The sequence below is a fragment of the Anolis sagrei genome, chromosome 6 (genome assembly GCF_037176765.1).
Source record: "Anolis sagrei isolate rAnoSag1 chromosome 6, rAnoSag1.mat, whole genome shotgun sequence".
NCBI classification, from domain to species: Eukaryota; Metazoa; Chordata; class Lepidosauria; order Squamata; family Dactyloidae; genus Anolis; species Anolis sagrei.
In genome coordinates this window covers 101,874,744-102,149,154 of record NC_090026.1, presented here as the reverse complement: position 1 = coordinate 102,149,154, position 274,411 = coordinate 101,874,744, and the positions used below count along the sequence as shown (strand labels likewise).

General features: G+C 39.5%; 1 protein-coding gene across 1 annotated transcript; it reads right to left on the bottom strand.

Moving 5' to 3' along the window:
• Positions 1 to 31,732: 31,732 nt before the first annotated feature.
• CALCR (calcitonin receptor) lies at positions 31,733 to 196,818 on the bottom strand. Its single transcript, XM_060782252.2, has 13 exons — positions 196,401 to 196,818; positions 103,383 to 103,470; positions 94,642 to 94,795; positions 90,084 to 90,194; positions 81,647 to 81,759; positions 78,249 to 78,340; positions 76,162 to 76,288; positions 61,058 to 61,211; positions 57,500 to 57,560; positions 57,345 to 57,411; positions 51,944 to 52,162; positions 43,885 to 43,926; positions 31,733 to 34,215 (listed from the first exon to the last, which is right to left on the bottom strand). The coding sequence occupies exons 2-13, from the start codon at positions 103,428 to 103,430 to the stop codon at positions 33,994 to 33,996; spliced, it is 1,410 nt and encodes a 469-aa protein (XP_060638235.2). The 5' UTR covers positions 103,431 to 103,470; positions 196,401 to 196,818; the 3' UTR covers positions 31,733 to 33,993.
• Between the last annotated feature and the right edge of the window lie 77,593 nt (positions 196,819 to 274,411).

Sequence of the window (274,411 nt, the reverse complement as noted above, 5' to 3'; positions counted from 1 at the left end):
GTGTGCCTTCAAGTTGTTTCAGACTTAGGGTGACCCCAATTCTAAAGTTTAGAGCAGAAGTGGGGGTGGGTAAATGATCTTGGAGGGCCACATCTGAACTTAGTTTGGGGACCCCTAACTTAGAGCCATAGCATCCTTGCTTGAACCAGTTCACTCGGAACACAGTCTTCCAATTTTCCTTCTGCCATTTTGCAGAGAATTATAATTCTCCCCCCCCCCCCCAAAGTCATGTGATTATATGATTTATTCAAACCAGCAGCAATATTTGATTATAATAGCAGTGAAGGCAATATGTTCACTTAAGGACGAAGCCCGACGTATTGTTGCAAACACCAATACCCTTTGAGGTATGGGATCTTTTAAAAATATACTGTATATAAAATAGCATTAAATACACCAACTGGGCATCTGCTTTTCTGCCTCAGTCATCAAATATGTTGATAGACTCCAGGGCTATTGGAATTAATGTTATAAAGAAGCCTGGAGAATGGCGTTGAATGACAAACTAACATCAAATTTAAAAGTAATGAAGGGACTATGGGAAAAAAAAGACTTTGAAAGTACCTGGAGAAGATTTTTAGATAAAAGTGCTGGAAAATGAAAATGGGAATTTACCTCCCCCTGAAGAACTGAACTTTTGGTGGGGATTTAGAAGAAGAGATGGCTCTGGAGATGGGGAGCACAGGGGTGAGAAAAAATAAAAAGGGGAGAAAAATGTATAGTTGTAAGAATGGTAAACTTATGTTTCATATATGTTTATACAATTGTTAACCTTTTAAAAAAATAATAAGTGAGTTTTGAGGAAAGCTTTCATTGCATTTAATCATACTTTCTAAACAAAAAGAAAAAAAGAATTGTAATTTGTATCTGCATATTACCTGGACCTAAAAAATAATAATCCTAGCATGCCTTTGTGCTAGTTGAGAAGTACCATGCAATCCTATTCATGTTGAACCAAAAGAAAAGATGCCTTATTTCCTACTTTACAGTGATTAAGGTGGAGCCCTGGTGGCGCAGTGGGTTAAACCCTTGTGCTGGCAAGATTGAAGACTGACAGGTCGCAGGTTCGAATACTGGGGAGAGCGCGAATGAACTCCCTCTGTCAGCTCCAGCTCCAGCTTCCTCATACTGAGCCATTCTGAAATAATCCTTTTCCAAGCTGTAGCTGAATAAATTCATCTTCCATCCCGTTCATTTCAAGAAGGAAGTGCTGTGTCTTTCAATGATATTTATTTCAAAATAATATGTGTCTACCCTCAGGGTTTTTTTTTTAAGACAGCCTTTATTAAACTTCTATGGCTGGGTGTATTTATGAGACTACCTTAGGTTTTAATATTTCTCTAGTTAAAAACAGCAAAGCTACCATATTTCCAGAGATGGATTTTAATATAATCACCTGCTATATGAGAGGTTCATGATATTACAGTACACTATTCACACATGCACACACACACACACATACACATATTCAAAGATGAATTCAGCAGTGTGATAATACTTGATTTTTTTTAGTCTCACGTTGTGTCTTTCTGTAGGAGAAATAAAACTCATGCAGAACGTGGACTTCTCTGTGGGCCTTAGAAATTATAAAAAAAATTAAAAAAAGAAAAAGAAAAAAAAGAAAAGAATAGTTTTGTGTCAAACCCCACCCCTCCTGTTTTTATCAAGCCTGCCCCACACAACAATAAAAATAGGTTTTTAAAAATTGTGTCAGAAGTGAATTGAGAATATACTGCAAGTCGCTTCTGGTGTGAGTGAATTGGCTGTCTGCAAGGACGTTGCCCAAGGAACACCAGGATGTGTTACCATCCTGTGGGCGGCTTCTCTCATGTCCCTGCATGGGAAGCTGGGGCTGACAGATAGCAGCTCACCCCATCTCCTGGATTTGAACCACCAACAGCAGTTCAGCCGGCACAAGGGTTTAACCTAATGCACTATGATGGCTCCTAATAAAAATTGTGACCAGAACTAACAAGAATATCGGTCTCCGAAAATTGGAAATATGTGTCCTTCAGGGTCAGGAGGCCTTTGAAACACTTATCTGCCTCTCCACGTGTTCTCATCCCAAGTTTGCAGAGACCAGGATAGCATAGGAGCTAAGATATGGAAAGAGGTCCTCGCTGCCTGTTGTGCCGAGATTGTAGAATTTCTTGGCACAACAGGCTCCTGTTCTTCCTCCCTTCTCCATTTCTTGCCCAACTGGATGAAGCTTTTGTCTTTTAGTTATACTTGTCTATATAAGGTAAAGCTAAAGGTTTTCCTCTGACATTAAGTCCAGTTGTGTCCGACTCTGGGGGTTGGTGCTCATCTCCATTTCTAAGTCAAAGAGCCAGCGTCCGTAGACACCTCCAAGGTCATGTAGCCAGCATGACTTCATCGAGCACTGTTACCTTCCTGCCAGAGCAGTACCTATTGATCTAATAACATTTGCATGTTTTCGAACTGCTAGGTTGGCAGAAACTGGAGCTAACAGTGGGAGCTCAGGCCGTTTCCCAGATTCCAACCTGCAACCTTTTGGTCAACAAGTTCAGCAGCTCAGTGCTTTAACCAACTTTGCCAGTGGGTGCCCCTTACTTGTCTATATGGACAGGTAATTTATAAGCAATAGACAAAGGATGGGTCATCATGCCACCCACCCAGCCTTTCTTATCACTGGCTTTCTCAACTTTGGCTGTTGAGAGCTGTGGTCAAGCAACTTTGAGAGGACAATACTGATCCTGTGATAGACCAACCATGGGAAATTCTGGTCTGAGGGCCAGAGTGTTGATGTTAACTGTCAACATCATGAATGAGACCTCCAAATGACACTGTGATTGCAACCCAACCTTTTAATACCTTCCAACATGCCGTACTTCTTTCCTGAGTGTTGCATAAAATGGGGTATGTGCTAATTAAACAAAAATTAAGAAGACAAGAACTGCAAGATGAGTTGAATCCTCAGAAACAGCAGAATAGGAAAATGCCCATCAAGTTGGCCTCTGAGTAAACATCTGTTAGATCAGGGTCTAGAGGCAAAGGCGGGCAACTTGTGGCCCCCCAGATGTTGAATGTCAACTTCTACTAGTCCTACATAGCATAACCCATGGTGTAGGAACCCAACATTTGAAGATCTGATTCTATGCTTTTATTCTATTCTGCTATTTCTTTCAGGGTTTTCACTGCTGGCTCGCTCAAAACAGAGCTGTGTCCCATTGCACTTGCTTTCTTTTTTATGTGTAGAAATACATCATCTTTTAAAATTGGTTTCACTGCGTTGTTGCTCCATCATCTTGAACTGTCGACCTCAGCTTGTGTGTTTAAATAAGCAGAATGTTAACAACTTCTGCCAAATGTCTTGGGTGATTTTTTCCCTTCAAACTACAAGAAACCATCAATAGAAAGATTCTTTTTTTATAATGATTTTTGGGCCCTTTGCCTCTGGATAGGCAGCAAAATTTCAAGCTGTTTACCTGGCCTTTTCTCCAGGAACTGATTTATGTTTGTCTGAGCACTACAACATTTATTAGCTTTGTGGCAGTCAGTGTATTTTGCAATAAAAGTGTGTGGACAGGAATTATATATAGCTTCTTTTTTTGCACTTACACATGAAACATATGCTGATCAGATCATTCTATGCCTTCAAGTAATTTCTAACTTGAGGTAATCTTAAGACAAACCTATTGTGGGATCTTTTTGGCAAAATGGAGTTTTGCCTTTGCCTTTCTCAGAAAGTAAGAAAATATGGCTTACTCAAGGTCACCGAGTAGAGTTCCATGGTCAGATAAGGGTCTGAACCCTGGTCCAGAGTCATAGTCCAATACTCAAATGTCAAGCTGATTTAGTTTGCTTGCAATTTTGGGATGGTAATCTTCATGTAATGCATTTATGAAATCACAGATTATTTTATTTTATTTTTTAAGTCTGTAAATATCTAACTAGCTTCTCATAACGGTCAGATAGACCAGTGGTTCTCAACCTGTGGGTCCCCAGATGTTTTGGTCTCCAATTCCCAGAAATCCTAACAGCTGGTAAACTGGCTGGGATTTCTGGGAGTTGTAGGCCAAAACACCTGGGGGCCCAAAGGTTGAGAACCACTGAGATAGACTATCTTGAGATGTAATAATAATACAGCTAAATCTGGATCAACTTGCGGATTTCCTTAAATAAACTCAGCTATAGTTTTCCATTGTCCCTGTAACTTATGGGTTTCCTCTTAGCTCAATGATGCCATGACAAGTGACGTTACCAATTAAGATGTTTACCTCCTATATAATTTTTGTAGTGTGTTTGGGATTTTCTGAGATGAGTGTCTTCGGTAGTTTAATTTAAGCAAGATGGAATTGTGGCAGCTACTCGTGGCGTTTAGACAAATAGGTTCAAAAATAAATCTAAGGACATTTTAACGACTTGATTTTTTTTTTTAAAAAAAAGCAAGAATGAGCCTAGTGGCACTTGAAAGACATTTTATTTCTCATCAGCTATCATAGGCTACAGTACATTTCAGGATGTTCACTCTTTGAATGAAGTGCAGTCTGCAAAAACTGATGACAAATAAAACATTGTTAAGGCACCCCAAATTATTTTTCCATTTGCACAGGTTAACATGGCTACCTATTTGTATTGGTAAATATACCACAGGAGTGGTAGCTCTGTCTATCTTATTTTATTGAGGGTGCGTCTCTATTATAAGATCTGTCCAAAATCTGTAAAGGAGATCAGCTTCAAGAAGAGAGAACAGGGCTCAGTGCACAACATCTTGACAGCAGATTGACAGAGACATACAAGTCAGCTACCCAATCATAGATTTCCATACTAGGATGAGATCCACTATATTTCTAATTAATGCTTATTTAAATTTACATCTCTATATAAAACTAGAATTTAACATCCTCTTTTTTTGTCAGCATACATCAGTGGTTCCCAACCTTTTTTTGACCAGGGACCACTTGACCAAGGACAACTTTGAACAGGGACAACTTTGATCAGGGACCACTCTCCAACATAGTACTAAAAGCGTTATGAATCAATTTTTGGTCAACTTTAGATTCAGTTTGGGTTTTTGGGGTGCTGATCCAGAAAATTTCATTGGATAGACCACATTTATTTATTTGCTTGCTTGTTTGTTTGTTTGCTGTATTTGTATACCGCCTTTCTCAGCCAATTGGCGACTCAAGGCGGTTTCCAACAAATCAGTATACATAAAACATAATATAGATAAAAAAAACATTAAACAGTATAAGACATCACAAAAGCAATGAAAACAACATAATCAGAGTCTCATTATTCTCAAGCATTGTCCAATTCCACTGTCAGGTCATTCGCTTTAGTTTCTGGTACAGAACATATGCCATGGTCAGCGACAGGGAAGAAGAGGCAGGCAGTGTGAAAGGAGTGGAAATAAAATAAAGAGGAAGGAGGCTCACAGACCAGATTTTTGTCCTTGCGGCTCACTGGTCCTCCACGGCCCACAGGTTAAGAACTACTGGCATACATCAAGCCTATCACCTTGACTCATGTCATGACCAGGGATCCATAGAGCTATCTTCAGCATATTCACAGTCTTGGCTGCAGTTAGTGGCATTTTCTTATTTTTCTCCCACTTTAAATCAATTGTTACAAGATAACATGCTTCAAAGTTACATTTCTTCTTCACAGCCGACTGGCATTCTAGTTTTGTCATTTGTGTGTTATGTAATAATCTGATTTGATTCAATGAGCTACGCAGTTGCTCCATTTTAAGTCAATGGCTGAAATGGATTCAGATGCCTGCTCCTCACTGCGTCTGGACTGACATCTATATTAGTGGCATCTTAAAGATGCAGATTGTTTGCGTTGTGAGGAGTTTCTTGTGAGTCATGGTTTGAACTGTTTTGAACTGGATTCTTTATAAAGCCGGATGATACATCAAGATGAAATTAGCTGATCTTGCTTAAAATTGGGAAGAAAGTGGAACTCAGAAGTAACAAGTACGTTTTTGAAGATCATTGCTTGTTATAATTACAGTAAAATATTTTTTACATAGTTACTGCATTTCTGCCTGTTATTTTCTATGAATGGTTTAGTTGTCCATATTCTTACACTTGTAGAAACTATCGTATATAGCTGGAGTGATAGGGAGATGGTAGATGCCATATGAGTGGGGTGGTAAATCAACTTCAGATTTTGTTTCAAACTTTAAAAGAACTGATTCAGCACCTTGAATAGCTTCATGAAAGTCAAATTAAACTAAACGTTAACTAACAAGGAAACTAACAAACAAGGAAACCACTATGATGGGGCTCAGGATCATATAAACGATCTTGAGTGCCTCTTAGAAGAATATAAAAGAACTTAGCAAATATGAAAATGGCATAACATGGATTGCATGTCATATAACAACAGACTGTCCCATTTCTCCCTTAACAGATTAATAAAACAATGTTTTTGGAAAAATAAATTATATTATTGCTTTCATTCCGTAATAATTCTGTCCTGCCAATTTGAATCTGGAGGGAAGGTTATTTGCGTGTGTGCGTGTATGGGTCTTGTCTCCAGCTTCCACTTCTTTCAAGAAATGTCAGTGATCTGAATTATTATGTCCATTAGGAAGGAAAGCTTTTCATACCACATAAACCTATAAAAACGACAAATTGACTTGAAGATGTAGGGAAAATGAGATTTAAAGTTCTGCCATGTCATTACAATGTTCCAAGCGGCGTGTAATCTGAAATCTGACAAATCCCATTTTTGTTGTTGTGGCCCAAAATATTCATTAGCTCTGTGTGTGTGTGGGGGGGGGGGGGGGGGGAGAGGGAGATTGAATTCTATTACAATTTGCTTTTTTCTGGATTATAGTGATATTGATCGCTGTTCTTTTCTTTTTTTCTTGTAATACATCTACTCTAATGGGAATCTTGGTTTTAAATCACTCTGATTCGAGAATCAAATGTACATGTGAATACATCCATCAAAATCACAGAATCATGGAACTGAAAGAGACCACAAAGGCCACCCAGTCCAAACCGCTGCCATGCAAGAACAAACAATCAAAGCAGTCATGGCAGATAGCCATCCAGCCTCTACTTAAAAACCTTCTAAGGAGACTCCATCATGCTGCAAGCCAGCATATCCCATTGCCAAACTACTCCTACCATCAGGAAGTTCTTCCTAAAGTTTAGTTGAAATCTTTTTTTCCTGCAATTTGAATCCATTGCTCCATGCCCTAATCTCTAGAGTAGCTCTAGCTTCCCATATGGGGACATGGGAGAAGCCTCCTACAGGATAGTAAAACATCAAATATCCAGGTGTCCCCTGGGCAATGTCCTTGTAGATAGCCAATTCTCTCACACCAGAAGTGACTTGCAATTTCTCAAGTCACTCCTGACACAAAAAAATGTTATTTTATTAAGGTATGTGAATGCCTCCTTCCTATCTTGAAAGATCAGTAATATTCTTATTTTTCTTATTTCAGTGCCTACCCCCAGAATTAGATTTCTTTTCCTTCCTCTCACCTTTCTTTTTTCTCATAACATTTCATCTTATTATCATTTTCCTACTCTCATCCACCTGCTCTCCTTTGATTTATTTCATTTACTTTTTTGTATCATGGATGAATAGTAGAGATTACTTTGGTTTAAACACAATGCTCTTTGCACGTAGAGATGTTCCAGCTGTAAGACAGAGGACAGAATACCTTTCTATTTCACAGCTCACATATCCTCAAAGCCTTTTGAATCTACAACCTTGCTGAAAATGATTTTATGTAATTCCTGCAATTCCTCCTCCCTCCCCCTTTATCTCCTTGAAAAGTTCATGGAAGACATGTTCTGTGGCTGAAGGAACATGTTCTCTTTCTCAGCAGCATTGCACGCAAAGTGTCGCTTCAAAAAGAAACCTTTGCTAAGGCTGTACTTTAAGGAATTCCAGACAAAACTTTCTAATGTATGTAGTAGGGTTTGCTTTAATATTGCCATTTCATCTGGATTCTCTTTCAGTAAGGAGCAGAGCTTGGAAAGTTTATTTTTAACTACAGTTCCCAGAATACCCATTGGCACCTCCTGGTTGAAGGTTTTTGGAAGCTATAGTCAAAAATGCTGATTTTAAAATTCTGGTAAGAAGACATTGACAGGTAGAATCCTTCAAACATGTGCCAGATTCCTCCTTCCTTCCTTCCTTCCTTCCTTCCTTCCTTCCTTCCTTCCTTCCTTCCTTCCTTCCTTCCTTCCTTCCTTCCTTCCTCATCTTCTTCCTTCTCCTCTTTTTTTGATATTACATAATACTAGAATGCTCTTTTCCATTTTGCAAATCTGGCATACAGTTTTTCGGACTGTATGTCCATGTTCTAGAAGCATTCTTTCCTGAAATTTTGCCTGCATATATGGCAGGCATCCTCAGAGGTTGTGAGATCTGTTGAAAACTAGAAAAAATGGGTTTATATATCTGTGGAAAGTCAAGGGTGGGAGAAAGAACTCTTGTCTGAGAGGTGATTAGCTGTCCATGATTGTTTCTTGTCTGAAGTTCCCCTGTGTTTGAGAGTTGTTCTTTATTTACAGTTATAATTTTAGAGGTTTTTTTAGCCAGATTTTATTCATTTTCATGGTTTTTCCCTTTCTGTTGAAATTGTCCACATGCTTGTGGATTTCAGTGGCTTCTCTATGTAGTCTGACGTGGTTGTTAGAGTGGTCCAGCATTTCTGTGTTCTCAAATAATATGCTATGTCCAGGTTGGTTCATCAGGTGCTCTGCTATGGCTGACTTCTCCAGCTGAAGTAGTCTGCAGTGCAGCTTAAATTCCCCTAAATATTCAGGGAATACGGATGTGTCACGATAGCAGAGGTTCAGCCTGCCAAGGTTTCTGGGAATGGCCTCAAGACCCTAAGCCATTGCCCAGTACTGTCCACTGTAACTCTGAGGATTTATGTTTATGTTTATAGATATGAACTATCAAATGCGATTGCAAAATATAACCTTTCAATGTGGCAGTGTCTCAACCAATGAGTTTCAGAGAATCGACAAATGGCACACTCCTAAATGATGCCTCCCAGTAGTGGCACACTTGGAGAGAGTTTGTTGCAGGAGTTGGGGGGTGTCTGTTCTTGATGCAATGCAGACATCACTTCCCAACCTTGATTTGCAGTGTCCCAGAAACCCTTTGGTTGTGGCTTAATGGTAGGGAATCATGGGAGTTGCAGTTTTATAAGGCCTTTAGCCTTCTTTGCTAAAGAGTGCTAGTGTCTCATGAAACTGCATATCCCAGTATTTCTATGGCATTGGGCCATGGCAGTAAAAGTGGTACCATGCTGCATTAACTCTAAAATGTAAAGCCAGACTCAATCTGATATAAATAACAGGATTGAAGGGGGAGGAAGAACATTCAGCTCTCATATCCATAGATTCTGTGTTCATAGTTTCAACCTTTCACAAGGACAATCCCCAAGTTACAAATACCCAACTTACAAACTACTCCCAGTTATGAATGGGGGTCATGAGAGAAATCTACATCTAGGAAGGGAAATTCATTCCCATTGAAGCTTTATCATTAAACCTTGTTTCCACAATAAGCAATTTTTGAAAATCCAATTATCACCAAGACAGAAAATGAGGTGAAATCTTCTGAACAGGGCACAGACAGTGAAACAAACACCACAGAGGCATTAGCTCTTCCTTATGCTATCCAAAGCTAAGAATATAAATTTTTGGCTGGAGTTACACTTTTAAAATGCACCTGTTCCAACTTACACACTTGGGCATTGCCTGCATATGTGTGTGTGCGCGCGCATAATATTGTGTGTATATAAATTCTCCTAAAGACAACACTTAATTTTGCCATTTTACGTAAGAGACAGCAGTTTATTATACCACTGTATATAATGGGACTTCAGCTTATGTGGAAGTTGGTTTCCATGGAGGATTCTGGAACTTAGCAGATACCAAGGGCCCACTCTAAATTGCCTTGAGTTCATTAGAGGGGAGGTGGGGGAAATATAAAACTATAAATAATCCACTAGAATGTACCCTTTTGTATTTTTCAACATGAGGGGAAACAGGTCCTCATTATATGTTGCTGGGGGAGGTTGAGCAAATATTTTAACAAGATTAATTATTAGTACTTTCTCAGCATGGAAAGCAAATCCTTAAAGGATTATTGTGAAACTCTGCAGGAAACACAAATTAGGACTCTGAAAGGAAACAACATGCTGCTGCATATGTAAAGATTTCTCAAGCCGCACTGTGGGCAATCTAGATGCTAAAACACACTTGTCGCACTGCAGATAAGATTTGTTGCTAATTGCCATCAAATCAGTTTCATCTTATGGTGGTCTTATGAACGAGAGACCTCCAAACTGCTTTATTATTAACCACCTTGCCCAGATATTGCAAACTAGGGCAGTGAAGTCTTTGACTGATTCTACCTGCTTGTAGGCTATGAAGGCGCAGTGGGTTAAACTGTTGAGCTGAGAACTTGCTGATCGGAAAGTCAGTGGTTTGATTGAATTCACGAACAGGGTGAGCTCCAGTGGTTTGTTCCGGCTTCTGCCAATCTAGCAGTTCGAAAACATGCAAATGTGAGTAGACCACTCTGGCAGGACGGTACCAACACTCTATGCAGTCATGCTGGCCACATGACCTTGGAGGTGTCTACGGACAATGCCAGCTCTTTGGCTTAGAAATGGAGATGAGCACCCCCCCCCCCCCCCACAGTCAGACATAACTAGACTTAATGTCAAGGGGAAACCTTTACCTTTACCTGCTTGTAATGCAGTCTTCCTCTTTTCCTTCTGCCTTCTAACTTAACAAGCATTGTTGCCTTTCCTAATGAGTCATGTTGAGAGAGCCCAAGGAGATGCTGGTAAAAATCTTGAAATAATAAAGGGGCCCTTGGGAGAACTAGGACAGAGGGGAGCTGAAATGTATTGTTTCTTATCTTTTCTGCCGCCTGCATAGTAACCGTAGTCATGCATTTTCCATAAAAGGCAATGGTCTGCACCTTCTTATCATGGCATACCCTGGAAGAAGTTAGGAGAAACAAAACTTATATGTTGGTATAACATGACAAAAACAAAACTTTTGGAAAGGTATAAAAACTGGGACCCATTTCTGCCCAGGCACACAGAGATATTTCTAAAATATCCCACCCCCCATGTCCTAGCTAGAATAAAGTTTGTCTTTTCTTAACCCAAAAAAGAAGATCTCTCAGGTCAACATTTGGGATAAGCAATGCCTTCTCGTGATATGTCCAATGTTCGATAGCCTCAGTTGGATCATCTTGGCTTCTAGGGAGAGTTCAGGCATAATCTGCACCAAGACTCATTTATTTGTCTTTCTAGCAATCTATGCTATCTGAAGAACTCTCTTGTAGTAGCACATTTCATAGATGTAAGTTCCTTCTTATCAGCTTTCTCCACTGTCCAGCTTTACAACCATACATTGAAACTGGAAACATTATGGCATGGACAATCCTTACCTTGGTATTCATCTTGACACTTCAGGATCATGTCTAGTTCCTCCATAGCTAACTTTTCAAATCTAAACATTCTTCTGATTTCTTGAGTATAGTCTCCATTTTGATAGATAACTGCAATTTAATAAATCATAGTCTCTATCTTTCCCTTGGTAACAAAGGGTGCACTTATACTACAGAATTAATAAAGTTTGATACTACTTGGCTCAATGTCACAGAATCCTGGCAGGTTTAGTTTTACAAGGGCTGGAGCCTTTTCCGCCAAAGAGTTCTGGTGCTTTACCACACTACAATTCTCAGAATTCCATAGCATTGAGCCATGACAGTTAAAGTGGTGTCAAACTGCATTAATTCTACAGTGCAGATACATTCTATTATATTTTTTTGATTTTAAGTAATTGTTTTTAATTGATATGTTTTAATCATGTGATTTTAATGTATATGTTGTTTTATTTTTATATGTACTCAAAGCATCGGGTTGTGCCTCTGTTGTAAGCTGCCCTGAGTCCCCTTCAGGATGTGAAGGGTGGGATATAAATGTCATAAACAAACAAACAAACAAACAAACACACAAACAAATAAACAATTTTGCCAGTGCTGTCATGTTTGGCTCCACATTTTATCTACTTCCCAAACACTTGTTAGGCTACCTATCAAATTCTTTGAATAAAGTGCAACCCAACAGAAAAGACTGACTAATGACTGAGAAACATATAGTTCATATAGTTACATACATGTTTTGTTGTTGTTTAGTCATTCAGTCACTTCTGACTCTTCGTGACCTCACAGACCAGCCCACGCCAGAGCTCCCTGTCAGCCATCACCACCCCCAGTTCCTTCAGAGTCAAGCCAGTCACTTCAAGGATATCATCCATCCATCTTGTCCTTGGTCGACCCCTCTTCTTTTTTCCTTCCATTTTCCCAAGCATCATTGTCTTCTCTAAGCTTTCCTGTCTTCTCATGATGTGGCCAATGTACTTCATCTTTGCCTCTAATATCCTTCCCTCCAGAGAGCAGTTGGGCTTTATTTCCTGGAGGATGGACTGGTTGGATCTTCTTGCGGTCCAAGTCACTCTCAGTATTTTACTCCAGCAACACAGTTCAAAAGCATCTATCTCCCCTCGCTCAGCCTTCCTTGTGGTCCAGCTCTCACATCCGTAGGTTACTACCATTGCTTTAACTATATGGATCTTTGTTGCCAGTGTGATGTCTCTACTGTTCACTGTTTTATCAAGATTGGTCACTGCTCTCCTTCCAAGAAGTAAACGTCTTCTGATTTCTTGGCTGCAGTCTGCATCTGCAGTAATCTTTGCACCTAGAAATACAAAGTCTGTCATTGCCTCCATGTTTTCTCCCTCTATTTGCCAGTTATCAATCAGTCTAGTTGCCAGAATTTTGGTTTTTTTAAATGTTTAAATGCAACCCAGCTTTTGCACTTTCTTCTTTCACCTTGATTAGAAGGCTCCTTAGCTCCTCCTCGCTTTTAGCCATCAAAGTGGTATCATCTGCATATCTAAGGTTGTTAATGTTTCTTCCAGCAATTTTAACCCCAGACTTGCATTTGTCAAGCATGGATGTTATTGAACTGTAACTTTCATCCCCACTCACAACTGATGAGAGATCATGAAAATATCAACATTTGGGTTTTTTAGTCCTGGATTTATCTGTAGTGCCAGGGAACTGGCTGAGATTATACAAACAACGTCTCATTTGATATTCTAGGCCCAATGAGTTCTAATATAACCTCTTAAAATAAGCTCAAATATATTTACAAGTTGTCCATTAGTTCCTGCTGTGAATCACTCCCACCCTATATACCCCAGTAATGCCTTTATCTGTCCCATCTGTTCCAAAAAACCCCAAGAGTACAGTTAAGTAAACCTGTAAAAAGAAAGTCATGCTCTTCAAGTTTAGGTGCCATGGTCGTGATTAAGACTAAACTCGCTTACTCTGTGACTGGAGATCAAATTATTATGAAACCGAACAGCCATCAGCATCTGTGCTCTTGGAAAATAAATGTGGAAAAGGTAAATCTTTTCAAAGTCAAGATATGAAGAAAGCTGCCCTGATTCAGATATTTTGTACGGTTGCAGGTGTTCCGATCCATGCAGTTAAGATTCTTCACCCATAATGACTCCCATATTCATTGCTTGAGGAGGCAGATTGGGACATGCATCTGCTGCCTCATTGTGTGCACAGATTCGCTCCTTTCATTAAAACCAATCTGATACTCTATTTACACAAGAACATCAAATGTACATTGGAGCGTGTGCACATTTTTATGGAAGTAAATTCAACTGACTTAATTAGATTTGCAGGATCCAAACAGTCTGCTTCATGCGGGTGGAAAATACTGACGCTTGTGCTAAACTTATTCTCAGGTCAACATGTGGGCAGCAGTCACTGTTTAGATGGTGGATTTCAGCTTTCAAAAAATTGACAGTCTTTCAAGGGCAGCCTTAGTAAACCCAATGGGATGCTCTGGAAAAATAAAAAAAGGAAAGATCACTCACATAACAAATCAGTATGTCCTCACTTAAGTTGTTTTGCTTGTTTGCAGTTCACCTTGCCAATAGCTAGGCGGGCTTTTCGGAGCCATCTTGCATTCCCACCCAGATTTTTTCCTTTGTCTACTTATGGAAGGATTGGTTCATTTGCACAGAGAAAAAGACACATTGAAAATACAGAGAAATATATATTGCTAAAAATACCTTTTGGTTCAACCATAAAGACTACGTTGACTGCAAAAGGGATAATATCATGAAATATAGGAGAGACAATTTTCAGTGGGCTCCTAATTCGATTTTGCTTGCGGTCTTTACATTACAAAGAGTAACACTGCATGCTTCTTGCACCTTACTGTCTTCATTTACTTTGTTTGCATTAGAGATGTCTGTGCAATGTGTCTTGTATTATATGTCTGCCTCTGTTGTTTTCATGAGGCGTGTCTCATTTAAACTGGATGTTTTTGGACTGACCGTTAAGTAGCAAGATTATAATATTTTACATCCCAGAAGTTTTGCTAAATGTCAGTAACAGTTGGTGAATAGGTGGGGCAAAATGACAGAGCTTGAAAACATTGTTCTTGATTATAGTTCTTACATCTTCTTCATGACATCACATGTGGCCAAGCACTAGCAGAGTGTAGCCAAGATGGCACAAATTATTAATGAGCAAAAACGCATAGGCAAGTGCAGCAGTTGGCTTTAGCCTGAGCATATTAAGTAGATGAAAGACTGTCCATTAATCCCAATTGCCACTGCCCTAGCCGTGGAGGGAGAGAAGAAAGGGCCATATTTGCTGGACTTACTCCACATTGCAAACCTTGTTTTCTTGTGTGTCCTGTCCTATTTCGATTGTAGGCTCAAGGACAGGGAACTGTTAAATTGATAATTTCTAAACCATGAATTCTGCCAGGAAAACCCGCTGTGTATAACGAATACTCTCTTCCAACAACCTAAAAGACGGCTTTATACATGGACCTCACCAGATGGTCAACACCGAAATCAGATTGACTACATCCTTTGCAGCCAAAGGTGGCGGACATCCATCCAGTCGGTGAAAACAAGACCTGGGGCTGACTGTAGCTCAGATCACGAACTTCTTATTGCCCAATTTAGAATAAAACTAAAGAGATCAGGGAAAATACACAGACCAGTTAGATATGATCTCACTAACATTCCTAGCGAATATACAGTGGAAGTGAAGAACAGATTTGAAGGACTAGATTTAGTAAACAGAGTCCCAGAAGAACTATGGACAGAAGTCCGCGACATTGTTCAGGAGGCGGCAACAAAGTACGTTCCAAAGAAAAAGAAAACCAAGAAGGCAAAATGGTTGTCTGATGAGACACTGGAAGTAGCCCAAGAAAGGAGGAAAGCAAAAGGAAACAGTGAAAAGGGGAGATATGCCCAGTTAAATGCGCAATTCCAGAGGTTAGCCAGAAGAGATAAGGAACTATTTTTAAATAAGCAATGCATGGAAGTGGAAGAAGACAACAGAATAGGAAGGACAAGAGACCTCTTCCAGAAAATTAGAAACATTGGAGGTAAATTTCAGGCAAAAATTGGTATGATAAGAAACAAAGATGGCAGGGACCTAACAGAAGCTGAAGAGATCAAGAGAAGGTGGCGAGACTATACAGAAGATCTGTATAGGAAGGATAACAATATCGAGGATAGCTTTGACGGTATGGTGAATGAATTAGAACCAGACATCCTGAGGAGTGAGGTTGAATGGGCCTTAAGAAGCATTGCTAACAACAAGGCAGCAGGAGACGACGGGATCCCAGCTGAACTGTTTAAAATCTTAAAAGATGATGCTGTCAAGGTGATGCATGCCATTTGCCAGCAAATATGGAAAACACAAGAATGGCCATCAGACTGGAAAAAATCAACTTACATCCCCATACCAAAAAAGGGAAATGCGAAAGACTGCTCAAACTTCCGTACAGTGGCTCTTATTTCTCATGCCAGTAAGGTAATGCTCAAGATCCTGCAAGGAAAACTCCAGCAATACATGGAGCGAGAGTTGCCAGATGTTCAAGCTGGGTTTAGAAAAGGCAGAGGAACGAGAGACCAGATTGCCAATATCCGCTGGATAATGGAGAAAGGCAGGGAGTTTCAGAAAAACATCTACTTCTGCTTCATTGACTATTCTAAAGCCTTTGACTGTGTGGATCATAATAAATTGTGGCAAGTTCTTAGTGGGATGGGCATACCAAGCCACCTTGTCTCTCTCCTGAGGAATCTGTACAAGGACCAAGTAGCAACAGTCAGAACTGACCACGGAACAACAGACTGGTTCAAGATTGGGAAAGGCGTACGGCAAGGCTGCATACTCTCACCCAACCTTTTTAACTTGTATGCAGAACACATCATGCGATGTGCGGGGCTGGATGAATGCAAAGCTGGGGTGAAAATTGCTGGAAGAAACATTAACAACCTCAGATATGCAGATGACACCACTCTGATGGCCGAAAGCGAGGAGGAGCTGAGGAGCCTTCTAATCAAGGTGAAAGAAGAAAGCGCAAAAGCCGGGTTGCAGCTAAACGTCAAAAAAACCAAGATTATGGCAACAAGAGTGATTGACAACTGGAAAACAGAGGGAGAAACCGTGGAGGCCGTGACAGACTTTGTATTTCTAGGTGCAAAGATTACTGCAGATGCAGACTGTAGCCAGGAAATCAGAAGACGCTTACTTCTTGGGAGGAGAGCAATGTCCAGTCTCGATAAAATAGTGAAGAGTAGAGACATCAGACTGACAACAAAGATCCGCCTGGTCAAAGCCATGGTATTCCCTGTAGTCACCTACGGATGTGAGAGCTGGACCTTAGGGAAGGCTGAGCGAAGGAAGATCGATGCTTTTGAGCTGTGGTGTTGGAGGAAAGTGCTGAGAGTGCCTTGGACTGCGAGAAGATCCAACCAGTCCATCCTCCAGGAAATAAAGCCCGACTGCTCACTGGAGGGAAAGATACTAGAGACAAAGTTGAAGTACTTTGGCCACATCATGAGGAGACAGCAAAGCCTAGAGAAGACAATTATGCTGGGGAAAGTGGAAGGCAAAAGGAAGAGGGGCCGACCAAGGGCAAGATGGATGGATGGCATCCTTGAAGTGACTGGACTGACCTTGAGGGAGCTGGGGGTGGTAACGGCCGACAGGGAGCTCTGGCGTAGGCTGGTCCATGAGGTCACGAAGAGTCGGAGACGACTGAACGAATGAACAACAACAACAAACCATGCTGAGAGTCTTTGTGGCTGATGAGTAGGGTATACCGGAGCCCCCGGTGGCACAATGGGTTAAACCCTTGTGCCAGCAGGACTGACAGACAGGACGGAGGTTTGAATCTGGGGAGAGAGCGGATGAACTCCCTCTGTCAGCTCCAGCTCCTCATGCAGGGACATGAGAGAAGCCTCCCACAAGGATAGTAAAACATCAAAACATCTGGGTGTCACCTGAGCAACATCCTTGCAGACGGCCAATTCTCTCACAGCAGAAGCAATTTGCAGTTTCTCAAGTTGCTTCTGATACGAAAAAAACAGAGTATAAATGCTCTAAATGAATAAATCCTGGAAAGGACAAAATTTGGGCTCTTTTCTCTGAAGTAAGTTGAGGGAGGAAGAAACTGGGTTTTTTTAAAGCAGCAGGAAAAGTAATTGAGACTTTCCCAACTGAATTGAGACAGTCGATGTATGTCATATCTTTGTCATGTAAATATGCTATTCACTTAGGCACATTTTTATTTGTCCAGAGAGACCATAGCCCATAGCAGTAGCCTGCAAGGAACTAACTGAGGTTAATTCCTTGCAGGCCCAAAATTCTCAGGGTGGTCTGCGAGAAGGCCTTACGGGTACATTATTTAAACTGTTATGTTTATTCATATCATGATCTGATCACCATGCTCAATGTATCCCATATGCATGGAGGTATTGGCATAATGATACAAAAGGTTTGCTAGGGTAGATCCTGACCCCCCCTCCCCCCCGAATCAAACTCAGTCCCCCTCGAATCAAAATCCTGGCCTGGTTCCTTCATGCAGTTCCTTGATGCAGGTGTTTGCAAGTATATTGCTCTTCTGCATGTAACAGTACACTAAAAGCCCAAAAGCAAGTGAGAAGATCTTCAAAAAGTTTCTTTTCTTTACATTTTTCTTGGAAACAGTGAGGTAGGAGAAGTAGTGGTTGGTTGTTTCTGAGACTAATCTGTCAAGTGACTAGTCCATCTAGCAGAGTAACAGTATTCTCTCATGCCCTCAGTATGGGGATAAAGTTCTCTCTTGTCTTTTGGGACCCTTGTCTATTCTAGCCATCCTGAGTCCCCCTGCGGGGGTAGAGAAGGACGGGATAGAAATGCAATAAATAAATAAATAAATAAATAAATATTCTCAAACCCTGTCAAGAACATGGAACAACTGTCACAAGAGCAATGTATTGTGACATGTTTCAGAGAAAACTGAAACCTGCAATCTGCTCTAAAAGGGAATTGTGGTGTTGTCAAAGGGAATTGTGCTGTTGCATGACAATGTCCACTCCCACACTGCAGCCCACACATTGGAAACCCTATGGAGCCCCCGGTGGCGCAGTGGGTTAAAGCCCTGTGCTGGCAGGACTGAAGACCAACAGGTCGCAGGTTCGAATCAGGGGAGAGGCGGATGAGCTCCCTCTATCAGCTTCAGCTCCTCATGCAGGGACATGAGAGAAGCCTCCCACAAGGATGATAAAAACATCAAATCATCCAGGCGTCCCCTGGGCAACATCCTTGCAGACGGCCAATTCTCTCACACCAGGAGTCACTCCTGACATGACAAAAAATAAAATAAAAATGGAAACCCTCAGACAATTGAAGTGGAAAGCTATCAGGACCGTAGCCAGAAAAAATTGGGAGGAGTTGAAACTTTCCCCCCTGAGATGGCTTTTCAGGTCAGTGTCTCCTGATCTGGCAAGAGATTTTAACTAGGCCCCGAAATTGCCATCATTATGCAAAGGTTCTTCTGCTCCCTCTTTAAGCCAGTTCTTTTCAGCCACAAAGAGCAATTGTTTCTGTGACTGGCAGAAGTTTCTTTGTTTTCTTCTGCTTTCTTCTTATTTTCTTTATCATCAAGATGTTTTCCACTGTGAATTAGCAAGAAGTTTTTAGCCAAGCACAAGTTGTTCTGGTGGTACTCTATTTTTTGATGTCTATTGAAGACTTCTATTGCATTTTCCCACCACACAAATAGTTTAGCAACCCATGTACCAAGCTTCTGATGACCAACTTTACCCCTAACTTCTCCTCCAAACACCACACTGTGCTTACAAAGTGCACCTTGTACATGAAATGGGTAGGCTAGCCAGGGAAATCTGCTGAACCATTTGGATTGAAATCTTAGATGCTTTGCTCCTGTTCCACTGTTTCTTCTGCAGGCCTTGGATTAGATCAATGGTTCTCAACCTGTGGGTCCACAGGTGTTTTGGCCTACAACTCCCAGAAACCCCAGCCAGTTTACCAGCTGCTGGGATTTCTGGGTATTGAAAGCCAAAACATCTGGGGACCCACAGGTTGAGAACCACTAGATTATATGAATCAGTGGTAGACACCCTCTTTTCCACGGTTTCCTCAGTTTCCACCTACAATCCAGGTCAAATTCCCCCCCCCCCCCCCCCACCCACCGTCCTGCACTATAGGCTTTGCCTGCTGGCTACACATTTTGGAAGCTTCCGCTATGTCAGCTATTGCTGCTATTGCAATGTAAAATGGTAGAAAGGTAAATAATGATAGTGTGAATATCCAAAACTGGGTTGAGATAGTACTTGGGAGTTCTGGAGGAACTCTAATTTTTGCTTCTCATATACTTGGTATGGGGATTTGCTTAACCAGCTAAAATTCATGAGAACACCTGTTTATTTATTTTTTTACCGAAAAAATTTCAGGGGTGGTTTGAATACATCACAAAGGAAGGCGACTATGCAAAAAAGGGGATATAATTTGTTTTTTAAATCCTTAATAGTTTTTTTAAGTGTGGAAACTTTTTGAAGAATCCTCATACATATACATATACAATTGCCTACTCTTTCAAAGACTAGTTTCAGTTTAATTTTCGAAATGATACAGTTTTGTCTTATTTTCTAATCTGGAACTATATTTTTCCTTTCTTTTTCTAAAGAACCTCATAGTCACTAGACTTCCTGTATGTTGTCTGGTGATGAGAACTAACAATTTAAGACAAGATTGAGGAACAGAGGAAAGGAATGACTTACTGTTACACAATTTATTTACCAAGAATACAGCCAACCATATGAAAAATATGGGGGGAAATTAGACTGAACAGTTACATGTCCATTTAGATCTTGGCAATTATTTGTAATGGGGACATGAAGAGCAGACAGACTCAAAGAACAGTCAAACTGAAAGCTCTGCCCATATCATTAATCTAGTGTCCCTTAGATGGGAATCTTCCATTGGCTCACTGCTACTAGCAACTGGGGTTGTTTCAAATTGTTCAGCAATTCTAGTAACCCACTGACACCCTTGGCGAGACTTAGACTGAGGACATTTACAATGTCATTGCCAGGTCTCTGCATGCACACATAATTGCATGGAACAAAATGGAGATGGATTGTGCAGCCTTGTGTACCCGCTGGATGTTAATTCTTAGACAGTGACTCATAGACCTTACATGCCTAGGTTTCTTGGGTTTTTAAAGAGTGATATGAAAAGAGGCAAGACATTGAAGTCTCCATCCAGTTGCTAGACCCAACCACAGTAGACCTGCCCAATCAATTTCTGAAGGGTCTATTAACATTTAGGTCAGCGTTTCTCAACCTGGGGGTCTGGACCCCGGGGGGGGGGGGTCATGAGGGGGTGTCAGAAGGGTCGCCAAAAACAATCAGAAAACACAGTATTTTCTGTTGGTCATGGGGGTTCTGTGTGGGATGTTTGGCCCAATTCAATCGTTGGTGGGGTTCAGAATGCTCTTTGATTGTAGGTGAACTATAAATCCCAGCAACTACAACTCCCAAATGTCAAGGTCTATTTTCCCAAACTCCACCTGTGTTCACATTTGAGCATATTGAGTATTCATGCCAAGTTTGGTCCAGATCCATCATTATTTGAGTCCACAGGGCTGTCTTGATGTAGATGCACTACTCAAGGTCAGTGTCCAACAAATCCTTCCAGTATTTTTTGTTGGTCATGGGAGGTCTGTGTGCCAAGTTTGGTTCAATTCCATCACTGGTGGAGTTCAGAATGCTCTTTGATTGCAGGTGAACTATAAATCACAGCAACTACAACTCCCAAATGACAAAATCAATACCCCTCCCAACCCCACCAGTATTCAAATTTGGGCGTATCAGGTATTTGTGCCAAATTGGGTCCAGTGAATGAAAATACATCCTGCATATCAGATATCTACATGACGATTCATAACAGGAGCAAATTTACAGTTATGAAGAAGCAACAAAAATAATTTATGGTTGGGGGTCACCACAACATGAAGAACTGTGTTAAGGGGTCATGGCCTTAGGAAGGTTGAGAACCACTGATTTAGCTAAATCTCATACATTCAGTGTGTCTACTTTAAGTGGGACCAGCAATTGAATGCAGCCCTAAGAGTTTTGCTACTATGTGTTACTTTATTCACACAAAAACTTCTGTATAGAAATTCTCTATGCAGCCTATTGTAGTCTTTTTCAGTCCTCGGGGCAATGGAGAATAATCTCTGGGCGAGAGTCTTGAAACCTGTATGCATGTGGTGTGCTTTACATTGGTTAGGGTTAATGGTTTATGTCTGAATGACACATGATGTGCAGCTGTGGCTGACACTTAAGATATCATACTTAATGACATCATTAGCTCTGCCCTTTATAAATTATTCTTGTAACATCACCAGGACCTTCTTCTGATATTAAAAGAGATCATCTCTAGACCACAGGAGAGTGGAATACTGATCTGGCCACTCTACCCCAGAGTCCCCTCAGGTCTATTTATGCAATCAGTCCAGAGGCAGGCCCAGTCCCTTCTTGACCTTTACCTGCTTTCACCCTACGTTCAGTTTGCTCTTGGAAATATTTTTCTTTTTGCAAATGATAATATAGTTAATTTAAATGCATTACTTCTAAGAAATATCTTCTCGCTGCTCAAGATGACTAGACCAAATGAACCAAAGGAGAGTATTAAGTAAATGAATATATGGAGAGGATAGCTTCAAGAGATATATATGGTAGATGTCTGATTCTACAAGAATCTGCTCAAATTTCTAATGACACTCTGATATCTGGGGTTGTAAGCGTAGAAAAGGCCATGTTAGTCTACATGCCTAAATCAATATAGGTCTTTGACTGTCAGTTGGTTTGGGACTGTCAAAAATGTGAAACTATATTCAGATGGTTTTTAGCACCTTTTCTGTGGGTGTGTTTGAAGTGTCAACACAGCTTTTCAAAATAGTGCTAACGGATTTTTTTTAAAAAAAAAAATGCCGTGAGGCATACAAGAAAAGATTTTCTGCTTTGAGAATTTTGGATTTTAGATCATACTTCATTGACATGAACAGGGCAGGAAAAGCAAAAAGGAGATTTAGGGAGGATAAGCCATATGTTATAAAGACCTTTTAAAACTTTTATCCATATTTCAGAAATGAAAATGGGCAAAGAGATGAAATGAAAATGGGCAAAGAAAATGGGCACGTGGGCAAAGAAGCCTAATTTTGTCAAGCATTCTTGGAGAATGAATCAATCAGTCAAATTTATTAGGAAAGTACTGTTTAAGACCCCTTGGCCTCAAAGTATAAACATGTGAAGCCATTGAGGACATGCAAAGGGACTTCTTAGCTATGCCCTGGCTTGCTTCCTACCAAAGGGATTATGACAAAAACCAATATTGACAAGCTGCTATTGGTGGATTGGAACCAGATTTAATTTTGATTGACTGAAGTTTCACTAATTTCACTGCATTTTCTCTGTATATGATTCAATCTGGATCCAATGAAAAGGAACAGATGGTGAATTAACGGTGGCACCCATTCTGCATGTTGGAGAATATGTCTTAGGCAGAAGGACAGTAGGCTGATTCCTTATGCAGGATTTGAGATAATTCAGGGCCAGGGTTGCCAGATCTGCATAGAGATCTAACAAAGACATTCCTTTGAGAGGATTCATGTTGCCAAAGTACGTCATCCATACGCATCACATGGCAGCAAAATAAGAATGGTTTTTGCCAGTTCTGAGCGCTGTGGACAAAGTTCACCCATCTTCAATGTGAATTGACTCCTTATTTCAGAACAGTTTCTTATTGACATCTGCCACTGAGTATCACGATGATTTGAGGACTCTGTAATGGTTTCAAAGTCTCCTTACAGATTCTGGAAAAGATGGTATGAAATATGACCTACTTTGATATTTTCTATCATTAAAACATTTTTGTCCTGCATTTCAGCTATAAGTTCTCCAAGGTGGCTTGGGGAAAAAAACTTCTTTAACAGCATTAATAAATTTAACAGGAGCAGTTGTGGAAGAGTAGTTCAGAATCCCTATGTTAGTGTTTCACAAACTCTAGTTTTCCAGGAGTTTTCGATTTCATCTCCCAGAATCCCTAATCGCTGGCCAAGGCATCTGAGGCTTCTGAGAGTTCTTCCAAAACACTCAGAGGGACAGAATTTGGGAATCAGTGCTCTATGAACAGTGGAATTGATGGAGCATATCAGATCTTGGAAGTAGGGTACACATGCTCCACAACACATCTGTCTTCAGTACAGAAGATGACAATCATTTATTTAACAAAGCCCACTGTACACCTGCAAGGGTCTTAGATGGACAAACTTTGACCCTCCAGGTGTTTTGGACTTCACCTCCCACAATTCCTAACAATCTACTGGCTGTTATGAATTGTGGGAGTTGAAGTCCAAAACACCTGGAGGGCTGAAATTTGCCCATGCCTGTCTTACATCCTTGCTGTGTTGGTCCTCTCTTCCATTGGCTGCAATGACTAGAGTTCTGGACTCAACATTGAGCCACTGATGCTCCCTATGGCCATTTCATGACTGGAGGATCATGTGTGTGTGGAGAAAAACAGAGAAGCACCTGACTATCTCCCCATAGCTGGACACAGAATGGTTGCATGATGTCCACATGGAGAACTATTACACTATGCTGTGCCACACAGAATCTCAGCCAGGTTTTGGCTGTGGGGTCAACATGGATGAGCAAAGCTTTCAACTCAACAAGAACTCTACTCATGTGATGCATGTGGATCACTCTGACTGAATATATAGCAATTATATACTCATAATTATATACTCCTGACCTTTAGGAAGCAAGTGAAATCTTGGCTGTGGAATGAGGCATTTGCAGAGTGATGGCCGGGACCGGTAAATGACTAAAGTTATGGACCACAATGTGCGGACTGAGTTGGACATTGTTTTTATCTTGGTGAACTAGTTTTATGTGTATTTTATCTGATATGTATTTTTAACCTATTGTTTATGTATGATGTTTTAAATGGTTATTATTGTTAGCATTGAATTCTTGCTGTTCACCATTCTGAGTCCCTCCACTGAGGTTAGAGAAGAATGGGATTCAAAAGTTTTAAATAAATAAATAAATAAATAATACAGATCCAACAACTTATTACAAATGCCCACCAGGAAGAATGAAAAGAATGAATATCAAGGTGACAAAAGCCAACAAATTGCAAGAAGTTGTATTGTGAGAACTCTAACTTCTTTAGATGAATTTGGAAGAACCCCACAGTTGGGGTGAATGAAGAATGGCTGAAATTCCCTCTACATACTTCTAGCACATACCATATGAATGAAGGTGGAAAGATTAAGCTAAATAAAATATGAAATCCATGTCTAGTAAAGCAGAAAGCTTACAGCAAACCATTTGAGCAGAACTAAACACTGGAAAGACGCCATTTTCAGGAAATCATGTCTGAAAATCAGTGGGGTCAGACAACTGAAAGGAAACAGTAAAGACTTATTCTGCGTTCAAGCATTAAGGCAGCATCGTTTTTATATATGTTTATGATCTATGAAACAGAAATATGTATAGAGAAGAAAGAATGTCTGAAAAACTTAGAAAAACAATCTAATTAGTATCCTGGTTGTGCAAGCTGGAAAAGATTTTCTCAAAACATGCTGAAATCACTTCAGAATCTATTTCACAAAGCAGTTAATTAAGTTAAAAATTCCCAGTGCCTACAAAATGGTATGTAAAAATAAAATTAATAATGACTTTCCCCTTAGTGTGTTTACAGCCTTAAGAAATGTACTTGTTAAAGAATGGCGATTTGCTCAGCTATGCAGTTCTGCCATATTGATGCTTGCTTCATGTTTCTTGGTTATTACTGTAAATAGATTCCTGTTCCCACTGACAATAGCCTGTCTATGTAGGTTCTACTTCTCATCTCAGTAGATCGCTTTTGACAACAGGATAGATACGATTTAACCAAGAGGATTGAGGTTTCCATTACAAAATTTCTTTAAATTTCTACGTGCTCTGTACATGGAGTTCTTATACATCCAAGTACATTTCCTTTGCATTCAGCTTTTGTAAGACAAATCCAAGATTTGGGTTGCTCATTATAGAGGTGTGGTAGGAATGAGGACAGCATTAAAAATGAGCCATTGACAATACATCAAAAACAAGGTAAGGGAACAGGTCCAAAGAGTTTGAGGATGCACCAGTGAATTTTCTGGGCACAATTGTTCAGAACCTGAATCCAGACTGAATACAACTAATACATTGGACATTTGCTGACGATATACTTTCCAACTGTCCCAAATAGAGAGGGACAGCCCCGATTACTCCTCTGTCACCTCACTTTTTCAGCTGCTTTTAAAATACCCTAGACTCCCTTTCTTCCTGCCACTTTTTCCCTTTGTCCTTGGCTTATTTCCACTGGTGCAAGCTAGGTTCACGATGCAAAAATAATTTGCACTTAATTAATTCGATCTGGGGAAGAGGATATTTTGCCTTCCCTGTAGACACTGGCAAAAGCAAACTGCTGCAGCTGTTCTTAGTTTGTGTATTCTTCTCCAATAATAAAGTTTGCTATCTTGTCCACATTCTAGTTTTGTTTGTCTGTATTGTACTCATTTTTACTGGTAAGATGTTGGAAGGTATACAATTGCGTATCCTAATGGTAACGTTACTTTGAAAACATATCCTTTTTTATATATCCCCTTTAAGCTGTGGAGCCCTGGGTGGCCCAGTGAGTTAACCCGCTGAGCTGCTAAACTTGTGGATTAAAAGGTTGCAGGTTCGAATCTGGGGAGCAGTGTGTGAGTTCCTGCTGTTAGCCCCAGCTTCTGCCAACCTAGCAGTTCAAAAACATGCAAATGTGAGTAGATCAATAGGTACTACCCCAGTGGGAAGGTGGGAAGGTAATGGCACTCCAGGCAGTCGTGACCTAGGAGGCATCTACAGACAACGCTGGCTCTTCGGCTTAGAACTGCAGATGAGCAATAACCCCCAGAGTCGGGCATGACTGGACTTAATGTCAGGGGAAAACCTTTAGCTTTTTGTAAGCTGTGGTGCTAATTTTATTTTATTTTTTAATCTAACTACCTGTTGTTTGAAGCTATGTTCTTTTCCTCAAACTCAGTAGTATCTTCAGCTCAGTCAGTGTTCAAGGCAGTTCTGGATTATAAGTTTTGAAAGCTGAAATGCCATTTGTCGGAGAAGCCATCGATCATGATCAATTGCGATCATAGCTGGCAAAGCTGTTAAACCTTCGTACCTTTGTCTGAAACAATCACCATCACAAGTTAAGCAATCTACACAGAGACGTCCAGGGAAATGCACTGGCAATCTAATTGAATGCGAGCTCTGCATTCATAATGAAAATGACTACATTTTTCCCTGCCCAATTTCTCTTAAGTTTGTGCGGCTGGCAAGATCGTCATAAGACATTGTGGTCCCTAAGACAAAAGGGTAAGTTGGGTCTTCTTTCCACATCATAACTAGACTGCCAGCTGAATTTTAATTCAACACTGCTGAATCTGTAGTCAGCAAATAGATTTAGGGATGTGGGGCAAACTGGGACATTTCATAAGCAGCCTTGGAGGGAGAGAAGGGGCAGGCACAATGTTATCATGCCTGGACCTAAAAGGCCTTCCCTATAACTGCCATTGCCCAGGCACCAGAGAGAAGGAGGAGGAAGAAGAACATGGCACAGCTACTTCATGCCTGGGGTTAGAAGCAGATGAAAGACCCTCCCTCCACCCCAACTGCCAATGCCCTTTTCCTTTTGTATAATGTCTTAATTAGATCACAAGCCTCAGGACATAGAACTGCTATGTGTTCTTTTCCTTGTGAAGTGCCATGTAAAATGATATAAATAGAAGATAGTAATGACAACAATGAAATAAATCAATGATGGCCATGGTGATGATGATGATGATTATGATTATGATGATGATAATAATAATATTTTAAGGGGCTAATAAATCTGCATGTGTATGTTGTAAATTCACCTGTTTCAACCTGTTTCAACTATGTCTTAATGTATTGTCGAAGGCTTTCATGGCTGGAATCACTGGGTTGTTGTAGGTTTTTTGGGCTGTATGGCCATGTTCTAGAAGCATTCTCTCCTGATGTTTCACCTGCATCAATGGCAGGCATCCTCAGAGGTTGTGAGGTCTGTTGGAAACTAGGAAAACTGGATTTATATATCTGTGGAAAGTCCAGGGTGGGAGAAAGAACTCTTGTCTGTTGGAGCTAGATGTGAAAGTTTCAAATGACCTATTACTTGAGAACACAAAAATGCTGGACCACTCTAACAACTACCATGTCAAGCTACACAGAGAAGCCACTGAAATCCACAAACGTGTGGACAATTTCAACAGAAAGGAAGTAACCATGAAAACAAACAAAATCTGGCTAATAGTATTTAAAAACTCTAAAATTATAACAGTAAATAAAGAACAAAACTCAAACACAGGGAAACTCCAGACAAGAAACAATCAGGAACAGCTAATCACCTCTCAACAAAGAAATTGTTGCCAATATGTAAGCCGCCCTGAGTCCCCCCTTGGAGGTTAAGAAGGGCGGGATAAAAATGTTGGAAATAATAATAATAATAATAATAATAATAATAATAAAAAAATGATTCCCCCAGGCAGGGACAAGCCATACCTAAAAACTGTCAGGCCATCAAATGCTAATCAAGGTGGACAATTGAAACATTCACACCTAGCTCCAACAGACAAGAGTTCTTTCTCCCAACCTGGATTTTCCACAGATATACAAACCCCATTTTCCTAGTTTCCAGCAGACCTCCCAACCTCTGAGTATGCCTGCCATAGATGCAGGTGAAACGTTAAGAGAGAATGCTTCTAGAACATGGCCATACAGCCTGAAAAATCTACAACAACCCAGTCTATGTCTTGTTAATAACATTCTTTTAATCTCTTTAAATTAGTCTTACTGTTTAAAATTTAAACTGGAAACTATACATAGTTTCCAGGTTCAATCTAAGATCACACAATGGGAGGAGCAAAGATTCTTTCTTGTGTTGATGAGATACGATAATTTGAGCACAGTCACAGAGTTGTGATAACTGTTGTGGGATTTATGCATTAGCTGGTGATTTCCCCAAAGCACTGAAACTGAGATATGTAATTAGTTTTAGTTTTCCTACTTCCCATAGAGCACTGGGAACTAGAAAGTGCTTTCCTGTGTATCTAATGTTGCTTTTCTCATACTTTAGGCGTTATATCAGGACTTGTCTTCTCAAAGTGGGTGGGCTCATGTGTTAATAAAAAGGGGAGATTCAATGTACTGAATTTCACACAAATTGATGGGTTTTAAAATGAAGACAGAGTTGTTAATGTTTCTTGTCCATGTGTCAATGTGTATATGAAGTTTTGTGCCATAAAACCGCAGCTTCCTAAGGGTGGGCACAATCTTAATTAAAACTGCATTGATGACTTTTCATGTCTAGCTTCCCCCAACTGTGCTGCATTCCTTTTAATTACAAGTGCAAGACTTTCAAATGGATTAAACCTTAATGGAATGGCATGGGTAAGGCACTAATGTGGAAATAAAGAGAAGGGACTGATTTGGAAGGATTTCAGTGGAATGGGTTTAATTACAACATGTCAGCATACAATGGAGAGACTGAAAGTCAGGTTGTTTAATATTTTCAATGATACATGGAATACGTTTTCGGTCTCTGTATAGCCTGGGAAGAGAAGATACCTATTTAAGTTTTATTTAGTCTTTATTATCAGGAAACTCTGGTTCAAGAGATTTTGTATCCATTTGTGCTTAACTAGCCAAAGCCCCACATGGTCCATCCACACCTCATGGTGACTGGGTGGCTGAACTTATTTAAGGGTGTAATATCATATAGTATCCACCTGCCTGAGAAAATGCCCCATTGAAGCTAAAGTGGATTACTACTCAGAAGATATGTACGAGACTGTATGCTATATTAGGAATTAAACCAATGTATAATTCTGCACTATGATGCCCAGCTCAATAACACTAAAAGAACTAGTCTAATGCTGAGGTTAAGACCTCAATCAAATATTTCCATAATCATACCCAGTTTGATTTGGATGTGCCATCTGTGAATACTTCAAGGGAAGGCTTCTTTGATGTAGGTCTATTATTTTTTCATTTGAGTTTGATCACATATGATGCTTCAACAATTAGACAAATCATGAAAGATGTATCTGCATTTGATCCTAATGTAAGGACTGCGAAACTGTATCCAGAACTAGAAGATCTTTATGACAAAGACTGGTCTTGTCAGAGTTTGTGCCATGGAAGTCTTCAGAGATAACTTTGACAATATTTGCCCGTGACTTAGGTTACATCGTCATATGTTCTGAAATTTGCCAAACATTAATCCTGGAGCTGCCCAGAAGTCTAATTCTAGTTTTTACTTCTACATTTGAAATGTTTATTTAGAAACGTAGGGTTCTTTCACAATGCAAAACCATAGCATTATGATTTAACTTGAACACCTGCGACTACGGTTTTGTAATTTGGGAGGCACTAGAGGTCTCTGGCTAAGTATTCTGAACTACAAGTTTCATGTTCTGGAAGGACAGAGCCATGGCAGTTCAAGTGGAATCACAGTACTATCATTGTGTAGTGTGAATAATATAGCATCAGGTTAAATTTGCTTGGTTCCATACAATTTCACCTGCATGAATATGGAAGCATATGAATACTGTACATGACATGATTTTATTCTGAGCAACCTTTGCTTGACAAACACTGACTTTCCCTGGAAGAGAAATAGGAACATAGGATAAAACAAAACCTCACTCTCTACTATCTGGTTCTTGGATTCTATTAGAAGTATGTAGTGGCATATTTGTGTGTGTACGATGATAAAACATGAGTTCCAGCATGGTATAGTGTTTGAGTGTTGGACCAGGACCATGAGATTGACTTCCTACTTGGCCATGGAAACCAACTAGGGAACTTGGGCAAGTCACAGTCTGTCAGCCTTAAGATGGATCTGCATTATATGATCAGTGTAGACCAAGTATGGACAAACTTCAGCCTTCCAGGTTTTTGGACTTCAACTCCCAGATATTCCAGTCAGCTTACCAGTTGGTAGGAATTATAGGAGTTGAAGTCCAAAACACCCAGAGGGCTGAAGTTTGCCCATTTCTAGTGTAGACCCATAAAATGTAGTTTAAATTGCATTATATAGGTCTACACTGATCAGGCATGTAGCCGGGGGGGGGGGGGATTTGAGGGGCTTCAGCCCCCTCCCCCCCGAAATGCTCATGATGGTCCACGAGAAGGGCTTACTGGTGCATTATTTAAACTGTTATGTTTATTCATATCATGATCTGATCACCATGCTCAATATATCCCATATGCATGGGGGTATTGGGGTAACGATACAAAAGGTTTGCTAGGGCAGACCCTCTTTCACTCAGACTCAGCCCCCCCCCCCGAATCAAACTCAGCCCCCCCCCCCCGAATCAAAATCCTGGCTACGGGCCTGACAGTGATCATATAATGCATTGAAACTGCATTATTTGGCGGTGTAGATTAAGCCTTAAAAGAGCGGAAGAAGAAGGCCTTAGAGCTGTGGTTCTCCGCTCTTTGGTTCTCCGCTCTTTGGTCCTCCAAGTGTTTTGGACTTCAGCTCCCACAATTCCTAACAGCTGGTAAGCTGGCTGGGATTTCTGAGAGCTTAATCCAAAATAACTGGAGGACCAAATGTTGGAAATCACTGCTTTATAGGAAGACACATCTCCTCTGAACAATTTCTGCCAAGAAAACCCTGTGATAGGTTGATACTAGGGCACCATAAAACAGAAATTATTTGAAGGCGCATGGCAACAAGAAATAGTAAAACATAGCAAATACTTTGTAATTTTTATCTACATAAAATAGGACCATTGACAAAATACAGGCAGATCTCAGTTAACTTTCACAGCCTACTGGTCTCTTCCTTGTTCTTCATCTAGTTTGTAGTTTTTTTAGCTGCTTCAAAATTGGAATGATGAAGAAAAAGTGTTGTGGAAACACATTTTGATGCCGAGTGGCAGCAGGAAAAATAAACAGCAGCTGCCTCCAGCACCTCTTACTGAGTATATGTGAACAGCAAAACTGATAAAAGGGGGAAAATAGAGAAGCTTGTCCCTGCAGCTTCCTGCAGCATTTTAGAAAATCATAGAGCTATACAGGATGCAGCAGCATAGCTTCCTTTTTTCAAAACTTAATAAAATCCATTGTATGAATCAGATTTTTTAAAATAATGTAGGCGCATACCTAAAGTTTTGTTTTACGTAGTTTTGAAGATCAAATTAAGTAGGTGACATTCCCCCATTCTCCATACACTGAGTAAATCGATTTCTGCCGTTTGTCATTACTCTTGCCAGCATAATAATAATAATAATAATAATAATAATAATAATAATCTTTATTTATACCCCACCACCATCTCCCCGATGGGGACTCGGGGTGGCTTACAGCGCCCAAACAACAAATTACAACAGAGTAAAACCAAAAACACAAACCAAAAATGCAAACAATAAACAACATGATAATTACATAAAACATGTGAATACATAACAATATAACATCACAATATGCACAAACACAATGACAATGGGTGGTATACCTGTAATGATTAAAAGAAAAACTAATTAAAAAACTAATTAAAAACTCGGGTGAGATAAAAGAGAAGCAGGTTATTTATAGCGGGGGTTGTGGAATCAAGCTTTCCCACAAGGGGACACACACGTATACTCCAATGACAGAATGTTGAGGCTAAGCAATAATGTGAGATTGTGTACCTGCTCACCAAAGGTGCAGTAGAAGAGCCAGGTTTTAAGGTTCTTTTTAAAAGTTTCTAGGGTAGGGGCTTTCCTAATTTCTCCAGGCAATGAGTTCCAGAGTCAGGGAGCCACAGAGGAAAAAGCTCTCTCCCTTGTACTTACCAGGTGAGCTTGTGAAACTGGCAGGGGCGAGAGAGGGGCCTCCCCAGAAGATCGGAGAGCCCGAGATGGTTCATGGAGGGAGATACGGTCACAAAGGTAAGCGGGTCCCAAACCGTTTAGGGCTTTATAGGTGATAACCCGCACCTTGAATTGAGACCGGAATATAAACGGCAGTCAGTGGAGCTCCTTAAACAGGGCGGTTGACCGCTCCCTGTAAGTCGCCCCAGTTATTAAAATAGCAGGCATTATGTTGGCAATTTCTTCCTGGATGTTGGTCTTCAAATCTTGTAGGGTCCTTGGATGGTTCACATAAACACGGGATTTCAAAAAACTCCATACAAGATTTGAAGACCAACATCCAGGAAGAAATTGCCAACATAATGCCTGCTATGCTGGCAACAGTCATGACAAAGGCCAGAAATCGGTTTACTCAGTGTATGGAGAATGAGGGATGTCACCTACCTAATCTGATCTTCAAAACTACGTAAAACAAAACTTTAGGTATGCTCCTACATTATATAAAAAAATTCTGATTCATAAAATGGGTTTTATTAAGTTTTGAAAAAAGGAAGTTATGCTGCTGCACCCTGTACATCTGGCTACTGAAAGGGAAATCATAAGGAAAGTGGAAAAAAGGGAAAGAAAAAGAAGTCATTCCTGGAACAGAATCTTGCTCTTTTTGTCATTTCCAAATTTTCTGTGAAGGAAGTCATGCCCACATACACATCTACTTCATAAACTGAGATATACCTGTATATGCTGAATATTTAGAAGCAGAGTTACATACAATTATAAAGAAAAAATTCCAAATACATTTCACAGTTTATTTGCAGAGAAAAAAATGTTCCATATGTCTGATAGTTGGGCTGAAAAATATGGCTGAAAATTTCCCTTTACATGATTAATATAAAGCATCCAGAAAATGGAATATCACACAGTCTCCTGGTTCTCTCATGAGACTTTCTGACAGAACACTGTGTTTCTTATGCTTAATCAATTCTTTTTGACAGTTTGTGACACAATAAATAGTTTACCTTCATTTTTGTCCTGTGTTGGATGTTAAAATAATACTGAATGCCATCCTCTTGAGATATTGAGCGTTTAAATACAATGGAATGATTTGTTTTAATTGTTTGCTCTAAGTACAAAAAAATGTTAGGAAAGCATCTCAGCTGATGGATATTCAAAGAATAAAAGCTTTCCAAGCCACTTACAAATAACTCATATTTCTAGTTCAGATGTCTAGAGTAAAATGAAAGTATTGAATGAAAAAGCTGTGGATTGTCTCCTGTCTGCATTTAGCTCAGTTTCAGGAACAAAGATCCACTTGTAGAAACAATGGCATCTCCCAGTGGGAGATTCAAGGGAAGTTGTTTCTTATTACGGCATCCTCCTTTCATGTGACCAAGGTAGGGGACAGATGAAATCTCATGCTTCTCACTGGTCCCGCTCCAACTGTGGTCCTTTTCTAGCTCTTAATGCAGCCTTTGACAGTTGGAGCCACTGACCACTTTTCTATCTCTGTCAGACTCTCTTTGAGTTCTCTCTACCAGATAGCCGAGTTTCTGTAATTTGCACAAGATGCGTCCTGTCACCCGACCGAGCCCCATCTTGCACCGGCCTTGGTGGCTTCACCTTCTCTTCTTCTTCACAAACAGAATGCTGTGCCTGCTGTGTAAAAGCTAGGCAGACGTCTCTCCTGATTTTAAGGCAACCAGTTCAGAGTCATCTATATATTTTCCATTAAACTGTTCGCTGTTGGAATCATGATGATATAGGTAAATTGGGACCTCTGTGATAGAGGTTGCTGTGTAGGAGGTAGATCGCGTAGAGCAATGTTCTCGCCGCCTTTGACCCCACTGGGTTTTGTACTGCATCCACTGCCTCTTCAAAGCTCCTTGGACCTGCAGGCATAAATATGAAGAGTTTAGACTAAGAAGGTTTGTCATTGTGTTGTCGAAGGCTTTCATGGCTGGAATCACTGGGTTGCAATGAGTCCTCACAACCTCTGAGGATGCCTGCCACAGATGTGGGCAAAATGTCAGGAGAGAATGCTTCTGAAACGTGACCATACTGCCTGGAAAACTCACAGCAACCCAGTTTCTCATTGTTAATTCTAAAACAACAGTTAATGAATTTTCTCAGTCTTCAAAAACTCACTTAGAATGATAGATGTGTTTGGCTGAGGTTTGGAACTACAAAAAGGTAATGTTGGAGTAATAGGCTTAATATGGTGGGTAGGAGCCCAAGACAGCATGTTGTAAATGTTGCAGTGTTGGACTGGACTCTAGAAGACCAAGGTTTGCATCCTGTTCAGCTATGAAAACCCACTGGCTGATCTTGGGAAGTCGCACACACAGTGGCAACCACCCACATCACAATCCCTGCATTGAGCCTTCTCTTCTAGGTCACTCAGAATGGGGGTGCATGAGTAAGCATGTGGAAGATCACTTTCCCCATCTTTTTGTCCAGGCTGCTTCCTGTCTCATTCTTTCCTGCTTCAGTTGCCCTCTTTAATTGGTAAGGCCAAACACTTGCAATCCTATTCTGTCTCTTTCAGCTCTCATCTCCTCTGGCTCCTGAGTGTCAGGATGTCCAAGGTGGACTTGAGAACTAGTGCATACCACAGTAGCTCTACAGCATCACTGGCAGCTCAGGAGTCAGAGGAGAGGAGCATACTGCAAACACCATTGCAAGTGTCACAGAAAAAACTGGAGAAGGGTCAAGAACATGGGGCCTCACCAGCAAAGAAGGAGCAGTGGCTTTGGACACAGTACTACAAGGGGTAAGACATATGGTGGCCTGGACAAAGAGAGAAAGAGGGAGCTACCACTTGCTTACTTGTGAGTAAACAATCTCTCTCTGCTCTGAGAAGCCTAGAAATGAAGGCACAGTACATGTATTATGGTATGGGAGGAGGCCCATGGTGAGCTGACACCAGCCCTAGTTATTTCACTACCTTTCCCCATTCTACTCAGAAAATGGCGTAGTCCATATTTGATATGCGTTACTACTGTAGCCAAACTTTGATTTTAAAAAGCACCACCCCCTTCTTTGAGTAGAGTGGTGAAAGGTAGGAACTTAGTCCATCTTGGGAGAACCTAAAAGGAACACCAATCACTCTACTCCCTCTGTTGTGGCTGTGAAGTACCAAGAGCTTCTGCCATTTCCTCACCCAAGTTAATACTGTATCATCTGTGGAAAAGTCAACCCAAAGCTTTTGGGTTGAGTTTTTGTCTAATTTTTTCAACTTATATATAAGTATATATGATACTGCAGGCCACTCTGGGGACTGAACTTTTTTAAAAGTGAAATGAAACACATCTTCCCTGAAAATCAAAATGAAAGGAAACACATCAACTTTATAGCTGGCGGTGGGGATAACACTGAAATCTATCTCACCTTTTATTCTCCAATACTTCCATACAACACTGTTATGTAGCCATCATTTTTTGTGTTTAGATATTTTACTATTGCATTGTACAATGGTTGAAAATAGATTCTGATTCCAGCCACATGCAAGTAGAGTAGAAAATGAAAAATGAGTGATATGAATAGCTGAGGTACATGAAATGGATCCTAAATTTTGTTTTCATATTTTATTTAATTTTAAAACCTATTAGGAAACTTGGCCAAGTCTTCATTTGAAAGCACGAAGCTATTACTGCTCATAATGAAAGCATGACTGTGGACATGTATTTCCAGACTGTGAGTTGTGATCCAAAGCAAAAATACGAAAACAGAGTATGGGTTCATTGACTTTTCATTACTTTCTTCATTTTTGAAAATTTGGTTGTGCTCCCACACCTATTACCTTGGGTAAGCTCCATTGAACTCAATATACATTTATAAATTAAACACCTTTTGTTTCTTGCTTCATTCAGGTACACATCTTTGGTATTGAGGGTATGGCTCTGTTTTCCCTTAAATAGTCCTTTAGTTTCGTTGATGAGATTTTTCAGACTAGAACTGTGTGCAAAACAACAACATGTGGTCCTGTGGTCAAAAGACCAGTGCATAGTGAAGGGTACATTTCTTAATGTCAAAAGTGCTATCTAGTACTTTTGACAGTAAGTAGACTGGTTCCAAAACCACTCTGCTCTTTGTTGTTTAATTAAATCCCCTTCCAGACTAGGTTTCTATGTATCAGGGTGAACCATTTACATGTGGACTCGTGGCTGTGTTGACATGTGCATTCTTTAGTCTGCTATCTGTTACTTGACTCAATTTAACTTGATAGAGAGGTTTAAAACAACAAAAATTCCATTCCACAACAATATAATACTATGTTAAATTAATCTGTTGCTTAAGATCCCCAATATCATAGATAGTCCTTCCCTTTTTCTCAAATCCAAAAACTCTGCATCCATCAGCTCTAAATCCTCTCTGTGTTAGCTCAACACCTTGTCAGCTTCAGCTTCAAACCCTGCCTGAATTCAAGCTCTGCCTTTGGGTATATTCTGGTCCCTTTCCAGCCACCCTTCACAGCTCCCTGAGCCATGACGGGCTGCCTAAAATTCAAGGCTGCCTAGTGTCTCCTTCACAGAATTGAAAAGACTACCATATTTACAGCAAAACAGTGGTTGAGATCTTGCACCAGGAGATTGTATTGAGTGAATTTATACAATATATTTCCTCGTACAAGCCCCCAAGCCCACCTCCCCCAGATGACCTTTGCCATGTTGGTGGACAGCAGAGGAAGCTACAGAGATGCCTCCAGCTATTTTCTTTTAACTGCACACATTGTGATAGGCATTCCCAGGGACTTCCAAAGAGTCCTCAGGTAATCCCTGTGGACATCTTTATTGCTCTGCACCCCCCACAAATAGTTGTGTGCCTTCAAGTGACTTCTGACTTACGGCAACCCTAAGGGGAAGTGGCATTGAATCTGCTGGAGTTGTAAGCCACCTTGAGTCCCCCTGCAGGGGTGAAAAAGGCAGGGTATAAATGAAGCAAATAATAATAATAATAATAATAATAATAATAACTACTTTATTTTTATATCCCGCCTCCATCTCCTCAAGGGGACTCAGAGCGGCTTACATGGGGCCAAGCCTGATTAACACAGTGAAAATGTAACACACTAGCTAAATCTCCCTGGGGAGGGAGTTCCAGAGCCGGGGGGCCACAACTGAAAAAGCCCCCTGATAAGGCCCTCTCTCTCATCCCAACCAATCTTACCTGAGACAGAGGTGGAAGCAAAAGAAGAGCCTCCCCAGAGGATCTTAGAGATTGTGCAGGATTTTTAAAAAAAGATTTTTATTAGATTATTCATATATATGTGTGTGTGTGTGTGTGTGAGTATGAAGAGATTGCGCAGGTTTGTAGGGGAAGATGCGGTCACAAAGATAGGCAGATCCTGAACTGTTTAGAGCTTTATAGGTGATGACCTGCACCTTGAATTGGGACCGGAAACTTATTGGCAGCCAGTGGAGCTGTTGAAACAGGGGAATAAATAAATAAAGATACCAAAGGGTTTTCTTGTGTTCATCTTCCTCTGAGGCTTGCCTTCACTTTACTCTGAAATGGAGAGAGAGTGTGATTTGCTCAAAGACCCCTCAGGGGTTTTCTATGGCCATGGGGGTGTTTAGATCTTAGTCTCTGGAATCATAGTCCATACCACATTGATTCTCTAAAGGAAAGTAGTTGGATGGATCTCTGTTCCTCTCCTTACCCTCCATTAGAGATGTTATAAGGTATGGCCTGTACAACTGAGGCTTAACACAGAGTTGTAGGTTTTTTGGGCTGTATGGCTAGGTTCTAGAAGCATTTCTAGAATGCTTCTTGAATGCTTCTCAAATGCTTCTAGAACATGGCCATACAGCCTGAGAAACCTACAACAACTCAATGATTCCAGTCATGAAATCCTTCGACAATACGCTTAACACGGATTTTTTATTTTGAAAAAGTCTGTACATATAAATTGTGAGTTAGTAGAAGGAAGAACAGGTGGATGTCTTTGTGAATTGAAATTGACATAACACTGTTTAGAAGTTAACACAAAGCTCCCTCCCTCAGTCTGCTTTTGTCTGAATGGACAAAATGGTTGAGTTCTGGCACTGAAAACAATAGCTACACTCTGCTATGTTCCCGAAGGCACTTTTCTGTGGTTTTAGGGATATATCCAGTCTCTGAGTCACTGTTTCACCTTTAGCTCCTTGGTGAATCTCAAGGTTCTAGTAAAAAAGAAAATAGCTCATCTATGCCTAAAGCCATTCTCCCCTTTTGACATTCCTTAGAGCTCTTGGAGTAACATTTCCCTTTAGTAGAAGCACCTCTGCTTCTTCATTTCTGATTTCGTTACAAGTAGGGGAGCCAAGATAAGAGTGCATATCAACCTGGATTAAAAGCATCCCTTTCTATCCAAAATCTCAACAATCTTCTTTTCACAGGCTTTACAATACAGAATACACAATCAAAATAATGATGCAAAGGATGCATATATAGGGTATATAAATATGATTTTTGCATTAGAAATGGCCTTGAAAGAATTTACATTAAATCTGCTGTACCCATTCCTTTCATAAGGACCACACAAAAAGAGAAAACACCAGCAATTATAAATTTCCCTCTATGGGACATGTATATATTTGTTTTATAGTAATTATATATTTGAGAATCAATGTGAAGAATGTTGGAGGAGGAGACCAGGGTTCAGATGCACATTTAACAATGGAAACTCACTTGGTAACATTTGGGAAATCACACTGTCTCAGCCATGGAGGAAGGCAATGAATACATCTTAACAAGAAAACTCTAGAACGGGGATGCATAAGCTGACATGAGAGAGTGGCCCAGGAACAACAAATTATCTATGTGGATAATGTCACTATAGAGTTTCACAATTAGATGGAATTGGTGTAAGTGTTGTGTTTGGAGGAAGTGACACATTTCTCATGGGAGAGACACAATAACAGTCCTGTCTTATTCCCTGGTGTCTTCTCTAACCATTCGACGAGGACCAAATGAAAAGTTTTTCCTGTTGATTAAGATGACTTCTTCAGAGCCCCCAGTGGCACAGTGGGTTAAACCACTGAGATGCTGAACTTGCTGACCAAAAGGACAGTGGTTCAAATCTGGGGAGCAGGGTGAGCTCCCGCTGTTAGCCCCAGCTTCTGCTAACATAGCAGTTTGAAAACATGCAAATGTGAGTAGGTCACTAGATACTGCTTTGGCAGGAAGGTAATGGCGCTCTATACAGCACGTAGTCATGCTGGCCCCATGACCTTGGAGGTGTCTATGGAAAATGCCAGCCCTTCGGCTTAGAAATCGAGGTGAATATCACCCCCCAGAGTCGGACATGACTAGACTTAATGTCAAGGGAAACCTTTACCACCACCACCACCTCCTCCTCCTCCCCACTTTTCATATTTATTTATATACTGCTTTTTCTCTCTTAAAGAACTGTGAACAGTGGCAAAAACAATAAAATGCACAAATCAAAATCTATAGGCTACAAATATTAAAACAGAATGAAACCTAAAACTATCTAAAATGAATAATCGAAATCATTAAAACCAATTTAAAATACATAAAACACCGCACCACAACCCCTGACTTGAAATGCTTGGGTTACTTTCTCTAAATTCGTGGTGTTCTGGACACAGCTTTTGTGGGTTCTGAAAATCAGAGAATAAATAAAACCGTGCCACTGTCTCCAAATGCAGATATGGAACATTATGCCGTTTCTGAACATTTGTTTTGGATTAATTTCACCGGATTCTGCCTTCATGAAAAATTGTCCAGTAATAAGCAATAAATCACTAAGGAAACCAAGCTTCCATTGCATTACAGTTAATCCCTTTTTGTGTGCCATGTTATAGTTTTTCCCTCAAGAGAAATAGCACTGTGATCTCTCTGCATCTGGCAACAGCTAGTTGGACAATTTTACTGGAGGAAACTAACAACTGAAGATTAGGCTCCAACTTTAGCTTAAGGGTTGCATTGGATTTAAAGAGTAGCTGGAGCCTTTGGAGAAATGTTGAGAGAATGCTGATAGGCTTTTCAAGATGAAGGTTTTCAAGAGCAATTCATATACTTTAAATGGTTATGCTGATGCTTTTATGTTAAGCCACTTTGAATCCCCTTTGGGGGAGATAAAGTGGGGTATAAATAAATATACTCGTATATACTTAAATATAAGCTGATCTGAATATAAGCCGCGGCATCTAATTTTACCACAAAAACCAGGGAAAACGTATTGACTTGAGTATAAGCCAAAGGTGGGAAAAGCAGCAGCTACTAGTAAATTTCAAAATAAAAATAGATACCAATAAAATTACATTAATTGAGGCATCAGTAGGTTAAATGTTTTTGAATATTTACATAAAACTGTAATTTAAGATAAGACTGGCCAGCTCTGATTAAACCATTATTCTAACTTTCTTCAATGTAAATGTTCTTACGTATCCTTCCAATAATAATAGAGTGAAATAATAAATGTAATAATAACAATAATAAATAGGGAAAAATAATACATGTAATAATAATAATAATAATAGAGTAAAATAATGTAAATGTAATAATGATAACAACAATAAATAGAGTGAAATAATATATAATAATAATAATAATAATAATAATAATAGCAGAGTAAAATAATAACTAACTTTGACACAAGTATAAGCCAAGGGGGCTTTTTCAGTCTAAATAAAGGTCTGAAAAACTCAGCTTATACTTGAGTATATATGGTAATAATATTACTAATAATAGAAGAAGCTAGATCCCCCTCCCACAATTCTCCAAAACTTATCTCACACTGGAGATGAATTTGTGCCTCTGTATAAAAGGAACAGGATCTTATGTTGCATTACAACTCTGCTGTCCCTCACCACAGGGAGACATCAATGTTTGCAGCTTATATCTTGCCTTTTTCCATTATCTTTTGAAAGTCCTTCCTGATATTTCTCCCTCTCAGATTTATGCATTTTACTTGACTTAAAGTATTTCCAAGCTGCCTTTCAGGGCAATGATTCTCCCAAAGCAACTCCTCTCGTAGAGTTAAGATGCAACTGTACATCATAACAACAGTTTTCACAAGAACAGTTATCTTAAATAAAGTATCAATGAAAGCTTACGCTGTAGTATATTTAGATTGCTTCAAGATGCTTTGTTGTTTTACAACAATATTTTACAAGAATAATTCAAAATAATTCAGAATTATAAAAATATACCAAAGGTTTGATAGCAGCAGTATTGACCTGCATACAGTAATTTAAAACCAATAAAGTCAGGGCCATCAGAAGACTATTCAAACCTATAAAACCAAGAGGATCACATAACATTTAGGGAAACAGTACATTAAAAATAGGCATTCACTATCTAGCTGAGGGCAGAAAGGAGAGGATCCTATAGTTACGGGGCCACTGCTGGTAAGGCTCCATCTCTTATGCCCATGAGTCTAATCTATCTCAATAGTGGGGGCATGATAAGAAAACTCTTTTTTTTTCTGTGTCAGGAGTGACTTGAGAAACTGCAGGTCGTTTCTGGTGCAAGAGAATTGGCCATTTGCAAGGGCGTTGTCCACGGGACGCCCAGATATTTTACCATCCTATGAGAGGCTTCTCTCTTGTCTCCGCATGGGGAGCTGGAGCTGACAGATGGGAGTTCACCCCGCTCCTTGGATTTGAACCACCAACCTTTCAGTCAGCAGTCCTGCCGGCACAAGGGTTTAACCCATTACACTGCTGGGGGCTCCTATAAGAACTCTGAAAGCAAGTGGAAGGTTAGTATGGGGGAGTTAGAAAACAGGCAGAACTAATATAAGTCTTTGATGAGCTTCAGAAATGGTATAACCCCCATATCCATGGGGGACATGCTCCAAGACACCCATGGAGATCAAACAGATCCCACATCATCATCATCATCATCATCATCATCATCATCATCACTAGATAATAATAATATATAATATTATATAATAATATAACTTATTATTATTATTATATTTAAGCTGAAAGCATGCCATAGAATCATACTGGAATAGCTAGAAAAACCCGCAAACACATCAGGGAATATATTTTTGGAGCTTGAGTATGGATCTGGGTATAAGGTGAATGCCCTGTATTTTGCAAAGCTATTCTAGCAGCAGATATGAGTTATAATGCTATTGGGGCGGGGGGAGGTACAATAATAATAGTGTTGAAGTAAGGTTTATCTCCCATTCCAATCACTTTCTGGGAAAGGGACCATTTTGTCCTTCGCTTCAGTAAACAAAATACCTTATGTTGGCCTTGTGGGAGTAATTATCCTCATGCGTTTCTTATAGGTTTCTTACCTATTTAACCACTATGTGATATAGGATACTGGAATATATGAAACTTTGGTTCAAACTTCTGGCTTTCATTCTGTTGTTATGTAACTAACATGTGTGTACATGAAAGCAGCTGGCACTTTCCACACCGCCTTTAAAAATGTTCCAAAACTCATTTTACTTGTGGATAATTCAAAAACAGAAACACGCTGATAAAATTATGAGATGTCTAGATATTCGGATAGAAGTGGGGTCAAGTTTTTCTCAGGCATAGATTCCGGCAAAGTTAGCAACCCACTTCTACCATTGTAGCCAACACTGTCAAGACTTCCAAACACCACACAGTCAGTTCCTAGTAAAACCAGAATATGAATTTTGTGGTTTCTGGAACCTAGCCTTGACCTCAAGACATTAAATATCAACATCTCAATTCATGGCATTTCCAGGAACAAAGAGCTGAGATTGTTATGAAACTATAGTGCAATGCTTAATTCAATATAAAGATATATAAAACTATTACTAAGTTGGCCTCACTTCAATATTTCCAGAATAAAGAAAAGAGTTTGTACATTTAAAAATCATTGTAAAGGTGAGGTGGGCAAAATGTGGCGTCCCGTGGGCAAAACACAGCCACCAAAGCCTTCTATATACCACTTCTGGAATTGTTTGGGGACCTCTGAACTAAGATCACTTACAGTTCTATTTTGTCTGATGTTGATGTTGCTCATGGCATAGGAAGAAGGAAGGATAGGGATTACTCTGTTTTCTCCCCAGTGTGCCTGTAGTGTGCTTTGAAGAAATAAATATGGTGATATATTTTTGGGGGGTGGGGAGCAGTTTTCTCAATGGAAGTTCCTGAAGCTGAATGAGCTCTGAACATGTCAATATGTTTTTTTTTTCATTTGGGGATTTTTTTTTTGTCAGGAGTAACTTGAGAAACTGCAAATCACTTCTAGTGTGAGAGAATTGGTCATCTGCAAGTATGTTGACCAGGGGACGCCTGGATGTTTTGATATTTTACCATCCTTGTGAGAGGCATCTCTCATGTCCCTGCATGGTGAGCTAGAGCTGACAGAAGGAGCTTGTCCACGCTCTCCCTGGATTCGAACCTCCGACCTGTTTGTCTTCAATCCTGCCGGCAAAAGGGTTTAATGCACTGTGCCACCAGGGGCTCCCTTATTTTGGCGATGCAGTGTATTGACTCAGTCTACAGTTGACTCAACCCATTTTTCAAGCCAAGCTGATGTGATTTGGGAGGAACATTAGTACTTGCTTTATTAAGAACAAACAAAGCATTATTGTTGATCATTGGAAAGCTTACCTCTCCATTGAAGAAGCAGAAAATTGTTGCCACAAGTAACCCCTGTGAAACAAAAGAAAATGTGTCCATGATTACCTTTGCCTATAATATGAAGAATTTAATTAATCTAACATTTGTTTCTCTATAGTTAGACAATGATAGAACATGAGGCCAAAACAATTCTTGCTGCTGCTTCCTAGCAACTCTTAGTCAGAAACATGCCCATTTAGTCCTTGAAAATAGCATTTAGTCATCAAAAGCCTCATCTCCATTCATTTGCTTAGCTCCCCTTTAAAGCTGTTCAAGCAGCCATCACTACATCTTGTTGCATGAATATCACAGTTAACTTGCATATCCTTCAACTGTCTCAATTTTCCAAGGACATTCATGATTAATCCTCTGCTGTCCCACTTTTTCAGCTGCTTTTAAAATGTAGCAGTTGTGACACCTTAAAAGATGGAAGTTTCTATTGTGGAAGAGTCATACATCAGTACTAATGACAAGAGAGATGTGTAATCTTGTCAGGGATGCCTTTCAACAAAGAGAGACTATAATTGTAGTTCAGTCCTCCCTCCCTTGACCTGATTGTGATTGTCTACTCCTTCTGACTGCTATGTTAAAGGAATGAGCTTGATGTCAATTGCCATCAAGTTGTTTTAAAATGTGCAATGATCATATGAATGAGACCTCTAAGTCACCCTGTTAATAACAATTTTATCAGGACTTGTAAAATAATGATAATAATAATAATTGGAACACAATACACCAGACATCATGATTGAGGAAAAGAAAAAAGTTTGGATTATTGATGTCGCCATACCAGGTGACAGCCGAGTTGACGAAAAACAAGAGGAAAAACTCAGCTGTTATTAAGACCTCAAAATTGAACTGCAAAGGCTCTGGCACAAACCAGTACAGGTGATCCCATTGGTCATCGGCACACCAAGTGCTGTGCCAAAAGACCTCAGCCGGCATTTGAAAACAATAAACATTGACAAAATCATGATCTGTCAGCTGCAAAAGACCACCTTACTTGGATCTGCGTGCATCATTTGAAAATACATCACACCGTCCTAGACGTTTGGGAAGTGTTCGAGTTGTGATTTTGTGATATGAAATCCAGCATATATATCTCGTTTATTGTGATATACTGTGTCAAAACCAACAGCACTAGAATGGTCAAGTTTCGACATGGGTGGGTGGCCTGGTGTCCAACAGATCAGAGGATAGGACAATGAATAAAGTGCATAGGGCATGTTTCCATGTTAAGGATAAGAGCAATAAATAAGGTCAACTCAATTTAGGATAAAATGGTAGTAAAGTGCATGGTTAAATTTTTGGGGTCCTACCTAAGGACAATTGTCAGAGGAAAAGTTTAATCAAATGCACAACGGAACATCTATGTCTTCAAATCAAAGCTGTGGCTTCGTTCATAATAACTGGAACACAATTAGCATTGTTTATCCATCTGTAATTTTCCCCTGCTATCTTCTACCTTTTCCAGTTAATTATTTTCCAGTGAACCATGTCTTCTCATGATATGCCTAAAGTATGATAGTCTCAGTCCAGCCATTTTGGCTTCTAGCTTGATTTGCTGTTGGGCATGATTTGTGTTTGGCTCATTTATTTGTCTTTTTGAATGTCCATTTAATCTATAGAAGTCTTCTCCAACACCACATATCAAACAGGGCGATTTTCTCCCCATTGACTTTTTTCTCTGTCCAGCTCTCACCACCATAGATAAAAATAAGAAATGGGACTGATAATTCTGACAGTGATATTCAGTGATATATCTTCACATTTGAAGATCTTGCCAAGTTCCTTCATAGCTGCTATTCCAAGTCCCAGTCTTCTAATTTCTTGACTGCAGCCTCTATTATCATTGAGCCAAGGTCTAGAAAATCTTTAACTATTTCAGTGTCTTCATTTCAACTTTAAAGCTATGCAGAATATCTATGGTCATCATTTTTCTTTTCTTTATATTCAACTGCAACCCTGCCCTTGTGCTTTTTTTAATAGTTGTTTCCAAGTCCTTCCTATTTTCAGCTAGTAGTAGAGTATCACTTGCATATCTTAATTTTTCCTCCCTCCAATTTTCACATCTTCATCCTTTGTCTACTCCAGATTCATCTATTGGTCAGTTTGGAAATTAAACAGATAGGAGTGATCAAAGACCACCTTGCCAAATGGAAAACACTCAGTTTCTCTATATTTTGTACTGATATTGGTCTCTTGTCCTAAGTGCAAATTATGCACCAAGATGATCAAATGTTGTGGCACATTAATTTTTTAAGGAGCAACCTATAGTTTTTCATGATCTATCCCAGGGGTGGCTCATGCCCACTTTGGAGTATTTTATCCCCAAATGCCCTCTTGGCATTAAGTAGGTCATTGATACCATACTGAGGTCAGGGGTGGGGGTGCACTGAACAATTTCAAATTGAAGGATTTAGGGGGAGGGGAGTGCCTTTCTATTCCCTAAAATGACCTGGGGAGGGCTAAAACATGGAGTAAATACCCCTAAAAGTAGGGGAAGGCTTTGGGGTTAGCGACAAAATATTTTGGTTTTTTTGGTTGGAGGTTTCTGCAGACCCTTAGGTCTTCAAGGGGCTAATGTGGCCACCAGCCTCCCTAGTTGTCCATCTCAATCTAAACAACTGTGGCTATAGAACTCTCCCCCAGGCTTTAATCCATAAAGCTCTGGTTGGTCCCCCCCCCCCCACTTCATTCAACATATGTAAAAGAACACAGAAATACACTATCTAACAATTCATTAAAATGTGTACACTTTGATGTTTACTATGCAGCCTATCCATGTATAATTGAATGTAAGACCTACTATATTCAGCCGAACTTTTCTCCAGCTAAGACCGTAACCACCAAAACTGTAGTATCAAAGGAAGAGTTTTCTCATTTGTTTCCCTTCCTTGTTAATAAAGGCACTTTAGGTCACACAATGACTTTCCATTACTGCTCCCATTTTCCTAAATTCTTTTCTCATTTGCAATTTTATAGCCACATTGTCTTTTTTTCTTTCCAGAGGTACAATTGAGCTTGTTTCTTGAAGGCAATGAGTTTGCTCAGATGCCCTTGAAATTAGATTTTAGTTAACCATTTTGTAGAGGACGTTGGTTGAGGTGAGAACAAAAAGAGCTTGGCATTAAAAGAAAAAGTCCCAAATCAAGAGAGTGATGTTATTTCTGCAAAAGAGAAAGTAGCAGCTATAAATGGAGTAATAAAAAAAGGAATGACTGTAGGGCTTACCCTTGTAAGAGGGTGAAAAGAGGTCTCAGTTTATGGTCAGCTTTAAAAGAAAGTGAAATGAGATGGAACTGGGATATGGAAACAATCACAACAGCGACTTGACCCTGACACTACTGTTCTTCTTTAGTGGATAATTACACAGTTAAACCGAGATTTTGTGACTATCATTATTTATGGTGATATTGAGGATGGAAAGAATTGCCAGATGGCCCCAATGAGAAATAATCACACAGTAACTATGGTTAATTGAGCACATTTTAAAGGACAAGAAACAGTTTTCACAGAGCCTCTGTCATAAAATGATTTTTGAAATATTTTTTTATTGATCACACATGCCTAATAGCTATGATTCCAACCTACAAAATACTGGGTTTGCAATTCAGGGAGGAATTTTTAGGCTTCTCCCCAAAGAGCCCTAGTGTTTCACCAAACTATAAACCCCAGGATTGCACAGGTGATGCCATGCCAGTTAAAGTGGAGTGATAGTGCTATAACTGTAAAAAGGACATTCAGAGAGAGAACAAAAACTTCTCAATTCCAGGTTGTCTTTCTGTCTTGTCTGGAGATGTAAAAATTCTGGAAAATCTTAAACTAAAGCAGAAAAATGTTTCCTCTCCCATTTTTTCAGAATTGGTACTTTCTTTTCTCCTCAAATGGCATAAAATCACCATGTTGGTGAATTAAAAGAACAGTTTAATCATACAATAATTAAAAATTGAATTTCTTTATTTTTTAAAACAAATGGACCTACAAAGTCTTGAACTAAAGGAGTTCTTTTGTGTACTAAGAGCAGGTAAAGTGTAAAACAACTGGGGAAAAAACAAATTTGAGTCAAATGGATATTTTCTTTCATATTATAGTTTTTCTAATGTTAAATATTCACTCTCTTTGAAAGAACTGAGAAAACAAAGACCAGGACGACCAGTTTCACATAAAAAATCTTTCTGATTCATAGTTTTTAGAAATAATTTTATGGGAGTCAGTATATGGGCACTACAGCTTAAGCATCCTACTAATCATTCTAAAAATACTTCTTAATCCATGTTATTTACCCCCTTTAATTATTCCAGCTTTTCCGAAAAGAAAATAATTATTTAGCACATTTATACCCCGTCCTTCTTGACCTCCGAATAGGGACTCAGGACAGCTTCCAAACCAGCAACAATTTGATGCCATCACAATATCAAACGCATAATAAAATACAGCCATATACATTTAAATAATTATAAATATACATTAAAACAATTCACCAGGTTAAAATTATCATCCAAATTAGTCCAAAAAGCAGTCCAATAAAATCTTGTCTTTGCCAGTAAAACAGTCTGTTCTGCGAATGCTTGATCCCATAACCAGGATTTAAATTTCTTCCGAAGGTCAGAAGGGAAAGGGCAGATCTAACTTCATTAGGGAATTTGGGGGAGAACATTAGAACCATGGAAATTATAGAAAGGTTAATTGAATCCTAGTTTTGGAAGAGACTCCATGGACCACTGGGTCCAAATCCTGCTCAATGTAGGTATTCAACCTCAAGCATTCCTACGAAGTAGTGGTCCAACGTCTCTAGGTAAGTGGTTCTATTGCTGAATTGCTCTTACTGTCAACATCTTAGATTCATTTCATCTTGTTGTATCCTCTTGAGTAACTCTTCTTTGTGATTGCCATTTAGATATTTAAAGTGAAATTATAGTTCTGCAATTCTATAGTGTGAATGAGTCTCAGGAGCTGTGGGTCATAGTGACATGAAAACAATGGCAAACCATTGCTCAATAAATCTTGCCAAGAAAATCTATGTTAAAGTCGCCATAAGTCAGAATTGCCTTGGAGGCATATAACAACAAGGAAAGAAACAAAATCAATTTGTAACACAGCACAACAACAAAAAAATCTTAGTGCCTTGGTTTTTAGACCTGTTATTGGAGTTATTTGAGGCACTGATTCAGAAAATTGCATTGGATAGACTGCCTCAGCTCTAGTTTCTTAGGTATGGTTGTCATGATTTCCCACGAGTAAGCAGATGAAGTCTGATATATGACATATATTATGTATTTCAAAACTAGAGCTAATAGGGGGAAACTGGTTCCATTTTTAGAATCAGCAGATCAAATATACCCAGAAACCGGACTAACATATGAGGCATCAAAATGTGTGTTGGCCAGTGTAATGTATCATCCCATATACTAATGATTTGTTAATGCTGAATCTAAAATAAAATAAGAAGCAGGCGGGTTGCAATAGTAGTAGTTTACTGTCCACAACAATCAGCCTTCCAAGTTGCCCAGTCTTCTGTATGCCCAAGAGGGAGTTTCTCATCCAGTATCAGCCACTGGTTGAGGTTATGGGTTTTTACCTACCACTTTTGGATTCTCACTTGCTGAGTTAGTATTGGAGCAGTAGGGAAAAAAACTCTATTAGAGAAGTAGAGAAAAAAGAGCCCTGCTTCGTTTTTACTGATCATTTTAAGCGACTCATTTACGACAATTTTAGACTATTTGTTGTAACAAAACCACCTCACAATAGTGAAGCATTTATGGGGTGAAGAAATAGTGAGACAGGGTTGTCATCACTGCTTTGGCTGAGTGTTCTACAAGAAACCCAGCAGGGAACACTTTATTGTGTTATGTTCCAGCTGTGAATGTCGCTTTCGGAAGAAAATGCCTATATTTATTTATCTCAAGTGGGAACAGGCAGCACTTTATACCTTCCTTACGGACTGTGGAGTGCATAAGGACAGCAAGTACCTTTAGACATATACACACAGCATTTCTGTGCAATGTATGCCAAATGGAATACCAAAAATTATGGAAACCATAAAGGGTTTTTTTTTTGTTGCAAAACCAACACTCATCAATGAGAAAAGACTATAAGCAGTACAACGAGAAAAGGAATTAAATGAACCATAGTTAAATGGACAGTAAATATAATTGCCTTTAAAATAATTTTAAGTTATAATAGTGGTCAATATTTTACCCAATACAATGTTAATTACAGCCAGTTTATGTACATTTAAGGTTCATTTTTACAAAAGTAAAGTGATCCTGGACTCATAGGTGAGCCTGGAACCCCAGGTCTCAGCTGTGGTCAGGGTAGCTTTTGCACAATTAAAACTTGTGCGCCAGCTATGCCAATATCTTGGGAAGTCTGACTTGACCACGGTGGTCCACACTCTGGTTACATCCCAAATAGATTACTGTAATGCACTCTACGTGGGGTTACCTTTGAAGACTGCTCGGAAGCTTCAGTTAGTCCAACAGACAGCAGGCAGGTTGCTTTCCAGAGTGGGGTACAGGGAGCATACAACCCCCCTGTTCCACCAGCTCCATTGGCTGCCTGTCTGCTTCCAAGCACAATTCAAGGTACTGGCTTTAGCCTATAAAGCCCTAAATGGTTCAGGTCCAGTTTACCTGTCTGAACGTATCTCCCTCTATGAACCACCAAGGACGTTAAGATCATCGGGGGAGGCCCTGCTCTCGGTCCTACCTTTTTCACGGGCGCAACTAGTGGGGACAAGATACAGGGCCTTCTCCGTAGTAGCCCCTCGGCTGTGGAATGCCCCAATGAAATTAGATCTGTCCCCCCCTTCCCTCTTGGCCTTTAATAAAAAACCTGGCTGTGGGATCAAGCATTTGAGTAGCAGATGTCGCAACTAGGAAGATATTGTTTTTAAATGATTGGCAATGGACTGACCTGGACCATGATTTGGAACTGGCGGATTGTTTTTAAGTTGCATGTTCATAATTGTTTAATTGCTTATTTAATTGTAATATTTTAATTGTATATTGTTGGCATCTAATAGTTGCCTGTTGTAAGCCATCCTGAATCCCCCTCCGGAGGTGAGAAGGACGGGGTATAAATGCTCAAAATACATAAATAAATGATTTAACATTAATTATTCAAGCATGAGAAAGTTTTATAAATATGTGGAGGAACATTAATGAATTTAACAATATTTAACAAAACAGTAATTTTACGTAATTTCAGGCAATATTTTTTCTACTTTACACACACACACAATGTCCATAAATATTTTACTAGAAAAATCTTTAAACACCCAAACTATTCTCCAGATTGGAAGAATTGGCCATAGTCCTGTAACAGTTGCCCATTGCTAAGGTAAACCATCTAGGATGTATGGGTTGATATCTCTTGGCCTGTTTGACATTCACATAAATGGTTAGGGGATAGAATAGACAGATCAACATGCTGCTAATGCGCTAGTTCTAAACTTAGTAGCCCTACTGAAATCAAGACAAAGAAAGGAAAAGGTAAGACCCACACAAGTTGAATCAGAAATTTGAAATTAAACTAGATGCTAAGGAGCATGTGTATTCCTTGAAATAAATAGTCATATGCCAGTGAACATCATTTTAAATTAGTTTTCTCTCTGTTTCACTAGTTTTACTTTTTTGTATTTTTCACTACATTGGAATTCAACTAGTAATATGCTGCCACATAAGATGCTGATTGTGCATGATTCTATTCCTTTTGGGAAGTAGAAGTCTCACTCTCAGTGTGGTTTACTCTTATGTCAACTGCCCCCAATGCGTTTTGCTCCTATTCAAGTGTGCTTACTGCTTAGCATTTCAGCTTAAGAACAGGAAATGAGACTTGGATATTTTAAGCATAGATCATCTATCTTGAAAATACCAACCAGCAAATCAATTAAGCTGGTGCAAAGCTGACTTACTCCCATTGATTTAAGTGGTACTAATCCATTAGTTGAAGTCAGCTGTGTTTCCTGGGAAAAGAGTCGCCTGCCAAAGGAAACATACCCGCAAATACATCACCAAAAATCATAATCAGTGTTATAGACCCATACCTGGTAATGCATTAATATATGCATGATGTAATCATAGACTTCGCCAGCAAGTTTGTTTTCTGGTCTCCAGGGAATAATGACAAACTGAATTCCTAATAAGGGCACAAGGATTAAAGTGGCTCTGACAGCTTTCATGTACATGTTGGACTCAGCTCGATGGGTGTCTCTCAGTTTTGTTACCAAGACTCGTACAATGTTGAGCAAGAAGAAAAAATTGACCTGGAGGGAAAAAAACCCCATTATTATTGTAACTGATGCACCATTCATTCATTCATTATCACATATAGTAGATTCAATAAATTCATTCATATATATATATACACACACACACACACACACACACACACACACACACACACACAATATATATATAGTTTTTCTTTTCTTTATGTAATGAGCATCATGAAGTCAAAACTTCATTACATTAAAGTGGCATAGCGGTTATAACATTTTTTTTAAAAATCCAAACATGGAGCTGACTGAAAAACCCGAGGGAGGTGTAGAGAAGATTGATGAGATAGATACGTGAAAAAAGCAACAATAGGTCTGATGTTTGGAAAGGACCATACCATTGTAATGGTCTGATGCCTTGTGCATTGGAACCCCAAACCCATGGAAACTGTGATGTTGGGATATGAGAGATGTGATGAGAAGATAGGATATCAACAAATTTAGCTTTTCTCTCCCCGGTCCCACATTTGATGGAGAAAGTTTGAGAAAAAATCTCTGAAAAAATAATCTAAGGCCGGCTTTAGCCCCAGTACACCTCTTCTTTGTTATGTACTAAACTCAATATCAATATACATTAACTCTGCAAAATACACTAATACATAAGCCAGATAGTAGAGGTGTGCACAGTATTTGTTTCTCCCATTTCATTCATTCTTCATTCCTTTTGTCTCAGGCCGGAGCACGAAACAGGAACACTCACCCCGAATGAAAATTTGCTTGAAACAAAAGTAAGCGGGAGCAGGTACGTTTTGTTGCGTGATTTCTGTGAGCAGAGTTTAATCTTTTTTTTTATTAATCCCCCAGCAAACAAAAAGTAAACCCTCATTTACTCTCCTCTTCCAGGAGGCAATACAAAAATTGCCTCTTTTGTATTGTATCTTAAAAGAGAAGACCCGGGGGAATGGGCCGTTTTTGAGGCGAAGAATCAGGACTTAAAAGCCAAGTGCCACATATGTAACACTTCCCATTGAGGGATCTCGACACGATGGTGTCGGAGTGTATATCATCACTCTTCCTCCACAGCTCTTGGAGCTGCCACCTTGTGTCATTCATTGTTGCTGCTGTAGTGCTGCCTCTGTCTCTTATGCAAACAAGGTGCCCCCTCCAGCCCCCTCCTCTTCCTCCTTTGTGCCTCTTACACTAGAGTAAGCCAGGTAGCAGCAGCAACAACAACCCAAGGTTCTGGTGGCAGCTCCAAGAGCCAAGCAATAGGAGGAGGGGGTAAAGAGGTGCAAAGGAGGAAGAGGAGGGGGGCTGGAGGAGGTACCTTTCTTGTATGAGAGACAGAGGAGAAGAGCACACAATGCAGCAGCGAGCAAGGACCCCAGGCGGCTGCTCCAGGACAAACCATGTCATTGTCAAAACTGATGGGAAGGGGAGGGGAATTTCCCCCACCTCTTCCCATTGCCGCCAGTTAAAGAAGAAGTGAGTGGGGCTGGGCACTGGGCGTATGTGGGATATGTGGAGCATCATTCACCAGGAAGGAATGGTGCCCTTCCCACCTCCCTCCTGCTGCTGCTCCTGGAGAGGTTATAGGGTGGGGCCAGCAAGGGGGGGGGAGAGGAATGTTTCTGAGATTTTATTATTATAAAGAAAAAAATCCTAAAAATCAGAGGATGACCCAAACGTGGTCTAAGAGTGGTAGATGTCCCCTCCATGTGTGGCAATTTTCACCCCTCTAGTCCTAAAACTGAGGGGAATGGGAGCCTGGGAAGGCCGCCCATGTTGGTCAATGGTCTGGAAATTTTTGTTATTTCTGGCCAAGAATGTAAAAGCTCATTCACAAATGTGTCTGTTTTCGGGAGAGGCACTTGGGAACAAAAATGGGGCATTACGAATTAAACAAACAGAAACCGAAAGCAATTCTATACAAATGAACAAGATTACCAGATAGTAAAGAGCAGAGTTTGAAACCAAACAATCATCATACATTTTTCCACACAATGATTAAGATCATTTTTGAAAATATGGCTTTTTTTTTTAGTGGGACTATAACATGTATCTTGGGGGAAAGGTTCTTAAAAATAGGAAAAAAAGATTATGCATCATCCTCCATTTCTGGTCTTTATTATAAGGGAATTAGACTGTTGCAATAAATCTTGAAATGGTTGCAGTTCTGGAGAGGACAAAGAGCGTGCAAGGTATTCCCATCCAGAAGATGCAATTGAGTATGACATTAAAGACAGGAACTTGCTTTCATAAAGCATAGCACTGAAAATGATCATGTGTTGTTCTCATGCCAGATTAAAGGATTGATGCTGAAGGTCTCATGCAATGAGCAACTTTTTCCCAAACGAATTATTATCTTTAAAAGACATTAACTTCTGTTGAGCAATGGGAAATTTAATTTGTGAAGACAGGTTGAGCTACTTTTTGCTCATCAACAGAGCATTTGCTATTACAAAAAGACGATAGCTATGTCTGTGGACAAAGGTCACAATCTTTGTGGGTTGTTGGCTTATATATTTCTCATTTAAATGGCTGTGCGTATAAAACACCCAAAATCTACAGAAGGGAGCTGAAAGACAATTGTGTAGGTGTCAAGTGTGCTAGTCCCAAATTGATCATGACCAGATCTATTCCTGGTCATTATGACTCCTCAAGGGCTGCATCCACATATCAAAGTTATAGCAGTATGATACTCCATTGACTGCCAATGCTATGGAATTTTATGATTTGTAATTGTTTAAGATATTTATCTATCTTTGAGAGCTCTAATGGAACAACAAACTACAAATTCCTGGATTCTACAGGATGGAGCTATGGAAGTTAAAATGCTATAATTTTGCACTGTGGGTGTTCTCTTGAGATTGGTGTCTTCTACAAAGGAGAGCAGGCATCTCTATGGACAGCCATTCTAAAGTCATGGCATAATAGGTATTTATACTCCCATTAGCAACTATATAGATCTCATGTGTGTTAAACCCTTGTGCCTGCAGAACTGCTGACCAAAAGGTCAGCAGTTTTAATCCGGGGAGCGGGGTGAGCTCCCATCTGTCAGCTCCAGCTTCTCATGCGGGGACATGAGAGAAGCCTCCCACAAGATGGTAAAACATTCGGGCGTCCCCTGGGTAATATCCTTGCAGACAGCCAGTTCTCTCACACCAGAAGCAACTTGCAGTTTCTGAAGTTGCTTCTGACACACACACACACACACACATCTCCTCTGCTGACTTTCTGCAATGTTAATGCTGAGCCATCTTTGCCAACAATGGAGCATTCATCCAGATATTAGCATGATAAATGTACATCTCTTTTATCCAGCAGATAAAAATCCAGGAGCCTATTCATATTACAGAACCATGCAATTTAATTGCCATGGGTCCATCCTATGGAATCTGAGGATTGACAGTGATGAGATTTAGAATACTCAGCCAGGGAGCTCTTGTGCCTCACTAAACCACAAACCCAAGAATTCCACAGGATGAGTTATGACAGTTAACATGGTGCTACAATTGTGTGGTGTAGTGTTTTGAGCACTGGACTGCAGTTCTGGAGACTAAGGTTCAACCAGTGGAGTGACTTTAGTACGGATGTAATATGCTCACTCCTGGATGTTCCTGTAACCAATCTGGCTGCTGAGTTTTGAACTAATTGGAGCTTCTTAACTTGGTACAGAGGTAGCCCAATGTAAGTGCACCGCAGAAGTTCAACCTTGAGATTACCAGCGTGTGCACTACTGTTTTTAGGTTCTCATATTCTAGGAAGCTAGCGTATTGGCCAAAGTTGGTAGTAAGCACTCTTGACCATCGCATCAACTTGGGCTGACTTTTGGAGCAACAGACCCAGGAGCATTACCAAGCTACGAACACAGTCTTTCAGGGGGAGTGTAACCCCATTGAATGCAAACTGTATATGCAAAGCAAACTGTATATGCACATCTCCACTTCAGATTATGACCCTTAATGGTGAGCACCTCTCTTGTCTGGATTCAGTTTCAATTTGTTTCTCCTCATCCAGCCCATTACCTCCTTCAGGCATTCATTCAAAGGAAACACAGTATCCTTAGACAAAGCTGTTTTGGAAGGTATGGACACATGATATTTGGGTGTCATCCGCGTACTGAGAGCACCCTGCCCCAAGCCTTTGGATGGTCTCTCCCATAAAACTTGAATGCAGTGTGTTTGTTCAACAATTCTGGACTTCCAGAAACACTGTACAAGCCCATGATAAAGCAGAACACCAAACTGTAATTTTATTCAGAAATAAAGATAAATGCTTCATTCATTCCAATAAACCAACCACCAAGGTTGAGTTGAAATAACTTTTTACCCATCTAGGAAATGACAACATTGCATCTGACAGTTCCATTTCAGGCAGATATGGATGAGTGTTCACAAAATTCAGGGTATTTGTCTATAGAGAATTCCTTGACTGTACCACTTCAGACTGCAGATGGAAGAATCAATTTGGGGGTGGTCCCTCATGTTAAAAGAAGAAGAAAACACCCTTTATAAGGAAAAATTAACCCTATGATACGAACTCCCATTGTCAGTCACCTACCCATCCCTTTTTCCTACAGTAGATCTTCACTGTAGGAAAGACAGAGCAATCCTATGGTAGATGTATCATATCTCATGTTTTAATTTCCTCTTCCACTGATGCTAAGGTTGGCATAATTTTTAAGTTCTTTTGGAAGCAAATCAGAGGACCAAGGACATTTAAGATCCCAACTATTCACATCTTCAAATCACACAATAGCTCGTAATAGCCCTCAACCAACACGGTGACCAAGCTACACTTATGGAAAGAAGACCTGTAGAGATGGAAGTACAGGAAGGAATAGGATGGTACCTTAAGTAGGATTTGTGGATAGAGAATCTATATTAATATGATTGCTTCTCTTTCTCTCTTCCTATTATTTGTCTGTTTAACCATCTCTCTATCCAGTTATACATTTATCTTATTTTCTAATTCTGGTGGCCTACGGTCAATGCAGGGTTGGCATGACTGCTACCTGTTTGAACCATCAGTCACTGGTGATTCTTTATGTATATGTATCTTTCTATTTATCTTGTCTCTCTGTTTGTCAGTTTGTCTGTCTGCCCTTATTTGTTGCCTGGGATGTCATGCATAAAAACTAGAAAAAATCTAGGCAATAAGACTGAATAAATAAATGGAGGAAGAAACAGTAAAGCGCACTTAATCAAATAGCAAGTAATATTCTCACCAGTAAAGCTGCCATCACAGGCCCATGGACAACATATAGCAAGTGTGTATCGACACTAATCCAGCAGCTGAAAGGAGGAAAGAATGTATTAAAAGAATGACATTTTCAAAAACGTCAAGTAAAACTATATATAAGTAATCAGGAATGATACTCACTTGTCATTAAAGTATTTGGTTCTTGCCACAGCATGAATTGATGCTGGCAATAAAGGAAACCCTAGAATAGGTAATTATAGACATATCAGATTACATCTTATTTTGAATGTATTTTATGCTCCCTAGACTGAAGCCAATCTTTTGTAAAGCACAAATAAGTGCCAATGATAAAGAATTACCAGCCTTAAGCCATGTAAAGTGAGGACGCCATAAAATGCAGAACATTTCCAAAAGGTAGTGACCTCAGAAGAATTAATGCAGTTTGATATTACTTGATCTGCCATGGCTCAATGCTATGGAATCATAAAAGGTGTAGTCTTTAAAAAGATCTTTAGCCTTTCTCTGCCAAATAGTGCTCATATCTCATCAAACGATAAAGTCTAGGATTCCACAGCATTGACCTATGGCAGCTCAAGTAGTGTCAAACTGCCTTAATCTCTGTACTTTAGATGGGGTACTGATACAGAAAATTGCCATCCAGTAGTCACCATCTGCTCACCCACAGAAAACCATATTTAATAATCTAGAGCTGATGTGGTAGTAGTAATCTTCCATGAGTAGTCAGCCTATCCCCTCCCGACATCCTCGTTGCCTTTCACGAGGCCAGTCACTCTCGTTGCTGCATGGCTTTAAGGCAACGGTGTAGTAATGGTGAGACCACAGACCATATTTTCATCCTTGTGGACCACTGGTGGTCCATGGACCACAGGTTGGGAACCGTTATTTTAGAGGAACAGGAAGAACTGATCTGCCAGCTCAGTCAACAGCTTGGGGGGAAAAGCTTTTTTGGATTGCAAGTCCCAGAATCACCCAGATGTTATGTTTTATGTAATGTTTTCAAGTTAAGTTCCAAAATTCTGGTATCCTCAAGGTATTAGGTATCCTCAAAATATTCTGGACATTTCTTATTGCTAACCACACAGGCTGAACTCTAGATCAAAATTCTAGAAGAATTCTCTAGCCCTGAATTTTTCTTCAATGAAATGTGATTCTCAGACAGTTCTTTCCCATAATCTACTATGGAATCTTTTTTTTTTTTTACACAGAGATGCCAGAGTATTAAAACTTGGGCTCTTCTGTGTACAATCTTTACCATTGAGCTATCGTCCATCTCCACAGCTTTGCTTCATTTCTTATTTCCTTCACAAAGAAATGTTTTTCCTATTTGTCTATAAACTCTCTCAATGACAAGGTCATCTAGCGTCTGTCTGCTTATACTTATTGGATCTCCACCAACCACATAGTGAAGAATATGCCTTTTCAATATTAGATGTATTAGTGCTGTCTGAAGCAGGTCATGGAACTGAAGATTGATGTGTGCCATTATTTTTAAAACAAAATGCTGGCAGACATCCCAGCTGAATGTAATTTTGTGCAGTAAAATCATTCCTTTCATTTAGGTAAGCTGCCTGAAGTGCCAAAATAAATAAAAATGAATGTCAGAGAAGAATTCTGTTCAAGTGACAGCTTACTGATCATATTCCAGAATAATTTCAATAACATTTGGTGTACAGGTGCAGCGAATACTTTTCTTGTGATTTATGTGCATTTCTTTTTAACTTGGTATTCACATTTTGAGTGTAATTGTCTTGCAAATTTGAGCTACTGTATTCTGTTATCATGTTCATAGCTATAGACTACTAAATACTTATGACTTGTTGTGTACTTTAGAACATTTAATCAAGATGGTTATAGCCATCAGTTGTTTCTAATACAAAAAAAATCCAGTTGATTATACTAACCTGTGCATATGCTTAACCATTGGCACACTAGAGTGATTGAGATTAAGAATATTTACATTTATATGGTTTGTTCTAACTATTGTTTGATCCTGGTTTGTTTTAATAATAGTCAAAACAAATCAGAGTAATGGAGATTATTTCTAATATGGATCAGTACTTCTTGTTCACTTAGGGGAAAAAGAAGAGAGGCAAGTGTGAGACTCAAAGGCAGTTCATGGTGAATTTCTGCTATGCCAGTGCTTTATTATTTATTATTTGTTTATTTGTAGTATTTATATATTGTTCTTCTCAACCCCGAAGTGGACTCAGGGTGGTTCACGGTGATTCCCAACCCGTGGGCCTCCAGGTGTTTTGGACTTCAGCGAACCCACAGTGGAATATTATTGCCCAAATAGCTCTACTGTACTTTAATCTGTAGGTAAGGAGATCTGTGTTCTCTCACAAGGGCTTGAAATAACTGTATCTGAAAATTAAATTTATCAGAAGAACATTGATTTGAGAATGGATGATAGAATTGGTTAGATCCAGATGTACATCACAATCCAACTGGGCACACTTTCCAGAAGACAACTGCCCTATCAATATTTTAAACCAAAAATTTGCTTTTTATTAGAAAAACCTGAGCAGAGTTATTTCATTCTGTAATGAACTTTGGCAGCATAATGCCAAATGTATTGGCATTATGCTATAGTAATGTCTGACATATTATTAGTGTTTATGATATTGGAACACCATGTGAAAATCTTATAGAATGCTTCTTGCAGGCACTTCAAATATCAGCTACTGATAAGACAGATAACCCCTGCTTCTTATGAAGAGTAGTTTTATGACTATTGAATGCAAAATGTATATACAAGGCAAACTGTATATGCAAACACGACAATATCAAACCTTCACCATTGAAAGGAATGCTTTGTTTGCAAGAGAAGTATGGCAGAAGGATACAATTTCGCATTTTAATAGATCCGCTTGATAAAATGCAGATAGTTCTTTGGTTCGTTTCCTGATTAGCTTTCTCAGATACTGATTCATGTTAAATTCATGAGGTTGGCACTCATCACAATTATGTGTTAGACTCAAGATTAAGTCAGTTATAATCTCAAGGGATTAAAGTGAAGTATCCTGGTGTTAACATTTAAAAAGTGAGTGGAAAGGCTTCATTTGGCCATAGTGCAAATTGGCTCAATTAATGAGATATACAATCCATCAATGCTTTCTCTATTGGTGTGTGTGTTTATAGCCTGACTGGCAGCTTAGCTGGGAAGACAATAATATGCCCCTAAGCAGCCGGGGGAGCATTACTATGCTATGGCTGTTAAGGTACAACAAAATGCCAGTATTTTTCATGGTTCGGAACAGATGTGAGATCTTTTCAGAAGCATCTACATTTCTCGCAAACCAACTTCTAAAAAGAAACATACTGGCCAAAATTCTAAGGGTTCTTGCAGAATCATTTACATCAAGCATTAAAAATATCTCATCCGTTCAAAATGGCTCCACCGTGGTTTTCTCAGGAATGACCAAGAAAAAATGATGGAACCCAACTCTAAGAAATCCTTACGATTGTGTGCAGTGACTGGGAAGTCTTGTAATGAGAGAAGGAAAAAGCTCTCCATTCCTGTTTTAAAATACAGCTGATATTTTTTAAAGTGCAAAATAGAAATACCAAGCTTTAAGATCCCACATGGAACTGGCCTAATAATTGATTTGTTTTGTCAAATGGAACGCTTTCAAGATCCTAGCAACTGGGGATGATAACCATTTCAAAGCATTAACCAGAGGCTTTGGGGGAAATGAATGGGGAAAACACACATACCCCAACCCAAGAGGTAATACCAGTGCAAACGTTGCTCTTCAGCAAAAACTGCCACCACTATGAGAGTATGAAGATAAATGCCTTCACAAAGCATCCAGAAGTAGTTACAGCCCATCATGTATTGGTGGAAAAACTGAAGCACTTTGCAGCTCACCTGTCAGACAAATGGAAAACATTAAACTATAGATGGACTTTGGACAGATAATAGTGTTCCTACTGTAGATAAACAACCAACCAAATATATCATTGCTCAGTTCCAAAGGATTCCCCCCTTTCGTTGGAATCTTTCAGATCCTGTCACCGACAGTGAAGGACTAATAAATCAGACATACAGAATAACTTTTCCTTTTAAACCACTAGACATCAAGTGCAGAGAGCCAAAATTCCACAAGCTAAGATCAGCAACACACACTTCAGAATATTTTTCCAGTTTGGTGGGCTGCAGAAATAAGAAATCAGTAGACCTGAACTTCAACTATATCTTGGAAGGATACTAGCTGAAGCCTCCGTAAGGTCACACTAACCTTTTCTTGGTCCTTTTCAATATAATAATAAGCATTAAAGTGGTGTTCTATTTTGATACCCAGAATACATTTCTAGAGTTATGTAAGGTTATTTCACCAAAAATTACTGGTGACCGAGTGTTGTATGGCATGGCAACTGCAGGATTCTTTTAAAAATATGAAGTAAGGAGACTTAAGGAGAGTAATCACAATTTCCATATTAAGAAATCTATCTAACTTGTGTTTTTTTAATCATATACACAACATGTGGGAGCATAGAACAGCATTTTAATCCAGTTTCTCATGCCAGACTATTTGTTCACCTCATTTCCACATTTATATTGCTATGGTTCACTTTAACTAGCATGAAAACATCCTATAGAATGCTGGGATTTGTAGTTTGGAAAGACATTGGAGCTCATATTTAGGATAAGAATTCAAAATGTCCTTAGGAACACAGAATGAACTGGCTCTTTGAAATAAAATGTTAAACAATATAGATCTCTGGCTTAGCATAGTACAGGTTGAGTATCCCTTATCTGAGGGCCTTTCCACATAGCCCCATATCCCAGAATATCGAGGCAGAAAATCCCACGTTATCTGAGTGTGGACTCAGATAACCTAGTTCAAAGGCAGATATTGTGGGATTTTCTGTCTTGATATTCTGGGATATAGGGTGTGTGGAAGGGCCCTGAGAAGTTTGAAACCAAAAGTGTCTGGATTTAGCATTCCCCCCCCCCCATTTTTGAAATATTTGTATTTACATTTTTTTCTTATGCCAGGTTAATCTTCACACCTGACCACAACACATCCCAAAGTATAGTCCCACAAAGTCTCATGAACAGGAGATCCAGCAAGTCTCTGCTTCTTCCCAGTGGTTCTCAGCCTGTGGATCCCCAGATGTTTTGGCCTTCAATTCCCAGAAATCTTAACAGCTGGTAAACTGGATGGGGTTTCTGGGAGTTGTAGACCAAAACACCTGGGGACTCACAGGTTGAGAATCACTGCTCTACACAATAAATAAGTGCTGGATGAGGCGAAGGAGGCCTGCTCAGCTTCTAACCATGGTGCAAGGAGTGTGACATTTCTGTCAACTTCCTGTGAGGAAGCTGTGACACCAGAAGCAGGACCTCAGTTGCAACCTGGTTCATGGGCAGAAGGGAGATGAAAACATCCTTCTTGCCCCCCAATTGGAAGCAGAATAGAAATACTTTGGCCCATTTAAAGGTTACTCTTAAGGTGGGCTGGATAGTGGTCAGTCTTGGAGATGTTACTTAGTTACACAAACTTAACTTAAGTAGCTCATTTAGGATTCTGGTGATGGTCTATAGAGGAAACATCTAATTAGGGACCCAAATATTAATTTAATGTATTGGTGTATGCATATCAGTATGTGGGGCTAGACAATAAGGAAGAGTTTGTATATTTCCTTCACCACTGAATATCCACAACCAGCCTGTATACATTTTGGGATACCCTATGTCTGAAGTGATGACTTTGGAGCAATTCTGAACCTCAGATGCTTTCTTTTACAAATTAAAATGGAAAACAACATGTAAGAAGAAGACAAAAATCCAGATGTCCCTTACAGGGTTGCAAACATCTTCATTAAGGCACCTAAATCTTCTTCAAGCATTGGGTCAATATGTTCTACAGCGTGTTCCTTGTGTGCTGAATAAACCTCTCAGCTGGTACCCAAGTTCAACACTTTTCTATTCTTATTGATCCCATGGCCTGTTGAGCATTGCTGTGATTGACAGATCTGGCACATTGTACATTTCCAACCAAAGCATGCCTGTATCTTTTCTTAAAAACCCCACCTGTCAATAAACAGATACCGTGAACGCAATATTGACTTTCATTTGAAAACTGCTTGTGCATGATTGACAGCAGATTGCTCCAGAAAAACGCCAGAAGAAAGGCATTCAAATCTTAAAGGAATACATCTGTCATCTGTGAGTGGCATATTACATGAGTCGCTCAAACTGCATTTATTCATTCCATGAACCTATTGACTAGGGACGGATATGTTTATCAGTCAAATGTATATGGCTTTTTTTTCTTGTGGTGCATACTGTGTAACAATAGATAGGACATGCCTATATTCTGTCCTTTGCTACTAATACTGTCATAGTGTAGACCAGATGGCTCAAAGCTAGGATATGGCAGGATACCAACTAGAAACATGCAGCAGGTCTTAGCTTCAGCCTGGAAAATGGCTCATCAAAGGTCTGAGCAAGTTCTTGGACTGAATTTCTCAGAACCCCACAGCCAGCAATTGATGTTTCTGGCATACAGGATACCACAGTTGGTTTCAGAATTGGCCATCTGATATAAACATTGGTGATATAATATATATTGTGCATTCTTATGGTTTATGGTGCAGCTGTGTCTAGTGCATTAGAAAAATATTTTATTTTTTTTCTAAAAGTACACTGGTACTTTTAATTGGATACTTGTGATTTACAACTTGACTGATTAGTTTAATTGAGTCCTGTGTCGGCAATAGCATGATAGCTGGGACCCTACGCTATGCTGGTTGCGCAACACAGATCTGAATTAGGGGAACACGTGCATGAGTGAGCACACCGAGTGAGAGACGCAGCTGCGGCAGAGTCGTTGCAATGGAAGGAAGGATAAAAAGGAGGGGGAAATCTTTTGGCAGAGATAGCTCATTTCTACCTTGTTTGAGGTCTTTGTAAGCCGCTGTTTATCATTTAACATTAAATAATTGTTACATTACTACACTCTTCTCCTATTGCACGTGAAATTACTTCACTGCTGTCCTCTCCCAGCTGTGTCTCTTACTTGCTTGCTCACTCGTGCACGTGTTCCCTTCATGAATTCAGATCCGCGTTGCGCAACTAGCATAGGGTCCCAGCTGTCATACTATTGCCCCTGTGTTTTCCTACTATTGGTTAGAAGGCTGGTACTCCAAGTTTGGTAAGATAATTGTTCCCCATTAATTATTTAGTGTCAAATGACTTGTTATTTTAATCACATCATGAAGTATGGTGATATCGATTGGGTTCTTGGTATCCACTTGGGTTTGGTTCAGGGACACCCAGTTGTTACCAACATTCATGAATGCTCAGGTCTAATTATATGCAATGGTATAGTAAAATGGTGTTCCTTATATAAAATGGCAAAATCCATGTTTGCTTTTTTTAAAAAAAAAATAATCTGAAGCTTGGATGGTGGAATCCATGAATGCAAAATCCATGGGCGTGGAAGACCAACTATGTTCTATAGAGTTTTAGTCTGAACTTTAAACTTTAGTCTGGACTAGAATTTGACTTCTGAGTTTGGTATGGATTTTGAAGGTGCTACTCCAAGGAAATATTTTTGAGAGCAAAAAGTTCAATATATCCTACAAAAGAGCTCATTTGTTTGGGGCTAAAATGACACTTTCCATAAGAGTGCAGGGTGTTGACTTTTGCCTCCTGTCAATTTTTATAGTGTGATGATCTTATAGATTAGAAGCATCTGGAACACCTGGTTTTTATTACATTTCCCATATTACATTCCTTGCATGTTATCTATATTCCTAGTCATATATAGCAATCACTTGTTTTCTGATTTAAATTCTGCAGCCATCTCCTGAGTTGATTCCTATGCATTTACTTCAATTTATGGCTTTTTAAGAAACTAAAGTCTCTTGATGCGTAATAAATAGGTCGAGGAAAGCTATTAGACAACACATGAAGGATGAGCCTTGTAAGTGCCTGAAATCACATCTCGTAAATCTGAAAATGTGTTAGAAAATTCATGAATAGTTCAAATTTAGTAATTTATCAAGATGAAACATATTTGCTCCCTTGCAAATATGTGTAGTTTTTCATGTAATCGAAAACATTTCAAAGCTCTGCATTATATAGAAGTCTCAGTGGTGGCTGGTGGTTCCCATGTTAGTGATGAATCCACTCTTAGGGCCCTTCCACACAACCCTATATCCCGGAATATCAAGAGTGTGAACTCAGATAACCCAGTTCAAAGCAGATATTGTGGGATTTTCTGCCTTGATACTCTGGGTTATAGAGCTGTGTGGAAGGGCCCTCAGTTTTAGTCTGCTACCCAAAGTGCTGAACTCTATCCCCTAAATTGATTTAGATTGGTTTTAGGATGACATCCTACATATGTTTTATACTCCAACTCTCACTAGCCCCAGTTAACATAATGGTATGTGGTGAGGAGCATTTTATTCTCAAATAACTGGAAAATAACAGGTAGAGGGAATACTGGAAATGAAAGGGGGGAAATCCTCAGATGTTCACTTAATTTTCTTTTGTCTCTCCACAGATGTTGTCACAACACAGTTTTTCCTCCCAGAAGTAACTGCTTGATATTCATGGGATCACAGATTAGCTTTGACTCACTGAAAACTTGATTCATGTGGGAGGCTTTGATCTGAAATCATAGATGAAGTGGCTGTCTTATTATTATTTTTTAAGGGCACATCTTACACCACATTCAGCACTTTGTTTACTCCTGGGTCAAATGTTTCATTTTTTTCTACTTATCAAAGAACCGAGTAACAGCTGACTGATGTTCTCCTAAATGTCAAAAAAGACAAATATGCCCATTTTCTTTGTCCATGTAGCTTTAGCAAATACAGCACATAGGCATGATCAGAGAAAGGTCATTGAGAAATGTCTTAATTTCCACATTATGGAAGTTAAGTTTGCAAAAGTTTTCAGCTACACCTCTTAGGATAGTTTGCCAGGTTGTGATTTGTTTTTTTGATCCAAAGATGCAGATTTCTCATGAAGGCATGATATCATAATCTTGATTTTTAAAAATTGGGTCAGAAATTACTTGAGGAATTGCAAGTTGCTTCTAGTGCGAGATAACTGACAGTTTGCATAGACATTACCCAGGGAACGCTCAGATGTGTTACCATTCTGTGGGAGGCTTCTCTCATGTCTCTACATGGGAAGTTGGAGCTCATAGATGGGAAGTTGGAGCTGATAGATCTACCCCATCTCATGGATTTGAACTGCTGATCTTCAGGTCAGCAGTTCAGCCAGCATAAGGGTTTAACCCACTGCACTGATCTAAAGCAGGTTTATAATTGGTTACTTCTATTCACTATAGAAAGAGTATGGCAACTGGGCATTTTTGCTACCAATATCTAAATTAGATCATCAAAAAGAAGTGGATGAAATCATTTTTATTGTTTTGTGTGCTTTCCGGCATTTCTGATTTGTTTGGGGTCCGGTTGGTCTTTGCCTTTTTCTGAGGATGAGAGTCTACATTGTCAACGGTAACCCAGTGGGCTTTCATGGCTGAGCAGGGGAATTTGAACCATAGGCTCCAGATGTTCAAGCCACTAACCACGCTGTCTCTCTATGAGTCATCAAAAGGGCATTAAGTACTCTGTACAAGGTAATCCTTGGCATTTTGGAGTACAGAGAATATAATGAGTAATGATGTGAATTCTAGTTCTGTTGATCCTTGTGCAGTAAATAAGAAAATGCATTTCCCCCTTTACTGAATCGTAATCATATTATTTTGTTGATACAAATGTCATATATTTTTGAGACTATCTTCTGTTCATATTTGTATATGTACAATTTTATAACTATGAACATTTCAGGAATGAATGGGTGTTTTGCCTCTTTTTGTTTAAGCAGACTGTTCTTTTTATTTGCTGCTTGTTCCATGTATGTATAGCTGAATAAAGGGAACGTATAGTTTTGTGCAGATTTTTTTTTGCACAAATTGCTGAAAATATGTGTTTATCTCTCAAGTTTGTTGGCTTGCTCTTGTGTTGGAGGTGAGATTTTTCATGAAAGATAGAGACTCCTCATCAGGCTGTTTTGCCTTGATGACAGTTTGCTTTCGAGAGAAAAGGGGGATACATTGCAAGATGCTGAAATGACAATATTTTCTTAGCCAAAAGTCTGATGTGTTTTGATTTATGTATACTCTTAATATCTCAGGTCCAATAATATATGATGAGAATAGATGCTCTTATTCTTACACAAGGGACATATTACGTAATCACTAAAGGATAACACATAAATATATGATATAATATATTTATGTTACATCCCGAATAGATTATTGCAACACACTCTACGTGGGGTTGCCTTTGAAGACTGTTCGGAAACTTCAATTAGTCCAACGGGTGGCGGCCAGATTACTCACTGGAGCGTCATACAGGGAACATACCACCCCTCTGCTATGTCAGCTCGACTGGCTGCCGATCCAGTTCTGAGCACAATTCAAAGTGCTGGTTTTGACCTGCAAAACCCTATATGGCTCCGAACGTATCTCCTTCTATGTCCTGCCTCAGAGTTTAAGATCTTCTGGGGAGGCCCTGCTCTCGGCCCCACCTCTATCACAAGTGAGGTTGGTGGGGACGAGGAGCAGGGCCTTCTCAGTGGTGGCCCCTCGCCTGTGGAATTCGCTTCCCGGGGAAATTAGGTCATCGACATCCCTCCTCTCTTTTAGAAGGAAACTAAAAACATGGATATGGGACCAAACCTTTGGGTAACCTGGCAGACCGACAAAGGACAATGACTTCTAGAACTGGATAGGATTATGACAATGCGAAATGAACTTACGGATTTTGAGTTTGGCGAACGTTGATCACTAGATTGGTTTTTATTAGTTGTACTGTATAACTGGATTGTTTTAATTGTTTAATAATTGTTGCTGCTATGTATTTTATCTTACTATGTGTATTGCTGGCATCAAATTGTGCCTTTTGTAAGACGGCCTGAGTCCCCCTTCGGGGGTTGAGAAGGGCAGGGTAGAAATACTCGAAATAAATAAATAATAATATTGAATAATATCAGTGTTATCTCTGCATATTGCCTCTAGCCTTTACATGCCAACTTAAATCAAAGCATGCTTTAAAAAAACCCCAATAAATGCTTTTGGAGTTTCTTGCTCAGCTTTGATTTAATACCCCCCCCTCCACGTTTTTGCATATCTTTTTCTTAAGAGTTTCCCTTTCCAGACTTTTTAGCTAATTTATTTGTCATACCAGAAGTGAACCGAGGATACTGCTGCAACGTATTTAGAAAGCACAAAGTTTTAAAACTTGGCATTATATTAAATGTCCTATGACCAGAAGCTGGCCACTTGAAGTACCTCTAGTATTGCTATAAGAATGTCTTCCTTTGTGCATGTGGCAGGGCTCAGACTGCATTGTAATAGGTGGTCTGTGGTTTGCTCTTTTCCACACTCGTATGTCGTGGACTCCACATTTCTTAAGGTTAGTTCTGCATCTCGTGGTGCCAGAGCACAGTCTATTCTGCATCTTCCAAGTTGCCCAGTTTTCTGTGTGCCCAGGGGGGAGTCTCTCATTCAGTATCAGTGACTGATTGAGGTTTCAGGCTTTAGCCTGCCACTTTTGGACTCTCACTTGCTGAGGTGTTCCTGGGAGTGTCTCTGTAGATCTTGGAAAACTATTTTTTGATTTAAGGCGTTGGCGTGCTGATTGATATCTGAACAGGTGATGGGCCAGAGATGTCACTGCCTTGGTCCTTTCATTATTGGCTGCTACTTCCCAGCAGATGTCAGGTGGTGCAATACCGGCTAAACAGTATAATTTCTCCAGCAGTGTTGGATGTAGACATCCTGTGATGATGTGGCATGTCTCATTAAGAGCCACATCCACTGTTTTAGCGTGGTGAGATGTGTTCTACATTGAGCATGTGTACTCATGGATTTTAGCTAATAAAAGAACATATTTCCAGTAGCTTGAAAGAAATCCCCCTTTTCTCCTGCAGAATTAATTGCAGGTGTAATTTAACACTTTTTGACTGAATTGCCGCCTCCTCCTCCTCTTTATTTATACCCTACTTTTCTCCCCATGGGGACTCAAAGTGGCTAACATCTATCCACACTAGGCAGTTTAAAAAGAGCAATACAAAAGTTATAAAAACCCAATTAAATGGTAACAATGTGGTTAAAAACAGAATTAAAATACAGTAAATACACTAAAGTGGCCTTTAAAACTCATATGCTTTCAAGATTTTTTCCGCATCCCTAATTAAAAATGATATTTATAGTTTTTGGTAAGTATTCAAAAGAGGACAAGGCGCTAGAAGGCCGATTGCACAGTTTTAATGGCAGATGGAAATTAAGATGGATCCAAATGGAAAGACTAATAGAAATAAATTGCGAAAAAGTGTTGCCTCGATAAAGGGACAAGAACAAATGTAATGCAATCCAGGTCAGTCTGCTCTTTGTCTTATTAAATGTTCTGATCTTCAAAACACTGGCCACAAATTCTATTCAGTGATTTATAGATTCCTTGAATCCATTAAGGCATCTTAGTTTCCTTCCATCAGAACAGTTCTCTAAATTGGATGACTCACTTTGTGACAAAACAAAGACACTATTGTCATGTTGGACTGTTGGAATATAGATTTGAGTTAGGGTTTTTAGAGGTGCTGGGGAAAATGGGCATTTAAAAAAGCTATCCAAAGGCCCAAGGATTCTAATTCCCACATTCTACAGAGAACCCCCAAAGCCGGATAAAACATCTCATGATTGTAAATATGTTGTTCTGTTTTAAGAAGAGTAAACTACTTGTTCTTTACTTATCATCTGCATGACATATTTTCTTTCTCTGGCAAGACAGTGTGTGGACTGATAAAACATGAACTATGCATGATTTACATTCACACCCACAAGGAGGACTGTAGGGAGAGGCCTGTGCTGCTGTCAGGCCTCTTTGGTAAATTCTGGACCCACAATGTGGGGCTGGAGGGGGGTTGGATGGCATCCCGGATCAACCTTTGTTTGACCTGGGATGCCATCTAGCCACCCTTCCTCAGGGCCCATTCAGAGGGGCTCTATATCCCAAGATCTGGTCTTATGTTTTCTGTTTATTCCAGATTAATTGGCAATGTGGACTCATATAATCCAGTTTAAAGCATAAACCCTGGGATCAGATCCTGGGATATAGGGCCTGTCTTGAAGGGCCCTCAGGAAGCCTGGGGTTTGGGTGAGGGGTGGGCACCGAAACCCGAGAAGAAGCGGGTTGCTTTAATTCGCTTTCTCTCGGGTTTTAGTGTAGTGTTGAAGGGCCCTTAGTTGAATTTTGTTAATATTAAGTAGTAAGTGGTTCTAGGCAGTCCATGGTCTGTACAGTCAAGGAGATAACCGTGAATTTCTGAAAAAATGGACAGCATAGACTCTTCCAGCTTTGCTTATCTTGGGGTTCGAAAGCAGTTTTGATCCACTTTGCAAAATATCACTCAGATATTTTGCAGCCCGAAAGTTAGTTAGTAGCCAGCTGCATTAAATCACTACTGACTGAGAGGCCATGAGTTCAAAACCAGCCCAGGTCAGAGTAAGCTCCCAGTCATTAATAGTCTAACTTGCTGTCTACCTATGCAGCCTGAAAGACAGTTGCATCTGTCAAGTAGGAAATTTAAGTACCACTTTAGGCGGGGAGGCTAATTTAACTAATTTATAGCACCATAAAAAACCGTCCAGCAGCGTGCTTAAGAATTAAGAAGTACTCCATCAAAGACTTGGTGTCACAAGTGGACGGTGAAGTGGCAGCTCCCCCTGTGGTCGGAATCGAGCATACCCTCATGAAGCCGGAAAGCTGGAATGTTAAATTGCCTCTGTGGCCGTCTATATATGTTGCATGTCTAAATGACGTTGAATGTTTTCCGTGTATACGTGCATTGTAATCCACCCTGAGTCCCCTGCGGGGTGAGAAGGGCAGAATATAAATACTGTAAATAAATAAGTAAATAAATAAATCTCCATTCCCGATCAGTGATAGATGTCTAAATATTGCTTGGCAGGCAACAAGACTTACAGTTCCATGTATTGAAAATTTCTGCAAATAAATTGCAGATAAAAGCAATGCTAGAAATGGTGACCTGAATGATTCAGGGTTTTGATTTAACCCTGGCTTCCCTTTAGGAGTGCAGCGAACTACTTTCAAGATGTTCAGCATTAGCTATGTCTAACCGAAAATGAAAGAAAAAAGGAGAAAGGGAAGGAAGGGAAAGATATAGATCCTTTAGATCACTGGAGCAAAAGTAAGGTCAGACAGGACTCTCAATTTTTCCCCAAGCAGTACTTAGGATTCAGCCACAGTTGTGACAAAAATGAAAGTGTTGAAAGAGATATTTGTGAGGCATGTCATGAAAAATAAATCAATATGACAAAATCTTATTGCTGAGCCATTGAAAATGCGAATATTTGCCTTTTTTTTTTTTTAAAGAAGCCACACAGTTCTGAGCCGGCAGCACTCTTTTCCATTATATTTCTTGCATTCATTTTTGTGGCTCCCTCAAAGTACCCCCCCTTTTTCCTCCTTTGTTCCATAAATCACTTAAGATTTTTTATGTCATCTAACAAGACCAACAGCATCATTCTTTTTTCTTCTCACAAACATTCTCATATCTGCATTTATGCTGATTTACAATGACCTACTCATTTCAATTTTGACCCTATTTGTCATTTTTACTGCTGTTTGCATGTCATTTCTACCATAAATTTCACTATTGTGTTCTTTTTTTTTTGGGAGGGGGGGGGGAAGCATGTCTGTTTCAAATGATGGAAAAAATGTTTCAGATGAAGGAAAAGACAAAGACTGATGCAAAGTGGTACTTGAAATCAGCATTTCCAGGGAAATCTTGACAGATTTTGAACTTGAGGTACTCATAAACTCATACTTTAGGAACAGAACATGAAAAAAAAACCCTTTTTGAAAACCATAACTTCCAGAATTATCAAGTCAGCATGACCAGTGGCAGTTAAAGAGCTGCCTTGTTATACCAGGTAATCTGATATGATTTAGCCCCCGGTGGCGCAATGGATTAAACCCTTGTGCCGGCAGGACTGAAGACAGGTTTGAATCTGGGGAAAGTGCAAGTGAGCTCCCTCTAGCAGCTCCTATACAGGGACACGAGAGAAGCCTCCAACAAGAATGGTAAAACATCAAAATATCTGGACATTCCTTGGGCAATGTCCTTGCAGATGGCCAATTCTCTCACACCAGAAGCAATTTACAGTTTCTCAAGTTGGTCCTGACACGAAAAAAGCTCAGTTTTTTAAACCACAGTGGCTCTCCAGAATCTCAAAAAATGGCCACTCACATCATCTACTACTAAACTCTTCAAAATGGAAATTGTTGGTTTGATTAATGGGACTTACTGCATGCTAAATCTAATGCTCTACTTTTCATTGCTGTTGCACAATCCAACATCAGATTCAAGTAGCAAGCTGTGCCATATAAGAGTTATTTATCTGTCACAGATGGCAGTATCATTCTAGGCCATTTATGCCTTCCTGGACAGGGACATCATGAGAGCTGGCAACCCTCTCTACGTACTTTCAAGGTCCACTTGTCTTGTACAGAATGAGACTAGAAATGTCACAGCACTATAAATGATCAATGAATGTGCATCCAGATCTTGAACACAAAACCATCAGTAACACATACAACAAATGCACTAACTGTGCAATCCTATATAAAGGACTGGGTTGTGGTGCAGCTGGTCAAGATTCAGCTACATTAAAATCACTACTGATCGAAAAGTCATGAGTTCAAAGCCAGCCAAGGTCAGAGTAAGCTCCCGACCATTTGTCTAGGTTGCTGTCGACTTTTGCAGCCCGAAAGACAGTTGCACCTGTCAAGCAGGAAGGCTAATTTAACTAATTTACGGTGCCATAAAAATCTCCAGCAATGTGCAAAAGAGTGAGGAAGCACTCCATCAGTGTCACAAGTAGACAGTGAATTGACAGCTTCCCCAATGGCCGGAATTCAAAGCATACCCTCATGAAGCTGGAAAGTTAAATAGCCTCTGTGTTTCTGTTGATATATGTTGAGTGTCTATGGCATTGAATGTTTGCCATGTACATGTGCACTGTGATCCACCCTGAGTCCCCTGCAGGGTGAAAAAATGGAATATAAATATTGTAAATAATAATAATAATAATAATAATAATAATAATAATAATAATAATAATAATTGCCTTGAACAGGCAGGATTACTTTTAATATATGTGTGTTATGGCGACAATTTTTATGATTATATTTTGTTTTGTTAATCTTATAGTTATGTTTTTTTTAACACTGTATGTTTTGTGATGTTATCTGGGAATCGCTCTGAGTCTCCTCGGGGAGATGGAGTGGTATATAAATAAAGTTTTATTTTTTTATTATAATAAACATGATTATTCATTCATTGTTACAGGTATGCCTCTATTGTTACACAGTGTGGTATATACTTTCAGAAAAAAACAGCGAGGGTTTTTTAATTTATCAAACAATGTACAGAGGCAAGCCATTTATCTATAGAAAGAAAATAACTAAACATGGCAACATATGTGAAGACACTCTCATAAGTTCTAAAAAAGATTCATTATCAGCAACCAATAATGTGTCATAGAAATCTACATCATTATCATTTTACAATTGCTGTGTTTGCAAATAATGCTAAGCCAGGAGTCTGTTCACTCTGCTTCACTCTTTTAGAATCATAGAATTCAGATCTGACTTGTGGAATGGTTTGTAGCATAGCACAAGCTTGTTCCATCCTTCTAATGACTTCCCCTCACATATTTATACATGGCCACTATGTCTCCTCTCAGCCTTCTCTTCAGGCTAAACATGCCCAGCTATTCACTTGCATATCTTGCATATGATATGGAAACAAATGAGCAAAGCTTTGTATTATACTTGCTTTATGTTACATTGGAAATCATGACTATAATTTTATTATCTCTCAACAAGCCAGGATTTCTGGGTTGTTGTAGGTTTTTTCGGGCTATATGGCCATGTTCTAAAGGCATTTTCTCCTGACGTTTCGCCTGCATCTATGGCAAGCATTCTCATGAGGTAGTGAGGATTTATAAGCCAGGTTTTATAAATGATCAATAAACTTAAAAGTTATCTTCCAACCATGGCCTGTTGTTTATTTGTTCAGTTGCTTCCGACTCTTTGTGACCTCATGGACCAGCCTACGCCAGAGATCCCTGTCAGCTGTCAGCTGTCGCCACCCCCAGCTCCTTTAGAGTCAAGCCAGTCACTTCAAGAATACCATCCATCTATCTTGCCCTTGGTCGGCCCCTCTTCCCTTTTCCTTCCATTTTCCCCAGCATCATTGTCTTCTCTAAGCTTTCATGTCTTCTCATGATGTGGCCAAAACTTCATCTTTGCCTCTAATCCTTCCCTCCAGTGAGCAGTCGGGCTTTATTTCCCGAAGTATGGGCTGGTTGGATCTTCTCGCAGTCCAAGGCACTCTTAGAATTTTCCTCCAACACCACAGTTCAAAAGTATCTATCTTCCTTCGCTTAGACTTCCTTATGGTCCAGCTCTCACAACCATAGGTTAATATGGGGAATACCATTGCTTTATCTATGCGGATCTTGGTTGCCAGTGTGATGTCTCTACTCTTCACTGTTTTATTGAGATTTGTCATTGCTCTCCTCCCAAGAAGCAAACATTTTCTGATTTCCTGGCTGCAGTCTGCGTATGCAGTAATCTTTGCACCTAGAAATACAAAATTTGTCACGGCCTCCACATTTTCTCCCTCTATTTGCCAGTTATCATCCAGTCTTGTTGCCATAATCTTGGGTTTTTTTGATGTTTAACTGCAACCCAGTTTTTGCACTTTCTTCTGCCAACTTGGTTAGCAGGCTCCTCCTCACTCTCGGCCATCAAAGTGGTATCATCTGCATATCTAAGGTTGTTAATGTTCCTCCCAGCAATTTTAACTCCAGCCTTGGATTCGTCAAGCCCCGCACATCACATGATGTGTTCTGCATACAAGTTGAATAGGTTGGGTGAGAGTATACAACCCTGATGTACACCTTTCCCAATCTTGAACCACTCTGTTTTTCCACGGTCATTTCTTACTGTTGCTACTTAGTCGTTATACAGATTCCTCGGGAGACTGATTTGGTGTGCCCATACTACCAAGAACTTGCTACAACTTATTATGATCCACACAGTAAAAGGCTTTACAATAGTCAATAAAACAGAAATAGATGTTTCTCTGAAACTCCCTACCTTTCTCCATTATCCAGCAGATATTGGCAATTTAGTCTCTCGTTCCTCTGCCTTTTCTAAAGCCAGCTTGTACATCTGGCAACTCTCTCTCCATGCATTACTGGAGTCTTTCTTGCAAGATCTTGAGCATTACCTTACTGGCATGTGAAATAAGTGCCACTGTACAAAAGTTTGAGCAGTCTTTAGCATTTTCCTTTTTTGGTATGGCCTGTTTGGGCACAAATCAATTTATCCCATGGTCCAGTGCAATGGGAAACTAACTTCATCTAGGTTTGCTTCAATCATTGCAAAATGCTGATTGAAATAGAAATGTTTTGCTTGTGTGCACCAGACTGTTCATTTGCACAATCTATTAAAATAGGATTCCTTCCTGGTTTAGCATTAGGCCCTAATATAACCAATAAAACCATGGTCCTGAAAGACATTATGCAAACAGAGAGAGTCAGACTTGACTTTGTGTTAATGTTTTCAAGGGTAAACTCGTGTTCGTTGGAGAATTCAACAATAACAAAAAGCATAATCTTATTTTCAGGAAGGCTTTTCAGCAATATGACATTTCTTTCCTTAGCAGTGTTCATTTAACAAAGAAAAGGAATACTTACTGGATCATTTTTTACCAAGTCTCGGTCAGACACTACTGCAATGAGATGGGCGAGTGTAAACACTGAGTTAAGGACGTAGGAAAAAAACAAATTCTTGTGCAGCGTGATCCTTTGACAGCTGAGGCTCCTGAAAAATATGCGCCACAAATTGTAAATGAGAGTTTTGACTCTGATGTCACTTTATAAAAAGCACAGGCTGGCAGCTTTTTCTGAAGAATGCAGTCTGGTAAGAGGCAGCTGGAAAGCACATGGCGGGTGCTGAAGCCATGGGAGCAAATCCCTACTTCCCTGATTTCTTACACCTGTTTGAAGTTACACACATTCCGGAAAATTTTTAAAGGATTTTGTCTGAGCACTATATATTCAATATGCAAGGTATAGATAGAAAGACAGGCTGATAGAACGAAAGTGTTGATTTTTGCATAATTGTATATTATTGTAATGAGTGCCACATGTAACATTATAAAAAGGAATGCTGTTTGGAACGTGTAAGTGGAAATTACATAACCCAGTAGAAATGGGTAGTCGGCTAAGTGAAAAGGACTGACTTGGAATTTCCCTAGATGTCAGGAAGGTTTGGATTCATCGTCTCCATGGTTTGGATTCTTTCTTGGATTCCACAAGTATAAGAAACATTAAAATGTGCCCAATATAATCAAGAAAGTGGCCTGTTTTTCAAGGTTTCCACAGTCCAAAGCCAAATCTGTACTCTAACTAATCACAAAATGGTTGTGCCATTATCTCACTAGATTTATCAATAGAGAAAATATAGCAGTATTATATGTCTGAGCCTTCAGTAGCTGAAATAATTAACCTACAACTATAGGGATGCAGATGCTGGACTGAATTCAGATTAAGTAACATTTAATAACATCAGTGGGACTTAAGCTCATGTTTTAATTGTGAGTCATTCTGGGATCCCCAATATGCACTGGACTGACTTTTGGAGGGGGCCAAAGTGTTGTGTTGTCCGCTTTGAATCCCCTCGGGGTGAAAAAAGCAGTATATAAATGCTGTAAATAATAAATAAATAATTGTCGAAGGCTTTCATGGATGAAATCACTGGGTTGCTGTGTGTTTTCCAGGCTGTATGACCATGTTCCAGAAGCATTATCTCCTGATGTTTCACCCACATCTATGGCAGGTATTCTCAGAGGTTGTGAGGTCTGTTGGAAACTAGGCAAGTGCGGTTTATATATCTATGGAATGTCCAGGGTGAAGAAAGATCTCTTGTCTGCTTGAGGCAAGTGTGAATGTTGCAATTGGTCACATTGATTAGCATTTAATTGCCTTGTAGCTTCAAAGCCTGGCTGGTTGCTGCCTGAGGAAATCCTTTATTGGGATGTGTTAGCTGGCCCTGATTGTTTCTTGTCTGGATTTCCCCTGTTGTTTTTTTTTTTAGTATTGCACTTTATTTACTGTCCTGATTTTGAAGTTGCAAGGCCACTGAATGCTAATCAAGGTGGCCAATTGCAACATTCACACTTGTCTCAAGTAGACAAGAGTTTTTTCTCCTACCCTGGACATTCCACAGATATATAAACCCAATTTTCCTAGTTTCCAGCAGACCTCACAACCTCTGAGGATGCCTGCCATAGATGTGGGCGAAACGTCAGGAAAGAATGCTTCTGGAACATGTCCATACAGCCTGGACAACTCATAGCAACTATTATTTTGTTGTTTAACCACCCAAATGTAAAGAGTTTTTGGGGTGTTAGTTACAGTGTTCTTTTAAAATCTTAAATAATTTAGTACTACTCACAAGCATGGCAATGAACTATTTACCCTAATTCCAAATAACTCAGCTGCACCAAATAACAATTCTTAGAGCACCATATAGTTGTGTTCTTTCCATGGTGAAAAGTGATCCTTATGGTATTATTGCCCTTTACATCCTTTTCTTCAACCATTCACCAATGGTGATTCAAACTATATGAAAAACTGGCATTTGGTTAGGTTGTCATTCATTATTACCTAAGAATTATTAATTTTTTTAACACACAAGAGGTGAATTGATGGCTCTACCTGTGACTATCTCAATCAAATCACCAAAGTAAAGAAAGCAGAAGTCTGAACAAATCACTTACTTGAAATAGAAGAAGATCCCCAAGGATATCAACAAGGAGGTTATCGATAAAGCATGTCCTACAATGGTCATGTAATAAAGTATGAATACCATCTGAAATTTTAAAAAAGACAACGAAATGAAGAAAGAACTAATTGAAACATATTTTTTTATTTAATACATGTCTTTAGAAATAGGTCTTCATGATGCTGAAACTTTAAATGGATGAGTCTGAAAGTCAAAAATACTTGGTTCATGACTACATTGTATATGCATATCCTTATTTGAAATTGTATTTTTCTCTGTATGGATTATGTTTCCCTTACCTAAATGCTTGGAAGCAGAAGAGTTTTGGGCTTTTTGGAATACCTGTATTTTTATACTTGCATAATGAGATATCATGGAGATCTATTTATTTATTTATTTAAAACATTTATATTCCGCCCTTCTCACCCCGAAGGGGACTCAGGGCAGAGCACAGCATATACACGGCAAACATTTAATGCCGGGGCACAAATTCATATACACATACATAAACATTAAAAACATTTAACTCAATATTAAAATACAAGATCCAAGTCTAAACATGGATTCCACCTATGTTTCATAGTCATCTTATACACATAGTCTACACATAGTCATATTACAAAATTTGTGCATAAAATGAAATTTATGTACATTGAACCATCAGAAAGCAAAGGAGTCATTACCCGGTGGTGCAATGAGTTAAACCCTTGTGTCAGCAGGACTGCTGACCAACAAGTTAGTGATTTGAATCCAGGGAGCACGGTGAGCTCCCGTCTCAGCTCTAGCTTCCCATGAGGGGAAATGAGAGCAGCCTCCCACAGGATGGTAAAACATTAAAATATCTTGGCGTCCCCTGGGCAACGTCGTTGCAGATGGCCAATTCTCTGACACCAGAAGCAATTTGCAGTTTTTCAAGTCGCTCCTGACACGAAAAAAATTATCCATGTGGAAAGTTTGGAATTGGGAATATTTTGAATTTTGATAAGGGAAGCACAACTTGTATCTTGCCATGAAATGAATGCTACATTATATTTTCATACTGGTGTAACTGCAGGGCAGGCCCGTAGCCAGGATTTCATTTCGGGGGGGGGGGGGGGCTGAATTTTTTCAGGGGGGGTTGAGGGGGCTGAGTTTCGGAGGGGGGGCCTGAGTTTCGGGGGGGGGGCTGAGTCTGAGTGAAAGAGGGTCTAGCCTAGCAAACCTTTTGTATCATTACCCCAATACCCCCATGCATATGGGATATATTGAGTATGGTGATCAGATCATGATATGAATAAACATAACAGTTTAAATAATGCACCATGAGAATTTTGGGGGGGGGGTGAAGCCCCTCAAGCCCCCCCCCCCCCCCGGCTACATGCCTGCTGCAGGGGAGTATGTAGGGATGTGTCAGAAACGGCAGTGCCGCTTCAGAAGACTGCTTTAATTTCTGCAGGCTTGTATATATGAAAGCAAGCTTTACATATTTTATGTTATTAAAATATTATTAAAATGCCTTCTGTGCGGTGTCACCCCATCTGTGGAAAGCCTACTCCATAAAGCTCCAATTAGTGTCAGCATTTTTTTCTCTTTCTGTGGCACTGAGTCAAAATGTGGCTTTTTATTACAACAGTTGGCTCCTAATTGGTTTTTCAAATGGTCATCTACATGGTAGAAACTAATTTAGTCTTTTTGGTCTGTTTTAATTTACTAAATATGCTCTTAGCCTTTTAAAGCAATTTTATGTCATTTTTAATGTAGACTTGTTGGAAATTGTTTTACATGCATGTCAATCTGAACTTTCATGATCAAGGGTGGGATATAAATATTTAAATAAATACATATTCCCACCATCAGTGTTCCAGTGCTGCTGGCTAGGAGCTAAATTTGGACACAGTGTTTGGCAGCATCTTCTATTCCAGTGTGATGGGTCACACTTGGATTTAAACACACAGTTAATGCTGCCAGTAGATCTTGGTTAGACTGGAATAAAACAGGCCTATTCATGCATTCTTCTATTCGTGCTTTCCACATTCCTATTTCTTCAACTTTCTCGCACTCATTCTTTATATAAATATGTGGCGACATTTTCAGTCATTTTTGCTGAGCAAAATAACTGAGAAGCACAAATCCCTCTAAACAAAATAATTGAAATCCCAAAAGAAATGCAAGGAAGAAAACAGGAAATCATTTCCAAGAGAATCATACACACACACACACACACACACACACACACTTTGATGAATGGCAATTGCTTTCAGATGCCTGGAATCTTTCCAAAGCAACAGTCATGTTCTGCTGCAGTTTTTCTTTCATTTTCTTGTATGTTTAACATAAATAGTAATCAGATCTCCCCCCCCCCCCCCCCATGAGTGACATACTTGGCCTCCTTAATCTACCATCTGGGAAAATGAAAATCTCTGCAGAAGTTCTCTTAATACTTTTGTGAATATCTTTATTTCTTCAGAGGGTCATGGAACTTCTTGAAATATAAAATAAACATTTTGAATTGTACTAATTAGATTTTTTCACATTATGACATAATAAGTATGCCATAGCTCATGTCTAGTTGCCATACAAGTAAAAGAGAAGTCACTCAACTCACAATCATTGGCAAGTTCAAAACAAAAACATGGCTGTAGAAAACACTGAAAAGAAAAGGATAAACATACAAATACAAGGTCGGGGTACCTTAATCAATGAAAGAAAGTTAAGAACAAAATAAGAAGTGCAAACTCTGCTTAATTATGGTTGAATCAAACTCTATATTTAATATATCCCTGTTAATTCATATTTATCCCAGTGAATTCACACTATAATGCTATAGAACAGTGATTTCCAAACTTTTTTTTGATAAGGGTCTACTTGACCAGGGACCACTCTCCAACATTATTTTATTTATTTATTTATTTATTTATTAATCTTTTTATATACCGCCACTCCCCAGTTTACAATATACACATGTGATATATTACATATAAGATCAAGAACAACTTCGATCAGCAAAATTCAAATGCCACCCTAAATAAATAAGTTTTACAAGCTCTACGAAAAGCAAGTAAATTACGGAGAGCTTGTGTTCTCACTGGAAAAGCATTCCACAGATAAGGAGCCACGAATAAGTTCTGGCTCTCCAGCACCAAGGGAAATAAATGGCTTTTTACTAAACATAGATTACCAGTATAGATGTTCCTTTCATTTCAAACAATTGCCCTTTAGGATATAGAACATGTGAGGTAGATTGTGGTTCTTCTGGGGAAGATCAATAGGGAGCACAACTGATGACTCTCCAGCAGCAAGGGAAATAAATGGCTTTTTTTACTAAACTCATTGGGCCTAATTGATTTCATCACAACCTATACACTCACATGAATGTAAACTGTATTGTTTTAATGGGCTTAAAAGATTGCTTACCTTACGTTTTTCATTTGTGAAAGAGTTGCAGCGTGTATAGTTAGACCACGTTCGATTGCTTTCAGGGTGGCGGAACCACGTTCCTGTCTTATCACAGTATTTCGTTGCTGTTTCTAGTGAATCAAAAATGCAAGAGACACAATTCATTTAGTATGCTAAATCTCTATGCTAAACCTCATTAGTTTTTATACATCTAATTAAGTCAGGTGACATTTAAATCTCGTTTCTCATTTCAGTGAGATGGATTATGTCACGCTAAACTTCATTTTGCTACAGGAACATAACAAGTTTTACACATCCCAGTATCTTCCTGTAAGAGGTTATATTTGTGTCAGATGTCTCTTTTATTACATATCCCCTGAATCTTTTGGATACTATGGAATTCATCAAGACAAGATGCTGTAATAGGTTTATTTATTTTGTGTCAAAAGATGTTTTTAAACAGTGGATTTTAATGTCAAGATAAATTACCTTAATGCTTTTGTATGTGTATAATCTATTTATGTCCCAGCATTGAATGCTTGTCGCTTTGTATGTTGTGCTCTCCCCTGAGTCCCCTTTGGGGTGAGAAGGATGGAATATAAATGTTTTAAATAAATAAATAATAAATATAAAACTGATAAAAATAGGGGGAACACAAGTGGTTAAATATTTTTTGACCAAAAAACGGGCAGCAGTGACCGCATTGTCTGCGGCTTTAAACAATTCTTCCTCTGTGCATGAGGCAGGGCATTGTGGACAAGCATACGTATGCAGAGTTGTTCATTCTGCTCCACAGTCACATAAGGTGGAGGATTCTTCTAGATAGTGCCATTCAAAAACATTTTAAAAATTGTTATAATGGTAGTGGTCAATTTTGCTATAACTGATTACAACAGTATTTTATTTTTATATTTTGTACTAAGATGGACTGAATACCTGCCCCTCCTTATTTACAAAAAAATAGTGTGTATGTATTTAGAGATTTTTCAGGGGGAGGGGGAGTGTATAAGTTCCATAACATTTAAGCCAAGAGTGGGTTCTTCCTTCCTTCCTTCAACAGCAAAAATGTAGGAAACTTCTAGATGTCAAAGGTTGCATTCACATACACCTGGTACACTATCCCTGCTTAGCACACTACAACTGGGGTGCCATTTGGACATTTTTAAAATACTTGCAGCATTTTAGGCCATTAAAAAGAACGCCCTCTGCAACTAAAGCAGTTGTGAGGATGTGTTGAAATTTCTTATGCTAGAGGTCACAAGGACAAGTTTTGTGGAGCAACATCTCAGATTCACTAGCAGAGTGTTTTTGTTTACTACATCATGACATGTTGTGTCTGAAATTATGACAAGGGGAAAAAAAGAAAAAAAGAAGGAAGAGGGAGGAGAAGAAGAACACAAAGGAGAAGGATGATTCACTTTTAATGTAAAACTACTTCAATTCTTAACCTTTGCTTCCATCCTACGATTAATAAAATCCTTGCTGTGAGGGTTTTTTGCAACATCTCCTGAAATATTGTAGCCCATTATGATGTTTTGATTATGCTCAAATGATTTTTAGAGTGAAGACCTAATACTGAATGCCAAAATGGCATACACAGTTCCACCATGTCTCTTGGAAATTTTAGTGTATTTTAAAAAACAAAACCATGGTCAAATAGCTATCAGAGTGATGAGCTGATGCTGGGGGCAGAACTGTGTACACATAAATATTCACTCAAAGCGCATCCATCTGCTGTCATACAGACTCAATCACAAATCGCAGTTTTTCTAGTTCACACACTTGTAGCAGTCTGTCTCTTTGCTGAGCATGATTTATTGGAGACACATTACATGCAGCTTTTGGTTGAAGTGATTTATTTGATAAACACAACATTACGTTACAGCAAACTTTTAAAAAGAGCCATAGGACTTTGAATAATAATTTTGTTATGGAATAAGTAAGTCATACTAAAGTTATCACTCTTTTCGGTCATAGAAGTCTTGCTATAACAGAGAAACATCTAGTATTCTGGTAACAAAACCAAATCAGTGGTAAGTAAAATATGAGGGTTATCTGGAAAGTAAGGTAATAAGGCACGTAGCTCTCACAGGGAAGTTTCTCGGGGGAAGGTGGTATCACTGCTGTGTAGTGGGAACCCAGCGGAAATGAATGAGCAGCGCCAGTCGTCAGTAGCTCTTTGACTGGTGTGGTGAAGGTTAGAGATGAGCGTCCTCATTCCGTTTCCCTCCAAGTGCAAAGTTTGCTCTGTGATACACTACCTAAATGCTAAGGGCATGAACGTCACTGCGATTCATCGCAAAATCATTTCAGTTTATGGAGAGGATGTAATGTCAAGACAGCATGTGACAAAATGGGTACGGAATATATTATGAGACCATGAAGAAACTTAGTAGAGCCATCCAGCTATGAAAGGGCAGTTCAAGAGCCAAGTCTAACACAATCCAAACTCAGGTGCCAGTAGTCCAATTACAACAAGATGTCATGGCACATAGGAAAAACTGACACACATCCACATACAAAGATTTCTAACAGTTTCGCCATCCCAGAACTGAGGTGTAAATTGGAAAACTATCTGGAGGCCACCTAGAGCTAAGCTGTAGCTCAGCAGCTGTTCTCTATGGCAAGTTGCTCTGACAACTTTGTGTTGAACCCTTGCCTTCATTCTGCATAATTCTTGCCCACTAGGAAATGGTCTAGATTCACCTTCGATGCTAAAAACTCTCAACTTCTATTCCACCGTCCTCATTAAAGCCTCAAAATTCACAACACACATAAAGTGGGAACATAAAGGCACAGCTCAAGCCAACACCAGAACCATATGATATTTCTCTTTTACTTTTTATTGAGGTGACACCCCACAATTACAGCAATTTTCATTAGCTACTGATAAGCTTTCAAACACCGTTCAAAGTGATGGAGGTTGCCTACAAAACCCTACACAATTTAGCAGCAAGTTATCTAAATCCCTCTGTTCTCTGATATGAGCCTTCCTGAGCTATAATATTTAAAAAACCACAAAAGTACACGTAAAATGTTATTTAAAAACAATATTAAAATTCAGTTCTTGTGGGTTTTTTCGGGCTATATGGCCATGTTCTAGAGGCATTTCTCCTGACGTTTCACCTGCATCTATGGCAAGCATCCTCAGAGGTGAGGTCTGCTGGAACTGGGAAAAAAGGGGTTTATATATCTGTGGAATGACCAGGGTGAGACAAAGGGCTTTTGTAAGTTGGGCTAGGTGTGAATCTTTCAACTGACCACCTTGATTAGCATACAAAAAATATTAAAATTAATTTTAAAAGAGTTAAGCAAAGCACTTTCATACATTAAATTCCATGTGGAAGAACTGAAGATGGGCAAAGGTTCTCCTGGCCACAGTAGCAACCTGGCATTTCAGGAGCAACCTCAAGATACAACTGAGAGCAACTCATTCAGAACAGACTATGATCCTATCTTCAGGTTGGTTTTTCTGTTGACTAACAGACATCCATCTTGTCTGGATTAAGTCTCTATGTTCATTCTTATCCAATCCTTCATTGCACTCAATCGATGATTTAGGACTTTTGCAGCCTCCTTGGCGTCAGGTACAGAGGAGAGATAAAGTTTGGTGTCATCAACATACTGATGACATCAAACCGCCAAACTTTAGAATACCTCTGTGGTGAAGTGTGAGTTTTAATCTAGTTATGTTTAATAATAGGTGTTTAAAAGGGTAAGTATTTAAACTAGTATAACTGGGGGGGATGGTATGGAAAATAGCTGGGTTGCCATGGGAAAAGGGGCGGAGTCAACTGCCACTTGGCAGGGCAGCCATTTTAAAACAGTCAGTCTGTAGTCAGCGAACTATAGGGAAGGCTGGTTCTGTTGTGTGTTGAGAACCAGTAAGGGAGTCTGTAGTCAGTGAACTACAGGGAAGGCTGTTTCTGTTGTGTGTTGAGAACCAGTAAGGGAGTCTGTAGTCAGCAAACTACGGGGAAGGCTGGTTCTGTTGTGTGTTGAGAACCAGTAAGGGAGTCTGTAGTCAACGAACTACAGGGAAAGGCGATTCTACTGTGTTGAAAATCAGGAAGGTTTTGGCTTTTAGCCTGTGTAGTTTAGATAGGTTGAGCTGACTTATTTATATTATTAGTCAGTGTATGAGCAAAAGGGGGAGAAAACCCTAATAAGAATCTTTACTGCAACAGAAATAACACAAGGAAGCTTGCGAACATGAGTGTTTTCGAATTTGGCGTATCTGTATTTGCATATACATAAATCACACTGAGATCTTATGGAGATGGGATTGAAGTCTAAACATGAAATTCGTGCTTCATATGCTTCATGTGCACCTTATACACATAACTTGAAGGCAATTATTCTATAATATTTTAAATATTTTTGTGCATGAGACAAAGTCTGTGTACACTGAATCATCAGAAAATAAAGATGGTACTATCTCAGCCATTCATATGGCCAACTTTGATTTTGGAGTATTTTCTCACATATCTTCCACCTGACCGAAAGAAACAAGAGGACATGCTGACAACAGAAGGAATGTGCTCATTTTCTATGACCAAGAACATACTTTATATAGAAGCCTTTGGAATAAACACATTCTATGCAGTCCAACTAAAATGTATTCTGGAAAAACTACATTTTAGTACACCAGCTTTTGGGGTCCAGTGTTCAAGTGTGAATACGTGACTAGGCAATATACACAAAAAGAACACACTCAGGTCATCCTAGATGCTTTCATTACTATTGCAGCTGTTGCCAGATATTATCCAAAGCTGGAAAGCACGCGTAGTCTTAAAAGAGAGATTAAAAATGATGATACAATAGAACACGATGTACCAAACTTTTGCCTAATGTTCTCCTATTGATATCCAAGAGATTGTTACGTTAACAACAGCCATTTCTCTCCTCCAGCAAGTGGGGAGGGATGAGGTGGGTTCAGCAGGTTAGAAAATTACTACGGTTCTAGGGGAGTTGCAGAGGGGGGAGGCAAATTTTTTGTTCTCTTAATTATGGAATCATATCTGTGTGGCTCTTTTTCCCCAGACCCTGTTCAGCAAGTCTGACTCATTGGCAATGAACAAGAATAATCAATCAAAGGACATTTTCCTTGACAACTCTCTACATGGAAGGGCCATAATAAGGGGCTATAAGCTTTTGGAACTTTTAACTACCTCAGTATTTAATATTTGTTCCAATCCACTTTGCAGAATGAGCTGAGGAAGGGTTTAAAAACCGTCTGTTTCAATTGAGCTATCTTTTTTTTATGTGAAAGATGTTGTTATATGTACCCTAGGATGGCTGTAAACTAGGAGTAGCTAACTTAAGGTCTAAGGTAATATGTACCTTGCTCAGCCTTTCTTTTCATTCATGCAGTATGCCTTTGTTTCTCATTTCTCCCTTCCTTCCTGTAATGGGGAAAATAATTTTCCTACTCCATGTAAAATGTTACCCTCTTCTTGTAGACATTCCAGTGAAAAACTGGATGAATCACAGCAATCTGTTGAACTGTATGAATGACTTTACACCTTCAGTTCATCTTGTAATATTATATGAGCCAAGTTCTGACAGTAATGGCACACAGAGTATAGATGATGATTAGAAATGAGCCAAAGACTAACATATTTATTTCACTCTCTTCTTTACGGGTTGAAACACTGGCTTTCACATCAATGTTTGGGTGGAGGAAAGCCAGTGAGATGTATTGGTTTGACCTTTGGATGTCAACTCTGGAGAACACGGTTTGAATCCCTTCTCTAACATAGATATCCACTATGTGTCCTTTGAAAAGTCACCTTCTCTCAACCTGAAAGGAAGGCAAAGGCAACCCGCCTTTAAACCAAGAAAAATGCCATAATAGATTTATCATTATCATCATCATCATCATCATTTAATAACTTATTAATTGCCCTCCATCCGAGAATGCTCCAGGCGATTTACAGCTAAATTATTTTACCTTAAGTTTGCCATGTCAAGAACAACTTGAAGCCACAACAAGGGCTACATAGAATTCAGTTATTACATTGTTCAATATCCCATTAATGCCTCTATCAATTACCTTCATTACTTTTTTGGTGACTCTTTGCTGGTTGGAAAAGTTATCTTTTTTAGATGGGGCTTCCCATATTTTCCAGCCAGCATGGTTTGAACTTTTCCATGGCGATTTTTGGTGGAATAAGATCTTGGGCAGTTTTTTCTTTTTCTTTTGCCCAGTTATCTGAGCACACATAGGAAAATGATGATAATGATAGTGATAATTTCTTATCTACTTCTCTCCATGGATCAAAGTGAGGAGCAGCAACATATTAAAATACAACATGAGCCATCATTTAAAAACACTTAACACATAACTAGTTAAAGGTAAGGTAAAGGTTTTCCCCTGACATTAAGTCCAGTGGTGTCCAACTCTGGGGGTTGGTGTTCATCTCCATTTCTAAGCCGAAGAGCCAGAGTTGTACGTAGAAACCTCCTAGGTCATTTATTTATTTAATTGCATTGAGTGCCATTACCTCCCACTGGAGCGGTACCTAATGATCTACTAACATTTGCATGTTTTTGAACTGCTAGGTTAGCAGAAGAAACTAGTTGAAACAACAGAACATATAGGACCAATGCATTTCAAACAATCTGTACACAATTTGAAATTCAGAATTTTAAAAAATCATCTGGATAGACCTATCAGAAGAGACAGGTTTTTACTGCTGTTGAAAACGCCGACAGCACATTCAGCTATTGAATCTCTTCTAGCAGATTTTTTTTCTCAATTTAGAGGTAGCTGAAGAAAAAATCCTTTGAGTGACAATTGCCAGCCTAGTCCTGCCTGACTGGAGTAAATGTTCTCCAAAGGACTGGAGTAAATGTTCTCCAAAGGAGTGTACACAGCAGATTATATGGAGGAGGCGATCCCATATGTAACCTTGACCCATGTAGAGTTTGAAAGACAATGTTACCTTCAAAGCCCTATATGGTTCATCTATATGGTTCATCTGCTTTGTACACTTAGTGAACTTTCTCTCTTCCTCCATTTTTCCAGTCCAATTTGTGGAAAAACAATGCCTGTGTAAATATCTAAGTTCTGTTTTCAACACATAACCTAACCACCTTTGCAATGTAGACCCATTTGTTATTTTGTGTGCCTTCACATTATTTCCATCTTATGGTGATCCTAAGGCAAACCTGTCATGGGATTTTCTTGGCAAGATATCTTCAGAGAGAGACAGAGACAGAGAGGCAAATTATTGTTCAAACATTAGGAAAATCAAATTGGTGATTAGAGCTGTTAGACAGTGGAATATGCTACTTTAGAGTGAGGTGGGGTCTCCTTTGGAGTTTAAAAGTAGAGGCCAGATGGCCATCTGTCAAGATTGCTTTGATTGTGTATTCCTGGGTGGCAGGGGATAGGAATGGATGACCCTAGTGGTTCTGTCCAACTCTCTAGGGTTCTGTCCAATTCTAGGGTTTGCCATTGCTTGGCTGAGTATGATTTGCCCAAGGCAACCCTTCCTTGGATGAGAAGGATACAAAAACTCTTGATTTCCTTTATTCTTGGTTATTTTACTTCTGCCATAACCCACCCTTCTAGCACTATCACAAAAAGTAATTTTTGACTTAAAAGCTCAGATTCCATTCATCTGTTGGGTTCTATAATCCAAAGGATAACTTGTCCATCCTCTGGTCAGATATATTTTAGTACAGGAGTAAACATTGTTCGTTTGTGCTCAAATGCTGGTGTATCACTCTTATCTGTTTACAGAGGCTCTGCTGACAAAACAACCCAGATGCGATGTAGAAATAATTGTGGCATTGGGACAACAAAACTATGGCAGATTAAGCTGATCACTCTTTCTGTTTACATTTTTAAAAAACATTCATGGATAACTGCACTTGTCAGTTTTACAGAGCTTTTGTAATCATTTGGAAAAATGCAGCTTCTCAGTCTTTAGAACAACCTGCATTTCTATGAATAATACATGCAGCAATAATGGGCAGTAGGCCCTCAGAGGTTTAATAAAGTGTTTTTTGAGGCTTTGAAAAATTCTTCCAAGAAATTTATATAGTTGTCTTGGACCATAAATTAGAGGAGAGACACCCTGGGAATAACAAAATCCATTTTACAGAAATAAACTGGCGTTAGCAGATGCTATTTAGTTCACTACTGCTAAAAATGGAATGATTAGAAAAACAGGTGACATTGACAATAAACAATACCACTTTCATTACATGGGCTTCAGAAGGCACGTGTATAAACTGGATAATAATAATAATAATAATAATAATAATAATAATAATAATAATATGCTATAAAGAGAAAGATTCTGTTCAGGTGTCAGGCTAGTAGTAGAAAGGCAACATAGAAATGTTACAAATGAATATTATTTAGCATGCTAAAATATTATTTTACATGCCATCATTTTCATAACCTACATGCATTTGGTGAAGATAAAAAGAAACACTCTACCGGTTGGATCAAAATCTGGAAAATAATCAGGGCAATTTTGGTCAGCGAATTCTCCAGCAGGTGTATCATCCCAACATAGCCATCCATCCCATGTCCGGTTACAGAATAACCCTGGAAATTCAGAGAGAATAGAGCTTTATTGTCCAGAAAGGAAACCAATTGACCTTCTTTTCTTGAACAGACAAATTCCCTCCCATGTTCTGTTTGGCAAAGTATCTACATGATTGTGTTGTCAAAGGCTTTCATGGCTGGAATCACTGGGTTGTTGTAGGTTTTTAGGGCTGTGTTGCCTTATTCTAGAAGTATTCTCTCCTGACATTTTGCCTGCATCTATTGCAGGCATCCTCAGAGGTTGTGAGGTCTGTTAGAAACTAGGAAAATTGGGTTTATATATCTGTGGAAAGTCCAGAGAAGTCAGCCATAGCAGAGCACCTGATGAACCAACTCGGACACAGCATATTATTTGAGAACACAGAAATGCTGGACCACTCTAACAACTACCATGTCAGGCTACACAGAGAAGCCACTGAAATCCACAAACATGTGGACAATTTCAACAAAAAATGAACAAAATCTGGCTATCAGTATTTTAAAAAACTCCAAAATTATAACAGTTAATAAGAAAATAACATTCAAACACAAGGGAACTCCAGACAAGAAACAATCAAGGACAGCTAATCACCTCTCAACAAAGGATTCTCCCAAGCAGAAACAAGGGACACCAAAAAAAACTGTCAAGCCATCAAATGTTAATCAAGGTGGCCAATTGAAACATTCACACCTATCCCCAACAGACAAGAGCTCTTTCTCCCACCCTGGACTTTCCACAGATATATAAACCCAATTTTCCTAGTTTCCAACAGACCTCACAACCTCTGAGAATGCCTGCCATAGATGCAGGCGAAACGTCAGGAGAGCATGTTTCTAGAACATGGCCATACAGCCCCAAAAACCTACAACAACCCAGCGATTCCGGCCATGAAAGCCTTTGACAATTATTTATATTATGCACATTACTTAGGATTTCATTTATTTTGCAGCTGTCACTTAAATCTCCCTTTTTCCAAGTGCATTTTTCTCATGATGTATATTGTCTAGATATTTTCCTCTGGGCTACTAAATCTTTTGTTCAGTTTATTAATAAATCACCAGCATGGGATCCTACTCCACCATATTTGTTTCTGACAAATCCTCCATTGTCTCCCATCTTTGGGTTATATTTTAGATGAGAGTGAAGTATTACCACAGGGAATCAATGGACAAGATGGATAGGGGAGCCCAAGTCCTACTAAAAATATTTATGAAAGATGGTAGTGTTTACTCTAGTCTTTGTTCCTAATTTTGTACACATTTTTCATGCTGTGATAAGAAAACATGTTTTCTTAGAAATTATAAAAATCTTTTTATTTAGTGGAAATAATCCATTTCCCCTCCGCACTCTCATTTTATATCAAAAAGATTGATTTTTACTCTACACATGACCTTTATGTTATAAAAAATTAGACTAATTTAATGTTTATATTAAGTTGTTTGGGATGCGTATTTATAATCCTGGGTGATTTCTTGCTTCAGTAAAATAATTGCTCTCCCAATTTGTTTTTTGTACTCTGAAATCTTTTTAGTTTAATTCTCCGACTGTAGTATTTTCAATTCAACAAGAGTATGCTAGATTAAATGAACACATTCTGTTACACAAAATCCTTCCTTTGTCACAATTCCTGCTGAGGGAAACAGCATGTGCTCCTAGCAATAAAGGAAGTTTTCTAGATGAGAGGTGGAAAGCCTTCCTATTGTGACTGGCATACTATTTCAGGCTTTGGACAGAAAAAATAGAAATATCCCACTAGTAGGAACAGGGGGAAAAGCTTTATAGCTAGATTCAAAGGCTTGTTCTTAGATAAGTTCAACATTTAGTTGCAAGAAAGAAGAGGTATATTTTAAAAACATTTATTCATGTTGCTGTTTTGTACTGCGTGATGACAAGAGGTGTAGGAATCCTGATGCGTGGTCTCAAATATGAAGAGGCATGTAGTACTGCAGCTCAGAACACATCACATGGAGCTCTGTCCCACACATTTAATTGGACTTCGTTCTCATAGAGTGGCTTTGTAGTAAGGAATGTAGTGGGAGAGGGGAAGTAAGACAGAAGATTCAAAGGTAGGTTTCTGCTGACATGTAAGATTAAAAAAGACCATTACTCAAATAAGCATTCTCCACTACGCATGGAGATTGTGGGGATGGAATTTATATCCATGCTCTTATCCTCAACACCCTTTCATCCCACCACAAATTGAGGCAAAAATCTGAACAGCACTGACTAAAATGATCAAGGGTCTGGAGAACAAGCCCTATGAGGAGTGACTTAAAGAGTTGGGTGTGTTTAGCCTGCAGAAGAGAAAGCTGAGAGGAGACATGACAGCCATGAATAAATATGTGAGGGTAAGTCCCTCCTCCCATAGGAGGAGGGAGCAGGCTTGTTTTCTGCTGCCCTGGAGACTACGATGCAGAACAATGGCTTCAAATTGCAGGAAAGGAGATTCCACCTGAACATTAGGAAGAACTTCCTAATTTCCAGAGCTGTTCAGCAGTGGAACTCTCTGCCCTGGAATGTGGTGGAGGCTCCTTCTTTGAAGGCTTTTAAACAGAGGCTGGAGGGCCATCTGTCGGGGGTGCTTTGAATGTGATTATCCTGCTTTTTGGCAGGGGGTTGGACTGGATGGCCCACAACGTCTCTTCCAACTCTAGGATTCTATGATTCTACGAAGTAATACCCATCCAGGAAAGTTCCGCGCACAATGTAGATTTAGCAGGATTCCCTTTTGGCCTGTTGACCTATTTGTTCAGGGCCAAGCCAAAGTGTTTCAATCTGAGGTAGTGTTCAAATGGGACCACCTTCACATTAGACCTTAAAGACACGGTCTGCAAGAATAGAATGACAAATTAAGGAGCAATTATGGAGATTTTGATCACTAATATCCCAACTATATTGATTAGGAGCAGGAAACAAGCAGACCTACAAAAGGGGAAGCTTTAGTTGATGGCACAATAGCCCCTTCCCTCATATTTTCATCTGACAAGGCTGAGGCCACAACTGCACTGTTCTGTACAATTTGTGCTATGCTACAAACCATCACACAAGTCAGGTCAGAAAAAAATAAAGAACAACAATGCTACCTACATGTATTGATTTTACAAACTCATTGCTTGATCCTAAAAATATATATGTGAGTGACCTATATCTGGAATTTTCAGAAAATAAGTCCAGCCTAAAAGAAAGAACTTCTAAATAAAGTTACAAATTGTTTAAAAAGAAATGTTGGTCTATTGCACTGCGTCTTAAACTGTGGGTCCTGACCCCAAATGGCCCTTCCTGAGCTCAATGAAAATTTTCTTTAACATTTGACAACTGTACAAGATATCTGAATGCCACCCATTTACACAAATGTGTTAGTAACAATGTGCAGAAAATGCATCAGCTGTATACCACAAAAAGGAAAATCAACCTGTTTAGGAAGGTTTGCAAATACTTATTGATTTTTTAGTTATTTTTTTATTTTTAAAAAAATCTATTTTATATACCTATACACCTGAGATCACATAAAAAGTTCTCAAACAGAAAGAGGTCATAACAGTGGACAAAATAGGAACTTCCAGTGCCGCAATAGGTTAAACTGTTGTGCCAGCAGGACTGCTGACCGATAGGTCAACGGTTCGAATCTGGGGAGAGCGGGTTGAGCTCCCTCTGTCAGCTCCAGATCCCTATGTGGGGACATGAGAGAAGCCTCCCACAAGGATGGTAAAACATCAAATATCTGGTCGTCCCCTGGGAGACATCATTGCAGACAGCCAATTCTCTCACACCAGAAGCGACTTGCAGTTTCTCAAGTCACTCCTGACATGAAAAAAAGTGGACAAAGTTTAAGAAGCACATGTCTATTGAACATATCAAAACCAGCTTTAAAGTTCAGAGATTGCACTGTAGGTTAACTATTACAAACTTTTTCCTTTTCATTGTTTAGAACAGGGGTCCTCAAACTTTTTAAACAGAGGGCTAGGTGACAGTCCCTCAAACTGTTGGAGGGCCAGATTGTAATTTGAAAAAAAACAAAACATGAATGAATTCCTATGCACGCTGCACATATTTTATTTGTAGTGCAAAAAACACTTTAAAACTATACAATAATTAAAATGAAGAACAATTTTAACAAATATAAACATATTAGCATTTCAATGGGAAGTGTGGGCCTGCTTTTGACTGATAAAATAGGATTGTTGTTGTTGTTGTGTGCTTTCAAGTAGCTTCAGACTTAGGTTGACCCTGAGTGAGGGCCGGGTAAATGACCTTGGAGGGCTGTATCTGGCCCTCGGGCCTTAGTTTGAGGACCCCTGGTTTAGAAAGTCAGTTGTAATTTCCAGACTTGCATTTATCACAAAACAAATAATATCCCATTTGTGCATATAGATCTGATTATTCTGAGTGTGATTTCTCCTTTGGTTTTATATAGCATTTCATAAATGCATTTGCGTATTTTGTTTTCTTATTTGCTTGTCCTTGTACCTTTTTTCTTGTAAGGAGGTGTTCTGTTCATCCTCTCATAGCACTTGAACTGCGAATCTACTATCTTCTGATGCACTGCTGAGTGTTCGGCTGCTACAGGCGCTAAGGTGGGGTCAGTATAACTTACAGTAGAAGAGAGAGTTGGAGCCATTCTCTATACAAAGAGGAAAATCTGTTAATGCATGTGAGTACAGCCAGGATATAATCAGAAACAGGAGGTGGTCATCATTCGTATTGCAAAGACCATTTTATATGTACATATACTTAAGGTTGCCATGGAGATTTGATGTTTTCCTCGCAAAAAATATAGTATTTTCCTATCCATGACACACTTCTTTAGAGGAGGCAAAATACAGGGCTGAATGAGCCATTGCAAAGGAAGGCATGCTTTTGATTATCTACAGAAGCTTCTGTTGTGTCTCCAACATCTATTCATTTCACTGGGATTATGTGTTATTACATAATTATACATATTTTAACAAGTGGAAGTTAGGAACATGGTATATTTTACAAACAACACAAACCGATATTGGGGGACATTCATAAATAATATTGTACAACAATAATATACCACCCAGCTGTCCTGGTTTAGCAGGGACAGCAGCCTTAAGTGCTTTCCACTTTCGGAACTGCTTTCCAAATGTCTCTTCTGATTCTGTCCTCGGTTTATTTCAATTACTGAGAACAGAATTAAAAGTTCAAAAGTAGTTTGCACTCAATTAATTCAGCAGGAAGGAGAGGAGAGGACAGGAGAGGAGGGGATGGAAATGTTGTCCTTCCCAAAGTCAAGACATACATTCCAGAGTTTTTCTACTTAAAATAATAGTTTTGAGCATTCTTCCTCATTAATAATATTTGATTTGTGTTGCCTGACCACTGCCAAGGGCAAAATTCCACCTTCCCTTTATTCTTTTGCTTACTTTGCATGGAAACAGAGCAGTTTTAGCTCAATGTATTGTCGAAGGCTTTCATGGCCGGAATCACAGGGTTGTTGTAGGTATTTTTCGGGCTATATGGCCATGTTCTAGAGCAGTGGTTCTCAACCTGGGGTCCACAGATGTTTTTGGCCTCCAACTCCCAGAAATCCTAACAGCTGGTAAACTGGCTAGGATTTCTGGGAGTTGTAGGCCAAAAACATCTGGGGACCCCAGGTTGAGAACCACTGTTCTAGAGGCATTCTCTCCTGATGTTTCGGCTGCATTTGTGGCAAGCATCACAACCTCTAAGGTTACTTGCCATAGAGGCAGGCGAAACGTCAGGAGATAATGCCTCTAGAACATGGCCATATAGCCCCCAAAAATCTACAACAACCCAGTTTTAGCTCCGTTTGCTGTAACTGAAGTAAACTGAGGACAAAAGTGAAAAATAGAGGAGAGAAAAGCTGGGAAATTTTCAAAGCACACCCAATACTTAATAATACTGCCAATCTGTTTCATATTGTTACTTACCCTCAAGGATAAAATCCTAAGTCAGTGTTTCTCAACCTTTTCAATGCCATAACCCCTTAAAACAGTTCCTCATATTGTGGTGACCCCCAAGCATAGAATTAATTTTGTTGCTATTTCATAACTGTAATTTTGCTACTGTTGTGAATCGTAATGTAAATATCTGATATGCAGGATGTATTTTCATTCACTGGAGCAAATTTGGCACAAATACTCAATACACCCAAATTTGAATACTGGTGTGATTGGTGGTGGTGGTGGCCTTTGGCGACCCCTCTGAAACCCCCTCATGACCGCCTCCAGTGGTCCTGGCCTCTAGATTGAGAAACACTGTCCTAAGAGGTTGCGTTCTATACTCCCAACAGCTTTAACTGAGGCCCCATCTACAGTACCAGATAAAATCCAGATTATCTGCTTTGAACTGAATTGTATGGCAGTGTAGACTAATATAATCCAGTTCAAAGCAGATAATCTGGATTTTATTTGGCAGTGTAGATGGGGCCTGAGTTTCTTCTGCCTTTGAAATATAATGGACTGAGCTGAAATCTATCTGCTTGCAGATTTCCAAATACTCCTATCTCCTGATATAATTCCAGGTGTTAATAAAGAAGTCCTTCTCCCAAATTAGCATAAAGAACTTTATAAACCATCAGAGAAGCTGGCTTTTGGTCTTTTAGCTCATTACAGTCAGTCTGATGGAAACCACAAAGGTTTGCAGTCATGTTGTATTGCTACTTCAGTTTCTCTTATGTAGTTGTTATACTGGACAGTACTATATTTACTAGGACCAGATTGAGCCAAGGAAAATCAGTTTATTGCTTGTGATCAAAGGCTGTTGAATCAGATACAACAGAAATGCAAATATAAAACATACATAGTATAAAATATTTAGAAAAGATATTAAATATATATATGAAAAATGGAAATGGAAATGGAAAAGAAAAGCACAGGATTATATATTTTGTCAAATGGTTGATTTGCATGAAACCCAAAGGAGTGGATCGATGACAAATCAGATAAGATATATAAGCTGCTCTGAGTCCCTTTCGGGAGATGGTGGGTGTTGGAATATAAATAAAGATGATGATGATGATGATGATGATGATGATGGTTATTATTATTATTATTATTATTATTATTATTATTATTAGTTAAAGGTTAGGTAAAGGTTTTCCCCTGACATTAAGTTCAGTCATGTTGGTGCTCATCTCAATTTTTAACCTGAAGAGCCGATGTTGTCCGTAGACACCTCCAAGGTCATGTGGCAGGCATGACTGCATGGAGCACTGTTACCTTCCCCCTGGAGCAGTACCTATTGATCTACTCACATTTGCATGTTTTCAAGTTGGCAGCTGGGGCTAACAATGGCAGCTCAAGCTGCTCCCTGGATTTCAACTTCTGATCTTTCAGTATGCAAGTTCAGCAGCTCAGCGGTGTAACCCACTGCGCCACCGGAGACTCAATCATCATCACCATCATCACCATCATCATCATCATCATCATCATCATCATCATCGTCATTATAATATAGAGCCATAGCCCTATAAAAAACAACCATCCACAAATCCACAATACTTTTGAACTGCTCGAAGGTTTATCACTAATGAAAAGCAACAGAGCAAGATAAAATTGAATGTAGCCTGACTAATTAATTTTCATAAGGTCAGCTGGGTTGTTGAATTTCTTCCTCTCATTTTTTGTCAGCATATTTGTGTATGAACGCTACCAGAAAGGGGATCTGAGAAGTCATTGGAAATGTCAAGAGTCATCACATGGCCAGTTCAGATGACATTTGCAGTTCACAGCCATAGGTCTATCTTCTGATAGACTGTGGTTGCTATTTCAGGTAGCAGATTTCAGACATCATGAAAAGCAGAAACAGATAGTTATTAATTTATTGCTATTACGTTGTTAGTGCTAGGAGCCTGCAGGATTCTCTGACCCATCCTCTCACCTCCTTGCATCATGACTGTCATTAGATACTGTACACTTCAGTTCAGGTGAGGGACACCATACTTGCTGCCTTAGGCTCAGCCTGGCTACATTATAATTTTGCATTTTACACAACTGCATTTTAAACTAGCTGCACTGCACACTCTACAGTTGGATTACATTAATATTAACAAACCCTAAATAATTCAGAAAAGACTGCTCCATCACAAAAACTCATGGTTGTAATTGCTTCATTATTTCTATGGACATTCAGAGGTCAGCTCTGTCGCTGTATGCCACATATTTACAGTGCTTCTCAGCCTATAGTCTTTGAAATGCTTGGGACTTCAACTTTCAGAATTGCTGACCACTAGCCATGCTGTCTGCTGGGAACTAGAGTCCAAAATGTCCGGAAGAGCTGAGATTGAGAACCATCATTACTGGGCATGGATAGCAGGTTTGGGAAACAATATTCTGTGCTGGGGTTTTCCAAAGCATCACTAGTTGCCAAAAATGCCACAAACTAAAATTTTAAAACTGAAAGTGCCCAGTAGTTCTTGCCTGGTTTTGAAAAAAGTATTTTTAATCTATATTAAACAGTTTGGTAGTGGGGTGTCAGGAGGTGCAATCTACAGCACCCATGATTCCACAGCATTGAGGGATGACAGTTAAAGTGATGTCAATCTGCGTGAATTCTACAGTGTAGATGCACCCAAAGTGCCATATTACTCCCCCCACTCTTGCCTATCATGTTGGTGCAGGCATTTTCTATATACAGTTCAAGCCACGAGTCAGGGTGAGCTCTCAACTTTCAGTCCTAGCTCTCTACCTACCTAGCAGTTCAAAAGCATGTAATACGAGTAGATAAATAGGTACTGCCTCAGGAAGGTAAAAGGGTGCTCCATACAGACATGCCAGCAAAAGATCAGAAAAGCCTTCAGCTAGGAGGCTCCTTTGGCATGGAAAAACGGAACAACAGCACCTCCCCACGGCTGGAAGTTGAGTATCACCTCCAGATGCCGGAAATGGATAAAAGGGGAAGACCTTTACCTATCTGTGTATCGTATGTTGTTGTTTGTGTTAAAAGGTATTGAATGTTTGCCTTATATCTACTGTAATCCGCTCTGTGTCCCTCCGGGGAGATAAAGCAGAATATAAATAAAGTGTATTATTTTTATTATTAAATCAATCAAATCAAATAATTTATTTTGGTCACAGACCAACACAGGAAATAAAAGTCACTGTTTCATATGAACTTGGTACGTTTAGTACATTGAAAATGTAAATATAATTACTCAAGCACAATAGGGAGTGAGGGAGCGGAAGAGGAAACAGGGTAAAAACATACAATGCATAGGTCTATCGGCAAATTATAGACTCAAGGAAGATGATTATTGGATACAAAGTTAACTTTTGGGACCAGTCATCCCTTGATGGATTTTGTATGCTGCTGCACAAAACTTTGCAACATTGTAGGTTGTAGCTGAATTAGTATCTACAAGTAGCAGGGAGGTATAAAATTGTCCTGTATATCAGAGGTAAGATAAGCCTGGCATGGATATCCTTGTAGAACGGGCATTGAAGGAGCACATGTTCTATTGTTTCTATATGACCCGAGTCACAGGGGCAGAGTTTCTCTGGGAAAGGGATCCTCCGGTAGTGGCCTTCAAGTATAGCTGATGGGAGAGCGTGGCATCGAGCCAGGGTGAAAGCCCTTCAATGAATAGGTACTTCTAAACTGGTTAAATATGCCATAGGGGAGGCAAGATATCTGCTGTCTTTGTTGATAAGGAAGGTAGGAATGGAGGTCAGATCTAGTTGGTGCTCTGTGTCTGTGATACGCTGTTCAATAAGAGCTTTGGGTTAATTGTAATCCATAGCGAGTAGTAGACCTGGAGAAAATTCCAATGAGGAGATTTTGGATGCTACTGCCTGCTTCCATGTGAACTGGAAGTCATCCTCCATGGTTATTATTATTACTTCTGAGCAAATCTTAATTCAGTAGGTATAAAGATTTGCTAATGACTTGCTTGTGTTAGTTCCCTTCTATTTGCAAGAAAGCACACACTGTTATTAAGCTTCTATCAAAATGTTCTGTGCTGCCTCAGTAACAGTGATTCAAGACCTAATGGCAAAGTCAAAACAAAGTTTGAAATATGAAGTATATTTTGGGCACTTATTTATACTGTTTCACTTTACTTTGACAACATGAGGGGGTTAATCTAATACCAGTATTAAAATAATTCCCTATTGCTAGATTAGTTTTAGACAGAGTGGTGACCCCAATTCTTACATATGGTTTCTTGGAAATAAAGTTACCTGTTTGTTTTATATCTCATTTACCTTACTGCCACCGTGATATACAAGAATTTAATGATTTCAACATAAGGTTGTTGCTCTGCAAACAGAAGTAAACATGAATTCTTTCAGAGTTAAATGCTGGTATGGCCATTGACAATGCTGGAAGTTCATCTACATCATCTACATCAGGAAGCCTAACCTCTACATTCAGTTTGACCTAGCATGATGATATCTCCAAAATGACTTTTTTCCCAGAGGTTAAAAAATAAATTAGAATCACATTAATGATTGTATTTCCAGTTTTACATCATATCTCCCCAGGGTTCATATAATTTATTTAAAACCGAGGAAGCATCTACACTGCAGAATGAATGCAGTTTGACATCATGTTAACTTGCACACTATGGAATCATAGGGGTTCTGCTGGGACAGGAAGGGGTGCAGAACGATCAGCCTAAAGGGTGTGATAGGATTATGGAGGGCAGTGTTTCTTTATTGGGGAAGGAGTGAAATTGGAGAGAACCTTGCTAAGTCTTTGCTATGATTTTTAGTGTTAGCTGCTTTGAGTCTCCTTTGGGATAGTAAAAACAGGATAACCACCACCACCACAAGTCTCATCTTTCTTCCCTGGGAATCACTTTTCCAAGTAAAACCATCCCCAACTCCTTTGGAATAGTGAGGGCAGAAGGAGAGGAGGAAGATTATGCTCTCTTACTCAAGCATACACAGAGGTATTTCATACTCCCAAGCCACAGTTATATTAAGAGTAATTGACAAGTTTTTCCCATTAATGAAAAAGTGCATTCTACTACTGATTTAAATGCAATGAAGGAATGCTAGAAACAGCATCATGTGATAAGTACCAGCTACAAATACTATTATCTTGCTGTAATTGCAAGTTACCAGCCTTGTGTGATTTGGCTCAAGGAGTATGTCCCAACATCATAATGATTCAAACTGGGGTCCCTTCCAGACAGGCCTTATATCCCAGAATCGGATCCCAGGTTTTCTGTTTATCCCAGATTATGTGGCAGTGTGGACTCATATAATCCAGTTTAAAGCAGAAAACCTGGGATCAGATCCTGGGATATAGGACTCCTCTGGAAGGGCCCTGAGCTGTTGGGCTAGAACAAGAGTCATGGGATCTGATATGTATATGAAATCTCTAGTTTGTTGCACATTCACTTTTATAGGAATTAAGGGAAATTTCCTTCTTTGGAATTTTGAATCAAATAAATTTGTGCATCAATTTACGGCCCCTTTCACACAACTGAATTTATCTGCTTTGAAATGGAATATATGGCAGTGTGAAACTCAGGTAACCCAGTTCAAAGCAGATATTGTGGGATTTTCTGCCTTGATATTCTGGGTTATATGCCTGTGTAGAAGGGCTCTAAATAGCCTGATGATTCATGTTAGCGATGAAATATCTTGTTACCATTTTATTGTAGTAAATTTGTTCTTCCTACTGAATATACACTTGTCATTTATCAAGGAGTTGTCAGCATCAGATAGTAGAAAAGTGGAGAAGTAGGAGGGCCCTTCCACACAGCCATATATCCCAGAATATCAAGGCAGAAAATCCCACAATATCTGCTTTGAACTGGGTTATCTGAGTCCACACTCTGCTAATGTGGGATTTTCCGTCTTGATATTCTGGGATATAGGGCTGTGTGAAAGGGCCGGAGTTGGTTTGGCATACTCTTTCCACAACCTTGGCCACAACAGAATAACTCCCTCTTAAAAGTTTCTACTTTAAGTATGTTATTCCCACTCAGATTTGTAAATAGTTTTTTCTTTGACTAAGCCATGCCCATTCCTTAGCAGTTTGTTGTTGAGTGTGGACTCAGTTTCTTGCACTTATAGGTGGGGATAATATTTGAAACCTATGAGTCCAACATTAGATAGACACCATGCAAAATTGTTGTCACAGTTCTTTCAATGCTGACTATTGCACATATATCATCAAATATAACCTTTCCTTTCACACTATATAATTGTATTTTGAAAGAGTGACATTCCAATACGATGTTTCAAATGGAAGGATTCATGGTGTCACTATGTACATTATACCTTATATTTAAGGTACAACTTAAATAAATCAACAAATAGATCTTAAAGAGTAACGAATGGATTACAGCTTCACATTCAGGATGAAAAGGTCAATAATAATCCTTCTGAAGACAACTGCTTAATTGATGTCCCATGTGGCAGTTTAGCAGCCGTACATATGATGTCACTCCTAAAAGAACAAGTAAATGACGTCATACATACGACCACCAAGCCATCACGCATTAACAACTGTTATAAAAGGCAATTTAAAAACATATGCTACGTCATAAAACATTGAATATTGGCAACCTGTTAATGGATTCTGAAGCAGGTTTTGTCTTAATGATGATTAAGACTCAATATTGGACACTCTCAAATAATGCAAGCAACTAATGAAAAGAGTCTCTATAGATAAGGATCCAGACAATGGCAATCGAGTACATAAAGGTTGCTGAAAATACTCCATATACTGAGCAAACATCCGAACGGTGTCTCCATTAATGCAAGCAGAATATTGAACATCACTTTTAAAATGACCTTTAAAGCAAATGCCATATATACACATGTTTTCACTCTGATTCTCAAACAATATAATAAAGTAGACAAGCTCTAAGGTCAAGCTGAAAGTAGATCTCTTATATGCAAAGTTTAGCTTGGTACATTGTGCACATCTCTAGTCCATCCTGTAATGTTATGCAGCATTTGGGGAATGAATTCTACCCATCAAATAATTCATTCTCCTGCCACCAATGACATAGTGTAAGATTGGGGAATGTTATTCTTTGGTGCCTGGGATTCATACTGTATATACACTCAAACACTATACCTGGGAATTATTGAAATCTTTGTAAGTACCAGTAAGTTATAAAATGTTTCCCATCCCATAAGAAGGTTCTGGTCTAAAACCTCCCCTTCTCACTGGCCATTTTTTGTAGTTGGGCCAAAAAGCCATCTGCTGCTTTTCTTGATGCACATAGAAGCATTTTGTTCTTACTTTGTTTTTTTACTTACAATTAGTAGAATCATCAGTAAACAGCAACCTTTGCTTTTTCTGTCCATTGCAGACCCTTTCTGGAACAATATGTCTTTTCTGGCCTTACTGGGAATTGAAAAGAAAACACACACCATTAGCTATCTTAGCTATCTATTGCCAATCAAGACTTCAAGTATATTTCTGAAAAGTTTGTTTCTAATTGCAGAGATACTCATAAAATTATCCAAATATGGCACTTGCAGTAATCCACTGGTTTGCTCTATCTACAGATCATTCACTAAGCGTGTGAATAATTGCTTGAGTACAGAACTGAACTATTAATACTTAAATTTTTAAACTTTCCATGTTTCATTAGAAGGAAAAGCAAGGACCTTCTTTCCAAACTGGAAGAAATTTCTATTATCTCTGATGAAGATCAATATACTGCACCTTGGAGACTCAACAATGCATTTTTAGAGGGCTTTGTCAACAGTCCTTCGAATAACCAATGGCAACTAGTGATTTCCAAGTCAGTGGGTTGACAGATCTGCTCCATTTAGGTCTAATCAACTTGGTTAGTTCCTCGCATCAAGCTTAAATTAAGGTGGATACTTACATATCCAATCCAAGCAAGTGGAGGGAAAACACTGAAATGCGTTTTTAAAACACTGAAGTGATAACCTCTAATGAGAAGTCCAAGTGATTTAAAATGAGAAAGCAGATATGTGAGCAGAAATGTGCTTTTATCAAAATCGTACAACAGAATTCCAACAAATGTATTTAGATTATATTGAGAGAGCTTGTGTCTCAGTTTCTAAATTGGGTGGGTAGTACAATAAGTAATGCAAACCGAGAATTGCTAGTGCAAACCAATATTTTCACACTCATCTTCTTCTGGTGTTTCTCCTCATTGGATATTTTTTCTCTCCATGACACTAAAAGCTTTATTTGCCCAACTGTGAACCTGTGAACTCGAGACTCTATACGCAACCTGCCTCATTCATTCATTTACAACAACAGCTTCTTCAGGAGAGAGGTAGCCAGAGGCCTGTGACTTTGGAGGACAGGTACACATCTTTGCGTGCTTTTTTATTCCCATTTTTAACCTTCAAGTTGTTTCTGACTTTTGGGGACCCTAAAGGCAAATCTATCACAAGGTAAAATTTGTTCAGGTGCTTTTGCTGCCGAGAATGTAATTTTCTCAATGTCACCCAGTGGGTTTTCATGGATGGGCAGGAAATTGAAGCATGGTCTATAGATCATAGTTCACTGCTCAGACCACTATACCATACTGGCTCTCATTTCATGCTTGCTGTATGCAAGTGGAGTGGCAGCCCTTTCTCAACACAAGAGGGAAAAATTGTCCAGAAACTGAGGGCCCTTCCAGAAAGGCTCCAAAATGCGAGCCCTGTCAGACTTTTACCCAAGGTGTCCAAATGTTGCCCCAGATAAAAGCAAATTAATTTGGGACAAAGCAGGAAAACCCTGCTTTATCCCAAATTTATTTATTTATTTCCCACATTTCTACCCCGCCCTTCTCAACCCCCGAGGGGGGACGGACTCAGAGCAGCTTACACTGGCAACAATTCAATGCCACAATGTACAAAACAATTATAACAGATATCCCATTATATTAGATATGCCATTAGATCTGGGCTTTCCTGAAAGGCCTGGTTCTAATGGGGTATGGATCCTGTGGGGACTGACTTCTGGGACTGCTTCCGTAGTCCCAGGAGTCTGTCCCCACAGCCCAATTAGCTTCTTTGGGCTCCATAAGCCTGGAGAAGTGAAGAGGTCACCCACACCCTTCCCACCCCATTCCTATAAAGCCTTGAAATAAAATTAAAAATTACCAGGTTGCCATGAGGCTGCTCTGACAGCCCTCCTGATGTGTAAAAATGACGTGCCAGGAGAAGGAGGAGACTGCTTCTACCCCCTCCCCCCCCTCACATCCTGGCACATTATTTTTATGTGCCAGGAGGGCTGCCGGAGCAGCCTCATGGCGACCAAGTAAGTTTTTCTTAATTTTTAAGGCTTTGGGGGGGGGGGGTGGCTCAATGCAAATCCTTAAAGTTTGTGGGATGGCAAGAGGCCACCCACCCGGGAAAGCCTGAGTTTTGGGGGGAGGTGTGGGGACTTAAAGCTGCTCTAGAGCGGGCTTCTTTAACCTGCTCCAAAGTGGGTTTAAGCCCTGTGTGGAAGTGCCCTAGCATTTTCCCCATTAAATATAAAATGCTTATCAGAAATACAAAGGCCACTGGAAACTAAAGCTATGACAATTATTGTTGATTCCAAGAAAAATACAGTAGGTATCGGAGATCTAGCCTACTCCAGATGCACTCTAAAAAGGCAATAGCTAGGGAGAGGTCTAAAAAGATTCTAATTTTTAAAATATTGAGTTCCTCTGCCCATTCTAAAGAGATAGGTACAATCAGGACAGTTGCTGAAATCTCTTGACAAGGTGACTGGACTAAGTCTCTTTCCTTTTTCAAGTCACTGGATGAGTTGGCATTCCCTTCTGACTGCATCCTCCTTAGTGGTCCATGTGCCCTATTCCAGATCCAGTTTTAAGAAGAAAAACATAGCGTAGTCTTTCTTTTCCTAAACCTAATCTTTCATCGATCAACCACATTGCCTTGAGTAACTGAACATTTCAGGGATGCAGACAACGAAACTTTGCTTCAAAAAATCCCCCAAAGGTTATCATATTTAATGGATAGAGATATGAAGAAAGATCAGAATATACGCCTTTCACAATTAAAAATCAAGACTTGGGGTGATGAAAACATAAAGATAAATGTTTAAGTGATCCGCCTACTACTTATGTATTATTCATCGTAAGTATGCATATATCACTTTTCTTCCTACCAGGATCCCCTAAATAATGTAAAATTAAATCTGGAAAAATACAATGACAGAAAAAACTAAATCATTTTTGGGTTGTTGTAGGTTTTTCTGGGCTATACGGCCATGTTCTGGAGGCAATTTTTCTCCTGACGTTTCGCCTGCATCTATGGCAAGCATCCTCAGAGGTAGTGAGGTCTGTTGGAAGTAGGAAAAATGGGTTTATATATCTGTGGAATGACCAGGGTGAGACAAAGGACTCTTGTCTGCTGGGGCTAGCTGTGAATGTTTCAGCTGATCACCTTGATTAGCATTCAATGGCTTGGAAGTGCCTGTGGGGAATCTTTTGTTGAGAGTGATTTTATGTGCCTGTTTGTTTCCCCTCTGTTGTTTTGCTCTTGTAATTTTTGAGTTTTTTTAATACTGGTAGCCAGATTTTGTTCATTTTCATGGTTTCTTCCTTTCTGTTGAAATTGTCCACATGCTTGTGGATTTCAATGGCTTTTCTGTGTAGTCTGACATGGTGGTTGTGAGAGTGGTCCAGCACTTCTGTGTTCTCAAATAATATGCTGTGTCCAGGCTGGTTCATCAGGTGCTCTGCTATGGCTGATTTCTCTGGTTGGAGTAGTTTGCAGTGCCTTTCATGTTCCTTGATGCGTGTCTGGGCGCTGCGTTTGGTGGTCCCTATGTAGACTTGTCCACAACTGCATGGTACATGGTAGACTCCTGCAGAGGTGAGAGGATCATTTTTTTTAAAAAAAAAATTGTCCTCAAACCACTGAAAGGAGCAAAGGCCTGGTAAGATGTCAGCATTTCTAATACCGATTGATACCTCAATAGGAATGGGAGTGTCACTGCTTTCTTTATAGGAAATTCCATAGGTGTTGCAACTTGCAACAGAACAAGTTCTGTCTTCTACATTCAATAGCTTTTTCTGGTGTACAGTCCCTGTGACAAAGATCTCAAAGCATCAATAGACTCAGCCAGGGAAAGGTGCTATTTCACATATTCTAACCTTAAGCCAATTAGGACTTTACATAGATTTTTTAAAAAGAGCATCTCAGTCTGGGCTCTGAAACAAATTAGAAGCCAGTAGAATTGATTCAAGACTGGTGACACTTGTAGTCTGCTGCTGCATTTCACACTAACATAAAATCTGAACATTGTTGAAGAGAAAAATCCATGTAAAGCATATGAAAAGGAATGATTCAATGTGGTCAGAGTCATCTTCACTAGAAGTGGAAACAGTCAGTGCACCAGACAAAAGTGAGAAAAATACAGGCTCTTTAGTAACACCTTTAAGTCCAAAAATACCGTCAAGGTGCACATCTGACCCCTTAGAGCAGGAGTTCTCAAAGTGTGCTCTACAGAGCCCTTAGGACTCCACAAGTGATAGAGAGGGGCTCTACCATACCATGCTGCTTCCCATCTCCTCTTTCCTCCTCCTCCTTCTGAGAAATGCAGGGAAATTAAAGTTTTGAGCTGCTGAAACAGCATATGACACAGAAGTCCTCTTGTGTCATATGATGGGATCCGCTTAATCTATGAACTGTGTGGAAGTATGTGGAAATGAGGGGCGGTGTTGCATGTGATGAAGTCCTTAATTGATTAGACATCCAGTCCTGCACTATGCCCAGATGGTTAAGAACTTCAAATTTTTCTTGCTAACTCTAGGGAAGAAAAGCAGAGCTTCCATGAAGTTATCTGAATTTGGAGGATGGTCCCATCGCCATGTTGATACCGAGCCCCCACGCTACAGATGACTTCCTACAGCACATTGGTGTTAATAAAATTCTATCTTATATTATGCTGAGTTCTTCACCTTGGTTCTGGTTATTCGCACAAATGCTGCATTGTTCTGAGCTCTTCGGAAAACAAAGTAATATGTGCCTTATAACCAAGTTAAACTAGTTTAGGAGTCATAAGGTGAACTACTCAAGTCATCTCTCCATTTTACACTATTAGCAGGATTGCTAGCAATAGTAAATGGAAATTTGCTCAGAGCATTCAGTAATTTGGAGTGGGGGCATGGGGATCTATTAGGTATCCATGGCTAAGCCATTTTAATATGGATCCTGACCCTTGCAAACAATTCTAACAAACCTATCAATCCATCTATCTCTTTATTTATAGCAGTGATTCTCAACCTGTGGTCCCCCAGATGTTTTGGCCTTCAACTCCCAGAAATCTTAGCAGCTGGTAAATTGGCTGGGATTTGTGAGAGTAGTAAGCCAAAACACGTGTGGACCCACCTGTTGAGAACCATTGATTTATAGCTTTTCTTTTTCCAAGGGTGGGACTCTAGGCAGTCTACAAAAGAAAGCACATATCTTTAAAACATACAGCTGCTGAGATTCAGATAATATTGAATTAAATAATAGCATGAAAACTGTTTAAAACACAGCTTTAAAGTAAAGACTGAAAATAATATAACAACACAAACCCCTTCTCTTGTAAATCAGTTTACAAGGCTTGCTGGAATACAAAGGTCGTCACCTATTGCCGAAAAGACAGGCAAAGAGTTGTCCTCACTTTCTTGCATATGATCCATCTGTGAAAGATTCCACAGATCACTATCCACAGAAATCACCTTATGACAGATCACCTTTTTGTAAATGCCCTTGCTCTATTTTTTTAGTTGTTGGAAAGATCCATTCGGTCAGATACTGAAAGAAGTTCATGATTGCCATGAAATCCTGAGCTGGTCCTAATGTCACTAACTGAAGATACCCAAAGCATAACAATATAAAACAGATCGATCTGCAAGTGGGGAATAACATTCTTCCATTCTCCTGGCATTTAAAAATTATATTTACTGATCCTGTTGTCTGTTCAAAGCCTATTGTTCAAAGGCTTTTGGCTTTCATTATGGATGCTTCCACCCCTGAGGACCTCTATACTGCTAAAACATATTTCACAGAGCATCAGAGGTCAAGATCAGTAATTCTTTTGTTGCCCTCTCCAAATTGGCTAAGAGGCCTTTTACAGTGCTGGAGAGTTAGTTCTAAGAGTTCAACCATTTAATCATCATGAGATTCGGTCAAGTTGTCTTCTTTTCAAAGGTTATGCTGCTTGGTATTGGATATTGCTTGGTATTCCAGACTGTGGCCAGGAAATCAGAAGACGCCTACTTCTTGGGAGGAGAGCAATGTCCAATCTCGATAAAATAGTAAAGAGTAGAGACATCAGACTGGCAACAAAGATCCGCCTAGTCAAAGCCATGGTATTCCCTGTAGTCACCTACGGATGTGAGAGCTGGACCTTAGGGAAGGCTGAGCGAAGGAAGATCGATGCTTTTGAGCTGTGGTGTTGGAGGAAAGTTCTGAGAGTGCCTTGGACTGCGAGAAGATCCAACCAGTCCATCCTCCAGGAAATAAAGCCCGACTGCTCACTGGAGGGAAAAATACTAGAGACAAAGTTGAAGTACTTTGGTCACATCATGAGGAGACAGGAAAGCCTAGAGAAGACAATTATGCTGGGGAAAGTGGAAGGCAAAAGGAAGAGGGGCCGACCAAGGGCAAGATGGATGGATGGCATCCTTGAAGTGACTGGACTGACCTTGAGGGAGCTGGGGGTGGTAACGGCCGACAGGGAGCTCTGGCGTGGGCTGGTCCATGAGGTCACGAAGAGTCGGAGACGACTGAACGAATGAACAACAACAACATTGGATAAAAGGTTCACTAACACAGGACTGTTTTTTCATATTATTCCTGAGATAACCAATGAAGGTTAAAAAAAGTGCATACTCCTATATTTATCTCTCTTTTCATCTTTTCCTTTAACCTATTATTTCTCTTTTCCACTGTTTTGATCAGCTGCCAAATGGGTCTAGTGTTGCTTGTGGTCCACAACTACTTTCTAGCTGAAGACTTAACTGTTGAAAGCAATCAAATAACATCTGGAGATTTATCATTATGATTGTCCTGGATTTTATTCATATATTGAAATAGATCAAAGTACAATGGATGCTGCTATAGCATCCATGGCTTCTAACAGGCCAGTGGTTCTCAACCTGTGGGTCCCAGATGTTTTATCCTTCAACTCCCAGAAATCCTAACTGCTGGTAAATTGGCGGAGGGGGGCTCTCTGGTGTGAGCCTCCCTCCAGGCTTGCACACTCTTCCTCGCTCGTACACGCATACCACCCTGCCATGCACACCTGCTCTCCCCTCCCTACTCAGTGTCTCAGAAACAGCTCTCTCCTTGGCTGAGAGGCCAGCCAATCAAAGTGGAGATGGGAGGATTCACTGTCTGTTTAAAAAAGGAAGAGAAAGACAGGTGGAGAGATCTTCAGCCTTTTCTGCCAAAGTGGTTCCTAAGACCATTAGAAATATATGTTTTCTGATGGTCTTTGGTGACCCCTCTGAAACCCCCTCATGACCCCCCCGGATTCCCGACACTGCTCTAGGTCCTCTAAGAATTTCACTGGAGGATTCAGAGATTCCTAGAGAAGTTTTATTTCTTACTTTAAAAAATGGCTTTCTATTCATGGTTTCTCACTTTCATAGGGGTCCAGATTTCAGTTAATGTAGAGAGCTAACTCTAATCAATTTCCCATAGGAAATAACTACAATTAATGTAGAGAGCTGATTGTAAATCATTTTCCTCTGGAAATAACTAAGCTATCCAAAAAGGTACTATATTTCTATGAGTGCTGTCTGTGCAACAATTGCTAGGACAACAAATCTGTTCCGTACTACACATTTGTATGTCTTTTAAGCAGTGTGTTCTGCATACTTAATTTCTATTGCAGTTCACATTTGATTATTAAGTCTTTAAATGATGCTATTAAATTAAATAACGATCATATTTCACAACACTTTTTACAACTGGTTCTGGGGCTATGAACGGCAAAGCCAAAATTATGTGCTTCTAGGTCTGAAATGATTTGTGAGACAGGTTTATACCTGCAGGATGCTTAATGTGGCCTCAAAAAGTACTTAACTTTGAATTAATATATCCCTAGTTACCAATTGCTCAAATTCTAATGCATTTTTGTGACAAGATAACAAACAAAAAGGACTATTGCTTAGTCACATGTACTTCCACACTATTCAGAGAGTTTCTATGTGACCCCACTCTCTCAGAAAGGAGATCAGACCACAAACTGGCATCGTCCAGGTGTGTATTCACATTACACTGTTATAGAACTATGATTCCACTTTAACTGACATGATTCTATGTTGTGGGAAGTTCAGTTTGGAATTTGGGGAGGGGGGTATTTAGAATTCTCAACCAGAAAGCTTTAGGGCTCTGATTCCGAAACTTTTGTCCTCCAGCTGTTTTGGTCTTCAATACCCAGAAGCCCCAGTTCATGGTCAATGATTAAAGATTCTTGGATCTGAAATCCAAAAACACCTGGAAGACCAGAGTTTGGGAAACATTGCAACAGTGTCTCACCAAACTACAATCCATTATTCCATAGATGCAGCTTATTTTGTGTCTTTTTTGTTGAAATTTCACAATTGCAATAATAATAAGTGATACAATCTATGGGTTCCATCTGAGGAAGACTACAGGAGCTTCTGCTACCAATCTCATTCTCTAAGGTGCTTGCTAGTCACTTTGCATACTGATATGTTTCAAAAATATGTCCAAATAGATGAAATTTGATAGCATTTGTAATTAAGGAACCTCTGGTAGAATAGTCCAGACAGGGTCTCAAAAATCATGTCTCAAAGGAGAATTAAAAATAAAAGCCACTTTCTCAAATTTAGTAATATCAGCCTCTCAGCATCTCATTACAGTTTTAAAATACCTAGATTAATCCCACATACTTCCTAATACCGTAGAGTCTTGCTTATCCAACATAAACAGGCTGACAGAACGTTGGATAAGTGAAAATTTTGGATAATGAGGAGGGATAAAGGAAATGCCTATTAAACATGAGATTATGTTATGATTTTACAAATTAAGCACCAAAACATGATGTTTTACAACAAATTTATAGAAAAATCAGTTCAATATATAGTAAATTACTGCAGTACTGCTAAATTAGTATTTACGAATTTAGCACCAAAACATTGCAATGTATTGAAACAGTTCTGGATCCAGACGGGAGGTAGTCTGCGTTGGATAATACAGAATGTTGGATGAACTAAGGTTGAATAAGAGAGACTTGACTGAACTGTACATTATTTACAACAAGTACGCCAAACTGTCTTTTGGCCTGCAATGTTTAATGTTCTTTTTTAATTAGTAGATTAATTTTCACCCTGAAGTGTCATATATTTTTCTGTCTGTGCAATCCAAAAATTAATGGAGTGGGTTCTGTCTGGAGTTGTAAAAGTTTAATGGAGTGTTTAACAAAGTGATGATTTTGTCCTAATTGAAACTGGGAATTGCTGCTGTCATGTTACATCAAAGCTCTCTGGAAAAAAAATCATCTCTTAATTCCTAGTGGATGGGCCAGTAGGAGAGAAAACATCAAGATCTGAGATGTATTGTTCCAATTAGATTTTTTTGCTTTTATCTCTAGTGTCTCTAATAAGAAGCAGAGAAGAAACTCAAACTTTTTGCCAGCCGTTGAAAGATTTCCTTAAATCAACTCAATTTCCCAGAGGCAGAATTAGAGAGCTAATTTTAAAGGTATGTAGAGAAATGATAACATTAAATACACTGCTTTTTATATCTTATTTTTCATCTCTGTCTGAGTTCTCAGTTTTTTTCAAATGCATGTCGAGATCATGTCACAAAAAGGACATGCACTTATGTAAAGATGTAGGTATTTGTATGTTTGCACAGATGAGCATGAACATTCAAACAATGTAATACAGATTTAATTATAATTATAATTAAGATTATAATGTAACTGGTTCAAGGAAAGGCAGTGTGCTGGTATATGCTGTCTACTATCTCCCTCTGCAAGCAGGAAGAGCTCCACAAATCTCAGACATGACATTCATGGTCCAAACCTGGTATTGTCACAGGCCCGACAAAACAGAAAAATAATCCATGGCTTGTTCCTGGTTTATTTCTCAGGTTTAGTTGTCATAGTAAGCAAATGAGCAGTGCTCACCAGAAAACTCTAATCCTCAACAAACCAGAATACAAAAGACCTTTTGCCATTGCATTTGTACATGCCCCTAGTTTTTCTCTCTGATTTTGAAATATTGTACTATATTCCAAAAGTGAATGCAATATGAGGTAGGTGGTAAAAGCTTATTTCCCATATTTCCCAAAGCTCACATAAATCACACAAGTGCAGAAAAAAGATGGTTACTATTCAGTGGATAATTCTGTTTCCATCTTTATACATTGACATTCTGTAAAATACATGGTGCTGATCTCTGAGTCCATGAATCATGAAAAGCACAGGGAACTTTAAGAGTGAGTTATATGTGCATTTTACAAGATTTACAGCTGGCTTAAATAGTCTCTGTTGTACATGCAAGAGCACCAGCAGAGCTTTGTGTTGAGTGCATCTGACACCCAAAACTTCCAGCATTTATTATTTGTACACATATGAAATTATTGGTGAGTGTGCACGCACATGTGTCTACAACGTTTTATTTTCTTGCTCCTCCTTCTTTTGTACTCTCACATATAGGCAGAATTATTTTATTTTTAAAAAGTATTACACAAGAAGTCAATTCAGTAATTTAACAAACAGATCTCCAAACTGTTAGATCTGCTTCTGAGAAAGCACCGTTATGACTAGGGAACCACAAAATGTTAGTTACATTATATAATTATCTTAAAAGTCTCATGAAGAGATTTAAAATTCACAACTATGAATGAAATTAATTACAGACATAGCATCTGACTGTGAAGCCAGCATGAAACACGCTGGATCTGTCACTATAATTTATTGGGGGGAAATCCCTTTTCAACTGGCAATGATGAAATGGAACATACTTTGCTTCAACAGCAATAGAGAACTCTCTCTCAAACTTTCTGCTAAATTTTATCCATAAACTACAAAAGAAGAAGAAGAAAAGAGAAAATTATTTTTATTTAAACCTGTATCTTAAAAACTCTGAAAGAATAAAAAGAATGGCTCAATTTGTTTCTTCTCTTTTGCCCATATTAAACATGTATTTGAGTTACTAAATGGATATGTATCCATCTATGAATTCAGTTCAGGACACTGTCATTGCCTTCACATACTGTCCAACATCCACAATTTGGCATGGACAATCCCAGTTAAGCCACTGTCCCAGGTATTTAACATTAAAACATTCCACTTTTGCCCTCCTCCAAATTCCCTCTTAATTTCAGTTGCTGAGTTCAAGTTGAGAAAATACTCCACATTAAACTCTGCAAACACAGAAGACTGAGTGGGACCTTGTACTTCCCAATAGGCTCGGGAAAAAGCAAACAGCTGCACCATCTCTTAGCTTGTGTGCTCTTCCTCATTTATACCCTTTCCCATCTTGATCACCTGCTTTTGAGTTTCCTAGTTCTGCTAAAAGGTTTTTCCCAGAGAAGGGTCCCATCCCTCCACGGGCAGGTAAAGAATTGGAAAATAGAAACAAAGAGGAAGGCCGCCACCTTGCTCTCTCTCTGTCATGGACAGCAGTCAGTGCAGCCTGGCTTGATTGCTGCTGGGGTCAGAGGAGGACTCTTCTCAGTATTGCAGCCATTTTTGAAGGGGTTAACCTGACCTCTTCCTCAAGGAAAGTATCACAGACTTTTGGGATGATCTGGAAATGAGAGGAAGATCTTGGCCACCTTCTGAGATTGCTCTGCCACATGTGTCCCAGGTATCTTCTCTGAAATATTGGAAGGGATCTGGTTGTCATGGAGTCAGAATGGCACCAAAGAGAAGGAAATAAAGGCTTGATTATTTTCCTCTTCCTCTGGCGTGCTCTAAGTTAATGTGTCACTAACAACAACAAAGCTGGTAAATGCTCAACATAACCTTATTTATATGCTAAAATATGGGGAGTCTGTCAATTACCAGAGGAATTGGACCTGGATACAGCACAGGAAGAAAGGAGAGAAGGAGATCCTATAAATCGAAGCAGATAGCCTTGACAAAAGGATCCCAGCCCGGGCCAAGTGTCTGAAATAAAATTCTGGATCCCAGTATGACCAAGCTTGGATTTGAACCCAGATATCACTAAAATGGCCTTAATTTAGCAGCCTATATTCTGAACCATGTTTTTCAAATCAGACTGAGAAGAGCTTCACCTGAAGCATCAAATACCATAAATGGTTACCATTAATGGCACCTTAATCTTTAAAAAAGGATTATAGGAAAGTCATTTACGACTCTTTCCAAAAAGCTGCATTGAAAAGGCAATAATAATCTGCCTCTACATCCAGGATCTACTTATAATACCATGATTCTCTGATCCATCTGGTTATTGAAGCAAAGCTGATTATGTATTTGGTTTTGAGATCACTAAAGGAGTATCAGATATATCCAGATAGTTTCCAAGAAGGACTCCTGCCTAAAATCTGGAGATCTATTGCAAAGGAGAGTTGGCAAGATGGACATCCTGATGCTCTGGTGCATGTACTCTTTTTTGTCCAGTCTCCACCAGAAAAAGCTTCCTACCTGGATTGTTGAAATTTAGTAATGTTAATTTAAATTTTATTTATTTATTTATTTTGTATCAAAAGCATTGCATAAATTAGTATAAAAAAGGGGAAACGGAAAGAGCCTCCTCGAAGACTGAGCAAATACAGTCGGGCGTCCCCCAGGCAACATTTCTTGTAAACGGCTAATCTTTCCAAACCCAAAAGCATTGTTTTTAAACATCTGAAACATTTTAAATTGGAGGTGTGTCTTTAAATTATATATGTAATTGCCTTCCACTGAACTAGATTGCAGGGATGTGTACCAGATGTGAAAAATAGTAATAGCAAGTACTATAAAAACTATCCAAATACCTATCATACAAACAATAAAACAAAGAGGCCGTAAACTATAAAACTAATACATGATGCATTAAGAAAAAAAATCTGAAATGCCCGAGCAGATAAAATTATCTTGAATTGGTGCCCAAAAACAAAGGCAGAACCTTAAAGAAGGTATTCCAAAATTTGGCTGCCATCATAAATATTCTGTCTGTTTGTAAATAACAAAAGGAACCTTGTCCAATCCATACTCTACAACATTTTACAGATGAGCATTGGGACATATGTAGCAACATCAGGGTGGTCAAGTTGGCAAAAGCTATTGAGAAAGAACCCTCCTCTCATATCGGGACTGCTGAGTTTGTTGAGTGCAAACTATTTTTGGACTTCAAAAATATTTTGCAGTAACTAAAGTAGTCTGAGAGTAACAGGAGAATGTGACCTTGTGTCTATATGGGCAAAATAAAACGTTCTCACCTTGAACCTATTATATTATGAGCAGAACAGAAATGCTTATTCCAGCTTTTAATCACAAAAAAACCCCAAAGTATACTCTGAGGCATCCAGGAAACTCTGGAGTGACCCCAGTATTTTTAAGGTGTGGACGACTGGACTGGGCTGGATCTGGGGCGATCTAGTGCCCATGTGTCAGAAAGGACCCACCACAGTTGCATAGCCATAACCCCCCAACTGAGCTTTACTGAGTAGCCCTGCTGGAACCTCACCAGAAGTCATCCACAAGGCTCTTCTGGGGGAGCTCTTTCTGGCCAGTGAAATAATGATAATGGTGGTGGCTTCAAGAGGACAGGCACTGATGCTCCGTTAGCCTGGCAGGCTGTATGGATTGCAAAATGGCTTTTGAATGCTTCCTCATCAGTACATATGGACCATTTGTAGTGTATCTGCGGTAGCTCCAGAACAGTCTACATTGGATCATTTCACCTGGTGTAGATATAATCTGGGACATTTTAAATACAGCTGAAAAAGTGGGACAACAGAGAATTAATGGAGATTGTGTTGTGGCTCACTTTGAGCCTGAGCTTTCTGAGCCTGAGTTTCCTCAGGACGAGGAGGATGATGGGTTACAGATTTCTGAACATGTCCCTGTTCTTGTTATTGAGGCAGACAGTGTTTATTCTGAAGGAGAGACAGCATTTCTGTTCCCCAGAGAAAGGAACGTTGTTTTAGATAAAGATAGTGAAACTTCACAGCTGCAGGTAGAAGAGCTGGCCCCGTCTGGGAGTTGAATACCTCTCGGTTCCCAGAGAGACCAGTCCCAGGATAATGAGGTATCTGGCCTTGAAGATGGTGGAGATTTGATTAGGGAGGACCTAATCAAATTTGAAGAAAACAGCACTCTCTAACTTGACGCCTTCCAAAAGTCCTGGGCAAATGCCCCCTTAATCTCCAAGTCACATGACCACTGACCAATAGTCATGTAACTGGGGGTGATGGGAGATGTCGCCCAACTGTTCTGGAAGGTGCCGAGTTCAGGATAGATTGCATTACTGCTTTATTAAGGGTTCGCTGAAGTGTGCGCCTTGCCAACAAATGGGAAGTTGAGGTCAACGTAATGCTTTCATGCTGGGGAAACATATTTAATGATCCAATTGAAGTCTGTCCTTTGTCAGTGCAACGTTGCTTACACCCTGTTAACTTCTCTGAAATTACCTCAGCTTTTGGGGAACACTTCTAGCTCTTTGGGACTTTGGTTTTGATCTTGATTTTTGGGGACTTTGCCATGGATTCTTGTTTAACCAATGCTAAAGGATTATATTTCATGTTATTTGCCTTTGGATCTTGGAAACTTTTCCTTTGCATTTAAGACTCTGTTTTGGCTATTGAACTTTTACAACTTTACTTCTATGTTTTTTATTTTGCTTTTTCTTCAATAAACTACAAAACCTACAGTCTTGGTGCGTGCTGGTGTCTTGAGCAAGGTGAATCTCTCCTGAGTTGCGACAGATTGTCCCTGAGAAATCTGACCAGTGAAAGGGTGAGCAAACTCCACTTCAAAAGGACCGGGCTGGGGCACAGCTAGTTAGTAGCCAGCTGCATTAAATCACTACTGACCGAGAGGTCATGAGTTCGAAGCCAGCCTGTGTTGAAGTGAGCTCCCGACCCTTAATAGTCCAGAGTGCTGTTGACTTATGCAGCCCAGAAGACAGATGCATCTGTCAAGTAGGAAATTTCGGTACCACTTTATGAGGGGAGGCTAATTTAACTAATTTATGACATCATAAAAACCTTACAGCAGCGTGCATAAGAATGAAGTACTCCATCAAGGATTCAATGTCACAAGTGGACGGTGAAGCGGCAGCTCCCCCTTTCCCATGGCCGGAATTGAGCATACCCTCATGAAGCCAGAAAGCTGGAATCTTAAATTGTCTCTGTGCCTGACTAAATATGTTGTATGTCTAAATGGCATTGAATGTTAGCCATGTATATGTGCATTGTAATCCGCCCTGAGTTCACTGCGGGGTGAGAAGGGCAGAATATAAATACTGTAAAATAATAAATAAGTAAATTCTAATGTATTAAACAGGCTCATGTGGTACTCTATGAAACATACAAACTTGACTCTACTTTCAGTGAATGGAAAGACACATTTCAAAATTTGGCTACATTGCACATTGTCCTCAGCCTGATGAATGAGTGAGCATTCTTTTTCAGCAGGATTTCTGCCCCAGCGCTCTGAATATATGCAATCTCTTCTTTCTTTCACATCCAGGCTCAATCAGGTGCCTAACTGGCAGACTGCTATCTCGCAATGCTGCAGAAGCTGGAAAATACTGAGAAACCTTCTCATCAAAACACAGCTTGACGCTTTATAAACTCCAGAGGGCTTGAAATCAGCCCAGAGTGCATGGCTCATGATTATGTCACTTCAAATATAGAAACGGATTATGCCTAAGTGACTGCTCATGTTATCACTTCCTTGAAATTTGATCCCAGGAGTCGAAACCCTGGCACTCTTTCCTGGCTGCTTCCCAGGGTTTGGTATTAGAGATAACAAGATTCTTGTCCCTGAGAAGTTGAGATGCAACAGCCTTATGAACTACAGATTGTGATGGCACGAGAATAATATAGCAGACGTGGTTTCTGACTGCATCGCACAATGTGAGATAAGCACCTGCTTTCTAAATCATTTGCAAATTTAACACAGCTTTCATTTCAGCATCTGGAGGGAGAGAAAAAAAAAACCTGTAACCTTTTACACTATATTTCAAGACATGATAGCAGGAGTACTTGATGTGAAAGGAAATTTTAAGCAAAAGAATAAAGTAGATTACATTGTTGTAGGATGTAATTGAGAAGTGTATTCAGCATGCCAAAGTTGATGATATTAATATGTATTCAAAGGCCTTTACTTCGGAGCTTTTGAGGTGGAAAACTACAATATTTCTCTGCCTTTACTGCAAAAGTTCTAGACATAAAGCAAAGTTCTTACGTTATCTCGCCCCAAAGGGTAAGAGTCAGGGTGCTTCCAGATAGCACCAAATTGCAGGTTTTAGTCAGGGGTAAAAAAACTCTGGGACCTGAGAAGAGGTCCACATACAGACCTGTTGGTCCCAGGATTTCTGTCTCTGTCATCCACACTTACTGCTTTGTCCTGGGATTTTGCAGCCCCCAAGATGGTTGCTGCAGGATGTCCACTGGAAATTTTGGTGTTTTTTTTTTTAAAAAAGGAAACTTAAGTTGTGAATATGTGAATAATTGTATAAGTTCTGTTCCTGGGTTATAGAAGCTGCATAGCCATCTAAGACTGGGATGGGGCACAGCTGGCTGGGAGCCAGCTGAATTAAATCACTCCTGACCGAGAGGCCATGAGTTCGAAGCCAGCCCAGGTCGGAGTGAGCTTCCGGCCATTAGTCTAGCTTGCTGTTGACATATGCAACCCGAAATACAGCTGAATCTGTCAAGTAGGAAATTTAGGTACCGCTTTATGCGGGGAAGCTAATTTAACTAATTTACAATGCCATTAAAAAAAAACCTTCCAGCAGTGTGCAGAAGAATGAAGAAGTACTCCATCAAAGGACTCGGTGTCATAAATTGACGGTGAAGCGGCAGCTCCCCCTGTGGGGGGAGCCAGAATCGAGCATACCCTCATGAAGCCGGAAAAAGCTGGAATGTTAAATTGCCTCTGTGTCTGTCTATATATGTTGCATGTTTAATTGGCATGGAATGTTTGCCATGTATATGTGCATTGTAATCCGCCCTGAATCCCCTACAGGGTGAGAAGGGAGGAATATAAATAAATAAATAAATAAATAAATAAAGAACTCTGTGCAGACGAGTTTGGCCATTTACTTGTGGCATGAAACGACAAGGTGCTGTTCCTGGGATATACATGTCTGTTCCTCATTGCTATTATCCAAAAGACGTGGGGAAAGTTAACTAAAAATGTTGCCCTGGCAGGAGAAACTTTGTCCTAATGATGCCCCAACTGCAATGAGAAAACTTTTGCCATTTACTATATTATCCCCACGTTGTTTGTTTGTTTGTTTGTTTGTTTATTTATTTCTTTACATTATTTATATCCCACCCATATCAGCCTGAAGGCAACTCAGGGTGGTCTACATATCGGCACAATTCGATGCCATCAATACATACATTCAAAAGCAAAAACAATTAAAGTGCATTTAAACATAAAGACAGTGCATAATGACAGTTAAAAAGAGCTATATCCTCTCGTTCCAATCCTCACCCGTTTCATCGTCTTGGCCGTTCCTGGGTCATTCTCCATCTCAAGTTTGACTATTTATTCCGGGGTTCCGAATGATTGCTCGAAGAGCCAAGTTTTTACTCTCTTCCGAAAGGTCAGGAGGGAGGGGTCTGATCTAATATCCCTAGGTAGGGAGTTCCACAGCTGAGGGGCCACCACAGAGAAGGCCCTGTCTCTCGTCCCCGCCAAGCGCACTTGCGAAGCAGGCGGGATCAAGAGCAGGGCCTCCTCAGAGTTAACATTAGCCAATTATTACTTAAAATAAGCCAACATCAAGCTATTGTTTCTGAAACTGGCTTATTTAAATTTACTATAGGCTTAAAAAAATCCTAATCAAAACCACAGATCTGATGACCTGCCAATCTATGATTAACTAAGGCACCTTCCAAACTACCTTATCTGTACAAAATTAAACTGTCCTTTTTTGGCATTTTTAAACAAATTTTGCAACATTCTTTTTTTATTTTTATATATATATTTAAGGATCTGGTCCTAGATTATCTGATTATCCCAGACTATCTGGCAGTGGAGACTCATATAAACCAGTTCAAAGTTGATTATCAGATCCTGCAGTATGGGGCAGCATAGAAGGGGACTAAAAGGGGAAACAAAAGCTTCTGAATTCTTCCCAGCAAGGTGGGAGATAAGCGGATACGGGGAAAAGATACGGCTCTCTATAAACACACTATCTTGGTTTGGCACGATTCTACAACACAACTGAGTGAAAGACAGCAACTTTCCTCTGTCACTATAGCTATTAATAGGCTGGAAATGTGTAGTCTGTTACTGAGATGAGTTTTCCATATCTAAGCTACATAAATCAGAAAGATGGTCAAAGTCATTATGAGCTGGACTTAGATTTGACAGGCTGATCTCCTGTTCCAGTCTTCAAATATGAGCAGTCAGGAGTAAGCAGACACTGTCAATTCTACTCTATTGTTATTCCACAGTTTTTAATATCTTGGGTTTCACTCCAATTATTTGCTAGCAAGAGAAGAGTACTTTGGACTTCTGAACACTAATTTTGTCCAAGAAAACAAGGTTACTTTTTTTAGATTTTCAAATATTCAGATGACTAACATTTTTCCAGAAAATGCCTTCGATAGGGCCGCCTTAGGGTTGCCATAAGTATGAAATGACTGGAAGGCATGCAACAACAGCAAAGACTAGTTATTGCCTCATTCTAGCATGATGTTGTGGAGTTAGAGTTTGTGGTTTACACTTAGGTGCACAGATGCACATTATGGGCTCTGTTTTGGAGTATTCTGCGACATTACTTATCCCAGTTCAAGTCTCTTCATGTGCATGGCTGAGCACATTCAAGGTGTGTGTAATCTAAACATCGCACTGTCAAGCTGTTTTTTAAACTTCATTAAGTGGTTAGCGTAGATGTGCCTCCTGCAAGTGTTACAGCTGTCTGATTTATTTTCTGTTAAGCAGCTCCTGCTCAATGGTTTCACCTCAGACTGAAAAGTGCAGCCCTGAAATGATCTCAGGAATAAACTTTTCTGTTAGCAGTTTGTCTAAATTGCACCTACAGCTACTGTGTTTCCCTGGAAATAAGACACTGTTTTATATATATTTTCCTCATGAAGACACACTATGGCTTATTTTCAGGGGATATCTTATTTTTATTAAGTATGGTACAGCAATCTGCATTTATTGGATGATCTCTCTGGGCTGAGATTTTCACCTATCCCTGATGTTTGTGAGGGGTGAAAGAGACCTACAGACTGTTGCTGTTCAGTGCTGGGGAGCAGCAGCTTTATTGGTGTTTTTTTGAATGAGAGAGACCCACAGAGAGTTGCTGGTGAGTGCTGTGGAGCAGCAGCTTTACTGGTGTTTATGTGGGATGAGAGAGACGCACAGAGAGTTGGCTGGTCGGTGCTCGGGGTCAGCAGCTTTACTGGTGTTTGTGTGGGGTGAGAGAGACTCCAGACTGCTGGGGAGCAGCAGCTTTACTGGTGTTTGTGCAGGATGGGAGAGACCCACAGAGTGTTGCTGGTCAGTGCTGGGTAACAGCAGCTTTACTGGTGTTTGTGTGGGATGAGAGAGACCCACAGAGAAGTTGCTGGTTGGTGCTGGGAGAGAGAAATCCACAGTGCTGAGTAAAATGGCAGCCACAGCTTTTCTTCTCCCCCCTGAGGACACACAATATCTAAAGTAGTGCGTCCAGCTCCTCACTTCACTGAGGAGACTTTTACTTTCTCTTTCTATGTCTCCCTCTATGCCTCAGCTTGCAGCATGCACAGAACAACCAGGACCCAACAGGGAGAGCTGACCTTGTATGCTGCATAGCCATGCCTATCACTATGTCTTATTTTCGGGGTATGGCTTATATTGCACAAATGCATAGAAATCCTACTACAGCTTATTTTATGTGTATGTCATATTTTAGGGGAAACAGGGTATTAGAATGGGAGTCGAACTTAGACACTTCAATTTCCTTTGTTTGATTCTTCACTGTTTAACATCAGCTATTACTTTTCCATTGAACTCATGGCAGTGTGTGTCTGTGTGACCTACACACCTCAACCAAAGGAATTTATTATCAAGCTACAGGAATCAGGAGTGAGAAAGTCTAGGTGAAATGTAATGTTTACGGGTCCATGGTCCCATTTACACTGCCATATATAATGCACATTGAACTGCATTGTAGTCAGTGTAGACTCCTATAATGTAGATTTAATGGAATTATATGAGTCTACACTGCCATATAATCCAGTTCAATCTGCATTATAATGGCAGTGTAGATGGGGCCTGATTCTGCCATTTAATGGAAACCAATGCCATTTAATGGAATTCACTAATGAACACGTCTTCAACTTTTTTAACTGTGGCTCCTTTCTGTGCAAGAATTTTTTGCGTGACCCTAGATATATAGATATATAAAGTAGGTAGAAAAAGCAAACATGTACTGATAATAAATCAGCATTTGCAAGGCTTGCTAAACAAGCATTTTTCCTTTTCATGAAGTACAGGTGAAACATTTTCTGCAGAGTCCACAGTAAACACTGCACATTGTTGCTAACTGATGCATGTAAATGTCTAAAACAGCCACTACGTATGGTGTGGTAATTTTTTTCACAACCCCAACATTGAGCTAAGGCAGTGGTTCCCAACCTTTTTTTGACCAGGGACCCCTTTGACCAGGGACCACTTTCCAACATTAGTACCAAAAAGGTTATGAATCGGTTTTTGGTCAAGTTTAGATTCGGTTTGGTTATTTGGGTTGCTGATTCAGAAAACTGCATTGGCTAGACCACATCAGCTCTAGTTTCTGATACAGAACATATGCCATCCAGTAGTTTCCATCTGGTCGCCTACAGAAAACCATATTTAGTAATTGAGTGCTGATGTGGTCATAGTAATCTTTCGTGGGTAGTCAGCTTCTCCCCGCCCGACATCCCTGTTGCCTCAGCACTATAAGAGGGTTTTGCAAGACCAGTTGCTCTTGTTACCACGGTGTAGTAATGGTGAAGCTGCAGACCATATTTTAGTTCTTGGGGACCACTGATGGTCCACGGACCACAAGTTAGGAACCACTGAGTAAAGGACCTACAGTTTAAGAAATAATGAGTTAAAGGACTGTGATGCTTTCTTGGCTGTATGCTATCTGCTGCACTGATTTACCACCAATGAAGCTTATCTCATAGCATAGCATTGTTTCTCAGAGCCAAATGAGTTCTTGAGGAACACCTATAAATACAGCCAGTTGCATCTCAGAAAAGACAGCGACACCAAAAGACTGCCAGCCACTATCTTATTATTTTCATAGGTGGCGTGTGAAACACTTTTCCTACACTGTAATTCAGATTGCTTCTCTAATAGTCAGATTTTTTTTTACAATGATTGATATCTCCATGAAGTGGAAAAGGATTTGTGATACAAAATTGAGCACAGCAAGATTCCAGTTTAAATGCTAGACCTTGCTTGAGAAAAGCTGCCAGAATTTATGGCCGGGCTCCAGTTTTAATATGAAATTCAGTGCCAATGAGACTGTGCCCCTGTTCATTTATATGCTAATATTTATGGCATAATCATTTCTTTAGGGCTACTGTAACCATCCTTTATAAACTGTGCCCTGTTTAAAATCCAGACAAACACCACAATGACAGAACAAAGAAGGAAACACAAATGGCAGAAATTGCCGCCAAACGGATTAGCCTGACAGTATATGATTAAAATCAAATGCAAATTATCATCAAAAACTGGGCATGAATGCTTTCACAGCAGAACCCATTAGCACCGTTAAAGGAAAATCGGTTCCGACCTATTTTTGGGAGTTGGCTGAAGATAAAGAGAAGCTATAGACTTAATAGCCTTTCTTTGACTCAATGAGTTTGGCTGGGATGAAGGCAGAATGCTTTTAAGCTGTCATTGATTTCAAGTTAGGGTTAAGTGCTCTCCATCACTTTAGGATTACACTGAGGAATCAGCACCGCTAAACTGAAGGGGGGCTTACTTTTCAATAAACATGCACAAATTTGCGCCAGGATTCTAGGGACAACTGAAAGTAACAGGGATTTATTACTTCATTAAAACATCCCTTACAAATGTCTCTTAGCTGCAAAAGTAATTACAGTTTGAAATACATTTTCCTCTACATATTTAAGGATAAACATGGTGGGTGGCGATTTACGCATCAAAAAAAAAAAAAAAGAAAGAAAGAAACACTCAGATTATTTTACAATTTGTATGTCCTGATTTATATGCACAGATTATGGTTATTATAATTACCATAATTTAAAGGGAAATATTATAGTATGCCTCTATACTGTAGAATTAATGCATTTTGACACCACCTTAACTGCAGTGCCTTAAAGCTGTGGAATCCTGGGAGTTACAGTTTTACATCAGTGCTGATGCCTCACTACAACTCCCAAAGGATTGCTTCAGAACCCCCCGCTAGGCAATATTGAACACATCAAAGTCTGGCAGGATAACCGCTAACACAGTTCAGTTCATCTTGGGCCATATGGCCTCCACCACTGTGGTGATCCCTTTAGCAAAGCTCAGGATGTGACCACTTCAGTGGTTCTTGGGAGCATTCAGTGGTTGTTTAAACAAGCTTTTGATAAAGCCTAGTCCCTAGTTGAACTGCACAATTGTTATGCAGCCTCGCACTTTATCCCATGCCCTCTTCCCACAGTTACAGAATTGCACTTCTCCCATTCCCAGCTCAATTGCTCCCCATTGGTAATGAGCACTGTTTCTAATTGAGTGTTAGTTGTTGTGTCGTGCTTATTGTTTTATTTAATTGTATTTTCAATTGCTTCATTTTATGTTCTGTTTTTAGGCACCTTGTGCCATGTGTAAGCTATAGGCATGGGTAATCTATTGTTCTGAATGGTTCGAAAGTACTTACAAAATGTTGACCATTTCCACTACCTTGGCAGCCACCTCTCTACCAACATCAACATCGACACCGAAATACAACACCGCCTGAGCTCTGCAAGTGCAGCATTTTTCCGAATGAAGCAGAGGGTGTTTCAGGACCGGGACATCCATAGGGATACCAAGGTGCTTGTTTATAAAGCTATGGTCCTCTCAACCCTGCTATATACCTGCGGAACATGGACTGTCTACAGACGTCACGTGCAACTCCTGGAACGATTCCATCAGCGCTGCCTCCAGAAAATCCTGCATATCTTGGGAAGACAGGTGGACAAACATCAGTGTGCTGTAAGAAGCAAAGTCCACCAGCATTGAAGCAATGGTCCTCTGCCATCAACTCCACTGGACCGGCCACGTTGTCCAGATGCCTGACCACCGTCTCCCAAAGCAGTAGCTCTACTCCGAACTCAAGAACAGAAAACAGAATGTTGGTGGACAGGAAAAGAGGTTTAAAGAAGGGCTCAAAGCCAACCTTAAAAACTCTGGCATAGACACTGAGAACTGGGAAGCCCTGGCCCTTGAGCACTCCAGCTGGAGGCCAGCTGTGACCAGCAGTGCTGCAGAATTTGAAGAGGCACGAATGGAGGGTGAAAGAGAGAAATGTGCCAAGAGGAAGGCACGTTAAGCCAACCCCGACCGGGACTGCCTTCCACCTGGAAACCAATGCCCTCACTGCGGAAGAAGACGCAGATCAAGAATAGGGCTCCACAGCCGCTTAAGGATCCACAAGAATTCTGATGCTGGAAGACTATCCTACTCGGCCAATGAGGGATTGCCTAAGTAAGTAAGTAAGTACATATATTGATATTATAATGTAATACAATATACTACTATTAATAATAATATGATATTATAATTATATATTTTATATTAAATGTAATATTACTAATATTACAGTATAATGTTATAGAACAATGTAATATATAATATTAATATTGTGCTGTGATAATAATATAATATATTGTATTTACTTTTTACTTGTAAGCCACTCTGAATCCCCTTCGGGGTGAGAAGGACGGCATATAAATGTCATAAATAAATAAATAAATAATTTTCAAGACTCCCTCATTAAACTCTTTCTAAAAAGGTTACAAGAACTTTTACCCACCAGTCCGTTCACCATCTCTAGGGTGGAGTTTAGAGCTTGTGCTTTCCCAGTTGTCAAAACTCCTGTTTGAACCTTTGGCATCAACAGATCTCACCTACCTATCATGGAACCTTTGGCATCAACAGATCTTGCCTACCTATCACGGAAAACCAGTACATTGGCAAGGCAGGCTACTGAGCTCGGTGCTCTCAGGGTGGATCTGCGTTATCTTGTTTTCACAACAACAAAGTGGTCCTCTGTACTGACATTAAATTTTTGGCGAAAGTCATGTCCCAGTTTCACATGTGCCAGGATATAGTTTTGCTGGCCTTTTCCCAGAACCCCGCTTCCCTTCTGGAACACTTCCTCCATATGCTTGATGTCAGACACACTCTTGCATTTTACGTCAACTGTACCCATCCTCACAGGAAGTCCCCTAGACTCTTTCTGAAGTATCACTGGGATGCCCTTGGCAGCCCAGTTTCCTCCCAGTGGTTTTCTTCCTGGATCACATCCACCATTCAACTCATTTACCAGTTTTCTGGCAGATACCCTCTGCCCCAGCAAAAGGATCTTTCAGCTAGAGCTATCACTGCCTCTCAGGCTTTCTATGAGGAGTACCTCTTGGGGATGTTTGCTGGGCAGTGACGTGTTTAACTCCACTCACCTTTGTGTCTCACTACAATCAGGACAAATTCTCCAGAAGAGATGCTGGCTTTGGTAGAGTAATACTTTTTTCTTCCACGGCATTACTGCACCCTTCCAAGGTGCAGTCACCCTTATGTGCAATTTCACAGAGACCATGAAGAAGAATGGGTTGCTTACCTGTAACCATGCTTCTTCAAGTGGTCATCAGTGAAATTCGCACATTCCTGCCTAACCTCCCTACTATCGTCATGCCTTGATTTCTTTAAGCTGCTGCTAGAGTGGCTGAAGAACTGAGGTGTTATCTCCTATAGCTGGACATATCCTCAGGAGTAGTGGGCAGGGCTAACACCAGAAGGTTTTTAAGAGCTCTAGAGAACTCTGACCTGTCTTGCACCTGCGAACAAGATCCATATGTGCGAATTTCAGAGATGACCACTCAAAGAAACATGGTTACAGGTAAGCATCCCCATCCTTCCTGGTTGCTAATGTCTGAACTTTTCTGATATCCCATTAGGCTTAGGGAGGTGCAGCTCCTACAAGTACTGTAGGGGTCAAGGATGAACAGTGATTCTGGTGGAATTGTAAATCAGTGATTGCCATCCCAAGTCCCTCTGGGGAGATGGGGTGAGGTATAGATAAAGTTTATTATTTTTTATTATTATCACAGAAGGCCTGGGGAGATACAGCTGTTGCAGTGATTCTAACTGCAATTTGTAACCTCACTCTGCCATCCTAGAGAGCCTATGAAGGAGTGGAGTGAGCAGGGATCATTCTCAGAAATGCCAGAACTCATTTGGGGTTTTCACATTTCAGAAACCAGTATTCTTCCTTCCTCGCAGGCAACCCACAACCTGTAAAAACAGACTCTTCGGCTTTCTTGTTACTGGTCATTTTGGCAGCTGGCTCCCAGCTGAATATGGGAAGTGTTGATCTTTGAAGATCCAATCACAAGCAATATCTGTTAAACCACTTGCGAATTGCCATTATGCTATGGGCATTTTCATGATTCTTCCTGTCAGCATAGATTAGCTGAATGTTTTTTTGAGCTTTTAATTCAAATAGACAGATGACAGCTGCTGATTCTGAGATAGAGGCTTCAGTTAAACATTGCCAGTTTTCAGCACACGAAGTACAGGCTAAACTAGAAAAAAACATGCTGATGTACTTTTCAGTTTATAAAATAAACAAGCAGGAGGGGACTGTGTTTTCTTTTAGTAGTGTGTTTTGGTAAGTGCGCTACATGCAGTCATGCCAACCACATGACCTTGGAGGTGTCTACGGACAATGCCGGCTCTTCGACTTAGAAATGGAGATGAGAACTAACCTCCAGAGTCAGACACGACTAGACTTAACGTCAGGGGAAAACCTTTACCTTTACCTTTGATTATTTTATTAAAATTCATGTCCAATTTTGTTTCATATTTCTTCAGTTTTATCACCTTGAGTCCCATTTTTGAGAACAAATGTTCCAGCCCAGTTTACCTGTCCGAATGTATCTCCCCCTACAAACCATCTAGGACCTTAAGGTCATCCAAGGAGGCCCTCCTCCTGGTCCCACCGCCATCACAGTCACATTTGGTGGGAACGAGAGACAGGGCCTTCTTCTTCGTGGTGTCCCCTCAGCTGTGGAACTCCCTCCCCAATGAGGTTAGATCTGCCCCCTCCCTCCTGAACTTCCGGAAGAAGTTTAAATCCTGGTTATGGGATCAGGAGTTCACAGAATAGTTTGTTTACTGGGAAAAACAAGATTTGTGGACTGGACTTGGACTGCTTTGGTTGACGATTTTAATTCTGGTGATTTTAATCTGGCGAACAGGTTCTTAATGTAAATTCAGAATTATTTTAATTTTGTGAATGTATTTATTAAATGTTTTATATTATGTTTGACATCAAATTGTTGCCCCTTTGTAAGCCGTTCTGAGTCCCTCCACAGAGGTCAAGAAGGACGGCATATAAATGTTTTAAATAAAATATATATAAATCCAATTAACCTACCAACCTGAAACTTTTTTAAAAAATTCAATTTTTTCCATCCAAGATTTGTGTTGATTTTGTCACTTGGGACTTGTAGTTGGTGGGATTTATAGTTCACCTACAAGCAAAGAGCATTGTGAACTCTACCAACAATGAAATTGAACCAAACTTGACACACAGAACTCCCATGACCCACATAAAATACTGGAAGGGTCTGGTGGGCATTGACCTTGAGTTTGGGAGTTCACCTACATCCAGAGAGCAGTGTGGACTCAAACGATGATGGAATTGGACCAAACTTGAGACGAATACTCAATATGCCCAAATGTGAACATTGGTGGAGTTTGGGGAAAATAGAGCTTGACATTTGGGAGTTGTAGTTGCTTGGTTTTATAGTACACCCACAATCAAAGAGCATTCTGAACCCCACCAACAATAGAATTGGGCCAAACCTCCTACACAGAACCTCCATTACCAACAGAAAATATTGTATTTTCTGATGGTCTTTGGCAACCCCACTGACACTCCCTCGTGACCCCCGCAGGGGTCCTGACCACCAGGTTGAGAAGCACTGGTTTAGATGACATCAAGAGAAACCCAGTTAAGTTCTAAGCTTCCAAGTAATCATTTGTTGGACAGACCATGGGAGGAGTTAAGATGCTGATCTTCAATACAACTAAATTCCTTTTTGTTTAGCATTACACCTTTTGTTGTGAGTATCCAACACTGTTCTTGCCGAGAACAGGACACCGAGGAGAGTTTTGCTCGGGGGAAAGAACACTGATCTTCCTGGTATGTATTAGTTGTTGGTGATGGCACACCTGGAATGGACTAAGCCCTCATATAGTGCCAAAAAGAAGCTATTGCACCTCAAGACTATCACATCAAAACAAAGAGTTTTCTCCTCCATTTTAAATATTACAGATATGGTATCCAGTCAAGTTCTGATGCTACTTTCCCAGCAAAAAATCAATTTCAGAAAAGCAATAAATATTTTTTCTCACAGAGACTGTACTTTTTGATTACTGTGCTCCTGCAGTATATAGCTTTTACAATGTGGATTTTTATTTATTTTGATATACAAAGCATGAACCAAATGTGATTTTTAAATAAAGCAATAAAAAGAAAACTTCTTGTTACAAGTATCCTGCTGTTGGCAATATTGTTTCAATAGAAAAGTAGGTTGCTACTGTAATGTTTGTCTAAGGTTTTGTCTACATGGGCTCAAGAAAGTGGACTCAACTTGCAACTGCTGTGCCAGACTGCTGGTTTTGCAACAGAAGCATGGCTTCCAGTCAATAATCTGGAACAAAAAGAAATAGAAATTACCCTGAAACTTCTAGGAAGCCCCTGAGTGAGTCTGCTGTTCAATGAAGTATGGACAACTTGACTGGATCTGGAAACAGTGACCATCCTTTAAAAAGATCCATCACTGCTTCACCAACCAAAGGCATCTCCAAGCAGCTTGACAGTGCAACAGGTCAGCAACCCATGTGATCTCCAGAAGTGATGTCACCAGTAAGACTGCAGTGAAGCTGCTTGGAATTGCTTCTGGCTGGCAAAACAATGGTGGCGTTGGCAGTACGTAGGAAGACAGAGCACCAGTGCCAATGCACTATTGGTGCAGCTGGCCATCTGGCCTCCTAAAACTAGGTGTCCAGCTGCACCAACACTATTGGAGATGTAGACTCCACATACTGCATCTGGGGCAGCTCTGGCGCAGTTAACTCTGGAGTAGGCTTGTTCAATCCGAGTAAACCGTGATTCGTTTTGGTGTCCCGGATTTCAGTGGGTCCCAATGCATTATTTGGGAGGACATAAACCCATTTTTGATCTGGGAAGACAAAAGATTAATTTTTTATTCAGCCCATTGGTGGTAATTGGGGTGGTGGTGGGGGCTTCCCAGAGGCTCTCCTTCCCATCATTTTAGGCATCGTTTGCCTTATATCCTTCATTACGACCTGGATTAAAAGCCTCAAAGTTAAGATACCACTCTTTTGTGATCCTTTCCCTTCTGTCTGTAGAGGAGATTGGGTTTAATGCTTCATTGAAGCTGTTTCTACTCTAGAGGAGACAGAAATTGCAAGCACGTGCACTCTCTCCCTGCAGCAGACAGTTTTCCAAGGCATTTTAAGGAGGCTCTCACTTCCCTGGGAAGGAAGAGGGATCGACCTGGAAGTATCCTGCTCTGGGCTTCCTTTAAAAAGCCCTCTCTTCTCTCTTGATTTGGAAGTATTGGAGTGGTGCCTTTCCCCCCACTTGTGTTTTTCCTTCTAGTGGCGGCCTCCCTCCTCGCACTCCACATGTAACTGAAAGCAGCCGGTTTTCAACAACCACTGTTCTGTTGCGGCCAGTAAAAAAATGGTGGCGGAGCCCATGCCGTTATGGGCTTCTGAACCAACCAAACCAATAGAACAAGCTGAAATCCATGCCCAAGCCCAGTAGATGCAGGGACTAGCACTGATTTACAGCTAGTAGTAAGGGCTTTCTCACATTTCCCTCATATTAACCCACTTATGATGGTTGCCTCTACATGTCAGATATGTTCACGTGTATTTAAATTATGTCAATTCAGTGCAAGATTGGGTTGTTCTGACTTGTTGACTGACATTAAGCTGGTGTTCCCTGGCTTTGATGTAACATACAAATCTGGCTTAATACAAGCCAAGATTTCTATTGTGAAGAAGCTAAGCAACCGAAAGAGACAATGTAGGCACACACAACTATGCACTCATAAACCAAAATTTATGATCTCTTAACAGAACAGGTACAATAGGAGGTGCATTCCTCCAAGTTCGGGGGATGAGGGAGGGGGAGCAAATTCAACCCTGTCTCCTTCTAGTGTTGCCCATGCCTGGTTTATAGTTTTGACATGATAGCTTGCCATGAATTTGAAACAGATGTGAAGGCTTTTAGACTCTTCCTTGTACCCAAATGGAGCCTCTATCTTCCAGCAACTGTAATTTAAGGCAGAGAATGGCAGAAAGGTGAATACTGTATTAAGCATATTAAAAACAATAAGAAATTATACATTTCTGTTGGAGGAGGGGTTACACACAAATATATACAACAATGGTATACCTTATCTTCAGAGTGAGTCTATGATCTAATTGTGTCCTCCTGCCCACCAGCCCACCACATACTTTTGGTTTTTTTTCACAGTCATAAATTTAGGAAAGGGAACAAAATCCAATCCAAATTAAAATGAATGGTTCTATATATATAAATTGTAAATGGCGAAAGTAACACAACAGGGGTATGTAATAAGCAGATAAACAAAAGGAAATATTTATCTGATAATGACCGGGTATATTAGTACAATATATATTAAGTCCTGTCATGGGTCACATACACAGCAGTGTATATAACCTCTGTTGCAGCAAGCCTTTTTTGGAGTCAACGTGTTCATAGACTGAATATTCTCTTCGAAATTTACCCAAGTTGCTGATTCTACTTTGAGGCATTCTAAGTCGTTCAGTTGCTAAGACCCAAATGAATCATGTACTTTGTCCTCTCCATTATTGAAGAGAGCAAAATTGTGATCAATACCTTTGGTTAAAAACTGCGAAACATCACACCCACTTATGTGTGAAAAGCAAGCTCTCTAACAAAAGAACATTGCACAGAGCATCAAACGCACTCAGTTCACTGAACCGTTGAATAAGATCACAGGATGTCACATCACCACATAAAATGCAAGGACAGGTTGTGTGTAAAATCAGAATAGGTGGTTTTTCAAATATATCTGTTCTTTAGTTTACTACAAGTCCAACCAGAGTTTGCCCTTTTTAAAGGTCAAAGCTCTGTCTATCCAGATATTGCTCCATTACTATGTAGTGTTTAATATTACTTTTGTAACAAAGCACAGGCAGGTACAGCTTACTTAATACAACTTTTCCAACCAAATAATATGGGGCCCTCAGTGGTGAAATGGATTATACCTTTGTGCCAGCAGGACTAAAGACCGATAGGTCGGAGGTTCAAATTCAGGGAGTGCGCAGATGAGCTCTCTCTGTCAGCTCCAGCTCCCCATGCGGGAACATGAGAGAAGCCTCCCACAAGGATGGTAAAACATCAAAACATCCAAGCATTTCCCATGCAACGTCTTTGCAGATAGACAATTCTTTCACACCAAAACCAACTTGCAGTTTCTCAAGTCACTCCTGACACAAAAGCAAAACAAAACAAAAACAAATAATACTATGGACTCACCCACATTCCCTATAATCCCATTTCCGAATCCAGATTATCTGCTTTGAACTGGATTATATGGTAGTGTAAACTCATATTATTCAGTTCAAAGCAGATAATCTGAATTCAGAAACTGGATTATAATGATGTTGTAGAATCCAGCCTGTCTCCCATTTTAAAGTAGTGAGGCAGGCTTATCTGCTATCTCCTTTTCTCAATGCAGTTAGCTGCAGTTTAACTTGCCTGTTATAGGCAAGCATACACAGCTATAATAAGATTGCCAAGAGCAGAATCCCAAAATTTTCCAGCTGATGATTTAGTGCATTATTTATCGCAAATGTGCTGCTGAAACATGATAATGAAAATTAAATTTATAGTCATTAAATCAACTGAGAAGTGGTATGGGATGATGAAGTACATCAAGATTATCAACATTTACAGAAAATATCCCTTGATGATTGAAAGACACTGAAGCAGCAATCATCTTCTTTAAAGTAACTCACCATATTGTCTCCCATGAAGTGCTTCAAATGAACAGTTTTCATGAACAAAACAAATAGCTGTTGTTTCAATTTCTCAGATTCCGATGTTATTACACAATTGTTGATACTAGCCACAATAAATTTTAAATTAGTCACAGCTTGATGAAGCATTTTCTTGTTAGGCAATTGAATATGCAGAATAAGATTAACTGGGGATTTAGAAACACAAATTTTCCCACTTATTTCAAGAAACAACTATTATAACAGAAGGGACATTTCATTAGTTTGCTGCAGAAGATGTTTGGAAATACCCTAGTCTGCTAAAAATACAAATGAAAAGGTCCTAGAGCAAATCAAGCCTGAAATCTCATTAGAAAAGAAGATGAATAAATAGAGGCTGTCATACATCAGTTATATCATGATGTGACTCACTGGAAAAGACAATGGTTGGTAAAAGTGGAAGGCAGTAAGAAAAGAGCAAGACCACATTACAGATGGATTGATTCAATCAGTATCACCAGAGCCCTGAGCTAGTATGATTTGAAAAGATCACAGGGATCTCTCATTCCTAAAATCACCCTGAAAAGTCATTTTGACAATAAATAACAAAATTTAATTATCAAATCCTCTCATAAAAATGTCTTTCGCTATAATATTTTGGAATACTTTCCCTAAAACAACCTGCTTTGCTCACAATGGTAATTTCATATCTAGAGAGATCCCTTCCATTGTCTATATCATTTGCAATTTCCCATTCCCAATTGCCCATTGGGATGTGTGTGTTTGTGCATGTGCCTTCAAGAAGTCTGTTGACTTCTGAATTCTGTAGAGTTTTCTTAGGCAAGAATACTTAGGGCCCTTCCACACAGCCCTATATCCCAGAATATCAAGGCAGAAAATCCCACATTATCTGAGTGTGGACACAGATAACCCAGTTCAAAGCAGATATTGTGGGATTTCCTGCCTTGATATTCAGAGATCTAGGGCTGGGCAGGGACTGGGTAAATGACCTTGGAGGGTCACATGCGGGCCTTAGTTTGGGGACCCCTGATCTAATCCATGGCATTGCCTCTCCCCCCACCAAAATGTTTTCAGAATGAAAATCTCTCTCGGAAAAAAATGATAAAGCCCAGAAAAATTTGTGGTATGAGCAGGCATAGAAATATAAATCAGACATTGAAAAATCACTAGAACTTTCCTCCAAACTTCAGCCAAACCAGATATGTATGAGTGATTTTTCATTTCAGAAAGAGAACAATATTTTGGCATATAGATTGATTTTATGAAATTAGATCAAAGATAATGCTCAGCTTGATAGCTGGAGCACAATTGCAGACATCTGCTTGATGGATGATGGCCCATTTCAAATGTAGTGCTTCAAGCAAAATGTGAATTAAAATGTCTTTGTAATAACAGAGCAAATATAGCCGATATGAAACAAACATATTGAGACAGAAAGAGGAGACATCTTATGCTTTGCAAGCCATAACAAATAAAAATGGGAAGATTGAAATCAGTTTTAAATGACCATAAAACAAATGCAAGAGTGTTCACATTATATGTAAGCAGTTTTCTTGGCAGGGATGAGAGACAGGGCCTTCTTAGTGGTGGCCCCTCAGCTGTGGAATTCCCTTCCCAGGGATATTAGATTGGCCCCCTCCCTCCTGACCTTTTGGAAAAGAGTAAAAATCTGGCCCTTTGAGCAAGCTTTGGGTAACATGGCGTAATTGGATAAATACAGTACGATGAAATAACGAACACGAAATGGCTTAGACAATGCAAATGGATAAGGAGTCAAACTGGTAGACATTAATTATTATAGTTTTAATTGTTTTTATATGGATTTTTATTATGTGATATTAAATATTTTTAATTGATATGTATGTATGTTTATGGCATCTAATTGTTGCCAATCTATATGCCGCCCTGAGTCACGTTTGGCCTGAAAAGAACGGGATAAACATGCTGTAAATAAATACATAAATAAACATGAACACATTCCATTGTTTTGGGATTACTTATGAATTAATTGAAATATTCACATTTCATATTATACAGTATAATATGGAATCTAAGTCTTTCTAATAAATATATTAAAACTGCTTTCAACATTAAAAATGAATTCGATTTTAAATTATTCAAATAAACAATAATAAAAGAACAGCTGTTTAAAAATATCCAAAAATGAATAGAGAATATAAAACCAATATAAAAATGCAATGAGCTCTTTGACAATTCTCAATGGTCTCACTGGCTGGGGCACTCTAAAATGAAAGTTAAAAAATAGCTTTCCAAGCTCTGAGCATACTATATCTCTCTCCAAATCCACAAGTGTTAGAGAACAACATGTGAGGCGAGTGGGAGCCAATCAAATCTCCCAAGTTAAGGAACTGACCAACATAAGAGCAACTAGAGAGAAAGTCCCTATTTGCATCTCAATCAGGTAGGCTGCAGTCCCAATGAGGACACAAACAGATACATTCCCAGCAAATATTAGAAGGGGAGGTTGATATGAAAGATGTAGCCTTTTCAGCACTCTGGACCCACTCAAGTCATTCTAGACCAAGAAACACTAATCACCAACAAATTGAATTGTACCCATGAAATAATAACCAAAGTGACTGCTAGAGAACCTAGAGAATTTTAGAGAGAACACTTCTCTAAGACTCTCTCTTAGAGAGAACTGGAGAACTGAAAACGAATCAAACTTTGGCGATATCAAGTTTAAAAGAAAACTATTGAAAGAACATTTAAATTTCCCAAGACATTATTCTAGTGACATAAAAGTAGCCACTGTGAAGCAAAGTAACTTCAAAGGAAGACTCAAGCAAATGTCTGCAGAGTTATAGTTAAATGGGAAATCTCAGTCCATCATTCCAGGTCTGAACTGAAATAATGGTTTCTCATAGAACTAATGATGTCCTCTGGCTTTATTAGCACTCATATTTGCATTTATGTTATAAGCTAGCGTTTTATGAATGCCCATGTTCAAAATGAAATTGCTAATTTCAATACTTCCTGAAATGAATTCCCTATCAAACTCTCAATGTTTTCATTTTAATGTTGTGAATAGTTTATATACATGTCTGATAGAGTTGGATATAATCCATATATGCATAGCTCACCTTATAACAAATTTGTTTGTCCTTAAATGGCCACAGGACTTTCTTGACATTCAGGTTTGTCCAGGACCATAGTCAAAAGTTCCAATTGTTGCACTTTGAAATTAGTTTAACTTCCCTAATTCCATCCTATGGCATCCTGGGGTTTGTAATTTTAGAAATTATTACTGAAGAGGCTTAGGGCCCTCCTACAAAACCCAGACTTTTGTAGATATAGCCAAGGTAGCTAAAGTGGTATCAAAGTGATGTAACTGTGCAATATGGGAGGGACTCTATTTTCTCTCCTACTGTCCAGTCTCGATAAAATAGTGAAGAGTAGAGACATCAGACTGGCAACAAAGATCCGCCTAGTCAAAGCCATGGTATTCCCTGTAGTCACCTACGGATGTGAGAGCTGGACCTTAGGGAAGGCTGAGAGAAGGAAAATCGATGCTTTTGAGCTGTGGTGCTGGAGGAAAGTGCTGAGAGTGCCTTGGACTGCGAGAAGATCCAACCAGTCCATCCTCCAGGAAATAAAGCCCGACTGCTCACTGGAGGGAAAGATACTAGAGACAAAGTTGAAGTACTTTGGCCACATCATGAGGAGACAGGAAAGCCTAGAGAAGACAATTATGCTGGGGAAAGTGGAAGGCAAAAGGAAGAGGGGCCGACCAAGGGCAAGATGGATGGATGGCATCCTTGAAGTGACTGGACTGACCTTGAAGGAGCTGGGGGTGGTAACGGCCGACAGGGAGCTCTGGCGTAGGCTGGTCCATGAGGTCACGAAGAGTCGGAGACGACTGAACGAATGAACAACAACAACATTTGTGCACTATATGACTGTTAATGTGCAATTATGTTTTAAAAGGAAATATTTTTACCCACTTAGTAAATATTCCCATCTTGGAACTACTCACATGTCCAGTTGGTATATTTACACACAAGATGAGTATCACTTGGATGAACTCATCTTACAAATTACTATTTTGCTGGTTGCGGCTAATTCTTATATCATCCTATGACCAGTGATACCGAGGTGTCCTTGAGATAACTCTTCCTAATGAGGTAATAAAGACTTCCATCATAAGATGCTCCATTTAGTATTTGCTCCAAGGGTACACTGCAACCTAATGACAAAATCTTACAATATTGCCAGTGATGTTGTTGTGCATAGACCTGTCAGATGCATAAACAAAATATATGGAAGAATATAAACCGGCAATGTCCTGGCTGCATTTCAGGACCTGCTGTTTCAGCAGATGTTTAACAAGCCTATTTTTCTAGCCAATGGCTGAGTATGGAAAAGGTCAACCCAAGCTTCCTTTTCTTAAATTTTGGTTTTTTAGAGCAGCTGATTCAATTACAAGACTGGCTTGATTCATGGCCTAAAGATTCTAGCCAATAAAAAATGTCCTTAACACTACAGGAGGTTGGAATTGGATAGTAACAAAATGTTCACACCCAAAACACTATTTCATCATGTGTACACATATATGCAAGTTAAAGCCACTGTACAAGCAGATGAAAAAAATTATTTATTTATTTCGTGTCAGGGCAGCCAGTCAATTATATTACATCTCTAACAGAACAAAGCAAACAAACAGACATAATACAAAATTTGTGAGTTTGGTAGTTGATTAAATGTCCTTTGACCAGTAGCTGGCCACTTGGAATGCTTCTGGTGTTGCTGCAAGAAGGTCCTCCATTGTGCATGTGGCAGGGCTCAGGTTGCATTGCAGCAGGTGGTCAGTGGTTTGCTCCTCTCCACATTCGCATGTCAAGGATTCCACTTTGTAGCCCCATTTCTGAAGGTTAGCTCTGCATCTCGTGGTGCCAGAGCGCAGTCTGTTGCAAGCATGCAAGCAAGCAAGCGACCAGATGAAAAAATAATGCCATATTTTGAATTCTTTGGGAAGTTACCAGAGACCAGTGCTCTGTTATGTGCATTAATTTGGTATTAATATTGTAGAGCTGGCCACTGCAATAGTAGCACTTACAGTAAATGCCTAGCATTTTATTTGTAAACTTTTAAAATACTCTGTTTTCAATTTCTTGAGACTTTGCAACAGCAATAGCAGCATGTACCCACATTCCATTTTCACTGCATTTCTGTGGCATAGCTGTTCCTATCTGGAAATTTATTCTAGGCTTCTTACTCCTAGGCTGCTGTGTTATATTCTCTGAGAAATGGAGTTTCTAAGTGAGGTCCAGCAATCCCCTGCATTGACTGAGCCATGTGGTCCTGTCATCTTCATCAGTATGAGGTCCTGTTATTGAACTCAAACTGTTTGAAGCTTGGTAATTTAAAGCAACTTGAATTCTAGCTTCTAGTTGTACTGTTTTAGAACACTTTTTATTATTTTTAATTATAAGTTGTAAATAGCTTGTAATATTGATAGTTTGATTAATTTTTTATGCTAAGCTTTTGCATATTTTAGCTATAATGTTTTCGTTTTAACTTGGAAGCCATCTGGTTTTTGAAGAGAAATATAAATAGAAAAAGGAGAAGAGGAAGAGAAGAGGTAGAATAGTAGCAGGCAGAGGAGAAGAAGGAAAAAGAAGAAGAGGAGAGAGGATGAAGAAAGAGAGAAGAAAAGAGAAGGAGAAGGAGAAGGAAGGAAGAGAAGGATTAGCAAAAGGAGGAAATGTACCTCTTTTATAGATAGCAATGTAACTTATTTATTTATTTACAGTATTTATATTCTGCCCTTCTCACCCTGAAGGGGACTCTGGGCAGATCACAATGCACATATACACGGCAAACATTCAATGCCGTTTTTGACATACATATGTCTTGTATGTCAATAATGGCATTGAATGTTTGCCGTGTATATGTGCATTGTGATCTGCCCAGAGTCCAAGAGATAGAGGCCATTCAGCAGTTCTTCCACTTCGAATCCTGGAGGTTGCTCGATTCGGGTACAGGGGGAGCTGTCGTTTCGTCCACTATGACGGCGAGTCTTTTTTTGATCGTAGTATTTGTTTAACATTGGCTAGACCAGTAGTTCCCAACCTGTGGTCCATGGACCACCAGTGGTCAGCAAGAACTAAAATATGGTCTGTGGCCTCAACATTATTACAATGTTGCAATGAGAGTGACTGGTCTTGTGAAACTCTCTTTTAGTGCCAAGGCTTATTAAATGGTTTCCTTTGGTTGAGTAGATGGTAGCTACTGGGTGCCACATGTTCTGTATCAGAAACTAGAGCTGATGTGGTCTATCCAGTGTCATTTTCTGAATCAGTACCCCAAACAACCAAACTAAATCTAGAGTTGACAAAAACTGATTTGTAACTCTTTTGGTACTAATGTCAGAGAGTGGTCCTTGGTCAAAGTGGTTCCTGGTCCCAATGGTCCCTGGTTAAAAAAAAAAGGTTGGGAATCACTGGGCTAGACAATAAGACCCTGTTCTAATATCATCTGTGCTAATAAGGCTAATAATGCCTTTGGATCATAAATACTATTCTATCCAACAGACAAGTCACTGGAAAACAAGAAAACTTTTCCAAAAGATAATGAACTCTGGTTGTGATATTATCCCTAAATGAAATAAAGCACATCTGTCTATCTGTCTACTTTTAAAGCTATAAAATAAGCCCATAGTATTATGCAAGAGGGAGTTATAGCCACACCTTTTGGGTTTGGGACAAAGTTTGCTCATTCATGTTATGGAGAGGATGCACAAGGACAGAGGAATGGAGACAAAGTGAATATGAGAATTTTGTTTTTCTAGAATACTGATGTGGTATTATATGATTTATTAATATCCATGCTTAATTGTAAAGATGATTCATATTGCCATTTGAGGTCTGATTGGACTCATTTGCTGAAATGTCAGAATGTTATTTTGCCTGCTCCATGTCAAAGACTTTCCTGTGGTAGAGAAAAACACCTCAAGAGTGCTTCAAAATCATTATTAATAGAATGTGACATTCAATATGGACAACAATGTCAACAAATTCAATAGAAAATTCGATGGTGAATCAGAATTCTCATGATCTTTTTCTTGCTGCTTGAGTGCATTATTATTTGTCCCCATGAGACTTCTTGAATCCAGAATCCTAAACCTGGTGCTTTTAGCTGCCATGGAATCCTATAAATAGAAAGAAAGAAATCTCTGCAAGAACTAAGGAGCACCCCCAAAATGTCTACAGGATGGCATTAAGAGTTTCCTTCTACTCTGGTTCTTGATCATGCTCTAATCCTACATCTAGAAGCATCTTTTCCCCCAACAAAATACGGTATGGACCATCTTATCCACAGATTTGATATGGGTTTCACTTATCTTTGCTCCAGAAAAATATTCCTCTTCCCCAGAAGTGTTTGTGGGCCTCTTTAGGTTCTCCAGTGCAATTTTATGGTATGCCTCCAGCTCAAGTATGGTCAAAATATAGGGTTTCAGGTATCTTGGAACATTTCCACTATAGATACAGGGGTGTATTAAACAACTTTTTGATGCCTACCTTGTAGTAACAGACTCTGGATGTGACTTTTTGAAAGGAACTAATATACTACTCATTTCTCTGATCATTCAGTAACATTATATCTTGCTGTTACTGTATGAAAGTAATCTTTTGGATTGCTAGTATTACTAAACACTGCTGTTGCTGTTGTGGCACTGACAAATAGAGGGCTCTTGGGATCTTCTCATCTTTGATCATCATAGTTCTGAGTCAATTACCGCACAGCTGCGATGTGTACTGGAGGCTCATGCTTATGCCAACAAGAAGGTATCAGAAATGGAAACTTGAATGTAGAGCAGACAACAGCAAGAATGGTGTAGTGGCTTGAATGTTGAACTAGGAGACTGGGAGACCAGGGTGTGAATCTCCACTCAGCCATGGAAGCCCTTTAGAAAGTCACAGCTCTTATTCTCAGAAGAAGGCAAAGGGAAACCCCTCCTGAACTACTGTGCCAAGATAGTCCATGGTAGAGTCACCTTAGGGTTGTGGTAGATCAGAAATGACCTGAAACCACATAACAACCTGTAGAGCAGATTATCCACATGTATCTTGATTTTGGTAGTTCAACCATTTTTAGATACATAATATTTGTTTGTTTGTTTGTTTATTTACAGTATTTATATTCCACCTTTCTCATCCCACAGGGGACTTGGGGCAGATTACAATGCACATATACATGGCAAACATTCAATGCCATTTTAAACATACAACATATATAAACAGACACAGAGGCATTTAACATCCAGCTTTCCAGCTTCATGAGGATATGCTCAATTCCAGCTCAATTCTGGCCACAGGGGGAGCTGCTGCTTCACCATCAACTTGTGACACTAAGTCCTTTGATGGAATACTTTCACATTCTTACGCACACTGCTGGAAGGTTTTATGGTGTCATAAAACTAGCCTCCCTGCATAAAGCGACACCTAAATTTCCTACTTGACAGATGCAACTGTCTTTTGGGCTGCATAGGTAGACAGCAAGCTAGACTATTAATGGTTGGGAGCTTAGCCTGACCCGGGCTGGCTTTGAACTCATGACCTCTTAGTCAGTAGTGATTTAATGCAGCTGGCTACTAACCAGTTGCAACACTGCCCGGTCCTTATACATAGTATGCATAAAAGATGTCATCTGAATCTTGTTTTTTTGTACCATTGGGAGCTGATTCTATAAATGAGAAAGAAGAGAGGGAAACTATGCACCCCTGTTAGCAATTTCCCACAGGGAACAATGGTTGTGCCTTCAGATTTCTTTGTGGTGTAATAACTTCCCATAAAAAATGTTCTGTATTAACTCATTTTCTAAGGTGAGACACAGAGAATAATATATTACAGATGTCCTGGTAAAGGTACAACTTTGGACTTGAAAGGTCAGCTTGATTGTCAAGGACAGTGGTGAGTGCTATGATGTCTTCATCTGCAATTCTCTGTGGTGTTGCTGTATTCTTTTCTTTCTCACTTTTCCGACAGTCAGAACAATTAAAGGGTCCAGTCCATAGTTGAGAAACTTTACTTTTTGGACCATGATTCAAAGAAACAACCAGCCATATGAGAACTGTAGTGCAAAAGAGCAGCCCCAGACTGAACCCCTGCCTTCACGGATCGCCATAAGTCAACAAGTGACTTAAAGGCACACATTGTAAGCTCACAAATGTTTAAGATGCCTTTCACTATTACTCTTAGTTGCAGATGAGACTTGCCATCAATTTCATACAATAGAAAGTTAGATTTTCCTTCTCTCTATATAATAAATTATTGCTCTATTTACATCCAATTTATTCTGTTCTTTGAAAAAGAAATGTACATTCAATCCTAACTGTCGGAACAATCACTTGAGAAAACTATCTTACCAATTCAATTGCATGCCTGAAATTTCATACTGAATTGCCTCAAAGATTGGAGATTAGAAATTTAATCCTTTAGAATTGCTGTAAGGAAGTAGAATTCTTCTAGCAGGTCATAGAAATCTGAATCAGAATTGTCCTAACATCCTAATATTCTCAGTTGTCTATTTTCTGAAAAAAGGCTGGAGTATTAATTTAAGGAGATGGTTAATGTGCTGTTCTTCTGCATATACATCGAACGTTATGTGTGAATACATTATATGTGCCTCTGTAAGGTGAATAGCACACTCCTGAATTAATAATAAAGGGAAGTCTCCACAAGAAGCTTTCCCATTTCCATTACAAAAGTGGCTATATTCCCATATCATGGTGCATTTGATTCAGAATATTATATATGCACATTAATATTTTTAATACGTGAGTAAGGTTGAAATAAAATACTTTATTTAGAAAGTAGAACCAGATTTTTTTCTCATTTGCATTATTGCAGTTTTGTACATATTCATGGTGCTGAGGAAATTTGCATCAACAAAAACAGAAAGCCGAATGCAAAATAATGTTTTCACAAAAGTATGACTGGGTTTTGTTTTGTTTGCAGAAGAAGCTATTGTACAGACTCATTTATAAGTTGGCCTCAAGTATAAGAAAATAGAGGGGATTGGTGCTTCTTTTGGTTCTCTTAGGATGAACTAAACTCTCACCTTTCACCACTCTATTCAGAGGGGATGATTATTACTTTTTTCAAAAGAGTTAAAGTACAGTAATTGTCAAATGGATATACTGACTCAGGTTTTTGAGCTAATTTTTTACTAAAATTTCTAGACTTGTACTTGAGTATATACAACATGCTGCTGCATTTAACAGTAAGATTTCTATTTTGTGATCAATTGGAAACAAATGCTCAAATGAAAAATGGAACAGTAAAACCCTATGCTATAGCATTGATCCTTTTTGCATTTCTATTTTCATGCTATCTTCTGATATGGGATGCTCGTCTTCAAAAGTGCATATCTAAGATAACACTAATGAATAAAACTATTGGGAAATTGCAGGGTTTTCTGGTCAAAAATAATAACCAAAAGATAACTGGTTTCAAATCCTCACGTAGGGCTTGTCCAGACAGACCCTTTATTGCGGAAACTTCCACAATAAAAAGGAGGTCATCCAGAGGACATTCTGAGCAGTCCCGCGTTAATTTGGTACAAACCAGGAAAACCCTGGTTTATGCCGAATTAATTTGTTAGTGGATTTATTCCGCACCGTCTTGGAAGGCGCAGGATAAACCCAGTACTTCCAAGTCTGGACTGCAGAATACTGCAGTCCAGATACTATTCCCACAATTTACTGGGCTAAATAAGCCAGGTAAGCTGTGGGAATACCCTCCCCCTCCCCCAAGCCCCCCCGACCTTTAGAAAAGTAGTAAAACTTACCTATGATGTAGAAAATAGCTCCGCCCACTGCTCTCCTGGCATGACATTTCTACGTGCCAGAAGAGCATGCCTAGTGGATGATAGGTAAGTTTAACTACTTTTCTAAAATGTCTAGGGGCTTAGGGAGAGGGTCTCCGGATGTTCTCTCAGGCTAGTCCCAAGAGAACATCTAGACACCCACACCAGAAAGTGCACGCTTTCTGGCATGAATAAGGACAGCCCCCCACAAACATCCGCATTTTTTAAAACCTGGATGTTTGTGGGATAAAGGGTGATCTGGGACTGCCCTTAGCCATTGAAATCCATTGGTAGATTTTAGTTGCACTCCCCCAGGGCCTTTCCACACAGCCATATAACCCGGAATATCAAGGAAGAAAATCCCACAATATGTCCTTTAAACTGGGTTATCTGAGTCCCCACTGCCATATATTCTAGTTCAAAGCAGGTAATATGGGATTTTATTCAGCTATGTGGAAGGACCTTCAGTCTCAGAGGAAGGCAAAGACACCTCCCCACCTGAACAAATTTATCAAGAAAATACTGTGATAGATTTGCGTTAGGATAGGCATAAGTGAGAAATGACTGTAGGCACACAACCACAACAAGGACAATTAGGAAGTGTGGGAGTTTGGCATGTTTGTGGACGAACTTTCATGGGCCTAGAATGGCCAAGAGCACCAAAATCATGATAAAATTATTCCCTCGCGCCTAGAGTAGTTGAGGAGGGGACACATCTGGAAGTAAATAAATGTCAGTGTTTTTCCAGCAGTTTTGGGGGGATCTTGGACCTGCCAAAATTCCATGGAGGCCCATCTCTTCTTAGAGGTAGCCTCTTAATCTTGTTATCCCAAAATAGTAAAAAGTACTGCAGATGATGATACAGGACCTAGAGCCCAAAAGACTGCTGAAATCACTTCTTTGCCCATTAATCAGTAGAGTGCACAGATGCCAATTATTAACACAAGTATCTCAGACAACAGTTGCTTGAGTGGTCAATTCATTAGCTCAAAGAACTCCTCAAGATTCCCCAGAGCTTCTCGTGATTCCACAGAGCTCAGATCAATTTTTTTTTCTGATTGCATTCTGAGCATCCTGACATCATTCAGCTTTGCAGAGGATATGAGGAGCTGTAGTCTTCTTAACTGTCTACTTAAACGCTCCAATGGAGGATGAACTTTAATTCTCAGCAAAAGTTCCTACTAATTTTTGAAGGCAGACAAAGAATAAAAACATAAAATAGGAAATATCATCAAAAATGAGCATATTGATGCTTTGTTTGCTTGGCTCCCATAAGTGAGGGAAGATGGAACTTCCTCTAAAAAGTATGTGGCAAATTTGACATACGACTGGTTTCAATAGGATTGGGCCCAAATATGATGTCATGATATGGCAGACCTTGGTAAAGTTACCCCAGGGTACCTTGTCTTAAATCCATTACCTGTGCTCATTTTTAAAACAACAGTGCTTTGTTATAATGACCCATAAATCATATTTATGGATGACAAATATCAATAGAATGTTTTAACTTGGCAAAGTAACTTGAGAATTTGGAGACTGTTGAGATGTATTCTATGAATTCTGTTTTAATGACCTTCATGATTAGATAGTTAATGATTTGTAATAAGATTACGGAAGGTACAAATTAAATCAAAGTATATAAAATTGATTTAATGAGTTGCATTCTCTGAAGCTTGACCAAGTAATGTTTAAGTGGGCAACCCCCCCCCCCCCCCCAGTGAAGTCAATGGGATATTTTCCCTGAGTAAGCAGTTCTATAATGGCAAGTCCTAGCAATAAATTATATATGCTGAACCTTGGCAAGACTTTGTGAGGACCATAACCAGAAGGTATTCAGTAATTAGGATCCTAAAATATGTTTGGCTATAAAGTGCAGTGAAATGCCTCGGTCATCAACAAAGATATGTATCGAACAATTTTAGGACAGCTAGCATAATAAATATAATATCTAGAAAAACAAAAATGGGTAAGAGACAGACCTATGAAGACAAATCATTACACACTGTGCTAATTAGTCATGTGTGAGTATTAATCAACTGAAGAAATTAACAACTGTTAGCTAGGGCACCAATCATATTAGTACTTTGTTTGCTTTGAATGCCTTACAGGTTAAGTATCGCTTAGCCGAAATGCTTAAAAACAGAAGTGTTTTGGATCTTGGATTTTTTTCAGATTTGGAAAATTTGTATGTGTACATGAATGAGTTATCTTAGAGACGGGATCCAAGTCTAAATAAGAAATACATTTATGTTTCATATACATCTTATACACATAGTCTGAAGGAAATTTCATACAATATTTTGCATGAAACAAAGTTTGTGTACCCACTGGAAGGCAAAGATGTCAATATCTTAGTCATCCATGTGGACAATTTTGGAGTATTTTAGATTCTGGATAAGGGGATGCTCAACCTCAACCAAAATGGGGCAGTTTCTGACTGTTTGGTGTTTATACCATGCTTGAGACTTTTGATTGCCTGAATAAGACAAATGAAAAAGTAGATCCCCCCCCCCCCCGTAGTTAACTATGCAAGGTTTTCAAAAATGCTGTTGTTTCTATTTAAAACTGCCAATGCAGAACATGAAGATTAGAGGAAAGCAAAAATGTATATTGGAATAAGTTTTATGTGGTGCCTTGTAATTTACCACAAGCTTACCAAAGTTGTAACAGCTTCAAGCATTAAAGCTTCATGCATTAGTGGAGGGAATAAAGATATGCCCCTTCCGCTTTGTCTTACAATGCAGTCTGCAGGTTGTTGCTCTCTGCCATTCATAAAAATGCATCAATAACATTCCCTTTTTTGACATAAAATTGGAATGGTCAATGTTTATTTTCTACAGAGTGCTAAATTATGCCAAGGCTTTGCACTATATAAGGTTGCATTGATGGCCTGAACATTTCTTGAAAGTTTCTAAAATTGGTAAGAAGTGGTTTAGGAGTATTTCCTATCAAGCTGGCTTGTGTGCTGCCTTTATTTATATCCCATTGCCTTTATTAAATATGTTGAACCATGTTTGTTCCTGGCCATTCACAAACATTTTCATTGCAGCTCTATACAATATTCACAGAACAGTTCATTATAAAACTTCTTGTCCATATAGCTGGCCCAAGATATTTTAGTGCTAAGAAAGTTAACAAAACAATACCTGTCCTCTTTTCTATGAACAAAAGTTGACATTCTGGTAGTAAAATCTTCCTTCAACATAAGAAACGAGGCAGTGTCCCCAATTGTAGTTGAAGGCAGTTGGCTAGCTTAGATTGGAACTTCACTGGATACGTTCCTCCAATATCTTGTAGCTACTTCCAAGCACCTGCTGTCTGGAGAACCAAAGCTATTCGGCCAAATAGTAGGGCTCACCATATCAGACTTATCTTGAAGTCCTCAGTTAAACCACATTAGAAATACAGACATCAGATTTCAGTGAGCCAGACATCATTTGCAATGCAAAACATTTAATACTGTCTAGTCAGGCTGCGCCGAGTGATGTGATTTTATTGGATTCAGCATAATTATATGACATAATACTGTATCTCTATAAATTTACAAGATACCTTGAGCATAAATTTCATTACACTTTATAAAAAATATAAAGTTACAAACCAGTTAAATACAAATCAAATAGCTTGAAGGTCAAGTGAAAATGATGGAAAGTGATGATTTTGCAATCTCAAAAGTGTACATGTGAATCCGGGACTAATACCAATGAGTTTGTCCTATCAACTATAACTTCCATAGCTTAGTGTGAATAAATAAATACTGCCACAATTAAATAATTCAACTTTTTTGAGATTAGTGGAGAGGTAAATCTGTAAAATTCTTAAGACTAGAGGTGCATCTGAACATCTGAACTAGCAATACTCCAAACTGGCTTGGAGGGCAGCTACATTGTCCACCTCTGTCCTGCAGCTCTGTTCCTTGCCTACACTGGCCCAAAACTTTGATGCTGATCAGGAATTGCTCCTGGATGTCTAAACAATCTGAACTGGTCCACTGCATGGAAGCGGAGATAGCACTGGAAGCGCTTGTGAATAGAGGACCAATTTAGATTATATATCTCTGGTCCAGTTGTCCACACTCACCAAGGGCATCTCTCTACTTTATGTAATGCAGGGTAAAACTGACTTAAACCAGTTTATCTCCATGTTACTCACTGGAAGTTCCTGAAAACTGTTTAGGCATCCAAAATAATTTCTGATCAAAATAAAAGTTATGGGCCAGTGTAGACAAGCCCTAGGCTGAGACTGGTAGTGAGCTACTGGATGGAGAGTTTGCTTCTCCTTTTTGTCTATCGGTTGAGAATTTCCTGTTGCCTTTAAATCGAGATTTCATATAACATTTTCACCAGTGCTGCTGACTGTGGTGAACATGAAAGCTTTTTATCACTTGAACCAAGATGAAAAGTGCCCTTATGAAATGACATGTCAACATATCATAAATGAAAATCTGTTGGATTAGGGTCACCAGTGTTCAGAATGTTTGTTGTTCTTTTCTACTCAGGAAATGATCAACCTTAATAAAAAAAAACCCAAAATAATTCATGGGTCCCATCACATCTGTTGCTCTGTTCTTGGAAACATGTTTTAGGTGTCCATTGGGCCTTTTTAAAAATATGACAGAGGGCTAATTTCAGGAATCAGCCATTTTTATTAAAGAAGGTGTCTTTAATGGCATACAAATGTGCAAACTGCAGCATCTGACAATCCTAGAGAGAACTTAATATTCCTGTCTCAAAAATGTACATCAAATTAGATAGAAGAAGAAATGTTACACTGTGAACATTTTTTAGAAAACAAATCTTAATATTTCTATTTTAGTTTTTTTTAAAGGCTCTACAGTCTTTGGAAAGTTTTGCCTGACAAAATTATTAATATTGAGAATTATAATTATAATTTCAATATTTGGTAGATATTTTATTTTTCAACACTGTCACCATCTGCTCACCCACAGAAAACAATTTAATAAGCCTCAGCACTATAAGAGGGTTTTGCGAGACCAGTTGCTCTCATTGCAACAGTGTAGTAATGGTGAGGCTGACATATGTTAGTTCTTGAGGACCACTGGTGATCCATGGACCACGGGTTGGGACTACTGATCTAGACCAATAGTTCCTCCCTGAAGTATTCCATGCTGCAACTCTGGACATACCAGCATTCTGTTGGGCAGGTAGGTGCTTCCAGATGCTTTTAGCAGCACACGACTAACCCACTGCATGCACACAAAGTCAGCCATTCTCATTTTACTTTTGTGTAACTACAGTCCCTTCTGTTATAGTAAAAGCATTACTGCACAGAAAAACAATATTTCAGCAAAAAAATCTGCACAAAAATGTTTTTTTCTGCACACAAATATCACATCCATTTTTAATAGAATACTTTTTGATCTTACCACAGGAAGAAAACTGCTGAAATTATTAATTGCTTCATTCAAGAACAAAATTAGCAAAGAATTACACTCTCAGCATAAACCATGTTTCAGACGTGTCTCCTTAATGATAGAATTCAAAGTCCTGATAGCCTCTCTATCCAAAACATAAGAGATCTCCAATATTTCCTAAACATTGACTCCCATTTAGGAATCAACTATGCTTCATTATGGGTTGCTGGCTAACAGAGAAGGAGGAATAATTGAGAGGAGCAACTATAATACTCTAATTCAGGAGTTATGAGTGAGTTTCAGAGTTTCCATGAATTTGTGGAGAGGGACAGTAGGAGGGAAGATTCTGACCTGCTATATTTCCTCTTGTTGCTTGGAAAATTGTCTTGATAAAACAATTACTTGAAATTATGTTAGTAAGGTATATCCCAATCCAAAGATGATATGACTGTTCCTGCACATTGTCCAATAATGTACAGTTACCACTGTGTGTGTATGTATGTATGAAAACAAGTCAATAGTGTGCACCAGACCCCCAAAGAGATCTGTGATCCAAGAAGGGTTGAGTGCCACTTTTATAATCTGAACTGGAGAAGCACACTTCAGATTGTAATGCTTGTAATGCTTACCCGAGAGAAGCAAGAATAAGTCAAGGTTCACTTCCCCTCCCTTTAAGGACTTCAATGATATACCTATATACAAGTGTAGTCTTATTCACACTTTCACTGTTTATCAATCAATTTCTCCCCAGGAATATATCTGCAAGATACTAGTCTATGAAAGAAAGCATCATGAGAGCAATATATTTTTAGCTGCATCTTATCATAGTTGAACAGCTGGAAGCAAAAGGGAGATTTTACTCCCTGGGAACACCAGCATATACTTTATAGTCTTCAGTTTGGGAAACTTTAGTTCTGATTTCACAGAGCCTCCCTTGGCCAAACATGCTCCAAAAGAGTTATTAGTATCTACAGACACACATTGTTCCTGCACATTCCTTGTATTTTAGGTCTCAACACTTGCAAACAGACTCTTGCACTCCTTTTCTTACAGCTGCTTGGAAAGTGTTCCCAAATGAGACATTAATTTGTATGTGTATCCAAACAGAAAAGCATACACAGTCACTAGAAAGAAACAAAATGAATCACTGCAGCATCAAAGCAAGAGCTATTTAAGATCCAGCTTTTATTTTGCTTCACCATGTCCTGTCTGCCTAAAAACCAGAGAAAACCAAAAGACCATGAATGATCTTTGCCCACCTTTAGCACACTATTAAATGTCTTGAAGGCTCCTGAAAATAGTTCCCTGGGACTAGAAATTGCCTATTATCTAACATGAAATAGTAAGAAAACTATTAAAGATCAAAAATCTGAATTTTAACAAGGGCTGAAAAGCTGCTTCATGCTATCTCAAGCTGACGTCTTGTACTGCAGATAGTGTTGCAGAACCACAAAAAGTCACTGCAACTAAAGCACTGACTAGGTATGAGACCTTGAAAATATGAAAAGTTATGAGACCTTGAAAATTAATTACTTGTTTTAAAATTAAACTTCAGTGCTCAGATTTTGTTTCTGTTCTGCAGTAGAGTTGCCAAGAGATTCCTAAGAGGCATTCTCCCAGGTATAGAAAATGGTTTAAAAAATGTGCCCCCCAACCCCCACTTTTGTGAGGGTCCTGAATTTCTAACTCCTGTGAAAAGTTGAGACCTTACTGTATTTAAAAACCTACTGACAAATTCCTCTATAGCAGTAGTTGTAAATTAATCTGTCCCTGTTATGAATTCACCTTGCAGAATGGAAAGCCACAGGCAGAATACACTGCTAGCTCTGAAATATAATAAATCAAATTTTATAAGAGTCTCAGCACATCAGACAATTAATTTTAATGTCGAATATCCCAGTCAGACAAACAGCATGGCTTGCCAATGAATGACCTGTTCTCCAGCTTAGTCCGTTCAGATTTTCTCAACTTTACAAGCATTTATACTTTTTGTATTTCTTGAGATGCAGACATGGTTTGAATTATGTCCAGTAGGCCTGGGTAACAACGGAAAAATTTGTTTCTAAAATCGATTCGTTTTTTGGGGGGTTTTGCGTTTCGATATTTAAAAGAATTCCGAAATTTTTCTTTTAAAAAGTTCGATATTTACGAAATTTCGTAAATGTAAAAAAAAATTACGAAACATTAATGAAACAATAACGAATCGATTCGTTAATGGCGGACGCGACCGCGCAATACGCTAAAAAACCTCCAAATGGGACAGGGGGAACTTCTGAAGCTTCCCTCTCCCTCTGTTGTTGACTGTTGGTGTGATATTATAATTTTTTTTCACTAATTAAACAAAAAACAACTATAAAACTTGCCCCAGACATGCGGAAATAATAACGAAATGACCTCAAACCGATAACGAAACGAATACATAACGAATCCGAAGCATTTACGAAATGAATTTAAAAATTCGTTTCATTTTTAAGTTGCTCCAGAATGGTTCGTTATCGCTTCGTTATAAAAAAAATAATGAATTTTTAATGAATTACGAATTAACGAAACGAAACCGCCCAGCCCTAATGTCCAGTGTTGCTTTTTCACTAATAGAGGTGATGTGGCATATAGTCACACAAATTAACTCTCCTTTATAAGTCAAAAACAATATTTTATAGCCTCAGTACAGAAGCTGTGGTTCAGGTGGCAACCAAGAAATGTTTTCCATAAGATTTCTATTTCCATTAAATGTACATTTTGGCATGAATGGTGGCCACCAGCCTTGTTCTGTTCCTTGTTAACCTGTGCACTACTGAAGACATGAGTTATGAACTTGATCCTCAAACTCTGTTCTGACGGTTACAGAGAACAAATAGCCTTGATTTTGAAGCAGGAGTGTCTCAACCATTTGAGAAGCGGGCCTTAAATAAGTGATCTCCACTCCTTACATGATTGCGAGAAGTAGCAGGGGGCAAGAAAAAGATAGTCCAGTGGGTTCTAATGCATCAATCTTTCCTTGTATCAAAGTAATTTTCTTAAACTTGGGAGAAAGGGGATGCACTCAGCACTTCTAAGCTTCCTTGAAGCAATTACAAGAATTTTCTTGGAACACATGGAGGACATTGATCTCTCTAGTCTCCCCATCTCCACTTTTAAGCAAGTACTTCCTAAACAATTTTCCAAAGCTATGTCACTGAAATATTATTACCATGATACATTATTGACCAGGATTTGTCAAGACAAAGACTTTCCTTGAGAATATTTGTATGTATTGCCTTGAAGTCCTCTCAATGAGAGATAGAAGCAAAGATCCTGAAATCCCTCCACTCAAAGCTAAATTTGTTTGAGACTGATAATAGCATTATGACCTTCCCCTATGGCATCATTCCAGTTTATCCTCATAGCAACCCCCCCCCCAATGTGATAAATTACACCATGGGAACAGGCTCAAGGTTGCCCAAAGAGTAGACAAATGCATTGTTGAAGCTTGCCCACAGCACGTTAATCTCTGTGAGCCCACTTTCACTGAGAAACTAAAGGATGAGCCTGCACTTCAAGGGAAGTAGAATCTCGCTGTATTCTATACCGGTCTAGTCTCATCTGGAGCACTAAATTCAGTTCTGAGCATCTCATTTCAAGAAGGATATATAGACAAGCTGGAGCAAGTTTAGAGAAAGGCAATAAGAAGAAGGGGAATGTAGCACAAAAACATACGAGCAGTGGGTGATGGAGGTGAGCATGTTCAGCCTGATGAAGGGAAAACGGGGGTGGGGGGTGGGCATGTTAGTACGATGTCAGGCTGTTATAAAGAGCAGAGTACAGGGTTGTTTTTTTGATACCCCAGATGATAGAAATAGGTCTAATGGTTTTCAGTTATGGGGGGTAGATTTTGATTGCCATTAGAAGGAATGAAGGCAGCTGGAACCAATTTCCAGAGAGGTGGTGAGGTCTTCTTCTCTGGATGTCATCAAGAAGAGGCTGGACAGATACATGCTGGAGATGCTCTAGCTCAGTGGTTCTCAATTTTCCTCATGTTGTGGTGACGCCCAACCATAACATTATTTTCATTGCTACTTCATAACTGTAATTTTGCTACTGTTATGAATCACAATGTAAATATCTGATATGCTGGATTTTCATTCACTGGACCAAATTTGGCACAAATACCCAAAAACACCCACATTTGAATACTGGTGGGGTTAGTGGGGATTGATTTCGGAGTTGTAGTTGCTAGGATTGATAGTTCACCTACAATCAAAGAGCATTCTGAACTCCATCAACAATGGAATTGAACCACATAACTCCCATGGCTAACAATAAATACGGGAAGGGTCTGGTATGCATTGACCTTGAGTTTTGGAGTTGTAGTTCACCTATATCCAGAGAGTAGTGTAGACTCAAACAATGATAGATCTGGACCAAACTTGGCATGAAAACTCAATATTCCCAAAAGTGAACACAGGTGAAGTTTGGGGAAAATAGAGCTTGACATTTGGGAGTTGTAGTTGCTGGAATTTATAGTTCTCAATCAAAGAGCATTTTGAACCCAACCAATGATAGATTTGGGCCAAACTTCCCACACAGAACCCACATATCCAACATAAAATATTGTTTTCTGATGGTCTTTGGTGACTCCTCTGACACCCCCTTGCGACACCCCCCCCCCCAAGGGGTCCGGACCCCCAGGTTGAGGAACACTGCTCTAGCCGGAGATTCTGCACTGAACAAAGTTGAACCTGATGGCCCATTGGTTTGAGCACCCATTCTTACAATATTTATTGACATATTCCTATTGCTATAACCTCCTAGCAAAAACTAACAAAACACGCAAAAGCTAGGCACCTAATATTGAAATGGCAAAATCTCTCAATATGTCATCAACCAAATGGGCTACACAGAGTGGGTCATAACTCACTCTGTGGAATTGGGATATACAGGAGTCAGACTCCGGATAGTCTGTAGTGAGCTACATAAATCTTAGCATTTAGTGGATGATATAGGTGATATAGTTCAGATAGAATTGTGGAACACTGAGGAGACATTTCCATCCTTCACAGCATGTCGACAGGAGCAGCATCAAAGGAAGCAATACTTCTTGCAGAGGCTTAAATGAGAAACACTGACCTGGCATCTCAAGGTCAGGTATCTATGAATCTCCCTGCAGCTTCTGAAAGTCTTTGTGGTTTCCAATTGTTTCCTGCACTCTTCATGTTGGTGGATTTATGTTGGATTCTTGACCTCTGCACTGGTTTAAGTTCACATTTCTTTCTCTTTCCTTTTTGCCCTTTGTTATTGCCATTGCTGTCTTTCTGTAATGGATTCTAGAATGGATGAGACCTTACTACTGCATCTTCTTTCAACTTTGGTGATCTTGTTTAGATCACCTGTGTGTCACGTCACCTGAACAAGACTGACTTGTCTGTAATAGCTTTCCTGTATGCCTGTCTCCACTGGCACTTCTTTAGGCAGAGGACATCATTATAGCCACCTTGGATCATCCATCAATGAAAGCAAATTAGAAAATTCAAATGAAAAGGAAGGTTTCAAAACCTGTCTTTGGTTGGTTGTAATTACAATGTCATGAAATACAGTTAACGTATCATGAGATCCAGTTCACAGTAGGAATTCTATTATTTCATCTCTGTCAGAGCAACTGAAACACGGAGGTATCGTTTGGATGTCACTGTATACTATATTTTAGTGCAGAGAAGAAAATCTCAACCCATGACTTCATGTGACCTGGAGATTCACTGAATCCAGCAATGGAAGGTTAGGAAAATATTCTTCTCTTCTTCCTGGAAGGGATCCCACATATTATGACTGATCTGAGATAAGCAGGCAAGCCCTATTATGACAAGGTGAAAAAGCTGGATTAAATTTTTGTATTCTACACTTAAAATTACACCTCAAAACAAACTAAGCATGGAATGCATATTTTTAAAAGGCAGGGGTGAGATATTGTCCATTTATTATTTTAACCTACGGTAATTAAATTAACATCTATTAAAATTTTGCAAAGCATTTCACAAGCCAGTAGGTAAGTTAGAGAAAACAATAATGCTGAGAGGATTTGTATATAAAAAAAGCTCATTATCGTTTTTTTCTAGTGAAAATCACAGATGTTTGCTCACATACACAATATATAGTAAAGAAAGAAAATTTATCAGATACTATTGTTGGAAATTTATTCTTATGGTTACACACTAGGGTTCTTCTCTCAAAACCAAACTAATTTGTTATCTATTCACATCAATATCTGACACTTCCAAATAAGAGTGTGAATTTTCACCATGGATTCTCTGGTTTCTACAAGTCCTAGGATTCCCCAGGACAGAACTATGGCAGTTAAAGTGGAATGATAACATTATATAACGTGACTTCCATTTCTCTGTGTGGATATATAAAACCACAGATAATAGTGAACCCTATTGGGGGGGAAAATGGCTTACAGGCCAAGAATAACACAGAGTCATGCTTGAACACTAAAATAATGCCTAAAGAGCTGTTGTTCACAACCTTTTTTTGACCAGGGCCCACTTGACTAGGGACCACTTGTACAGGGACCACTTTGACTGAGGACCACTCGACCGGGGACCACTTTGACCAGTGACCTCTCTCCAACATTATTACCAAAAGGGGTGGGGCTGGTCAGCTCTTCGGAAAGGAGTGGAAATAAAATAAAATAAAGAGGAAGGAGGTTTGTGGACCAGATTTTCATTCTCATGGCCCACTGCTGTGCCGTGGTCCACAGGTTGGGAATCACTGCTATCGAAAATGTATTTTATTGGACCTGGATAAACGAAGCCTTCAGTACTGGCCTCATGGATAGAGGGGTTGTACATAATTCTATAGTGTAAATAGGGTTCGGACTAGTTGTGCTAAGAGGTAAAACTTTAGCAGAGTTACATATATATTATGTTCTTTTTATTTATTTATTTATGTTATTTTTTATTGTTGTTTTATTGTTTTTCTCCATTCCCACCCTCACCTCCTTGTGCATGCAATTTGTACATCAAACTACAGAAGTTACATCTGAAATATCAATCTTAAGTCTTAATTTTTCTACTCCACATCTTAGCACATTCTCTAAATAATTTCCTGTTCTCAAAGGATTCTGCTCATGTGTTATTGCTGCTCTCTAAGGATAAGACATTTGTGATGTTAAGAACCCACCGGGCTGCTTTTCAAGAAGCCAGAGAGTCAACTGGTAATCAACAAGTTCCAGGAGAAGAGCAGCATTAGCCTGTAATATCAAAGAGACATGAAGTGCCCATGGCACTCCCAGCAACCAATTTGCACCTCAGGAATTTTTCGGGCATTTATTTTTTCAGTTTGAAGAGGCAGTGCTTTTGTTGATGGGGAAAAGAGCATATTCCTAACACTAAGATCAATGTTTTGTCGTGGAGAAAATTTGATCCTCCCTTGCACAGCAAGAGCCCCTACTGAAAGTGTGATGGTAATACAGAATGTGATTGCATCGGTTTAAAGATGGATGTATTAAATGGTGACTTCAGCATAATTTGTGATAAATCACAGAAATCCCTTCACTCCAATGTTTACAGAATATCTTTAAAAGGACAAACAAATATTTCATATCTTTAAAAGGACAAACAAATATTTTTTTAAAAAATCACTCTGCATAGAAATAATTTCTTTCTGCATAGATGAGCATATCCAGCTTTAGTAGTGTCGTATATTCCCTAATGTTAAAGGCAGTATATAACTTCCCTCCTGCAGACAAATGTAGCAAAGAACAGGAAGGACATTACCATTTGATTTTACCAAACAAGTGTTTTTGATCAGTCATAAATTACAATTATAATGCCCTCGCCAAGCAGTCTGCTGGAACTGAACTGTAACCCAACACTACTTTGAACTTGCCTGCATCACATGTATAAAATAAATGTATTTGTGGAGGCATTTTAAAGCTGAAAGATACAGAAATGGAATCATAGCTCAATGCATGCAAAACTGACATGGCCCAGTAACAGACTGATTTTTTATTCCTTCACATACTAACAGAAAATCCATATAAATCATCAAGATTTGAAGCAGCAATATCCATAAATTGTTTTTTTTAAAAAAAATAGCTCTTACTTTGAAATAGCTTACATATAATAGTATCAGATGGCTCAACTCCCATTTTATGGACTATCTGTCCTATAAAAAGTCTGGAACCAACTGTTTGGAAACCATAGGTGAACTTCTTAGAAACTGGAGGTATTGGTTGGGGTGAGAGCAAGTAGATATATATATATATATATATATATATATATATATATATATATATGTGTGTGTGTGTGTGTGTGTGTGTGTGTGTGTGTGTGTACTGGCAGTCCCCAAGTTGTTGTGGAAACAAGGATGGGTGCTAAAGCTTCAGTCGATACACCTTTTCCCCTTGATAACAACTCTTCCAGGAGAGGATTTCCCTTCCCTAGTGTATCACCCCTATTTGTAACTATGAATCATTTGTAAGTCGGATGTTTGTAACTCGGAGACTGCCTGTAGATGCCTTCAAGTTACCTGTTGACAAATACAGCCTATCTTGGGAAGCCGGATCTGGCCACGGTGGTCCACGCTCTTGTTACATCCCGGATAGATTACTGCAACGCACTCTACGTGGGGTTGCCTTTGAAGACTGTTCGGAAACTTCAATTAGTCCAGCGAGAGGCAGCCAGATTGCTCACCGGAGCGTCATACAGGGAGCATACCACCCCCCTGTTATGTCAGCTCCACTGGCTGCCGATCCAGTTCCGAGCACAATTCAAAGTGCTGGTTTTGACCTACAAAACCCTATACGATTCTGGCCCAGCGTATCTGTCCGAACGCATCTCCCTTTATGTCCCATCTCGGAGTCTGAGATTCTCTGGGGAGGCCCTGCCCTCGACCCCGCCTCTGTCACAAGTGAGATTGGCGGGGACAAGGAGCAGGGCCTTCTCAGTGGTGGCCCTCACCTATGGAATTCACTCCCCGGGGAGATCAGATCAGCAACATCCCTCCTTTCATTCAGAAAGAAATTAAAGATGTGGATGTGGGACCAGGCGTTTGGGCACTCTGGCAGATGAATAAGGGACTGTGACGATGGATAGGAGTTGGACAAGGTGGAACGAAATATGAACTCTGAGATGGTGAACGCTGTGTCTGAGTTTGGCTATTGATTGTGTGATATATTGTTGTTTTTAAGTGTTTTAATTGTTGACCATTTAATTGCTGGTTTTTATATGTTATTGTATTTGTGTAGGCACCAAGATGTGCCTTTTGTAAGCCGCCCTGAGTCCCCCCTCGGGGGTTGAGAAGGGCGGGGTATAAGCACAAGAAATAAATAAATAATAAATAACAACAGGAGGCCTCCAGCATCACCTTCTAGAGCTGGATATCCAAAACCTAATAATAACCATCATCATTATCTTTATTTGTATACTGCCCTATCTCCCCAAAGGGACTTGAGGCAGTTTCCAATATGTAAGGCAAACATTCAATTGCCAGAAAGAAACCATACGGACAGTTACAACAAGATAAGCACATTCGACAACTTAACACAAACTAATTAAACTTAACAGAAAAAATAAACAACGTATTGTCAAAGGCTTTCATGGCCAGAATCACTGGGTTGCTGTGAGCTTTCTGGGCTGTAAGGCCATGTACAGAAACATTTTCTCCTGATATTTCACCTGTATCTATGGCTGCCATAGATGCAGGCAAAACGTCAGGAGAAAATAAACAACAACTGAAAACATCATCAAATACAAAAAAAATCTACTAAAACACACAAAGATAAAAAATAAAAAACCATTTCATTGTAGATCAATCAGTAGAGGTTCAACAAAACCAATGGCTGGGGTTACAAATGAACATGGCTAACTATAAGAGGGTTGGACATGGGATGGTGCAAACAGTAAATCATAGGGCCAGGGAAGTGGATGAAGTGCAGGGCAGAGTTCTGTCTGGCTACCTGGGAACTGGGCCTGGGGACTAATCATTCTCAAAAACTTACTGAAGATCTAGGTTTTCAAATCCCTGCTAAAGGAGGACAGTGTGGGGACCTGCCTAATCTCCTTAGGGAGAGAGTTCCTAAGTCAGGGGGCCATCACTGAGAAGGCCATCTCCCTCGTCACCACCAACCATACTTGTGACCATTGATAACACTATGATCCCTATTCAATTTTCAGTGAACTTATCCAGAAGGCACAAATGTTGATGCAGCAGCAGGGACTGCTTAGGATTTCAAGAGAGTTGGCAAAGAGACACATTGCCTTCTTACAACACAGGCAATTGATTATAGCAGTCCAGACAAAATCATAGTGAAATAAATCCAGATACTCAGATTTTTTTTTCACTTCATTATTGCTAATTTCCTATTGCTAGGAAAGTTGGGGGGGGGGGGGGGGGAGAAAGCACTTACATCTGAAATCTGCCAGCTGGAGCTGTTGTATATGTGCAGCTAATTTCTCTTCTCCATGCTACATACTTCTAATACTTCGGATATGCCTACATTCCACTTATGAGGCATCCTCCAGGGAACGAAGAGCAGTTCCCACCTTTAATTCTCCTTTGGCAAGGATGCTAGCCAGAAATGGCCAGACAATCTAAACATAAACAATCTGCCACATCATTCTTTTTCATTTGTGACTCATTCATATGCAACAGAGAATGTTAACAAGCAGCATTCATGTTAACAAGTTAGCTATCATTTTTTTGAGACAAGGGAGTAAAAAAGAAGTCAAATGTGATTTTCAGTATGACTTTCACATAAAATATAGCCAACAAATGCTTACAGAAACATTGTCAATCACAAATGGGATAATTAAAATCAGACAAGTAATTCAAACAGTTTTTATCTCCCTCAAATAGTACATTCTCAGGATGCAGAGCAAGAATAGGGCTCCACAGCCACATACGGACCCACAAGAACACTGGAAGACAATCATCCTCGGAAAGCGAGGGATCGCCTAAGTAAAGTATTCTCAGGACAAATGCTGTGGATTGTGTATTTATTGGAGCCCCCAGTGGCACAATGGGTTAAACCCTTTTGCCAGCAGGACTGAAGACTGACAGGCCGCAGGTTCGAATCCGGGGAAAGCACGGATGAGCTCCCTCTGTCTGCTCCAGCTCCCCATGTGGGAATATGACAGAAGCCTCCCGCAAGGATTGGTAAAACATCAAAACATCGGGGTGTCCCCTGGGCAACATCCTTGCAGAAGACTAATTCTCTCACACCAGAAGCAACTTGTAGTTTCTCAAGTTGCTCCTGACATGAAAAAAATATATTTATTTTTACATTTTACATACATAGCTATAGCATGAATTTTGGGCTACAGAATCCCATCCAGCGTAGACCAACACAAAAAAAGCTTTTCTGGGTTGAGAAGCAGTCCGTGCTATCTCTTAACTCAGAATGTGTGTGTTTGTGTTAACTTTATGTGAGCTGGACCAGATCTGCTCAAACCCAGGTTCTAGTATGAAGATCAAGGTGGAAGTCTGAAAGACCTAAATATTTTGGCAACAACATTTATGAAAATGTCTGATGCAAATCAGCCTTTTTTTCTTGTATGATCCTGAAATATTGAGGGAAAGATCACCAAGATTTCTTTTTTAAAAAACCATTATGAACATTGTGTTAGTAGGTTGCCACCTACTGGACATGTTTGCCACCCTTCTGGAAAAAGCTATGATGATTGTAAGCTATTGGGGAACTGTTATACATTTTTGTAAAACCTTTGTTTGGCATGAAGCATGTCCCAAGCCTCAGCCCTTGCAATATTCCTTACTCTGAGATTCCTTGGAGTATGGGGTTTATTTGTTTCTTTTCAACCACTTTCTCACACATATCTTCTACCTCTTTTCCCTTTATTTTATGGGATGTTTTCACAGTTACGTTTATTTAACTCCTGCCTCCTATTACATGCAGCTTGTAATTGATTTAAAGATAACCAAGTGTTCAGAGTTCACCCATGAAATTGAAATTCTACTGAAGACATAGTTAAGATATTCATGAGGAGATATTCATGGTAACCAAAACATTGATGGCATCTGGCAAAAAGGAATGTGAGCAATTTGCCAGGGGAATTTTGCTAAACAGAATACAGTCAGGATGTATATGCAACATCATGTGTTTGGAGTGATATTAGTTTTCTAAGAATTCACCAAGAACATTTTTCCCGAGGATTTGAAAGGGGAGTGAATGGACACCTGATATGTACATTATTTGTGTCCACAGAAAACAAAAGCAAACTAAATCCCTTTCTTGAGTGAGGTTTGGACTCTGATGAGAATGCACTACCATATATGGTGATGGCATAACTATAGTAATTAAAGTTTAACCCCTTCTAACTGCTATTATGAGCCTACATATGCTAAAACAGTGGTTCCCCAACTTATTTGACCAAGGACCACTTGACCAGGGACCACTTTTACGAGGGACTATTTGACGAGGGACCACTCTCCAATATTAGTACCAAAAGGGTTACAAATCAGTTTTTGATCAACTTTAGATTTGGTTTGGTTATTTGGGGCTGATTCAGAAAACTGCATTGGATAGACCACATCAGCTCTAGTTTCTAATACAGAACATATGCCATCCAGTCACCATCTGCTCACCCACAGAAAACCATACTTAATAAGCCTTGGCACTATAAAAGGGTTTTGCGAGACCAGTCCTTCCCGTTGCAATGGTGTAGTAATAGTGAGGCCGTAGACCATATTTTAGTTCTTGTGGACCACTGGTGGTCTGCAAACCACAGGTTGGGAACCACTGCACTAAAGGAACCAGATATAATCTGATCTTGAAAGTTAAGCAGGGTCAGCCCTAGTTAGCACTTGTATGAGAGACAGTCAATGGTGTAGCACTTCCCACTCTCTTTATTTTGGAATTGTAGCACTTAAGGCATCGTGATGAGTGTACACATGAAATGTAGGCTACATTTCAGAGGAAGGAACTGGCAAAACCACTTCTGAATACTCCTTGCCTAAGAAAAGCCTATGAAATTCATGAGGTCAACAGGCAACTTGAAGGCACCTACACACAATTGCTATTTTACAGCTGCAAATTGGTATGACTCATGGCATCGTACATGCTTGCTGTGGGATGGACTTTTTGTTCCGAAAGGTCTTTTTGCATGAAGAAAATGCCCATCCCACAGCAAATTCAGCTTTATCTATACTGGTATTTCTATATTCTCCAAGTGTAACAACTTGGCAAGAACAATGCTGTTTGGGTCATCCCATATTTTCAGCTGCTTATTTTTAAAATATCCTAGTAGCTCCCTCTCACTTTCCCTTTTGTCCTCATTTTACTTTAATTACTGGAAATTGAGTTCAAAGTGTAAAAGTAGTTTGCATTGAACTCAGTTGGGAGTGGACTGGATCAGAATCTTACCCTTCCCAGTAGTCTAAATCAAAAGCAAACTGCTACAAACTCTTCTAGCTTGTGTGTTCTTCCTCATTCATAACCTTTCCTAATTATATCTTGAGCAGGTTCTGATGTTTCTTGGCTAGGATTTCCAGTTGGCATCTGTGAAATGTTGGAGGGCATGTGCTTCCAAAACCATCTGGTGTTGAGGGCTGGCAATTAGATTTTCCTTTGTGCCAAGGACTATAGTTGTGCCAGTTGGCTGCAACTGTTTCCTTCTTTCCCAGAAACCCACCAGGGATCAGTAGCTGGTGACTTGGCACTGGTTCAGACACCACCACTTTGAGTAGCACAGATCTATCTACACCATCCCAATGGGTATATCCTGGAACATACTCCCTGTTGCTGGTGCCATGGGCAAGAGAAGCCAATACAATCAGCTGTCAAATTTTATTTCCATGCTGGGAGATGAATACATTGCTTCTCAAAGTCCATTGCTGAATACCCCAGAAACTTTGCATTATGAGACATTAGTTCTACAGAAGAACTCATATAATGAAGAAAAGGGTGCAGAAGAACTTCCTGGTTTTCCTCCATAACCACCACTATGGCATCCATTGTCAGCTTCACTCCAAGCACTCTAACTGGAGGTCAGCTGTAACCAGCAGTGCTGCAGAATTCAAAGAGGCACGAATGGAGGGTGAAAGGAAGAAACATGCCAAGGCATCTCAAGCCAACCCTGACTGGGACCACCTTCCACCTGGACATCGATGTCCTCACTGCGGGAGAACATGTGGATCAAGAATAGGGCTCCAAAGTCACCTACAGACCCACCAACAAGACACTACACTTGGAGGACCATCATCCTCAAGCTACAAGGGATCGCCTAAATAAGTAATCCCCAGTAATGGGAAACCATCAATTCAACTTTCTCCTGCGTTCACTTAAAAACAAGATTCTTCCCATCTCAGGTATAAAGAAATCTGCACCTGTTATATATTCTTCAAAGGCAAACTGAAAATAAGAACTCTTCCAATTTTACCGGATAAATTAATCAAGAACAGTTATTTCAGCATGGAGAGAACCCTTTTGGGCTTGTTTATTTTATAGATGTCGAAGATGACAGGCTTCTCAGGAATAGCAAAAGAAAGACGTTGCATCTCTAAGTGAGCATTATCATGGTTGAAGTGCACAAAAATGCAAATCCAAGCTTCTAGGCAGTAAGAATTCAAAGCAGGAGATCTGAAGAGATGAGTTTCTTGAGTCTCAGGTTCTCTGCATCTTGCAAATTATGAAACTTACAAAATTCTTACTTATTCCTATTGAATTCCAGTGTTTGGGAGGAGAGATAGGAAGCAGAGGGTCTGCCCTACCATGTCTAGGATCCTTAGAAAACATGTATAGTTCTAAATCATAAACTATAAGTACAGCGTTCCCCATGTCAGATCTGAGACTCCAACATTTGGAAGGAGAAAGATGCCCGACGATAAGGTGGACACAGTCAGTGAATGCAGCCATAATCTTCCCTTCATGCAATGGTATATGTGCAAGGAATTGATGGCATGAATAACTACCAAATAACTATTTTCACATTGGCTGGATAACTAATGGTGTGTATTTCTTTTTGCATGCCACTTGCAACCATAGTAACTTAGCTTTCCATCATAAAACCTTTGGGCCCAGGCCAGAACAGAGCAGTCAATGTAATCTTAATTCCAATAAAAAGACCACCTCTGAACCTGCTATACTAAACAAAAGCATGGATCCAAACCAAAACATTGGACAATATATCAGAATAAATAAATTTTGTATGATTTTGTATGAGAGAAACAGAATGGGGAAAATAGCCTAAAATACACACTCATTTTCATTCTTGATCAGTTTGCATAAAAGAACATGAAGGTAGGTGAGTATATCTATAATATAAGAAGCTTAAAGGTTTATGCTGTGTTATGAACTTCAAGGATCAAGGTAAACCAATTATGTTAAAGCAACAAAACAGTACATTATTCTTAAACCTGCATGTTTTCGTTCACTTCAGAACACTATAACAATAGTCCCCTTACACACTGAATCACAATCTTTGCACCACGTTTTTTTAAAAAATGCAACAGTTATATTTGTGACATTTTTATATTGTTTGACTGAGCTTGGCAACATGCTCCTATGGTCCAGATAAACTGCCATCACTGTGCTATGTTGTATCAGCACAGGAAAATAGAATGATTATGTTGTCTCTCACTTCTGAAGCAACACAGCACTCTCCAACCGCATCCTACCTAATTCTGATATCAACAGTTAGTCATTAAGTTGTGTACTTATCCTTAGATTTGCCTTGCATGGAGACTTCAATCAACACACAGCTATGGCATAAATAACTGCAATGACTTCTCCCTGCCCAGTTCACATTTCTGTGTACACACAATGCTCAAGCATCCCAACAACATGAATCAACTTCTCAGAGGTCTCCACTGCCCAGTGAATAAGAGAGCCTTTAGCAATATTTACAGGCATAAGATATCCTCCTGGTTTCTTCTCTAACAGCAGCTTGAATCTCTTTGATTTCCAAGTGTAGGAGCAAGACAACATGAAATGACGACAAAGCCCTCCTTGTTAAGGGAAAAACAGGGCTAGGCAAAGAAATAATTCCAATCTCAACAAGCAATCAATTCACCAGTAATGCACTACAACCGTGGTTCCCAACCTGTGGTCGGTGGACCACCAGTGGTCTACAAGAACAAAAACATGGTCCCCAAAACATGGTCCGTGGCCTCACCATTACTACACCATTGTCTCAAAACCACAGGGCAGTGAGAGCAACTGGTCACGCGAAACCCTCTTATAGTGCTAAGGCAATAAGGATATCGGGCTCTAGGTTATTAAATATGGTTTTCTGTGGGCAAGTAGATAGTGACTACTGGATGGCATATGTTCTGTATCAGAAACTAGAGCTGATGTGGTCTATCCAATGCAATTTTCTGAATCAGTACCTCAGTTTAAAGTTGACCAAAAACTGATTAATAACGCTTTTGGTACTAATGTTGAAGAGTTTTTTTTGGGGGGGGGGGTGTCATGAGCAACTTGAGCAACTGCAAACTGAAAGAAACTGAAAGCCCCCGGTGACACAATGGGTTAATCCCTTGCACCAGCAGGACTGAAGACTAACAGGTCATAGGTCTGAATCCAGGGAGAGCGTAGATGAACTCCCTCTATAAGCTCCAGCTCCCCATGTGGGGACTTGAGAGAAGCCTCCCACAAGGAGGGTAAACATTCTTGCAGACGACCAATTATCTCACACCAGAAGCAACTTGCATGTTGGAGAGTGGTCCCTGGTCAAGTGGTCCCTGGTCAAAAAAAGGTTGGGGACCACTGCACTACAAGAATGTGGGTAGATACCATAGAGCAAAAGAAACTGATTCATAACCCTTTTGGTTATGGGCAGTACTGCTAACAACCTTTTACATGAAAAGATTTAACTTCTGTTCCATTGCATTGTCGAAGGGTTTCATGGCCGGAATCACTGGGTTGTTATAAGTTTTTTGGGCTGTATGGTCATGTTCCATTCTTCAAGGGAGAAGAGTTGTGGGGAGAGAGGGACTTCTGTCTATGGAAGGAAGCCCTCCATGTGTGTAAATGTTGTTGTTTTTTTCCACCAGATGTTTCTCCAATAAATGGACTTGGGGAAGTTAATATGAAATCCGAAGTCCCATTTAGGAGCACTGTACACAACATGTTTATTTGGGAGCCTGTGTTAGGAAAATGGAATTTAAAAAAGAAAAATCAAAAACGTTTATGTTCAACATGGTGCTAATGATTTCAGCTTTAGCAGACATCTGCAGTTTCTATTTGCTTAAGTGTAGCTTTTATAGCTATTTTGTATTTACTGTATCCTTTTTAATTTCCTACCCTTTGAGTAGCAAATGGTTACATTAAATATATGGCTTTGTCTGGGAATGGGGGGAGGGAAGAGAGATAGTCAGGGTGCTTCCAAAGGAAACAGCTGCGGCAGGGGCTTGAACCAACACTCTAGTCTAGACTATACAGTCTATACCATCTGCTCCCCCAAAGAGTTGGCTCATCCTTCATAATGGTAGAGGCAACCCTGAAGTCAAGGTACAACAGCAAGCTTACATAGAGTTATCTGGTACTTCAACAGGAAAGGGACAGGAAACAGAAGGCGTGTGTACAAATCCCATCCAAATGGTGATATAAAGGTGATAAAGCACACCTTTTAGTTGTTCTGGAAGCACAAGCAGCAATGAATGGAAAGGCAGATGTAACAAGAATAAGATTTCCACTTCAGATATCTATATTCCTGCCACAAAGCAAAGAAATCGGACTAAAGGAAAGAGCCACAGTTCCTTCAGATCCCTCATCTGGTTTCCACAGCCTTTCTTCTGTTCAGTCTTAGATGGAAATAGCCTTCTAAATGTTGGGATTCAACTATGCTCTACACAAGAAAATAGCCCTCATGATGGCAAATATATAGATTAGCAGATAGCGTTTCAGAAAGTTTTATAGGGAAGTCCCTTCCTTGACTCACCCTCACAGTGTAGAAGGGACCTCTCTTTGGTCCCTTCTACACTGCCATATAAAATCCAGATTATCTGCTTTGAACTGGATTGTATGACAGTGTAGACCAGGGATCCTCAAACTAAGGCCCGCGGGCCAGATGCGGCCCTCCAAGATCATTTACTTGGCCCTCGCTCAGGGTCAACCTAAGTCTCAAACGACTTGAAAGCACACAACAACTACCTTATCTCATCAAAAGCAGGGCCACACTTCCCACTGAAATACTAATAAGTTTATATTTGTTAAAATTATTCTTCATTTTAATTATTGTATTTTAAGTGTTTTTTTGCACTACAAATGATATATGCAGTGTGCATAGGAATTCATTTGTCCTTTTTTTCAAATTATACTCCGTCCCTCCAAGAGTTTGAGGGACTGTGGCCTGACCCTCTGTTTAAAAAGTTTGAGGACCCCTGGTGTAGACTCATATAATCCAGTTCAAAGAAGATAATTATGTGGATTAGAAGGGACTTTTATCTGTCCTGACCCCACATCTCAGGTTTTCCAGCCTCCTTCCTGGAATTTTTCATTCTCTTTGTTCTCTCAGAATAAGCTCAGCCTAGGAGCCTAGTTTCTTTTTCTATCAACCATTTAATTCTCTTAAATAAAGCTTTTTGTAATGTTAGCTACTGGTTTTTGGTCCTTAAGTGTGCAATCTCATAGTTCCTCCTGATATGTGCACCTCTCTGCTAACATTAGATACCTCACCCTAGTTCTATAGGCTAGATCTATAGTCTTCCTCCTCCCTGGTCCTATTTGAGCCTAGTCCTATACCTTGCCTACATCTCACAACCTTCTTTCTGCCTGATCTCATATGAACCTAGAATCAAAAGAACTCCAGGTGGAGTTTATCGTTCAAAACTCTGACATACAAAACTTGAACCTCTTGTCATGGCATCTCAGAAGACAGAGACATGGGCATTGTAATGAGAGAGCAAATCAGAGCACAGAACAGGCATGGAGACTGACAAGTCACCCTGGCAGGTGGAAGCTGCAAAATGCCTGTTATTTAGCTCAGCTCCTATCCAGCTTCATCCCACACATTCGTTCCCTGATTGTCAGTAGATATTTTCCAAGCGTTTGCTGTCATTTTTCACTTCAGGGAGCTTAAGAACTGTCTGCTTTATCACACTCATTCACAATACTCTGGAGGTGGGAACATCAATGAATGTGTGGTGTTACCACCATAATCACACATGTTCCAGTGGCATGAGCACAGCCAAAAATGGCTCCATGAGATGCAGCAGCAGGAACAAACAGCAACACTTCACAATTCACCCTTCAACTGATTGTCCTGTCACAAGGAGGTTGAGGTGAGTAACAGTGGTGCCTGCCAGCATTAGTTTAGGGCAATCCTTCATAGGCAAGTGTGATTGCCTTCCAAGTGTAGGTTAATTACATATTCTTAGATGCCAATTTATATCTGGCAATGTTTAATGGCCTAAAGAAAATGGAGTTCTCTAGGAGCTTGACATGTTTATGGACAAACCTCAGTAGCCTGAGGTTTAGGAAATTTTAATTATTTACATTTTAATTTATTAATTGGTTTAAATATAGTATATATGGTATGTTATTTATATGGTTTATGATATTTTTGTAGAATTTTATGTTGTTTATTTTTGCTGTTTTAACTTTTCATGCTGCTTTGAATGGAGAAAAGCAGGATGATGATGATGATGATGATAGGGTCTTGATGCCGGTTTGCTATTGTATTTAGACAAGAGTTATTTCTCCCACCCTGGATATTTTGCAGATATATAAACCTCACTTGCCTAGTTTCTAACAGACCTCACAACCTTTGAGGATGCCTGTCATGGATGTGGGCGAAATGTTAGGAGAGAATGCTTCTGGAATATGATCCCACAGCCCGGAAAACTCGCAGCAACCCACAAAAGCCTTCAACAACACATTAAACTCTAGAAGAGCACAGATTTCAATGGTTTTCAATGAATTTCAACGAATTTTCAAAGCAATTGATTAAATGTTTACAAAGCTCAGTTGGTGCAATACTTTTGATATGTTTGATATGTTTTAATTGATTGAAATATTATTTTAATTGATATGTATATGTTTTCTACAGTTTTATAATATTGTGCTTTACTGATATTGTTCTTGAAGAAGGAAGCAGAGGGAATACTTTAAATATTTCACAGAAAACTTAGCTGTTTTGCTCAGATGTTCTGCTTTGATGGGAGACTATATAAAATATTTTTTCTACTTATCGAAAGAATAGAAGACATGCTCCTTATCTGTTTATTAATAAAGTTGGGCTGATGGATCATTAATGAAAAGAGACACATAAGCAAAGCACATTTCATTGAGAAGTAGGATCCTCAATGACCTTTCTGTTTAAACATATGAAAAAGAGCACAATATTTTTGTTAGATTTATGAGTTTGATCCTTCCCCCCTCACTTTATACATTTAATTTATCTTCAGCTTTGTGCTAACTATTTTAGCTTTAATAGACACCTGCAATTTCTATTTGCTTAAGTGCACCATTTATAGCATTTTTGTATTTACTGTATCCTTTTTAATTTCCTACCCTTAGAACTGCAAGGGATCCTTTTTAAGAGCATCAAAGCCAATTAAATCAGAAAGCTTTTTTTAACCTGTCAGGGACCATATTTTCATGCTCACCTTTTACAGCACTTACTTTAGAAAATGGTTGACTGTAAATGGGATTTCTTGGCACTAACAAAACACCAAGTACTATACTTTTTCTCAGTAAGCCAAAACAATTGACAGGAACACTGTTCAGCAACTAAGGTCAACTAAAAGAGTAGCATTTAAGATTCAATTTATTTTTGGAATTGTAGCACTTAAGAGTTCGGCATTATTATGAGGGTACAAATAAATGTTAACCATTGCCTCAAACCATTGCTGTTGGATAGCTGCCTGAATTGAGTTCATTTAGCCAGTGCAGCTGGGCCAATAGCAAATGTATTTGGAAGAAGAGGAGTTTAGCAGTTACCATATATGCTCTTAAATGTAGAAGTTTAAATAGAACAAGTTGTACAGTTGTGGACCATACAGATATGGCAGGCCAGCTCTAATTAGATCTCTTTCTTCATCAGTGGAAGGGCTGGTCTATAGCATTTTTCATGACCCCAACATTGAGCTAACCCCAAATAGGGTCCCCTTAGCTCAATGTTAAAATGTTGTAAAACAATGCGACCGGAAATTGCTGCCAATTGTGAGAGAAATAAAGTTGAACACTGTGTAAGCCACCCACTGTATGGCTATCAACTTCCTCCCAGTAGACTTAAATCAAGGAAAAGTTTCATGAGAACCATCACTCCTCTAAAAGTTCCTCCACCAAAAGCAAGAATATCCCTGTTGGCAGCAAAATCAGGCAATTCCAACTGGAGGGTCTTCTTCCGGGGAAAACCAAGAATGGGCAACTTGGAAGTCCCTGAACAGACTCAGAAGTGGAGTTGGCAGATCAAAGGACAACCTGACCAAATGGCACTACCTAGAAGAATCCTCCACCTTGTGTGACTGGAGCAGAACAACTCCACCTCTGTAAGCTGGGCCGGAATCATTTAGGGCAGTGTTTCTCAACCTGGGGGTCGGGACCCCTGAGGGGGTCGCGAAAGGGTTTTGGGGGGGGCGTGCCAAAGACCATCAGAAAACACATATTTCTAGTGGTCTTAGGAACCCTTTTGGCAGAGAAGGTGGAATATCTCTCTGCCTGTTCTTCTCTTTCTTTTTTGTGTTGGTGAACTACAACTCCCAGAATTCAAAAACAGCCCCCCCAACCCCACTAGTAATCAGTGTTGGCCATGTAGGTAGCATGTCGAGTATAGTGCAGATCTCTTATGGGCTGGGTTCAGAATGCTCTTTGATTGTAGATTAACTATACATCCCAGCATCTTCAACTCTCAATGTCAAGGTCTATTTTTCCCAAACTTTGAGCATATTGAGTATTCATGCCAAGTTTGGTCCAGATCCATTAATGTTGTCCATAGTGCTCTCTGGAGGTAGGTGAACTACAACTCGAAAACTGAAATCAATGCCCACCAAACCCTTCCAATATTTTCTGTTGTTCATGGGAATTCTGTGTGCCAAATTTGGTTCAGTTCCATAGTTGGTGGAGTTCAGAATGCTCTTTGACTGTAGCTTAACTATAAATCTCAGCAACTACAACTCCCAAATGGCAGAATCAATCCCCCCAAGCCCACCAATATTGAAATTTGGGCATATCATTTGTGCCAATTTTGGTCCAGTGAATGAAAATACATCCTGCACATCAGATATTTACATTACGATTCATAACAGTAGCAAAATTACAGTTATGAAGTAGCAATGAAAATAATGTTATGGTTGGGAGTCACCACCACATGAGGAACTGTATTAAGGGGTCTCGGCATTAGGAAGGTTGAGAAACACTGATTTAGGGCTTTATAGGCTAAAGCCAGCATTTTGAATTGTGCTCAGTAGCAGACTGGCAGCCAGTGGAGCTAGTGCAGCAAGGGAATTAAGGGAAGGAGATATAGTGTTTAATTTAATTTGAGATGTACACTTGGGGGGGGGGGGGAGGATTTGGTAACACTGAATTCTGATGTTTGGAAAGAGCAAGATATTGAAAGGAGGGTAAAAGGCAGCTTGCCCATTAAAACCCAATGCGTGACTGTGGGCAAGTTACATTCTCTCAGCCTAAGAAGAAGGCAATGCCAAACCCTCTCTGAAAGCTCCCCCAGCGGTTATTGAAGAAAGACCTTTGAGTAGCAACAGATTTCTAATTGCAGAAACAAAGCATTGACATGTCAGCATTTCTAGCTCTGGGATTCTGCTTGATGACACAAAACATCTTAGAATAATAAGACTAGAATTATGGTTTAGACATCGATCCTGTGTTTTTTTCATTTAAAAACAAAACAACCTTTGAAGACAAATTTCCCATCAGCTTTCTTTCTCCTTTCGGTTGGGCATTACTTCATTCTCATTTCCCATCCGTCCTAATATACTGTTCACTTCAAGGTGCTGCCAAACATAAAAAGGAAACACAATAAACTCTGGGGTCTATAGTCAGAAAGAAAGTAACCAGGGGAAAAAAGATCAAGCAAAACGCACCAAGAACAACCTCCTTATTTCAAAATAGCATGTGCTGAAGAACTCTTTGAAGAAGCATGCTGAGCATAAAGAAAAAAGAGTCAGATAAAAGGTGAATATCTGACCCTGCAGTGTATGTCTATTCCATTATTTAAAATACATTAAGTAACTGTTTATAAGACATGTTCTACAAAATTATTTTTGAAGACAGATTTACAAAGCAAAAGTTTCAACAACAACAACAACAACAACAAAATGAAGAAAAGCAGCCTTATTCTTTCTGAAACTGGTAAATCATTCAGTCCTCTTTGGAAATTTTGAATTGAGAAGTAACTTCAGACCAGTCTGGAAGGATGACCAAGAGCAACTGTGGACAAGGCTGTACTCACCTAAGTGGTAGATGTACTTTTCTTCCAATATGGAAGGAAGTACAGCCAGTCTTCCACATTTGCTAGGGTGCAGAATCCTCGTGGATGTCGAAAAACTGAAAATTTTAGTAAAACTATTTTTCTACTTGATAGAACACCTTTTGTAGAATCTCTAGTTCTTCTTGATTTTATAGTTAATATCAACTGGAGGAATTAGATTCAGCACAGGAGCTGCAGAAAATATTGCTGACCAGAAGATTGGCAGTTCAAAGCCATGAGTCAGAGTGAGCTCTTGACTTGCTTCTGTCTACCTAACAGTTTGAAAACAGTAATGTGAGTAGATCAATAGGTACCACTTTGGTGGGGAGGTAAAAGGTGCCCATGCAGATATGCTGGCAATTCGATCAGGAAGGCTCCCATGAACAACATGATCCTTGGCATAGGTAATAAAAGAGCACCTCCCTATGGCTAGAGCTGACCACAGCCTCCAGATGCTGGAGATGGAAAAAGAGGAAGCCTTTGCCTCTATGTACTGTCTTGTCTTTGTTGTTAATTGTATAATGGCATTGAATGTTTGCTCTCTCTCTCTCTCTCTCTCTCTCTCTCTCTCTCTCTCTCTATATATATATATATATATATTCGGTAAACAGCTCTGAGTCCCCCCGGGGAGATAGAGTGGAATATAAATAAAGTATATTATTATTGTATTATTGTAATTATCACAAAAGTGTTCTCTCTTCTCTCTAGGATTCTCTAGGTCCTCCATGGGCAACTTCCAGTAGAAATTGACCACAGAGTCACACTGGAAGATCTAGGACCTCATCTCATGAGTGGGAGGAAAGTAGGAGATGAGGAGATACCACAGCATTTTGTTCCAGCTCATTTATATTAGGAAAACGGATACTATATTCACCCCCAGGCCTGTAGCGAAATGTTTCAGATTTTTTTATTAAAAAAAACCCAGTTTACTCATGAATTTTAACTGGTTAACCAAATCCTCATGCTAAGTCTATGAGATGCAAAAAATTAAGAGTCCCTCCAGAACTACAAGCACTATCTCAAGCAAATATTTATTTATTTATTTATTTATTTATTTATTATTCGAACTTATATGCCACCACTCCCCTGGGGCTTGGAGCGGCTTACAAAAACAGGCTAAAATCGAACACAATTTAAAAACAATTTAAAACAATTTAAAAACAGCAATATCAGAGATCAAAGGCCCGTCGAAACAGATATGTCTTACATGCCCTGCGGAAAGCTGATAAGTCCCGCAAGGCACGGACTTCAGGTGGCAGAGTATTCCAGAGTGATGGTGCCACTGCTGTGAAGACTCTGCGTCTGGTTGCTGTTAGACGCAAGGTCTTGACACTGGGAATTTCCAATAGATCTTGGTCCTCAGAATGGAGGGATCTCTGGGGTTGGTAGGGGGTGAGGCGGTCCCTCAGGTACATCGGCCCCAGACCATGCAAGGCCTTAAATATTGACAATTTATTCACACTGTCATTACTTGCAGCAATAGCCGATGTAGTGAAGCAACCAAGTTGGGTGTGTGTGTGTTGAATGCTCTCATTAAGGAGGCCAGACTTGGTGGAGGTGGTTGACAGGGGTGGAGCTGCAGGCTATTGAAGGCTGCTCTGCTCCCTGCTGTGCTCTTTGCTTCAGCGTGAGCTAGAAGGCAGGTTTCAAACCCCCCCCCCCCGCAAAATTTTCAAACCCCCCCCCTGAAAATTTCAACCCCTCCCGAATTTTTTTTCTGGCTATGGCCCTGTTCACCCCATCACATGCAACACACTTTTGTCCATATCTACAATAATCACCAGCATTCTGAGCTATCACAAAGGCAAGTGTATTCTCCATTCATAACACTTTTCCTAAATTTTAAAAAGGGGACACCTCTGAATTGTGGAACTCTCAAATATAGGTCTAAAATGGAAAACATGACTACAGTGAACTGTCTTTTTAAAAATTCCACAAATGTTTCATGCAAGAGGATTACTAGTGAGAAGAGGGGCATTGAGGCACACTTCGAGACTGCCCGCAGGAATGCCCAATCTTTAACATTACTAAAGATCTAAAACAAGGGAATCTGACAGTTCTCATCCCATGTTGCTTTCTGCTAAATTGGGAGCTCTGAAGACTTGCTCCCCAACTCCAAAAAACTTCAGTTTTTACACACTTTAAAAACAGTTTAAAGGCTGTTTCCCCCATGGGGAACTGCCTGAAGTAGCTTTGCGTCATATAATGGACTCCTTGGGACTCTGCCTTTAAACAAGTGTGTAGAAATTGAGGGAGGGGGGAATAGACCCTCTGTCTGATAGTCATTAGAGATTCTTAGAGATAATATTTTAATGAAATACATGAATAATCATATCTGCAAAAGTCAAAGCTGCAAATGTAGAGTGACAGTTGCACTTGAAGCAGGGCTCAATTATACAGAGTATCACTGATAACGGGACACGTTTCTATATGACTATCTAACAGACTTTTGATCACTGCAAGTGCCTGCCTGGTCCTGGAATCCTCAAAAGAGGGCTTTCTCCAAGACCAGAGGCTCCGCAGGTGATCGTGAAGGGCTCCACGGTGCCATGCTGCTTCCCACCTCCTCATCTTTGTTCCTCCTGAGAAATACAGGGAAATTAAGGTATTGAGCTGCCAGAAACAACGGCAGCAGGCAGCGTCCTCCCGGTGCACACACCCTCCCCCCCCCACCTCCCTCAATGCCCAGACTCTTTTCCTTGCCACCCTGACTCTTTCCCTCTCCCCCTCACTGCCCAGACTTTTTCCCTCACCATTCAGACTTCCCTCCTCCTGCTTTCTTTGCTTCCAAAACCCTATTTCCCTCCCACTGCTCAGAGGGTGCTTTTATTGTGTTCTTCCTGCATGGCAGAAGGGAGTTGGATTGGGTGGCCTCTGGACTTTGATTATTGAAAAGTCTGGGTGGCCACCTGTTGGAGGTGCTTTGACTGTGCTTTTCCCACATGTTTGAATTAGTTCACTCAAACACTCTCCATCCATCTGCCACTGGCCTGGCCCATGCCTCATATATATCCATTATATATAATATAATATTGTATAATATAATATAATAATATATAAGCATTTCTTGGGGCTCCACAAGAAACTTTTGCTTTAAAAAGGGCTCTGCGGCTGAAAAAGTTAGAGAACCCCTGTCCTAGACCAATACCTTCACAGGGCTGGGTGGCAGTAATACAAGAGAGGGTCTTCTTAGTGGCTGCCCCCAGACTCTAGAACTGCCTTCGCAGAAGAACAACAAGGAATGTTGTCCTCCAGAAGGACAGTAAGAAATGTTCCTTCCTTGTTGTCCTTCTGGAGACAAAGACTTTAAAAAATCCAACAGACTTTCAAAACTTAAGGATTTTAAAGAAAGGACTTTTTTGTTGAACTGTTGTTACTGCTCTAAGTATCTATCCATAGCCATACATGTTAATTTTCATTTTGTTTTAATGTTGACTTTTGTAATTCTTTCAGGTATACTGAACTTTTTAAAAATAAAAATGCACGCACCTTAAGCCCAATTTTTGGGGAAAGTGAGATAAAATTGATGACGACGTTAACAATAATGATGATACTGATAATGGCTCTTAACTCACCTTGAAACCAAAGAAAAACCCACTGTGATATTTGTAAAAGACAACCAATTATGCTCTGACTCTCAAGTGTATTGAATAGGAAACAGGCGGATCAATACTACATGAGCAGTAGGTTTCTGGCTTGTCTTTCTAAAAGGTTACATGGAGAGCCTCTCTCAACAGTCAGTCCTACAAGACTGGATTTACACAGCAAGACCCTTTCTTTCCAAGAACACCTCATTCTGCTTGTTGAAGGTATTCTTCTTGGAAAGGCAATTCAGACGCCAAAGCCAGCTCAGCACTTATCTTTTTTGCAGTCTTCAGTAAAGAGTCCTTTGGGCCCAGCATGGTATGTTGCGTTCTGCGCCAGTTCTATAATTATCCTCATCATTGTTACCATCTGTCTTACCAAACAATGCATGCCACTCCGTTCTTGCAGAGAAGAAAATCTTGAGGTGTAATTTTGATGTAAACCGTGTAATAACGTCTTCTAGCCTAACATGCAACACTAACTTAGCATCCATTGTATGAATTATGACTACAACCAGGAGGAGGAATTTTCTAGCTCTCCAGAAATGCAGTTCCAGATTGCAGTTCCTAGTATTTATCATCTTTTGCTGGTTAGCATTGCTTGGACCTTCTGTCAAGTAACATCTGGAGGGCCATATGATTCTCATTGGCTTTGTACAGCTCGGCTTCCAACTAAGTGGTATGAAAATATAGGTGAACATTTTTTAAATTCTATGGTAAACATGTAGTTACTATCTATGTATACATTGGGAGATATAAATTATTGGGATATCGTGTTGCCGAAGGCTTTCATGGCCAGAATCATTGGGTTGTTGTAGGTTTTTGGGCTGTATGGCCATGTTCTAGAAATATTCTCTCCTGATGTTTTGCCTGCATCTATGGCAGGCAACCCCAGAGGTTGTGAGGTCTGTTGGAAACTAGGAAAATTGGGTTATATATCTGTGGAAAGTCCAGAGTGGGAGAAAGAACTCTTGTTTGTTGGAGCTAGGTGTGAATGTTTCAATTGGTCACCTTGATTAGCATTTGATGGCCTGACAGTTTTTAGGTGTGGCTTGTTACTACCTGGGGGAATCCTTTGTTGAGAGGTGATTAGCTGCCCCTGATTGTTTCTTGTCTGGAGTTCCCTTGTGTTTTAGAGTTTTTAAAATACTGGTAGCCAGATTTTGTTGGGATATTGATTTATTAATGTAAAACTAGCAAAAACAAATAATTTATCAGATAAGGTAAAGGTTTTCCCTTGGCATTAAGTCTAGTCATGTCTGACTCTCTGGGGTGATGCTCATCTCCATTTCAAAGTCGAAGAGCCAGTGTTGTCCGTAGACACCTCCTAGGTCATTTGGCCAGCATGATTGCATGGAGCACGATTACCTTCTTGTCAAAGTGGTACCAATTGATCTACTCACATTTGCATGTTTTCGAACTGCTAGATTGGCAGAAGGTAGGGCTAACAACAAGAACTCACTCCGTTCCGCAAATTCAAACTGCCAACCTTGCGGTCAGCAAGGGAATCCTCTTTCAAAACTAACTTATGTATATGTGATTATATTTTAGATTTATGTTTAGTTAGGGTACAGATTTATGTTTAGTTAGTTAGGTTTATGTTTTAGTTAGATTTATGTTTTAGTTTAGTTAGATTTATGTTTAGTGAGGCTGCATACTCTCACCCAACCTATTCAACTTGTATGCAGAACACATCATGCGATGTGCGGGGCTTGACGAATGCAAGGCTGGGGTGAAAATTGCTGGAAGAAACAGATATGCAGATGACACCACTCTGATGGCTGAAAGCAAGGAGGAGCTGAGGAGCCTTCTAATCAAGGTGAAAGAAGAAAGCGCAAAAGCTGGCTTGCAGCTAAACATCAAAAAAACCAAGATTGTGGCAACAAGAATGATTGACAACTGGAAAATAGAGGGAGAAAATGTGGAGGCCGTGACAAACTTTGTATTTCTAGGTGCAAAGATTACTGCAGATGCAGACTGTGGCCAGGAAATCAGAAGACGCTTACTTCTTGGGAGGAGAGCAATGTCCAATCTCGATAAAATAATAAAGTGTAGAGACATCACACTGGCAACAAAGATCCGCATAGTCAAAGCCATGGTCTTCCCTGTAGTAACTTACGGATGTGAGAGCTGGACCTTAGGGAAGGCTGAGCGAAGGAAGATAGATGCTTTTGAACTGTGGTGTTGGAGGAAAATTCTGAGAGTGCCTTGGACTGCGAAAAGATCCAACCAGTCCATCCTCCAGGAAATAAAGCCCGACTGCTCATTGGAGGGAAGGATACTAGAGACAAAGTTGAAGTAGTTTGGCCACATCATGAGGAGACAGCAAAGCCTGGAGAAGACAATTATGCTGGGGAAAGTGGAAGGCAAAAGGAAGAAGGGCCGACCAAGGGCAAGATGGATGGATGGCATCCTTGAAGTGACTGGACTGACCTTGAAGGAGCTGGGGGTGGTGACGGCCGACAGGGAGCTCTGGCATGGGCTGGTCCGTGAAGTCACGAAGAGTCGGAGATGACTGAACGAATGAACAACAACAGGGTACAGATGTAGGTTAGTGAGAGCAATTGTGTAATAAGTTATGAAAGTATTGTTTAAGTATGTTTATGTATATATAGGTACTGTTTTCCTTTGCACGTATTTTTTCTGTTAAAATTATTATTTAAAGGAAAAGTAATATCTACATCAGTGAGAAAAACAGGGAAAGTGGGAGGAGAAAGAGAAAATGGAATATTTCAAAAGTGGTTGAAAAAGTGAGATGACAAAGCATAATCTTCTCACATCTCGTCTCTTACCTGCTACCTCTTACCTGTTCCCAACCATCCTGGCCTGTCTTCCCAAGATAGCTTTACTAAATGCATAAGCCAGGTGGCCATCAAACACATAATTTTAGGCTATGGTACTGCTATATTCTGTGTAAGGTCCCCTGCCTTTTCCATCTTCATTTTGATCTTCTCTCCATTTCTGATTACTTCTGATTTACATTTTAGAATTACAGAATCTTTTCTTTCCCCTATAACTCACCTGCTAGCAATTCCCTTTATTGCTTCCCTATAGCTTTGTGCCCTACTTAAAACCCTGCTCAAAATTTGAATATATCTCTTCCCAAATTCACTGCCTCCTGATAATTGTTTTAATGAGAAGGGTTTTCAATTTCTCTTTCACACCACAATTGGAAAAATATTGGATCCAAATAAAGGTTTAATAGATGTATATTTGGAATATAGTCTCCCTCTGTATCCACCAATTCTGTCTCTAAGTAAATAAAGCATTCATGACTTCAAAATGTGTTTTTTTGTAAGTCCATAAAGCAAAACTGGATTTTGACATTTTAGATAAGAACACCATTTTACTATACTATTGTCCATAACTGGGCTTTAGCAGTTCTCTTAAAACCTGTTTCGCGATTCATGTGAATTTTTTTTATGTCAGGAGCGACTTGAGAAACTGCAAGTCGCTTCTGGTGTGAGAGAATTGGCCGTCTGCAAGGACATTTGCCCAGGGGACGCCTGGATGTTTTGATGTTTTGACATCCTTGTGGGAGGCTTCACTCATGTCCTCACATGTGGAGTTGGAGATGACAGAGGGAGCTCATCTGCGCTCTCCCCGGATTCAAACCTGCGACCTGTCGGTCTTCAGTCCTGCCAGCACAAGAGCGTAACCTTAATTAATTACTTGACATTGAATTAAATTGAATTCCTCTTCAGAATCTGTCCAAAGGGTACAGGGCGACATAGGTTTTGTATTCTAGGTCTTTACCTCTTAAAATAAAAATTCTATATGTATTCAGGTCTCACTTCAGATGATCAGCTGGAGATTCAGCAGCATTGCATTAATTACTGATACCGACAGGATACTGGAATTTTAATTCCTTTAGACTCTCGTGGGGATTGTTTCTATTTCTTTATAGGTATTCTTTTAAGGGTAATCACTAGATCATTACCCTTTAAATCAGGTGCACAGGGACACATCTGCAGACTAAAGAGTGTGACCATGGAACATAGATTCCATTTATATTTATTGGATTTAAGTGTATTTATGGTGCGTGTCTAAACCACGACTGACTTCCATCTTTTTTTCATTCTTGTACATTATCCAAAGCAACCTTTTCATTCATGCTACCACAATCAACATTTCTTTCTGAAGGCAGTGGTTATCTCAAAATAAGCATCTGTGTAAACAGCCTCTGAGTAAATGTTAGGTGACAAAGATATTCTGATAAGAGAATATTATCAAAAATACATTAAATCTTTTAATCATGAATATGCTGGGCTGGGCTAATTCTTTAAAACTATCTTCAGACGTCTTGCAACTTTGACCATAAAACACATTTTAGGCCAGTCACAGGGTGCATCTACATCAGTGGTTCCCAACCTGTAGTCCCTGAATCACCAATGGTCTGCAAGAACCAAAATATGGTCTGTGGCCTCACCATTACTACACCGTTACCTCGAAACCATGTCAGTGGTCTTGAGAAAACCTTTTATAGTGCTGAGGCAACGGGGATGTTGGGAGAGGAGAGACTGACTACCCATGAAAGACAACTACTATATGTCACCTCTAGAGTATTAAATATGGTTTTTTGTGGGCGAGCAGATGCCGACTCTTGGATGGCATATGTTCTGGATCAGAAACTAGAGCTTATGTGGTCTATCTGATGCAATTTTCTGAATTAGCATCTCAAATAACCAAACTGAATCTAAAGTTGACCAATAACTGATTCATAACCCTTTTGGTACTAATGTTGGAGAAAGGTTCCTGTTCAAGTGGTCCCTCATCAAAGTGGTCCCTGGTAAAAAAAAAAAAAAAAAAAAAAGGTTGGGAACCACACTATAGAATTAATTCAGTTTGACACCACTTTAACTGTCCTGGTTCAATGCTATAGGATCAAAGAACTTGTTTTACAAGGTCTTTAGATTTCACTGTGAAGTAGTTCTGGTACCTCTCCAAATTACAACTCCCATAATTCCCTAGCATTGAGCCTTTGCACTTAAAGTGGTGTCAAACTGCACCCACAATCTTTCTGCCTAATCTACCACAAAGGTTTATTGGAGGACAGTCTTTGAACTTACTGGGGGAAAAGCAGAATATAAATGTTATATAACTCACTAACTAAAGGACAGATAAGAAGAAAATGCAATGTGACCATAATCTCCGGAATGGCAGCAGGTAGAACAGTAAAAGTAAAAACACAGGACAGTAATCCAGACTCTTCTAAATATGCATTAAAACATAGGGCTTTTGTTGATTTTTGCGGCAGATGGTTGAATTGGAATAACGTCACCCTCACTGCCAAATGAGGTCAGGGACTTTAGTCATACATCACAGCAGGGTTATCCTGAAAACATTTATTAATGTTAGAACTAATTGCAATCACCAGCTCACCACTTCATTAAGCTCACCATCTTCCAATAACTGCAATTCTATTAGGCATGGAAAGTGATAGAAATCGAGAGCTCAAACTTTTCCTCTGTTTTGGAAACTGTATATCTGATGATCTAGACTTTTTTGAAATCAAAACTGGGAACTGCTAGAAGTCTCAATTCTGTGCATTGCAGTACAAATACAGGCAGTCCCCAAGCTACAAATGAGATAGATTCTGTAGGTTTGTTCTTAAGTTGAATTTGTATGGAAGTCGGAACAGGTACAATTTTTAAGTGTAGCTCCAGCTCCAGGAATGATGGGTGGGACAGTCACAAAAAGACTCTTAAAAACCAGCTTCTTTTTCAAAAGCTTTGTTAAATGAGGTACACCTGTACATTATAATCTATGCACTAAATCCTAGCTAGAGTGTCATTCAAATTGCAACCCGATTTAGATGCAAGATAAATAATTTGATCTGTTTGCCTTTGGTTAAATACACCGCCGACTGCCCTTCATAATTTTGAATCAGAGGTGTTGTATTTGGTGGCACAGTGGGTTAAACCACTGAGCTGCTGTACTTGCTGACTGAAAGGTTAGTTTGAATCCGGGGAGCGAGGTGAGCTCCTGTTGTTAGGCCCAGCTCCTACCAAACTAACAGTTTGAAAACATGCAAATGTGAGTAGATCAATAGTAGACCCGTTCTGGCGGGAAGGTAATACTCCATGCAGTCATGCTGTCCACATGACCTTGGAGGAGTCTATGGACAACACCTGCTCTTCAGCTGAGTTGGACATGACTAGACTTAATGCCAGGGGAAACCTTTACCTTGAACTTATCTCTCTATCCACACCCACCTCCTCCTTTCTCTAAATTAAATTCTCTCAAACTGCTATTAGGAGTAGGAATTAGAGAAAAATAATACCATATTTTAAATTTTAGCACTAGATAGTAGCTTTGGGAGACTTAAATAGTTTGGAGGGCTGTGTGCAAAGCAATAATTAAACAACTCTCATCCCAAACTATTCATTCGCTTTCAGCGAAACAAAATGGGAAATGGCATGTAGAGATCTCCCTAAGATTATTCACTGTCGTGTCTAATTTGCCCATGTAATTCAGCACGATCCTTTTATGTACCTTTTTATTTTATCTATTCTGAATTCCCTGCAGACCTATGTCAATTCAGGAAATGCCATTTATTATCAAAGGAAAACATAGTGGTAATAAGGTACATTGTGTCTTTTGAAAAACTATTTCTACAACAGTGAGATATTCTTTTTGAGAGCTATCACCATGGACTGGCTGCTGGTACCAGGAGCAAGAGCAAAGTAGTGGGAAACGTCTAATTTTGCCAATCCTGTAATGGAGAATGCATTGTGATAAAGAGAGAAAAAAGCAACATAGAGGCCATGTGAACTGAACTGCAAGCATTTACAATAGCAGTAACCACCAACATGTACTTCGTTGTTTGTTTTCTGTGGACCTCACAGATATGGAAAGCACACAGATAAAACCAGAGAATGGATTCCCTCATATGCACCCATCTCAGTCTTTCATTCACTGCTTCTCTCCTGTATTTACATGGTGCAATTTGACACCACTTTAACTTCCATGGCAATATGCTATGCAATCCTGGGGGTTGTAATTTGGTGATAAGGCTTAAGATTCATAAAACTACAATTTTCATGTTTCCATAGCACTGAGAGTTATATCAGTTAAAGTGGTATCAAACAACATTAGTTGTGAAATTGTATTATGTACCCTTTGACTGTTTTCCTAACAGAGATCCCATGCCTCCTATTGAAATCTAATGGATGATCTCAGGGAAGTCACACTCTCATTCTCACAGCAAGGCAAAGGAAAGCCCTCTTTGAACAAAGCATGCCAAGATAGGGTCACCATAGGACAAAAATGACTTGAAAGCAGACACAGACAACAACAACAAACAACAACAAACAACAGTCATAGGATAGCATCCTCCATCATTCCTGAAGGCAACAGGATTCAACATGGTGTGCAACTCAACAGAATGTAATGGCAAGTATGGAGGTTGCAAGGAAAAACAGGTGCTGAATGACTGAATGATTTGTCCCACACCAACAAATGGGAAGGACATTATTGGGTTATGTGTTTTTGTTCTAGCATTGTGTGAAGGCTCTGCCTTCTCTTCTTCTTTGCTTTAGTTCCCCCTGTTTATAGGCCTTCCCAAAAGTGCAGTCACCTTTGTTGGTATTAGTTTTTGGGTGGAGCATAAAAACACCCCTTAGAGGCCAACCTTAGTTGGTCTATTCCTTTTCCCTGTTTATAGCTCTCTCGCTGGACTCCTCCCTTTTTCTACAGTCACTTGATGCTTGAGGCATTGTCTGGTAATCCTAGGCCCAAGCAATCAAAACAGGCATTCTTAGTACATGCTGCATTTAGCAGTATTTTTGTACCAACAGTCCAGAGAACATCAGAAGCTTTTGGCCAGCCTAAGCTTCACTTGAGAGAAGATCAAGACAGTTTGTAAGCAACAATTTATAATCCATTGCTTTGCACCAGAGGAAAGAGAGACTTTCAAAGACCTCAGAAAGATGACTGCAACCAGCAAGATCTCATTTTGTAATGTTTTAAGGTATCTTATGATAGTCCCGAGTGGAGTAAACCCTTTATTCATCTTGTTTCAGTAAACTCATTTGGTTATCTTTTCACCATGCCTAAAGTGCCTCTGTCTGCTAAGGGTCTTAATCTTAACAGAAGATATACAGATCTTCTGTAAAGTCAGACAATATCGTCTGGCTTTTCAGTAAGATCTTTATCATAGAACTGGAAGAGACTGCATGGGCCATCCATGCAGGAAAAGCAAAATCAGTTCTGTCATGCAGGAAAACCAAAATCAGTGTTTATAAGCCTCCATCCAAAGAAGGAGCTTCCACCACACTCTGAGGCAGAGAGTTGAACATAAGGTCAGGAAGTTCTTCCTAATGTTCAGGTGGCATCTCCTTTCCTGCAATTTGAACCTTGTTGTGACAACTTCTTGCAGGTGGCTGCTTTATTCTATCTAAACCTGGCTTTCATGAAGATTTGAAAAGGCACAAGACCTCCTCCTGAGAAAGAAAAGGTGGCAGACAATCTTACTTGTTTTGCTCAAACACAGTTCGGCCACTTAAGACACAGCAGGCTTCAACCCCAAAGAAGTTGGAAGCTTTAAGCAGCATTTGGCTGAATTAAAGGTTACATCTCTTTCTGTACTTTCTGGGTTTTTGGTGGGGAACTGACATTTCAGAAGCAAATTATTTTGAAAGCTAACTTCATTTCCCCCTTCCCCCAAACTACTTAACTGGTCATGTTCTGATAGCACAATTTAAAGCAAATGCCATTCTACACTCCTTAAAACATCCAGGTAATGATCTTGCCATAGGTGTTTCCAAATAATGAGCAGTTTGGGACTGCTAATGGACCCAAGAGTTTATGTGGATGCAGGCGTGGAAAGGTCACGAGGAGAATCTCTCACGAAACATACAGTGACCTGTACTTTAGTTTAAATATACTTGGAACATGCTTCCAGATAATTGTTTGAGTCCATTAGCAGCACTACTACAAAGCAACATGAGATGGCAACACAAGTTTGAAACTACATGTTATATGACTTGCACCTCTGTGTTGGGTTTAAAAAATAATAGTTGTGATGAACAGTTGGGTGTGCTGAATCGGGTAAGCTAGATCAGGATTGCAACAATCGTGGAAGTGAAACTTAACTTTTACCACCAATTCACTGCCAAAAATGGCACCAATTTTACCCTATCAGCTCTAGGTTTTGAGATACAGAACACAAGGCATCTATCAGTTGCCATCTGCTCACCCATAGAAAACCATATTTAAGAAACTAGAGCTAATGTTGTCTATCCAATGCAATTTTTTGAATCAGCATGCCCAAAACTCCAAAAATATATCTAAAACTCAAAACACCAAGAACGGGGAAGGGAAGGCAGTGCAATAATTTTTCTTATAAGACAAACAGCGACTTTGGGTGAGGATATTAAACATGATCATAGTATGCGGAGAAAGGAATTCCTTATCCTTCACATCCTTGTCTTTACTGAAATTAGGAGTCCTGGGGCTTTGAGTGAAATACACAGCGGTGGTAATGCACTTAATGAAACCATGTTTTGACTTTATTCATGTGGGAGAAGGTCATTTAGATCTTTCTTCCAAGACACCAAAATGTCTTGGTTCCTTTGGCATCATTGCTGGGAATCAAATAAAAGTAGGAGATGGAAACACACACAGCAACTTTTATATTATTAAGTTTTTCTGGTTTTCTTTGTGCTCATAGTGCATCCAGATGCCATACAATCAGAAAAAGCATGTTCTAAATTATTCTCAAAGGTGCCATAAAAGTATTTGTTGACAGCTAAAAAGGAAATGGCTACCTTTCAGACAACTGCTGCACTATTCCATATGTGTGCATGTATCGTTCATCATCACATCAGCATCAAATAGTTCATAAGAATTACTCTGTGATTGGGGATTTTCTCCTTGAGAAAAGAAACAGGAGTAATGCAAATCCCTTCTGCTAATAGATTGGCTGAACATCCTATCCACCTCAAGAAACTGATATAAAACCTATAGCATCTGGGATTTCATGAGAGTGGGAAAGTGGCTAGCAAAATGGAAATGGCTTTTAAGCAAGGCTTCTTATAATAAGTGGCCAATTTGTCTACATTTCTTTGCTATAATAGTTTCTTCCTCAGTCACAGAACATGCTCTGCTTCTGTTGAAGATTAAAGGTAAAGGTTTCCCCTTGATATTAAGTCTAGTGGTGTATGACTCTGGAGGGTGGTGCTCATCTCCATTTCTAAGCCGAAGAGCTGGCATTGTCTGTAGACATCTCCTAGGTCTGCATGACTGCATGGAACACTGTCACTTTCCTGTCAAAGTGGTATCAATTGATCTACTCACATTTGCATGTTTTTGAACTGCTAGGTTGGCAGAAGCTGGGGCTAACAGTGGGAGCTCACCCCGCTACCTGGATTCAAACTGCGGACCTTTCAGTCAGCAAGTTCAGCAGTTCAGTGGTTTAACCCCCTGCCCCATCAGAGGGCCCCTCTGTTGAAGACTATCACCCCTCAAAAGCTTCATTCCAGTTTTGTCTCTCCATCACCAGCAACCCTTTCACACAGCTGAATAAAATCCCACATTATCTGCTTTGAACTGGGTTATATTTCAATGTGGACTCAGATAACCCAGTTCAAAGCATATATTGTAGGATTTTCTGCCTTGATATTTTGGGTTATATGGCTGTGTGGAAGGGCCCTAAGATACTGCAAACACAAAATGGCGTGAGAATTTCAGCGCCACTGTTTATGAGCTGAGCTCTGCGCATTTGAAAAATTGGTTTTGTCCTGATAGTACATTTTGACATTTCCTTTGAAATTTGCCCAGGGATACACACCAAGTGACCACATGATTAACATTTTGGTGCCAGAAGCCAGCACTTTTGGTTTTAATCCTTATCCCTTGTTTCTGCTATTGTCTTCCAATACTGTTAGTGATTTTTAAAAAGCATTTTGTCTTGTATGCTTTTTTCATTTCACTTATAGCACATTTAAAGTTCAGAGAGAAAAACACAAAGAATAACTGTGCTTAAATGGAGATCCTTTACAGATCTGAGAATGCAGTGAGTGGTTTGAGAATCACTTAACATGATGTGGAGGCAGTGTTGAAGCAAAGCAAGTGTCTGGTCCTTGCCATTACCCCTGGTAAGAGTCCACTCCAATGCAACTGCACATAAGATTACAAAGAGATCTCAGAGTTTTCAACAAGGAATAAAGAGCAAAGGATACCAGCCTACATATTTTATCTTGAGCACTTGTTTTACTTCTTGACACCCAGCAAACCTTATTTATTCAAGTCTTCTAATCACCTTCATTCTATGGAGCCCCATTGGCACAATGGGTTAAACCAGTGTTTCTCAGCCTGGGGGTCAGGACCCCTGGGGGTGTCATGAAGGTGTGTCAGAAGGGTTGCCAAAGACCATCAGAAAACACAGTATTTTCTGTTGGTCATGGGTGTTTGGTGTGGGAAGTTTGACCCAATTCTATCTTTATTGGGGTTCAAAATGCTCTTTTATTGTAAGTGAACTATAAATCCCAGCAATTGCAACTCCCAAATGTCAAGGTCTATTTTCTACAAACCTCCACCAGTATTCACATTTGTGCATGTTGAATATTCATGGCAAGTTTGGTTCAGATCCATCATTATTTGAGTGCACAGTGCTCTCTGGATGTAGGTAAACTACAACTCAATGCCCACCAAACTCTTCCAGTATTTTCTGTAGGTCACGGGAGTTCTTTGTGCCAAGTTTGGTTCAATTCCATTGTTGGTGAGAATACTCTTTGGTTGTAGGTGAACTATAAATCCCAGCAACTACAATTCCCAAATGACAAAACCAATCCTCCCCCAACCACACTAGTATTCAAATTTGGGCATATCGGGTATTTGTGCCAAATTTGGTCCAGTGAATGAAAAGACATCCTGCTTATCAGATATTTACATGACGATTCATAACAGTAGCAAAATTACAGTTACAAAGTAGCAAAAAAATAATTTTGTAGATGGGGGTCACCACAACATGAGGAACTGTATTAAGGGGTCACAGCATTAGAAAGGTTGAGAAACACTGGGTTAAACCCTTGTGCTGACAGGATTGCTGCCCGATAGGTCAGCGGTTTGAATCCAGGAAGAGCAGATTGAGCTCCCTCTGTCATCTCCAGCTCCCCATGCGGGAACATGAGAGAAGCCTCCTACAAGGATGGTAAAACATAAAAAAGGGTGCATCTACACAGTAGAATAATGCAGCTTGACACCATATTCACCACCATGCTCAATGGAGCCCCCAGTGGCGCAGTGGATTAAACCCCTATGCCGGCAGGACTGAAGACCGACAGGTCACAGGTTTGAATCCGGGGAAAGGCAGATGAGTTCCCTCTATCAGCTCCAGCTTCTCATACAGGGACATGAGAGAAACCTCCCACAAGGATGATAAAAACATTAAAATCATCCGGGCGTCCCCTGGGCAACGTCCTTACAGATGGCCAATTCTCTCACACCAGAAGTGACTTGCAATTTCTTAAGTTGCTCCTGACATGAAAAAAGACCCTTCATTCTGTTTTATAACACTAACCATGCAGACTTGATGTCCAAAATATTGAGTCAGCCTTCCTTGTCCTCTGCTTCCACCCTCAACAGATTCTCTAAAATCTTGTCAGATAAAAAAAAATGTAGGTCTTGAAAACTTTCCCATGGTTTTATTTGTATTCAACAGGTCCAGAAAAAGGCATTCCTTGAATGTGGCTTTCTGGAGTCAGTGTCAACTGGTGAAAGCAGTATTATTTTCCCCTCTGGCAGGGGTAAATTATGGAAAGATACTAACAGAAGATTCTGCCAACTGGATCTGCCAGATGTTAATGTAGCAGAAAAATAAAAGTTTGGTAGTGGTACCAGAAAACTTCCTTTCTAAGGACAAACCTTAGCCGACGTGAACTGCTGAATTTATTTTCCTGGCAAGAACAGATCCATAACCGAGATAATTTATCATGCAGGACTTTCTGTTTAATACTTAAGGAGAAACTGTATATCTTAATGAATTTACCAATATGACTATAGAAGTTGTTTTGTTTTCCTCTTTGCATCATTACAAGCAAAAATGAACAATGCTTCGAAAGAAAGCAAAATGTATGACCCTAAATGCCAGGACAAATCGCATTTTGCCCATTTGGTCTTGCCCTCCCATTCCCCTTCAAAGTTTAAAAGCAAGAAGGAATTAAGTACATTTTCAGACTATTGCTTGAAATAGCTCTACTATACTTTAAAAGAATTCAGTTCCTGGCTTTGAAATGCCAAGGTGGTGTTTATTCAAGATCGCCAGCTGCAAAACGAATTTTTCAGTTAACGTGGAAGAACCAATTTGTACAGCCCATGTAAGCTGAAGTTATCAAGAGCCTATGTGGAACAATCAAACATAAAGGGAGCTTAGCATTTCCATTATGATTCAATATATGCAACAAGATTGAATTAAAAGTGCCGGTTTTACTATTAGGAGAATTCATGTGAAAGAGGAATGCCTGGCTGCAAATGAATCAGTGCTGAATACATTGGCACATGCTTTCCGTATACCAAGCCTCTACATCACACTTTGGCTACATTAAAGCAAGACAAGTTTACTCATTTCTGTGGTAGCAGGAGGGAGAGAAATATATCTAGAGTGGACAAACGCAGTTGTTAAGTCCACTGTGACCTCATTTCACTCAACTCATCTTACAGACAGCTACAAAGAGAACAAATATTTTTGGCAACAGCGCCTGGAACTATGCTACTGTTAATTGACATAAACCACAACTAGCATACACAGGATATGTAAACACATAACAAAGCACAGTCTCTAGATAGAGAAAAAAAGAGATGCTACTATCAAGTAGGGTTTCATAGTGAGAACCAGCATGGTACAGTGGTTTGGATGCAAGACGACAACTCTGGAGATCACAGTTCGAGTTTCCACGTAGCTGTGGAAACCCACTGAATGATCTTGGGCATTGTACGAGGGTTGAATAAAAAGTAATGCCTCCACATTACTTTTTATTGTCGGAATTGGTAGTACTGGTATGTGTCTGGTACTGGCAGTACTGGTATGTGTTTGGTACTGGCTTGTTCAGTAGACTCTCCTTTACGGTTCCATTTTGGTGGGAAGCCTTAGTTTTGAACGGTTGTGTTGTTAAAGTACAAAGTATGGACCCCTGTGCAGACAGCCGGTCAATGCGACTTAAGCAATGTGCAGTCATTGCATTCTTGACAGCAGAAGGTGTCACCCCAAAGGAGATTCATCAGAGAATGCAAGCTGTTTATGGTGATTGTGTTGATGTGAGTACTGTGTGTCATTGGGCAATTAAGTTTAAAAATGTTGAGGTGACACCTTCTGCTGTCAAGACTGAACATTACACAGACTGACCGTCTGTGCAGGGTTCCATACTTCGCACTTTAACAACACAACCGTTCAATGTTAAGGCTTCCTGCCAAAATGGAACTGTAGAGGAGAGTCTACTGAACAAGCCAGTACCTGCCGCATACCAGTACTGCCATCTGTTGAGGAGTTACTTCTGAGGATGCCTGCCACAGATGCAGGCAAAACGTCAGGAGAGAATGCTTCTAGAACATGGCTATACAGCCCGAAAACTGACAACAACCCAGATCTTGAGCATGTTACACTTTCAGCCTCAGAGGAAGGCAGTAACAAACCTGCTCTGAGCAAATCATACCCAGAAAATCTGTGTCCTTAAGGTTGTCATAAATCAGAAATGACTTGAAACTATAGAACAGTCATGGACAATTTTTGGCCCTCAACAGCATGGAACAGCAGGTCCAGAATGGCTCCTCGTCCATCACAATTTTGGGAGTTGAAGTCCAAAACACCCGGAGGGCTGAAGTTTGCCCATGCTTCCTATACAACTACTAACACTACCATCAATCACTGATTATCAAATGCTATCCAATGGAGTGAGTCCTTTTTTGTATTTCACATTTTTACAAGATGCCTTATGCTTACGAAGAGTACAAACTGAATCAATAAAAGGTGTTGTTAAGCATTCATTGTGACATCTGGTCTTTATCTATGTACTTGTTACAAGAGCAAAAACACCCAACAATAACCAACACTTGTTTGTGCTTTTCTTATTTTTTCTGAAACAATACACACACTTAACACAAAATCTGCTAAAATGTGGTAAAGGAATGATGTATATAGACATAAATAATTTTGGAAATCAAAATATCCAAAAGTGCTTTCACCAAGAAGCACAGGTGAAATCCCATCACCATACAGTAAAACACCCAGATGGTCAAAACTGTATTTTTTTTCAAAGATATAACATATTGTTATTTGTTAAATGCCTGGAAAAATCTCAGAAATGAAGTATTAACCCATACGCTGGTTAAATGCCCTGTGTTCTAAGGATGGAGATGGCTGCTATGGTTTATTCTGCATTCGTGTGAAAAGGGCATTTCATAAAACAAATAATTTCCTATCGCCCAAGGCATTCAATCCTTTGCAGCCAACCAGTGTAATAATTGCTATGCATCTTTATCCCAAGGGCTCTTTTTAATGGAAGAGCTCTAATTCCTTTCTCACGTGTACTATCCAAGGTTGCTACAATCTCACAGAGCATATTGAGAGCTAAGAGTTTCATCTTCTCCAGCAGCACGATATGGACAGATTACACCCTGAGACTCGGGTCGTCCCATGTTAAGATCTGCAGAGAAACCAAGTTGTTTCCAACTTGACTGGCGCACGCATGTGCAGAGAGAATCTCTAAAGGTGGATAACTCTTGGAAATCCTTCCAAAGTGACAATCAAAAGCAATATACTATTATGAAGTGAAGTCTTATAATACCTGAGCATACATTTCCACAATAGAATCCTCATGCACCACCTAACAGGGGAAACAGGACTGCATCTGCACTGTCAAATCGATACAGTTTGACACCACTTTTACTGACATGGCTCAATGCTATAGAAACTTGGGAGTTGTAGTTTGGTGTGGCCCCAGCACTCTTGGGCAGAGAAGTCAAAAGGCTTTGCAAAACTACAGCTCCCAGGATTCTGTTGACTTGAGTCCTGGCGGGTAAAGGGTGCATCTATACAATAGAATAATGCAGCCCGACACCATATTCACCACCATGCTCAATGGAGCCCCCGGTGGCACAGTGGATTAAACCCCTGTGCTGGCAGGACTGAAGACCGACAGGTCGCAGGTTCGAATACGGGAAGAGGCAGATGAGTTAGCTCCAGCTCCTCATATGGGGACATGAGAGAAGCCTCCCACAAGGATGATAAAAACATCAAAATCATCCGGGCGTCCCCTAGGCAACGTCCTTGCAAATAGCCAATTCTCTCACACCAGAAGCGACTTGCAGTTTCTCAAGTTGCTCCTGACACGACAAAAAGCAAACAAACAAACAAACCATGCTCAATAAAAGTTGAAGTATACAAGCCTTCTCTGCCAAAGAGTGCTGGTGCTTCACTAAACTGCATATCCAGGATTCCATAGCATTGTGTCATGGCAGTTAAAGTGGTGTGAAATTGCATTAACTCTACAGTGCATACACCCCAGATTTGATATAACCAAAAGCAGGAGGATGACTTGCCAGATGTACCTTGTTAAAAAATATTTAGTCAGAAACTGTCTCCTTTATAAAATTGGGGACACCCTTTATCATAAAGGGTGTCCCCAATTTGCAGGCCTGGAAGCTTGTCCCATATGTGCCTTTAAGCTGCCTGTGGTGTCCCTTTATTATAAGAGATGTCTTCTATTTAGTCTTGGAAAGATTTTCCTTTGGGTTGTTGTAGGCTGACTGGCACATACACCTGCTGTATGGCCATGTTCTGGAAGCATTCTCTCCTGACGTTTTGCCTGCATCTGTGGTAGGCATCCTCAGAGGTTGTGAGGTCTGTTGGAAACTAGTAAAATTGGGTTTATATTTCTGTGGAAAGTCCAGGGTGGGAGAAAGAACTCTTGTCTGTTGGAGGCAGGCATGTAGCCGGGGGGGGGGGAGCTCGGGGGGCTTCAGCCCCCCCCCCCCGAAATTTTCATGGTGGTTCGCGAAAAGGCCTTACTGGTGCATTATTTAAACTGTTATGTTTATTCATATCATGATCTGATCACCATACTCAATATATCCCATATGCATGGGGGTATTGGGGTAACGATACAAAAGGTTTGCTAGGCTAGACCATCTTTCACTCAGACTCAGCCCCCCCCCAAAAAAAACTCAGCCCCCCCCCCAAACCCCCCTGAAAAAAAATTCAGCCCCCTCCGAAACGAAATACTGGCTACGGGCCTGGTTGGAGGTAGGTGTGAATTTTCCTTTCATACAAGAAAATTGAAATGAATTGAAAGGAAAATCTTATAGATTGGGAACTTCAACTCCCACAATTCCTAAGTAGCTGAGGGGGGAAAGGAAGGGGCCTGGAGGTTGTTAGGAATTGTGGGAGTTGAAGTCCAAACTACTGGAGGGCCGAAGTTTGCCCATGCCTGATATAGACTGAACAAGTTGCCTATATATATATGAAGAGAGATCATATCTAGGGTTGTAAACCCATCATAGAAATATGTAAAGGTAAAGGTTTTTCTGTGACATTAAGTCCAGTTGTGTCCGACTCTGAGAGTTGGTGCTCATCTCCATTTCTAAGCTGGCGTTGTCCATAGACACCTCCAAGATCATGCGGCCCGCATGACTGCATGGAGTGCCGTTAATGGTAGATTATTTTTTATGGATGTGGACAGCATCCCTAAAATTATATGACAAACTCCCATTTAATCAACAGAATACAAACTTTTTAACAGTCTCCCAACTTGCATGTCATGAATTTTGACTGTCCTCTTATGGCCCTTTTGAAAACCGGTCATAGGTAAATATTACATAGGAATAGGTAAGTATGAAATAGGAAGAATGAACATGGAATGGCTAGAAAATGCTGCTGGATAATTATTCTAACAGGATGACACCGGTGATTATGTTTTTAATTGGTATATATATGGTTTTTTATAATGTTGGGTTGAATGTTTTAACTGTATTTTATGAATGTATAGCATCAAATTTGCTCAATTCTGTGAGCTGCCCTGAGTTGCCCTAAGGCTGAGAAAGGCAGGCTACAAATGCTGTAAATAAATAAATAAATAAATAAATAAAGGAATTATTGCTAATGTGGAATATATAGTCCTCTTAGATTTTTAAAGGGAGATGTGTGTACCGGAAGACTTCTTTTATTATCAGGTAGACCTTGGGAAAGTCACTCTCTCAGCCTCAGAGGAAGTCAATGTCAAACCCTAACAAAGCTTGCCAAGAAAAACCCTGCAACAGGGGATGCATTTACACTGTCGAATAAGTTAAGTTTGACACCACTTTCAGTACCATGGCTATGCGTCTCAGAGAAGAAAGATCCACTTAAAATTCGGTTTCTGCCTCCTGCAGAATTCTGGGATTTGTAGTTTAGGGAGGAGCCTTTAACAGCCTCACTAAACTACAAACCCCAGAATTCTGCAGGAGGCAGAAACCAGATTTTAAGTGGATTTTTTCCCCTCTAGTGTGATGTATGGAAGCATACGATTTGTAGTTTAGTGAGGCACCAGCACTCTTGGGATGAGGAGACTAAAGACTTGCAAAACTACAATTCCTTCGCCATGGCACTTAAAGAAGTCTACGCCGCAGATGCGCCCCAAAAATCCAACTCAGAAGGTGCCAGCTTGGTCCCCTTCCTCCCTCCTTGCAGCAGCTTCCAAAATGTTCCTTTCCACTTCCAAAAAAAGAAAGGAAATCTTAAAACTTGTCCTTCCTTACCTGGATCAGTCCTGGCGGGGTCGATTTGCACCGGATCCTCTGGTCTCAGGATCCCTCCAATGTCAAATAAACCGAGGTGTATTGGAGCCCTTAAATCCCACCCCAAAAAGAGACTGAGTAAGGGGGAAAACCCTACTAATCTGGGCAGAGAAGGGGCTTGGCAAGAGGGCAGGAGGCGAAGCTGAAGCCCCCTTTGAGCCAGAAAACCAGCTTGGAGGATGGATGGGAGAGACGGAGCCGCCTTCTTTCTCCTGCCCCAGCAAACAACCAAAAGAGACGTCCACTCGATCGCGCTGTTGCTGCTACTGAAGGAGAAGGAGAAGAAGAAGGACCCAAGTCAGAAAAGAGGCTGGTCGGCTCCTGGAGTCCGGTTTTAAAGGAGCCGCACGCTCTGCTTCCACCAGAGGAAAGCCAGCGCAAGAGGAGGGGCGGGTCGGAGGAGGAGGAGAAGGAGACGGGCGTCTATCTACACCAGTGTCACTCAACATGGGGGTCGGGACCTCTGAAGGGGGGGCGTGGCGTGAGGGAGGGGTCACCAAAGGCCATCAGAAAACAAATATTTGCAGAATTGGGTTGTTGTAGGTTTTTCCGGGTTATATGGCCATGTTCTAGAGGCATTTTCTCCTGACGTTTCGCCTGCATCTATGGCAAGCATCCTCAGAGGTAGTGAGATCTGTGGGAAGTAGGAAAATGGGTTTATATACCTGTGGAATGACCAGGGTGGGGCAAAGGACTCTTGTCTGCTGGAGCACCTGATGAACCAACCTGGACACATAGCAGAGCATCTGATGAACCAACCTGGACACAGCATATTATTTGAGAACACAGAAATGCTGGACCACTCTCACAACCATCATGTCAGACTACACAGAGAAGCCATTGAAATCCACAAGCATGTGGACAATTTCAACAGAAAGGAGGAAACCATGAAAATGAACAAAATCTGGCTACCAGTATTAAAAAAAACTCTAAAATTACAACAGCAAAACAACAGAGAGTAAACAATCAGACACATCTAATCACCTCTCAACAAAAGATTCCCCCAGGCACTGCCAAGCCATCAAATGCTAATTAAGGTGGTCAGTTGAAACATTCACACCTAGTTCCAGCAGAGAGTAGTAGGTTTGAAAAAGATCTTGGAGTCCTCATGGGCAACAAGTTAAACATGAGCCAACAATGTGATGTGTCAGCAAAAAAAAAAAAGCCAATGGGGTTTTGGCCTGCATCAATAGGAGTATAGTGTCTTGATCCAGGGAAGTCATGTCCAATTCTGGGCACCACAATTGAAGAGAGATATTGACAAACTTGAATATGTCCAGAGGAGTGCAACTAAAATGATCAAGGGTCTGGAGAACAAGCCCTATGAGGAGCGGCTTAAAGAGCTGGGCATGTTTAGCCTGAAGAAGAGAAGGATGAGAGGAGATATGATAAATATGTGAGAGGAAGTCACAGGGAGGAGAGAGCACGCTTGTTTTCGGCTTCCTTGGAGACTAGGATGCGGAACAATGGCTGCAAACTACAAGAAAGGAGATTCCATCTGAACATTAGGAAGAACTTCCTGATTGTGAGAGCCATTCAGCAATGGAACTCTCTGCCCCGGAGTGTGGTGGAGGCTCCCTCTATGGAGGTCTTTAAACAGAGGCTGGATGGTCATCTGTCAGGGGGTGCTTTGAATGCAATTTTCCTGCTTCTTGGCAGGGGGTTGGACTGGATGGCCCTTGAGGTCTCTTCCAACTCTATGATTCTATGATAGTCTTAGGAACTTCTTTGGTAGAGAAGGCTGAAGATTTCTCCAAATGTCCTTTTCTTCCTTTTTGGAAATGGACAGCAAATCCTCACCAAAAGACCATCTTCTGCTCTCTGGATGTAGGTGAACTAACACTCTAAAACTCAAGGTCAATGCCCACCAAACCCTTCCAGTATTTTCTGTTGGTCATGGGAGTGCTGTGTGCCAAGACAGGTTCAATTCCATCATTGGTGGAGTTCAGAATGCTCTTTGATTGTAGGTTAACTATAAATCCCCGCAACTAAAACTCCCAAATATCTAGGTCTATTTTCCCCAAACTCCACCAGTATTCACATTTAGACATATTGAATCTTCATGCCAAGTGTAGTCCAGATCCATCATTGTTTGAGTCCACAGTGCTCTCTGGATGTAGGTGAACTACAGCTCCAAAACTCAAGTTCAATGCCTACCAAACCCTGCCAGGATTTTCTCTTGGTCATGGGCGTCCTGTGTGCCAAGTTTGGTTCAATTTAATCGTTGGTGGAGTTCAGAATGCTCTTTGATTGTAGGTGAACTATAAAGCCCAGCAACTACAACTCCAAAATGACAAAATCTATCCCCCTGAATCCCACCTGTATTAACATTTGGGTGAATCGGATATTTGTGCCAAGTTTGATCCAGTGAATGAAAATACATCCTGCATATCAAATATTTAGATTATGATTCATAACAGCAGGAAAATTACGGTTATGAAATAGCAACAAAAATAATTTCATGGTTGGATCACTGCCACCATGAGGAACTGTGTTAAGGGGTCGTGGCATTAGGAAGGTTGAGAAACATTCATCTATACCTAGAATCAAAGCAGTCTGACACACCTTTAACTGCCCTGCTCAGTGCTATGGAATCCTGGAAGTTGTAGTTTGGTGAAGCATCAACCCTCTGCAGCAGAGAAGGCTAAAGACCTTGTACAACTAGGGCCTCTTCTACACTGACACATTATCCAGATTATTTTTTTTGTCGTGTCAGGAGCAACCTGAGAAACTGCAAGTTGCTTCTGGTGTGAGAGAATTTGCCATCTGCAAGGACTTTGCCCAGGGGACGCCCGGATTATTTGATGTTTTATCATCCTTGTGGGAGGCTTCTCTCATATTCCCGCATGAAGAGTTGGAGCTGATAGAGGGAGCTCATCCGCCTCTCCCCGGATTCGAACCTGCGACCTGTCAGTCTTCAGTCCTGCCGGCACAGGGCTTTAACCCACTGTGCCACCGGGGGCTCCATTATCCAGATTATCAAAGCAGATAATCCACTTAATCTGCTTTAAACTGGATCATATGAGGCCCTTTCCACACAACTGAATAAAACCCCACATTTTCTGCTTTGAACTGTGATATATGGCAGTATGGACTCAGATAACCCAGGTCAGAGCAGATATTGTGGGATTTTCTACCTTGATATTCTGGGTTATATGCTGTGTGGAAGGGCCCTCTGTGTACACTGCCATATAATTCAGTTCAAAACAGATACTCTGGATTTTATATGGCAGTATATATATGGGCCCTGAGGCTAGATCTACACTTCTCTAGAATTCCAGGATCTGATCCCAGATTATCTGGCAGTGTAGACTCATATAATTGAGTTCAAAGCAGATAAACTGGGATCAGATCCTGGGATATATGGCAGTGTAGATCCAGCTTTGGGCCCCATCTCCCCCACCATAAAAGTCCAGATTCACTGCTTTAAACTTGATTATATTAGTCTACACTGCCATATAATTCAGTTCACATAATCCGGATTTTATATGGCAATGTAGATGGGGTCTTTGTCTACACTGCCATATAATCCGGTTCAAAGCAGATAATCCAGATTTTATATGGCAATTTGATAATCTGGATTATATGGCAGTGTAGAAGGGACCTGAGTCTACACTGCTATATAATCCAGTTCAAAGCAGATGATCTGGATTTTATATGACAGTGTGGAAGGGATCTTAATGAAGAGGTAGAACATCATAACAGAAAGGTATTTCTCTCTCCCATTTTTAAAAAAATAAGATGTGTTAGTTTCATGCATATTCATATTCACTGTATTTGTTACTACAGAAAGAAATGAGCTGTTCCACTGAAAATGTTATTGAGAGATATTCAACAAAAATTACTATATTAATCACTGTGTAATTCAAAAATGTTTCCCTTATTAGTGGATTCTGTTATATCACTGCTACACAATTATGCATTGGACTGAAGGAAGGAAATATGTATTTGGGTTCTAAATATGGGTAGCATTTCCTTTGGTATCTTTTTCTGAATGTCTCCAAATCAGTCAGTGTTTTCCAGCTGTGCTACAGACAGTGAAGGCTCTGGTCCCTGTTCATTCTGTGTGTGAATGCTGTCAAAAATCCCTTTCATTGAAGATTGGAGAGTGATATTCTTCAGCAGACTCGAATACAGAAGCTAGAATTTGAGCTGAAGCATATGCGTGCAATTAATAAATGATTATACATGACAAACACCATTTCTCTGGAGCTTTTTTGCCAACAGCCTTTTGAAACTGGGAAGCGACTTTGGCAAGCCTGGTCCATAAATTAAAACATTCTTACATGGATCTGTTAACAAGCTAGGAATATAACTCTAGCCTCTGGTTTACATGGTATATTTCTACACATATTGACATGAAATCTGGAAAGAAGCCAAAACTATGGCCAAAAGGATGTATCCCCAGGAAAGCCTATACAATATTCCATTAGTCTTCAGTGTATTTAGTCTGAAGGACATCCAGTTTGAGGTCAATGAGTTTTATTCCCAAATAGATGCATGTAGGTTTGCAGTCTTAGGCCCCTTCTACACTGCCATATAAAATCCAGATTATCTGCTTTGAACTGGATTATATGACAGTGCAGTAGGGCCTATGATAAAAGGAAATTGAGGGGGAAGTGAGAGATTTCACAGGCTGGAGCTACACTGCTGTATAATCCAGATTATCAAATGAGATAATCTTCTTTGATAATCTGGATTATATAATAATGTAGAAGGGGTTGTAGGCAATGTCATATGAAACAGTTCAAAGCAGATAATCTGGATTATCTTCTTTGATAATCTGGATTATAGGGCAGTGTAGAAGGGCCTATGATAAGGGAAACTGAAGGGGGAAGTGAGTGATCTCATAGGCTAGAGCTACACTGCCGTATAATCCAGATTATCACATAAGAAAATCCACTTCTATACTATCATTTGGATTATATGGTAGTATAGAAGGAGTTTTAGGTGTTTCCATAAAATCTAGTTCAAAGCAGACAATCTGGATTTTATGTGACAGTGTAGATGGGGCCTGAGACCCCTTCTAAACATTATCTGCTTTGAACTGGATTATATGAGTCTACATTGTCACATACTCCAGTTGAAAGCAGATATGGGTTTTATATGGCAGTGTAGAAGGCTGGATCTACACTGCCCAGGATCTGATCCCAGATTATCTTATCCCAGAGTACCTGGCAGTGTAAACTCATATAATCCAGTTCAAAGCAGATAATCTGGGATCAGATCCTGAGATGTAGGGCAGTGTAGATCCAGCCTAAGAGTGCATCGACATTGTAGAATTAATGCAGTTGACCACTGTAATGGCCATGGGTCAATACTATTGAAAGTTCTAGTTTTACAAGGTATTTACCCTTCTCTATGAAAGAGTGCTGGGGTCTTACCAAACTACATTCCCCCCCCCCCCCCAGTGACACAATGTTTAAACCCTTGTGTCAGCAGGACTGAAGACCACCAGGTCAGAGGTTCGAATCTGAGGAGAGTGCGTTTGAGCTCCCTCTGTCAGCTCCTGCTCCCCATGTGGGGACATGAGAAAAGCCTCCCACAAGGATGGTAAAATATCAAAACATCTGGGTTTCCCGTGGGCAATGTTCTTGCAGACGGCCAATTCTCTCACACCAGAAGCAACTTGCAGTTTCTCAAGTCGCTCCTGACATGGAAAAACCAAATTACAAACTGAGGAGGGGTGTTAGTAAATCAGCACCTTGGAGATCCCTCATTCAGACATTGCCACAATTGTTATAAAGCTGATTGCAATTTAAGAACAACCCAACAAAAACAGTTACAGACAACACACTTTGCACATTTAATAAAGTGGATACTTGTGTCTCCTGCAGTGTATTACGATTATCCTTTTGGAAAGTTCTACTTTACAGGATTGTTGAAAGGATTACTGAAATAATCCCTAAAGTGTTTTCAACACTTGCATTGATGATCAGTTGTTATTTAGATGTCCATATGTTGACATTGCACATATTCCAAGATCCTTTGCCCTCTGGGATGCGATCAACAGGGTTTACCTGAAATACTGCTTGCTGAGAGAAAGGGAAAATAGAGAGCAATCCAATTCTAAATGGGTTTCAGCGTCTTGCAGCATCTGTTATGTAAGTTTTTGAAGTTTTGCATCACATTTGGTTGGCACTGTTGTGCCTTAGATGACTGATGCAAGCAACACATTGCCATACAGTTTGAACTGTCCTCATAATGGACAAGGGTTCTGGAGCTTTCTCTCCAATTGTGAACATACTGGTGCTCCCAGTTTCAATCGTATCTTACAAAATTGTTAATGCTTTCTGCTGTGGATATTTTTCTTCTTCTGAAAAACAAAACCCCCAAGTTGTTGGCAAAGAGGAAATGGAATGAGAAATTGACTTTTTATTTTAAGTGCAGCAGTGTTTGAAGCAGTGAGAACCCTGGAATCCTTTAAGCATATCTCTGCCAATGCATTTCAGTCCCAGGCTAAAATATATCTCCTGTTCAAGAGCTGGACCTTCTCTTTGAGTAGGATGCCAAGTATGTTAAATCTTTCCAGATATCAGTAAATAGGGTGTTTATACTTACTACCTGAAAGGTTCACCCATAAAAATAGCATCAGCTGTCTTTGGAGAATTTCAAGGTTTCCAGAGCTATTAAAAGTATCGAGGGGGACACTAATGTCAGGAGATTTCAGATCTGCCTGGTATCACATAAGGTAAAGGTAAAGGTTTTCCCCTGACATTAAGTCCAGTTGTGTCCAACTCTGGGGACTAGTGTAGTGCTCATCTCCATTTCTAAGCCGAAGAGCCGACGTTGTCCATAGACACCTCCGAGGTCATGTGGCCGGCATGACTGCATGGAGCGCTCTTACCTTCTTGCCGGAGGGGTTCCTATTGATCTATTCACATTTCTATGTTTTCGAACTGCTAGGTTGGCAGGAGCTGGGCCTAACAGTGGGAGCTCTAGCCGCTCTCCTGATTCAAACCACCGACCTTTTGGTCAGTAACTCAGCACTTTAACCCACTGTGCCACCGGGGACTCCATCTGGTAGCATGTACAAAAACTAATACTTAATGCGATGTGCATTTAATGAGGGGAAAAATAGGCACTACAGATGACAAACCAATTATATTTTCTTTAGGTACAGAAAAATCACTGAAGCATAATTTATTAACCACTGACAATTCTTATGAATTTATTCCCCAAACAACAGAGCTTAAATCTACTCATTGCCCAGGAAGCTACAGCTATAAACTCTGGCTTTTAGACAAAAGGAATGGGAATATCACACACCTTTCTTTTGGCTAGTAGTTGAATCATCTTGGGCAAAGAACAGAAGAACAGCTTTTACACTAAAGGAAAGGAAATATTACATGCCTTTTCTTTGGCTAGTGATTGACTAATGTTGGGTGCAGAACAGAAAAAAGCAGGGTGAAGAAATAGACTACAAAAGGAATGGGCAATTGTGCAAGAGCCAAGAACTTTCAATCCACAGCTCCCCAATGGGCTACACTGCTCAACTTGCAAAATTACTTGTGATCCCCTCCAAAATGGGAGTAAAAAAAGCTGAGAAACCTCCACTTCTGCTCTAAAAATAGCACTTCCCAACACCATTTTGGAGGCAAATTGAGGTATATAAAGAGGCTGATAAAATTAAGTGGCTTTCTTTGCACATATTTTGGTGGAGGCCATGCTTTGGCTGTGATTTTCAAGTAAAAATGGTTCACTGGAGCAGGGGGACGGCTGAGAAGTTTTGCTGGGTTCCTGGGGGCCCTTCCACACAAGCCCTATATCCCAGAATATCAAGGCAGGAAATCCCACATTATTTGAGTGTGGGCTGAGATAACCCAGTTAAAGCAGATATTGTGGGATTTTCTGCCTTGATATTCGGGGATATAGGGCTATGTGGAAGGGCCCTGGGAGTCAACCAAGGGCACATGACACTAGCATCTCCCCATCTATGAACAATTGCAAGTATGAGGAACAGCTTTCAGCCAAGAGCATATTATCTTATTCTTCAAGCTGAGGGTGTTTGGGTAAGCCCTGCCAAATCATGTTCAAATCAGTTTCAGAGCATTTCCCACCAAAGGCTAAATTCTGGGACCAAAACTATTACTATGTTGTACCTTAAAGCTCCCAAATACCACAAATTCATGAAGCTGAAATCGGCTAGGTACTCAAGGAACGATGTGGCTCTGTAACCCAGTGTGCCATGCTAGCTTGTCAGCCAGATAATGGAAAACAGACTGCATTTGAAGGCAACAGACAGAGGTTTATTAATTTTCAGGCCTAAAAGGATGTCAGATACAGAGTCTCTGCTCAAAAGGAATTAGACATACACTTGCAATGCAGTTCAAGGAATTTTATCCCTTTAACAGCCTCCCCTTATTGGTTCAGAAATTGTCAAATTAGAATTCTGGCTTTCGTTAGCTGGGGACTCCCACTGATGTCAGAGGTGGATGGAGTTTCCCCTGTGGTGGGAAGAATGGAGAGCTGTCATTTGTCCATTTGAAGCTGGAGCCATTCAGAGAATCCACTCAAGTGAATCCAATCATATAGTTTAAAGCAATGTAAAAAGTCTTTAATTGTGCGAAGTTTTGGCTCTGCCTTCTCCTATCCTTTGTATCAGTTCCCCCTGTTTATAGGCCTTTCCAATAATGTGGATAATTTCCTTTGTATTAGTTTTTGGGTGGAGCTTAAAATCCCCACAGAGGCCAATCTTAGTTGGTCTATTCCTTTTTCCTGTATAGAGCTCTCTTGCTGTACTCCTCCCTTTTCTACAGTCACTAGAGATTTGGATATTGTCTGGAATCCTAGGCCCAAGCAATCCAAACAGGAATTCTTAGCAACTACTGTATTCAGCAGTATTTTTATACCACCAGTCTAAAGGACAACAGAATCTTTTGGCCAGTCTAAACTTCACAGGAAAGAAGATTAAGACAGTTTATAACCATCGCTTTGCACCAGAGGCAAGAGAGACTTTCAAAGACCCCAGAAGGATGACTGCCTCCAGCAAGATCTCCCTTTGTAAAGTATTGTTTTAAGTTATCCTATGATAGTCCCGGGTGGAGTTAACCCTTTATTCATATTGTTTCAGTAAACCGATTTGGTTATCTTTTCACCATGCCTAAAGTGCATCTGTCTGCTAAGGGTCTTAATCTTAACAGAAGGTATACAGATAGCCCCCAAGTAAAACTGGACACTATCATTTTCCCAAAGGCTCGGGCATGCCATCACAAATTGGAGTCAGGTCAGCTTTGACTTATGGGAACTAATGAATGACAGAGCTCCAAGGTAAGCCTTTATTAACAGCCCTGTTAAAATCTTCAAATTCAGGGTTGTGGTTTCCTTGATTCAATCTATCCATCTCTAATGAAGCCTTCCTCTTTTTCTACTGCTTTTCATTTTGATGAGCATTATTGTCTTTTCTAATAAGTTGAAGAGGTGGAAACATGGATAAGGGGACATAACTATCTGAAGAAACACAGAAGATCAGATTGTGGTCTCATGGGGTCTAGATCTGGCCCCAAGTGACTGCGGCTCATCATTTATGTATTAAACTAGAGCATCTTACAAGAGAGTTTGATTGTCTGGCAGCTTAGCTAGAAAGCTTAAAAAGAGGCTTTTACTCTGCAACATTGAGTTGCAAGTTCTACCTGTAATAACAGCAGCAGTTGTTTTCTGAAAGTAGTAAATAAGAAAAGTTGGTGATGAATGCCAGTTTGTATTTTTCAGATACTATAGAGATCATACTATGTCTAAATTACTTGGACTTCAACCTTTTCAAGGTGAGCAGCAAAAGTGAAGGTCCCAGTGACCAAACGTGTTACTTAAATAGCTGTCAAGAGATGATGGCTGAAATCCTTAAGTACACTTTGGAGAAAATAAATGTAATTTAAATCATTGACACTTAGGACCAATTCAGAGGATCAAATCGGTATATGAATAGTCCTGAGATCAAATAAGGCCACCAGCCCATTTTATTCAGCATAGTCTCTTCCAACTTGGAATTAGCTGTCAAAAGACTCAGGGGAAATCTTTACCAGTGCTGCTATTTGAGAACCCTTTAATGGGAGACACTGGTCATATAAAACTGCTTTGTACCTAGGAGCCCCCGCTGGCACAATGGGTTAAACCAGTGGTTCTCAACCTTCCTAATGCGGTGACCCCTTAATACACTTCCTCATGTCATGGTGACCCCCAACCATAACATGATTTTCATTGCTACTTCCTAACTGTGATGTTGCTACTGTTATGAATTGTAATGTAAATATCTGACGTGCAGGATGTATTTTCATTCACTGGACCCAATTTGGGGCAAATACCCGATATGCCCAAATCTGAATACTGGTGGAGTTGAGGGGGATTGATTTTGTCATTTGGGAGCTGTAGTTGCTGGGATTTATAGTTCACCTACAATCAAAGAGCATTCTGAACCCCACCAAAGAAAGAATTGGGCCAACATTCCCACATAGAAACCCCATGACCAACAGACAGTACTGTGTTTTCTGATGGTCTTTGGTGACCCCTCTGACAACCCCTTGTGACCCCTCCAGGGGTCCCGACCCCCAGGTTGAGAAACACTGGGTTAAACCATTGTGCTGGCAGGACTGAAGACCGACAGGTCGTAGTTTCAAATCCGGGGAAAGCATGGATGAGCTCCCTTTGTCAGCTCCGGCTCCCCATGCGGGGACATGAGAGAAGCCTCCCACAAGGATGGTAAACCATCAAAATATCCAGGCGTCCCCTGGGCAAAGTCCTTGCAGACAGCTAATTCTCTCACACCAGAAGTGACTTGCAGTTTCTCAAGTTGCTCCTGACATGAAAAAAAACCCCTAGGGATATAATATTTCACTAAGTTAAAGGAAGCAATTAGTGTATTTAAATTTTTTCATCCCACTATATGAAAGTATTTAAAACCACACAGAAAAAAATGTTTTCTATGCAAATCAACCATGTCTGGATTGTGTGTGTACAGAAACTAATATTTCTGTGCAGAAATGCTATCTGGCCACTTTAGGACTTTTCTTCTATCTTTCTTTTGGCTTTTTGACAGTCCAACCAAACCCAAGAGGTTTACAAAGGCAGAAAACTTATCCCGTAACTTTTGCAATGGCTTACACTGGGAAAAACCAATGTTGGAATATAATAATAATAATAATAATAATAATAATAATAATAATAATAATACTTTATTTATATTCTGCTCTATCTCCCCAAAGGGACTCAGGGTGGATTCCAAACATAAAAAGCAAACATTCAATGCCCTAATACAACAACAATACATCCATACTAACAAAATTTTATACAACCCACCATATAAATATGGATTATAACTTAACCAACTAAAATTAAGTAAAAACACAGCCCATTATAACAGACATAAGACAAAACATCAACACCACAAAGAATTGTGAGCATAGGTAAATCATTTAGCAGCCCAGCACACAGTCATCCAAAGCCCAGTCACAAACCACTGTGGTAGGTACATCCTAGCCAGTCACGATGCTAAGGATGCAATTTGGTAGTGACGGCCCTTCTTTTATACTTAGTAAAGAATGGACTTGGTGGTAAGAAGCCTTGACTGTAATGTTCAGTGACCATAAAGGTTTAATTTTTCTCCTGTACCATGGTTTCAGGGTACATCTACACTTCAGAATTTATGCAGTTTGATACCATTTTTAACTGCCATGGTTCAATACTAAGGAACCCTGGAAGTTGTAGTTTGGTGAGTCACCATCACTCTTTGACAGAGAAGAGTAAAGCCCTAGGAAAATTACAACTCCCAGGTTTCCATATCATTGAGCTATGGTAGTCAAAGTGATGTCCAACTGCATTAATTCTACAGTGTAGATATACCCTTAAACCATGGTTATAGAAGAAAAATTAAACCTTTATTGTCACTGCACATTAGGTAGAAATATGTCCCCTTTCCCTGAATGTGGAGCTATGATTGCTCTTAGCGCGAAAATATCAAGGTTGTTTTGGATTGTGCAAAACTGCATCAAGGAGTCTATTGGGTTCAACAGTATTTTTCCCTCTTCTGTGTATTTCATTCTATTTAAGTGACCAAAACCAAACCCATATAAGCTTGGGCACAAAAGATATTTATCTAATCAGCTCCTTTACAGGAGGAAGTCTCACACTTATACATTAAATGGGAATCCCTTGTCAACAGGAGGCCTTTCCCAAAATATCTTGCAATTCCCTGGCAGAACCATTCTAATTATTAATTACATAACAAACAGCGTGTAATTATCTTCTAAAATGTACAGCTCCATTCTTGCCATGTTTTAGATTCTTTGAAAAATGAGTTCTTAAAGGAGAAACCTCTGGGAGCCAAGATAAATGGGTCCAATGTGGTTTCTTGATTTATCTGTTGCTTTTGTAGCCACGGTTATCAAACTGTGTGAGCGTAATGGCATACTTTGCCCTGGAGAAATAACTATGTCTGAAAAAGTGACGCATACTGAGCTTTTATAATCTTATTGTAAAATTCATTTCCAGATGATGCGCTGAAAATATGAGGATATTCTAAATCTGTCTTTGATGAAATTATCCACCCTTGCTGCGTATACTTTTCATAGAATCATTGAAACATGAAAGAAATGTCCTGGGTCATCCAGTCCAACTCCCTGCCAAGAAGCAGGAAAATCACTTTCAAAGCACCCCTGACAGATGACCATCCAGTCTCTACTTAAAAGCTTCCAAAGAAGGAGCCTCCGCCACACTCCGGAGCAGAAAGTTCCACTGCTGAACAGTTGGGAAGTTCTTCCTAATGTTCAGGTGGAATCTCCTTTCCTGTAGTTTGAAGCCATTGTTCTGCATCATAGTCTCCAGGGCAGCAGAAAACAAGCTTGCTCCCTCCTCCCTATGACTTCCCCTCTCATATTTATACATGGCCATCATGACTCCTCTCAGCCTTCTCTTCTGCAGGCTAAACCTGCCCAACTCTTTAAGCTGCTCCTCACAGGGCTTGTTCTCCAGAACCATGATCATTTCAGTCACCCTCCTCTGGACACATTCTAGCTTGTCAACATTTCCCTTCAATTGCAGTGCTCAGAATTGAACGTAGAATTCCAGGTGTGGTCTGACCAAGGCAGAATAGAAGGGTAGTATGACTTCCCTGGATCTAGAACAGAGGTCTTCAAACTTTTTAAACAAAGGGCCAGGCCACACTCTCTCAAACTGTTGGAGGGCCGGATTATAATTTGAAAAAAAAAAAAAAACCAGGAATGACATTCCTATTCACACTGCACATATCTTATTTGTAGTGCAAAAAACACTAAAAAATACAATAATTAAAATGAAGATCAATTTTAGCAAATATAAACTTATTAGTATTTCAATGGGAATTGTGGGCCTGCTTTTGGTTGATGAGATAGGATTGTTGTTGTTGTTATGTGCTTTCAAGTTGTTTCAGACTTAGGTTGACCCTGAGTGAGGGCCGGCCCTTGGGCCATAATTTGAGGACTCCTAATCTAGACACTATATTCCTATTTCGGCAGGCCAAAATCCCATTGTCTTTTTTTTTGCCGCTGCTTGATATTGTTTGCTCATGTTTAACTTGTTGTCCACGAGAATTCCAAGATCTTTTTCACATGTACTGCTGTCAAGCCTGGCATCCCCTATTCCGTATCTTTGCATTTCATTTTTTCTTCCTAAGTGGAGTATCTTGCATTTATCCCAGTTGCATTTGTCTGGGGAATTAGCTATCCCTCCCAATTTGGTGTCATCTGCAGACTTGATTATGATGCCTTTTGTGCTGATTGTGCTAAAAATGCCATCTTGCAATAGAGAAGCTGCTGAAGAAAAGTGATGAATTAATCTTTTCTTAAATAATAAAACTAGTGCTATCAAATTAAGATGAAGTGTAAGCACTTTTTCATCCAGATTACAAAACTGCAGTCAGGCTAATTCCATTTCAAAAGCAAATGGTTTCAAATTTCAGATAATTTACAGCATTACAAAGAAAGGTCTTAGAAGTGTTATATGAGTGTGTCTAATACCTGGGGTGAGCATTCTTGTAGTTTACAAAGAAGAAAAATACAGCTTAATACAGGGGAACTATTTTTAGGCAGCATCCTTATGGAGCATGCAGTGTAAGTCTCTGCTTTACAAAAATAAAACGTTAAAGCCAAAGCATTTTTTAAATGTGTTTTTAAATCATCCCGAAAAGGACTGCACTGAGCCTGTGAAGAAATCTGGAACTCACTGCTAAACACAGAAAGCATAAACAGGCTTTATCATTGAAATCCTATTCTGGGAGACAGTAGGGGTATATATAAAATCAAATAAATATATACTGTTGCAAAACGAACAGGAGGTCAGCCAGCATGACATTAGCTTAGACCTAATCGCTGGAAAGAAGGCACTGAAGTTGCTACCTTCTGTTCTGTAGTTGTGCAAAATGCTAAGCTTCTGAGTCACATCTGCCAGACCATTTCTTCTAATGAGAACATAGCACAAAATGCATAAATATAAATGCTAAAGGATCTAAAAATGTTAAAAGGAATCTGAGCTTGGAAAGTTATTTCACAAGGTAATAGATTTCTGTTACGTTCCCAAAATCTAACCAAGGGGCGGACTTTAGCACTGCAGGTTAACCAGCAGCTGCAGTAAATCTTGCCAGTCAAAAGGTTGGGTCGGGGTGAGCTCCTGGCCTTTAGCCCAGCTTTTGCCTATCTAGGGTCTGAGTACTCTATTACCTTGTAAAACTACCAAACCATTAGTTCTACAATGTAGATGAACCCCACGTAGTGATCAGGGTAGTTACAATGTTCAAAAACACAACTCTTCCTATAGAATTGCTGCCTTTAGAACTTTAAAGATTCTGCCTCTGAATTCCAGAAGCTGTTGATGATGCTGTATTCTTTAAACAAAATCATGTTTTATTTCTTTATATTTATATTTCTTTAATTTTTATCCTACCTTTCTTCTGTCATGGAACCTAAAATGGTTTGCAGTATTACTTAAAACCAAATACCAGTAAAGAGCTAATGATCAAGAAGTTCAAATCCAATTAAATGAACTATCTCATTAAAATACTACTCATTTGAAAAAGTAGAAAAGCATTTTAGAAGCATAACAATGAAAAAGTAAAACTATAGTACTCACATCACTAGAAGACCCTTCTGTACAATGGGTTAAAATGTATTTAGTGCTATGTTGTGCAGTGCGAATAAGCCCAAGGGGCATGCTATTGCATTCAAAAGAATCAAATATTTGGAGGGTTTCTTAAACATTTTTCACCCATGACCCTTATCCAATTGAGAAGTTTTTATGTATACAGGAATATAAAATAGGCATTAGAAAACAAACATTTTATGTGGATTCCACTATTAGCAACAACACTGCAGAATTATGTAAATGAGTGGCAGCAACCTTTTACTATTCAGAAACCTTTTACTATTGCCAATGTTTTTGTAACCCGGACATTGAGTCAAAAGGACATTGACATCAAATCTTTGGGGGAAAGGATGATCTTTGATATCATAGCCTTTTGGAAAACCAGAATTGCCATAGCCTTTTGGAAGTGTGACCTTTTGAAGATTAATTAGCATTCACACCATTTGGAAAATTATAACCATTTTCTAAAGTATGATCTTCCTGAGAAGAGCTAAAAACTCGTTTGAGTGAATTTTCTCTTTAGTGATATATGTCCACTAGTATTCATGCAAGGCAAATCAGATTCCTCCGCTGTTAGACTGATTATCTCTTTGAACTGTTAGGAACAAAGATAATCCCAACGCACAAAATGTATATCAGATCTTTTGAAGTGTTATTTCAGTTGCCCAAAAAACATCTACTCGCCCATAAAATATATTTGGTTTTAAATCATGCTCTCAAGAGACAAAAAAAGTATAAGCCTAGTTTTTCATTCCTTTTTAAAGGCTCCAAAATTCCCCCTTAGCTTATATTCGAGTCAAGGTTATTTATTATTTTATTGTGTCATTATTATTATTACATTTATTATTTTACTATTATTATTATTATTATTATTATTGCCGATACATTTATCATTTTATTCTATTATTTTTATTACATTTATTATTTACTCTATTTAGTATTATTATTACATTTATCATTTTATTCTATTATTGTTATTACATTTATTATTTTACTTTATTATTGTTATTATTTTATTTATTATTTTACTATATTGTTATTATTACATGTATTATTTTACTCTATTATCACTGTTAGTACATTTTTATTATTTTACTATATTATTATTATTATTACATTTATTATTTTACTCTATTATTATTGGCAGGATACTTAAACATATTTACAATGAAGAAGGTTAGAATAAAGGTTTAATCAGAGCTGGGCAGCCTTATCTTAAATTACAGTTTTATGTAAATATTCAAAAACATTTAACCTACTGATGCCTCCATTAATGTAATTCTATTGGTATCTATTTTTATTTTGAAATGTACCTGTAGCTGCTGCATATCCCACCTTCAACTTATAGTCGAGTCAATCCATTTTCCCAGTTTTTTTGTGGTAAAATTAGGTGCCTCGACTTATATTCGGGTCAGCTTGTACTCAAGTATATACGGTAAGTAGTCTTTGTTAAAAATAACATAGTTGGTTTACTTACAAACTTCATGATATTGCTTATCAGTTAAAAGTTTAAACAGTAAGTTATCTAAGGCATTCTGTTGCAGCTTCTTGTCTAATGCATAACGAACCCTGACTATACAATACTGACTGAATACAACACAACACAACACAACTGACTTCTAGAATGGAGTCTCAGTCTGAATAGTCCCAGCTCTGATCACATGGTCTGCAGTCCCTCTGCAGTACCAACACACACATATACAATATAGTAAGCAATCAGGATTATATACATAACAAATAACTAGTATAGGAGGTTGCTATTTCCAACAATATCCTTCACCAGAGGGAAGACATAGCATTTGCACATTAGGGTCTGATTTGATAACATATGGTGTTCAAGCAATCCTTCCAGAAATATTGTGCCGAAATAGAAAAGGAACCTTCAGACGACTCCCAGCCGTGTCCTCTTTTCCCTGCTATTCTTCAAAAGATACTTTTTTTAGCACATAGCAAGTGGCAAGATTATTGTATAGCAAGTTGGGAGAAGAAAAGCAAAAGCAGTCCTGAATGTCAGCGTAATTTAGAACAAAAATATGACTTGGAAGACCTTTGGTGTAAGGCAAAGGACTGCCACTGTTAACAACCTGCAGTGATTCAGCTGCTACTTTTGTGCCACTTACATTTGTTTATTGTTGAATTCAAAATCCCCCAATCTCTTTCAGTAGTAGATAGCATTTTTTTAAAAAATCCATGTGCGAAGGAAAGGAAACCTTTTGGAAGGAAAGAAGAACAGCTACGGGAAGATTGAGATTAGAGTGAAAAGAGATTCTATTAGGTCAGCATTAAAATGGTAATTTGTTTAGAAGTTCTAGAAGGTCTGTTCCTGAAATAAATGGATTTGTACCTCCATAGAACCAAGTTCTGTATTATTTATATTATGGTAGTCCACATTCTGCAATAGTTTTGAAGCCTGAAAAACTGAGACGGCTGTGGGGACTCACCCCCAAGACTGCCTGGTAGTCAGTTCCCACAGACCCCATACCCCATACGACCTTTCAGGAAGGCCTGTGCCTAATGGGGTATTCAATTGATTCAGGATGAAGAAGGGTTTACTTGCTTTGTCCTGAATTAATTCATTTCTACTTGAGGTGTCATTTGGATTTTTTTTTTTGTCATGTCAGGAACGACTTGAGAAACTGCAAGTCGCTTCTGGTGTGAGAGAATTGGCCGTCTGCAAGGACGTTGCTCAGGGGACGCCCGGATGATTTTGATGTTTTATCATCCTTGTAGGAGGCTTCTCTCATCTCTCCACATGAGGAGCTGGAGCTGATAGAGGGAGCTCATCCGCCTCTCCCTGGATTCGAATCTGCGACCTGTCGGTCTTCAGTCCTGCTGGCACAGGGGTTTAACCCACTGTGCCACCGGGGGCTCCGTCATTTGGATGCCTCTAGTAAAAAAACCCAACAAGCCCCACATTTTGAGATTTGTCTGGTTGTGCCTTGAGTGTTTTGGATTTCATATAATCTGTACTTGAGTTGTTTAAATGGTTCTCAGAATAACTTTCACTCACTGTTATTGTCTTCCATTCCACCAAATATCTAACTTTTTAAGGGCTTTACTTTCTTTTCTTTTCCTTTTCTAGTTCCTCACCCCTTGAGTAATGTTCATTGAAGTTGTTTGATCAGCTTATTCTGTCACCTTGAAGTTTACTGCATCCCCCCTTCGCTCATTAATATTTTGTTTGAACACTGATCAGTCTTTTATCCAAACACACATTCTAGAATGACAGCTTTCCAATGTCTTATTAGAGCCTACGCCTTCTTTTTATGTAAAATTCCACTGGCTTAAAACTATGAGAGGTAGGCTGAACTCCTTTATTTCTATCCAACAAAGGCAAAATCCACTTTTGTCTGTATATAGATTCCCCTGCAAAGAGATCTACTGAAAACTAATAAACTAAGAACAAATTCTGGTGCTGCTCTGAGGCTCCGTGTTTAGTTCTTGGTACCTGTAATGCACTGAGGTGTTGGGATTCATTATAACACTTCTGTCCCCAAGGAGAATTTTGAATTTATGGAAGCTGTGGTTTGACCCAGATTACTAAATTATTTATCATTATTTTTAGTCTTATTAGCAGGCCTTTTGTAAACTGAATGGATCTTAATTGATCACTCAAGATTGAGCCATGACAACACAGATAACTCACAATGTAGGATGCGAATAATAGTAAAAAAAAATTAATGGTTGAAAAATAGTTTCTTAAATGGGTTGTTGTAAGTTTTTTCGGGCTATATGGCCATGTTCTAGAGGCATTTCTCCTGACGTTTCGCCTGCATCTATGGCAAGCACCCTCACTACCTCTGAGGATGCTTGCCATAGATGCAGGTGAAATGTCAGGAGAAATGCCTCTAGAACATGGTCATATAGCCCAAAAAAACCTACAACAACCCAGTGATTCCGGCCATGAAAGCCTTCGACAGTTTCTTAAATGTCAAGAAACCCTGACAAGATGTGTTGAGAAAGTACAAACAGGATCACTGTAGTTTAGGACTTCTCATATATAAAACACACATGTGATTGTTTTGCTCAGAAAACAACATTTTCTATACAGGTAATAATATAAACAGTATGATGATGATGATGGTGATTCTGTTCAGCTTGTTTACTCTGCAAGACAACATATGAATTTAGCACTGAATAAGAACCTCATCCCATGAAGGGGGGAATAATCTTACTGTAGCATTTCATTCCATTCATTAGTAACATTCTGAGCTTTCACCCAGGCAAGTATAGTCCCCGCCCATACCATGTTTTTAAAATTCAAAAGGGAAAACTCATAATTGCAGAAGTCTGATATTGAGGTCTAAAAATGGAAACAAATATATAGCTACAGTGAGCTGGTAATATATCAAAGTTGTGAAATACCTGAACAATAAATTATTTTTTTAAAATGCCGTAAAAGTTTCATGCAAGAGGATTAATAGTGAGAAAAGGAGCATTGAGGAACATTTCAAGATTGCCCACAGGAACATCCACTCTTTAATGTCACTAAAACGATCTAAAATGGGGAAATCTGACATTTTCCATCCCATAGTGAAATAAGTGCCTTTAGCCATTTCTGCTAGAAACAGGAGCTTTGAAGACGATTGCTCCCTGACTCCAAAATCCTCAGTTTCTACATACTTTAAAACAGTTAAAAGAGCGAGTCCTACAGGGAACCGCCGGAAGTATTCTTGCATCATATAATGGACTTGTTGGAACTCTGTACTCACAACAACGTTTTGCAGAGGCATCCTAAACTATGGTTTAGAAAACTGTGGGTGAATCTGAACATACTGTCAGTATAAGAAGGAATTAATAATGTTGCACTCCAGGCCAGGAAAGCCCTCTGACTTTAAACACTACACAGCTGAGTAGAAATACAAGCAGTTTATTGAAGATATTTTTAAAGTAGTAGAAGCAAAAAGTACTCCATAAAAATAGGTAAATCTAATTAGGTAGAAAGATAAGTGGGAACAAATAGTCCCACTTATCTTTGATGGACCAAAAAATTAGTCCATCAAAGTTCATGAAAAACAAAGGCAGAAACTTCGAAGGTAAAATTCCAAAGCTTGGATCATGAATCAAAAGGCACTTAACATATAAATCTATCCAAAGCAAGGCTTTCAAGGTCCAGGAAGGATGTCTTGACTCAATTCCAAATTATGCTTCGTCTGAACTACAGATTCTGTACTTGGCACTTTTATCCCCTAATCTGCTCATTGTCCCAAGTGGCAAGGAACGGATTTTGTTGCAGCCTTCCCTCTGTTATCATTTTGAACAGGAATCCCATTGTCATTCTCTGCCTCAGTAGCAACCTCATCAATAGAAACATCATTATTAGGTACATGAACCTCATTGTCATTCTCCGCATCAAGATCATTAGACACAATCACAGGTTGAACTCCAACAAATAACTTGTTTCAGTACCACAATTAGGCCCATCTTTTAATTATCTTAAGAGAGAATAGCTATGGTTATGAAATCTGTGATCAGCCTGTGGCCAGCCCTCCACATTTGCTAGAGTTAGGGCACAAGACCCCCACAAAAGTAGAAAAACTGCAAATAAAAAAACCTACCATTTTCTAACTGGAGAGAACACCTCTTTAGGGACATCCTCACAGACGCAGCTGGAATCACAGCGGATTGTGGTGAGCCTGGTGACATCCACCCAGGGTTTGTGGGGACCTCTTGCCCTGCACCGTCCTGGCTTCCCCCTACCTTATCACACACACACCCTACATCTTTAAGCCGGTTCAACCCATTTTTCCTTATGGAAAGACAGAGAGCCTGCAGGCAATTTTTCAGTAGCAGCAGAACTTTCCCCCCGTTTTTGCCATGGAGCCCCCTTTGAAGTACTTTTACTGTGTGTGATGGGAGCTGGCGGGCTCCGTGACCAAAGTGGGAAAAACCTGTCACCGCCACCAAAATTAAGCCCATGTGAAGAGGTCCTAAAAATCTCTAGATTCTCCAAAATGACTCTATGGTCCACTTCCAACAGAAGAGGCTAACCTAGAGATAACATCTACAAAAGTTGAATGTGCAAATGTGGAGGGCCCATTTTTGTTCTTATTTGAGTATTTGGGATTTGCAGAGCTTGTTTGTGGAAATAAATCTCATTTCTTATTCTTTCCCTACATTTGAGCTTTGCGAAGCATTGTCACAAATAACACCAACTTCCATTTCATGGTCCTACGATTTATAACATTTTTCTAAGTTGGATAAATAGATGATAGACAAACAGAAAAATACTGCATCCCACTCTCATCAAATGTATGAAATGTTACCCACTGTTTGGCAGGTAAAAATATAGATGCAAATCTTCCTACTGGGGCTAACATTAAATACAATTGATGGGAGTGAGCTCTAATCCATGCAAGTTTATGTCACAATAAACAGTTATCTGTATTTATTTTTTATATTATATATCTTATAAGAATTCCTTCGACCAAATATATAAAATATACACCTATTTCCCTTTGGGAAGCTGTATATTTCCATAAAAATTGAAGTCTTTATTGCAATGACTACTTGTAGGGCTGGTACTCAGTTGGATTTGATGGAGTGATCCCTTTCGAAACCTAAATGTATGTTCAAATTTTGGTAGAGGACAAATTGCAGACAGTGTGGGCTGCTCAGGTTTTCCTTGGCAAATGAGCATCGGAGACACAGAGATGACAGCTGTTGAAACTGTCAGCAGTGAGCTGTAAAACACAAGAATAATTTTAGAACTACTTTGGTTTCTGATTTTTTAAAAAAATGTTATTATAGGGATCCTCTCACCTCTGCAGAAGTCTACTATATACCATGCAGCTGTGGACAAGTCGGCATGGGGACCACCAAACGCAGCTTTGCCCAAACACAAATCAAGGAACATGAAAGGCACTGCAGGCGAATTCAACCAGAAAAGTCAGCCATAGCAGAGCACCTGATGAACTAACCTGGACACAGCATATTATTTCAAAAAACAGAAATGCTGCACCACTCTTACTACTACCATATCAAACTACTCAGAGAAGCCATTGAAATCCACAAGCATGTGGACAATTTCAACAGAAAGGAAGAAACCATGAAAATAAACACAACCTGGCTACCAATATTAAAAACTCTAAAATCAGGACAGTAAATAAAGATAAACACTGAAAAAAACAGGGAAATTCCAGACAGAAAACAATCAGGGCCAGCTAACACCTCCTAACAAAGAATTCCCCCAGGAAGGAAGCACTCAGGTTTTGAAGCTGCAAGGCTATTCAATGCTAATCAAGCTGACCAACTGCAACATGCACACTTGCCTCAAACAGACAAGAGTTCTTTGTCCCACCCTAAACATTCCACAGATATATAAACCTCACTTGTCAAGTTTCCAACAGACCTCACGATCTTTGAGGATGCCTGCCATAGATGTGGGCAAAACTTCAGGAGAGAATGCTTCTGGGACATGGCCATAGAGCCCGGGAAGCTCACAGCAGCCCAGTGATTCCAGCCATGAAAGCCTTCTACAATACATTGCATTACAGAACATGACTCCACATTTCACATATACAAAACGTATACATTCATTCATTTATGCATGTACAGAATTCTGCTGAATTACTATTAAGCTTGCTATCTACTACCTTTTGATTTTTGTCATTTGTCACTGGCTTATTTATATTACTTTTTGTTTTTCACTCTCGAGCTTCTGTAGCCTTCCAAATGTTTTCACCAAACATTGAGAAGAGCCTAGAAATCTGTGGGATGGAAATAGCAGTAATAAATCACTAAATGCTGTGAACAGCTTAAAACACACTTTTTTAATAGAAGTAGCAGGGCCTTGTGTTAGGTTCTTAGCATTCTACTTATATGGGCATAATGGATTTTACCAGAGCGACCTACAAAACACAAAACTAATATGATTTGAAAAATCATTGTATTTCGGATGTACATTTTAGATAATTGAAAAATGAATTGTTATACTCTTTCTATGTGAAGAAGTGTTGCAAGCCCAGAGATGTGACATTGCAGAATTATTGTGGTTTGACATTGCTTTAGCTGCCATGGCTCAATGCTATAGAATCAGGGATTGTAGCTTTACAATGAGTTTAACCTTCTCCAAATCCTGTGATTCCATAACATCGAGACAGGACAGTTAAGGTGGTGTCAAACTGCATTAATTCTACAGTGTAGATCAGGAGCCTCCAGTGGTGCAGTGGATTAAACAGCTGAGCTGCTGAACTTGCTGACTGAAAGGTTGACGGTTCAAGTCTGGGAAGAGGAGTGAGCTCCTGCTATTAGCCCCAGCTTTTGCCGACCTAGCAGTTGGAATACACACAAATGTGAGTAGATCAATAGATACCGCTTCTGCGGGAAGGTGATGGCGCTCCATGCTGTCATGCTGGCCACATGACCTTGGAGGTGTTTACAGACACTGCTGGCTCTTCAGCTTAGAAGTAGAGATAAGCACCAATCCCCAGAGTTGGACACGACTAGATTTAATGTCAGGGGAAAAACCTTTACCTTTACCTAGATCAGGCATAGGTAAACTTCAGCCCTCCAGGTGTTTTGTACTTCAGTCCCCACAATTCTTGGCCTCAGCCCCTTTCCTTTCCCAGGAATTGTGGGAGCTGAAGTCCAAAACACCCGGAGGGCCGAAATTTGCACATGCTTGGTGTAGATGCATCCCTAGACAAAGCATTTTTTCAATCATGTTTAATAAGTCCTTGCAATTTTGAATCATAAGTGGTATCAGAGGCATTCTTATGGAATGCATTTTTTAAGAAAGCTGATGCAGCAGTAGAAGAACCAGAAGAAAACATTATTCCATTATAGCTGGAGTTACCTTCCAATACATCCACCGCCTCCTGTTTCATCTAATGAAAGCTCCATCAGATGAAATAACATCCTCTGCCAGCAGGTGTCGCTGCAGCCGGCTGGAATAGGAGAAAGAGTAGAACATATGGGCCAAGCTTGGGCAAACTTTCTAACTTGGGGGCCGCATGCTAGCACTCCCTGCTAGGGGGACTGGGCTGCCCAGTCGTGGAAGGGAAGAAGGGTAGGAGGAATGAAAGAGAGAAGGAAGGAAGGACGAAAGGGAGGAAGGGGAGGATGTAAGGAGAAAAAGGGAGGGAAGGAGGAAGGAAGGAAAGACAAAAGGAAAGGAAGGATGAAAGGGAAGGAAAAGGGAAAGAAAGAAGGGAGGGAGGGAGGAAGAGAAGGATCAAAGAAAAGAAAGGAAAGGAAGGAAGGAGAAAGAGGGAGAGAGGGAAGAAAGGATGAAAGGGTTTAAGAAAAGGAGGGAAAAAGAGAGGGAGGGAAGGAGGAAGGAAGGAAAGACAAAAAGGAAGGAAAGATAGAAGGAAGGAAAGGAAGGAGGAAGGAAGGAAGGATGAAAGGGTGGAAAGGATTGAAAAGAAAGAGAAAGAGGGGAGGGAGGGAGGAAAAAAGAGAAGGAAAGACAAAAGGGAAGGAAGGAGAAAGGGAGAGAGGGAAGAAAGGATGGAAAGGGAGAGAGAAAGAGGGAGGTGAGGGCAGGAAGGAGGAAGGGAAGAGGGGAAGGAAGGGAAGACAAAGGGAGGGAAGTATAGAAGGAAGGGAGGAAGGGAAGGGAAGACAAAATGGTGTAAGGGAATGGAGATAGGGAGAAAGAGGGAATGGAGAGAGGAAAAGAAGAAAGGAAGGACAAAAGAAGGAAGGAGAAAGAGGGAGAGAGGGAAGGACAAAAGAGTAGAAGGGAAGGGTGGGAAAAAGAGGGAGGGAAGGAGGAAGGAAAGAGAGAAGGAAGGAAGGATAGGATGACAAAAGAGAGCTGAAGGGGCCACATGTGGTACTCGGGTCTGAGTTTCTCCATACCTGATAATAGAACTTTTCATTGATAACTGGATAGAGTGTCCAGGTCATTTGGTTTATTGATTTAGAAAATAATAATTGCCCCTTTGTTTATTTGCCAAATCGGATGTATATAGCATATTATATGGATGCATATTCAGTCCAATATTTTTGCCTTGTTGTTTACAGCAGATGATGCAGAACCAATACATAATGGTACTTATAGACTCAAATTAGTTGAAGATTTGTTGTGGTGTGACTTTTGAGAAGCAGAAAACCAGAAATAATCTGTATATCAGGCAAACTTCCACACACGAATGTGAAATGTGTTCAGCCTAGGTTGTAAATCTTTCCCAATATTTGCTCCCAATCTGATGATACATGGATTCTCTCAGAGAAGTTGGGCAAGTTCCTCTAGTGGACAGCAAGCCTCAGAATTTGTTGGCCTGTCTGGACATGAGCTGTGGGATTCTGGGATTTTTTCTCCAAAATATTTCAAAATTTCTGTTCCATATATTCATATGAACATCTTGTTATTGTGGTTGACGGAAACAGTGCTTTCTTGGCAAAAATTTGTTTAGAGGGGGTTTGCTTCTAAGAGGTGTGACTTGTCCAAGATCTCCCATTGGGTTTCCATGGCAGAGCAGGAAATCGAAGCCTACTGTCCATTATTGTAATCCAGTGCCACTGCACCGTGCTGGTCCCGAGATCTTAGGAGGGATAATAGTCATATACACATACTTGACCCTATTGTGACATTAAGTACAACCACTTCTTTCATGCATAAAGAGGTAGGGGTTTGTGGCATATTTAGTCTGAATCTACATTGCCATGTCATTCAGTTTCTGAATCCAGATTATCTGATTTGAACTGAATTATATGAGTCTACACTGCCAGTTCAAAGCAGATTCAGAAACTGGATTATATGGCAGTGTAGATGGAGCCTCTGTAGAGAGAAGCTCCTTCCCACCTCAATTATAGATAATGTCAAGAACCTACCTTGATTATAGTTCTTTTCTGATCATCAACTAGGGGTTTGCCATAACTCTGACTGAAAGGATCCCTGATGGTAGAACTTGAAGAGACTTTGACTCAGACTTTTCAGAGATAGCAGACAATAGCTAACTAGATGGTTGAATATAACCTTGTTTTACATGTTCATATAAGGATACGAAACATTTCATTCCCCCCTCTCTCCCACAGAATTATGCAGAGCTTTCGCTATATTCAAGTTCGTTAGAAAAAACAAGTTTAGGAAAGCAATCCAAATATGATAATTTTTGTTAGCTTTTTTATATCTTGCATTTTGCTATTATGGTTATTATTGGTACTTTTGGGGGATAATATTTCAACTTTTGACTCTGGTTTCCAATTATATTTATGTTTACACTTTTAAATGAGAAAGGTACATTCTGTTGTGTTGGCTTTGACAGTTGCTTGTGATATATAGTATATATAGATTTTCGTTGTTGCTGTTTGGGAAAGTTTAGTTTATTTAACACATTATGATTTATGTTGTTATACCAGTAGCCTAGCCTAAAGCCTTTACAAGATAGGAAAAATGTATATTATTTATAGAAACTGGACTAACGTGGCTCCGGTAGTAATTAGAGCTTATCTGAGGAATTTTCAGTATGTTTCTCATAGCTTTCCCAAAGACTTATTCTTCTGATGGCCCATTTTCCTTTCTGTCCCCATCTCCTTTGTATGCAGACCTGAGGATGGATTGCTCTGAACATCTTCTGATAAGTTGTGGCAGATCTAATCCATGGCTATTTGTGATGGAAACAAATGTGCTTTGTTAATGTGTCGTGTCATAGCCTGGCCTGCATGGATCAGGGCCTGTCTAGACATTGCCTTTATCCCAGGAGCTCTCGCAGCAAACAGGAGGGTGGCCAAATGCTCTTCGTTGCGAACGCAGAAGCAATAGTTACAAATGGCAAAAAACACGAGATTTTCAGGTGCAGGAATATCCCGGTTCTGAGACAAATCTCAGCATCTTCTAATGTCTGTACATCCCTGCACATGGAAATCATGGGATTTTTTAATCTGGGTTTGTTCCCAGGTTTTAGATGTTTTTTCCTGATTTATTGATTCCTAAAAAGATGGTGATCATTCAGTAGAATGCAAAAACTTTGTTTGTGTGTCAGAAACTTCATGAAACATGTTGAGGGCACATTTTCTCTGGCCAGGACAAAGTTGTGCCCCTCTAGTAAGTGTTGTATATCTTTTCACAATAACAGCTATCAGGAACAGACATGTATCACCCAGGAACAACACCCTGTCTGCACAGATGGCCCTGCAGCTTATATAATCTAGGAACGGAACTTATACAATGATTTGCATCTTCGCATGGTCACATCTTAAGTTTTTTTTTTAAAAAAACCAAAATTTCTGCCTGAAGTCCCACAGTGGCTATCTTGGGAGTCTCTGAATCCTACAACAAAGCAGCAAATGTGGATGACTGGGGGAGAAATCCAACAGGTCTTTATCTGGACATCTCAGGTTCTGGGTTATTTTGCCCCTGACTAAAATGCACAATTTAGTGCTGTCTGGAACTTCCCTCCCTATACCATGCCAACTACGGTATAGCCATATCTATTATTAACTAGATATGTGGCATTTGTTGCATTAATAGTTTGTTGCGGAAATACTTGTATTGCACTGCTTGGGAATTCCCAATGGAAAGGGACACATATAAAGAAACGTAACAAAAGATTCTGGACACACCCCATTTTTCTTCCTCGTTGGAATTTTTAAAATTGTGCCTTCAATATGTCACTTTTCCCAAACTCCCATTCAACAATGTTGACTGAAACCAGCTTTCGTAATGTCTAAAATGCTTGGCTTCCCCTTTCCATTGTTTTACAAACTCTAGAAGACAAGGGTAAACCCCCTCTGAACAAATATTATCAAGATTGCTCCATGATAGGTTTGGCTTAGGGTTGCCATAAATCAAAAAGGACTTGAAGGCACACAAGAAGAAGGAGAAGGAGAAGAAGAAATACATAAATATAAATAAAACCAAGGATCATGCACAGACTGGGTATGGAATTTTAGTTGACCATCTTTCTAAATTTTTCAGATTGAGAGGGCATAACATTACTTTAAGTTTAAGGTTAACAAATTAACTATTAATATGTGCAAGCCATAATGAGAGCAAGGCGAAGGAAAATTTTCTATTTCATTCCACTTTTAAAATCAAATTCTCAGACCTTTTCCTCTTTGAAAGTCTCTAATGTCATCATTATACAATATTTCTTTTCCTAAATATTTATACTGTGACTTTTTCTCTTTTCATCTTTCTCTCTCACTCTCTCTCCATCATAGTAACATGCACGGGGAACAAAAACTGAGGGCCTTCCACACAGCCATAATATTAAGGCAGATAATCCACAATATCTTGGGTTATGTGAGTCCATACTGCCATATAATCCAGTTCAATGTAGATTTTATACAGCTGTGTGGACGGGCCTGAATTATGCTGAGCTGGCTGTAGTTCATCCCCAACCCACCACTGTGTTAGTGGTGTGCTTTCATTTTTGTGACCACACAAGCTATACAGTACACCACTATACAAACAGGTAGCCTAAAGTGAAAAAACAAACAATGCCTGTATGTCTACTAGAGATAATTCAACACCATCCATGTTATGTAAGCATGTTGGTTCTGTGTGCCTTCAAGTCCCTTCCAACTTAGGGCAAAGTTAAGGCGCTTTTATCACACGGATTCCTTGGCAGGCTTTGTGATTTGCTCAGGATTTTTAGAGGGTTTCCATGGTTGAAAGGAAATTCAAACATTCACCTCCCAATGTCCTAGTCCAGCATCCAAACGACTATGCTGCACTGGCTCTCTTTTTCCTCTCTATAAAAAAAGCAATTCTTGCCCTTCTGATTTAAAATAACAATCTAAAACACTTCAGATCTTCTTGTCTTATATTTCTTTTTATTGAAATTATGGACCATTTTAAATCTCAAAAAATAACCTTCACCATCTGAAACAAATACGAAAGAATAAAGCTATTCCTGGACAGTTCTATTCCTGGACTTCAGTCAAACTTGGAAGACCAACCATTTGTAGATATTTCCTATTATTTCAGCAGGACAGTGACTACCAACTGTTCTACCTGGAGTCGGTTCCAAACTTTCACATTAAATAAATAAATAAATAAATACGTTTCCACATTGGAGAGGAAGGCAATTCCAGCATTGCAATTTTCTACTTGCAAATGAATTCATAACACAGCTTGACACACACCATTATTTTTCAGTTTCACGGGTTCACAATTAGAGTTGGGCAAGAATGTCTTTTGATCCATATTTTTTATGAGAATGTACTCTTCAGGAAAAACAGAATGGCAGCACCAACCTCTGTGTGGACCAGTTAGAATTATAACCAATTATGCTGTCCATTATTGGCTGAATATTCTACACAGTCACTTTTACGTGTCAGATTTACACCTTTTAGTGAAAGTGAACATCCTTAAACATGATCATGAATGTTGGTTTCCTGAGTGAATGCAGAAAACCCCTTTAACTTTACAGAAGTAATAGCGATCAAAAAAAGGGCAGTCAACTTAAGTCAAATGGCACAAGGTACTACAGCAAAATCCTTTGCTACTAAAATAGCAAAGCCACATACTGCTGGGGTTTCTGGAATGTTTTGACCAATCAGATAAGGATTATAAAGAGTTTCCAATGCAGCAAAATTAATTCCTTAATGTCTAGAAGTAACATGCTGTCTCTCACCAGGAATATACTTAATCCCCATATTGTATCTGTCAGACGTAACACTCAAAATGTTAAAAACCACTTATTAAATGTTTTAATGAAACTGACGTTCTAAAACAGAGCTGGCATTTGTTTTACATTGATCTATGTTACATTCATTTTTATCCCCTCCACACAGCTGTATATAATCCATATTGAACTGCATTATATGGTAGTGTGGACTCAGATAACCCAGTTCAAAACAGATATTCTGAATTATTTGTCTTGATATTCCGGGTTATATTGCTGTGTGGAAGGGCCTTTTGTTGAAGAACAACTGAGCTGTATGAAACAGTCTGCATAAACATGTCATGTTACATGTTCCTGATGACAACTCACAATAAGAGTGTGAAATAGATTAATTTGGTTACTATTTAATAATCCGGTTGCCTTTTCCTTTGGTATAATCATAGTGTAGGAAAATACCCTTTTTTAATTACAAGAGGCTTGGGATTCTGAGCATTTTTAAAGCTCTGGAGCCAGTGGACCAAAATCCTCTGCTTGCAGTGGACAACAGATGCAACTTGACATGGAACTTCTGTGAAGCTCTGGGCCCTTCCACACAGCCATATAACCCAGAATATCATAACAGAAAATCCCACAATATCTGCTTTGAACTGGGTTGTCTGAGTCCACACTACCATATATTCCAGTTCAAAGCAGAAAATGTCGGGTTTTTTTCAGCTGTGTGAAGGGGCCTCAGTAAGGGCCCTTCCACACAGCCATAAAACCCAAGTTGGGTTCAGACAGGCCTTTATCCCTGGAGAATCTGTGTTTCTAAAACACAGATTTTCCTGGGGGGGGGGGTGTCCACACCCACTGCAGAAACTGCATGCTTTCTGGGGTGGGTATCCAGATGTCCTTCCGGGACTAGCCTGGGAGAATGTTTGGAGGCCCTACTCCCCTCCCTCAAAGCCCCCAGACTCCTTAGAAAAGTAAAGAAAACTTACCCGGCCTCCATTACAGGCTTCAGCCAGCTCTCCCGATAATGAAGTGCCAGGAGAGTGAAGGGGGGCATTTTTTCTCCCCCCTCCCCCTGCTTTCCTGGCGTGTCATTTCTATGCTCTGGGAGAGCTGGCCAAAGCCTGTAATGGAGGCTGGGTAAGTTTTCATTACTTTTCTAAGGGGCCTGGGGGCTTTGGGGGAGGGGGTTGGTATTCCCACAGTTTACCAGGCTTATTTAGCCTGGCAAACTGTGGGAATGGTGTCTGGGCTATAGTCCAGACACCGGAAATAGTGGGTTTATCCCGCGTCGTCCAAGAAAGTGCGGAATAAACCCACTATCTAATTAATTTGCTACAAACCAGAGTTTTCCTGGTTTGTAGCGAATTAATTCAGGACTGGATGGGCCCCTAGAATATCAACACAGATAATCCACAGTATCTGTTTTGAACTGGGTTATCTGTGGATTTTGTACAGCTGTATGAAAGGAGCTAAGACATATTTACAGGTAAATATGTAAAAGATTGGATGGCAAGTTTCATGATTCACATAGCCAACACAAAACATATAGTTGCACTAAGAGCAGGGCCATCAGGTTAATCACTGCTCAGTGCAGGTTGGGATTTCCCTGCAGCAGCAGATGGAAGAACCGCAGGAAATGAAGAAAAGCTAGATTGATGCAATAGGGAAGAGAAAACCCAGATTAACAACAAAGGGTGTTTCATCTGAGTAATGGAGCACATAGTCCAGTAGCATTTGAATCTGCTTTGGCTTTTGGAAACATCTGGATGAGATACATCAGCCTACTGAATCCCACGAGTTACTACCATTACCGTGTAATGATTTCAGTGTTGGATTGCAACTCTGGAGACCGAGGTTTGATCCCTTGGCCATAGGAGAGTCTCACACTCTCAGCCTCCCTAACTCCTGTGGTGGTAATAAATTGAAAACATATTGAAGGAACACAACAACAATGGGGAGCAGTAGGCTTTTGTGGATTTGTGTGGGAGGCTCTGAATCTGCATGAGGTTTTTTTAACCCCACCCCCTGGAATTTCTTCTACTCCATTCATGATGATGATGTATCACAATCTGCTTTTGAAACTTTGGTTTTTAAAAATGTCTTGCACAAGTTGCACATGGGGCTGAGAAAGGAAATGGTTCCATCTGTGTTGTCTACATTCCCAGCAATTTCTGTTGAATGCTATGCAAGTTTTTGATATGAAAAATAATACAAATGTGATTTTTTTTTGTGGGATATGGTTACTTAGTGTTGACTTGTCTTTTTAAATAATTATAATAGATTTTTATTTATGCTCTCTTTTTAGCCACTGAAGAAAACCTTTCCTCATACAGGTCAAAACGCATTGGGCTTTGAAAATAATAAATAAACAGTTGACCATGTTTTAGCATATGAAGCCTGTCTACTGTTAATTTCCTGCTTATACACATGCTTTCCAGTGCTATCTCACCCTTAATGTAACCTTTAATATAGCCAGTTAGACTGCAAAGGGAAGGAAACAGAGCCAGAGAAATCCCGATACTTGAATCTGTGATGACAGAAAAATCAAATAACTTTTCAAGTTCCATGCAACTGTTTTAGGATTGGCTGGATGAGTACCAAAGGTCTTGGTCAAGACCCAATTCTGGCCAGTGAAGGTGTTCGCTCCCTAGGTATTGGCTTTATAAGCAATAAGCATTTAAAAATTGAGGAAGTATTGTCGAAGGCTTTCATGGCCGGAATCACTCAGTTCTTGTGGGTTTTTTCGGGCTATATGGCCATGTTCTAGAGGCATTTCTCCTGACGTTTCGCCTGCATCTATGGCAAGCTTCCTCAGAGGGTGAGGTCTGCTGGAGCTGGGAAAAAAGGGGTTTATATATCTGTGGAATGACCAGGGTGAGACAAAAGGCTTTTGTAAGTTGGGCTAGGTGTGAATCTTTTCAACTGACCACCTTGATTAGCATACAATGGGCTGACTGTGCCTGGAGCAAACTCTTCTTGAAAGGTGATTAGATGTCCCTGCCTGTTTTTCTCTCTGCTGTTTTAATTTTAGAATTTTTTAATACTGGTAGCCAGACTTTGTTCATTTTCATGGTTTCTTCCTTTCTGTTGAAATTGTCCACATGCTTGTGGATTTCAATGGCTTTTCTGTGTAGTCTGACATGGTGGTTGTTGGTGTGGTCCAGCATTTCTGTGTTCTCAAATAATATGCTGTGTCCAGGCTGGTTCATCAGGTGCTCTGCTATGGCTGACTTCTCTGGTTGAAGTAGTCTGCAGTGCCTTTCATGTTCCTTGATGCGTGTCTGGGCGCTGCGTTTGGTGGTCCCTATGTAGACTTGTCCACAGCTGCATGGTATACGGTAGACTCCTGCAGAGGTGAGAGGATCCCTCTTGTCCTTTGCTGAACGTAGCATTTGTTGGATTTTCTTGGTGGGTTTGTAGATTGTTTGTATGTTGTGTTTCCTCATCAGCTTCCCTATGCGATCAGTGGTTCCCTTGATGTATGGCAGGAACACTTTTCCTCTGGGTGGAGCTTTATCTTTACTCTTGTGGCTTGTTCTTGGTCTTGCAGCTCTTCTGATGTCTGAGGTGGAGTATCCATTGGCCTGGAGAGCCCAGTTGAGGTGGTTCAGTTCATCTTGGAGGAGGTGGGGTTCACAGATTCTTTTTGCACGGTCTGCCAAGGCTTTAATGGTGCTTCTTTTTTGACTTGGGTGATAGTTGGAGTTTTTATGTAGATATCTATCCGTGTGTGTGGGTTTTCTGTAAACGGTGTGACCCAATTGTTGATCTGGTTTGCGGATGACTAGGACATCTAGAAAAGGCAGTCTTCCTTCCTTTTCTTTTTCCATAGTGAACTGGATGTTAGGGTGGATGCTGTTAAGATGTTCCAGGAACCTGTTGAGTTCTTCTTCTCCATGGCTCCAAATGGTGAAGGTGTCATCCACATATCTGAACCATATAGTGGGCTTTTTGGTTGCTGTTTCAAGAGCTTGTTTTTCAAACTGTTCCATGTAGAAGTTTGAGGAAGTACTTTAGCACAATATGAAGAAGCGTATTTTATTTAGCAGATTAATTAAACCAACAAACGAACACATACATTTTCCAAGGATCCTTTTTATTATATAATTATAAACCTGTGAATATACAGTTACAGGTGACAATTTAAGAGTCACAAGGATATATATCTGCAATATTTTGTTCTTAGGCAATTTAATGGAGTATATGGTAGCATTTCAACTAAAAGAGCTTTTGGATTGGGTGGGTTTTTTAAATCATTTCTACTGGGCTTCAAACCTGTTTATGTGACTGAGGCCTTTTCTGCACTGCCATATAAAATCCAAATTGTCTGCTTTGAACTGGTTTATATGGCAGTGTCGACTCATATAATCCAGTTCAAAGTAGATAATGTGGATTATCTGATTTGATAAAGGGCACTGAGACTGCTTCAGTTGTTATGGTAGATAGTCTGCTGAGAACTGGATCAAGGTTGTTGTATTTGTTGATTCAGATGTAGTCTTATCACTTCAGTGCTGGAGGTCATCCGTACTACAGAATTATAGTGCTTCTATTCCACTTTAAATGCTACAAATTCATCCTATGAAATCCTGAGCTTTGGCAGTTTAGGGAAGAGTATGTAGAATTCTCTGCCATACTGTTCCTCATGTGACTACAACCCCCAGGATTCCACTTGGCAGAACCATGGCAGTTAAAGTTGAATCATAGCACTTTAATTCTGTAGCGTGAATGGGCTCTAGCTGATTGCCCTTTCCTCTCGTTACATCATAATACATGGAACTGACCCCATCATACAGCCTCTCTTCATTCAAATCTCTTTTCAATACTCCAGAACCCATGCTGCCTTTGATACAACCAAGCTTCACCATGTCCAGTACACTATGCTTCCTACAAAGAGACTGGCCCTTTTTACTTTGTAAAGTACAATGCAAATTGATGGCATGACAACAACAATGCTATGACTAGTTGTTTTGATGCAATGTTCACTGTACGTACCACCTTATTTTATCAAACAGCTTCTATGATTACTCTTCTTTCCACAGATGTGTTACAAAAAAATTAAGAACCTTCTGTCTTTCACGGGCTTTTACAGTACTGGGACAACTTGTGCTTCATTTCACATTATTAATTTTTAAAACCATTTTGTGCCCTCTAAAATCTTGATGTAAAACTACTACTATGATCATGACAGATGTTCTGGAAACAATTAGTTCATACATTCCTGCTCATCAGATACTTAATGTTCAGTTTAACAAGACAAATTACAGCTTCAATAGACTCCTACTCTGCATACACTGATATTCACAAGCTACAGTAAAGCTGCATTCCACATACATCAATGATGCAGATTACAAGAGGAAAGAAATGAGGCAAAAGATGACATCAGGGGACATCTGTCATGCTGGCAGGACTTACACTTTTAGAAGAAGGATGGAAAGCTGCCACTTGGATTCAGGGTGTGCATCTACTCAGAGTTGACTGCTTTGTTGTTTATTCGTTCAGTCGCTTCTGACTCTCTGTGACCTCATGGACCAACCCACGCCAGAGCTCCCCGTCGGCCGTCACTACCTCCATCTTCTTCAGAGTCAAGTCAGTCACTTCAAGGATGCCATCCATCCATCTTGCTCTTGGTCTGCCCCTCTTCCTTTTTTCTTCATTTCCCCCAGCATCATTATCTTCTGAAAGCTTTCCTGACTTCTCATTATGTGGCCAAAGTACTTCATCTTTGCCTCTAATATCCTTCCCTCCAATGAGCAGTTGAGCTTTATTTCCTGAAATATGGACTGATTGGATCTTCTTGCGGTCCAAGGTACTCTCAGAATTTTCCTCCAACATCACAGTTCAAAAGCATCTATCTTCCTTCGCTCAGTCTTCCTTATGGTCCAGCTGTCACATCCATAGGTTACTATGGGGAATACCATTGCTTTAACTATGCGGATCTTCATTGCCAGTGTGAATACTCTACTCTTCACTATTTTAGAGTTGACTGCTAACAATCACACAATGAAAGAGCAATCTAAGGACCCTTCCACACAGCCATAAAACCCAGAATATTGAGGCAGAAAATCCCACAATATCTGTTTTGAACTGAGGGCCTGTGCAGACAGTACCTTTATCCCAGGAGCTCCCACTTCAAAATGGAGGGTGGCCAAACGATTGCTCCTGAAAACCAGGAGCAATCACTACGAAGGCCAAAAAACACAAGATTTTCTGTCTTAGGCGGTATAAAATCCACATTGAACTGGATTAAATGGCAGTGTGGAGTCAGATAATCCAATTCAAAGCAGATATTGTGGATTATCTGCCTTGATATTCTGGTTTATATGACTGTGTGGAAGGGCCCTCAGGAATTCTGGAAGCTATAGTGCAAAAAAAGTAAGTCTCGTAGACATTAATACTCAAATGTGGGGAGCATCTACACTGTAGAATTGATGCAGTTTGACATGTTTAATGCAGTTTGACACTATTAACAATGCTATGGAATACCAGGATTTGTAGTTTGTAAAATTGATTCCATAGCATTGAACCTTTGAAGTTAAAGGTGACAAATTACATTAATTCTCCAGTGTATAGCAGTTGTTTCTCAAGCTATGCTCCTCTGGGTGTTTTGGACTTCAGCTCCCAGAAATCCCAGCCAACTTACTAGCTGTTAGGAACTGTGGGAGATGAAGTGCAAAACATCTGGAGGAGCACAGTTTGAGAACCACTGGTGTAGAGGCACCCGTGGTTATCATGTGCAGTCACAAAGAAACTCTTTTTCATGACATTGTAGCTTCTTCAGGTTCTCCTTTGAATGCTCTATCTCAGATGATCTATATACAAAATATACTTGCTCTTCTAGGCATATCTTATTTGAAATAACTGTCCAGTCCAAGACTACTTTGAAACCAAAAGAGCTATAGGAAGCCAGGCTTGAATTTGCCCACCACTCACTAGTGCCTGAATGAAAGAGGAGCAACTACTATTACTGTAAGAAGATACAAAGGTGGCAATAATTTTAAAACTAGGTAAACAGATGGGTTACAGTCCTGTCAATTGATACCATTATTAAATCAATATGCAGATGTCCATATCACACTGGGGCTTTATTGCAGTCAGCCATGTTCTTTTGGCACAAGCAAAATTCTAGGAAATGTAGTTCGGGAAGGCAAAGACTTCTCTAGCTGAGTATTCAAAAGGCCCTGCCCTAAACTACATTTCCCAGAATTCTGCAGGTGCCAGAAGAACAGGGCTGCCACTGTTAAAGGTCATTATGTCTCACTTGAACACAATCCTGGAAAAACATGTATTTCCAGATAAATCCAAAAAATAAATAAATAAGAGATTCAATAAACAGAATACTTAATGGATGCTGATTCTAACGTGTGGAACAACTTAATGTATTATGAATTCCATAGCATATGTGCTTTTTCCCCCTGAGCTGGGGAAAAATACAATATATAGTATGGATTACAAGAAAATGCTGTCTTTACATATGTCTCCTTTCCACAGAACCCACAGAGCAATTTGAATAATCCATTCTCCCTTATGGTTTGAGCGACCAAATTTATATTCTGTCGCACACTATTCCATCTTAAGTTCTAGAATAAATTAAGAGAAATAACCATTAGTCATTAAGTTTTCCTGACATATTTTGGACAGATTCTACAAAATGTCCTAGGATGTGGGATTAGCAACTCTTGAGTTATTGGGTGATTTCACTAAAATACCGCATACATATTCTTCTTACCTGGGTTCTTTTTCAAGTTTTCAGGCACTGTTTCTGTTGTCATGCCTCACCTTCAACATAGCTTTGTGTGCAAAGGCAGGCATTTTTTTCCTCTATGAATCTGAGCACAATCAAACTGCAAAAATAAGGAATGATTTCCTGGAAAGTCAATTGAAGGAACCTAATTGGACCTGCTTTTGATCAGATTACTGCTGTGAGCTCTACACGTGGTGGTTCATTCCCAATAGGCTATTGGAGTGATGAAAATAACATGGAAGCATTACTTTGGGGTGGGAGTGGATCTTGCAGAAGCCTGAATTCAGCATGATCAACAGTTGCTTGGAGAAGCTAAAAGTTGTAGTTCAAAGGGTAACTTCTCCATGTTCTGGTTCTTAATGAAACATTTAGCAATGAATTTCATGTGTGGATCTAACATACAATTACTGTAATGCATTCTACATGGGGCTTCATTTGAAAACTGTTCAGAAACTATTCAGTAGGTCCAAAATATTACTTTCTTTCTTTCTTACTTACTTAGGCGGCCCCTCATTGTCCAAGAAAGATTGTCCTCCAGGTTCGGTGTACTGGTGGTAGGTACATAGGTGACTGTGGAGCCCTATTCTTGACCTGCATCTTCTCCCTCAGTGAGGGCGTCAGTTTCCAGGTAGAAGGCAGTCCTGGTTAGGATTGGGTTGCTGCACCTTCCTCTTGGCATGTTTCTCTATTTCACCCTCCATTTGTGGCTCTTCAAATTCTACAGCACTGCTGGCCACAGCCGACCTCCAGCTAAGGCGCTCAAGGGCCAGGGCTTCCCAGTTCTCGGTGCCACAGTTTTTAAGGTTGGCTTTGAGCCCATCTTTAAATCTCTTTTCCTGTCCTCCAATATTCCATTTTCCATTCTTGAGTTCAGAGTAGAGCAACTGCTTTGGAAGACGGTGGTCAGGCATTTGGACAATGTGGCCGGTCCAGTGGAGTTGATGGCAGAGGACGATTGCTTCAATGCTAGTGGTCTTTGCTTCTTCCAGCATGCTGACATTTGTCCGTGTGTTTTCCCAAAAGATTAGCAGAATTTTTCAGAGGCAACGCTGATAGAATAGTTCCAGGAGTTGCCAAAATGTTGCATCCACACAGATGACCAAAACCAGTGACAGGGAAACAGTGATTTCCATGTTGAAACTTCACTGGTAACTGATCTATTTCCAAGGACAATTTAAGAGGCGGCTTATGACCTTTAAAATCCTATATAGATTGTGTACAGATCATCTGAAAACCCAAAGCTCCCTTTTTGAGACCACCCACTTTTTAAGATTCTTGGGAAGGGCTTTCTCTTTGGACTTCATCACATGCAATTAAATAAGCATTTCTACACAAGAAAATGTCACCGAATCTGATAGTGCCCTTCACATGACTCAAGCTTCAAATGTGGGGTAGAGGTATCTTGCCATTTCTAAAGTGTGGGTATTTCCCGTAATCCTAAGTCAATTGGCAAGTTACTTATTCCTCAATTCCCTACATTGAAACGTGAAAAAATGCCCAGTGTACCATGTGATGGGAATCCCCCCTTGTCCATTAGTAAATGAAATAGTAAATGAAATAGGCAGTCTTGTTTCCTTTCTGCTGCCATTATCATTTTGGGACTGAAAAGGTATAGCAAACATCTATGGCAAGCATCCTCACCTCTGAGGATGCTTGCCATAGATGCAGGCGAAACATCAGGAGAAATGCCTCTAGAACATGGCCATATAGCCCGAAAAAACCCACAAGAACTGAACATAAAGATATTCAAATCATTCAGGGGAAAAAACCTGTGCTTGTCTCTGAGCTTCCTCTTTCAACACTCTCCATTCTTTGTGATCTTCCTTCTTGTAAAAATAGTCATCAAGGAAGACCATCTTACTCGTCCAATGAGGGGTCGCCTAAGTAAATATTGATGAGTATTTCCCAACAATGAAAAGAAATTATCCGATCTAGATTCAAGCAGAATACAACAGCTACCATAATGTTATATAAGATCCATCCTGTCATAATTGCGATTTATCATCCGCGCTTGTGGGAAGAGCCTGGAAAATTCATCCTGCTGCATCCTGATCAACAGCAGAATAGACCACAATTGCACAGAATGATTTATTGGAGTTTAAGGTGGGATTTGGAGGTGGGGATGAGAGATGGTCATACTTATGATTATGTCAATAGTGCTGCAAGTTTAGATACAACATAGAATAAATAGCTCTTTGTATTTGTTTCTCTGAAGTACAAATATGTAATTGCAACATAAGATGCCAGTTTTTATTTTCATCATACCATATGGAAGAAAGAATTGTTGTTATTTTTAATCAATGATGGTGAGAATTTGTTAAGTACCACTCAACCAAGCTTCAGTGAATGCACTGAAGAAGTTGAGTTGTTTTGCATAAGTCCGTATTGAAGAAGAAAATCATTAAAATAGAGTGGTAGAATATTTTGCAATAATATCCATGGGACTTAAATAGATACACTATCAATTGTTAAACAGTGAGTAAACACTTATATAAAGTGGATTGATTTAATGTGTTCACTCCAGTAGGTAAACAAAGGTGAATTTAGTCTTGCAAAAATGTGGTACCCCTTTAATAAAACACAATATATCAACATAATGACTGGCATCTTTTTAGTTATGTCATAAAAGAGATGCATGGCTTTGGAAACAGTGGAAAGTACTAGTGTGCACCAGACTTTCCCTAAAAGGTTCTTCTCTATTTGTCTAAAATCCTTCTAATCAAAAGGAGTTGAAATGGTTTCTGCTTTGATGCTGTGGATGTTGTTTACATTTTGCCAAACACATTTGGAGCTTATCAAGGCAACATGAAAGGCTGCTGAAATGGCACTGATGGAAGAAGGGAAAATCTTTTAGGAAGCGAATCAGTGTTTCCCTACTCTTCATCTTCTTGTTTAAAGCTATTATTTAGGAGACAAATTGGGAAAAATCTTTCTGTTTGCATTATACTAATAGAAAACCACCAAGACAAAGCAAGATTTATTTTCCCAAACTTCAAATGGAGTTATTGTTCTATTACACAATTTTATGTACACTCATCTATGTCTGTGATGACATTTCTGTAAGGAATTATCACATAATGTCTCCTCCTTCTGTTGAGTAGGATTAGGAACACACCCAATGCAACTATTAGCATGGAGAACTTTTCTGGAGCTGAGTACAATTGGTGATTATAAAATGTATTGCATGAGAATTTCAATTTCCCCTTCTTAAAAAGCATAAAAAATGTAGTAAATAAACACTTTCATTTATGTAGATACTACATTGTATTATTAGAAACACAACTTTTATTTGTGGTACAGGTAAGTAGTCCCTTTCAAAAAGGTTTTTGACTGTGCCTGAACGTCATATTGGAGTACTGAAGCAGAGCCTTGAAACTGCTTATAAACCATTGAAAATCTTGAAACTGAAGCTAAGATGGGCTTTAGTGCATTCGATTGTTAGGTGGCTGCTTCTTTCTCTGTCACATTTAGTAAAATCGGAAAGCCTACTGCCTCTGGAAAACAACTATTAGAATGGAAAGAAGTGTTCTCATTAAGTGTTTTTTAGGCTAATCTGTGTGGTCTCTTTGGGAAGATGGCAAGGAGTGGGAGAGAAAGAAGCCCAGGTCACAGCAAAATAGCTGGGTCTGTGGAGCATTAGAAAAGCTAAGTTTGGGTAACAGGAAAAAAAAGAATGGAAACCAAGAACAAAAAAAGCGAACGGGTCTGAGAGAGAGAGTGTTTGTTTAGTAGGAAACTACAGTCCTCATGTCTCCACCTGGTTTTTTTTTGTTTTTTTTTTAGATTTTAGAAAAGACTGATTGTTTGTCATCTATGCATTATATCACATTTGTGTGAAAAAGAAATGTCCATGAAAATTTAAAACCATTTGCAGTAAGCAATAGCAACTAAGAGCAATTGGGGATAGAAGATGAAGTTTTCCTATGCTATCAAACATACGCACACATATACCAAAGACTCATGACAGACAAAGGAGAGGCAAACCAAACACTGAATGAGGTTATTTAACAAAAGAAGTGGAAATTGAAAAGAGATATTCTCAGAGAGCCCAACTCATATAACAATTATAAACATCAACCTTTCACTGCAGATTTGTGATAAACAAAATTTAGCAAATAAACGGATGTCAGAAAAGATAGGTGCAAATATAACTTCAATGAGAGCACATAATTCCCTCCCAGAAACACTTTGCTTGAACAATGCGAATGAGATTCTTATCCCATTACATGGGAGAAAAGTCCAGCTACTTATTGGGCCAAAGTACTTCACATTGTGTCATTCCACTGCAAAACAAAATCGGTCCAGTCTTAGGCCTCTTCCACACAGCTCTATAAAATCCACATTGAACTGGATTAAATGGCAGTGTGGGTTCAGATAATCCAGTTCAAAGAAGACATTGTGGATTATCTGCCTTGATATTCTGGGTTATATTGCTGGGTCAAAGGGCACTTAGGGCCCATCCAGACAGGGCCTTTATTGCGGGAACTCCCACAATAAAGGAGCGGCTGTCCAGAAAATGTTCTGGATAGTCACACATTAATTCGCTACAAACCAGGAAACCCTAATTTGTAGCAAATTGATTTGATAGTGGATTTATTCTATGCCTTCTTGGAAGGTGCGGGATAAATCCACTATATCTGAGTCTGGAGTGCAGAATATCGCAGTCCAGACAGTATTCCCACAGCTAAATAAGCCCAGTAAACTGTGGAAATGCACACACCCAAGCTCTTAGATCCCTTAGAAAACTAAGAAAAACTTATGTGTGTGCCATTTGGCATGTAGAAATGATGCACCAGGAGAGCGGGGGGGGGGGGGAGGGGAGGAAAATCACTCCCTCCCCCCACCGCTCTCCTGGTGCATCATTTCTATGTGCAAGGAGAGCCCTCGGGGGCTTCAAATTGAGTGAACATACTTTTTTATTTTCTAAGGGGTCTGGGGGCTTGTGGGGAGGGGGGTAGGGCCCCTACACATTCTCTTGAGCTAGTCCCAAGGGAACGTGTGGACAACTCACCCCAGAAAGCACATACTTTCTGGGGTGGGTATGGACAGGCCCCCAGAAACATCTGCATTATTTTAACACGGATGCTTCTGGGACAAGGGCCTGTCTGGATCTGGCCTTAGTGAATGTAGTCTGAATCAACTGATTGGCTTCATTTTCAAGATTCTGTTGGATTGGTTGCAATCTAGTTACTTGGACTGTTAAAGAAAAAACACAATGGCAAGGATGGACAAATCTCACTGTAATCACTTTCCCCCCAAAAGGTTTTGTTTCTAAATTCGGTATACAAGAATGTGATTGATTCATGCATCTGAGTGGACTGTTTTGTTTTTTTTTATGTATATCTGATCTCTTCCCTGCCTTCTTTAATAAAGCTCAATAGATATGTTCTAAAAAAGATCTCTGGAAAAAAACGAAGCTTGTGGATGCTTAGCCGTTAAGTGTTTCTGTTCATATCTTGTTGTCAATGTATGGAGATTCGGGAGCAAGTCAAGTAAGCACAATCGTATCCCCTTCTCCACATATTTAACATCTGTGTATAAATAAAGAGAACTTTCAAGAGCTAGTCAACAGAAATAACTCTCTGCTGGCTACAGAGCATTACACACACCTTCTGATATCGTACCGTTCTGCGAACAGGTAGAGGGTAGATGAATTCCATTTACTGTGGAAGCTGGACCACTGATACAATTCCTCTTTGCAACCTAAATCATATTGTCCAAGCCGTATTGCCTTTCTTAAAAGAAGACAGAAAGGATGTTCCAAAATCAATAAAACTGTTTCCTTTCTTCTGCTGAAATTCCTTGCAACAAAGCTACAAAACAAATGAGTTTTGTTTTTGCTTTGCTTTGCCTTTTTCAAATCACCCTGGCCTAAGACGGTTCTGCTTTTTTTCAAATTTTAGCCAGCAAGATGTATGTTGCTCATTTTTTCTGTGGGTAAGGAAGGGATCAGGCAAAGAAAATCTTATACCTAGAGCAGTCTGTGTTTTGGTCGCCCTCCTGTACTTTTTGTCTACCTTTCCATATATAGCAGATTAATCTTCGAGACATAGTTCTGGTTTTGCTCACTGTCTGATTTTAACTTTTCACTACGTGACTTCCATGTTGCTGCCGGATCCAAGGACATGGAAGCCCTTCTGTCTACAAATTAGAACATCACTGGCAGAGATGATAGCAGATTCACTAAAATAAAATTAAAAACACACTCAAGGCAAGTGCTGATTCAGCCTTCTATCTTGTATGAAATAATTTTGGCTTGTTATCTCCAAACAGCTGTCATAGTTTTTAACCTTTTTATACAAAAGAAAAGAAAAAAGTAGCCCATCTGTTCTGCCATTTAGTCTCCTCAATTCTCCTTGGTGCTCGCTTCCTCCTTGGGTTCTTTTTGTTTTGATAAGCCATGGCCGCCTACAGTATAAGTAACATCAAGAGTATTTTTTAAAGTGGATTGAGAAAAAAAGTGAGTAGTCCTCCCCATATCACTAAAACTTCACAGTTTCTTGAAGAAAAAGAACACATCACAAATGTGTTACCACTTTACCATAAACTGAAAATTGAAATAGAAATATTGATTTGAAGGAGATATTTTGGAGTGACAGGCATAAAGTGAAACATACACCCTTATATCTTTTGCATCTTGATGATTCGTATTTATGGTACTTTTTTCATGTCAGGAGCAACTTGAGAAACTGCAAGTTGCTTCTGGTGAGAGAGAATTGGCTGTCAGCAAGGATGATACCCAGGAGACACCTGGATGTTTGATGTTTTACCATCCTTGTGGGAGGCTTCTCCCATGTCCCTGCATGGGGAGCTGGTGCTGACAGAGGGAGCTCATCCATGCTATCCTCAGATTTGAACCCCTGACCTGTTGGTATTCAGTCCTGCCAGCACAAAAGTTTAACCCATTGTACCACTGGGGGCTCCTATGTATGGTACTCAAACTACTATCATAAGTAAAGATAAATAAATATGCATGGTACTTATCTTATGATAGTAGTTTGAGTTAAAGGACTATGACTCTTGAGCAAGTCACACACTCTTTAGCTCCAGAAAATCCTGTGATAGAATCACCTTAAGTTGGAAACAACTTGAAGCTCTAACAATCGATAATCAAATTGTACATCACCCTCATTTTCATCATCATTAAGCTCTGCAGTTTTTCTCCTTCCCTATCCCAAAACACAGTGAATAGTTGGTGTGTATTTTCAGTTAGGACCTATTGATCTAGTTTTCCTCTACCATAGGCGCTTGGGTAAAGTAGGGAGGGACAGCCCAACTGCTAGCTCCCAGTTACTAGTCACTACCCAGCTCTCTCCTCTATCCCCTTGTCAGGTAGCAGACAGTTAGGAGTAAAACTTATGAGTGCCTTATTTCTAACTTTTTATGTTTTCTAAAAATGATTTCATACATATATATTTAATGCTTAAATTGGGTTTTTTTTTCAATAAAATAAAATAAAATAAAATAAATTGTAGTTCGGTTTTAATTTAGTCTTTTTATGAGCCATCCTTGGATCCCACCCCAGAAGAAAGGTGGTATATAAATGGAATAAACAAAGAAACCAGACTACCCTTCCATCACCCTGAGAAAGAAGGTATGCCATGTGTGACAAATACCCAAAAGGCCTCTAAAGTTAATGGAGAATTTAAGAAACTTTTATTGTAAAATAAGAAGGATTAAACAAAATTTTGCAGTACCCTCCTTCAGGCAATAGCTTAAGAAGCTGAAAAGTTATAAGACACATGAAGGAACATAGCAAAATTTGTCAACATCCCTTTACATAAAACCTTGTTACATGGTGCAGCTGGGCCTTCCGTCTCGCCTCTTTCCCTCATCACATATGGAGGGTGGGAAAGGGTGCGTTGACAGAAAGAGTGGCAACACATGGCAATGTGGGTTGTCCTGCTACCCTTTCTGCTATCACACGGGCTTTGCGGCCAAAAGTGATGGCTTCCTCCCCATAATTGGGAGCAAAATCCCTTTCAGCACTTCATCTCCACTTCGGGAGGAAAGTGGGTGGGGCCTGCCGTGCATCACGTGATGGCACATGGCCGGCCCCATCAAAGCCATGCATGAAGGCGGCAGAAAGAGGCATTTTCCCCATGTAAAGACATCCCTAGTTTTCTCTTCAAATTTCCCAAATAAATCCTTCTAGTTGCAGTTTGATGAGTTTCAATTTGTATTTCCAACTTACTTGGAAGCTGGACATAGCATATTATTTGAGAACACAGAAATGCTGGACAATTACCATGCCAGGCTATACAGAGAAGCCATTGAAATCCACAAGCATGTGGACAATTTCAACAGAAAGGAAGAAACCATGAAAATGAACAAAATCTGGCTACCAGTATTTAAAAACTCTAAAATTATAACAGCAAATCAAGAAACAACACTCAAAGACTAGGGAACTCTAGACAAGAAACGATCAGGGTCAGCTAATCACCTCTCAACAAAAAATTCCTCCAGGCAGTAACAACCCACACCTAAAAACTGTCAGGCTAATCAAGGTGGCCAATTGAAACATTCACACCTAGCTCCAACAGACAAGAGTTCTTTCTCCCACCCTGGACTTTCCACAGATATATAAACCCAATTTTCTTAGTTTCCAACAGACCTCACAACTTCTGAGGATGCCTGCCATGGATGCAGGCAAAACATCAGGAGAAAATGCTTCTAGAACATGGCCTTACAGCCCGAAAAACTCATAATAACCCAGCTTTAATACTTAGACTGGCACAGAGGGGTCAACTTCTATTTCTTTTAGTCTCCCCTTCACCAACACATGGCCTAAATATTATAAGGCTATCTGATATGATTAATCTTCCAGACCGCAATCTTCTCTTTGCCATCTCCAAGGCAATCTAACTGTCAAGAGTTCGTTATGCATATTAAGTTCCCAAGACGTCACCCTGTAAAAACAGCAAGATTCTTGTTAGACAAAATATTGCTATATTTAATTGTATTGGGATCTCACACAACAATGATGCCTTTAGGATCATTTGTCTCTTATGCAAGTATTAGGTCACATTTTCTCTGTGGATATGTCCTTTCATTGCAGTCTAATTGATCTGCCATTTATGTTCATGCTATAATCCTTTTAGGAAGCTTAATTAAAACAGATGTTTTTCTATCAAGACATCAATAGAAATAAGAAACAGTGCTTCATTCCTAGAGACTCAATTAAAGTCAAGCTACCCCTTTTGGTGTCATAGCCCTGTGAATTACCATATGCTAAATTCATTTATTGAGAAACATAGTTGAAGAATGGCTAATCTTGCTGCCAGTATTACACGCTTCCTCGTGAAATGACATTCCGTTATTTCCAGAAAGTGAAATTAAATCTTGATTATTTTCTGTCTCTGATAACAAGGATCAACTATACTTTTTACAGGAGTAGGATTCTTTTGGTGACTGTTCATAAATACATAAAAATTAAACCTTCATTTCCCCCACATCCTTTATTAGAAACCATTCAGAACATTTGGTCAACAATTTCCAGTATGTATATATGCATGCATGTGTGTGAGAGTGTATACACATGCACATATTTTTCATTTGGTGCTGTTGGATCTCTTATCAGGTTTCGGTACCATTAACAATGGTAATTTTCAGTGGTATTTGTTTTGGGTGGGAGTTTGGGGCAATGTTTTACATTGACTTTGCCTCTTTTTCAAAGACCAGCTTTAGAAGATGGTGATGGAGGACACCAGTTTCATGACAGTTGGCCTGTGATGTCTCCTAGAAGATCCAACACTCACATTCAACTTTCCTGCAACCTCTTTGATTGTTATTTTTTATTTTCACAAATCAGTTCCAGGATTCTTTCTTAATTCCTCAAGATTGTGGCTGTAGCTGGACTTCCAGAGTGCTCTGCATCTGTCACAGTAGTATGGCCATTTTTGAACAATTCAATCCACTCATGGATAACTCTACAAGAGAGAACTTTAACTGAGCGTACTTGCAGAGATGAATTTGTGCTCCCAACACACCTTCTGCCCACAAAAGGTGTATGACAGAACGCTGCTCCTCTTTGGTGCAGTCTATTCATTTCGCAGCCGTCTTCACCACAGTAGACAATTCTTATACTAAATTGCAAGGTCAACTGGCTTGCCAAACAGACTAGTGACAAGACGCTCTCAAACATGACCCATTATTACCTTCACAATTTCCAACAATAACATAAAAATGCAGAAACATTTTGAAGATCTCTCTCACATAAAATCATTGGGATATTCTATCCAGATGCCACCATTCTGTCTTAATTCAAGGATGTGGTTTTTGATCTAAATCAGTATCGGGAATTAGTCATGGAGTAGATGAAGGCATATAAGATAAAGCTTAACTAGAAAGAAGTGTTCCTAGTAAAATCAGGGAATAAGGAGATGCTGCAGATTAAACCTGGGGTCAAATCAAACCATTGAATTATGGTCCTGCTGTACCATGGTGCAGGATGGTACACAATGGAGGACGACTGCTAAGTCCTTGATAAAGGATAAGAATATCTCTTGAAAATGAAGCGAGATCAATTGTCGGGAATAGTCTGATAACTATAATTTCTTAATTTAGAGCATTACCTGTGGTCCATGGGCCAACAATGGTCCGCAAGAACAAAAACATGGTCAGTGGCCTCACCATTACTACACTGTTGCCTCAAAACCATGTAGCAATGAGAGTGACTGGTCTCATGAAACCCTCTTATAGTGCCGAGGCAACTGCATATCGGGAGGGGAGAGGCTGACTACCCATGAAAGATTACTACTACCATATCAGCTCTAGATTATTAAATATGGTTCTGTGGGCGAGTAGATAGTGACTACTGGATGGCATATGTTTTGTATCAGAAACTAGAGCTGATGTGGTCTATCCAATGCAGTTCTCTGAATCAGCACCCCAAATAACCAAATCAAATCTAAAGTTGACCAAAAACAGATTCGTAACCCTTTTGGGACTAAGATTGGGGAGTGGTCCGTGGTAAAAAAAAAAAAAGGTTGGGAACCACTGATTTAGAGCTTGATGTGGCACTTCATTCTTCTCTGTCCCCAGCCCAGTCCTGTCATAAGTTATTCATTTGGATCTCTGCAAATATTTATGCCAATGATTTATTATCCACTTCCAAGACAGGGAGTTTAGACCAGTCTTGTATGCAGACTGAAGACACAGGTTCATTGGGTCAGTGCATCTCTATGCACTAAAGTTCCTCAGTTCCCTAGGCACAGATTCCTCTTGATTTTTAAATACCTTAATGTTTAATTTGAAATGCTAGAACTCAAATGAGAGAGTTTTGAATAAAAGCTTTATATTTGAGTCATTGCGATTTTCCTAGATTTGGACTGCCAGACAAGGGTACTTTTACTGCCTTCCCACCCAGGTCCTTACAAGCTGCAACAAACTTTTTCTGTTACCTTCTGTAGTTTTGTTCATTTTTCATAATATATGGACAATGGACTGTGGAAATGAACAGCAATTATAAATGGTCTGCTGCCCCCTTAACTAATGAAATGGGTGCTGTGATCATATATTAAGGCAGAAACCAACATTCATTGAGACAGCTCACTGTTTCCAAATTTTAAGCCTGCTTTATGCATTTTATAATCCTTCTGAAACCTTTGATGCAGCTTAGCCACAGCAAGTGGTTTTAAAATCCATAAATCCAACTTGAGTCATGCCTTCTGTTTAATAAACAACAGATAGACCAGCAGAACACCAGTTGACTTAAGATACCCTAATATTTAGAAGTTTGACTCTTTGTGCTTCTTTGGTACATTAATTTTGTTGTTGTACCTCCACCTAGTGGCTGATGATTTAATTTATTTTAAACCTCTACCATTTGGAACAGTGAGAGTTGACAGCCAATTCTATAGTACGCCATTGTGTATGTATGTATGTATGTATGTATGTGTATGTGTGTGTGGTTCAAAGTAACTAGAGTTGGTGGTCAAGTGCACAGACTATTTTTTATTAATATAGAGAATGTTTAAATAGTCAAAGCATCCATAGCATTAAACTACTACTGGTCATCTGTAAATTAACATCAAGGAACTTTAAGCAGTTAGTTATTTATAATAAGTAGGCCTGTAGCAGGTGCTATTTATCTTACTAATTTCCAGATGCAATCTACTTGCTCCCCTTTCCTTCCATGTGACAGAAAATAATGTAATAAGAATGTAGGGCAGGGAGAGAAGTGGTAATTCTAATCCAGGATTCATATGACTGAATACACCAGCCATCCACAGATAGACTTCTAACTATTCAAATCTCTCAGGGCCCTTCCACACAGCCCTATATCCCAGAATAACAATGCAGAACAATGTGAGTGTGGACTCAGACAACCCAGATCAAAGCAGATATTGTGGGATTTTCTGCCTTGATATTCTGGAATATAGGACTGTGTGAAAAGGGCACAAAGTCTGGATGGATGAATCTCTCTGTTTCAGTTTGTTCCTCATTTGAATTTATTAAAATCAAGTTATCTGTAACCTTGCAGAGATAGAATGGTGCCCTGGATCCAAGTTAGGGATGGTTTGAGTACACAGTTATATTAAAACTCCCCAAATTTTACTGAAAAGTGCTGTGTTTTATCAGATGTATATTTGCTGAAAGAGGCAGCACAATCCTGTGGATATGTATATCATCTGATTTACTTCCAGATAAAAGTATAAAAACCAATTGTCTTGTATGAATCTTGTATTTGGGCCGCTAAATGTCATCTTTTGGTTAATCCAGATCTAAAGTGTCAATGTCTTGTAGAAGTTGATCATAGAGTCTCACTAGATTCCTAACCAGACCATGTTAATCAAATTCACAAATAATAAAATCCCTAAAAGCTAAACCCACAACTGTGGAGGGTTAGTCTTAGATCTTTATGGAATTTGCTCCATACCCAACTACTAAGAGATGAAAAGAGCTAGGGATAATCCATGTCCACACACTTGCTCATGCTTACATAATCTCTTGTCAGAAAAATAAAGAACCATATAAAAATTAACTGTTCTTTTTATTGTCATACACCTCACCTGTTAGCTGGCAATGAGGGATGAACCACAGTTCAGTAGATAAGAGTTTGTGCTTTGTGTGCCAAAGATCCAGGCTGTATTCTTAGCAAATCCCGTTAGAAAGATGTTGGACTTGGGAAACAGAAAATGAAAAAGACTTGATTAATCTTCCATAGCTGTACCAGTGAATAGCGTACCACTAATCTCATTTGGAAAAGGACAAGTCTCTATGCATCCAGTTATTTTTCAATGAATTGCTTGTTTTAGTACATATGTAGACTTAGGACTGCAAACTTTATTTGGACTTCTAAACTACACTTCGTTGCTGTGTGCCTTCAAGTCATTTCTGATTCATGGTGACCATATCATTGGAGTTTGTGGGGCTGAAAGTATGAGATTCATCCAAGGTCACTCAATCAGCTTCCATGCCTGAGGAGGAAATTGAATGCTAGTTTCCAGAGTCATAGTCCAATGCTCGAATCACTGCATAATGTCAGCTACACTGATCGAACTACACTGACACATCACATATTTAAGAATGCCAGTCTATTGTTTGATCTCAGTGCCAAGATGGCATGGCACTGACATGGTGTTTATCCATGTCTTGATTCTATGCTTCAACAGTTACCAAGTACAACCAAGATCCAGCCACAGGTAATAAAAAGCAGGTATGCAGAAAACCACGTTGAGTAGTACGAGGTTTTGTTTTGTTTTTCGTGTTAGGAGTGACTTGAAAAACTGCAAGTTGCTTCTGGTGTGAGAGAATTGGCCATCTGCAAGGACATTGCCCAGGGGATGCCTGGATGCTTGATGTTTTACCACTCTTGTGGGAGGCTTCTCTCATGTCCCTGCATGGGGAGCTGGAGCTTACAGAAGGAGCTCATCTGCACTCTCCCCGGATTTGAACCTCCGACCTGTCATGCCAACACAAGGGTTTAATCCACTGTGCCACTGGGGTCTCCCAAGTAGTACCAGGTTATAACTCATTGAAATGCGCATTGTTAAGAACTCTGCCACATCTAAGCTGCTCTCGCCTCATCCAATACCTTATTTACACAATTGCTCAGACAGATCATGTGGTAGCGATGGATACAAAAAGACCATTGTTTCAACATTTTTCTTAAGTCTTTTGCACTGTCCTTAAGAAGTTGCACAGAGTAATAACTGCTGTTTACTGATAAGAGGCCAGTTCCTTTTAAACCATTTGGAATAAGCAGTCTCACATCACAGTCAGTAAGTAAAACGTATAACAGGATTGGTCCACTTCAGTTACCAAGCAACCAGGCTGGTATACACATCACAAAGATCTCTCTAAACTAGAAAGGCAGTGGTGAAAACACCATAAATTAAAATTATATTTTGTAGAGGTTTACCACAGATGACTCCGAAAGCCTGGTGTTACCTCTGATACATAACAGCACAGGTTTATCTCATGTTATCAGTACTGTATCATTTTTCCAAAATGTTCCTTTGTGGCTACACACAGACATCACATTGGTTGTACATTAAAGTAATGGCCTTAGGAGTTCTCCAAACAATGAGGTTATGTGCCATATCACTGTGAGAGATCTCTGATGTGGCAGTGCTCATGCAAAGAAAAATAAAATGCAGTGATCAGTGCTTTAAAGCATTACCCATATAAAGTAGGAAGTATCTTATGTTAGGGGTCAGCTAAGGGAATCACCATGCCAAGGAATGTGGAAACTGAGGTGGAGGGAGGCTGTGATATACCAGCTTTTTCTACAATCTAGGAATAGGTATTTTTCTGAGCAATCCTTAATGTGTGGAGGGAGGATGATCCTAGAAATGTATAGCTCTTGTAATGTAAATTACACATTTTCACATCAATGACTGTCATTATAATTTGAGTATCCTTTATTTGGAATTTTGAAATCCAAACAACTCCAAAATCGTCCATCTGGTTGTTTGAGATAGTGACACCTTTCTGAAAGTTTCCTGTGCATAAATCTTGTTTCATGAAGAAAATTATTTTAAATTACTGTATATATTCAGTTTATGGCTATAAAGTACATCTATATAAATAAAAATGTAATGTTCATTTGTGGGATTAACATAACACAAAAACCACTAGGCGAATTGACACCAAATTTGGACACAACACAGCTATCAGGCCAACAAGTGACCATCACTCAAAAAACACTGAAAAACACAGTGGAAGAGACTTAAAAGGCCAAAAACTAAAAAAAAAATACAATGCATGCGCAAAACCACTTATATACACATATACACATATATAAACACACAAAACACATATACACAGACTGGTCCACAGCAACGCATGGCAGGGGACAGCTAGTTTTAAATATAAATAAATTTTGTGTTGAGATTTCTGTCCTATCTTCAAGATATAAGCAAGTAGAAGTATTCCAAAATCTGAAAAAAGAATTCAAAAATTCTTTTGATCCCAAAGACTTCACATAAGGGACCCAAAAGTATGCATCCAAAGATGTGGGCTTATAGTCAAAATTTCCACAAATGATGAGCAATTCAGTGCAGGCTATGTTGTATAACTTTATGCACGATTAACTAAGTAGAGATGCTATGAAATTGTCCCATATGGAGTTGGCACTAGCAAAATTGTTTCAATGTGTTTTGGGCTATACTGTGTCCACTGGCATTTCCAACTGTCTTGATGTACATCAGACTCCCCCCCACCTGCCGCCTCCTCCTCCTCCACTATTTGTTTATATGCTGCTTTTACTCTCTTAAAAGAGACTCAGGCCCCTTTGACACTTCCATATAAAATCCAGATTATCTGCTTTGAATTGAATTATATGGCAGTGTAGGGGGCATGGCAGAACTTGCTGACCGAAAGGTCAGAAGTTTGAATTAATGAGGTGGTGCTCCATGCAGTCATGTCAGCAACATGACCTTGGAGGCATCTACGGACAATTCCGGCTCTTCGGCTTAGAAATGGAGACTTCTATAGTCCAAAGTAGATAATGTGAATTATCTGTTTTGATAATTTGGATGGAGTCCCTGATGGCGCAATGGGTTAAACCCTTGTACTGACAGGACTGAAGACTGACAGGTCACAGGTTCGAATTTGGGAGAGCACAAATGAGCTCCCTCTGTCAGCTCCAGCTCCCCATGCAAGGACATGAGAGAAGCCTCCCACAAGGATGGTAAAACATCAAAACATCCGGGCATCCCCTGGGCAATGTCTTTGCAAGACGGCCAATTCTCTCACACCAGAAGCAACTTGCAGTTTCTCAAGTTGCTCCTGGCACAAAAAAATCTGGAATGTATGGCAGTGTTGAAGAAGCCTCAAAGTGGCAAAAAGAGACTCAAATGAGCACTGCCACTTCCTAGCCAATATCCTGACATGACTGTAATTTCACCAACTGCATTACAAAACTACTCTATTTCCTGCAGAGTTAAGTCCACAGATGTAGAAGTCCCAATCTGAATTCCAAGTAAATAGCATAGCACAGCACAGCACAGCACAACACAACACAACACAACACAACACAACACAACACAACACAACACAACATAACATAACATAACATAACATAACATATAACATAAAGCAAATAAAAACACAAATCAAAAAACATGCATCAATAATAATAGCTAACCAACTAGTTAAGAGCCCCTTCCATTGCATACCACCTTAATTGTCCAATGCCTGTCTAAATAAAATGGATTTTGCTTGCAGGGAGAAGGACAACAGGGAGGAATCCAAACAAGCCTTTCTTGGTCACTTGCATATTTAGAAAAAGCAAAATGTCAGCAAGTCCAACAAATCCAGTTTCTCCCAGCAGGCAGACACAAAGGATCTTCATCCTGACTTTATGCTTGCCACAGAGCTGCTCAAGATTACTCTCAAGGGAAAAAAAAAAAAAAAACAAAAGCTGGGATTCCTAGTGAATGCTCACATTAGTGTTTTGACAGTGGTTGAACATATTCTTTCCATATCCTTACATATGGATAAACAGAATGTGTAAACTCATAACAAATGTGTCTGCTCTTCTGACTGAGCTGTGAAGTATTGCACTTTTCAACTCTGGCATCTGTGGTCTGCCAACTGCTACCAGTTCGCAGATTAAATTTACTTGCATATGCAGACAGAAAAATCATGTTTACATCTGTAAAAAATGTGATGTGTGCAGGCTCTAACTGTGAGAACTTCTGAGGAAATGCATTTGTTAGCTGCACAGCTGACTTTTGCCTGTAGATGTAACTGATAGAATAATAGGATAATTATTTAAAGCTATGGTTGGGTTATGTTGTGCCCCACTTCGAGCCATAACAAGAGGTGGGTAATAAGTAAAAAAATGATGATGATGATGATGATGGTGGTGGTGGTGGTGGTGGTGGTGATGGTGATGATGATGTCTGGATCAATTTGCAAAGGAAACTTATAGCACATTTAATGCTGAGAGAAAGCACTTTGTAGCCAGTGTGTCTCAACCTTCCTAATGCCACGGCCCTTTAATACAGTTCCTCCAACCATAAAATTATTTTTGTTGTTACTTCATAACTGTAATTTTGCTACTGTTATGAACTGTCATGTAAATATCTAATATGCAGGATGTATTTTCATTCACTGGATCAAATTTGGCACAAATACCCGATATGCCCAAATTTGAATACTGATGGGGTTTGGGGGGATGGATTTTTGTCATTTGAGAGTTGTAGTTGCTGGGATTTATAGTTCATCTACAATCAAAAAGCATTCTGAACTCTACCTATTATTGAATTGAACCAAACTTGGCACACAGACCTCCCATGACCAACAGAAAATACTGGAAGGGTTTTGGTGGGCCTTGAGTTTTGGAGTTGTAGTTCACCTACCTCCAGAGAGCACTGTGGACTCAAACAATGATGGATCTGGACCAAACTTGGCACGGATACTCATCATGCCCAAATGAACTCTGGTGGAGTTTGGGAAAAATATACCTTGACATTTGGGGGTTGTATTTGCTGGGATTTATAGTGCACCTACAACCAAAGAGCATTATGAACCCCACCAATGATATAATTGGACCAAACTTCCTACACAGAATGCACATGACCAACAGAAAATCTTGTGTTTTCTGATGGTCTTTGGTGACCCCTCTGACACCCCCTTTGCGACCCCTCAGGGGTCTGACCCCCAGATTGAGAAATGCTGTTGTAGATGAAGGGTTTATCTACACAGAAATAATGCAGTTTGATACCACTTTAACTGCCATAGCTCAATGCAATGCAATCATGGGGGTTATAGTTTGGTGAGACACCAGCAATCTTTGGCAGAAAAGGCTAAAAACATTGTAAAACTACAACTCTTATGATTATATAGCATTGATCATAGCAGTTAAAGTGATATCAAACTGCTTGAATTCTACAGTGTAGATGCATCCTAATACTACTTCCTCATATACAGGCCAATCCTATACATATTTACTCAGAAGAAAAAAGTCATATACTATTCGATGGAATTTACTGCTGGTTGAGTGCATAAAATTACAACCTAAACACAGACATTGATCTACCATAGATAGTGCAATCATTCACTGTTTTTCTATTTTGTAAGTTGTTGTACCTTAAGGGGTTTTAGACCTATCACTTTAATGGTACGTATATGGTTGGCATATGTGAATAATGCACCAGAAGAACAATATATCTCATTCACCAAACAGCAGTAGCAACAAAAAGCAGGATGCAAATAATCCTTGAGTAGAAAACTGAAACCTTATGTCTGTTTTTGTTTTAAAGGTCTATCTTCTTGGGCAGCAGTTTGTGCTTGAATCCCCACATGGCCATGGAAACCCATTGGGTCACCTTAGGCAAGTCATATTCTCTCAGTCTCAGGCTGGATCTACATTGCCACATAACCCAGTTCAGAGTGAATAATCTAGATTACATGGCAGAGTATATGGGGCCTCAGGATAGATCTGCAGTGCCATGTAATCTAGTTTCTGAATCCAGATTGTCTGTGTTGAACTGGATTATATGAGTCTACACTGTCATATAATCAACTTCAAATCAGATAATCTGGATTCAGAAACCGGAGTATATAGTAGTGTGGATGGGACCTTAGAGGGAGGCAAACACAACCTCCACTCTGAACAAATCTTGCCTAGAAAACCCTGTAATAGGGACACCATAAAGCTTCCGACCATTTGTCTAGCTTGCTATCGACCTTTGCAGCCTGAAAGACAGTTGCATCTGCCAAGTAGGAAATTTAGGTACCGCTTAGGCAGGGAGGCTAATTTCACTAATTTATGATGAGTCTGCACATCATATAATCCAGTTCAATGCAGTTGATGCATTCTGAAACTGCATTGTATACCAATGTAGATCCAGCCTGAGATTCCCATGTTACTAATGGTTCTAACCTGGACTTCAAAGGAGCTATCCAAGGTACAGGACTTATTTGGGGAATAGATCTGGAACATTAAACAGATTTAAACCTGTACAGTACTTAAGCTCAGAGGTGTTTCTGCATTTCACTGAAGGACTTGCCAGCTACTGCTGACATTACTTGCACCTATGTTGCTCTCCTAGCAGGAACAAGATTAAAGGAAAGATTAAAATTACTGAAGTACGGTACATTAATCGACCTAAATGTTTTTGTTAGTAATCCCCTTTGAGTGAGTATAAGAGCTGCACACTTAGTTGACTGCTTAGTTTACTACTAAGCAAACATCTTTAGGATTGCACAGTAGGCATCTCTTACATGTTTAGGAGGGTGAACTGGAGTTTGCTTCATTTTACAAGATTTTATGGTCTCTGATCAAATAAATCCATTACATAACATTTTTAAAAATCACTTAATCATAAACATGGTGCTTTTCAGTCTTCTGCCCAGGCCTCATTTTTTTTAATTAAAGGAATCACCTCCAATTCTAATTTTAAAAAAATAATAATTAAGGGTGCTGTGAGAAAAGGAATATTCCTCAAAAAATCATTAAGGGGTATGTTTTACTGCTCTTGAGCACAGTCTCTGAGTAATACTTAAAACAAAAAATAGCAGGTATTATAAAATTAAACCTGGGGGGCCGTGAGGGGGTGTCAGAGGAGTCACCAAAGACCATCAGAAAACAGTATTTTGTGTTGGTCACGGGGGTTCTGTGTGGGAGGTTTGGCCCAATTCTATCGTCAGTGGGGTTCAGAATGCTCTTTGTCGGTGAACTATAAATCCCAGCAACTACAATTCCCACATGTGAAGGTCTATTTTCCCCAAACTCCATCAGTGTTCATATTTGAGCATATTGAGTAGTCATTCCAAGTTTGGTCCAGATCCATCATGGTTTGAGTCCACAGAGCTCTCTGGATGTTGGTGAATAACAACTTCAAAACTCAAGGCCCACAAAAAGCAAACCCTTCCAATGGTCATGGGAGTTCTGTGTGCCAAGTTTAGTTCAATTCCATTTTTGATGGAGTTCACAATGCTCTTTGAGTGCAGGTGAACTATAAATCCAGCAACTACAACTCCCAAATGACAAAACCATTCCCCCCCCCCCCCCAAACCCCACCAGTATTCAAATTTGGGCGCATCGGGTATTTGTGACAAATTTGGTCCAGTGAATGAAAATACATCCTGCACAACCTGAGGAACTGTATTAAGGGGTCATGGCATTAGGAAGGTTGAGAACCACTGCCCTATTGTCTCAAAGACATCACCAAAACTAAGCCCATCTGAGGAAGTCATAAAAGAGATTTGTGGATCTTCAGTCTCACCCAATTGGATAAGACTCCCTTAACATCAAAAGAGTAAACCCTCTTGATCAAGTCATGGACCAATGAAGCTGTCAGCTTCCTTTTCTCCCATGTTTGATCTTTTAAAAACCCATGTTCTTTCTCTTGCCTTTATGTAGAAATTGGTGATCAGAAAATTGTGCATTTTAATACATTCCAAAATAAAACAAACAAAATTCTCAGTCATCTACACTAACTAAATCCAGTGGCTACAGATATTTTCAGGCTGAAAGAATTGTATTGTATTTGCCTTTTAAAATGTGAAAAGCCTGTTAAAAAGATAAAGGAAAGATAAAGGAGGGAGGCATCTTTTATTCAGGAACACAAATGGGATTGAGTGCAGAGGAATTCAACCTGGACTTTAAAGTTAAGCCTGTAAAATCTTAGTGGGTAAATGTCATTTTTGTGTGCACAGTTTACAATATGACTCTTGCACTTGTGGGACCAGGACTCTCCATCTAGAGCAGTGTTTCTCAACCTTCCTAATGCCACGACCCTTTAATACAGTTATTTATGTTGTGGTGACCCTCAACCATAAAATTATTTTTGTTGCTACTTCATAGCTGTAATTTTGGTAGTGTTATGAATTGTAATGTAAATATCCGATATGCAGGATGTATTTTCATTCACTGGACAAAAATTGGCACAAATACCTGATACACCCACATTTGAATACTGGTGAGGTTGGGGAGAGGATTGACACAATATACCCAAATGTGAACACTGGTGGAGTTTGAGGACTTCACATTTGGGAATTGTAGTTGCTGGGATTTATAGTGCACCTTCAATCAAAGAGCATTCTAAATTCTACCAACAATAGAATTGGGCCAAACCGCCCACACTGAACCCCCATGACCAACAGAAAATGCAGTGTTTTCTTATTGTCATTGGTGACCCCTCTGACACCCCCTCATAACTCCCACAGAGGTTCTGCCTCCCATATTGAGAAACACTGATCTAGAGGGTCACAATTGCATGCCCAGGGTCTAATAGAAGGTGTCAGCCCTTACATTTGCAAGTTTACCTTTCATGAGTTTGATTACTCACATATTTTATTAATATGTTCTCTCTAGGGCCTCCAGTGTAATTCTGTTCTAGTCATAGTTTCTCCAACTTTCACAGGGTTCTGCATTCCTAACTCCTATGAACACGGAGAACCTAATGTATTTTACAACTGGTATTGCCACACCACAGACAGCTGTAGGATAATGACCACAATGTTTGCTCCTGAATCAGGTTTTCAGAATTCATCCGCAGTGGCAGCAGACTAAAGAAAGAAAGAAAAGGCAAGAGCAGGGGAGTTTCTTGACTCTTTTTCCTTCTGCCAGTTATCTACTAAAAGAATCCTCCAAGCTAAAAAGAAGTGGTTTTAAAGGACGAAATAGCACAAGAGAAAAGTGGCCTTTTGCTCTGCAATTTTGGGGAAAATGTATAAACACTTTAGGGATCAGCTGCACACAACTGAATGTCACCTGTACTTTGACTCTACATCACTGGGGATAACCAGCAGTCCACAAAAAACCCAGCCCTGTTAGAAGTCTCGAGAGATAAATTCACAATACAAGTTCTTGTAACTTTCTCACAAATTTCTTGCAGCTCAAAGATTATTATCTGAGCATAAGAGAAGGGAAGGTTTTGGAAGAAGCAAAAATTCAATTCAAGGCAGGCATCCCTCTGTCATTTTTTCTGCTGTCAGAAATCCAAGGGCCATCAGAAATTCATGGGATTGTCATTGACTCCCTGATGGCCCCAAACCAATGTACCAGCTGACACTCCCCCCCCCCCTCTTATAGGTCCTGGCTCTAGCCATGTAAAGTCTCTGCAAATTATAAGGATTATATTAATTTGCCTTCTTTGAATACCAACAGACCCTAATCTGGGAAAGCTTGACTGAACCAACAAACAGAAGACTTTGCTTATTTTATGAGTTGATCAATTTATATTCTGCCCATTAACGTTAAAAGCATTCCCACAGGAGATTTCCACATAAATCTAAAACAAAAACAGCAAAATAAAATCTAGTGAAACAGCAATAAAACAAAATAGAGGGACGGCCACTCAAATAAAAACATAAAAACAATACCAATATAGATTAAAAGCCTTGGAATGTGCCTAAAAGGTTTCTATCTGGTTCTGAGAAAAACAGCAAATACCAGACTAGCCTTCGAGGGATAATATTCAATTGTGGGAACGTCTTGGGCAAGAATACTTTCCCCCAGTTGCCTCTAACAATGGCAAAAGGATACAGAAAGGTGCATATTGAAATGTTTGGAGGAAATATGCTATACACAAGGCCCTTGGTCCAAATCCCTTGGTATAGCATAAATACTCATGTACAAACATATGCTATAGCAGCATTATACAACCTCCATAATAATATTGTGAAACAAATGTGCAACCAAGATGCAGATTATAGGATTCACAACTGCAATTCATAATCACAATGCAAAGTATAGAATGCACAACCAAGATACATGGCAAGGGATTTGACTGAGTGGCCCGTGTAGTCTCTTCCAAGTCTATGATTCTATGCAAAGTATAGGATGCACAACTACCACAATGCACAATATATAATGTGCAAAGAGAAGATACAGATGAAAATCCTGCCTGTGCAATTCTATTTCTACGATTATCAGAATACAGGCAGTCCCAAGTTACAAGCATCCAACTTACAAATGAATCTTAGTTAAGAATGGGGTTGAGACAAAAGGAAGTGAGACAAATCTACCCTAAGGAAGAGAAACTCACTCCTGGAAAAGTTATCATGAGGAAAAGATGTCTCAGACTGGATCTACACTGTCATATAAAATCCAGATTATATGATTTGAACTGAATTATATGGCAGTGTAGACTCATATAATCCAGTTCAAAGCAGTTACTGTAATGCCCTCTATGTGGGGCTGCCTTTGAAGACGGCCCAGAAATTGCAATTGGTACAAAGGTCGGCAGCCAGGTTGCTAACTGGAGCAAATTACAGAAAGCGGACCACCCCTCCCCCCCCCCCCCTCCGTTTAAACAGCTCCACCGGCTGCTGATAAGATTCCAGTTCCAATTCAAGGTTCAGGTTATTACCTACAAAGCCCTAAAGGGTTTGGATGCAGTCTATCTTCGCGATCACATTTTCCCCTATGAACCGGCACAAACTTTAAGATCTGCTGGGGAGGCCCTTCTCACACTCCCACCTAGATTAGATTAGTGCCCACCCTGTCCACATTCCGTAAAGACCTAAAATGTGTTTGTTCCAATGTTTCTTTCATTAATCAGTTCATTAAATGAATTGGCCCTTCTAGCCATAACTTAATATCTGGTTCTTGTACTTTGCAAATTTCCCTGCCCCTGTAGTTATATTGCACTAATTGACTTGGCCTTTCTAGCCCTAACTATCATCTGCCTCTTGTGTTTTTCTATCAGCCCTGTCCTTACAGTTGTACTGCACAGGCCCTGGCCTCACCCCTTAGTTTTTAAATGTCCATGATGCTCGGCTGCTAGTTGTTGTATAATGATTTATGTTTTTATGATGTTTTGTATATGTATTTTTATTGTGTTATATTTTAACCTCTGTTTGACTTGGCTTCTCCATGTAAACCGCCCCGAGTTCCTTCAGGGAGATGGTGGTGGGATGCAAAAATAAAGCTATTATTATTATTATTAGGTGGGCTATCTGCTTTGAAAATATGTATTTTATGGCAGGGCCTCAATTAAAGCTTTATCACCAGTCTTTGTTTCCACAACAAGCCACATTTTTCAAAATCCAGTTATCACAAGAACAGAAAGTTGGGTGGAATTACATTTAAATATGAACCTGTTCTGATTTACATACAAATTCAACTTAAGAACAAACCTACAGAATGCATTGTTGAAGGCTTTCATGGCTGGAATCACTGGGTTGTTGTAGGTTTTTTGGGCTATATGGCCATGTTCTAGAAGCATTCTCTCCTGATGTTTCACCTGCATCTATAATAAGCATCCTCAGAGGTTGTGAGGTCACCTGTGGCCCGAAAAATCTGCAACAACCTAAACCTACAGAACCTATCTTGAACAAAACGTGGGGACTGCATGTATGTCTGTTGCAGAATTGTGACTTTTGGTTCCAGGTGCATAGCATGAATATATATACTCTCCTAAATGAATTTCTTGGCTATGTCTTCTCATATCTTATTTTATGGTCAGGAGAAGACATAACAAAGGAATGCCTTGAGTTCCTTGGATATCTTCTATTAGACTTTGTAATGAGAGGTTAAACTACAAGCAAGGTGAGATGGTTTGTTGAAACTCTCTTGATGAAATATAATACTAGAAAATATTAATATAGGTCTTATGGCCTATCTTGCTAATCAGCCCCAAAGAGATTTGACAAATCAATATGTTCATTAATAGAGAAAAATCTGAGGCTTAAACTATCTCTTCCACAAACAAACACATATGAGGTATGCAATATGTAGATAACAGCACTGGCGTGAATTCAATGAATAAAGCTGCCTTCTGCTGAATCAGACCATTGATCTATTTAATCTAATATTGTGTATTTTACTTATAAAGTGTCTCTAGGGTCTCAGGCACAGATCTTTCACATCACAGCCTGCTCTCACACTTTGGCAGTATGATGGTTGGGTGGATATGTTATCTTTGTCAGAAGGATTATAACAATATAGAATGCAAAGTGAACCTAAACCTGTGAAACCTAAACCTGTGAAATCTAGTTATTGTTATTCTTTAAAATAGGTAGAATGCAACATAATTTTCCTCCAATTTCTAGCAAAGTCCAGTTTAATACCTTTCACTCCCAGTATGGCTCTTGCTTCAAGACACTGGTAGCCTGCTGTTCAAAATGTCTTTTGAGTTTCTGCCTAAGATTATTAGTTCTATGCATTATGGACTGATGAAAGCAAACAAAGGAGATGATAAATGTTGTTGTTCTTTGAAGTATCTAATGGATATTGGGAACATGGATTTTCAGAATTAATAAGAAAACTCAGTTGAGTTTCATTTTAGAGATGGAAGCCTAAAATGTCATGCGCAAAGTCCTGTGGAAACATGATTTTAGAATAAGATTGGTCAGTAGTCAATACTTATTAAACCTCCCTTTCAGTTATCAGTATTCATTAAAGAGGAATTTTTGACTAAGCAATGTGCTGAAAAGGCAGCTTTGATTTATTCAACCAGCTGCTATCCCATGGTTCAATGAGCCATTATTCAAGAGGGCTCTTGTTGATGAATTGGAAAGGATTCAAAAATAGTTAAGGGGGAAAAAAAGCTCCTGCAGTTCCTGTGAGAACCAGGCTAAAAAATGGGGGTTGTTTAGTCTGGAGAAATGTGAATTTAAATGGATATGGGGAAAATAGTGCTGGTACAAGACTGAGAGTTCCTATGTAAGACTTTGAAAAAAAGAAACTACACAATAACCATGAGAGGAGGAGGGAGATGTGGCACTGGATGGTAGGATCATTTACTTGTTTGTCACCTTTCTCTCTGATATTATGCTATTAAATGTTAAGCTGCTGATAGCACTTATTATGACCTCGTCAGACCGGAAAATTTAGCATCTTAGGATGCTTCCACCCTGTCTTGGGGACGGCACCCCACACCTGACATCATACAATGTCAGTTGACTTCTGGTGGAGGCCCTGCCCCAACCAAGCTGGAAGATTCCTTGGATGCCAGACAGGGCCTTGCTGGGAATGACATTCATAACCTTTTGACAAATGTGAATCTCCATGAACATCTGAAGACCACCTTTTGAAAACCACTAGTCAGGCAAGGCATGGCCTTGTTAGAAGTCAAGCCTTTGAAAAAGTAATGTTCACAAGCATTCATGTAATGGTGCATAAGTAACTCAGATGTTAAACTGATAAACCATGTCTTTGAACTGCCAGGGATAAAGACATGCCATTGCACAAAATCATATACTTAGCTAGCAGAGTTTTAAAATGTTTTGTTGAAGTTGAAATTGCAGTTGCCCAAAACATATACTCTCCCTTTAAACCACTTAGTTTAAAATATGCACTCAGAAACAAAAAACAAGATCTTCTTTAAAAAGTAACATACCTTGTTTACTCACAAACGTCTTGTATTAATTCTGCATATGGGCACCTTTCTTATTGAAATTCAGTTATAGATAGTATGCAGTTTGTCTGTGTTGAGAACACAGGGCATAATTCTTAATCAATAATCCATAGTCCAAAGTCTTTATATACATCTTATGAAAGTTCAAATTCTATAATTCACTGCTTTTCAAAGCAAACATATAATAAACTGTTCCTGCATAAGTCCAAAATTACATCAGCTTTCATTGAAGTCCAAAAGCATACATAATCCACCTCCATGGAGGTCTAAGCAAACTGCTAACAGGGAGTTGGACTAGATGGTCCATGTGGTCTCTTCTAACTCTATTATTCTATTATTTTGCTTTGGTCCTGGCCATATGTTCATAATCCTGCTAACTGATTGAATGTACAACAATGAGCTGAAAATACTTCCCAACTCCTAAACTGGGGCTTCTCATCCTATTCTGGTCAAAAGCTTACTCAAAAATTTGTTTAGACAGTTTTGCTCAAAAATATGTACGAATAGCAAAATTTGAAGTCATAAGCTTAAATCACAAGCAAACCAATGCTCCTATTTAAACTTTAACATCTGCAAATAATGTGGCATGGTGCCACATTAATTATTTTCTCATAAATTGTGCTAAAACATTCCTGTTGCCATTGGAAATATTTCTAAAATAAGCTCTCCAGTAAATATGAAGAGAGGCATGAGCCATTATCTACTAATCATATGAATCGAGAATGATTCATAGCCAAATGATGCCATAGCTGACCATTGTATAAAATGTATCAAAGGGATTCTTAAACACAGACCCTGTTACTCATAATTACTCTGTGAAAATTTAAATCTAAATTCAAAATGAACACTAAGTGTAATGGCCTTTTAAGAGGCTAAGCTTTTGATAATAATGGTAACATATTCTACTTGCAACTTCTAATATTAAAATCAATACAATTGTTTTGGAAATGAAACTTTGGCGTTTGTCAAACTTTTCTCTCTTTCCTTCCCTCTCCTTATTTTGACATTTCTGGTTTCCAATAAAATATTCCAGAAATTGGAAATCGTGTCCTATGAGGAGTGGCTTAGAGAGCTGGATATCTTTAGCCTGGAGGTTAAGAAGAGTCAAGATAGCTATGCTTAATTATGTGAAATCATGTCATATTGAAGATAGAGCCAACTTGTTTTCTGCTTTGTCCAGAAACTAGAATACAGAGCAACGGATTCAAAGAACAGGAAAAGAGATACCACCTAAACATTAGAATAAATTTCCTGATGGTAAGAGTGTTCAACAGTGGAATGTGCTGCCTTGGAGTGTGGTGCTTCCATTGTGTATTCCATTGTTTTCTGTTTCTTTTCTTTTCTTCATATTTTTGTAAAAATAAAAACAGAAAAATAATAAAACTCAAAAGGCATACGGTAAGGCATAGGACAGAAATGCAAGGTAAAGGAGGCTGTGTAGAAAACAGATAATGGGGCCAGGTCAGCAGTTCAATCCTGGGTCAGAGTGAGCACCCACTGTCAGCCCCAGCTCACCTGCCCACCTAGTAGGTTGAAAGCAGAAATGCGAGTAGATAAATAGGTACCGCTTTTAACGAGGAGGTAATAAAGGTGCCTTTAAGAGCCTTGATCGATTGGAGGAAAGCTCCTTGGCATGGAAGATGGAGTGACAGCACACACACACACCCTGTGACCGGAGTTAAGCACTTCCTCCAAGATGCTGGAAATAAAATGGGAACAACTGTCTTTATCTCTGTTTGTGTTGTCTGTACTTGTTAAGTGTACAATCCGCATTGAATGTTTGCCATATGTGTATATTCTGTAAGCTGCTCTGAGTCCCTTTCATGGTGAGAAGGGTGGGATATAAATACTGTAAATAAATAAATACATAAATAAACTACCAAAGGAGTGCTGTTGCCCTAATGTAGAGTGATGCAATATTAAAAACTCCTAAAACCGGTGTGTTTCTGTTTCTTAGAATAATATGAAACAGGTGAGAAAGACCTCAATCTTTCTTAATCTGTCTGCACATGCAATGGCTCAGGCAGAGAAAGTGGACAGGTATTCTCACTACTGTTTATTCCTGAATCATTGTGATAAAGGGGAACAGATTCACACTCTGGTGTACAATTGAAATGCTTTCAAGCTGTTCTGGATTCGGTAAGCATTTTGTTTAGCAGAACAGATCTTTGTTGCTTAGTACATATTATATTCAGAGCTTTGCAATGTAATTATTTGGGCAATAGCTCCCAGAATCTCCAGTCTGGTTAGCAGTTAGTTTTCAGGTGTATTTGAGAATTCTGGAGATTCGAAGTTTTGAAATCTCTCATAGTCAGATGCAATTTTGTTCTCTACAGTTAAATCATTAATATTTACAAGGAACATAAGATTGTATTTGTGTGTATGCATATTTTAATGGGACTTCAACTGTATAGTGTACACTTGGTGGCATTAATTATATTGATTATAAATAAAACAATTTTCACATGTGGATTTTATATTGTATTGTCATGAATATTAAGAATCCAAGAGCTTTAAATCACATTTGGTATCAATTTTAAATGAGCCAGTTCAGATAAAATATAGAAAATTCAATGTTTTGTCAAATCTAATCTACATTAATCAAATGCAAAATGTAAACAACTTTAGTCAGCTACTCCAAACACTGAAAAATACATACTCAATATTTTTGGTTAAATTCCTTGCCTGCATGCATTAGGCTAACACATTCATAAGAAAAAGTAGAATACTTGCAGTAATAGAAAAGACACAAACATCATTTGCTACTTCTGTAAATAATTTTCCACAGTAATGTCTTCCTATAGTGATGATTCAGTGTTGCCATAGATAAGTTATTTAAATGTTGATCTTATCTTTCCACATTATAATGAAAACAGTTTTACAAAACACATGCAAAAACATATAGTTATGTGTGTATTTGGTAGCTGAATTGACCTTGTGAATACAATTTTTTCAGTTATAGTCAAGATCCCAGAAGGATACTATTTATTTATTTATCGTGTCAGAAGCAAATTGAGAATATAGTTAAAATGTATAGAAAAACCACAAACAAAGTTAAAAACTTGGCATTATATTAAAAGGCTACCGCAAAACTGAAATAAAATTAACAAAATGATTGAAAACATATATTGCATGAATAAAACATGAGATGTGTGTGCATCTACCTTCCTTGGTGAAGTCGAGTTGGAATGGGAGGAACGAACAGCTAGTGGAAGTTATTTATTTATTTCTTAACGATATTTCTATTCCGTCTTTCTCAGCCCGAAGGCAACTCAAGGCGGCTTACAAGTTGGCAGCAATTTGATGCCATAACAACCCACAATATACAATTAAAGCATTTAAAACAACATTATAAAATCCATACAAAAACTATTAAAACACACATATATATATAACCAATGTCTTCCTGTTAATCTCATTTTCCAGTAGCATTGTCTAAGCCGTTCCATGTTTTAATCTTACATAATTCCGTGTTTGTCTATTGCACTGCATTTCCAAAGTCTTGTTCAAAGAGGCAGACCTTTATTTTTCGAAAGGTCAGGAGGGAGGGGGCCAAGCTAATCCCCCTATGGAGGGAGTTCCACAGCCAAGGGGCCACCACTGAGAAGGCCCTGTCTCTCACCCCCTCCAGATGCACCTGCAAAGAAGGCGGGATCAAGAGCAGGGCCTCCCCAGATGCTTAGATTCCCAGATGGTTCATAGGGAGTTACTGAATTCCCAGGAATTATACACACACACATGCAAACATATGTGCCCCCACACATATATACAGACACATTTCAAGGGTAAAATACATGTCAACGAATCAGCTGATTTATAGTTATTTTGTGCCTTCAAGATGACTCCGATATATGCTATTTCTATCATAGGGTTTTCTTGTCAAGATTTATTCAGTGGTTTGTCCCTGCTTTCCCCCAAGGTCCTGTCTGCACTGTCATATAATACAATTTGAAATTACATTATATGGTCAATGTAGACCCATATAATGCAGATCAATGCAGTCAAGCTGCATTATATGGTCTACACTGGCTAAATAATGCAGATGGGGTACAAAGTGTATGGAATGAGCACTGCCAAAGGGTTGTGAGAGAATATTCCTGTGACTATGTACAGCTGAGCAAGGAGTTGAATCCTGGGTTTTCAGAGTCCAGTCCAACTCTCAAACGACATTCCACACTAGCTCTCAAATCAACTGGTTAAAAACAACCAATGATAAAACAGATCAGCATGACTTATACACAGTAATCCCCCCCCTCCCTCATAATTTGGTACAAATTGAAGGGCAGGCTATACAGCACAAAGAAGCAGGGGCCATTACTGGATAATTGTTTGACCAGTTATTGAACTAGCCATCCTTGCTTAGCCAATGGGTCATGCCCCTCTGAAATTTGCCTCTGTGACATAGTGTCATAAGCAAACAAGGAAAATCCTGCACTCCAAGTTGATTCAGCAAGAATCAGCTTTACGGAACACTAAATGCTGCCATGATCTTATAATGAAATATTGATTTTCCTTGACCTTTGGTCAACTCATTTAGATAGTAGCAGGCACTGATGAAACACCACTGAATGAAGTGATCTGGAATGTAAATAAAGGAGGTTTGTATTTGAGTGGGCAACATGGTCTAAGAATTGTCCATTAACCCCCCCCCTTTTTTTTTTGTAAGTTTAGGACACAAATAGCAGTCTGGCTCAAGTGCACCTCAATTACATCCTATTTTAGTTCTTATGGATTATTTTCAGTTTGTATGACCAAATTTAACAGCCTCACACAGAAAGACATTTCTGTGTGTGTTTTAGAGAAAATAGCCTTTCTGATAGTTCCTAAGTGCCTGTAGAAAAGCTATTACCTTACCACTTTTCACATCGTTTATGACTGTTTTATCCATTGGTCATCGCCCCTCATCTCTTGTGAGGAAAAATGGCATTTCTTTCTTTGCTTTGTAAAGCAGAACTAATCAATAAAGTTACTCTGATGATTTTTTTAAAAGTACCAGATGGGCTATTGCGGGGCCAGTTTTTATTATTTATTTATTTATTTACCATATTTATATACCGCCTCTCTCAACCCGAAGGCGGCTCGAGGCAGTTTCTACTGTTTCTAGCACTGATTTTTTAAATCATTGTGATGGCCAATAGAACAATGTAAGAAAACATTTAGGAGTAATAATTACTAATGAAGACATTGTAGCTAAAAATATTCATGATGTGATTTGACTGGTTCTCACATATAACACTTGGTTCCAGGCTTAATCATACTGATTGAAATCAATGAGACATGACAGCCATGACTCTATTAAGACTCATGAATTTCAATTGGGTCTTTTCTAAGAACACTCTGGTCAGTATTAGCACCCAATCCTAGCAATTGGATATTTTCCAGAGTTGTGCCATGATAGTGAGGGACAACAGATCAGATATTGGGAGTATGTTTCCCCAAAGCTCAAGAAACATCCTTCCACAGTTCAATTGCGCTGGTGTCCATTTTCCTTCTGCCTCCTTAGTTGAGCCCAACGTGTTTATTCGGCATACCAGAATGATTCCAGCTCCTACCTTAACTACTGTCTTTTCTGTAGAGCTATTAGATGCTGCAATGTTGAAAAAATATGTTAGCTATGTTTAGATCTCTATAACAAAGGCTATATGGAACCTCCAAAAACATGTGTCAGACTTAAGGCTTGTGGGTCAAATCCATCCCACTATGTCATTTTATGTGGCTCTCCAGATGCTGGTGTGCAACTCCTGCATTCCCCATCATTAGACATTAGGATTAGAGCTGAAGGGAATTGTGACACAGTAACATTTGGGAGGCTGAAGTTTGTTCAGTCAGGATAGTAGGGTTTGAATTTAGATACAAGGCTTGCGGACATGATGCCTGGTGTTAAAATGTCATTTAACCCTCCCCCAACCTCTGAGCCACAAGTGCTGTTGGACTGCAATTCCCATTATCCCCGATCCTCATGAAGGATAATCAAAAGTGTTCAGAGTTGTCATTCAATAACATCTGGGGACCCAAACTGGGCAAAAACTAAAGCGCACCAACCACTATGTGCTCTTCTGTGCTCACTGGTTTTCCATCCATTGATTCAATGACCATTTGAAGGCAACCATAAGATTGATGTGGCCCTCTATTAAAATAAGTTTGTCACCTCTGATCCAGAAGATGGGATAGGCTACCAAACTATTCCTGTCCCACGAACCTCTTTCTCTCTCCAATGTTATTTCCCATGTCTCTTCCCAGTCTCAAAACAGCATAGAGAAAAAGCTAGAGAAACCACACTTCTTTTCGACTTATGGAAAATCCATCAAGAAGGTTATTTGGCAAGATTTGTTCAGAGTGATTTTGCCTTTGCCTTCCTCTGAGGCTGAGAGAGTGTGACTTGCCCAAGGCCACACAGTGAATTTACATAGTTAAGTGGAAATTTGAACCCTGGTCTCAAAAGTTGTCATCCAACACTCAAACACTGACTCAGAAGGTTCAATATTTTTTCTGACCCTTATTCCCATACATCTAGATATTTTTCTTATTCCTTCTGAAGCAGACATGGTTTCCTTGTCTTCTCTTAATAACATATTATCTCAGTTCCTTCTTTCAGACTCTCATTCTTTGGCCTTTGATCCTCATCTGCTATCAGTTTTTATAATATATTCATTAACCTTTAAAGATTAGCATTTAATATTAATGGCTACAGTGGAATCTGCCTCATTCCTGGTGGCCTTAAGGAGCAAGTCTAAAGAAGATTCTAATGATGCTGCAACAGACTCACCAAACTTTTATCTTCATCCATAATATTACCAGCTTTCTTGCTGCTAAAGAGCAGAGCTGGCTAATGAAACACTAGGATACGAGAATGGAGTTGGCTGATGAAATGTCCTGCTAGAAATTCACTCATTTGAGAAGATTCCCACCCCCAATTTTGTACATAATGAGATATTTTGGAAATAGGAATCAAATGGAAACATGGAATTAATTTATGATTCAAATATACCCCCTACAGACACAATCTGAAGGTAATTTAATATGATTTTTTATTTTGTTCATGAAACAAAGTCTATGGACATTGAACCATCATAAAACAACAATGACACTATCTCTGCCTCCCACATGGGCAATTCTGGATTTTGGCGTATTATATTCCAACTGTAAAAATATACCTTATATCTGAGCATTTATTATCTCTCTTTACTGAACCTGAAAAAGTGGCTTTATGCTCAAGAAAGTTCATGCAAAAATAAAAGCCAGTTAGTCTTAATAAAAAGTATCTGTTCACCTTGCCTTAACTATTTCTTTTGCTCTTCCCTACAATGTTCTGAAACAGATGGTCCCCTCTTAGGGGACTCTGACCCAAATTAGTGCAATAGATCCCAGTGCCAAGTTTTAGGTTTAATCACTCTTCTCCCATTCCACTCCTTACTTTCACAGCTAACACTTGGCACATACCAAATCAAAATTGTCATACTTGTGAAAATATTTACATTTTTATTTCATCTGCTGGTTATATGTTTAGATTTCTCAGCCATTAAGCATCTCAAATTTACACACAGGACTGCTTTACGTTTCCTCTATGTATCCATAGCGTTCACAGAGTTAACTAGGCAGTATTTATTGAGATGAGTTAAACAGTCAGTTAATGTGCTATTGCTGTTTGTATTCCTTGATGGATACAAATACATTTACTAGTAGGAAAATATCTGTTGTGTTTATTATTATTATTATTATTATTATTATTATTATTTGCTGTCTGTTTTCTCTTCAGAGCATAACTGGTGCATTGTGGGAATCCTGCTCACCAGATTCAATTATCCCTTGGTGTTCTCTTTGACATTTGTCAAGGAAGATTTATTTTAAGGCAGAACAGTTTTCCCTAAGGAATGCCCTTCTTTGCAACTGAGAAAATGGGTGTTTCTGAAATATTTACCAACTCCATTCAGTTTGTATTACCATTAGCATTAGTTAGACATATATAGAGTTTGTTATATGCCTAATAATGAATTAAGATTACAGGTAAGATTTCCTTGTATTTCATGTGCAATTTCATGCAGAGCAAAAACTGAAATGAACCACGAACATGCATGTTTCCTAATGAAATAGGAGGTGCATTTACACATAATGCACCTTGACACCTCTCTAGCCTTCTCTGCCAAAGAGGTTTGGTGCTTCTGCTATGCCCATTGACCTAAGCTAAACCAGATAGGCCAGAACAGAGAAACAAACTCACCAGGGAAATATGAGGATTGTAGTATTAAGAGAACTTCCATCTCCGATAATAAAGAAAAGAAGATTATTACTTCTTCCACACAGATAAACTTAATAAGAAAGATTACAGATTCAGATGGGAAAATCCAGGAGGATTGATGGTATCTTATAAAAGACAAAGGTATTGGTTAACATCATTCAAGAAGATGCAGGATATCTATGAAAGGTTCAGAAAAGACCAGAGCAAAGATCAAGGACAAAGGACAAAGCAAACATCTGAGATGGCAGGAGGAGATGGCAACTTCAATAGATCCTGGATAAAGAAGATGCTCAACTACAGCAGCAGGCCACATGTTGAGGAAGAATTGGATGATGATCATCTACTATTTCAAGAATGAGGGCTTTGAGGGTACTTTTCTTAAATATAAATGGACTGGATTCACTAAACAAGTGAAGAGCATTTCATTATTTGTGATTACTTGAAGCAAGAGGAAAGTCCCAACCAAGATTTATAGATTACAAAAATGATGCATCTGGCAGAAATGGACAAACTGATCAGGTTTACACAATCACCAGATCCTCCCAAATTTGAAGAATAAATCTAATACTGTAATAATTAGAGATGGACAAATTGACTAGGCTTATACAATTGCTAGACCCTTGCAAATTTGAAGAAGAATGATAGCCTTTTATTGACTATTTAAAAGAAGAAAAGAACATGAAAATATTGGGTTTTCTATAGCATCAAGGGAAAATTAGTAGTACAGGAATGTAGGAATAACAAGAAAAGAAAAGAAAAATAGAGAAGTTCATTACAAAAATGACAGGACCCCCAGTGATATCCAAAGGATCCTGGAAAGTTAATTTACTAGAAATAAGAAGTTTTATCACAAATATAATAAAAGTTTTGATTATGAAGAGGACAGTATAGTCAGGGTAGGGAGCATTACTTTGGGCTTTCTACTTTCCTATTTTCCATTTCTCAACTTTTCTGTCTCCTTTGTTTCAAAACATTGTATACCCACTTGTTAGTAAATTTCACTGTCCTTCGGAAAAAGTGGATTCAGAACATTATTTTACTGAAGAATCAAAATCCAAATACAGAAAGTAATTAGCATTAAAATAACAGTTTTTCCTCCCTCTGCCTGGCATGCCGATTAATATTTATGCCTGCCCTTTTTCAATTAATTGAAATAATTCATAGCATGGGTGTGCTACTAAAGGATTGATTGTAAGCTAAGATGTAGCAAAGATGACAGCCCGGATCTGATATAAAGACTGTTAGAGGCTTTCAATCAGGAAGTGGGTGAGGACAAAAATGTGAGAAATTAAAAACATCCCTTCCATCCTGCTTCATCTTTTCACAGCGTGTAGAATGAAAGAGTATTGTGGCAGGTAAAATGTCAATTTGTCTTTCAAGCGCTCCTTTCATCTGGGTGGCAGAGGCATCTACAATTGCAAATCAAATCCCACTAAGAATCATTCATATTGTTTCCTTTTAAATGTACTATTGCATAAGCGCCTAAAAATGACTCGGGTATTATCTGTTCCTGGCCACTCACCGCATTTCCATACAGCACTGCAGAGTTGCTACTACTTGCTCTGCATATTTATCCATCACAGCTATGGAAGTTCCAACTGGATAAATCCATGCAGTACAGATTGCTTTTACCTTCTGTTCTTTACTAATCTATTCTCACTTGCACTTTAACCATGAACCCTTCCTCACAACTGATTGTATTAGCCCAGTGGTTCTCAACCTGGGGTCCCAGATGTTTTTGGCCTTCAACTCCCAGAAATCCTAACAGCTGGTAAACTGGCTGGGATTTCTGGGAGTTGTAGGCCAAAAACATCTGGGGACCTCAGGTTGAGAACCACTAGGGCCCCCTCTGTCATTCCCAGAACTGCATTCCTATCTCAGGTTACTGGTTGTCTGTTTGATGGTTGTTTTGTATTGTGTTATGAGTTGTTGTTTTATTTTGCTTGTTGCTCTTTTTATGAATTTTAAATGTGTTATTTTATCCATGTAAGTCATTCCGAGTCCCTTCGGGGAAATGGAGTTGGGGTATAAAAATAAAATTGTTGTTGTTATTATTATTATCAGGCTTTAAAGTGGGTAAAAACTTTAAGGCCTGATAGTGCTGATCTAAAAGCACCTTGAACTGGGTCTGGAAAACAATTGGCAATTAGAACAGATCATTTCCTTTTCCCCAGTTATATTATTTTTTAACAGCCATATGAACTGCTGGAATGTTTACTTCTTACTGACAGTATCTGTCAGGCTAATAGGTGGCAATTGTATCCTAGAGCAAAAAGAAGCCAGGGATGCTTCATCTTTAATGTAAAAAGAGAATTGCTTATAAATGAAAACATCCTCTGCAACATTAGCTACAACTAGCCTTCACTTTATGACCTTTAATTTTGTACTGTGATCACATTTGCCGTGGATCATTACTCTTTCCTGTTTTAACTTCCTTATAGGAAAATATAAAAAATGTGAAGGGCATTTGCAGCCTCCATATAATTTTGCAGGCTGATTTGCGCATATTGGTTATTCAGAAGTTAATCCTACTGATTTCAATGGAATTCAGCCTGAAATGAAGATGCATAATCTTAGTTCTGTACTGGGTAGGTTATTTACTTTTTAAAGCCAGACTGAAAATCATGGGCTCATTTATATATTTGACAGATTTAGCTGAACTCCTGGCCTCCACAGCCTGGGACCTTTCAGATATTACAAACTATAACTCCTAACATTTTCAACCAGCCTGGTCACTGGACTATTTGAAAATGTGGAGGATCACCTGCAAAAGGTGAGGATTGCCTGCATCTATTATATAGTTATGTAGAAATTTACAACTTATTATGCAAATTTGATAAAAGTTACAAATATTGTACATGATAAATCTCTTGTACAGAACTATGGTTGTTTCTAAATTCAAGCATGGGCAAACTTCAGCCCTCTAAGTGTTTTGGACTTCAACTCCCACAATTCCTAACAGCCTCGGGTGCCTTCCTTTCCCACCTCGGCCACTTAAGGAAGGGGCCTGAGGCTGTTAGGAATTGTGGGAGTTGATGTCCAAAACACATGGAGAGCTGAAGTTTGCCCACCGATTAAAAAGTCCCAGATTTTGTTCCTCTTTGTTCTGATTTTATACCAACTTGAGGAACTGATATAAAGGTTCTTACCAAGAGCCAACAATATGAACTTTATGATCTCTTGACTGATATCTAGGAAGACACTTGAGATCCATGACAAATTCTTATATTTCACATGTTCATATTGTAACATTTGGAGTTCATCTGCACGACCTTTCATGGACTGAAAGCTGGCTTCAAGGATATTCAGGACCTATAGAGGCTATAACTAGTTGAACAAATTTAGCTTGGCGTATGAATCCTCTTTGCATTAGGACAATGGCTTTCTATATCTAGCAAATATCTCATCCTAGTGCTAAATGAATTCTCATTAAAAAACAGTTTTGATGCCAAGGCAGTTCTGAGAGATTCAGAGAAGTTAAGGGTAAAAGAGAGTTTTTTCCTTGCTTATTATATGTAACATTGCTGGAGTAACACACCACCTTGTCATAAGTTTATAACAAATCTCTCTGGTGTTTATCCTCAAGTAAAAAATGTTCTTTATCTCCCAAATATAATCCTAAATTTACATCTCAACATTATTTCCCAGGTCTTGTCCCAGGTTAATATAAACTTCTTTGGTAGTTCCTTTTTCCATTCATCTTTCATTAATAATGTGTAGATATTTCAAATTACATGTTTATCATTTTTTACAAACATGTCTTCAAATTTCACACATTGTCCCAATTGCCTTGAGCTGTTTGAAAATAGGCCAGTTCCATTTAAGATGTCAGAACATACAATTGTTGATACTATGGAAGAAAATTGTGCTTGTATGCAGGTGACCTTTACATATCAATGCAAGTAAGAAAACAAAACATCAGCGGCCTACACTGAAGACTTTGCAGCTATGGGTAAGATGAGGCCCATTTACACAAAACACAATTATAGCGCTTTCATTCCACTTTAACTGGTTCTGTCATATAGAATCCTAAAATAGGCAAATTGGGGAGGTACTTAGAATTTTCACTCAGTATTCTACAGGATGGGACTACAGCAATTAAACTGTAATTCTGTACAAACCCCTTACAGCAGCACCAATACCCAACAGTTTCACTTACCCGCATCCTCTCTAGGACTTTTCTAGATCCTTTAGGGCAATTCTATGCTAACTTTTGGTAGAAGTCGTTCATTTCAATAGGATTTTCTATTAACTATAGTTTTGTGCTTTCACAGTAAGTTCAGAAATATATCTCCACTGATTAGGGGTTCATACTATAGTAGGGGTATAATTGCATAGTGTGAATAGGGCCCTGTGCTCTTCAGGTTTATCCATTATATGCTGTCCTAGAATTTTATTTGCTTGCCTGTATTTTAAGATAAACCTTGAATTTTTATTTTATTTTATTTTATTTATATAAAACTTTTATATCCCGATCTTCTCTACCTCCATAGAGGGACTCAGACCGGCTGACTGCAAGGATTCAATGCTAACAGTAAAAATCTAAAACGTCATACATCGACAGTACATTAACAAATACATATAAGATAAATTACATAAAAGCCGTTTGCCAAGATAAAAACATGTCCAACTCAATCCATATATTGTGGTCAATAACTTTGGTTGATTACTGGTCTCAGCAATCATTCTGCAAAGGCCTTGTTCCACAGCCAGGTTTTCTCTAGCTTCCTAAAGGTCAGGAGGGAGGGGCAGATCTAATTTCATTCAGGAGGGAATTCCACAGCTGGGGGGCCACCACAGAAAAGGCCCTGTCTCTCATTCTCACCAGACGTGACTGCGAAGGTGGCGGGACCGAGAGCAGGGCCTCTCCAGACGATCTCAACACTCTTGATGGTTCATAGGGGAGAATACTAGGGCTGTCCAACCACGGAAAAATTTGTTTCTAAACTCGATTCGTTTTTAGGGGGGGGGGTTGCGTTTCGTTATTTAAAAAAATTCCGAAATTTTTCTTTTAAAAAGTTCGATATTTACAAAATTTCGGAAATTACTAAACAATTTCGAAACAATAACGAATCGATTCGTTAATGGTGGATGCGATTGTGCAATACGCTAAAAAACCCTCCAAATGGGACAGGGGGAACTTCTGAAGCTTCCCTCTCCCTCTGTTGTTGACTGTTGGTGTGATAATTTATTTTTTATCACTGATAAAATAAACAACGACTATAAAACTTGCACTAGGGCTGGGCGGTTTCGTTTGTTAATTTCGTAATTCGTTATTAATTTGTTTTTTTTATAACGAAGCGATATTGAACCATTCAGGAGCAACTAAAAAATGAAACGAATTTTTCCAATTCGTTTCGTAATTGTTTCGTAATTGTTTCGAAATTGTTTCGTAATTGTTTCGTTATTATTTCGTTATTATTTCCGTATGTCTGGTGCAAGTTTTATAGTCGTTGTTTGTTTTATCAGTGATAAAAAATAAATTATCACACCAACAGTCAACAACAGAGGGAGAGGGAAGCTTCAGAAGTTCCCTCTGTCCCATTTGAAGGGTGTTTTAGCGTATTGCGCAATCGCGTCCGCCATTAACGAATCGATTCGTTATTGTT

What these genes read in the sequence shown, in the direction of transcription:
- CALCR (XM_060782252.2), bottom strand. Translation starts at nt 103,430, where the DNA reads ATGGACAGAAAAAGCAAAGGTTGCTGTTTACTGATGATTCTACTAATT. An exon ending in TCCAGATTTTGATCCAACCG is followed by an intron (nt 81,760 to 90,083) that starts GTAGAGTGTTTC and finishes TTGATTCACTAG; the next exon opens with AAACAGCAACGAAATACTGT. An exon ending in TCACAAATGAAAAACGTAAG is followed by an intron (nt 78,341 to 81,646) that starts GTAAGCAATCTT and finishes TTAAAATTTCAG; the next exon opens with ATGGTATTCATACTTTATTA.